Source organism: Colossoma macropomum, unplaced genomic scaffold (genome assembly GCF_904425465.1).
Source record: "Colossoma macropomum unplaced genomic scaffold, Colossoma_macropomum, whole genome shotgun sequence".
Classification (NCBI taxonomy): domain Eukaryota; kingdom Metazoa; phylum Chordata; class Actinopteri; order Characiformes; family Serrasalmidae; genus Colossoma; species Colossoma macropomum.
This window is the reverse complement of record NW_023494803.1, coordinates 16123492-16364764: the sequence shown is the minus strand read 5'-3', so window position 1 is coordinate 16364764 and position 241273 is coordinate 16123492. Positions and strand designations below refer to the sequence as shown.

At 39.4% G+C, this 241273-nt stretch overlaps 10 protein-coding genes across 26 annotated transcripts; 6 read left to right on the top strand and 4 right to left on the bottom strand.

The window, feature by feature from the left end:
* The first annotated feature begins 51592 nt into the window (after positions 1–51592).
* On the top strand, positions 51593–62709 carry g2e3 (G2/M-phase specific E3 ubiquitin protein ligase). 3 transcript variants are annotated; one of them, XM_036594026.1, is made up of 14 exons: positions 51593–52156; positions 52370–52467; positions 52562–52663; positions 52774–52898; positions 54415–54577; positions 54692–54798; positions 54873–54989; positions 55522–55646; positions 55888–55996; positions 56219–56517; positions 58841–59022; positions 59148–59335; positions 59450–59661; positions 61206–62709. In XM_036594026.1, the coding sequence occupies exons 1-14, from the start codon at positions 52102–52104 to the stop codon at positions 61451–61453; spliced, it is 2130 nt and encodes a 709-aa protein (XP_036449919.1). In that variant the 5' UTR covers positions 51593–52101; the 3' UTR covers positions 61454–62709. The 3 variants fall into 3 exon arrangements, with proteins under 3 accessions (XP_036449919.1, XP_036449922.1, XP_036449918.1); XM_036594029.1 differs by having other exon boundaries at positions 55885–55996; positions 59163–59335; XM_036594025.1 differs by having other exon boundaries at positions 55885–55996.
* Positions 62710–64539: 1830 nt separating this feature from the next.
* scfd1 (sec1 family domain containing 1) lies at positions 64540–88725 on the top strand. Its single transcript, XM_036593105.1, has 25 exons — positions 64540–64638; positions 65967–66037; positions 66144–66232; positions 66328–66418; positions 66578–66700; positions 69663–69750; positions 71597–71686; positions 72282–72337; positions 73455–73540; positions 73979–74078; positions 75773–75912; positions 76519–76609; positions 76724–76797; positions 77027–77108; positions 77239–77335; positions 78103–78173; positions 81325–81404; positions 81531–81593; positions 81699–81774; positions 83568–83621; positions 86589–86641; positions 86924–86957; positions 87645–87710; positions 87815–87883; positions 88507–88725. The coding sequence occupies exons 1-25, from the start codon at positions 64608–64610 to the stop codon at positions 88528–88530; spliced, it is 1899 nt and encodes a 632-aa protein (XP_036448998.1). The 5' UTR covers positions 64540–64607; the 3' UTR covers positions 88531–88725.
* Positions 88726–90196: 1471 nt separating this feature from the next.
* On the top strand, positions 90197–94114 carry opn6b (opsin 6, group member b). Its single transcript, XM_036593598.1, has 6 exons — positions 90197–90718; positions 90912–91117; positions 91993–92092; positions 92569–92673; positions 92813–93036; positions 93511–94114. The coding sequence occupies exons 1-6, from the start codon at positions 90631–90633 to the stop codon at positions 94003–94005; spliced, it is 1218 nt and encodes a 405-aa protein (XP_036449491.1). The 5' UTR covers positions 90197–90630; the 3' UTR covers positions 94006–94114.
* Positions 94115–100713: 6599 nt separating this feature from the next.
* coch (coagulation factor C homolog, cochlin (Limulus polyphemus)) lies at positions 100714–106971 on the top strand. The gene is made up of 12 exons (XM_036592980.1): positions 100714–100827; positions 101285–101333; positions 101532–101576; positions 101986–102142; positions 102800–102933; positions 103286–103354; positions 103435–103488; positions 103582–103729; positions 103825–103928; positions 104053–104279; positions 104394–104910; positions 105617–106971. Exons 2-12 carry the CDS (start codon positions 101285–101287, stop codon positions 105787–105789), a joined length of 1677 nt encoding a protein of 558 aa, XP_036448873.1. The 5' UTR covers positions 100714–100827; the 3' UTR covers positions 105790–106971.
* A 1054-nt stretch (positions 106972–108025) lies between these two features.
* strn3 (striatin, calmodulin binding protein 3) lies at positions 108026–132134 on the bottom strand. Of its 2 annotated transcripts, none has more exons than XM_036592979.1 (16): positions 131630–132134; positions 122086–122189; positions 121893–121966; positions 121706–121784; positions 119581–119757; positions 119243–119384; positions 118435–118576; positions 115790–115926; positions 114848–115023; positions 114655–114702; positions 114389–114510; positions 113913–114080; positions 113526–113666; positions 113185–113292; positions 112910–112996; positions 108026–109662 (listed from the first exon to the last, which is right to left on the bottom strand). In XM_036592979.1, the coding sequence occupies exons 1-16, from the start codon at positions 131897–131899 to the stop codon at positions 109493–109495; spliced, it is 2145 nt and encodes a 714-aa protein (XP_036448872.1). In that variant the 5' UTR covers positions 131900–132134; the 3' UTR covers positions 108026–109492. The 2 variants fall into 2 exon arrangements, with proteins under 2 accessions (XP_036448872.1, XP_036448871.1); XM_036592978.1 differs by having other exon boundaries at positions 121706–121787; positions 131630–132133.
* On the top strand, positions 131210–138228 carry ap4s1 (adaptor related protein complex 4 subunit sigma 1). Its single transcript, XM_036592981.1, has 6 exons — positions 131210–131344; positions 133431–133592; positions 136785–136871; positions 137008–137076; positions 137184–137195; positions 137340–138228. The coding sequence occupies exons 2-6, from the start codon at positions 133455–133457 to the stop codon at positions 137466–137468; spliced, it is 435 nt and encodes a 144-aa protein (XP_036448874.1). The 5' UTR covers positions 131210–131344; positions 133431–133454; the 3' UTR covers positions 137469–138228.
* On the bottom strand, positions 137978–170059 carry hectd1 (HECT domain containing 1). Of its 6 annotated transcripts, none has more exons than XM_036592971.1 (42): positions 169840–170059; positions 166888–167137; positions 166359–166593; positions 163606–163833; positions 162958–163239; positions 160982–161252; positions 160748–160824; positions 160232–160330; positions 160014–160128; positions 159710–159884; positions 159320–159458; positions 158958–159128; positions 158557–158779; positions 158003–158266; positions 157810–157886; positions 157365–157499; positions 156849–156995; positions 156663–156757; positions 156485–156590; positions 156219–156353; positions 155957–156096; positions 155473–155796; positions 154360–154526; positions 153641–153817; positions 151284–152126; positions 150449–150670; positions 150030–150208; positions 149602–149758; positions 149057–149279; positions 148899–148953; positions 148388–148570; positions 147793–148006; positions 147322–147404; positions 146945–147072; positions 146410–146611; positions 146046–146183; positions 145176–145783; positions 144998–145076; positions 144514–144607; positions 141085–141235; positions 139003–139147; positions 137978–138819 (listed from the first exon to the last, which is right to left on the bottom strand). In XM_036592971.1, the coding sequence occupies exons 2-42, from the start codon at positions 167025–167027 to the stop codon at positions 138682–138684; spliced, it is 7764 nt and encodes a 2587-aa protein (XP_036448864.1). In that variant the 5' UTR covers positions 167028–167137; positions 169840–170059; the 3' UTR covers positions 137978–138681. The 6 variants fall into 6 exon arrangements, with proteins under 6 accessions (XP_036448864.1, XP_036448865.1, XP_036448866.1 ...); XM_036592972.1 differs by having other exon boundaries at positions 150075–150208; XM_036592973.1 differs by having other exon boundaries at positions 151284–151985.
* Positions 170060–173812: 3753 nt separating this feature from the next.
* On the bottom strand, positions 173813–219502 carry heatr5a (HEAT repeat containing 5a). Of its 5 annotated transcripts, none has more exons than XM_036593022.1 (37): positions 219351–219502; positions 218056–218262; positions 215608–215819; positions 215085–215193; positions 214101–214250; positions 213737–213908; positions 212177–212334; positions 211536–211785; positions 211197–211352; positions 208405–208655; positions 208057–208168; positions 206267–206419; positions 200201–200300; positions 199853–199962; positions 198065–198228; positions 197521–197681; positions 197045–197150; positions 196537–196727; positions 196124–196283; positions 195729–195918; positions 192726–192895; positions 191979–192005; positions 189723–189867; positions 189320–189499; positions 187089–187316; positions 186676–186854; positions 183483–183551; positions 182924–183103; positions 181637–181871; positions 181213–181452; positions 180885–181012; positions 180497–180644; positions 179971–180243; positions 178980–179204; positions 178643–178794; positions 177079–177289; positions 173813–175584 (listed from the first exon to the last, which is right to left on the bottom strand). In XM_036593022.1, exons 2-37 carry the CDS (start codon positions 218179–218181, stop codon positions 175265–175267), a joined length of 6141 nt encoding a protein of 2046 aa, XP_036448915.1. In that variant the 5' UTR covers positions 218182–218262; positions 219351–219502; the 3' UTR covers positions 173813–175264. The 5 variants fall into 5 exon arrangements, with proteins under 5 accessions (XP_036448915.1, XP_036448916.1, XP_036448917.1 ...); XM_036593023.1 differs by having other exon boundaries at positions 173813–175566; XM_036593024.1 differs by having other exon boundaries at positions 181655–181871.
* Positions 219503–222468: 2966 nt separating this feature from the next.
* mis18bp1 (MIS18 binding protein 1) lies at positions 222469–234026 on the bottom strand. Of its 4 annotated transcripts, none has more exons than XM_036593935.1 (18): positions 233840–234026; positions 232077–232713; positions 231752–231862; positions 230173–230289; positions 229750–230069; positions 229462–229538; positions 229111–229232; positions 228938–229028; positions 228736–228845; positions 228340–228509; positions 228127–228208; positions 227028–228045; positions 225368–225537; positions 225070–225209; positions 223631–223773; positions 222908–222986; positions 222721–222766; positions 222469–222594 (listed from the first exon to the last, which is right to left on the bottom strand). In XM_036593935.1, exons 2-18 carry the CDS (start codon positions 232654–232656, stop codon positions 222485–222487), a joined length of 3486 nt encoding a protein of 1161 aa, XP_036449828.1. In that variant the 5' UTR covers positions 232657–232713; positions 233840–234026; the 3' UTR covers positions 222469–222484. The 4 variants fall into 4 exon arrangements, with proteins under 4 accessions (XP_036449828.1, XP_036449825.1, XP_036449827.1 ...); XM_036593932.1 differs by having other exon boundaries at positions 222472–222594; positions 232077–232717; XM_036593934.1 differs by having other exon boundaries at positions 222472–222594; positions 232077–232708.
* An 800-nt stretch (positions 234027–234826) lies between these two features.
* On the top strand, positions 234827–240938 carry im:7136021. 2 transcript variants are annotated; one of them, XM_036593977.1, is made up of 4 exons: positions 234827–235661; positions 236438–236644; positions 239147–239256; positions 239458–240938. In XM_036593977.1, the coding sequence occupies exons 1-4, from the start codon at positions 235001–235003 to the stop codon at positions 239473–239475; spliced, it is 996 nt and encodes a 331-aa protein (XP_036449870.1). In that variant the 5' UTR covers positions 234827–235000; the 3' UTR covers positions 239476–240938. The 2 variants fall into 2 exon arrangements, with proteins under 2 accessions (XP_036449870.1, XP_036449869.1); XM_036593976.1 differs by having other exon boundaries at positions 239147–239363.
* Positions 240939–241273: the final 335 nt, after the last annotated feature.

Below are 241273 nucleotides of genomic sequence, written 5' to 3'. Positions count from 1 at the left end.
AAAGTTGATAAGGAGTTTGTATCCACGTCTAACTATTTTGTTTAATTTTTGCAATTTAAAAAGTTCTGAGGCCTAGACACAGAAAAAAAGTCTATCTAGAGGGCACACCCACAATAAAACTTCCCTCTACAGGTCACCCCTCTACAAAACACTCCCACCTCAAGGCACGACCTCTGCAAGATACTCACACTATGCATTTTATTGCACCATTAATATTGCTTAGGCTGATGCTTGTAAACACAATACCATTACTTTACATTTTTGTCTGTATAGTGCTAGCAAATAACTATGCTAAAGCTAATTTGATGTACTGAACAGCAAAATGCTAACAAAATGCTAACCGGCAGTCTCAAAGCCAGCGATGATGTTATAGTGAATTAACAAGAAATATTAACAAAATTCTAACCGACACTAACAAACCTCCATGCAAGTATATATCTCAATTTTTGTCAATTTTCACTCCATTTGATCACACAATGTCCTTTACACACTGCTTGTACATTTAATGATGAATAGACCAATAGAATAGGATCCAAAATTACTTGGAATAAAACTGATCGCTTGTAGCAATGCTTCTCAAGTAGGTGTAGGTCTTACAGTAGGCATGTTATGATTCATTCAGATTGTCCTTTTAAACTTGAAATCTCATGAACTTCCAAGTTTACCGCAATGGTCTGAGTTTGCACTCAAAGTGTTGACATACTTATAAAAAGAGTCATAAACCCAAGCTGATTTCTTGTTCCTTAAGATTCCAAATCATGGGGTATGACCGACTGATACCTTCTGACCGCACGTGAACACAGTCTTGGGAGACACAGACACTGTTGGAGCGACATGCTTTACGGACTGGTGTGAAGTGAGACATAGCATGGCAGCTTCATCATGTCACGCTGAGCAACGGGTCATTGGGTGGTCAATATCAGTAGCTGTCAGCCCCCTTGAGTGAATTACAGCACAGACAGGACAAGACAAGACAAACATATAAATCAGCAGTACAGCTATTATAGGTGTCTCCTCCCACACCAACATCTCAATATCATGCCTGTAGGCCTATGTGGTTTTGTTTGAGAAGAGACATTTTTACATAATTTAAAGTCATATTTACCAGCACACCAGGCTGGCAGCAGAACGTGACCTTTTGGGTTTGTAAACACTGATTAAATAGGCTTTTGAGTCCAAAAGGTCTCACAAAACAGTCGACTAACAGTTCTTGTGACCGCTGAATTGAAAGGCATTAAAGCATTATTTCTAAGAGGCATATCTTAACACTCTTTCATAGGCTTATGTTCTTAGCAGTGCAAAAGTCCTCCTTCCTGGGATCAGAGCAACATCTGAACTGAGAACATTTGTCACATTCAAACGCTAAATTGTGTGGGAGAGCTTATTCTTAAGCACAGTGGGTTCATTTGTGCACTCGTATTGTGGTAATCGGATGATATCTAAAGTAGATATGTAATGTACAGTATTTAATTATTAGTGATTGGTCTACACTACCTTCCTTTAAGCAAACAGTACCATACTTGCTTCACTAAAATAAGCCAGACTGGTGATTTCCACCTGGTGCACTGAGGGGAAAATGTGGACTTTTGGTTATCAGAACTTTTCCTTTTATGTCCAGTCAATTTGGGTTCACCAATATGTTTGGACAACAGCATAATCTTTGGATTTTAGGCAATCAGGTTACATAATGTTTTCAAAACAACCAGTCATTTTTACTATATGACATGGTGTGAAGAGGGGTTGCATTTTTTTAATTCAGGAACACAATTCACCGACTATGCTTTGAGAACTGTTTTTATGGCCTCCATAAAGAGATATGGATTAGATATGACTCATGCAACAGGACAAAGTGGATAGCCATCATACCACTTGAGAATTGGCCTCAAAGAGCCAGGCTTTCTGACTGTGGCCAGCTGAGGGTGACACTGCACAGGAAGGAACGCGATATGAGTTGAGACAGACAATGTCTCCCACACACCCAACCCAGGCACATAAACAAGGCCAATATGGAAGGGAAACTTGATTGAGCCAATTGATGTCATAGTGTTTGGATGGCTGGGTGCTGTTGAAGTGCTGTCACAAGAACCACAAGGCCGACGACTCGCTATCTCGCAGCCCGCCACATTAATGTCGCCTGAAAACCAAAAACAGGGAGGGGGAGGGAAAAAGCGGAGCAAGAGAGCTGGGGAAAAGAGGGCGAACATAGCAGGCGAACAAAAGTCCAGCTGTGAGCCTGCAGAACCAGCAGCTAATTGAAGACGGAAAAGATGGAAAGCCGAATGTGTCAGAATACCGTAATTTACATTTGAAATGCATCCACAGCGCATTACTTTCACAAAGCCTTTCATTGAGCAGTCAAATGAGTGTTTCTATGGATTTATTTGTCTCGGTTATTTATTTATTGATGTTTTCTGTCATTGCTGTGAATGCTTAGCTGTATGAGGCAGGAGCTTGAGCAGCGCTGCAACAGCAGGTGGCAACTCTAACAGCATAGACGAATCTGAGCACAGCCACACGACCTGCCAATCAATTTCTTTTCCCCCAGACAGGCATAACACATAGGGGAAGTTTGTATGCTACTATGTGAGTGTAACCTTTTTATATGTGTGTAAACTTTGTCAAATAGAGCTGTTGCTAGGAGCAATTGGGGCTAGTTTGAAGACTAGTTTTAACACTCGAGACTTTGAGTATATGGTTGTTTGATTTTTTGTTTGCTTGTTTGTTTCTTTGTTTGCTTCAGGCCAGATTAGCATGCTTTACTTGAGGTTATGTAGCCAACAGGTCTGGAGATTTGGCTAACAAGGAAACATGACAAGATGTTATGATGTTTCGTAGCCAATTTTTCACACCTCTTATGATCAAAATTATGGCAGTAAGCTCAGACATCAGCACAACCCTGCTGAAAAAAACAGCACAGACCTGTGCTGGCTGCAGGAATTGACCAGCATACCAGCATCCAAAACACAACATGCGCTGTGCTTTTCTGGTGACTAGCAGTGCTGGTCTATGCTGGTTGTTGTAGCATGAAAGACAGCAAAACTTTTCTCTTGAAAAAACAGACAGTTTTATATCATATATCACTATTACACAGTTTACAGAAGGAATGTAGCTGTAGTCACATGACGGATTATGGTGTCCTAATCCAACTCTAATGGGTATGTTATTGTTTCTATTCATAGCACATGACTGGGAGAAAGTGGGAGCGCAGTGACTGTTGCAGGGATTACAGGAGTGGCAGTAATCTAGGCTCCACAAACACTCTGCTCAAACTGTTGGTCCACACAGCAGCTTTGTGAGGTGCTGGGTGACTGGTGGGTGGTACATATGAAGAGGCAGACTACAAGTGTACCATGAGAATCTCTAGAGCATTCTAGCATAGAGTTGCCTCCCTAAACTCCAGAGCTACTTTGGTAGCTAGCTTGCTGCTTTGTGGGTGAGGTAGCTATTTGGTCTACATATTAGTTATAAGGTTGCAAGGTAGAAGGTGTTCAGGTGTTCATGTGCTAGCTAGCTAGCTCTCTTTCTTGTACAAACATTAATTTAGTTACCTAGCTGGCTACCAGGCTCACTAACTTTAGCTATCATATTAGCAACATATACTACTAGCTTGTTCTGAGCTGTAAAGTAGCCAAATGTTTAATTGATCAATTGGCAAACATCAGCAATGCACACCGCTAACTAAGCAGCTTTTTCTAAACAGTGAAGTAGGCAAATCCTAGTCTTTAAGACAGAAAATCTCACCCTTGAGACTAGTAGGCATGTTAACAACAGATAAAGCAATGGCAAATGTTTCATAGTCAGACTGACCCTTTAATAAATCTAGAGCATTATAATGTACAGTTGCTCCACTAAGCTCCAGACGATATTATCACCCCCATGCAAAATTACTTATAAGTAAAATGTTCTGATTCGTTGACAGCTAATGTGTTGACTAATCAGTAGTTGTGCTCTCAGTGAATGTCTTATGTAAGAGAAAATGAGCTTACTCTTACAAACCTCAATCACAAACATATTAGGACAGTATGTGAAATGCAAATAAAAATAGAAAGCAGTGACTGAAGACCCACTTAGATCTGTACTGCAAAATGAGTGAAAAGACAAGATATTAATTTTTTTCCTTCGTCTACTTCATTGTTTTTTAAAATAAGTTCAAATAATAATAATAAAATAAGTTAAAATAAGTTAAGCTCATTCTGAAATTGATGCCTGTAACACATTTCAAAAAAGTTGGTACAGGGGCAGTTTAAGACTAAAAAATCATGTTGCTAAACAGGTGATATAATCATGCTTTAGTATAAAAGGAGCATCCAAGAAAGGTCTAGTCCTGTATGAGCAAGCATGGGTCAGAGCACACCACTTTGCAAGAAAATGCATCAGCAAACAATCCAACAATTCAAGAACAATGTTCCTCAGTGAGTGATTGCAAATACTTTAGGTATTTCACCCTCTATGATGCATGATATCATCAAAAGATTTTGAGAATTCTGAAAAATCTCTAAATGTAAAAACTACAACTGAATGCTAATGACCTTCAATCCTTCAGGCAACACATCAAAACAGGCATTAAAAGATGTATGTGATGGTTTAGAACGTACCATGCACAGAGGACTTCTCTGGGCTTGAGCTCATCTGAAACAGACTGATGCAGAGTGGAAACATGTATTGTGGTCTAATGAGTCAACTTTTAAGATTGTTTATTGAATTAATGGATGTCGGGTTCTCCAAACCTATGAGGAAAAGGAACATCTAAATTGTTACTAGTTAAAGTTCAAAAGCTAGGGTCTATCATGGTATGAGCATGTATTAATGGAATGGGTAACTTTTACATCTGTGAAGGCACCATTAATGCTGAAAAATATATACGCATTTTGGAGCAACATTTCCTGCCGTCTAGATGAAGCCTTTTTTAAGGACATGGCTGCGCAATGCGAGAATTCAGGTGCTACACTGGCCTGCCTGACCTGTCCAACGAAGGACCTATGTGATTGTGCAGCTGAAGAAAATATTTTTTAAATCTGCCTTCAGAGCTGGATCAAGCAATGTCTTCAGTCCCCAAATTATTTTGTGTTGTTAAAAGGAAAAGTGATGTATTAAAGCAATAAGTTCACCCATCAGTCACCTATCGCTGTATACTGCACTCATTTCATGAACTTTTTAACTTTTTGTAACAATGAATATGTGATAAACCTTCACTTAATAAGTACTTTTTGGTCACCAAATTACCACTAACTTGTACTTGGCACCAATCCAAAGGTGTCCCTTTTCTCACGCTGGGGCTGAACCTCAAATGGCTCCCTGCCCCCTACAAAGTGCACTACATAGGAATTTATATACCAGTTCCGTATTTCACTCTTTTAATCAATGAGTCTCAGTCTTTATAAAACTGATCATGTGAGCTCCTGCTTTGTTGCAATGAAAACCTGGAGCCACACCGGACCTTTGCGGACAAGATTGGATACACCTGATGTAGATGCCTCAATTTCTTAACTTCCAAAGCTAGCACACTATTTAGGGAGTACAGAGCCATTTGGGATTCAGCCTGGGTTTGATGCTACTTCTGACAAACACGGACAATTGAAGCATGTAAGTCATTCAAGTGGCATTCTTAGTGTTTTATATTGCCCTTTTATAGTGAATCACACTGTAAGTACTTTAATTCAAGCCTCTGATCAGCCTAGTTATGGTTAAGAGAATAAGGTGCCAGACGCTCAGTTTAAACAAAAAACAGGTTCTTACTTCATCAGTACACTCGGTGGTTCCTGCAAGCAGTGTGAAAGATTATTCCTTTAACAGCACAAGGATTTTTCGTGCTGTGGCACAGTAATACAGAGTTCAGCTGCTTCTTAAAACCCTCTTTCGCTGTTTTCACGAAGGTTCTGATTTTCACCAATGTTTTCTTATTTTGGATTTGTTCTTAGGCAAAAACATAGTCTACGTACACTCAAGAAAGGTGTGAACAATTCTGCACTTTAAAAACACTCCATGAATCTGACCTACACTTTTCCTTAGGACCTTTCTCAAGAACAAATTTAAGAACAAACTCTGGAAGATATTGGAGAATGAGGCCCAATGTTATTTACTGTGATAATGACTAGAGTATAATTTCAGTAATTTTACTCACCACACTGCGTGAAGCATGAGCTTTCATCCACGTTTTTAAAAATTATCTAAATTCTTTTTTTGTGTGGCTGTATTGTGGGGGAGGTCTTCTGTTTTGTTCTCTAGGCTGATATTAGTGGGTAGTACTCGAATGAGCATCTTAATTAACCAACTTTAAGTGTAATAGCCAAGTAGTAATTAAAACGCGAGCATATCAGTCACATAGCAAGCTTTGTTTGCCTGGGCTGACGCATAGTTTTGACACTGTCGTCCGACCCCTCAGGCCATCTACGAACACATGGCACACTGAAGACAATAGAGAAAGTGTGACGTTCTGGACTGGAGACCAGGTGCAGCAGTCAGCAAGGTCTGAGACGGCTTGTGCGAAGAATGGCTCGAGGGTGTTAAGAGTTAAATGGGGACAGAAATGCTCTGTCAAATGAAATCGCTAATTATGACCTCCACTACAATCCCACAGTGCAGCAGGACTGATGGTTCCTATAATGGGAGCCATTGGCATAATGAGGGAGAAGGAGAGAAACTGCCTAAAAAGGCGAGCCGTGCGTTGACTGACATCTTTGATGCCGAAACCAATTAGATTGGGCCGAATGGAGCAGACCTGATGCACCCTCCCTCCAACCCCATTCCACTCGCCCCCTTTTCTCGAATTTATTATATTCTGTCACAGACGCAAGGCTCAATTTGTCAATTCGGTATCGGCTTGTGTGTGCGGTGGCAGGGGAAAGAGGGGAACGGGGGAGATTGACAAGGGGTTGGAGGGCCCAGGGAACAAATGAGGGTGTCTGATAATGGGCATTCTGCGCACCGTGTGACATTTCCTACCCAGCTGTCCGTGGGCCCTGTCTGCCGCCGAGAAGAATCGGGCCCTTTGTTCGGGCCCGCTGCTGAATGGAGGCCCTGAGCAGTTTCCCAGAGAGGAAACTGAGAGGCTAATAGAGCGAGTGCGATGTGTTGCCAGGTTCTTTCATTATGTCCATATTTTCCGAAGGGCCGTGTTAACGAGGCGACGCCTCAGGTTGAGGGTAACAAGCTGTCTATCACTCCACACACATACACACACAGTGAGCAAGGCAAGGAGAGAGAGAGAAAGAGAGAGAGAGAGGTATAGTGTTAATGAGAGTCACAAAAAGCACAGGCTTTTCCTTCCCAACTACTCAGCAATGAAGTGAATATGCTGCCATGCCTTTATTGACTGTTAGTGGCTCAGTAGACACCAAAAGATGAACAATGGCATCCTCTGAAGTTTTGCCAGTTCCCTTTTCACATTCCTTTTGGTAATTCAGTCCAAATGTGACATAATCTGACATCAGATTTGACCATGTTCTGCTGTTCCACACATACATTGCTTGGTTATTATAGCAAGCAACAAAATACAATACATTTCATGAGTAAGCATTTAGCTACTGGTTGGCTCAGTATGAATGATAGTTTCATTCCTTTCTTGTGCATTAAACCTCACAAAACACAACTTTCACTTCATCCTTTTTACTATCACCAAATGATTTCATCTGCAAGGTGACACAATTTAAATTAGAAGATTTAACCTCAACATCAGAGGTGCCCAATTTTTTTCTGTCTTGGGACCAAAGTGCAATGTTTGTGATGGGACTAAGTTTGAACTCAAACTCTTGAAGTAAACAGAAAATAAGAATTTAATAAATTATATGGATCATTTTACACAACTGGATCAAAGTCAGAGTTCAAAACACATTTTGGACTTTTAACTGACTTTGACTAGAATCTTTTGGCTTTGAATGACCCTATACATTAATTATGTTTATTTTATTAAAACAAACGATTGAACATTTCTTTTTGTCACTGCCAAAACAATCATAACTTCACCAAACTTTACCAAACAAACCAAGAAACTTTAACGTTTCAGTAGTTTTGTTAGTGACAATTTCAGCTAATTTTGAGCAGAACTCAAAACACTAGCCAGTAAATGACAAGCAAATACTGCTTTGAATAGTTGTGCACATAAAATCACATTTGTTTTAATAAAACACAAAAATGTCTACTTAATTGCAGGGATGCAGTCTCACTTCCTGCTCTAAAATGCAGGGGTGTGGCTAAAATAAGGCTCCGCCTTAAACTCTTTGTGCATAGGTAATGACATAAAAACGTGGGACAAGTTTTTTATATTTAAAATTGAACTATATTGAATCTAAAACTTTCAACTGCACTATAAAAGAAACCAGAGATCTAAAATTCAACATAATGGTATGTATTATTTGAGTTGAAATTTAGTGATTAGGGCTCGGGACAGCCACCCTGTAAATGATGGTTTTGTATGTGTTTAGCTTATTATCTCTATTAATGCCTTGGGTTCAAAAATATCATAACATAATCCTTGTAAATATTTACTTAATTGTACTTAATTGCTTTTTATAGTTTTTTTACTGTGGGACTGCATTCTGAACTAATTCAGTAGAATCATCCATATAAAATATAAAAATATGTTTTTGGCCAAATCAAATGTTCTCACGGGCCAACTTTGGTCTGTCCAGCTCTTCATTTTCTTTACATAAAAGTCATTTTCCAGTGATTTTACACTGTATGATGTGCAAAACCATTTCATTCATAATATCATGATATGTTTAGTCTCATGTTGCTCACTGACTGGTTTGAATGAGCACAACTGAACAGGATGTCAGCCTCCAGTCATTTGAATTCTATGAGATGCTTCCAGGATAAACCTATTTTAGGACAGTGGAATACCGTAATTATAATTAGGCTATCCAGTTTTAGCTCTTAATCATCTCCTAAGACCTTTCATACCTCTAAGTTTTCATAAAATTACTTCACTGACCTCTAACACAAGTCTCTCAGTGACAGACCTCACACTCTGATGAAAAATTCTTCTTTCGTTCAAAGCCGTCTTGCTAAAGAAAGCATGTACATTTCTAAAATGTTTCTAAATAATTTAAATAATTCTTTTTATGTAGAAGGTGAATCCATTCTGGAAAAGTATAGTTATGTAGCATCCTGTAGGCAGTGAAGGAAGTTTAAAGAAAGTTTGTGACTATGATTCACCCACAGAGGATTAAAAAGTTTAAGAAGCTAATGGTTTTTGTGGTGTATTCCCTTGAATTCTTGAGAAAGACATCAGGACTTCAGTCCAGGTACAGGATACAACTATAGTCATATGCAAAAGTTTAGGTGCCCCTGGTCAATTTACATGTTTTGTTGCACCTCTACAGAGAACACACTTTTGCACACTGAATTTAACGTATTAGAGGAAAAAGACTAAAACATAAAATGTGGCCTGTGCAAAAATTATGGCATTTTATGACTCTTTTTTTCCAATATGTTAAGCCTAGTCAAAAAATAGAAATTGTGCATTAAAATCTGCACAAAGGTTCTCTGTACAGGATGCGTTTACTTATTTTCAATTGGAAAAAGTCTTTGTTTGTTAATGCTTTCACAACTGGTTTCAACTGCAACCCTTTCAACACAGAAAGCAAACAAGTCATGGAAGGTGAGCTTATTGCAAGTTGTACAAAGAAAACAGGTTACTTACCATTATAGTTCTTCTGTCAGCTAAGGTCTTTAGTCAGATATGTTGATTGACTGATTAACTTAACATTGTGCTTGAAAATAACACATAAAAAATATGAAGAGAATGAAAAATAGCAGCAATTAACAAAAGCCAAAACTGCTTCTGCTGCTCAATCGACTTTAAAAAGTGTGAAGTTGAAAACTGACAGTCTTATCTGTCAGTACATTAGCACAGCTTGCAGAATTCCTATCCAAAAGAACTTAAAATTTAAACTTGCTACAGAGGTACTGCCACAATGTACTGTAAGGAGTACTGTCCAATGATTCTTATTGGTATAATGTGTTCTTGCCAAGGCAAAGAATTAAACCTTGGCCTACCATGTGGAGGGTGGCTGTCTTACCCACTGTGCTATGCCTCAGTAAAGCACTCTTCAACGAAAACTATTAGACTATAACAATATAAACTTACAAATGCAATATAAAATTAATTGCCAAAATTATTATCTATTCATATCAGTCAGGCCCTAGTCAGCCTAGTCAGTTTTCTTCTTATTTCTCAAGTGATTAGCAATGACATATTATACCAGAACAAGTCATAATAGTGTTCTGAATAAGTTCTGTTATAAAGTCTTTCCAGAAGAAATTCTGTCATAATGTTGTTCCAGAATGAATTCTGTCATAATGTCATTCCAGAATTAATGCTGTCATAACCCTGTTCCAGGATAAGTTCTGTCATAATGTCCTAGAATTGTCATAATGCTCTGAAGTGTTTTATTGCCTGTCAGTTTTTCACACTCGCCCATCCAGCTCAACTATGATGTCATGCTGCACCTTGTGTCACAAAAGTACTACTCGCTCATGTTTGCCTCAGTTAGATAAATTAGCAATGTCCTTATCTCAGTATTGCCATTAGCAGCCAAGATACTGATGGCAGCCCTTGCACTGATCTGCTTTGCTGGAATCCAATCGTTTCAACTGTTCATTGGAATCATTGTTGGCTCTTCTCTTATTCTAGATTTGCAATTGTGAGCATAAACTCACCCCTAGACATTCACTCTGCACTGGAATCTGAACGTTCTTTCATATATTTTGATATGTGTAGTCATGTTTAGACAGTGTTATCATTAAAAGTATACGTTTTGATGTGGATAAATCCTGGAGGCATTGGAGGATTGGTAGGCTTGTCTGCTTAGCTCAAGCCAGCTAGCATTTTGTGTCATCATTCCCGTTTGTGGCAGAATGTAAGTTGAGTGTTAAATGTAGGCCAAGTGCTGAGCCTGGGAATGTAAGAGACCTAGAAGGCCTTAATTGCTTTTGCCTAATGTCATCATTAATAAGTTGGCAATAAGACAGGTTTACCAAGCACACATTTTAATTTCAACCATTTTTACCTTTTACCTCTGACATCCATACTGCAATGAAAAGCGCTGGTGAACAGCCTCAAAAGCAGAAGGTCAGTTAGAGGTAGAGGCACAAAGAGAGAGGTAAATGGCACCAAAATTATGACCAGAGTGAATCTTAATTGCTTAATTTTTACTGAATGTGCATAAATTTACGGTAGCCATCCTGTAAATTCACAAATTATATCATTGTCAAATTCACATAAAACACAGACAACATTTTGTACAACAGCATCTTTATTTTCCCCTTTTCTTTCTCTTTTTGTTTTGCTTCTGTGACTTACATTAAGGTCCATGAATCATGCACACTGTCTTGGAACTACCTCTCTCACTCTGTCTCCCTCTCTCTCTCTAATTTGCCAGTCTGGCATGATGGCTCAGACTTAATAGGGAAGCATGCTCAACTTGTGCAAATGCAAATCAAAATAAAGGAAAACAACTTTGCTGGCGAGTTGCCATTGTTTGGAAGCACCGAGGAGGTCTTTGTGTTTTATGTGTGCCTGAACAAGCACTCAGCTCTGAAATATGTGTCAGGGGGGTGGAAGGGTGCATGACTGTATTTCCTAAAAGATGTACAGTACAGACATAAAGTAGAACCTGCATTTTATATAACGTTAATTAAATGCTTATACTTATATATAGATCCTTATTATCCTTATTATTACTTGAATTTGAATTGATGAGTTTTTACAGTTCAGGCATTTTACACAGTGACATTTACCCAGGTTTCAACTCCAAAGAACTGTACTATTTCGTCCTCGATCATTTAAAACAATTCAGCGTTTGTGATATATTGAGTGGACAAAAAAAAGCTCCTTCAAAAAGTCAGGCCTGTCGAAATGTAGGTCATTCAAATGATGTACCTTGCATTACTCTACTCTCTTTTACTCTAAATTAGAATTTAAATTAATATGTGCAATCTTCTGTCTCTCTCACATTCAATTTTCAGATGTTAAACCTTATTCACATAATTATCCAGCTGATGTGTCTTATTAAGCTAAATATAAGTCATCAGTTTCAAATAGAGCACGTTCCACTTGGAAAATAATGAGGCACTGGGATAACAAGAAGCTTCTTGTGACTTGTATCCATCGGCTCTCTGGCTGTTTTTTGGGGGGGGGCTAGTTGAGGGGAGTGGGAGCAGTGAGGTGGGGTGGGTCGTCCTGCCAGGCTCTCTTTCTTCTGACCTTTCAGAACTCGCATTCTTGTCACAACACATCTCCTTCTGGCAATGACCTATTAAACTCCACTGGCCCCAGTCACTTAGCTGCACTCATACTGCGCCACGGCCAGCAAAGGCCTCCTCTGCAGGCTGCAGACATCGCCTTCCAAAGTAGGGCGCTATGGTCGTCCTAGTGCTTCCCTCAACATGCCAGCCCATGGAACACTGGATAAATAAATAAACAAGGCAGAAGGAGGGGGCGACAGTGTGGAAATACAGAAAATACAGTAACCTGGGCTATAGTTGGCTGGCGTTTTGGGGGTCACGAAATGAGCTTTCATAACTAATGCATCGGCTCTCCAGTCGTAATCCGCTTTGATTTGTTGTAAAAGCGTGGGCAGACCTCCGGCAGCTTGTTGATGTGTTTGCCTTGTAGATGTATCATCAGAGCTTAATTAGGTATAAATTAAGAGGTAAAGTACATATCGGCTCACTCAGTTTAAATGCATAAAATAGGCCTTTCATAAAAATCAGACATCAAAACAACCTTCTGGATGAATAATTACTGCCTGAAAAATCAAACATGGCAGAACTGTATCAGCTCCATCAGCAACACAGTTTATTTATTTATATGCTGGATTATTAATTAATGCATTAATTAGTGTAATTTTTTGTTTGCTTTTTTGTTGTATTTGTTGTATCAAAAACACATATAACAGGCATATCTATAAAGATACAGCACATAAGTGTAGGTCTTCAACGTAAATAAATAATGGTGACACATAATAACTCATCTAGTGTAACTATAGAGACTGGAAGTACAAATGTTCTAGGCTGGGTTTCTCAAAAGCACTTAGCACAAAGATGATTCTTAAGTGATCAAGCAAGCATTACACCAAACACTCTCTCTACCAGTTAAGGTGTTCTAAGGTGCTTTTGGGAAAGGAGGCCTTGAATAATTTAAACACCAATTTATAAATCTATAGTATATGGTTAATGGTTAACCCAAGCATTTAGGGTTATGACATATTAAAAAAAAGCAAATGTTGTCAAATACACACACACACATTTTCTAAACCGCTTGTCCTTTTGGGTCACGGGGGGGTGCTGGAGCCTATCCCAGCAATCATTGGGCAGAAGGCAGGAAACACCCGGAACAGGTCGCCAGTCCATCGCAGGGCAGACAGACAGAGAGACATATACATTCATAGTTGGCCTGACTCTATGTGTTTGGAATGTGGGAGGAAATCCATGCAGACACAGGGTGAACACGCAAACTCCAGTGCTACCCACTGCACCACCGTGCCACCCTGTTGTCAAATAATAAAATTGAATTGTCTACTTATAGTAATGTCTTCTCACAAAGTTCATATAAAAAGCTATTTGATCAGCAAGATTTGATTACTGCTTTTCAAATACGAAGAATTCTGGATTTTAATTTCATTCTCAGTTATTATATAATCATCTACAGCTCCATTTATCATCTGCATTTTTACATTGTCCTACCAATTGTTTGAGGTTTATAAGATATTACTATCATATACCAAATAATATTATGTCCGTGTCTGCAATAAAATTGGGTTTATATCATTCAAAACAGTGATTCTAAACTTTTGAACTGTAGTGAATGTTTTAGGAAGGTTTATTTTAGGGTGTCCTCTTTTTAGCTGCTACTAATCTGGAGCCAGTTTCCCAAAAGCATGTTGGATAACATCTTCACATATACACAGGGCAGTGCCAGCTCTACCTAATAAGTGACATAAGCAGCTGCTTAGGGCCCTGTGGCCACCAGGGGGCCCGCTAACACGTTTTAGGTTATTACTGTACCATTATGTTGTCTAAGATGCTCAAGTGACAGAAAAAAGCAACTGGTTAAGCATGTCTCAAAAAAGAACATAAACATCTAGAGATGAGAAGATGAGAAGAAAAAGCTTGAAAGTAAACTTATGTTTAGCGTGTTTGTGGTGTTGTCAAGAAGTAGTGGATCTGGGGTCTGTCTAATGAAGCAGGTTCAACTTAGACAGGCTTTCTGACTGTTTCAGCTAAACAAAACCTAACAAACACAGGCACAGTTAACTCATTTAAAAACAGCCGTTAACAACTTTCTCTGTTACTCAGGCTGTGATTAGTCTTTGTGCACATGCACATGAAAAGTGTGACATTTATGACAAACAGAATTGCATGAAACATGAGGAGAAGTCACTGAAGAAGGAAAAGGATAACATACTACCTAAATATACAGAAAGTAAAGTCTTTATAAAGGTAAAAAGCAATTCTGCCACCAGGCTTAGATCCAACTAAGCTTAAAGTTAGCCATAAATACTCTGTTGTGAAGGAGAATCCTGGATCCAGAATGTTGTGGAGATTATCTGTAATTTAAATAGTAATTTAAATTGTAACTTTTGAGAATCCCAAGCATCCAACCATCATCAACACACAAATAGCCAGTTATAAATTTATGTAACTTAGACAGCTTGTGGTAGTCATTGTCATTAGTTAGCCTCTAATTTTACATCAGCTAGCAAGATTAGCATGGCTCAGCTAGTGTTGTTGTACTCGAGTCCCGTTTCGGTTTTGACAGCATAAATTAAAAGTCTCAGTCTCGTCTCAGTCTCGAGGTCATTTGGTCTCGGCCTCAAAGTAAAACTCGGAAATTGCTGTGGAGACCAGACAAGTGCGAGTAGCGGTGCGTGGTAGCAGAAGACTTTGATTGAAGACTTTGACAAGCTTTGATTAAGATGCGCTTAAATCATTGTATGTAGTTAAAATCCATACTTAGAAAAAATACAGGATACCTTTTCTTTACATTTTTTCCACCAACACGCTCATCAGGAAGATAAAAAGTGTCCCCCAGGTTATTTGAATTTGAGACCCCAGCTCTACATAAAAAAAGAAATTCAATAAAAACATTCCGATCTACCCATTAAGCTGTCATGAAAAGGATCAATTACAGATTCTGAATGTTTTTATTTAATAATAAAAATAGATGCATGTCGTTCGCTTATTCAGCTGACTTTTGGTGGTAATTCTAAATACGTTTTAGAAAAAAAGAGGCTGATAAAAGCCTCACCATCATTTGCTTGCAAACGTCACAATACAAAGTTTATAACTAAGATAATAATATAATAATAACAAAGACTTTTTAGGCTATATATTATTGAATTTTATATTTTACAAAATACATTATAAATATATAATCTTATTTATAATATATATCATGTACAATTAATGATAATAAAACAATGAACTACATATGAATTTCAGTTTTCCCCCTTTTGTCTTTTTATTTTTATATTTAAAAAAAAAAAATCTTAATCTTGTCTCAGTCTTGCCCTGGACTTGACTACTACAAAGTCTTGATCTTGACTTGGACTTGCCTCTGGTGGTCTTGACTACAACACTATTCTTAGGACCCCAAAAAGGGTGGAGCTGGCCCTGAGAGAGAGTGTTCAGTGTGATGAATGCTCTACTATTTAAGAATCATCTCTGTGCTAAGATGCCAGCCCCGAAGTGTAAAACTGGCTCATGAGCTAATATTCTCCATTACTAATTAAAATCAAAGCATGCATAAGTAGTTTTTATTTGCTTGTCATATCTTATTCTACATGCTCTAACTGGGATCTGAATTAAGGCAATTTTCTCTCAAGCTGTTCTGCATCAGCATGTGCACCATCCTAATTGTCAAATAAATAAACTACACGTGACTTCGGAGAGTAACAAATTCTATGGACAGCTGAGAGGGTATATGTAGTTACATTTCTGTCCTCTCTCTCTCTAGCGTTAGTCTGGCCTCCTCCGGCCTCTCTCTCAATCTCTCTCTCTCTCTCTCTCTCTCTCTAGCATTAGTCTGGCCTCCGCCGGCCTCCTTGTCTCTCTCTCTCTTTCTCTCTCTGTCTCTCTCTCCTTTTTTCTTTCCTGTCAGAGTTTGCGTGCCGTTTTATAATGTTTTCATCGATGTCAAGACCTTGGTATAAAACATGACTAGCACTGCTCTAATTCCCCCCGCGCTCCCCTGTGTCTTCCCGCGGCTTCCTCCTTGAAGCAGCTGACATAGCTGCAGGACTATTTACTCTACGCCTTATTTCCCCTTTATCTTAGATGTCCCGGGATGTCAAAGGCTGTGAATTTAATATTGATTTCATAAAGTACTTTTACTGTAACATGTCAGTTCGCGTTAGGCTCAGGGCAGCGCAGCGAGCTGCCTTTGCACGCGATGTGGCTTCGCCGAGCGGCCAACTGGAGCGAGCGCTTTTATTTATTAAAGGGACAGTGTGCCGCGAAAGCGCGCGCGACAGCACACAGCTCGCAGCGATACGGCTGTATTGTGTACACAGCGGCGGCCCTCTGTGTATACATTACGGGCCGCATCGAAAGAGGGGACGCACCGTTTTGCTGGTACGTAAACAGACAGATGAGTTTTGTGATTGTATTAAGCCCCAGCGGTCAGCCTGGGCTGGGGTGGGCTGGGTTGTGGAGGTTGAAAGGTGGGCAGGGAGCCACAGCAGGGGGGTGGCGTGCACTGACCACCCCCCTCCACACACCTCCACCACCCACTGCTAGGAGGTCAGAGACGAGGAAGACGAGGATCTCCACACGTCCCTCCCCAACCCCCGACACTCACAATGTCAGCTTGGTGATGTCTGCTTGTTACCACACCGACCATATCAACACATTCCCATGATCCAACACAAACAGCATATCCCCGGGGTGCGCGCGCAACGAAAACATGCCAGGCACACTCTCTCTCGACCACTTTTTCGACCTAATAGCTTTCCGCAAAAGCAAAAAAGCCAAAAGAAAAATATACTAAAATAAGAGACCTCTATTTCCAGCCCTCATTCCGTTTATATTCCAAACCAACCTCGGCCATTTGCACGCATAATCCCCCTCACATGTTACGGTGTCAGGTGGCGCTTATAATCAGGAGAAGGTGAAGATAAAAGGCGGTGAAGGCGTCACCAATGTGACTAGTTTGTCCTAATTGCTGTGTGTTTTTCTAGAAAGGAAGGAGGTGGCGGCTAATTGCCGACCGGACTAAGGGGCTTACTCACTGACCGCGTTAGCCCACCCATCATGTGAACTTCCCTTTAACAAGTTCAACATGAATTGCTCCGCGGGCTACTGTAAAGGCGCTATAAGCGTTGATGTGAAGCCAAAGCAGTCAACTGCCACATTTTTGCTGTCCATCAAAGTGCGTCTCCGTTTATCACCGAGTTCATTTATTTTTATTTTTGCTTTATTTATTTATTTTGTAGTTTATTTTTGCAGGGTTGGGATGTAAGGGAATACAAGTATTGGGACTACATATTAAAAGTTACATTTTGTAAAGGCAGTATTCATACTATACATAATAGACTTTTAGTAGAATACTATTTTTAGAACACTGGCCCTAAATAACACAAAAAAACACTGTCAGTTCTTGTTTATTAACTACTTTTACATTAGCACATGGTAGCAAACATGTTCATTAAACCAGCTCTAAAACGACCTCAGATAGTGGCTTCTTTACAAACACTGTAGTTCCAACTAAAGCCTGAGTAGACTGATAAATCAATGCTAAGAGCCAGATATTAATCTCAGTGTTACTGAGCTCTTTTGAGGGATGATATCCTCAGTATTGGACATGTATGCGAGTGCTAAGCTTAGCATCAATGTTGTACTGGACTCCTGCTCAAGAGATTGTGCAGGAAACGAAAGCAGGCAATGAGACAGAAAAATAAAGGTTGAGAATTTTCTGAACTTCATTTAAGTGATGAGCAATTTTTTTTAATGAACCATATTAACAGACATATGTAACAGCGAGGAATAGTATGAATTAATTAACAAACACAACAGCAGAGTTTCTTTGCATTTTATCAATATGTCAATTAAATGTATTCTGGATATATTCTAAATAAGTAATTTTTTACATCTTGAAGTGGAAGCCAACACTAAATATATATTTCAGGCCGTGTAGTCTATGGGGACAAATTCTATGGCTTGAGAAAGGAGAGGTGAAATGCAGAGTAGATTTGATTTACTGTATAGCAAATGCAGAGATTCAAATAGTGTAACAGGAAGTAAAATGGTGTCTGAAGAGAAGGCACTCCAGCTTACTGTGCATGACCCTGTAACGCTCATTCTACTAAATTATGCAGTAGATGTGGCAAGCCAGCTGTTCCATGAACTCACATAACCCCCAACAAAAACATACCAGACCTCCATAGGGGATGATGGTAAACATATTTCACCAGCTTCACTTCCTGCTTGACCTTTTCTATGGAGCTTAAGCCCACTTTACACTGTGATTATGCATCTAATGTGTTTAGTGCATGTCACAAACTCCATGTCAGACTGCGCCAATTCAGTTACTCTGCACATCAGATTATCCGAGAAAGATTTTCTGCCAATTGATTTATGATGCAAGAAATGTTGGCAATGGTGGCAATGTTTTGTCTGGAAAATAAAAATGTGTATTAAATGGCTAAGAAGAGGGTGGAGCTGTTCTTGGCTGGGGGAAAGGGGCTACATAGAATGTTCATTCACCAAGTAAACTTGAGATCACTAGGCAATTTTTTTTTCTGTCCACTATCTGGTATAGCTAGCTCTGCTATTTCACAGTGGGTCACTCCTACTTCCACTGCATCCTTGACTTTGAGATACAGCTTGTATGTAAACTGAGGGCTAAGCTAGATTAATAGCATAAGATAATCTTCTTCAATTTGTGAGCAATAAAGTTTTTAGTTCATCATCTTTCTCTTTCTCTCTTGCACAAAGTCAAATTATGCTGGTACTTTTTTTTTAGACGTGTCATAAAATGGAAAATCTCTGACACTGTCAGAAACTTTGTCGTAGGCTGTTTTTGTTTCACAAAGTCGGTAAACCGGTTGCCATGGAGCGTGTCACATTATACGTTCAAAGATCACCAATTTTAACTAACTATCAAGAATTCTTTCATGACCTGCGACAGCATTATTGTAACAATTATCACACAGTGTAAAGCAGGCTCTAGTCTTTCCATATCTTATATGCAGTGCTGCAGACCCAAGCGGTCATTTAGTGCGGCATTGCCCCCTCAACCATTCATTGTGTTCATTTGTTTTTGAGTCTTCAGTAAAACATGATTTAATCCCCCACTTATGCAGTATTCATGTTGCAACAAAATTTCAAAGTGCTCTACATGGGTATCTAAGTTAAACATTTGAAAGATAAAACACTACACAACTGAAACAACAGCATATTTAAACAGGCGAAAATGAGCCACAATACTCTATGCATATGCTAGCCTATTAAAAACACACATTGAGCTTGCATTCCTAATATTCTCTGGAATGCTATTTCAGAATTTAAGAAATATATAAGGAAAGTGACTTGCCACCAACTGAGCTGTTAGTGATCCTATGTCTAACTATGTCATTTTTGAAGTTAATGTGAAACTTAAAATCACTTCTTACAGTGTAATGATTTTAGGATAGAGTTTAGATTGGTTACATAATGTTGAGTTTCCCGTTTAAAATACTAAAATACCAAGTTAGCCTACATCATTTGAATGAAACTATGCATTGAATTAACCACTATGCTAATACAGGGAGATTCACTCGAAAGAGGCCCTGAATATTCTGTTGTAACTCCTGTTAGGATGAAGCAATCTGAACAAAAAAAATATGATTGCATTACATGTATTACAAAATATGATGCTGGAAATGATCTCTGTTTTCTGCCAGACACATGAAGGGGTACAGGGGGTATGCACCCGGAAGTTGCAAACGGAGGTTAAACGTCGTGACAGCTGTCCGGCGCCTACCTCATCACTCCGATGCAGGGGCATCCTAGCTTGTTCGAAGCTCCTTATACTGAGGAGCACATTGCATGTTGTTTCGTTAAGATTGATTTGTCCTAGCAAGAGTTATTACAGAATATGCAGGGCTTCTTTTGAGTGAATCTCCCTCTATTAGCTTAATTCCACATAAAAAAGCTAAATAAAAACTTTCACATGTATACAGAAGAAATATTTAAAATGAACAATGCACTATAAGGATACATGTTACAAAACCATGATTTATGCTAAGGTTGAACAGGATTTTTGCTAATGTTCTGTAAAGCTTGTCCAACCTGGCAACAGCTGCTACAAAAGAATGCATTTGTGGGTGGAACATGGGTGGGTGAATTGAACCAGTTATTGGTGTATCTTCAAAATACTGTAATAACATATTATTCCTTGGCTTAACAAGACAGTTTAGCAAGTGATCAAAGCTGTGGGATAACTGTGGATCTTGGGGACATCACACTAGCCCAGATGTGGGCAATGCGCCTCCTCGCAGCAGCGCTGATGTAAATGCTGTTTGACAGACACCCTCATGTCAACAATGGAGCACAGAATGGAGGAGTGAAAAGAGAGACGTCCCCATGCCCTCGCCATTTGCTGTTTGTTCTCTGGAGCATGGTGTATTATAAACATGTCCAATTTGGGGAAGCAGTGAGGGAGGGAATGAAGAAGGCTGGAGATGGAGGGTGGGATGGTTGTTGAACTGGACCGCTTTTCGCTTACCCATGCTTCATTACCCCATTGCCCAAACTGTTCGGTAGGCTGCTCACCCTGGATTGCCCCCATGACAGGGGGAGGCCAACACTGCCTAATAAGGGGCTGGATGTCGGGCAGTGGTCAGTTAATCCAGGCTGGAATTCCAAGCAGAGGAATCAGAGGAGTTGGGCAGCTCTCGGCTGGTGAGGGCTCTGATCCGTACTCTTCCCATCATTAGCACAGGGCCCAGGGATCCTGGCAGAACAAATTAATCCACCTGCAGGACCCCCTACCACATGGAGGCCAGCCATCTTGACAGAGGCCATCATGGAAGGCACATTAATGAGGGCCTCATGGAGAAAGCTGTTCCTACTTTTGCAAAATGAGGCTTGGCAGAAGGGAAAAAAGTCATTGAAAATGTTCACATGTGAGTCAAGCACTGCCACTCATTCACAATGCATGTTGTAAACTGCACTATAAAGAATAGTAGTGATAAAGCTTTGATAATAGTGACAGTGATGGTGATATTTAAGTATGAATCAACCCAATGACCTTTCCTCCAACAATGAGTCATACTGTAAAATGTTGCGCTACATAGGTGCCCAGCAGAACTAGCCTCTTAATCAGTCTCAGAAATGGTTTAAACATAGATCTTGTCTTATGTTGTAGGTCAAAGTCAATGTTAAAGCTACGCTAAAATGGGTTTCACTCAAAATGCTAATGCACTTACCACTGAATGAAAGCAAGTGTGCATTATTGGTAATTTGGCATTTAAAGGCTACCTACATAGGGACTTCATAACACATGCCTAAGCAATGAATAGTATATTTATAAAGTAATATTTTAGTATTTATGAACGATTATGCCAGTATGCGCAAGGTGCATGAACTGTTTCACGAATTAAATGACACTGTAGTGACTTGAAAGTTCTAAAAAATAAAGTGACGGAAATATGTCCCCCTTATAACATTGTTATGAAGCATCATACCTAAGAAAAATGAGCAGATGCCTAGTTTAGAGTTTTATTTCCTGTATATCGCTCCAGTGGAAGTTTCTGATGCCTCATTTTTAATATATTTTCCCATTTGTATGAATATTACTTAAGTAAAAGTAGAAGTCCCCTGTCTGTATTTCTACTTGAGCCCAAAAAAAACAATTGTTGTTAAATATACTTTTGAAAAGTTTAAAACCCAGTATCAAAAGTAAATGCACTAAAATAAATTAGTAATATTTTTTTAACAACCCACAACCCAGAAGGCTAAGCAGCTTAGAAAGTGTGTGTGTGTGTGTGTGCGTGTGCTGTCTTGCAGTTAGATCCCATTGTTTTGAAGTAAATGAGCCCCAAAGTCTGAAAATCAGTATGTAACATTAAGAACTGTTTTTTGTGTTTTAATAAAAACATTACGATTTTATGTGTACAACTGTTCAAAGCTGCGTTTGCTTGTCATGTAGTGGCAAGTGTTTTTGATTTATGCTCAAAATTAGATAGAATTGTCACTACCTAAACAGTCGCTACTGAACTATTTGGAATAGTTTCAGTAGCGTTATTATTGTTTTAGTAGTGACAAAATGGAATGTTCTACTTTTATGACATTCATGATTTTTTGGGGTGAAATGACATTATAAAAACTGACTCTGTAGCTTAGTGTATATCACACAGACATGATGTTCTTAAATCTTATAAAACTGCATTAAATGAAATGTTAACTAAGGGCCTGTTTTGTTCAAGCAGTCTGACTTGGCGAGCTAAGTCATATTATCAGCATTATGTCACTGTGACTTAAACCAAACTACAAAGTCTGTCATTTTACCTCAGAAAGTGTCAACATAACCTCAAAAAAACAGCCACCTGACATAGATGTTATGTCTATTTCACATCAAAGTCGGCTAATGCAACCTTTATGACAAATGACACCTATTGGAATAAGTGTTTATGAATATTGATGTAGGTCTATGTTAAGCGTCATTAAGGGTTTATGTAGGTGTCATGTAGCCTCATGAACACTGCCATACAGTTTAGTGTTACCCTACAGTGTAAGAGCCCCTATGTCAATACAATGTCATTTACCTCATAAAACATCTTATGTCATATTGTGATGAGAATAGAATCAGTTTTGCATTAATATTCAAGTACTGATTTGTAAATACTCTACTCTACCCATATGCTTGTGTTATGAAGTCCCTATGCAGGCAGTCTTTAAATATAGTGTTACCACATTATTTCACTTGTACAGCATGATCTCTTCTAGCTGCCACCGATAGCTGATAGCCACATTAGCATTTCTTGTTGAAGTCTTAAAGCTATTAAGACAGCCTGGACAGACACTGCCCCCACCAACAGAGCTGTTCACCACTGAAAGTATCAGCACTGTAACGTGCTGTCTGATTGAAACCGTTAAAAGAGCACAAAAACAATTGCCCTATTTGCACCGAGTCCGCACCTGCTCTGTGGCTCAAAGTCATCGCCGTCAAATCACATTAGCCTTTTGGGCCTGGCTGGTTTTTGCATGTGAATTTAACCACATAACACAAGATGAGGCTGGGGCCCCTCCTAATCTTTGTGAAAGACTCTTTTAATAATGCAGCGGAATTCAATTGAACAAGGTGAATGAGACCAGCTCTAAAATACAGCACAATGAGATGAGCGACCCGGAGGAAAGGAAATATCTAATCCCATTAGAAGAGCCCTGACTGACTTTGGCCTTTTTTCTCACACTCAAGTCAGTAATGAGCACTGCTAACACTACCTCTGTACAGAGTACAGGTGGGTAACTCAAGTCACAAGAGGAAGGCCCTACCCGTGAAACAGAGAGGTGCTAACTGAAATGCAAAAACATGATTTGGCTTAGCCTTGGGACTTGACTTGGTAAATGACGTGACAGCAAACTCCATCATTTGTTGTTAGCCTATTACAAAGGTGTTGTATAAGCTTCACTCCTCAGTATAATTAGATTTGCCATACATTTAAAAAAAAAAAATTTTAGTCATTTTCTACTGCTTCAAAAAACATTATGGTGAGCTATGCCAGACTGCTTTTGCAAATCAACCCATCATTATTGGCTTAATGGGTAAAACTAAAAAAAAAATAATTACAAATGTCTGTCATGCCAAAGATGGTGGGGGGTTGGCAAATCCAAGTGTTGCTAATACAGTAAGCACATGGCACTTGATTTTCAAAAGCCAGATTATCCTGAGAATTGCTTGTCGACTGGAGGCTAGTCAAGCGAACTTAACCTCCATCACCACCCCCCACCCCCCTCAGCTCAACCCCCCCACACCCACTCACCCCCCCTGCCCACCCCACCATATCCTCCGCCTCCCCATATCCTCCTCCTCCCGTATCCTTCAGCCAGGCCCGCTCACAGGGACTGGTCTAAAGACTGGTCCCCATGTATAATGGATCACCAAGAGGAAGCCATATTCAGAGAGCATTTGCAGAGCCAAGAGTCGCCTCTACTCCAGATTGCACTGCATTTTGTTTGCCCTTCAAATATGATGGCTCACTTGCGCTGCCACCAGAGTATATGCTTTTGAGAAAGACGCATATAAACAATATATTACATGCAAGTATATAAACACGTATCTGGCACTTCTCCACCCATATAAATGTGGAGAAAAAGTGCATTATTGTTGGATAAGACAAATGAGAGAGCTCTTGCTGCAACCCACAGAATATTATTCATCTGTGAACTGTTCAAGCTCACTAAACACACTTTTACATAACCAGGCACAACTTTCATGCACAACCTTTTGTTCTCATAAATCAGTTAAAAAATACACATTCTCTACAGTGAACACAAGGTAATGCATAATAATTGGTAAATTTAATCTTTTGGGGGGAAAAAAGAGCATAAAACGGGGTCTGTGCAAAAGTTGTGGCACATTTTATTTTTTATGTTTTTTTCCCCAAATATGTTAAAACAGAAATTCTGACTAAAATTTGCAGAAAGTGCCATATTTAAATGTATTCCCTGTATAGGATTTGTTGACAAATTTTCACTTAGAAAATCAGCAAAACATGTAATTTGATGATCAGGGGTGTTCAAACTTTTGCGTAGAACTATATTATTGATTACTATGAACTATATTATTGTAGTTATTGTAGTAGCTAAATTATTATTATATTCCTGTTTAATTACATTTACTTGGATTTGCAGAATCTCAAAAAAATTCTGAATAAAAAAAATAATTTTATATTTTTCTATAATATAATTTTAGTATGTTTTAATGAATGTTAAAGTAGGGATAAAGTAAAACCTCTGCTCTCATTTCAGATACAAATTGCTTTCCTGCCACTTTTGCAAGAAAGATCACCGTTTCTTTAAGGTCAGTTAAAAAAAAAAAATCACCTTTGGCACGCTGGCAAAATATTTGGCGTGTTCATTGGATACACATTCCTGCCTGAATGCACTGAATGCCCAGATGAGGTCTGATTGGGAAATGTTCTCACATTTTGAAAAAAAGGAAACATCTTTGGAGTAAATTACTCCAAACGAGAAGAGATCTTTTGCTGTTGCCAATGGTTACCAGCAGCAGGACAAACACATGCATGTTGGGTTATTCTCTCCATTAGTTTCTAGGCAACATGTTTCTGGACCTTGTATTTTAACCTGTCACACTGATATGTCCAAAAGACAACAAACAAATACACATTTCTGCTTCTTCTTGATGCTGTTTGAGGGTTTATACGTTTAAATACTGTGGATGTTTAATGGTCTGCCTATATATCATGGGCTTGCATTATTTGAAAACATGAATTGCTAGCAATTCTGATATTTGAGCCAGGTCAATGAGCCAAAGTCAAGGTTACTTCATAATTCTTGTTTATATTAAGCTCAAATCAAAAGCTGCCAGATATGGAGAAAATACTAATACTGTGGCTGTACTGTTATATATTGCAGTTGCATTAAGCCTTGGTGAATCAATAATGTGAAACAGTTAAAACTCTGTCTGCATTATTTTGACCGAAGTATTTACTTTTGTTGGATTATATTAATACCTTGATTCATCAAAACACCCAGAGAAACACTCATCTGGGACTGTGATTGGCCAAGATGCTTACAGCACACATTAAAAGGATGGCTGTCTACTCCCTATGTGTGCACTGTGTATGTCATAAAATCACAGTTTCTACATGCAAATATTGTAATTCTAATGGAAAACAATTTATATTCAGCCAAAGCTGCACAGCTCCCTGCCATTTAGGGCCCTATTTGGGTGTAGAGGCCAAAGTTTCACGAAAGTTTGGGCACCCCTGGTCAAATTACATGTTTTGTTGATTTTTTTATAAATTAACACATCCTCTACAAGGAACACACATCTGCTCTGTTTATTTGCTCAATTTAACATATAGGGTGAAAAAAATCATAAAACATAAAATGTGGCATGTGAAAGAATTATGGCACATTTTATATTGTATTCTTTTCTAATGTTCAAGTCAGAACATAAATAGAAATTGTGCCCCAAAATTTGCAAAAAAAATACCATTTATGATTGTTTCTTGTAGAGGATATGTTAATTTTCACTTAGAAAATCAACAAAACTTGATTCAGACTTTTGCACATGGCCATATGCAGTACAACATGGTTAGTGGGCTTATTTGCATACTGCAAACTTCTGCAATATCAGTATTGCAAAGACCAATACCGTAATAACAATTTACAAATGTTATTGTGCAGCCCAACTCATATCAAATGACAAGAAACTGAGGCAACACTCCACAAATCCCTATGGTAAAACACAGCAACTATCAGGCCTCCTCAGACCTCCACAGAGTACTGTTAATAATATTACAGCGGGAAAAAAATAGTGAGGGTGCATGTGAGGGTAATAGTAGTCAAAGAGAAAATTAAAATGGCAAGGGTTTTGGGAAGCTATATAGCGCTGAGAATCGCGAGCTGCTCGTCATAAATCATTCATCAGTAATATCACAGCCGTGCATGTGTGTGGGTTGGTGTTGACACAGTGGTGGCAAAACACATTTAAGCAGTGTGTGAGGTCCATACTCTGTTGGGGCTGGGACTGGTAATCTCAGCCCTAGGAGATTTATCAGGAAGAACTAGTCAGGCACCAGTTTGAGCTTGATACAGCATCACACCCTTGCTTATAGTCAATACCCCAAATGCTAGTTTAACTGGGGTGGGGATGGGGGTGGGGGAGACTAGACAGTTTTGAGGTCAAAGCACCAAATGAACCCCAAAGTCAAGAGGTCGGTAGAGAAGGGTCGCTTACAAGGCTTGGTTGAGTCTGCCAACAGATTGAGCAAGCCATCTGCCGAGGGTGGGCTGGGGTGGGCTGACAGCTCAGGCCTGCTTACTCATGAAGACTAAGCCAGAGTTGCCTGATTTGGATCGATGTGTTTTGAATGGCTCAGAAAGCCGCAGCCAACATGCACATGCATTAACACACAAACACACACACATGTACTATTGCATGCTCACACACACATACACACACACAAACAAATATGTTTTATTTCTGGAATTATATCATAGTCACCACATGAAAATCTTGTAACTCAGGTTTCTGTTGATTTTATGGCATATTAAATATGTAAGCTGCCCTTTACCCAAAATTACATGGAATAATGTCTATATTAAGAACACTTTTATAAAAAAAAATTATGTGCTAGAGTACAAAAATGTATTATGTCGATGAATGTCAAGTGGCAACAGTGTTTTAAAACTGCTGCTTAAACGTGTTGTGATGAAACTGACGCTTTGCAGCAGCAGCCTCTGTGTAGTCCAGTCCAGATGATATATGGGAATGATGGCACACTCGTCATAGGTACACACTTTAAAACACGACTATGATTATCTAGTTTCTCACTCAAGGTTTAGTTACAACTCTGGATTAATGCAAAAGCAATGGATTGACATTGGCTATTTATTAAATATTGAATTTTAAGTGTTGATTACTGATCAAAATGGATGCACATCTCTCAGTAAATAATATCCATCAAGAATTGAGCCAAGTCATAGTATAAATAGTATTTTATATTTGAAAATGTGTAAGAGGAAATCAGGGAGCCAGTTTAAATAGGGGGAGTCAGCTGATGAGTATTTATGATAGTATTTTGCGTAATTCTTCAGGGGGCTATGCATACGTTTGGCAGTATTTATGTTACTATTCACTTTTCTTCAAGATTCTATATAAAACTATATAAATGTTTACTTTTTCTTAGACCAACGGATGGAGTAAACAGATTTAAAAGAGTGAGAGCGTAGTGGGAACATTGGGGTGTCAGGTGTCACTGTATGGCAAATGTAAATGGTTTACATATGGCTCATGGATCAGGGAGGAAGCCTTCTTTACAAAATTTAGCTTAGTGTGTTCAGGACTGGCCCTGAACATAGCATACAACTGTAAATGTGCCCAGACTTCAGTTCCCTACTTTCATTAGAAATCTAACTTTTATAAGAACATAACTTCTATTCACTGTGCAAAAGTCAAAGACCCTTCATTTATTTAGTTTAGTTGTTTAGTAGATATGAGGGGAGGGAGAAAGTCAAAAATAAGTGAAAATGCTGGAGACTGTCAACATCAGATAAAAAGTTTTCAGATAAAATGCTTTCATATTTCAGAGAAAGAAGAAAATCAAGCTCCAGTCTTCCTTCAGATCTGAAAAACACTTAATGTGTTTGGATTGTGAGAAGCAGAAAATGCAACCAACTTCTGAGACTGAACTTTGGAGGTGTGGGGAAATATCCCTGAATGCAAGTCTCACAAAAAGAATGGATGTTGTAACAAAGGCAAAGGCTGGACACAGTAAACATTGAAGATTTTATATTTCACGTGCAATTTTCTGTTACTTTTTTTCTTCACAGTAAAAATTGGAATTTTAAAGAAAAAATGAAGGGTCTGACTTTTGCACAGTACTGTACGCATTACTTTCATTGTAATTACTGAATAACTTAGCTGCTTAACATAAAGTCTTAAAATTAATAACTGAATAATAGGCCTAAAGTTTAGAATAATATTTATGCTACAGTCTGTTTAAAAAAGTCACCAATGTTTTTCTGCATACAGTGGATATCTCCAGCTCAGGAAGAAGGTAGAGGGGACTGCTTCCAACATCCTCTATATCCAAGCCTTCCCCACTGCAAAGAAAGATTGCACAGTCAATCACTTAATCCACAGGAAAGCTCACATACACACTGGGTATTTACTAACACTGACTAATCCGCTCAGCTTCCCCCAAACAGTCGCAATCACTGCCCTCTTTACGTTATTGTGTGTCATGTATCTCTGCTGTGCTCTGCTGAGTACTCTATATGGATATATGGCATATAGTCTATATGACTAATAAGAGAGAAACATTAAACAAAGCAAGATTAAGACATAGAAAAACAAGAAAAAATGAAGACATCAACTCAGTGAGGTCAGGAAAAATACGTCAAAATTAAGAAAGAAAGAGTTTGATAAATCTGATTAAGCTAATATTATGGTTTTCTGGACCAATGTCTGTGAAAAATGATATTGAGGCTACAGAGTCATGGTACATTGTGTCCTAAAACATGCTACATAAATCATGATTGTGAAATTGAAGCATCTAGGAGCAACAACAGCTCAGGCATGAAGCAGCAGGCCACACAAACTTACAGAGTGGGGCCGTCAAGTGCTAAAGCGTGTAGCACATAAAATTGCCTATGCTCTGCTGCATCACTCACTATAGGATTCCATACTGCCTCTGGAAATAATATCAGTATATGTATATATATATATATATAAGTATAATGTGTTTCCATGTCTGAGCAGCTGCACACAAGCCTAAGATCACTATGTGCAATGCCAAGCATCAGCTGGAGAAGTGTAAAGCATGCAGTCAAAGGACTCTGAAGCAGTAGAAACATATTCTCACAATCACAAAGGACAAATTTGGGTTTGGCAGATGCAAGAACGCTACCTACCAGAATACATAGTGCCAACAGTAAAGTTTGGTGGAGGAGAGATTATGGTCTGGAGCTGTTTTTCAGGGTTCGGGCTAGGCTCCTTAGTTCCAGTGGAGGGTAACGTTAATGCCACAGCGTACAAAGTCATTATAGACAATTACATGCTTCCAACTACAACAACAGTTTGGGGAAGGCTTTTTCCTGTTCCAGCATAACTGTATCCAAGTAAGGTCTATAAAGACATAGTTGATTTTGGTGTGTAGGAACTCCAGTGGCCTGCAGAGACCCCTAAACTCCATCCCATTGAACACCTTTGGGATAAATTAGAACGTCAATTGTGAGCCAGGCCTTCTTGTCCAACATCAGTCCTTGACCTCACAAATGCTCTTTTGACTGAATGGGCACAAATTCCCACAGTCCCAAAAAAAGCTTTGTGGAAAGCTTTCCAAGAAGAGTAGAGGCTGTTATAGCTGCAAAGGGGGACTTCAACTCCATATTATATCTTCATGGCTTTAGAATGGGATGTCCAACAATTTCTTATAGATGTGATGGTCAAGTGTCCACATATTTTTGGTCATATAGTGTATGTGGAAGACCACACACAATGTAATGTCTTCAAGATTACATTGCAGATTAATGATAAAATCAGGTATCTAGCTAAATCAACTTTTCTCAGTTTAACTGCCGACAGCTTAATAAATTAGTTAGATTAGATATGACTGCTCACATTTGCGTTTAAAACATTCTGTTTGAAGATAAATCTTAATGCACTTGTGTGTATGCAATCCTTTCTGTGAGGTTTGCTGAAAGACCTTGTGTAAAAGATGGCACATCCTCAGTATTTAACTTTGCGTAGACTTACTTTAGTCTGACCATCTAAGTTGTTTTGTAGGTGTATCTGTTCAATTGGTTTGTTCACAATTCACATATGAAAACTGCAAAAAAAAAAGTTATGCCTGTTGTGTCAGCTAGCATCAAATTTAGTGCCCTGAATTTGATACATTAATCTCTCAAGGCTGATTTTAGGTTATTTAAATTCCACTTTAAATAGTGCCACAGTTACAAGCTAGTGCCTGTACAGGCATCTGAATATAACTGTTGCATCATTTAAGGTAGAAAAGAAATGAAAAATAAAAACTAGCCTCAGCTTGATCTAATGTCTATCCACTGTACGCAACTCACAATCAGCTAACTGGGGCTATACCAGTTGAGGTGGGGTGGGGGGCACTGGTTTAACCTCTGAATTACTACAGATATATACCTGGATGTAACATTTACCGTTGAGGGTTCTTGTGTCTATATGGACATGTTTACGTATCAGCTCACAGTAGACAGTCTACAACACGACCAGCCCACCAGGAATTCTCCCAACTCTTCGAATTACCCATTCCGGTATTGGGGACCATCACAGGACCACCAAATATTATTTGGCGGGTGGACCATTCGCAGCACAGCAGTGACACCATGGTAGTGGCTTGGTAACATGTGAGTCACTGGTACAAATTTGAGGCACAGCAGCTTTGCTGGGTTTTTACACCCTTCAATGTCACTGCTGGATTAAGAATCTGCCAACCACAAATAACCAGTCATCAGTGGTCCTGTGGTCAGATGCTGACAAAGAACTGGTGGACGACTAACACTAATTGTGCATCAACAGACGGACTACAGGCAAAGTATGTGTACTCCAGTACAACGCATACTACCACGCCACTGCCATGTCTTTGTCACTGCAGTACTAAGAACAGTCCACCACATAAATGATAGAGAAGAGGGTGGCTGAGAAAGCAATGGTCAACATCCACCTCATAAAATGGCGAGCGAGTGTACGTACAAGGTAGGTGCTCCTAATAAATTGGTGACTTTAAAGGAGAATTGCATGACATTAAAGGAGAATTCCACCAATTTTTCAAAATTTCTGTGTAATTTAGACATCGATTTGCAAACAAAGTCATTCAGAGTGGTCTGATGTGAAGTGAGAAACTTAGTGACACACATTTTTTTACAGTGGTGGTGATAGAAACTGGGGGTTAAGATGTCTACAACGCAATTATAGCCATTTTATTTGCTATCCAAAATGACCATAGAATCTATAAGTCTTCTGAATTTTATATATAAGGTTGACAATGGAAAAATAGCAATACATCTGACTTTTCCCCGTTGGTGCCCTGCACATACTCCTCCATCATTAACTGTTTTTTAAAAGCACTTTAGGTGAAAGGCCTATCACAAAATTGTAAAATAGTGCCTCCGACATCAGGCAGTGTAACAGTTTGTACCAATTTCATGTAATAGCTTGCTGGTTCCTATCACAACCACTGGGAACAGAGCATTTCACAACAAACCACTCTTAATTTGTTTACATATTAACCAGTGAATTTTGAAACCAGTGAACTGAAAAATCTTTGGATTTTCCCTTTAATCTTATCAAATGCGTCACCAGTTTGACAGGCACAAATTATTTTTGCAGCACGAAGTGTGAATGAATTCAGAGAAGCTGCGACTGTTCAGAAGTTTGAAATCACTATTCAAAAGTCTTGATTTTAATAACATAAACCAATTTTGGTGCTCTTACTTCACATCTTAATGGGTTTCAACTAATTATTTGGAAGCTGATGCAAAAAGAAGAAAAAAGAAGTAAAAGAAAAAAGGAAATGTAAAAAAGTTATTACTGCTTCAAATAACCTAGAGTTCAAGATTAAATACATTATTCTGTGTAACAGATACTTCAAGTTTCTAACTTGTTGTATTTCACCCACAGCTAAGCAAATTAGGAAAGCTCTCATTCCTTCATTGGCACCCCCTGCTGTTGAAATTAGCTCTGTCATTAGCCATACGAGCTAAACGTCTTGCCAAAATGTAAATTAAAGATGAAATTGCCCTTGGTAAGTATTTCACTCCTTTTCCTTTAGGGAATGTGCAGGTGTTAACACGAGCACCTAATTGACTAGCTGAACCAATTAAACAAGGAATGGGGCCGAATGGTTTCACCATATTCTTTTTCTGGCCTACAGTTTAGGCTTCTCTACAGAACTTCCAGCAAATGGGGTATATAATTTCCAGTGGTTGCTGAGATATGCTGCTCTTTCTCTCTCTGTCTTTATTGCATGGCTTTGTGCCCAGCTATCCATCTAATGTGGGCAGTAATCTTCTGTCCAGAGCAATTTCCCTCATTCTTCATCTCACATTCCAGCATAATGTTGTTACAGTTCAGACCCCCATGCAGGGGACCATCTCTCTCTGGCACTAACCCATCCTTCTTTCTCCCTCTCAATTCCATCCAATCAGCAGCCGAAACCCCCGCCCCACCACCACCACCACCACCAATCGCAATGAGGCCCTTCTTCCTGCCAGAGGCGGTTGCTATGAAACAATGTGTTTTTTCCCCCAGAATGCCCATCCCCACCCATAATTCATTTACCCCTCTGCATACAAATATGTGGACAATTAACCCTCTTTGTTTGCATAATAAATTTGTGTATTTAATAGGAGCGCATCCAGTGCGTTGCTGGGAGGAACACAAATGCCAGGCTGCATTGTGGCAAGCAGAATGCGTGCAACCGCTTCCCTGATACCTGATTTCATCAGTAAGAAAAAGCGAGAGATAGAGAGGAAGAGAGAAAAGAGAGAGAGAGAGAGAGAGAGAGAGAGAGAGAGAGAGAGAGAGAGAGAGAGAGAGAGAGAAAGAGAGAAACAGCCAGGAAAGGGACGGTAAATTACCCACAGCTCTGCGCACTACTTTAATTACAGCCTTCAAGACAAGAGAAGGGCTCCATTGATGTGCAGATGAGGGTGGACTGCTGGATGGGTGTTGAGCTGAAAGAACCCATGTTTTGGTGATTCGCTGTCAAAAGAACAGCTGGGTTGCCATTTTTCTCTCAAATTAGATTTCAGCAAAGCAATGCAATATGAGGCATTCGATGAGGGGCATAGAAAAAAAATGAAAAACGTCGAGAGAGAAAAAAAAAGTTATTCCTCTTTCTTTCGCTCATGCTTTTTTAAAACCGTGCCATGAGAGCAACAGGAAAAAGTCAATCTGGAGTTGTGTTAATTAGCCAGAGAGGAGTGAGGAAGCAAACATAATCATTCGTTTGGGGGTTCAGAGGTTGAATTGAGGCGCCTCTCAGGCGGGATCCGTGTTCAACTCTGTCTTTTCAGGTTCTCTATAACGCACAGCAATTCTGTCTCCCGCGGGCACGTACCATTTCCACTCAATAGTGCATTCTAATCATTCTTCTGCATTCAGTATATGACAACCAACAGCTGAATAGATCCAAAAGTGAGCAGCAATAAAGAGCAATAGTAAGGCAATGTAGATCTTGGAGTGATGAAAGTGGAGGGTAAAAGGTAGTACCTCTGTCCAGTGAAGTGGTGGAGCTAGTGCTGACAGTGCTCTCTCTCCCACTCTCTGTCTCTCTCCCTCTGTTTGTTTTCAGTGTGCTAGTAAAAAAAGATCCTATGTGAAAACACACAGGTCACTGATAGGCCTAATGCCGTGCCTGAAAGAGAATGAGGCTCCACCCCTTAGTGAACCCTCTGCCCTCATAGTGACGAGAGAGGGCAACACATACATATACACACCCCCCAAACCTCAGCCATGACGCACAATCGGTCTTTGTGAGAGATGGTTATGTCTTCCTTCGAGAGATTCATAAGGACTTTTCATCCTGGCTCTGTATTTTCAAAATCAGATAAAGGTTTATGAGGTTTATGTAAGTGCACCACGCAATCAGAAACACAATCAGTCCAATTCATTTGCAGGCCTACAAAGCATATTTTGACATGATCCAACCTTTCTGTTTATTACGCGTCTTTGTTGATAAGGGATCCGGCCTTGCTGGCTGGGCTTTAGCTTAATCAAAGTGGCTGAGCGCTAATTAATCAATCATTGCAGTCTTTTTCTCACTGCCAACAATTCCAAATGCTAAGGCTCATGAAAAGCAACACATTTCAGTCAGAACAAAATGACATAATGTTCTATGATATGATATGAATTAGGGCTCAGTGATATTGTGAAAAAGTCACTATAGAATAAACATTGCAATTTGAGTAAAAAAATAAACCCAGATGAACTTTTCCCAAAGATAATCAGCACTTTATCAATAGAAGGAGTTTGTTTTAGAGCGATGATTAAAGTGGAATTCAAACCAAATTTTCTGCAAAATCTCTGCATAATTCAATGTTTGAGATGTAAAACATAGTCATTCAGTTGTTTGCTATGAAATAGTTAATTGTATAGAAACATACTAATAATTCTTTACAGTGATGGTGATCAGAAATCAGAGGTCACGATGTCTATAATCCAAATATCATTTTACTTATTATCCAAAGCCACCAGTGAGCCTAGTATGTCTTCTGAGTTGTTGTGTGGACTGTTGATAATGGTAAAATAGTGGTAAATCTGAAAAAATTATTTTTCTTTAGGCATCAACATAGGCTTTTGTTTCTAGCAATATCTGAGCTCAAGAGCACCTTTTATTCTAACCTATTTGTACTAGCTAAGACACATTCTCTGAGCAGACAACAAAGCACTTTTGTAAGTTGCTCTGGATAAGAGCATCTGCTAAATGCTGTAAATGTACAGCCAAAATCTTCCCTTAAAACTATCATAAAACAATGTCCCAGACATTGGGCAGTGTATTCACACCACTTCATGTGATAACTTCCTGCAAGGAAGCTTTTACAGGCATTCAAATCTTCAGAAGTCTGTCTCCTATCACCACCACTGTGAACGGAGCACTGCATATCAAACCATTTTGAATGACTTTGTTTACATCTTAATGATTTAATTATACTAAAAAGGGAATACTCCTGTAAGGCAGTGGTTTAATATTCTGGTTAGAACTGCATGATATGGACAATACCACATTGTTACAGTGTCTGTGATATACCTTTCAGCATATTAAAAAACTTAAGACTAGCCTGCATTATTTTCATGTGAATTCCTTGATTCATCTAAACATCCCAAAGAACATCTGTGACTGATCAGTCAACAAGCAATAAAACCTTCAGTGGTTGATTACAAGCTCAGTTGCATAAATGAACTGGATTATAATAATGATTTAGGAATGTTATACAGTGGTGTGCAAAAGTTTAAACACCCCAGTCAATTTTTCTCAGTGAAAATAAGTTCACAAACTTAAATATGTTTCTGCAAATTTTAGTGTGCAAATTCTAATTATTTGCTGAGTATGACATATTGGAAAAAACAGAAAACATAAAATGTGCCATATTTTTTGCACAGGTCATATTTTATATTCCCTCCCAATATGTTACATTCAGCAAATAAACAGTAATTGTGCATTAAAATGTACAGAGGTATGTTCTTTGCAGAGGATGTGGCTTATTTTCGCTTATTTTTAAAATCCACTAAGCACGTCATTTGGCCTGGGGTGTCCAAATCTTTGCATATGACTGTATTATGTAGTCCTAATGTGACTTGTCCAAAAATAAAATATATGAAAGTTGATGGCACAGTAACCTACAATACCAGCCAAATGGATGGACATCCCATAGCTTCTTTACAATTTAGAATAATAGTTAAGAACTGTGAAATGACACTTCTGAAATATAGCCCATCTTTGCCTTGATGCTGCTTTTCAATCTCTTAGCAATGTTTGCTTTATGAAAATCCACCTGGATTACAACAGGCTTAAAGATGTTCTGCAATGCTGAAAACTACTTTTTTGAGCATTAAAAAACAATTTAAAATATTTGTTTTTGGAAATGAATTTATCAACAGGCATCAACTTTACTATTTATACTGGAACCAAATTCAACCATTTAAGCCTTTGAAGATCAAGCACTATTTGAAAAATGTATATGTAATCAAACCTTAGACAGTTACTGTCTGTAACCTACAATAGTCAAGCTTCAGATAACAAGAAAAAAACATACTGAGACACAAAAGGTCCCTGTGGTTTGGTGTCTCCCGCTCTTTGTCTAAGGCCAGGCATACACTGTGCGATTTTAGCCCGTTTTTAAGCTCAAGTTGGTCTGAGCCGACTAAATTGAACTGAATCATCGGGCTGAATTGCATATTTAAGTCACATATGCCGACTTTGCTCTGTTTAAGTTGAATTGCAAAGTATAAATAAATACGGTGATTTTTTGTCTTCCTAGAACTGTCTGTAGACCACCTGTTCTTTAGCTTCAGGCACAAGTTAGCAAAGCTGTTGTAGTGGTTTGTCAATTTCAAACAAACCCCCCCTCTTCTGTGTAGTGCACTTAGTTCTGGCTTCTACACCAAAATAGTGCACTGTTTGTCCAGTATGGAATTGTGCACACATGGCTGAATCCCAAAAGGCTATTTATTAGACACATGATGCACTGTATGGGTGCAGGAGCAACTATTTTAATATGTGGTGCACTATGTACAGAGCAGGTGAGCCATTTGAGATTCAGCCAGTGTTTTTCCTCGGGTTTCGGGGGCGCAGTGAATCAGTTTTATTGGAAATTGTCTGTAGACAAAGCTGTTTAGGGGCTGCAGTTCACATGCAGTGTGAGCACACGTCACGTCGTCAGTCAGTCAGTGTTTTTATACAGTGGGAGTATATAAACCACAGGCTTTGTCCATATACAATGGGCGATTCAAATGTACAGTGTGAGTTGTCATGAAAGAACAAGATCTGTAAAATCGCACAGTGTATACCTGGCCTAAGCCACACATGCAAAATTTTGCCTGTAACGCTCATGCGTAAAATATAGCCAGTTTACAATACAACTATCAGCAGCTACCACTGCATTTTTATTGACACGCTTCCAACTCGGAAAGTCAGGGCTCATCAGAAAAAAACGCCTTTCACCACTAGCTATTATGACATTGTGGTGGCATCAGGGAATGCATCATGAGGAGAACTTCCAAACAATAATGTCTTCTGGGTTTGTCAAACACTAGAGGGCGCTTCTGAGCCAATCTAAAATGAATGGGTTCCTATGGAGCTTTTAAGCATAGTTTGTAAATAAAATCATAGTTTGTAAATAGAATTTTCAAAATGCATTTTGGATGGGCATATTCTAAACAACAGAACAGCATACAATATTTCAACACTGCTGTTATATTTTTGAGTGCTTCTGAACTCCAGTTATGGGATATTATAATGGTGCCTTTTACTCAGCCAATAAACTGATCAGCTCCCAAACCAATCAGCACTCAGTAGCAACAATGCTAGTGTTAAACTGCCCATAGGAAAGGTACTGGTTAGTTTTCTTAATTTTTTTAAGTGAACACATCCTTCCAAAATTAATGGAAGGTCCTGCACAAATGATTAGAGGACTTGCTCTGGCTCTGGTAGCATTTATCTTGTAAATATGATATATCTGACAAGACTCTAAAGCAGTGGTCTCCAACCCTGGTCCTGGAGAGCTACCTTCCAGCAGAGTTTATTTCCAACATGTATCCAATCAGCTGCCCCTCCCCTTACTTAACTGATTAGATCCAGCCAATCAGGGACATGGGACGAGGCTAATTAGCTGGAGTAGGTGTGGCAAATTGTGGTTGGGACTAGGCGCTGCAGGAAGGTAGCTCTCTATGACCAGGGTTGGAGAACACAGCTCTAAGGCACTTGAAGACATTCTATTCATTTATTCATTTTTTTGCAGCACAATCGACAGAGAGATATTAAAAAATCATGTTGCATCTAGTGTGGTTTTTGCAGTCAGTGTGACTTTAAAGCTGTGCCCCATATTACACATATAGTCTATGTAATAATTCAGCTCATTTAATCTAATGGGAAATTGCAGCACATACCTCAGTTTTTGTCAAAATACATTAAGAGATCTTACAAACCTGTGACCCATTAATAAACTATGTGAATATTGTTAATATTTTACCTAGACTGGAACTATGAATCTCTACTGATGATGTCTAATAAATGGAAAAATCTCTATAAATAAAGTGTTTACAAAATACATCAAAAAATACATAAAAAAAATAACTCTATACTACATACTAAAACTTGAGTTTGTGAGTGTCAGTGACCAATCAGACTAACAGGCTAAATAGGGTGTATTGTTTTTAATGTAATCAAGCTAACGTTAGCATTCTGTAAAAATGCAAACTGACTGCAATAAAGAATGCATTTGTGGGTGGAACACGGATAGATCAGTTAGCTTAATCAGTGTGACCAAGTAACACTCAGTCAACATTTTGTTCTTAGGCCCAATCCCATTTCTTATTTTTACCCCTACCCCTTGTTTTCAAGTGTCACCTTGCCAGAATGTAACTGCTGCACCACTTAAGGTAGAAGGGGAAATTTAGCTAGCTAGCTACCGAGACATCAGCTTACCGCTAGCAATTTTTAATGCTTGTTATGAAGGACCATATTACATTAAAAGGACATTAAACTAAGACAATACAATGGTTACTGTAATTTTAAACAGACAAAATATTCACATTTGTGGGTTTCTTTGTTTACTTGCACAGCTATCTTGCCGGTTTTTCTTTTTTTCTCATAACACTTGATGTGGAGTGTGTCTCTAAAAACCTCCGTTTGGAGGGCCATGTAGCCCTAACACTTCGCCCTACCCCTCTATTTCAACAAAAATTGGGACACACTACACCTAGATGTGAATGCGCAAAATGGAGAGGTAAGGGCTAAGTGGTAGCGGCAAGGGGTGAAATAGGATTGAGCCTTAATCACACTGCAAACAATTTTAAGGTTCATGAAAAGCAAAAAAATTCTCAAATTTCATTTTAGAGAGAAATGGCATATAAAATGTCAATGTTATAGCCTACGAATCCTCCATAGAGATGTTTCAGAAGTTACAGACACCGTAAATACGTAGCCTACATTAGTCGAACTTCAGACTACGTGAAAAAGGAGGGGAACTCAAGTATAATGGCACTATAGATAAAGATCTCCGGTGCCTCCCTTTTTTCTGCTCTTGCCCCTTGTCTTTTTCACATTTCTGATTAGCAGCCACATTCTATCACTCCACAGACAAGTCAATTTTCATTTTTAGGGGGGGGGTGACAGCACAGGGGGGCCAGCAGAGGAGAGGTGTCGCAGATAGACCCCAGCGGGCCGGGAGCCGAAGCTGATAATTAGACTCGGCCGAAGTGCCGGGGTCAAAGAGGCAGGATTATTTGGCTTGTGTAGACAGCAATTTCCCCTAGCCACACGAGATGAGCTGCCACAAAGCTGTTGCACATGTGCGCCGAGGTCGGAATCAACCCTGTATTCCCTACAGAAAATGCGAATATTGAAAGCAACAACGGCTGGAGCACTTCATTTGACTCCTTCCAAGGAAGTGGCCTGCCTTTGCCCGTCAATTTCCAGGACTAGTTCACAGTTCTGACACAGGCTGATAATCACACTGGGTCTTTATTCAGTGTGTGTGTGTGTTTTTCTCTCTCTCTTTCCTTTCTGAGGACAGAGCTGTGCATTGGGGTTGACGGTCACATCGCCTTCACTTAGGCTATCATAAGTGGCAGAATTTAATGATGAGGTTTGCTGTCCCCTGTGCATGCTCTCGCTCTCCGAACAAAAGGTGGAGGATTTTTCTTTTCTTTTCTTTTTCAGAGACGGAGTGCCAGCAGGAATGCATTAGAGAGCCAGATTGTATGCAATTTTGAGATGGAGGATTGCATGATACACTCATACAATATGCTGAGAGTTTTAAACCTGAGCTAATGTTGCATTATAAATTGCTGGCTTTTCGGTGTCCACCTCGACTGTGACATCTGCAGAATGAGAGATGCTTTTTCTGGGGGGTGTTTGTATTTTTTTCAGAATAAAATTCAAAATCAATTCAGTTCAATTCAAGATTTGTTTATATGGACTATTTCAACACATTAGTTCAAATCCTATTGTGAAAGCTATTGAGAGGTGTCAATAACCATAACCTCTAAATTTCAACTCATGAAAATTATACTTGCACTTTTTTGCATTTTTCTGAATGTTGTTTTTAAAAAGTTGTTTTATTTATTTTGCAATAAAGCTGAAATATTTAGATTTAACCTGTGTTTAATTGTTCAATAAAAAAACTTTATTCAAAAATTGCTATCCCATGTTTTCATGTCACTACTGAAACACAAAGAGTTTTTGTCCATAGACGGAGCCTTATTTTAGCCACACCACTGTAAAAAAAGTTTAAAGCAGGAAGTGAGACTGCATCTCTGTCCCTCATGACCACATGCTGAGCAGATCCCATTGTTCTGAAGTAAATGCGCCCCAAAGTCTGAAAATCAGTGTGTAACATTTGTCACTTGTCATTTGTCAATTGTCACTACCAAAAGACGTTTTCTGCAATTAAGTGAATGTTTGAGCTTTAACAAAAATATTATGATTTTATGTGTGTACAACTGTACAAAGCTGTGTTTGATAGTCACTTACTGACTAGAATTTTTGAATTATGGGAGTTATGCTCAAAATTTGCTAAAATAACAAACAAACTGCTGAAACGTTTGGTAAAGTTTCAGTAGTGACAAAAAGGAATGTTTAATCATTTGTTTTAATAAAATAAACAAAAAGAAGATACAGGGTGACTCAAAACAAAAGGATTTTAGTCTAAATTTCAAGTCAGTTAAAAGTCTGGAATGGGTTTTCAACTCTGACTTTGAACTGATTTGGTGCATTGATTAATATAGCACTTTTTGTAGCTTCTTTTCGCTGTCACAAAGCAGCTTTACAGAAAATCGGGCATAAGTTCCAAATGAACAACCCAAGGGTGGTAGTGGCAAGAAAAAATTCCCTAAGGCAAGAGGAAGAAACCTTAAGAAGAACCAAAATTCAAAAGGGGAATGCATCCTTCTCTGGTCAACACCAGATAGCAAAAAATCAATTTTTTTACCTTGTTAGTTCAGGTCCCTGGTTATATTAAGTACAATTCATCATATCATATCATTTAAAAGACAAAAATTCAATTCTTCTTTTCCTGTAATCTTTAACCAAAATGCAATGACTCTTTCTCACATCTAAAATGTCATTTTGATTACATCACTGTGCACCAGTAAGTAGGGAAAAATAATATTAAGCAATAATATTTTGTATTACCTCCTCCTCACACCACTCCCACCTATTACCGGGTGAAAACGCTGAGCTAGCTTGGAGACCCTCCCTAACACTGTAGGACAGAACATGGTTGGTTGGCCCAGTATTAACTTCTTGGTCATTCAGGAAAACAGTCAGGAGAAAATGTAATATAAAACCAATTGGTCTCTTGACCAATATTCATCCATTTTGAGCTCTGAACATCACAATCTGTTAAGGTGGGCATAACTTTTTGATAAAAACAAAAATCTTCTTCCTGACTAAATCCATTATTAAATGTTTTAAAGACAAATATTGACAATATATTATTTTTTGTTAGTAGAATTGCCTATCAGTCGTATTTTTATATATGGTTTGAAAGCCAGCTAGCCAACACAAAGTGAATACAGTGTTGTGTCCTGATTTGGGTGGGGTTGGTTGGCACATTGGGGTTGATTGGGATGTTTTATTTTAATAAAAGTGGACAATTCACTAAATAAAAAAATTATGAATAATAAATTGTGATGTTATGGTGAAGGCATAAGAAAATAAAAAGATTTAAATTAGTGGCCCAGTTTTCTTATTTTTGCTCATTTTGTTGTTCTTATTAGAAGTCAATAATTGGATATAGGTTATTCATAATGTTTAATCAATTCAGAAATGGTGCTCAATTTCCACTGAATGTTTTCAATTGTGGTTTGTTTACATTAAAAACCCAGAATATTTGTATTTGCCACTTTTTTCTTTGAAACTATAGCTTTCTTACACTGGGCCAACCATCCTCTTAACATGTGCCATGTAGGGGCCATAGTCATAAATGTGCTAACTCCAGAAAATATTATCAGATATTAAAACTGTCTGTTGTTTATCTAAGATTTTCAGCTTTCATTTTCTACTAGTTGGGTTAATGTATGGTAGGCCTGTATATATGGCAGAGAGTGAAAACGGTGTCAACCAACCCTGCTCTCCCCTATTTAAGTCAGAAATATGTAATTTATAATTTCAGGATTCATAGGAAACTATAGGAACACTCCAGCATTTTTCAACCTGTCTCTGTGATGCATCTGCAGTATACAGCCAATTGCCATAGACAATATTTGTGATTTGTTTCACTTTACTTGAGATACATACTAGATACACAGTTATAACAGCGTTAATAGGCAGATTGCTGAATCAGCTGTTTATTGGCTTCTACTGTATGCATGTTTAGAATCAACATCTTTTCTGTTCTTTTACTAAGTACAAGGAAACAGGGCAAAATAACTGTGGTAAACAGCTGTACAGTAAAGATGACAGATGGAGTTTAGGTTGGAAACACTGGAGTCTTCCTTTAACAGTTTAGATAGGGCTAGTTCTGAGGAGCTTGCTAACACTGATAGAGTTATATATAAATAGGCCAAGTTTTTTGGGCACATGCTCAGAAAGGAAAAACATCCAAAACATGCCTATCTTAGATCATACAGTATATATATATATAATAAGGCGTCAATATATCCTGACTGACACATTAATCCGCTGATGCACATTCTCTCTCTGCTCTCTCATTCCGGACGAACTTTATGCAAATTAACTGAGCAACGACCAATCAGAGTGGTCATATGGCTCGGTAACCGATTGTGTCACGCCCACAGTCACGGGATGAAGGCGCACTGAGCGGGAGATAAAACCTAACTGTAGATAACGGTTGATAAAAAATCACGAACACGATAAATGATTATTTTTAAGTTTAAAAAACAATATTAGCCTGTTCTGGAGTTCAGAACTGGCCTACAACTCACGCATTGTACCTCTTTGCACCTCAACCTGGGTGTGATTAAGCGATGCCCTCAAAGCAGCCAACAGCTGTCGGCTCACCGTGATGACTATATGACGTTCACTTAATACGCTGTGTCCTATGTTATCCGCAGAGAGCCGCAGGTTTTCACCCCAACAAAGCAGGAGGTCACCGGATGAAATGTTTGAAGACCAAGACCAACTGATTAAACAGGTGAATTAGGTGTGCTCCAGCTTATTTGGAGTGAAAACCTGCAGCCACACCGGCCCTATGCGGATAAGACTGGACACCCCTGACTTAAACAGTGCAGGACTATAGCAGTTTTTTAAAAATATAAACACTGTACTTCAAACCAAGCACACATGGGTCTTTAGTATGCTGAAAGTATAATAAAGGCCATAACGTTTTATTATTAGAATGGTTTTTAGCAGATGTAATCCTGAAATCCGGGTAAGTTACTCGTGCGCCCGGTTAACTGTTCGAGGTGCCAGTACTCGAAAACCGGGCATTCGTTCCGTTTCAGCACAGGAAAACGGAGGAATATACAGATTAACAATTAAATGAAACGACATTTTACGTTTTTATATAACACTCTTGTCACTCCGAAACTGGAGTGCCTAAACGTGAGCGCGTGGCCAAGCACGCACCGTTAAAGAGGTGATTACGTGACTGAGAAAGCGCGGCTATCTAGTCTACTCCACCTCGCTTTCTCTCTTTCTAGGGCCAAAAACAGTGGTTATACGTTACTCTGACAAACTAACATGTTGGCACATGTCCACGTGGTCGACTAAGAAGAGAATACCTTGAGTAAGACGACAGGTTCTCATCAGCGTCCACTGCAGTACCAGTTAGCTGTAGTCTTAGCTCACATCTGAAGAGGTTTCATCCCTTCCTTTCATCCCAAAAAAGCTGCCGATTTCTCTCAGCCTTTTCACGAATATATTGCTTTGCTTGCTATTAAATGTTTGTGTTCTGTTTTTTAGCCTTTTAACACCATTGCCATCACCTTAAAAATTAAAAAGGCTACAGCTCCATCACTAGGTTAACCGGATATCCGTTAATTAACTATAGCTGTTAATCGAATATCGATATATATATATATATATATATATATATATATATATATATATATATATATATATACATTTGTTCTTCCATTGCTCATAGAGCCATTGTATCCTAGCCTGAGGTAAGTTACTGTGTGTGACAATATGCCACATTAATGTATTAGTACATCATGTCAGCATTTCAGTGCTGGAGACCCGTAGTACTTGTAAATATCCACCTCCTGACAGACACAACAAAGCGAGCAGAAGTTGAGGAAGTTGTGACGAATTCTTCCAGGCAGGCTTTTCAGAGAAAGTGTTTTTGTGAGACATGGGGCTGTTGCAGTGGCAGTGGATGCAAACAGGGGGACAGCTGTGTAATTATACTATTTTTACTGCCAGCAGCTCAGTGTGCGAGAGGAGAATTAGCATCACACCTGTGCATAATTGGCTAAATTAGCTTGCATAATGCCAGTTTGGAGCTGCATTGGCCGCTGGAGGGGGAGGGAGTGGTGCGTGGAGAAATCGCAGGAGTTGTTTGGACTCCCCCTGGAAATTTAGTCTGGGGAAGAAAAGCACGGCCTGTAATCTTGTAGTTCGGGCCAAGAGTGCATTCGAGGACCCCCCTCGCAAGTGTTGTCAAACAATAGGCAAGTTGAGACGCTGATCTACTTCTCCTGGATCTACTTGAGCAGGAAAAAGAGGCAAACAACCCAGCGCTTATTTGCTTTAATCCACTTCTCTGCTCCCTTCAGCCGCAAAGTCTTTGAAACAGTTTTGACATATAGGCACCTAAGGAACAGCAATTCTGGTGGTTCACTGGAACAGCAGAACAAAGAATTATGGAAAGCAGTATGGGGACTGCAAAGACAAAGTACAGTTCAACAAATCACAATCATTTTAGCATGCCGTTTTGTGCCAAAAGGCTTCTTTAGCACTCTGTTATTTGAGAAGTTAGCCCACATGTGCCAAAGCAACCCAAAAGAAGCCCATGTATGTCCTCTGAGAGGTCAAACTATTCTAAACTGTGAAGTTTCCTTCAAGAGAAAACACTTACTAACACACCCCAATGACCCAAATGTCACACATTGTTAACCTCTTTCTGCAGGCCTCCTAGTGGCCGGTGAAATGGATATAATGCATTAATATAATAAAATACAATATTTTTCCAATGTTTTTCCTCTGTTATCAGATTAACTAAAGCACTGTTGGCTTTCTAAGTATGACATGTTGTGACTGTGAAGAGCTGCTAGCCACAATAAAAAATATGATAGCAAGTGTGGAAATTAGGGGTTCTGCACACCCTAAAATGACAAGGTACAGTATTTTTATAGTAAGGCAATATTTAGTTTATTAGAGAAGTGTTTTTTTGAAAACTACTATTAGTGTTGTTAACATAACTGGTATCTGGTTTTCCAACACAGTCTTTATTCATTTGACACTGACCTTCAGCTGCAGCATGCTGAGGTTTTAACATTATTTGCTCTAACAGCAGGTAACTTCTCAGAATGCCATAAACAAATCTCTGAACAACTTATGTTGTTATTTTCAATGAAGTAAAAAGAATTAAAAAGAGTTGGGACAGCAAATTGCTAGAAAGTGGATCAGCTCATCTAACCATAAGTAATTTCAGTATGAGGATGGATGCTGCTGTGATCAGTCCTAGGCTATGTACTTTGATGCGTTCTATAACAGTGCTTTTGCAATTCTTTTTGAGTTTTATTTTGGTTTGGGCATGTATAGGTTTGGTTGAGAACATATGTGATAGCGTTAGCATTACCTGCATTGTGTTGTGTTACATGTGTTGGTGTCCTAGACAGGGATTAAGCCTAGTATAATGCAGCCACACAAGACCCTAAGGTCATCATTTCCAATAGCAAGCATCAGCTTGAGGGGTAAAAAGCATTGGGCTTTGGAGCAGTGAAATTGTGTTCCCTGAAGTGATGGAGCACCATCATTGGAATTTGGGATGAGTTGCAGTGGCATTTGTGATCCAGAACAAATCATCTAACATCAGTACCTGACCTCACTAATACTCTTGTGGCTGAATGCAATCAAATCTGCATAGCTGTGTTCCAACATCCAGTGTAAAGCCTTCTTAGAAGAAAAGAAACTGTTACTGCAGCAAAGGGGGGGGCACATTCCCTATTAATACCTTTAATTTCATAAGAAAAGTTGAATAAACAAATGTTCACAAACATTTGGACATACAGTGACACTGTTACTTCAGCAAAAAGGAGGGGGGGCAAATTCCCTGTTAATATTTTTAATTTCAGAAGCAGGTATCCACAAACACTGGGACATACAGCGTGCCGGCTGCCACAAATGAAATCTGCAATATTTTGAGTGTTACCTATGAGCGTAAGGTTAACATGCTAACATAAAAAGCAGCAATGATAGGCCTGTTTGATTATAGAAAGTATCAAGAATTATCCTTTAACAACATTACTGCCAGCATTCATTCTGTCAAGAAAACAGTAGTTAAATTGTTGAACGGCGACTTCCGTACCATGTCATATTTTCAAGTAAAATGCAGTGTTAGGGTGGGTCTCTGAGCTAGCTTAGCGTTTTCCATTGATGGCAGGTGGGGGTGTTGGAAGGGGGAGGTGAAACATGATATAATTGGTTAGTATTTTTTTCCCTGTCCACTGGTGTATGGTGATGTAATCAACACTGGGGACGAAAAAAGCACTGAGGATGTTTTTCATTACAAAATATGATCAAAGATTACAGGAAAAGAAGACTTTTTGTCTTTTAAATGATATAGAATGATCGGAGACATAAACTAATGAGGTAAAAAGGTCCATTTCAATTTTTTATTTTAAAATTCACTACAGCACATCATAATTGATTAACTGCTGATTTATGAGAGAATGGTTTTGGGCATTAAATGTCAAGACTGTAACCAAATTTGGGATAAATATGCTTTATGCACCAAGTTAAATGTGCAGGTCAATGGCAGAGCATGAGAACTTGAAATTCTGTTTATTATTCATAGTAGATACTCAGCACTAGTCATGCTGAGCACTGTTTGGTGTGCTGATTACAGGAAAACAAGAATTTTTGTCTAGTAGTTGCTATAGATTGACCAGATACATTAAATAATGAGGTAAAGTAATGCATCATAATGGCATTCCTGTCTGTTTTAAAATGATAGCCACACCTCCGCACCCCATTTTTAGAATGGAGATGTGTGGTCACTAGTCCTATCCAGCCAAACATTAACCTGTTTGATTCATCTTACTCCCTGTGCTCTTTGGGACAGAGGCTTTTGGAAGACTTAGGACCCATTAAGTGTATGCATCTGCAAGATCCCATCAGCACATCTGGCTGGGAAAACACTAGCATACAGACCATGCTTCTGGACAACAAGCAGCCAAAGAGTGGCATCCTGCCACCATGTGAGAGCTGCCAACAGTGTGACAGTAACTACTATGTTGTGTGCTACACAGATTCTTCTCATTGCCAGGGGGAACATTTCTCTGTCAAATCTCAGCCTTACTCACATCATGTGTCAAACCCTGAAAGTGTGCACAATTATATTTTAATGTGAAAACGATACAAATTATAGCTTAAATGTGTCATACTCTACCCTCCAAAACATTCCTCAAGCTAATTAAGGATTGGGTTCATGATGAGGGAAATAGGTCATCTTCTACACTTTTTCCAAAGCAAGCTATGCAAAAGGCAGACTAAACCTGTAATATTGTAATATTTTAGATGTATTAGCAAAGTTCCATCAACAAATGGCACATACAATCACTGTCTTGCTGGCTGGTTGTTTGTGTTTTGTAATTTGGCTCAAGAAGGATCTTTTGACAGTCCTTCTTCAGAAAAATCTGTATTTATCAGTGTAGCTCCAAATGTATTATCAGTGTCAGCCATGAACTCTACTAATGATTGCAGCCAATTTATGAATCCTTGATGCTCTTTCAGAGAAAATAAAATCCTATAAGACTTTACAGTTTTAGCCTATTCGTTTTTATGCTCCATTGAAGCATGCTTCCTGAGTATGTTAAGCGAAAGAACTATGATTTACTGAAGGACAGTGCCATAGACTGTGGCAATCAGCAGACATGCAAGCAAGAACTCTGTGAATCACTGTGCTGTACCACCATCTACTGGTTTTGCTGACAGTATTGAGGTTGCAGTCTGTAAAGTTTATGATTTGACTAGTAAGAGCAGTCATGGTCATAAATGCTTCAAAAAACCTCTATACTAAACTAGTCCCATTCATCCATATATAAATATTAAAACTTTATTTTGAAATGGTGCAGTGCACGGAGAATAGATCACTATGAATTATAGTTGTTCAAATTGGAATATTAAAAAAATGTGCTCGCTCAATGCTAACAGTATAAATCTCTTATGAGAATATTTATTTAAATTGTGAAGTTCGTAGACTCATGAACAAACTCTCTTTATTTGGTAATATGTACAGCATGATGATGAAAGTTTAAAATAAATCTAAACAGATTATCAGTATTGCCCAATTTAATCAAATCTAAATGCAATATATCATTACGTTACCAGAATTATATTCACTCTGCAGCAGTTTTCTTTCATGAATATGTGGTGTAATATAAGTTATTTTGCCAGCATTCCATTAATTGCTAATTTATGAACGAATGGTTATAGGCATTAAATGTCAGGACTATAACAAAATTTGAGACAAATGTGCTTCATGCACCAAGTTAAATGTGCAGTGAGTGAGAACTTGTTGTTCATGGCATCTACTCAGCACTAGCCATGCTGAGCATTGTTTGGTGTGCTGGAGTTATACCAGAGGAGAACCCCCAGGGCCTTTTAGGCCTTCAATGAAAGCCTAATGATTTTTGGGAATTAAAAATGTATGTCTGTAATTTTTAGTTCATTTATATTCAATAGAATCATGCTTGTATTTAAACTCTGCAAGTATGAGTACTCTTATTTCTGTATTATGTTTTAATGGAAATTAAAGGGTTAAATCCTTGGAAAATTGGCCGATCAGGTTTTTTTTTCTTGGTGTCTAGGTAGATATATTTAAACAAGCTTTCATATTGGTTAGGACTTCAAAAGCTGAAGAGAAGACTTAAGTAACAGAGGAATCAACCACTCATGTTTTGATTTCCAATAGGCGGGACAAATTTATTGAGAAAAAATGTCATTATAGGCCTAGTTTTAAATCACTGACTGTGACAATGAATGGCAGCCTATTTATTGGGTTCTTAGAAGTGGAAAACAGCAGTGGCAGCTCTACACCAGAACTCTCTACTGAAAGAGTCACTGTGACTGTGAACTGCTGCAATGTAAAATATTTGCTGATATGTCTGTCACAAGCTTCAAGTAAAAGAACAATGCAATGTCTACTAGAAGCTGAAACTGTCTGTTTTTATTCTAGAACTATCAGTGCCATTGCACCCTCTGTAGTTACGCTGCTGCTTTAAACAAAATTCCATGCCTTTATGAGCTACTTGTTGATCTAATTTATCTGTTAATCTACTTTTTTAATCTTAAAGGAATGGTTGAACATTCTTCCACAGGAAAAGCAAAAACACATTTTTTCCAGTTTTGGGAGAGGATAGAGCAAAACATCCAGTGGGCTTCCATGGCTACCATAAGGAATAAACTAAGATAGCACAGTTATGTTTATAAACGCAAAACATTCAGTGGGCTTTGCTGTCTACTTGGAACGTATCCTGGAGATGTGCAAATAGGCAAGAGTCCAAAGATACCCTTCAGCTACCACACTGCCAGAAACTAGAGTCACTGTAAATGCCTAGATATATAGATACCGACTACACAGAATTTACAGGTGTTTTTATTACAAAATTAAAGTTTTCGTTGGTATTTGTTTAAATGCTTTTCAAAGAGATTGATCTTCAGTCTGAATTTGGAGGGAGCAAGGGACTCAGATGTCCAGACAGCCAAGAGAAGTTAATTCTGTCATCTGCTTGCCAGTATGGAGTCCATGAATCTCGAGAGGAGGTAGTTCAAGCTGAACATGAAAAAAAAACATACTGTGCATCATAGTGAGCTTAAAGCCTTTATTCTATGTCAGTGTTTTTCATTAAAAAGATTATAAACAAGAACATTGGCCACATAATGGAAATCATGTTTTTGAGTAGAGAGAAATACCTGATAGGTGAGTATTACACAGGAAGTGAAATTCATTCATACTTTTCAGGCTGCACTTGAACACTCAAATCCTAACTGATCTATTGTTAAACACACCCTGTACATTTATTTTACACACTGTGGATAAGTATATTTAACATTAATAAGGAATAATAAGTGCATTTTTTATGATACCTGTTGCAGACATATGCCACCTGATATTGTTGTGAATATTCAACACAGTTGACATACTATGTATAATATATATTATACAGTTGGTGACTGTGTATTTATGTTCAATGTATTGTTTTTTGCCATGTCTATTATGTATTGCCCATTTGTGTTTTACTGTAGCTGTAGTGAGGAACATCCTAGTCCTAAAGGATTAGTTAACCAGCATCAAACATCGCCCCCTTGCTGTTGATTCATGCCTATAAAAAGTCTCTCATTATTATGCAAAATCTCTCTCGGGGAAAAAAAAAACATGAAATCATTGATTGTCTCAATTATTTATTTATTAGTTTCATTCTGAGTAATTTGGTCATCCATATTGTAAAAAATGCAGGAGTATTCCTTTATCATAAAGAAATAGTTTGACATTTGACATAAAAAAAAACCCCCAGAAACTATATATATATATATATATATATATATATATATATATATATATATATATACATGTATATATATATATATATATATATATATATATATATATATATATATATATTTGTGTTTTCCTTGCTCTAGGGATAGGGTTAGAAAATACCAACACTTAATGTAGTTTTGTGCCAGGGAAATAGCTAGCTCTACAACCATACATTCTTTAAAACTGTTTTCTTTTATGTTTTGTTTTTCATTATTTGTTTATTTCATTTTATTTATTTATTTATTTATTTATTTATTTATTTATTTATCTTTTTTCCCTTTTTTAGTTAACGGAATTGCCCGACTCCTTTAAAACTGACATTATAATCGCTCAGAGTCATATTTAAAGGTTAAAATGCTTTAAGACTTTTACTATGTAACAGAGAGAAACACAGAGCGGACGTTGCGCTTCACATGACCTCAGATCCCCTCATTCTGTGAATGTTTTGATTTGAATTTAACCAACCAAAAGTAGACGGGGGCGGGTTTTCACAAGGCAGAGGGATTTTCGAAAATGTGCAGCAATTGAACGACGCGGTGGCTTCGAATTCTGAAGAAAACTGTATTCTGTTGTAGAGCATTACAGGCGGAATGAAATCAGCTCGGGTGTAGAATCTCTCACGTTCCTCGCTCTCGTTCGACGCTCCACCAGATATCTGGCGACTGAATTCATTTTGGCGTTGCCTTTATCACTATCGCAAACACACACCTTTCTCAGATGGGACATATTTACTCAGATGTTTAATCAGACAGCGCTTGCAAATGCGCAGCTTGCAACAGTACTAGCAACAGTTAGACAACTAACTTAAAGATAATTTACTAGCTAACCTACGTATTATGAGGAGAAATGTAGCTAGCTAGAACGCGAGTAGTTGACTGTGGCGAACAGATATTTTGTTATTATATTTTACAAAGCTGTATTTTGTGCGTTTTAATGTTGTAAGCTAGCTAAGTCTTACCACGCAGCCTTTATCCAGGTAATGTTAGCGATATTAAAATGAAGAAGACGACGAAGAAGTGTGCAGAGGAACTGGAGGACGCTATCAGCGAACGTACGTTATGTTTTTAGCTTTCCAGCTAACGTTAGCTAGCTAGCTAACTGGCTAAAAGTATCGCAGAAGTTAAAACCGCCTGAAGACAAACTTATTAGGTTACGTAATTTGTGTATATAGAAAACTTCCTCGACATTCTGCGTTTATTTCGAGTTCAAGTATGGAACATATAGCTAAAAAACAGAATTTGGTTTGTGTCTTGTGTTTGTGTAGTTTGTGTACTGTGTAAGCGACGTGACAACTGCCCAGACAAATATGGAGAGAAGATCACACTCCAAGAGCATAAAATCACAGTCCATTATTTCTGCTTGGTAAGGATTTTATGTGCATTGGCTTTACTGGGTTAATAATGGTGCATACAATCAGTACAGTGAATTAACGTTATATGTTCCTTTCGTGTTGCAGTTGATGTCCAGTGGGATATTCCAGAGAGGAGAAGAGCATGAAGGCATTCATGGTTTTCTTGTGGACGATATCAGAAAGGAGATTCGCAGATCTGCCAGACTGGTAAATTAACACTTAATCGCAGATAACTGATTTGTGTGCTGTGAACCTGTCAGATCATTATGTAAGTGTTTCTTGGGTAAGAAACAACTTTTTCTCTCCTTTTTATGCAGCGGTGCATGGGCTGTAAAAAGGCAGGTGCTTCAGTCGGATGTTCCATTAAAAGCTGCAGACAGATGGTCCACTTGCCTTGTGGAATTGAACAGGAGTTTATCTTCCAGTTCACTGACTTATTCCCGTAAGTGGATTAATGTTGGGAATGCATGTAGACAGCTAGGCAAAACGTTCAAACTTCTTTGCATCATGAAATCTATGGGCTTTAGCTTGCTGCTCTTAAGTTTAGACTGCATGATTGTCATCTCTGCTCCTCGCCCCAGTATTGTAGCCTTGGGAAACAAGTTCTGCTTGGTAAATATATAAAGGTGCTTGCATTCTGTTTTTTAATGCATCCTAAGTAATTTTTAATGGTTTTAAAGAAATGTTCCAAGTGCTGCTACTCATACTTCTGGTGCTGATAAATATGAAATGAGGGCAGTTGATAGAAACAGAAAGCCAACAATGTGACTTTCAGTCACATTACAAGGAAGCTTTGGGTGTTCCTAACAGTGTTACGTTCTTGCAGCATAACACATATGCAGTGCCTCATGAAAGTTTTGGTCGTCCTTGAAATTTATTGATGTTGTATGGATTACAAATTATACATCGTTTTATTCTGTGTACTTAGAGATATATTCTCGAAGTTTTTAAATCCAAAAAAGTAGAGATTAGAAATAGATTCCCTTCAAAAATCAGCCTGCAAGCAAAGCGTAGACTTGTCAAAGAAGCCATGGATAGGAAAGGAGGAGCAACAGAGCACATTGGCTGAAAGTGGAATAAACATGAATATCAAAAGCTTTGCATGAAATATACTTATGTGAAAGGTTGGTAAGAAAGAAGCCATTATTCAAGACATATGAAAGCCATTTTGCCATAATGCATGAGAGTGATCCAACTAAGATATGGAACATTGTTTATGGTAAGATTTGACCAAGACCGAACTTTTTGTTCGTGGTGGTGCCAAAATTTTATGACAAAACAGAATACAGGGAAATACTGCTGAAGCTTTGAAGAAAAGCTCTCTCACAGAAAGTACATGAAACGGTTATGAGTATACAGCCAGATGCCTGGGTCATTGTACATTAGTCTTCTGAGAAAGTTTTAACCTTTAACTTCTTTTTTTAAAATTGATTCATAGCGTAGAGGTAATATGCAAGGCATTCTGAGTCAAATAAATTATATTTTTCAAATGTATCCTTTTACAATGATCAACATTACATACACAAACCTAGACACATGTAAGTTCACTGGTCATTTTGAATAGTAATAAAAAAAAAAAAGGCTGCATTGTAGTATTGTAGCCATTGCAACATCGGTAAGTTCCTCTATATTTAACCATTTCACATCAAACCACTCTGAATGCCTTTGTTCACATCACAATTGAATTATGCAGATGTGGTAGTATGGTGGAATTTCCATTTAATATGTGAGGATTCGAGTACTTTTGTGACTAACATGAAGAATAAGTATCTTATTAAGGCCACCTTAACTGGTTGAAAGAACATTAGTAGTAGAACATGAGATTACAATAGAAATGTTTGTTGGACAAATGTGTTTTGTCATTTGTGATCCAAAAAAATGTTAAGAACTCTCAAGAGGGTTGAAAGCATTGTACATTTATCCATATAATTTAGATCTAACATTAGTTGTTGTTGCAGATCTTTCTGCAGAAAGCACCGCCCCACTCAGACCTGCTCTACCAGCCCCACTCTGCCTCTGTGCTGCTCCATCTGCTTGGAGCCCATTGAGCCTGTTTTGTCCTACTCTGTGCTCAAGTGCCCTGCTTGTCATGGAAGCTGGTTTCATAGGAACTGTGTTCAGGTAACCCTAACAGAAACTTAAAATATGTACACTTATAGATCACTGTCACAAACAGAAAGATTCTAAATATAGAAAATATTATTTTTGCTGCTCCTTATTTTTTTCCCCCCTTAGTTTCAGGCACACAGTGCTGCAATGTTTTTCTTCAAATGTACCCTGTGCAGCAATAAGGATCAGTTCCAGCAAGAAATGCTCAGAATGGGAATACACATACCAGAAAGGTATATGTTGTTTGTTTATAGGGTATGCAAGTCTGTTCATCTGAAATAGTTTTTTCATGGAATTTCTCTTAAAGAGATGCCTCGTGGGAACTGGAGGAAAATGCTTACGGGGATCTATTACAAGTGTACCAGCACTGTGATGCTGTGAAATGTTCATGTGATAGGGGTCGCAGTTATAGTGCACAGTCAGGGTAAGCAAAAGAAAGGTTACAGTATGTTTAAACTGGATTTCTATGTACCACATCAGTACTGTGCTTGAACAAGGCATGTATTTCATTCATTTGATCTGTTTTGTGAAATGTAAGTATATGTTTAGATGAAATTTGTAACTTCAGAATAAAACATTGTAATTTTATAATTTAAATGAATGCTGTAAGTATACTGTGTGTGTGTGTGTGTGTGTATATATATATATAGATAGATAGATAGATAGATAGATAGATAGATATATGGATATAGATATGTATGTGTGTGTAATCTCAGATTAATTATTACATGGGTTGCTTTGCAGTTTTGAAACTTAGCACATATTACACTTTGACCTTTGTGCTCATATCCTCACAAATGCTTTTCAGTAAATGGATGAGACTAGACCTAAAATAAATATCTAGGGTAAATTACATAAAGACAAGAACACAGAAATTGTCTTTGGTTCATTCAGAAGAGAATTAAATTCTTAACAGGACTAAAACATTCACTGATGTTAAAATTGTGGTCTAATAGGGGTTATGAGATTGTTCGGTGTAAGTTCTGCGGATCCAGTGGAACCCATCGAAAATGTTCCTCCCTCAAGCTTTATGAGACTAACTGGAGTTGCAGTGACTGCAAAGCTGCTGCTGAAGGAACAGGTGAGCTCAGTCTGTGGGAATTTTATTGCAACCCATTTGTTACTTTAACTCACTTGAAGCGATGATTTGGAATTCTACATGTTCCCCTTCATAGAAGATGATTAATCCTTGACCAGTATGTAAGATTTATGATTATTACTTGCGCTTTTTGTGGCAAAATATTTGAAAATGTTTAGTTGTCTATTTTGAATAATGGGTTTTTATTTCAAAGTTTTCAACCTTTATTGTCTTTTTGTAGCAGTGTCTCCATTACCAAATCATGTTAAATCACCACTGGCAGAGAGGCAAGAGAAGAAAAGACTGTTCAAAAGATGTCTCTCCAACCTTCACTCTTCACTCATCTCTAAAAGGTACTTTTGCAAACTATTTGTGGTTTTTGAAATTAGATTTTGAATGGCCGCATGCCCATTGGAGAATGTGGTGCATCCGGCGTGTTGGTTTAGAGTCTTATATAATTATATAACTTAATATTTTACCTATTCAAAATTTAGTGAAATTATCAGAGGTGAGGGATTTTTCCCCCCAATAAACTCTGTTAAAAAATGAAATAGAGATTTGTTTGTTCATGCCAGGCGCTGTTTGGATGCAAGTCCCGCAGAGATCTTAATGGATCTTGCCACTCAGATAACACCGCAGCGAACCACAGCAGTGCTGCTGGAAAATGATGAGGTCCTTGAGGCTGCCCTGCAGGCTCTGCGGCAGACTGACTTCAACCCTTGCCACACACTGTCTGTGAGCTTTGCCAGAAGCAAACGGAGTGAAAACGTGGCAAACCAGCGCCGGTTCCTCAGCCGCCTCCTGCAGAGCTTGCAGAACTCAAGCATTTTTGAAGGCCCTGAGGGAACTAAAAACCTGGCTTTGAATTCACAAGGTAGTATTATATAACCTCATTGAATGTTGATGACATTCTTCAACAGATTAATTGTCCATTTTATCAGCTCCACTTACTATGTAGGTGCATTATGTAGTTCTACAATTACAGATTGTAGTCCGTCTGTTTTTCTGCATACTTTGTTAGCCCCCCTTTTACCCGGTTCTTCGGTGGTCAGGACCCCCACGGACCCTCACAGAGCAGGTACTATTTGGGTGGTGGATCAGTCTCAGCACTGCAACACTGACGTGGTGGTGGTGTGTTAGTGTGTGTTGTGCTGGTATGAGTGGATCAGACACAGCAGTGCTGCTGGAGTTTTTAAGGGGGCTTACAAAGTATGCAGAGAAACAGATGGACTACAGTCTGTAATTGTAGAACTACAAAGTGCACCTGTATAGAAAGTGGAGCTGATAAAATGGACAATGAGCGCAGAAACAAGGAGGTGGTCATAATGTTATGCCTGATTGGTGTATGCTCACAAGCCACTTTGTTAGGAACACCATTCTAAAGGCCCAGGGTGTGATTTATTCAGCTGTCAGTAAATTAATTTTAACACTGTTTAACTGATTTCTTGCATAAGAAACACAATTTTTCGGACAGCCAAATGCAAACTTATTTTATTCGCCATCTGTTACATTTTTGTAAACTTTCATTAACTCAGCGCAGTTGACCAATCACTGTTGGCTTTGGTATTTGCATAATGACAGTCAAGATGACTGATCAGCTGTGTACCTGGCACTGGAAACTTTCTAAACAAATGACATGATGATGGAAGTTTGTCTTCTGCTTCACTGTGGATGTTGGCATCTCCAAAAGCAGCTCAGACCTAAGCTGTGTGTGAAACCAGTTGCAGGTGCTTTAACTTACATTGTAGAAGACATTCCTGTTTGTTTTTGTTTTTGGTCAGGCAAACATGGTCTCCATGTTTTTGTTTAATTATGTCCAAATATTTTGCATTTTTGTGTTTGCGTCTCATACAGTGTTGCATGACCTAATTTAGAGATGGATGGTTTGATTCGCTGTCGATATCGGTAGATTTTCGGCACCGATATGCGATCGGCCAATTTTCTTAATTTGGCCAATCCTGAGAGCTGATCAATGACTTTAATACATATGAGCCATATTTGGTGAGTTAAGGACTGCTGCATTACTGCACAAGCTGCATTTTCTGCATTGCACAAATGCGTTAAAAATCAAGACTCCAGTGCTATGGTTGCAGCCCAAACAAACGTGCGTCAGAATGGCACCAGAACTCTTGCATGTAGCAGAGTGCAAAAGCTGACTAAAAATGTGGAGGTTAAAGATAATACATTGCGGGCGAGAGCTGAAAGGCTGTGAATGACGGTGCATACGCTACAGTGACTGTTATAACCTCAGTTCATTCATGCCTTTTTAATTATAGGCGCAACAAGCAGAAGTAGATCCTCAAATTCCCCCACTGGCCTCTGAAAATTCCTGCAGAATTGCTAGTTATGCAGCTTCAGCTAGCTCTTGTAAGAGGTGGCAGAACTTCCTGTGGTGTGTGTGGTGTGCTTCGGACATGTGAATAGGCATTAACACAGTCCAGACCCACCCTCGATCAGTATTGGCATTGGCCAGTTGTGCTGAAAGGCAATTGGCATCGGCCCCAAAAGCACTGATCTGTCCATCTCTAACTTTAATACTGGGTTGTTAAAACAGCCTGAATTCTTCATGGCACGGATTGAACAAGGTGCTGGAAACATTCCATAATTGCTTCAGATTTAATTCAGATCTGGTAAATGGGGAGTCACTAAAATGCACTAAACTTATTGTCATGTTCATAGAATTAGTTTGAGATTGAGACTTGTGCTTGTGCATCATCATGCTGGAAGTAGCCATTAGAAGATTGTAAATTGTAGATTACTGTTCTTGGCTAACAGCAATGGAACCCAACGTGGTCTTCTGCTCTTGTAGCACATCCACCTCAAGGTTCAGCGTGTTGTGCGCTCAGAGATGCTTCTCTCCTCATGACTGTTAAATAGAGTGTTTAGTTGAGTTCGTCAGCCCGAGCTACACTGTCCATTCTCCTCTGACTTCTGTCATTAACAAGGCTTTTCTGCCCAAAGAACTGCCGCTGGATGCTTTACACACAATTCTGTGTAAACTCCAGTATTATTTTGGATCGCATGATTGCATAATTTAGGTGTACAGGTATTCCTAATAAAGTGGCCGGTGTGTTTATTTTGAATTTGTTTACTGTTTTGCTACTGGTCTAAGATTTGAGTGCACATGTAGAAAATGTATTGAAATGTATTGTTTCTGAGAAAGTGTTCTTTGTTAACAATGGTGTTCCTGTGTGCAGCACTGAGGGATGATTTGTACTATGAGACTGGCAGTCTTCTGGCCCTCTCTCTTGTCCATGGAGGCCCTCCTGTGGCCTTTTTCTCTCCTGCCCTCTACCACAGTTTGTTCCATTACCCACCTGATTATAAGCTCACTGTTGAAGACCTGGGAGATGTCATTTTAACAAACAAAGTCAAAATGGTGAGTCGTACTGTTTATACGCATACATAGTTTATAGAAGCCTTGTACTTCTGTAAATATTAATGCCTACATAGAGGTTTTGTTGTCGCTGTTATCATTTTGCTTGGTCTTGTAATACAAACTAGACTCCTCTGTTTCAGATAGCAGAATCAAACTCATTATCAGAGTTGAAGAGAGCAGTGAGGGCCGCATCTGAGTATTTGCATGTGGCAGGCTGCTGGCGACGGGTCAACAAACTGGCTGATAAAAACATGCTACTTGAGGACATTCTGAACTTTTACCTAATCATCAGAATGCAGCTGCCTCTTCAAAGGTTAGCTATTCTTACATTAAGAATTCAGTATACTATGTTAGTAGGTAATAAATTAACTCCTGGTTCGCAGTAAATATTTTTAAGCATGGACTACTTTTTATATTGGCCCTTTAGGTTTCGTGAAGGCCTCAGGACGTTGGGTGTTTTTGAGCGTGTCCAAGCGTGTCCAGAGGGCTTCTACTCAGTTTTCTGTGACCCAGTAGAAAGGATGACTGCTGAGGCCATGTTTTCCCTTCTCACCCCTCAATTTTCTGAAGAAGAAGAGCAGAAGGCAAAAGAAGACATGACTTTAGGTTTTTGGAAGCATTACCTACATGAGTGCGAAGGTATTTGTTTTTGATTTATTGATTTATTTCTTTGTTTAAACATTTTAATTTAATAGTGCCTTGGGGGTAGGAGTGGACAATATGGCAAAAAATGGCGGCAACAGCCTCCACTCTTCTGGAAAGGTGTTCCACAAGATTTTGGAATGTGTCTGTAGGAATTTTCTGCCCATTTAGTGAAAAGAGCATTTATGAGGTCAGGCACTAATGTTGGACAGGAAGGCTTAGCTTGCCATCAACATTCCAATTTATCCTAAAGGTGTTCAGTGGAGTTGAGGTCAGGGCTCTGTGCAGGCCACTAGTGTTTCCCACACCAAACTCATCAAACCATGTCTTTATGGACCCCGCTTTGTGCATAGGGCACAGTCTTTTTGAAGCAAGAGAGGGCCTTCCCCAAACTGTTGCTGCCGAGTTGGAAGCATATAATTGTCTAAAAGTTGTGCTGTAGCATTAACATCGTAGCACTTCACTGGAACTAACGAGCCTAGCCCAAACCCTGAAAACAGCCCCAGACTATTATCCCTCCTCTACCAAACTTTACTGGTGGCACGCTTTACACCACTCCAGCAGGTGCTTGGCATTGTACAGTAATCTTAGGCTTAAGTAGTTCGTGAAGCTCCTGAAGCTCGTTTTTTTTGTGCTGATGTTGCTTTAGAGACAGCGAGTGATGCAACAGAAGATAGGTGATTTATTGTTGCTTTTATGTGCTGTGCTTCAGCGCTCTGCGGGCCCTGCTCTTTGAGTTTGCCTGGTCTGCTGCTTTGTGGCTGGGTTGTTGTTTTTACTTCTAGCCACTTTCACAATAATAGCACTTACAGATGATCAGGCAGATCGAAACAGGGCATAAATTTAAAGTTAAACATTGCCACGTTTTAAGTCACTTAAGTTATGCACTGTATTGCCAATGTTTGTACATGGCCATGTGCTTAATTTTATACACCTGTTAGCAATGGATGTTGCTAAAACACCTGAACCCAATAGTTAAGAGGTGCGTCCACAAACCTTTGGTCATATAGTGTACTTCAAGAAATTTACATGATATGTCACAATATTTTTCTGATGACTGATCAGTTGGAACAGACAAAGAAAAGTACCAGTAATGCTACACTTATAAAAAGACTGTAAATACCACCATTCTATGCAATATTTACATCATGCACTGCAATTATGCTCTCTTTGTAATGAAGTATGCAGGTTGTCAGAAGTACTGAAGATTTCCACAATATGCTCAGAAATACTATTGTATTGTGACATCATTTATAACGATAACAATAAAAATAATTGGTCAGCCCTGCTTTGAGGTCATCAGTTCCAGTATTTGACATTAAGCACAGTTCATAAGAGGACTGAGCAGTTGAGTTTGATGTGTTTGGTCAAAAAAATCACTAAACTGTGCTGTATCCCAGCCCTCAAGGTCTGGAGTTGAAGACGTCTGCTTAACACTACTACAAACTGTGCTAGTTTGAAAAGTTTTCTTGATTCTAGTGCTACATTCTTTTTTTTCTAGCAGCGTTTAAAATCGTCTTCAATTTCTTCTTTTGTTCCAGACGGACAGTGTGCAGCATCACTAGAGGATATTCTCATCTTTGCCACTGCTGCTGATGTGATCCCTGCCATTGGCTTCAACCCTGCACCTTTGTTATCGTTCTTTACCCCACTAGACTCCTCATGTGCCTTTCCTCAAAGCCACCCTGAAGCTAACCACCTCATTCTACCTGTGCTCCCTTCCTACAAGCTTTTCAAAAAGCACTTGGAATACGCTGTGTGTCAGCTATCAGTGATGCAGGCCATTTGAACCCTGGGAAGTTCCCTGAATTTATGGGTCAGAGCTGAAACAAATGCAGACTATAATGGTGCTAATGATCTAAATGTCTGTTTGAAATGGTTAATCTGTGACACATCTATGTGTTAAGACTATCCAGTGCACATGTTTCTCCTCTAAAACCCTGCAGTGGGAAAAATACTGAAAAACTCATTTCTTTATTTGCAAGTGCTCCTAAAAAGTGTTAGAAAGTGAGTAACAGGAATACTCAACAAAGGCAGCTTTTGCATTACTATTACTGGACATTATGGTAATGTTTTGCTTTGCAATTTCTGCCTATTATGCAAAAAAACAAAGTAACTGGGTTATTGTTGCTAGTAGATCGCTGATGTTTCGATGTAGCATTGCTGTATTCACAACAAACTTTTTTTGCAATAGAAAATCATATTGCAGAAGTTTTCTTAAAATAAATGAAAGGTTTCACTTATTTTTTTCTCCACAAATTCACTCTGGCACTGACTAAAATATCTTCTGTCGTGTTAGGCAATTAAGTTGTGTCCTGATAGCTATGATGAGGGTTTTTTGGGTTGTTTTTTCCTTTGTGACCATACTTGAAACATGGGTGAGTTACCAAAGATCTTGAGATTGCTATTGATGTAGCTGTTAGTTATAGCTAAAAAAAAAAAGACAGAATAGCATTTTATAAAAATACAAAATAGCTATGGAGATGTTATGCTTCTTTTGTAACAGTACAAATAGAGCTTGCTTCTGGACTAAATCCATGTAATGGAGCAAAAGTGAAAACTTGAGATTTGTGATATATACATATGTATTTTAAACCCAGTATAGTATACCTATATTTGCCTTTTTTGTTGTTTTTTTATTTGTTTTGGGTTTTTTTTTTGTTTTTTTTTTAATAAAAAGTGTACATATTCTTTCTCATATACAAAAATATTTACAGTTCTGGACAGAAATCGACAATTTGTCTTTATTGTCTCCAGTTTCTAATTTTAAGCTTCTCCACAGGTTCACAATAGTGCCACTTTTGAAAAAAGGTGAATGCCTTCTGTGACTGTAATATGTCTTTTCAAATAAAAGCATTAAGTAGCACCTCAGCAAGGATCTTTTGCCACAGGTCTTTATTGAGCACTGAATCAGTAGACAACTCCACAGAAAAAACAGATGAGTCAGGGGTGTTTCACAAAAACAGGACATGGTACATCTGGTGTTGACCAGTCAGATTCTGTTTGATTCTGAGTTCTATTCTTATTTTCTGTAAATAGTTAAAGTATGCAGCATTTTTTTTTTCTTTTCTTGTTACATAGGAAAACATGACTGTAGAGGCCCTGGATGGCTTTTATCTAACACAGTTTAGTGGGTCCTCTGGTCAAACACACCCACTAAATCTAGCTGTTAAGATGAGTGTCATCTTAACAGCTAGAGCAGAGAAATTACCAAACTGCGCTGGACACTGACCGTCCAGGACCAGAGTTGTGCACCCCTGCTGTAGAGGTTCTCTGCTCAAACATGCGTTGTCTCGTGCTGAGGGCTTAGAGCGACATACTTATGCAAGTAACAATGTTCCAGCGTACTGTGGTTGAAAGAAAAACAATTGTCTCGTTTGTCTTTTTTTCTTGTTAAATCAATTTCTGGGGAAAAAAAAAGTGAAAGACAAATCTAGTGGCAACCCTTACAGAGCATCAGCTTTTTGCCAAATCCTCAGGTCTTTTTCATCTCTGAAATGATTCACAGCCTTTATATCGTCTTATGTTTAAAAAGCATGAGATGAAACAGCTTGAAAATGCTACCTATGTGTGGTGTCTATTTATTAAAGGCTTCCATTCTTTTGTAATTGGAATTCCATGAATATGGGTATCTGAATATAGCTATTAATATAGTGTAGTAATTAGTGTGAAACTGTAAATTGTCAAAGTGTTCACTGTTTTAAAGAAATCTCAACATTGACGAATTAAATTATTAAAACAAAGGAAAATAACTATTTTTACTGCAATCATTACCAAAAACCTGATGGATTGTATGCTAACCATTCCCACCAAAACTTAAAAGTCGATGACATTATCATTTTAATGAAAGAATTACACATATGGATCATGAAGTTACCCCATGAAAAAACTTAAATGGTTTGGTTTTGTTACGGTTTTCAATGAAATGTAATTATTTTACCTTTTGCCAGCCTGTCAAAAGAATGACCTGAAAAGATATTCCAGTTCTTGTTTTCATGGTGGTGGACAAAGCTGTCTAACACACTGGTCCAAAATCTTACAGGTGTTCAAATGGATTGAGTTGTGGTGACTATAAAGGCTACAGCATATGATTTACATCGTTTACTTACTCATCAAACTTAATGGGGGTGCTGTCATCATGGAAGACATCACTCCCATCAGGGTAGATATGGCTCATGATGGGGATCAGTCAAAAACGCAATACCAGAACCACCAGACCCCACCTCAATGTAGGAGTCAGGTATTCAGACCTGTACTGTTCTTTTTGTGTACACAGCACATACACTCGCTCTGTACACTCACAGTATTACACATCTTTGTAGATCAGTGCCTGTTGATTATGGGTGGGGGTGACATGGGTTTTGTATAATGTCCTGTCTCCTGTCTGCAAAATGGCCTGAAATGAATTATCTTGATAAAATTATCCCAAGAAAATTACATCGAGACAATCATCATTTTTTATTATACTTAATTTGATAAATAAATCTCAGGTCATTTTGCAGAAAGGATGCTTTTTAAATAAATATAGGAAAAACCCAGGTCTTTTTCCCTCATGTCCTTTCGAGGGTTTCATACAAATATGCATTCGTCTTGTAATGAGGGGTTTACATACCTAAACACTACTATAATATCGCTCTCTGTGTAGTAGTGGATGGACTGTTCTTGTTGGCACAGTCGGATTCCTGCATTGACATTCTCAGTTTGCTGATGAACAGTTGCTCTTCTGGGTTTTTTTTCTCCTTACACATCGCACTAACGCACGAACATAACGGTCACTGAATGTGCGCTTTCGACCACAGGTTCCTACGCTTCCTAACATCTGAGGTTTGGTCAGAGCAGGCGCGGAATTTTCGCTTATTTCTGTCTCCGCCGTTAGGTGGCGCTTTGCTGCTTCCCCGCGCTGCCACGTCACCCAGCGACTCATCACTGCATAAATAGTAAAGATGGCGGCGTCCATCCGGGAAAAACAGACAGGTCTGTTAATTACTTTTTAGATTAACCAGCTGTGTAATTTATTCGAATGTGTTTAAACGCACACGTTTATATCAGCGGCCTCTGTAAAACCCGCCGATAATGAACTCAGGAATTCATACACGGAGCTAACCAGCTAGCATTATGGTCAATATCTCTACGGCCGAGTTGACTAGCCAGTCAGCGTTTACTCACGTACTTTGTCGTGAAAACATTAACTGAATATACGCATAGACTGATAATTGATTTAAACTTGATTATTGAGTATTTAAAAAAGCAAACTGATGTCTGTCATACGTAGAGAGCTAACTACTGTGCTGAATTACTTGTAAGGTAGCTAGCGTTACAGGCTACTGAGCTAGCTGTATTAGAGAGAGGAAATAGTACTCGTTATTTCACTTCACAGTTATGAAGGTAAAGTTAAAGCTGCTATAAAAAAAGGTTGCAGATTCTAAAGCCTTATCAATTTCTTGTTGGAACGACTCTCCACAAACATACAATAAATTGGAAGTCTAGAGCGCTCACTGTCTAAATTAGGAACCCTACATTATAAAATCTATTTTACCTTAAAAAGCTGAGAAATAACTGACAGTTAGGCAGGAGTACAAATTTCGGGTTAATGTAAAAGTTCAGTTACAATGTCCCACTATGCTGTTACGTTCTTACCCCCTGGTTTATTTAGCTAATGTTTGTACAGCTTTTAACTATGTTATTGTTTTGAGCACGTTCAGAGCTCATGATTGAGGTCGCAATGACATTCTTTTATAGTGCTAAAGGGTCCATGATTTGCCTGTGTAAAAAAATCAAGAGGACATCAAATGCATGATGCCATTAGGACCGCCAAATAAAAAATACGAGTCCAGAAATGAAAGAAGACTGCTGTGCCATTACATAAAGAGCCATCAGGAAAGTTTTATCCACAAAATGTGTAACCACCAATGCTATTATTGCAATTAAAATGGTATTCAGAACACTCATTCATGTATTGCCTCATACATGCATTGTTTTTTCTTAAAACAAAACCATTATAGTATTGTAAACGACAAAAAAATTAGGGAAGTATGGTGATATTAATTTTTAATATTGGCACATGACTACTTTGCACTCACTCACATAGCCATGCAGCTTCATGTTGTTATACTCATAATCACTTATACTTGTCAAGATAACTGAGCTAAGTTGCTTTTTGCTGTCTTCTTACATTTATCATAAATTAATGTTTCCAGCTGCATAGCATAAAATTCCTAGTCTGTCTATATGCAGCTTGTGCTCTGATCAGTGTCCTTCTGAATTTTTCATTAATGACTAATGGTTAATTTATTTTTCCTCAGCTGCATTGAAGCGAATGCTGAACTTCAATGCTCCTCCCTTGAAAAACACAGCAGCTGAGCCAGTATGGAAGGTAGTGGCTCTTTCTTGTCCACAATATTAGGGGCTATTGAATATCTCATCTATTTATAAGTAGCATATAGCATATAGCTCACCGTTCTGTTTTCTTGTCTAATTAGGTCCTTATTTATGACCGCTTTGGCCAAGATATCATCTCTCCCCTTCTATCTGTGAAAGAGTTAAGAGACATGGGGATCACTCTTCACCTGTAAGGAGCTGAAGTACATCTGGTATTGCTGTGATTTATTTTGTGATTTCTATGTATGTATTTTGTGCTTATTGTCTTTCCTGTTTTGTTCCCAGATTATTGCATTCAGACAGAGATCCCATTCCAGATGTTCCTGCCGTTTACTTTGTGATGCCGACAGAGGAGAATATAGACAGGATATGTCAGGCAAGTGTTAAAACTGTGAAGTTAAATGAATTTGCTTTGTAAACTGCGTCTTTGTCAGTCCATCTCAAAACCTGTAATTCTACTACTTTTGACAGCATCGTGCCAGATTTGTTCATCTGTTGCAACATTTTTCTCACTGGATTACGTTAAAACTTTTAGGATCTGCGGAACCAACTCTATGAGTCCTACTACCTGAACTTTATCTCTGCAATCTCCAGAAGCAAACTGGAGGATATAGCAAGTGCAGCTCTTGCAGCAAATGCTGTGAACCAGGTGACCAAAGTAAGTCATACTCAAAGACTATTTAAGTTTAGATTTATTTTCTTTAAAATTATTTAAAACTCATTTCCGGCGTAATGAATAAGAACCTGTCTGGGAGAGTGAAGTTCAGCATATCTACAGTAGATATCACTACTGCCTCTGTAAGTTTTTAGATGCAAAGCACCTCTTCGAACTGGCTATCAACTCACTGATTTGCTCACTTACTCAAATTTAGCAGGCTGAAAATCTTCCACAAGGGGCATCATTGGCAGTCATATAGCCTTTAATGCTTCATAACAGCAGTGCTTCACATCAGTTACAGTGTGTGTCCTTGTTAAACTAATAGCCACAGTTCATTGTGCACCTTAATGTAGGGCCAAACAATTTTGTGAAAATATCTAATTCAGATTTTTCTGAACAATATTGTGATTGCAATTTAAATGCAATTATCTTCTATAAATTAAGCTTTAGTTTTTTTCCCCACCTAGAAGATTATCACATCCATTTGGGTCATTCCATACCAACTCAGCTAGCCATCCCAGTTCATGTCATGGACTTTCTTAAAAATATCATCGAAGTTCGTGGGGCCTTACTAGATCCTATAGCTCTACTCCAAGTACTTTTTAGTTATGAATACCTGAAGTCTTTGTATGTGCACTCTAAGCCTCATTAGTTGCTTATTTTTCACCATATTGGGTTGAAATTTGTAGTAAACATCCAAGAAACCCTAAGCATAATCTGAAACATGTATTCTTGCAAAACGTTGTTTCTGAATGTTTCACAGTAATCAAATTATAAAAATAAATATTTTTGCTGGAACAAAGAATCTTTAATTTTCAAAAAATTAATAGATCCACTAGTTTCTTGCAACCATATTTTTGATTCTGTGCAGGATTAATATAGTTCTGTTACATCTAGAACTTATTTGGTCCTGCCCAAAAAAAAAAAAAATACCACAGATCCACAGAAAGATAATTTGAATTTGCTTTAAACTTTTTTTATGAGAAGGTGTTAATACTCATTGCAGATGTTAAAATCATCTTTACATAATTTATTGAAAAAGCTAATTTTTCATACTTTTCACTACTTGTAATATTACATTCAGTGATTTTTATTTCATAAGTAAATATCTGTACCAGGTCGGCTTCACGGTTTTCTATCTCTGTGTTGTACATATTGAGCCTGTATCTCATTGGGTTCAGGAAATTTGCAAGTTACAGCTTGTAATGGCTTGATTGGTTGCATACTGGATGATGTCTTCTTGCTCCATGTGTGTGGACAGTTTTAGTTACACACAGGAAAATATGTTAAATTCCTTGTACTATTGGCACGGCAGCCAAACCTCTCACTGTCAGATTCAAGTACACATACCTTACAACCTAAACTATATGTTACACAGTAGTGTGCACTATGACCATTACACTGATCCTCAATAACACTAACAACAACAAAGATGCCTTCGTTAATATTTCACAGGGGTTGTCAAGTGGGCACCTTCCTTTGTGGATTAAGCCTATGAAATCTAGGCTGAACAGGGGTGCTAAACAGTGGTGCTGAACAGTGGTGCCTGGCATATCAGACCCCCCTGAACAGCGGCTGAACAGTGGTACCTGGCATATCAGGCTGAACAGTGGTGCCTGGCATAACCATGTTCATGATAGGACATTGAGAATTTCCCTGTTGTGTGACTAATAAGGATTATTGTAACTTATTATGGTTCGGTGTGTGCAGTCATGCAGAGAATGCGCGACGTGTGCAAAGATTGATGAATCTAATGAGGAAAACACAGAAAAATGATTAATTATCTCTTCACAGAATTCCCCACAACAAGCATGTTTGAATTTCAGTCCATGAGGGTTCTTCAGCTATACTTAGGCCTGTTTGCTGGTGGCTCTATGTATGCCATCTTCAGCCATTCTTATGCCCCATAGATTTAGGTGGCTTTAAGTATGGCGAGACTACTAAAGGATGTTAATCGTAGTGTTGCAAGATGTTCTGGAAGTTGCTATGCTGGCATACTTTAACATACTTTTAGGATGGATTACCTAGAGGATACCTAGAGCCTGCATCAATGGGGCGTGGGTATAGCTGAAGAGGCCATACTTAAAGCATGCTTGTTGTAGGGAAGTCTCTCAGTAGACAAACTTGGGTGTATCTTGAGGTGCGTCTGTTGTCCTCTCTGATATTGACATGTATCCTAACCTGTTATGAATAGGGAGAGGGGTGGGTCTGGTATACCAGACACTGCTGTTGAGCCTTCTGGAGATGTTGTGGGCTTGGCAAGGACCCGTGTGAATTTAATAGAAGTTTTGACATTATTATTTTTTTTTTTTCAAGAAAATTCATGACATGAACTGTGAGGGCTAGGCGAGTTGATATGGAATGACTCATTTTTTTTAACTTTAGGCTTGAGCGCTGAATGTAGTGTGCCAGGCTGCTAGTTTAAAGCAATGTTGAATAATGTATGATTTAATTAATATTGTAGCTCGTGTGGTTTGAAAATTGCACTGTTTCAAATTTTGATTTCAATATTAAAATGATTAATCATTTTTATGAGTGCCTAAACACTTCACTCACCTGTTTAAGTTTTTGAGAACTCTGGTAATAGATGGATGCAAGATCTTTTAAAGGAATTATTCCTTTGAATTATTGCCACTGTTTTAGTGGTTCTGATTTAGTGACTGTTTGACCGAGTAGTGCAAACAGAAATCAATGTGTAAAATAAATAATCCTAGTATAATATCAACCACAGTGGCATCAGGAGCCATTGTAAAAACATATTCAGTCAAACAAGTCAAAGGTGCTGTTGTGCCCTCTGTGAAAAAAACTTTTGGCTACGCCCTAATTTGTACAGAACTAAGCTTTAATACTGACCAGATATTAAGAACCACTGCCATGGATGCAATTGAAACTATTTCTTGGAAAGCAGAATAGTGAAAGTCAATTTGTATAGTAAATGTAAGTTTTCTTTGTCTTCCCATAGGTTTTTGATCAATATTTGAACTTTATCACACTAGAAGATGACATGTTTGTCCTCTGCAATCAAAACAAAGAACAGATATCCTATCATGGTAAGCTTTCTGCTAACAATTAAAAAAGACAAACTTCAAAACTTTTTCTTTTTAACAGGAGTCATTGTAGTCATTGTAAACCTTGAGGGAAGTGGATTTTGGATTTTTGGAGTGACTCAAGAGGCTGTTGGTGCTCTTTGTAAACTCTAGATGACAGGCTGTGAAAAACATTCTTTATTGCTTGTCCTTTTGATTTTTCATTCAAAATATTAACAAAAATGTAATCTTTACTTGAAGTTCAGTGATTAAAAAAAAAAAACCCTATCATGAAATAAATATTTTTCTCAAATCTGTGTGCCGCAGTTGTTAGCACCCCTTCATTTAATACTTTGTGCTGCCTCCCTTTGTAAAGATAACAGCTCTGAGTCTTCCCCTATAATGCTCAATGAGACTGGAGAACACATGGCAAACGATGTAAGACCATTCCTCCATACAGGACCTCTCCAGATACTTTAGATGCCGAGGTCCACACTTGTGGACTCTCTGCTTCAGCTCTTCTCTTGTTCTGGCAACCCTCTCAAACAACTTGTGGTTATGTAGGTGACATTTGATTGTAGGTCGGGAGACGTTCTGATTCCAAGACCTAACTAATGTCTGCAATTCCCCATCTGTGATCTTTGAAAATTCTTTGTCAACTCAAACCATCCTCCTCACCATGCGTAGTGTCAGTATAGACATACGTCCTCCAGATTCTTAACATCTCAAGTTGTTTATACTTCTTAATTATTGTCCTGATAGTGGAAATGGGCATTTTCAACTGTTTAGCTGTTTTTTTTGTAGCCGTTTCCTGATTTGTGCTGCTCAACTACCTTTTGTCATAAACTTCTGCTGTTTTTTTCTGGTCTTTCTTATAGTGATGGATGACTGAGAGAATTTGCCCTGTGTTTAATTTCATATATATTCCCCGGTCAATCAGGAAGTCATGGCTGATGATTTAAGTATTCCTAGATGTTCAGATGGAAATATACTTCAGTTAGACTTCACTCTTAAGAATTTATAGGGGTGCCAACAATTGTGGCACACATAGAATTAGATAGTTTGTAATCTAAAGCCCAGCAAATTGAATGTTATGCTTTTGAAATGTTTACAGCTATGGCATAAACAGATTTGTCTGCAGTTCTTTTCGGGTTTAACAAGGGAAATGCTTCAGGTCGCAGTGATTTCTGGGCATTTTCTGCTGCTGAAGTTGACACTTGTGTTCACTCAGTTCCTCACCCTTCCGAGAGCTCACGCTTCAATTCAGCAAATAAAGAAATGGAGCGGCTGTTAAGGTGGCATCAGGGATCAACCTGAGAGGGAATGACAAGGCCAAGTGGACGAAGGCGTGTTAAAACGAGTACTGAAATGGGCAGAAGGAGCTTCTTTAGAACTTTACTTTGATTCCCTATTTTGTGCTTGACTAGAGGAAAAAGGACAAACACATGAAAACAAAACACTTCCTAATTTAACTGAACACGTATGTTTCAAAAACGTCATTTTGGTCTTTGTTGGGCCCCTCTGACAGATCGTAAAGGTTTAGAAGGTCATTTACAGCTTTGTTCCTCATCAGTTTGAGAGATTTGTTAAAATGAGGATCTGAGAGAGAAACATGTAACTCTGAAAGAATTTAGTGTTTGGTTGTGAGCTGGAATTGTACCAATTTCAGAAAACATACGTGAAAACCCAGTTCAAAAGACATACTCACACACACACACACACACACATATGAACTGGGTTTTGGTGTACTTGGCGAATTATTTACCTATTTGTAAACATTGTTTGTGGTGTTGTTGACCTTATGAACTTGAAAGAAACATGAAAGAAAGTGTTGACTCAGTGACAAACAAAACTACCGCTCCTCTTTCAGCGATAAATAAACCAGATATCATGGACACAGAGATGGAGGCTATAATGGACACCATTGTGGACGGCCTTTTCTGCTACTTTGTGACTCTCGGTAAGCAGTTTATTATACTGTTGTGCATATAGTGGGGAAATCCAAGCCTGCATTTTGAAAACCGCACTCAACTCGGAACACTGACGCTGATCGCTTGACTTTTCTAATAGTAGGATTAGATGGCACTAGATGGCAGCATTTCCTCTTAATATTTTGCAGTTCTCCTCAGTAATAAGCTGTGAAATGGCACAAAGTGTAAAAGTGTGTGAGATGGAATGAATGTGTTATACTTTGGATAGATTATGTTGTATTTGACATTTATATTTTCTCTGGTTAACATGCTACATTTACTGCTTTATATTAGATGTTTTAATGTTTACTATTAAAAAGCTAACTAACACTTCAGTTAAAAGGCTTTAATGACTTTTATGAGTGAATCTTATAATTTTATTAATCAAAAATGTTAAGTGCAGAATCTAGCAGACTGTTAGCAGAGTAGCAGAGCACACATTAAATGTGTTTGGTTTAGCCTGGATCTTCAATATTAGCACTATAGATGAAATGTAAGAACAATTGAGCCTTTGGAACATTTTTGTGTGCTTAGGGATAATGTGCCCTGCTTTTGGCAAGCAACTGAGATTTCCTGTTTTCCTAGGTGCTGTCCCAATAATCCGATGTCCAAGAGGGAACGCGGCTGAAATGGTAGCCGTGGTAAGCTGCAAATCTCACCTGCCATGCCATGAAAGCCACTCTGTGGAATCTTTGTCTTCTCCTTGTCCCTGAGGAATTATAGAAGCAGTTTTCTTCTGAGTATTGGAGGCCAGCTGCTGCTCATGTCTGTGTGTTGTATGGTGTTTGTGAGCAAAAAAGCTGCAGATTTTTACCAGTCAAATGTGCAGCAGTTCTCATCATATTTGAGACTTTCAGTTAAGTTGTCAAGTCTCAACCAATTGGTACAATTAATTGTGCCAATGTTGTGCTTTTTGTTGTTCAGTTAGTTTTTTGTTTGTACCCCACACTGTGTGTCTTTGCACTATATTCTTATACTATATATTATGCACATGTACTATATACTATGTACTTCTCTCTCTAGCGCCTGGGTTTTTTAGCACTCATGTTTTACACTATACAGAAATAAATGCAGTTATTGAAACTCAAAGACACTCGCATTTAAAATTTTAAACTGCAACAAACTCTCCTGGCTCCTCCCCTACCACTATATGTAACAGCCAGGGGCCATGGAGTGCAAACGGTGTGCATCAGTCCACTTAATTTTTCAGTAGTTCTAGTTAAGACCCAACCAATATGAAAATGTTATGGCTTATACTGCTTTTAGGGGCTAAAAATTCTGATAACTGATAATATTGACTGATATAATTCTATATGTATATTTAAAGTTTATATTTATATTTTGTTTATTTTCTTACTACTTTTTGTTATTATTGTGTGTATCGTGTTATTCTCATGCTAACGGTTGGGTTTGGGTGCATTTTATTTGTCTTTGTAATACCTACCATGAAGTTGTTTTGTGTTCAGATTCACAAGTTCAGCCTGTATTGCTATGATATAATTCAACGGTAAAAAAAAATGAGAGTATTATCAGCTATGCAATATATCAGTCAAACACAAGTTCTAGTACAGCTTCCAGGTATTAACAGTACGCCACATCATGCTTCATTTTCCAGTTACACTACTTGCACTGAAAGTGGCTACTTCACATTGCAAGCACTTGATTTGAGACAAAGGAAAAGTGTTCTGTTTTTTGCATTGTACTTGGTGCACTTTTTCATGAAAACGTTATAAAGATCTTATCATTTCTTCTCAACAGAAACTTGACAAGAAACTGAGGGAGAATTTGCGAGATGCTCGCAACAGCCTGTTTACCGGAGATACCATGGGCGCTGGCCAGTTCAGGTGAGAGACACACATGCCCACACTCAGATGCACAGAACATCTGACGAGATTAACATTCACATGAGCTTAAGTTATAAACCTTTGCTAAGTATTCATTCCATTACTTTTATGTACAAAAATTAAATATCCAGGACATAAGCCCCTAAGAAACTCCACAAGCCCTGCTAGCTCTTACCCACATACTCTGTGTGCTCGCTGGAGCTTCAACTTAAATTACAAAGAAATCTTTTCCCCTGCTGGCCTTCCAGTCCATCCTCCCTCAGTACCCAGCTCCCATCCCTGGGAAGCTCAGGGACAAATCCAGAAAGAGAGATTGGTTTCATTGCTGGAGCTGAAAGCCCAGAGGGGGAGAGATTAATCATTTGTTGTGCTTTGTTTTGTTTTGTTCTATTTTCTTTTCTTTCATTTTTTTCTGTCTCTCTTTCTCTCTCTCTCTAGTTTCCAGAGGCCGTTATTTGTTCTTGCTGACCGCAACCTGGATCTTGCCACCCCACTCCATCACACATGGACCTACCAAGCCCTCATTCATGACGTCCTGGTAAGAAGACCCAAAAGACACTAATAGTAACCATTATTAGGCCCATAGCGTTTGTTTATGCTGACATGGGTCCCAGTTTCTCTTAAGTATACTATTTTTTCCTCCATGAAATGGAAATTGCAGTTACTTCCAAGTTGCAACATATGGAAAGATAAAATTATTGCAGTTATCGTATGGATGACAAAGAGGTTTCATGAAGTGTGGAATGTACGCACCAAGTTGTTGGTGTGTGCCAATGAACATAAATACTTTGTTATTTTTCCAGAAGCCCTATGAAAATGATTTTGTCCTAATAAAGCAGGCCTCCAGTTCTCCACAGGGCTAAAATTATTGTGAAGTTGGAATGCTTCTTTTGTCTTACTCTTTCATCTTTATGATGACAACCATTGTTATGAATATGTCATGGATATTTCCAAGATGTTATGAGGCTAGAGTGAGGTGATATGGTAGGGGTGGACGATATGGTAAAATTATAATATCACAATATTTGTGTTTCTCAATGTATGATATGTATCATGATATTTTACTTTTTTATTTTTTTCTATTTATTTTGTAATGAGGTCTGATATGTCGGAACAGGCTACGAGTGTTTTTACACGAAGTATTAAAACTTTGGCACCAGAAAACGGGAACTGTGCTTTCTCGATTGGCCATCGGACCAGTACCAAAGATTCCAGTTTTATTGTTTTTAGTACTTGTTCAAGATTGGTACCAACAAGAGGTTGTTCTCCTTTACCTTTGGAAACTCTTTGTGGCTGAAACAGACATCTGATTAGCAAATTCTTTTATCTTCCAAGTGAAAATAAAGTCACCAAGCACTATTGCATCACCAATAAGTGCACCAGAATGTAAACTAGGATGGTATGTTGATGCGTCACTTGCTATGTTTTTAGATTTGTTTTTTTTTATATGTAAACAGTTTGCTAAGGTAAGCTAAATAGGAAGCTGATGCTATTAGCATTTTTGCTCATATTTGCATACTTGCCAAGGAAAAATATAAGCTTTGATTCTGCACTTGGTTCTGTGTAATTGTAAACATGTTAGTGTGTGAACACAAAACAGTGCAGTATATTGTTTCCAAAAGAAAGGTAGCTAATTTGCCAAATTAGACCCTTTACAGTGGCATAAAATTAATGACAAGACAATTAAGTTTGGTTCCACTAGTTTCTATTTGGGTCCGTTGTTGTTTTTGAATCTGCAATGTAAAACCACCCAAAAACAGTAGTTCAAAAATACTATCAAAACTGAGAATATAATGAACTGTATGATCTCGTTGTATTGAAACATGGAATAGGTTAGTGCACTTTTATTATTGACAATACCTCCAATGTGCTCAGAAAAGCATATTATCATGTAAACTATCACGATATTGACACAGTATTGTCATACCGACCACCCCTATGCGAAGTCCAGGATTTAAAAATTCCATAAGCCCTCTATGCAACAACAACAAAAAAATTCAGCTAATGACTGAAGCTCATTCATTTAGCAAATGCCAACTTATGATGATGGAATTAGTCTAAAAATACTTGAAATATGTGACTAGAAGTGTAATGTAGAAGTATGAAGATATACAGTAAAACTTGCTCATACCCTGTGTGTAACATCTAATATTGTACCATGCCATGGTATTGTGTGTGTGTGTGTGTGTGTGTGTGTGTGTGTGTGTGTGTGTGTGTGTGTGTGTGTGTCAGGACCTCCACCTGAATAGGGTCAGTCTGGAGGAGTCTCCAGGGTCAGAGGCTAGCCCAGCAGGGGCTCGACCCAAAAAGAAGAATAAGAAAAGCTATGATCTCACTGCTGCTGACAAGTTTTGGCAAAAGCACAAAGGAAGGTGAGTAGCTACTGTTACTGAATCTTGGATCTCACCATAGACTGATATGCTGCAGAGTTTGATTTGTCCATAGTCTAAAAGAATAGAGTGGGGTACTTCTGAAGAAATCACAGAGAAAGTCCAGAAATGGAGAAAGGGATATTTTAATAACTTGGGTAAGCACAGAAAAGCTGCCTTGTATCATTTGATTTTAAGGACTCATGAAGATGGTGGATGGAATGTTTTGGATGCTGTTTAAAAGCTCTTTACTCTGTGAGGTAGAATGGATTATGGGCTCCAAAAGTCCCTGCTTCAGTTAAATTCAAGTGGACAAACATAGCTAGATAGATCCTAAATGATCTTTTTAATGTTTTAGTTTTATTATAGTATAAGAGCTTAAATGAATGTTCCACCCAAAATAAATAAATTATAGAAAGGTTCCCAGTTTTAACCATTAGTTACATTTAATCTGTTACTGTTAGGGGAATCAGATCATACTAACTGGTCTCCACTCATTTACAAGCATCCACTTGAGCATTTTTGTGACATATTTTGGTGATATATTACTTTAAATGCACTTTGGTGCAAAATGTCAGAGCTGAGTGGTTGTCATGTTCACTTTTTCAGCCCATTTCCTGAGGTTGCCGAATCGGTGCAGGAGGAGTTGGATACTTACAGAGCTCAAGAAGACGAGGTCAAGCGTCTCAAGAGCATCATGGTAGGTATAAAATCCCTAATTCAAATGCTGCCTCATGGACTAACACTGGATGGCTTCTACATAGACTATTGCATTTCTGAAGTAGCACCACTGACATTTTGGTTTTCTCCAAAGGGCTTAGAAGGGGAGGATGAGGGAGCCATTAGCATGTTGTCGGATAACACTGCCAAACTTACCTCAGCTGTTAGGTAAGACTGGGTTTGGCACAGCACCAAAAAAGCCATGATGGATAGCATGAGAAAACCGTGCATAAATTTTAGTGTCCTCTCACTCACATGTAGCATTATTTGTAACTTTAGATTTAGCATTTTGTTGTGTTTCATGAGATTTGTGGCATATGTATGTGGTAGATAGTCCTGTTGTCTGACCTACAGAATGTAGGCTCTCAGGAAACAAAGTGTTCCTTTCTCCAAACAGTTCTCTTCCTGAGCTCCTAGAGAAGAAGAGACTGATTGACCTCCACACCAACGTTGCCACAGCAGTTTTGGACCACATCAAGGTAAGTTTTCTACAAGAAAAAATTTTATTCATCTCTTGGATTACATTGTCTCAGCATGTACCATGATTTCCGCAAGGCCCGCTGTCTATTGTTCCCTGACTATTGACTGATCTGTATGGTCTGTCCACAGTCTCGCAAGCTGGATGTGTACTTTGAGTATGAGGAGAAACTAATGAGCAAGTCCACTATGGACAAATCCCTTCTGGACATTATCAGTGACCCTGACGGTGAGGCTCTATGACATGTTCATCATAGGCTTCTCTTGCTTTTCTGTTGGTTTTCTATTCTCTTGCTCTGTTTTTTTTTCTGAAACTGCAGACTGTGTAATGACTGTATAATTACAATGCAATAATTGGTAACTGACACTATGCTACCATTTAATAAGCATTTGCCTGTTCTATTCATTGACAGTTTGCCTATTTTATCTATGACAGTTGCCTATTCTGTACATGATGTTAAACTTCCAAGAGCCATTCAGTCATACAAGATCAAATGAAAGAAAATGTTTAAGTAACTTATGCCCCAGTCCCTTACTAGGCATCTGTTCCACCTTCTTCTTCATCCAGTTTTCTTCCCCAGAATTAGCCTCCTGAAATACATCTTGTCCTTGGAGAGAAGCGGTCAGCTTTAAAGACACTCTGTGATGCTAACAGAGGACAGAATGCGTTTTCTCTCTCGCCAACATTGTGGTTTTTTTTGAAGACTTTTATGTCTTGATCTCCCCAGGCTCTTTAGGTTCATAGGTTTCTGATGAGTACACAAGCTGATACACAGACGCTAACTATAATAATAATTAACAATAGCTTGCCAAGTTTTTAAACTATACAGAGTTTCATTGTTCTGTGGAGTCACTGACCTTGGATTTCGGTGTTTTTAAGAGCATGAAAAACTTGCTTGCTTCTCACAGTGGAGTTCACCCTGCTCTTAAAATAAACCATGTGAATTGTTACTGGACAGGAAACCTTAATGGATACGCTTTACTTTTTGTTGTTAGCTGGAACCCCGGAGGATAAGATTAGACTCTTCCTCATCTACTACATCACCTCCCAGCAGCCCCCTTCTGAGGTAAGACCCCTTACCTCTACCACCTTCGCAGCATTAAGATTTGTTAGGCCTGTTTCACACATACTACCTCTGTGTGGCATGAGTGACGTAAAACATCTAGCTGTTCATTCTGGCACTCTAATTAAGAGGTCTAAGAGTTCACCTTGCCTGTGTGAGCATTGCGCTCATTGCATGTGCACTTCCCAGTAACAGCACTGAAGTGGCACAGTATTTTAGAAAACAGGCACAGAGCCTAGTTTTTCTGTGTGGTGCATGGCAAAATACGGTGAAATAATCCATGAAAACCAATGAAAATAAAACAGCAACCTAAATAAAAGCATAAAAAAAAATTCTACAGCCTGTTATCGAACAGAATACCAGCTAAATATTTTCCTGCTGCATACCAGTAGATCTGTATATATAATCTGATCAGGCATAACATTATGACCACCTCCTTGTTTCTACATTCATTGTCTATTTTATCAGCCCCACTTACTATATAGGTGCACTTTGTAATTCTACAATTACAGACTGTAGTCCATCTGTTTCTCGGCATACTTTGTTAGCCCCCTTTTAACCTGTTCTTCAGTGGTTAGGACCCCCATGAACCCTCACAGAGCACTATTTGGGTGGTGGATCATTCTCAGCACTGCAGTAACACTGACATGGTGGTGCTATGTTAGTGTGTGTTGTGCTAGTCTGAGTGGATAAGACACAGCAGTGCTGCTGGAGTTTTTAAACATCTCAGTGTAACTGCTGGACTGAGAATAGTCCACCAACCAAAAATATACAGCCAAAAGTGTCCTGTGGGCAGCATCCTGTGACCACTGATGAAGGACTAGAGGATGACCAACACAAACTGTGCAGCAGCAGATGAGCTATCGTCTCTGGCTTTACATGTACAAGGTGGACTGACAAGGTAGGAGTGTCTAATCGAGTGGACAGTGAGTGGAGTGTTTAAAAACTCCAGCAGATCTGATCCACTCGTACCACCGATCTAACAAAATTAATCAATCAATGGTTTGGATGTAAACAAAATCATTCAGAGTGGTTTGATGTGAAATGCGCCTCTCTAGAGAAATTTACAGAGTCAGAATTGTTCACCATTGTAGTACTAGGAACTAGGGCTGAACGATTTAGATAAAATAGTGCAATTGAGATTTAAATTATATTGTATGAATTAAGGTTCAGGGCTTTTTTTTTTGACAAGACCAGAATATCGACCTTTACTAGGCTTGAGCCCTTAATGTAGTGTGCCAGACTGCCAGTAAATTGTGGTTGTGATTTCACAAAACATAGAGGTTCAGTTCCCTCTGATTGGTCCACCTTATCTACAGACAGTTCTCAAGTTCTATGTTTGGTTAAATTTTCCCTCTTAAAACTTAGGACAGCACTTTTGATAATGTAGGCTAGATTTTTTTTTTAAATTACAGCTCTTGCGATTTGGAAATTGCACTCGCTTAAATTGTGATTATGATATAAAAACGATTAATCTTTTAACCCTTCTAGGAACCAGACATCATTATGTCTGCACTACAAATATGACCATTTTATCTGCTATCCAAAATGTCCAGTGAACATACATGTGTCTTATAAGTTTTTATATGTCACACTGATAATGGTAAAATACTGCTAAATTTGAAAAAATACATTTTCTTTGGGTACTAATTTTTTCCCTTACAACACCCTGCATGTACTTCTTCACCCTGCACGCCTTTCATTTTGTGTTGGTAGGCGGCGTTGCGTCAGTTGGTGTCAACAAAGAACTCATAGCTTATGTGAGGATTCATCAGAGGAGCTGCGATAAATCACAGTTCCCCTTTAAGTCAGTTGACATGGGATGCTCAAGTTAACACCAAGTTACGATGATTGGTTGCTACTAAAGACAAAACTTTTAGTCAGAAAGTCAGAAAACTGCTGAGGGAAAACAAACTGATCATGATCTTAATAACATGATATTAAGTATATGCTTGCTGTTGCAGCGCAAACACTGTATGTATGAATAGCCTGCAAGCTGTAGCAGTCACGGTGCCTTGTGTCACGCAGCGGTAGTATGTGTGAAACAGGAAAACTATTATTAGTTTTACTAGGGAAAAATGCCCTATAACAGTCTCCTCAGATCATCTGGGCCCTTAGCAACCTAATGTTTGCAGTGATGGCTTGTGGTACACTGTCCTGGTGTGCACTTTCGGTAATGCGGCGGTTTATTCTAATTAGTGGTAGACGCATGGATTTCAGTGTGTAGGACAGCACTGAGCCAAACACAGCATGAATGCTCCTGCGATACCCTGTCTGCGCTCTTAAACAGTACTTTCAGACCATCCTCAAAAGCCTTCTTGTTCTATGGGACACATGTGGCGCAGATTTGAGGAACACTGACACCCTTTGATGCCATGGCCAAGCATTATTACTCTTGTAGCCTGATAATGCAGGATTGTTCGGCTCATGGCAAAGTCTCTCCTGTTGGACGTTACTTAACCAACCACAAGTATGACAGTGTGAGTTCCCTCCGCTCTTCAGAGGTAGGAGGATGGCGCCAAGGGACCAAGCTGGGATGTGGATGACCCCTGACTGGCCTATGTCCAGGCATTGCTGCCTCCGCAGCAGTGACCACAGATTACCTCTGAAACCTAGGTCCTACTCAGCAGAGGAAGTGTTCTGACCAGTACTGTGGGTACAGGACCCTGCTGTCTCATGACTATCATGTTGATCAGTGCAGGCTGTTGAAGCATGTCATCTCCAAAGGGGGATTGTGTGTTTAAAGGGCTGACAGCTAAAGTCGAACAGGAAATCTTTTTCCACGACTTGTGGTGTCCTTCCTTTCATCTGCCTCCTTCTGGACCCTGGTGAATTATTGTTGGCTAGTCCTTTACTTGGATTCAGCCATTTTGTTGTTTGTTTTCTGAGTCAGTAATGATGTTGGTGAAATCAAAATGGCCTCCACACGAATGTGGTCTAGACTCCAGTTTCTCTAAGAGGACTCAGGGTTTATCCTCATCCTTCATATAGAAGGGTGCTGACGGAACCCTAATAGCTAGTGATCTATCTCAAATCCGTCATTACGTAGTTAGGTAAATAGTATGCCTCTCCGATCTCAGATGTTTTTTTTTCCTTCGATAAGAATGTGGAATGAATATATTTCTTTGAATCTCAGACATTTTGTCTTTTGCAGGGAGATCTTGAGCAGTATAAGAAGGCTCTGATTGACGCTGGCTGTGACCTCTCCCCCTTGAACTACATAAAGCAGTGGAAGTGAGTTCTGGCCAGTGTCAGCAAACACTTCATAACATACCATCACAATTTCATAGTAACTGCAGTAAATTCAACGAATAAATAATAAGAACAGTAGCTTTGCAACTGACGTAATATGTTTTCCAGAGCTTTCACGAAGATGGCTGCAGCACCGGCCAATTATGGCAACAGTGGAGTGAAACCAATGGGGTATAAAGCTACACCAAATTAAATTTTTAGAAGATTTACCATTTTGTTAATGCGACAAGTGTTGCAAATTCAAAGATTTAAAATCACCTGTGTGTTGTTTCTCAGTCTCTTCTCTAGGGTGATGAACACTGGCTCACAATTTGTTATGGAAGGGGTGAAGAATTTGGTCTTAAAACAACATGTGAGTACAAACCCACTGTTGCAGCTGAAGAGTTGTCGAGGGGGCAATCCCTTAAATGTGTTTGCTTTCCCAAGTAGCTCTCAGCTGCTAGTGCAAGATCTAACAATACATGTGGATTGGCTGCATCAACTTTTGCAGTAGGTGGCATTGTTTATTCCAAAGGTCCCTCATCTTTTTCAGGTAGTGATTCCAGACTTATGTCAAGAAAAACACAAATCTCTAAAGTTGTGAACTATGACGTTTCCATTTTCAGCTAAATATTTATTACAATCTTTCTTAATAATTCTGACAGATTTTTAACTTAATGAATCTGACTGAAAGTGACTTAATGGAGAACACAGCCTTATTTATACTTCAGTTTGTCTTGCAAAAGTGAATATCTTATTTATTTAAGCAATAAGTGATTGTACAGTTGGCTGCTTAATTGCTTCTTGGTCAGCCTTGCCGCAGTTTGTGTTAGTCATACTCTAGTCTTCTAGTTTCTAGCCAGTGGACACTGTTGGCTGGATAATAGTCCAGCAATGACACTGACCTGTTTATAAACCCCAGCATCCATTCTGTGCAGCACATACACATATTACCACCTTGCCACTACCATGTCATTATCACTGCAGTGCTGAGAATGATCCACCTCCCAAATAGCACCTGCTCTGTGGTGGTCCTGTGACGGTCTTGATCATTGGTGAACAGGGTGAAGGGAGGCCAACGAATTATGCAGAGGAAAAGATGGACAACAGTCTGTAACTGTAGAACTACAAAGTGCACCTATATGGGAGGTGGAAGTGGTAAAATGGGCAAAGAGTGTAGATACAAGGTAGATATACTTAATTAAGGTAGGTGTACCTAATAAAGTGACCAGTGAGAGTATATACTTTGTGGTGTAGATTACCATAAATAGTGTACTTTACAGCAGGGCAGTTTCCTGAACATAATACAAAAGTAGCTACTGATTTTATTTTCAGGTCCAAAAAGGCTCTTGGCTAGTTAAGTCACCTATATTGTTTACTAGTATAGAAGTAAGTGCCTTCAGATTACTGACATTCTGCCTTTTTTAAACTTTCTGTAATCTTTGTTTCACTTCATATATATTGTGCTCAAATGTGCTGAACCCAGAGTTAAAACAACACTGTCCAGTTCCTTACAGACTGCGCTATTTAAAGTACTTTTATAAATAAATGTATATCAAATTTGATGTAATTGTGCTCAACCTACATTGCATTTATATTCCAACCAAGGTCATCTGCCAGTTTCAAGCTGATTTGACAGTTTCCTTTTCTCAAAAGTTAATCTTAGTCCAGAGAAGAATGTGAGCCTAAAATAGGTCAGTATATATTCTCTTGTAGTCAAGATAAAGTTGTTCTTAGCTGGGCTGCTTGTTTACATGTTACCTAAGTTATTTAAGATTGAAAAGTGTTGTAGTAAATAAAGTAGTTCCCAGTCTTTGACTACTGTTAGTTGGCTTGGGATGCTCAAGATAAGATTATTTGCGACTATTATAGACATGTCACTTTATGTTATCAGCTTGTCAAGTAAGCTGTAAAAATATTATATAGTTACATCAGTTTCACCACAAAGCTCCATGAGCTTTTGAAAAGTGCAGCAGAGCTACAAAATTCTTCAGCTGTAGGACAAAAAGAATGTGAATGCATGTTAATGGAGAAATTGTAAGTCTACCTTAATAAATGACTTGCTTGATGTTCTTGGAATGGTAACTGGTCCACTTTGACTTTTTGTTCTGTATTTATTTTCCAGTTATTGATTAATTGCGAATTTCTTCTTTTTGCCTTTTACAGAATTTGCCCGTTACTCGGATCTTGGACAACTTGATGGACGTGAAATCAAATCCGGTGAGCCTTATTCCTCCACCTCAGACACTGCAGACATTCCTGTTGTTATTGCGCAAGACACCTAATTTAATAATTATGATGAGTTCTAAACCTGTCAGACTGCCACCTTGTGGCTGCATTTGTGCGTTACCAAAGGAAAAGTAGAATCTGACCAGCCTCTGCATTTCAGCATGGCATTTTGTATCCCTCTGCTGCCCGGTTGCATTAGTGTGTATAGTCTGTATTGCTTTAAGACACTGAAATAGCCCTGTTCAGAGCAGTGAAGAGGTTCTTTCAGTACACAGAAAGGGCTCAGACCAGGAAATCTGATCTGCACTGTTAATGCGTACTGTCTCAACCAGGGGAACACCTGCAGAGAGAGAGCGGAGAGGGCAGGGGAAAGGGAGGGGAGAAGAGAAGTGAGGGGAGGGGAGAGAGCTTACAGTGAGCAGACACTAAAGTATTAAGTTTCTGGAGCTCAGGGATTTGGAAGTGTTCCATTAGCTCATCTAAAACAAAGCAAAGTTGCAAACTCTTAAAAAGCCTCTTCTGCATGCGTGTTCCCAAAGTATGAACCCCTCTGGATTCTGAATGCTTAATGTGTGTATTAAACATGTTTAAGTCTATAAGCAGCCAAGACCAAACTAGCAAAAGACGAGAATAAGAAGCTAAGAACAGCATGCAGTGCAATAAAGAGCTGATGAAAATAATACTTACTTGCTTTGTAGGTTGCCTGCAGCCGGCCACATTTCCATCCAACCCACTCTAATAGATTAATAGTCGTTTGATCAGTATCCTGGTGTACATACAGTACTGTGTCAAAATCAGTGACAACCAATAATATTCAGTCAAACCAGAGATTAAGTATCAGTAATAAAAATATATACAGCCTCCATTATTTTCTGGAGTCTCGCTTTCAGTTTTTCAAAGAGCTCTGCAGTGATTTTTTTTTTTGCACACCTGCAAAGTTCCATCTTAGAATTGGTTGAATTTTCTGCTTCTTACAAACCAAATAAACACATTCAGTAATGTTGAGATCTGGACTCCAGGGTGGTCAGTCCATTGTTCTGAGAACAGCAGATTCTTGTTTGTTTTGCAAATTTTCTTCTTTCTTCGTCTGTTTCCTTTTCTCAGTAACGGCTTCATGACAGCTACACATCCTTACAGGCATGTAGCGTTAAGTAGTTTTCTCACAGTGAAGGACGGACAGAAACATGCATAGATTTTTCAGATCTTGACGCAAAAGTGGAGTTTGATTTTCTCCTCTCTCTCAAAGATGAAAGCTTTAAATACTGTTTATAAGATGGTGACAGTTTTGGTGGTCTACCAGGTCTTGCATGGTTGTTAAGAGTCCAATTTTCTGTATATTTTTAAATAATTTTTTGAACTGCAGTTCTGGAAACTCCTGTTTTTTCAATTAGTTTTCTTTTATTTGACTTTACTTCCCCTTCCTTATGCAAGTGAATTATCTTATATCTAATCTCCTCAGATATATCTTCCAAAAACATAAATAACTTACTGGATGTTTTGACTGGAAATTAAACAAACAAAGACTGCCATGGTTATGTCTAATGCTCTTCACCTGCATGTAGATCTTATACATCTCAGGAAGAATTAGCCTTATTAACACCACAGTTCCTTAAATCCAGATGCAACAAAAACGGATCTTTTTAAACTGGGTGGGTTTGGTCAAGCAAGTTCCCAAAGTCCCCCTGTATCCCATGAGCCTTGTGTTGGTAGCGAAATTCCCCTTTAGCACACTGGTTTGTTTCAAGTTGTTGTTGGACCATTTTGAAGGAAAAGTCTGCCTTTGAAAATGTCTCTAACTGCCGAGGTTGTGTGGGGGGAATGACTGATGCTGATCTTTTATAAATGTGGAACTGTGCAAAGAGGATATGATGTGGCAAATTTTCGACACCCTTCCAATAATAAGACTTCTGGAAGTCTTCTGAAATAAGAGTTCTAGAGAATGCTGTCTAGAAGCATGAGACTCCCTAGACACTTTTTCAACAAATTTGATGGCCTCCCCCTGTAATGTCTTATTTCTGGAACTTTATCACCTTGCTAACATCTTATCTCTTGTAGAGTGTCGTTTATATACTACTAACCCACTCTTTTCCTGCTCTCTCCATCTCTCTGCGACACAAAGAAGTTATTTTCTTCTAAAACATCCTCAGCTTCTCTCTGATGTTCCTCACTCTTTCAAAAAGCTCTGGCAGACAGATTACCAGATCTCATTACAGACTGGAAGTGCTTCTGCCCAAAACCGGCATCCCCCTGTCCATACACTTGAATCGGACATAACAATATTATCATTTTCTCAGCTACTGGAGTTACAGAGCACCGTACAATACAGCTCTTGTTAGGAAAAGCAGAGGTAGAGAGCTATCCAGATTCTACTGCCTTTGCCCCCTCCTCAGATGGTCCTCACAGAGACACGTGTAATGGACCTGGAGTGGCCGCGAAAACAATAGTACCAGGCTCTAAGAGCTGTGTTCCCGACTTGTGATTAGTGTTAGCCATTGCCCAGCAAAGGGGTAAACTGATAGCACAAAAATCTGGAGCATTTAGCCCTTTGGAAGCACCCATAGTGCTCCTCTTTCAGTGAGCTGACGGCAAAGTATTTCTTCTTGTGGTAAAGTATGTGCGGGAGCGGCAGGCCTGCCAGGCTAGGCTGACTGAGGTCCTGTGGGAGAGGAGACAGGCTTGGCCGCGGCCAGTAGGGAGGATGAGTGAGGAGGACCAAAGCCATCGGCCGCTGTCTCCAGAGACAGCTCTCTCAAATTTTGCGGAAATAAACGGGACGGTAGCGTCTGAGTTTTTCTGCAGGATTCTGCAATTTGAGGGTCATCACCCCTGAAAAAATGGTTGCCGGGAAGCATTAGCTTCTTGATAAGGCTTTAATGCAGACTGATGAGAGTGGGATTTTTGTAGCTGTTAATTTGTCCATGTGTTTCGTGATGCCTGATTTTTGCTGTGTTTTTGCAGGAGACAGATGACTACAGATACTTTGACCCAAAGATGCTTCGCGGTAGTGAAAGGTAGGATCCTATAGTTTGGAGTAGTTTTTGGAACCAATTCCATTTTATCTGTGTATTTTATCTGATCCGGCATTATTCAAATATTATGATAGAGCCATTTAATCATGGTAGGAATTTAAACTCAGTTGTGTCTTTGCCTCATGTCTGATTTGTATGTAACAAAGTTGAACTGTAATTTTCCACCTCAGAATATTTAGAGTAAAACAAATGTTATTTTATTAGCTGTATTCACTCACTACTAATGAGGATGAATTAACTCCTCTATACAATTTACTTTCCCAGCTCCATTCCAAGGAACAAGAACCCATTTCAGGAGGTAAGCTTGAATAATTGATAGTAGCTAATGGGTAGATAATTACTGTTAGGGCAGAGTGGCTAGATTAAAGATGTATTATTCGAGATTTAAGCATAACTTAGATACCTATATAAGGATAGCGCCTAGAGAAATACTTATACAGCAGCATTTTTTCAGAAGGCAGTAACCTTTTAGTCACTTTATCAAAACAAAACAAATACTTTTTGAAATTTTTGTAATGTAAAGGCAACATGAATCTGAACTCTTAATGCATTTTCATCACACGGCCTGACGTATTTCCAAGTGAAGATATTATGGAGTCTCTGAGCTAGCTGAGCATTTCATTCAATCATAGATGGGCTGGAACGAGGGGGAAGTGAAAGAGGATTAAAGAGTTTTGATTTCAGTTTAAGGGAACTTTTTTCAAGATGTTGTATATGGGCGATTATGGCACCTAAATTCTATACTCTGGCAGGGTCTGGGTGTTAATCTGTGTTTAGGCAGTACAGATGGCCTTCAGCCTTCTGTCCTGAGCTCTGGATTAGGCCCTGCTGCATAGCAGCTAATTAAGAGGCCTGGAAAGTTAATGGTAGCTCAGGGCCTCGCATCCTGTTTTGCACTAACATTTGTGTTGCACTAACTTTTTTTGCATTAAATCTTTTATTTATATAATGATTAAGCATCTGATGTCTCTGTGTTATTTTACAGGCCATTGTCTTTGTTGTTGGTGGGGGCAATTATATAGAATATCAAAATCTTGTTGACTACGCAAAGGTATGCTCTTACAGTGCTGAATGACACTTTGTCCTGGAGGAATATTGTGCGCATTATATAAGAATAATATGGTGATTTTTATTTATTTATGTATTTTTTTGCAGGCCAAGCAGGGTAAAAGAGTGATGTATGGCTGCAGTGAGCTGTTCAGTGCAACACAGTTCATGAAACAGGTATTTACCCTACTCAGCATGTACAAGACTGCACCACCATTAAAAAAAACAAACCATTTGTCAGGAAAAGTTGATCAGTTTTAACTAAAAGTATGGCTGCCCTGGTGTGACAGTTTGCGTCACAGTTAAGCTGAGAATGACAAGTAACAAGAATATTTCACATTCATGGACTAAACCCATTAAAAATGAACTGTCACTGACAGAGAGCACTGGGACGACACTGCTTTGAGGGTGCTGGAATGCTTTTTGCTCCCCTAAGCTAATCTTCCTCAGTGCACTTTGTCTTAACAAAGTTGACATCAAGTCATAACGTGTCAGTCCTTCAGTAAATATTTTCAGCTGGTTTTGCCCATTTTTGTCCTCACCTGCATTACCAGTAAATATACTATCCTCTAATTCTCTGCATGAATAACTAATTATATCATGTCTCCTCCACTCTGTATCATTTTCCTTAGGCATGCAAAGCTATGCAAAGTGTTGGCAAAAATACCACCTAGTGCAGTAATTCACACTGTTTGATTTTGTTTGTTTAAAAAAAAATAATTAATTGAATCTCACTTCAGTGTGGTGACATGCTTGATCAGTTTGCTCTCGTTTCTCTCATTGCTCTCATTTCTCCACAGCTCTCCCAACTGGGTCAGAAGTAGCAAGCTTTAAGATTACGCCCAGGGCCCTTTTTCCAGCATTCAAATCTGCAATCAGAACCTCTCCATTTATACAACATTGTCCTTCTAACCATGGAATTGCTGATAATGTACTTTATAATGTTTAGTTTACTGTTATTTAATGAAATCACATAGCTAACACTTTCAACAATAAAGTTTAACAGTCTTACACAAATAGTCTCCTTGTTTCTGTGCAATTCTTGCCCATATTCTGGTCCAGCTTGCTGTTTACAGCCATTTGGAAATAGTATGCACACCCCATTATTTTTTTTTTTAAACATATGTGGGTATACCAGTATTTTATCATCAGCTAAACTGTATATATAGATAAATGAAACATAATAGAAGAAAAAACAAAGAAAATTTGAATTTTCATTCATCTATTCCAAAGTAAATTAACTGAGATTGTTGTCTTTTTTTCTGTTGAAAAAGTAAGCACATCCCTGGCTTCAATAACTGATATAGCCCATTTTGACAGAAACAACTTTATGTAGGAGTTTCCTGTAACTTTATACCAGTTTCTGACATCTAATGGGAGACATGGTTGCCCACTCCTTCATACATTATTTCAACTGTGCAATGTTTGAGGAGCTTCTTGCATGTACAGCCCACAGTCCCCCCCACAGCATTTCAGTAGGATTTAGAGCTGGGCTTTGACTAGACCATTCCACAGCCCTCCATTTCTTCCTTTCGAGCCTTTCTTTGGTGGATTTATTTGTATGTTTGGGATCTTTATCCTGTTGTAAGGTCCACTTCTTCAGCTTCAACTTCTTGTCAGATGGTCTTACGATCTCCTCAAGCACTCTCTGGTATGAATTCATAGTCGATTCTATGATTACAAGTTGGCCAGGCCCTGAGGCAGCAAAGCAGCCCAAACCACAACATTTAAACCACCAAGCTTTATAGTCAGTATGAGGTTATTCTGATCAAATGCAGTCTTAGGTTTTACCAAACAGGGCTTCTGGTACTGTGGCCAAACAACTCTACCTTTGACTTGACTGTCCATAGCACATTGTTCCAGAAGTCCTGGTCCTTGCCTAGATATTTGTTAGCAAACTTTAGCCTTGCCCAGATGTTCTTTTTAGACAGCAAATGCTTCCTTCTGGCACACCTCCCATGTAGGTTAAATTTGTGTAGTCTCATTCTAGTGGTAGATGCATGCACTTTGATATTCATAGGAGCAAGAGTTATTTGCAGAGTCTGTAATGAAATGAGTACTTAGAGACTTCTTTTAGCATCTTACTGTCTGCTCTTGGATTCAATTTGGCCTGGCCCAAACAGTGGTTTTAAATCTTCTCTACTTGTAGATGATCTTCCAGACAGTGGAAGGATTGATTTCTAAAATTTTAGAAAAACACTTCTCAAATCAGACCAGATATCTGAGTTGTAAACAAGACCAGTTCCTCCAATATATTCTCTAATGGTGTTTTAATCATTGGCACCTGAATTTGAAGAAGTGATATTTATAAGGTTGCATTTACTTTTTCCACAGAAGGAAAATGCATTTGTTTATTTCAATTATATAAAGGGTAACAAAAATGTTAATTTGTGTCACTTGTTAAACTATATAATCTTTATCTATCAACATAGTTCAAATGAAGACCAGATATCTGTATGTCCAAATATGCTGAGAATCTAAATCAGTTTTTTAGTTCTGTTTAGCGAGATTAACTAGGTCAGGAAAGGGTCCCAGTCCTAGCAACATGTTTACATCTTCGTAGCTAACAGACCTGTTGACATCTGAAGAGTCAGAGAGCAGAGGTAAGTGTCTTAAGTGATTTGGTGGCAGACGCTGAAGCTGCCCCAGACGATCTCAATCCTTAACACGATTAAGAAATTAGCACATTGTCCATAATCTCACGTACAGCACGATGCTCCGTTACAATTCGGTCAACTGTCAATTAAGAGCAGCGTGTCTGGGGTGGACTAGTTGATTTGTCATATCCTGCCTCACTCATCAACATTGTCTTTACCAAGACAAAGGCAGCAAGAGTGCGAACCCCAGTACAGTGGACACTTAGTCCTGAGATGAGTCCAATATAACCAAGTTCAGATTTCATCTCAGTACCGTTTCTCAGAACAATGGATTCTCACAATTTCTCAAATGTTACGGTGTACCGTGTGTCTGAAGGAGGAGAGACAGCCATTGGTGTCTACTTGGTGATGTTAGGTAATAATTCAGATAGTTTACTTATTTAGTTTGTTACAATTTCTGACTATTCTAAACATTAAGTTCCCACTGGGATAAGATCTAGTATTACACTGTCATTTTGGAATTGTTAATTACAAATCTAGGACTTTTTATGAAACTGTTTTAGGAAAACTGGTGCTCATGTGATGCTTGGTTTTCTCTTATTTGATAGGCTGGCTCTCTTGGATTGGAAATGGAGTTGTGATTTTACTTTTGACCAAACAGTGGAAATCTCTTGAACCACAGGATTTCTTAACACTTAACCTCGCAGTATCTGATGCTAGCATTGCCATTTTTGGGTATTCTCGTGGAATCCTTGAAGTTTTTGATGTATTCAAAGATGAGGGATACCTCATTCGGACCTTTTGGACATGTAAGGTAAGGTAGTACCTTTTTTAATTTTTTTTGCTACTGTTGCATTTCTGTCCTGAATAACAATACTTTGCTATGACTGACCACTCCTCAGAGGATTTTTTGCACGTGGGAAGATGTTGCAATGTTAAAGAATTCGTAGATTTCCTTTTCAGATTTTTTTTGTGTGTATTTGTGTTTTTTTCTTTCTATAGTGTATATAGTGACAACATGACAATATTTGGAACATCAAAAAAAAAACAGCAGTAACCAATGTGTATAATGAAAGTTTAATTAACATCATATGCATTGCTGATTGCAGTTACATTGTTGCTTGCTGTTGCCATTTGGCAACAATTATGTTTTATTGTTTCACATAAAACCCATAACATCTAAACATCTAAACACACTTTCAGAAGCCTGAAATCAGATAAATGTAGGTCACATTACTCAGAACAACTTTTTATTCCACAAAAAAAAAAAATACTTCTATGGTGGAAACACATGAGAATTTTAAAAAAAGTTATTGTTGCCATATGCCAACGCCATTCAGGGCTGCTCATCACTCCTCATGTATCATGTATAAGTCTGTCACTCTGTCTGCATTATGTCTTCTCAAGAAGCTGCTCCCTAAAGTAACACTATCTCAGTATTTCATAAGCATTTCATAGTGCTTCGTGCCCCACACTGACAGGTGGTGTTATGAGGGGAGAGGTGGGGAGGAGCTGTATCATCTGAACTCATTCCAACACCCAGGCATGTGCAGTTATCCTCTAATCTTGCTGGCTTGCTTCTTAGGGGACTGGTTAGTGGGTGATGACACACGTTAGAGCAATTACAGCATTGTGCTGGCAGAGAAAAGCCATAAATTTGTGATGCATGAGATGTTGTACCTTGGCCAGGTGGATGGATTCTTGATCCTGCTCTTTGGCCTCATCAGCATCAACACGTTGACAGCCATCAGCGTCATCCGCTACATCAAAGGATGTCAGCCTCAGTACGGTATGTCCAAGCTTTGCCAAGCCCACAGACTCCACAATTTTGAGTTCCCACCACTTAGTCCAGGTGCTCAGGGCAGCTTGGGTCAGTGAGGGCCATGTTAAAGCCCAGCCATGTTGATTGTCCTACTCCATTAAGTGAATCTACCCCAGCACTGGACACACCCCTTTGTTTCTTTGCGCTGCCTCTCTGCTCTGGCTTTTGATAGCAGGTACTCAACATTGTTTGTTCTGCTTAAAGTTTATTTTCAAAACACAGACATGACCAAATTTCCATTTCCTTTTGTGGTCAACCATTAGACTACTGATTTTTCTCAATGTGAAATCCTCTTCTCTGAAAGCGTCTGATAAATTGGTGGATATGTTTTTCAGTCTCGTTGTTTGAAACATCAGATCTTATTTGGCTGTACAAATGGTAGATAAATCAGCAAACACTGGAGAGCAACCATGCTGATGCAAGTGTTTGATCTTGTCCTTCAGCTCATCACATCAACAAGCGTAGAGTTGGTCTTGTCATCACTGCAGTCTGGTTGTTCTCCTTGTTCTGGGCTGGAATACCACTTCTGGGCTGGGGCAGTTACAGAGGTAAGGTCTCATTATACAAGTCTGATCTCTACTAATTTTTCTAATGTTTATCTTAATAAAAAAAAGCATTTTCAAGTAGAAGAAAGAAGAGTCAGAGATCAATGAAGTCATGCAATTAGGTTAACCTTGCACTGTGTAGCCCGCAGATATGGGACGTGTGAAATCGACTGGACCCAGGCCAGGTTCTCAGTGCCGGTCAAGCTTTACGTCATCAGCATTTTCTTCTTCAACTTCTTCGTACCAATCTCAGTTATAGTGTTCGCATATGTGTCCATCATCCGCACGATCAACTCCAGCCACAAAACCAGCCGAGGTGGAGACATCAGTGAGAGGCAAAGGAAGATGGAGCGCAACATAACGCGGGTAAACCTGTTCAAAAACCATTCAGTCATCCCACCTTTGACCTCTGAATCTTTCAAGAAATAGTTCACCAAAACATTTGTTGCACTGTCCACTTACCACAGATTTACTCAATCGGCAAAGACCAGTGGTCCCGAAGTGTGTTTCTTTAGTTTTGCACTGGAGCTGCGAAGCTAATAAAAGTGAAGTCTGTGTCACTCAAAAAGATTTGAGGTAGATGATTACTTATTTGCTACATTAGCATCAAAGTTTCAGTGCATATCTAAAGAAATAATCTTTGGACACCATGTCCAACTGATTGCATTTGAGGTGAGATGAAAATTGTGTAAGTTTCATTTTGCTTGTGACTATTCATTTAACTCAAATCTTTACCTTTGGTTTCCAGATTTTTGTGCAAAAAATTCTGTTAGGTCATTATTTCCTTATTTTGCTTCTTTCCGTTGATGCATATTCCCTTGATTAATTCCCCCCGTGTAGGTGTCCCTCATTCTGTGTGCGGCCTTCCTGTTGGCCTGGTCCCCGTACGCAGTTATCTCCATGTGGTCCGCTTGGGGCTACCAAGTACCCCCGCTCAACGGTATCCTGGCTAGCCTCTTTGCCAAGTCAGCGAGTTTCTACAATCCTTTCATTTACGTTGGCATGAGCTCCAAGTTCCGGAAGGATCTGCAGGATCTGTTTCCCTGCCTGAAACCCAGAGCGTCTCAGAGCTCCACCCCACGAGTGCTGCTGGTGGCCCAGCCTGATGACGTGCAGCTTCATCTGGACCACTTCAAAGAGGAAGAAGTAGAAGAGAACACAGACTCTGGAGTGGAGATAGGCCGTAATGAAGCTTCCAGCAACAGTGCTCAGGAGGACAGACAGGAGAGCCCACCTCAGGTGGACACACAGAATAGCCCCTTAATGGGGCCAAGTAATAAGAGTGTCACCTCTCAGGCATTCTTGAGGAAGCCCAGCGACTCTGGAAGACTGTGATATTCTTTTTTTGCTAGATTGTCCACAGGACACAAATCTCTTACTAGACTGACAACATTGTGTGGGGGTTTCTGACCAGCTTTAGCAACACCACAAGAAGTCATTTTGATTATACTGTATCTGAATGAGAGAAATCAAAATTAGAGATCTATTATGAAATATTTCTTATTTACATTTGTATATATGAATTGTCTTCATAAATTAGAGGATTTACAACATCTGCTTTGAGTCTATTCACTGATCCAAGGATACAGAACCCCACACCGGCTTTGACAGACATTAACAGTAGGTGTCTGCTGTTCTACTGTCCAAAGCTGTGCTAGTTAAACAATCTGTGCTATCCATTGCAGTACTCTGAGCCTTATTAAACTGATGGCAGGTGTGTATAACCTGGATCTCTGCCTGTTCTGCTTTGGCTCCCATTATTAAGTTCCAGTGCATGGTGCGTGGGGCTTTGGAAAATTTGAATGAACAATTGTACATTTTAAAAAAAGAAAAACTCAACAAGTGGTTTTGTGTTTTTGTGTACATTATATAACGTGAGTTATTTATTAAACATCTCTTTTACTCTCACTGACAGTATTTGTTTTTTGTTTTTTACTCTGAAAAGGTGTTGACATACACAAATGTTGGAACAATTTTGGAATGATGTAATATCATAGCTTCAGCTATATTTTAGTGCATACCGACCACAAGGGAAAAGCAGCAGGAATGGCATTAATGGCATTACCCAAAATAATTTACTTTTCAGTCTCTCCAGGAATTTTCAATCACAAATTCACACAACTCAGAACTTTTTTTCCAATTATTCTCCTTATGTTTCCTGAATATTTGTTGAAATATGGGATTATGTTGTAAACAAGCAGTTTCATTACATAATATCAATGAGCAATACTTAATATACTTAAAAACTCTTTTGAATTCTGAAGTTTAAAATATTTTATATACAATATTATAATATTGTATTATTTTTATTAAATATCAACTGTTTGTGTGTATGTTCTCTTTTCTCTGAGGTACACTTTTCCTACCACGCCCAAGACAAACAAAACTGCTGCAACTCTTTTTTTTTTAACAACATAATAACAAATACATCAAAAAAAGGCAGCAAAATCCTGGTGGGACTGACTTTTGTTGGATTACATACATATGGATATTGAGTCATCAAAACAACCACAGAAACAACACTTGTGGAACTGTTATTGGTCGAAATGCTCACAGAATACAAAAAAACAGTCAAAAAAAAAGTCACAATCACAATAATGATTAACAAACAATACACTGAGGAGCTCTAAATGACATAGTTTTTGGATTAAGGCCTTTTTAAAGCTTTTTCAGTGTTGTTTGAGGTTGTTCTTTGTGCAGTCACTCTGACAGCAGCATTAATGAGAGGGCAGTGTTGTAAGGATGGAGCCCTCAGTGACCTGCTCCTGCTAATGTGGGAAATGTCCTTCCTTTGCCCTGTGCTGAACATTGTGGGAAACTACAGTGCTCAAGCACTGGAGCTCAGTACACAGATTATCCAATCTCAAAAGATTCAGAGGGTTTATGTACAAACTGTGGCTACTTAATTGGGATACTTATGTCCATTCCCTTAGCTAATAACAAAATACATGAAATGCTACCGATATGTGAACAAAATACAGTGTGGGGCCATAATACAAACTGTATAATGTGTACAGTTAAGAAGTGAACCAAATTATTTATGCAGAGTTTATGCAGAACTGTTAAAATGAGCCACTACATTATATTCCAGCTCCAGAGCACAACAGCCTTTAACTACCTGGTTAAGTTGCAGGCAGAAAAAGCTTAGACTTGTTGGGGGGCCCAAACTGGGTTGAGAACACCTTATGGTTCAAACAGAATGGAACAAATGTTTCATGTGTGAATAATCCTTTCAGACACTAAGTGGGGTGATGACATTACTTGCAATCTTTCACTGTGCTTCTTTCAGTGGTAAGTCATTAACTCCATTTTGACATTATCGTTCAAAAGCCATTATGTAACACAGTCCTGCAAAATAGCCTAACACTACAATTCACATTTACCCAGAGTGTCCACTGCAAGTAAGCAGCTAAAAATTTTAGCAGCCGTAATGAAGGAGGACAGGCAAACACTAACAAATTAGGAGGCCTCCACTGGTGACGAATTGAAGAGGGGGCCATCAAATGCATGGTACACAAACACATGAAGTACCCACAAATTATCCTCAACATGGCCTCTCCAGATCCTGAACCACGCCAAGATGGAATAGATCCATTTCAAACTGATCTGTCTGCTCACATTAGGATTTATTTTTCTTCTGCTGTGGCTTCTTGTATGTGGAACATGGCATATGGAGGACTCTCATCCAAAAAGGACACACAATATCTCTCTTTTATGTTAATGGTGAAATACAGTATATCCAGGCTAATGCTTTAGACATAGACAGTGAAATGTAACTTTTATTTTGGGAAAATAGATTCCTCATCCTCACAGACAAATCTGGGCTCCAGTCTATATCGCATTAGCCAGGGCTAATATTTGTGTAGGTGAAAATGGTTGCCTAAATGAGAAGTCCATCCAAGTGTTGGACGGCTGACGCTATTTATATGCCGTGGAGCGGTAGTTCCTGCATTCCTTTGCAGAAAGTAGTGGATCTCCCATGAAGTCTCACATTGTGCAGCATGTGACAGTGCAGCCTTGGCCTGGGCAGAAACAAGTTTGTCACGTCTCCTTAAACTCAGCCTCTGATCTGGCCAAACACACAGCTCACAGGCTTCAGCTTCAAGCCAATTTCTCCATATGACCATCATCTGCCTCAATGGGAACAAACACTGCATAAAACCCAATTACATAAAACCAAATAACCTGGGATTATACACTCTTCCCTGGACATTGTGATGAAATTCACTCCATTAAAGGGGAATTCCACCAATTTCTGCATAAGTAAATGATTCAGATGTAAACAAAGTCGTTCAGAATAGAGGTGAATTGTGAAACGCTCTGTATAGAAAAAAATTTACCAAGTTACAATTGTTTACCATGGTGATGACAGAAGGCATTTCCGTGTTTCTAAAAGAATATGTTACTATCTGTTTTATGATACGTAATTCATTGTTTTATGATAAGTAAAACATATTTTTAATAATTAATTCATGGTAGAAAGTTACATGCGGGAAAACAGTACCTGAAGAAAGCTTTTTTTTTTTTTCAGGTTTAATCTCATTTTACCATTAACAACATTGCACATTAAAACTCATGGAGGTTCACTGAGTGGTTCTGAATAATAAACACAAATATTTGCGTTGTAGATATTGCAACCTGGTTCCTATCATTTCTGTATCATAGTTCTCTACAATGAACCACTTGGCATCAAACCACTCTAAATGACTGTTTACATCTTGAACAACTGAAGACATTTTGAGGCAAGGCATCAGCTGGTAAAAGATAAAGGAGCTTGTTTTTTTTTAACTTCAGTTTCTTATCTAATTCTTGCAAATTATATTAGACCACTAACTCATGTACATTCAATTCAAAAGAGACCATTTACTATTTAACACTAATCTTAATGACTATTAATGACTGCTGAAATTGCACATAAGGTGCCAAATATATCCCTTCCATGGCTGTTAGACTGATACAGTACAGGGCAAGGCACCAATATAAAAGACCACCCCAAGGCAAAAGTACAGCCTCATGTGCCAACCCACCTGTGCCAGCCAAGAGTTTTGTTACATACTCCATTAACTCTGTGAGTAAGTAGCTTTTGGTCAAGCTTTCTGCATTATAAAGATCGTACTAAGTATTTCTTATGATCACAGGGTACCACACGCCGTCTAAAGGCTTGAGCAACCTGCTGCCGTCACAACCTTCACAAGAATTTTGTTGTCAGAGACCACTTTAGCCTCAGACTTTCTGTGCCATGAAATATTCATTAATTGAGAAACTGGGAGGCTTCCCAGTTGTCACAATGAGCAGTTGTTCCGCGTGGCCCATAACAGATGGATCAGGTATCATTCTTTGAGTGCTCTTCATCTATCTCCCTGAAAAAGAACCTTGTCGCACGCCACATTCCCATACAAACTTCCTCTGCACTTCATCAGTGCATGCCAGCAAGCTGGGAGATGCCATGGTAAACAGCAACCTCTCATTTTACTCTTTGACTGTTGCTTTAAACTTTTGTAAATTTCCACTTGATAAGACGTTTAAACACCTGATAATCCATATTAAATGTAATCCAAATAGTTACATAAACACCTTCACCCGCATTCATCTCTGTTAGCAGGAGCCTTTGCTCTGTTGGTAGCTGAAATTTGTTAATTTGATGTTTGCATGAAAAATTCTAACGTTCCTTTGTAAAGATATTTGAAAGAGGTTTAAAATAGGGGAATAAAGTCTCCACTTTAGTCCACTGACAGCTGTCTCTGATTATGGTTAGCCATAATAAATGCATTTCTCCAAAGAAAACGTCTTTGTTATTTGCTGTAGCTGTAACACAAAGCTTCCATCAGCAAGGCCATGTGTTTATACAGAACTGTGCAAAAGTCAGAGACCACTCTTCTTTTATTTAATTTCTCAACAAAACAGTAATTAAGTTATTCATTCATATTTCACTGTCAGGAAAAAAGCAAAAACATATATTCAACAAACATTACACAGAAGCTTTAAAGAATAAACATTACATTTTTCGGTATTTAACGTCCACTCTTCACACCATTTATTACAGCTTCCATTTTTTTTTCAGCAGACTTGCTTTCAGTTTTTCAAAGAAATCTGTAGGGATATTTTTCCACACCTCCAAAATTTAGTCTGCACTGAAATCGGTTGCATCTTCTGCTTCTCACAGTCCTCTTAATCCCAAACTCATTCAGTAATGTTGAGGTTTGGATTCTGAAAACCAGCAGCTTCTTTCTCCTTATTTATGCAAGTGGCTTGTCCTATATCTAATCTCCTCAGAAATATCTCCTGAAAATGAATAACTTGTACTTAATGGCTGTGTTGACTGGAAATTAAATAAATGAAAGGTCTCTGATTTTTGCACAGCACTGTATTTTACACATTCATTTTCATTTAGACATCATTGCAGCACTCTAAATGTGTGTGTGCATGTGAGAGAAAGGGAGATTCTACTGGGCTGTTTGGCTTTATTGAGGGATCAGATTTATTTTTGTTCCAGCTGCAAGGTTATTTACACTGCAAGAATACCACCAAGGTAAAGCTTTGATCCCCCAGCCTTGAACAATCTGGATAGCTTCCATGTCCTGTGCACATTACCTCCCTGCTTCTTATTTTAGGGCATCATCATTAACACTGCTGACCCTGTGTCCACTCACTCTTCCTGCAGGCTTGTGTATCACTTAGAGATGCCACGATACCACTTTTTCTTTTCCAATACTAAGCCCAAGTATCGGCCAATACCAATACAGAGTAAATACATCTTCTTTAAAAACTACCAGGCTTTAAAAGGAAAACACTTCACTTATGATGAACATCTAAAAGTAGTCCTCTACTACCCCACAGGAAGAAATACACAGCTAACGTCACATTGCATCACACAATGTGCTATTTCAGGACAGATTTGTTACAGGATTCACAGATTTTTTCTTTTTTCCCCTCTGATATCTGATCCAGCATTTTCTGCTGATATCGCCTGATACCTGGTACTGGAACAATGCCAACTCTAGTATCAGTGTCTGCCTTCGTTCGTGACCTGCTGAGAATATTTCAAGCTGTAATAACAAAAAACTGAGGCAATGTTTAGCCTTCTCAGTCTCTTTACAGCTTTCAAGAGCTGGTGGGTTGTTTGAGACCAAATTAAATATTCAGTGAATGTAATAAGGCAAAAGTTATATACAGTGACATAAATACTGGGGGGGCTCATTTATTGGGCCCCCAGTATTCAACATGTAGATACTGACACAGAAAGATCTCATTTCTTAAGAACATACCTCACCAGTCAGCTTCCATCAACACTACACAGACAGTCCTGACGTCTGTTAATCTCCGACTTATCATAGATGAGCTGCGTAATGAATAAGTATTTTCAAACACATCCTTCACAATTTGCAGCATATTCATTATTTATAATCCTAAAATCTTTAACAGGTTGTCTAACGTAAACTTTCAGCTTAACCTTAGATGCTAATGGGTGGAGTGGTATGCCTTGAGAGCATCAACTTGTTTGAGACACAACAACAGCAAATAAACAAGCAAATTATACTGTCTTTATTTGTTAACTGAAAGTAATTTTCATATGGAAGCCCAGAAGATCCCATTATTACCCAACTGGTCTTCTCTAGAGAAAATACAACTCTACAGTCTATTTAAAAAACAAAATGCAATATGTATAATTATTTATTTACTAGTCATTGGTATGACATTGTGCTTTAGATATTAGCTCCAATATTAATTAAAATTATGTCTAATTAGAGGTGCACTGCTAAGCACTCAGACACTAAATAGTGATAATACTAACTTACTACTTAATACTAGTTATTTAAGTAGTCATATGCAAAAGTTTAGGACACTGAGAAAACTCCACATACATTTAATTATACAGCCTTTGCCATTGCAAAGCATCTGGGCAGCACAGAAGAGTCTTACACTGTTTTCCCCGTATCCCGCACGCCTTCCCAGGTAGCCAAGCAGGAGGGGCCGCCTCTTGTGACGTCACCAGAAGAATGACCAAGGTTTTCAAGGGAACTTATTTAAAGGCCTTGCGCTCTCCTCCGTTTTCAGACAACTCTGGACTATCCCTCACAAAGGAATTATTTATTTTTGCCCTCACACTAAAGCTTCTGAACCTGGAAGCCAAAGGAAACACCATCCTATATCTTCCCTGTAAGCTGGCTTTAATTCCAATGTTTGCCTGTTCTGTGCATTTTAATACTAAATAATATTTCAAGATCGGTATCCTTTTTTCCTTTCTCTCCATCTCTTTGTGTCTCTCCCTCTCCCTCTGTCTCTCTGTCTCGGGGGATTAACTGAAGTATGCACTTCTAAAGGAGCTGCTTGTGATGGATATGTCTGGGGATTACTTTTTTTTTTTAAACATTTCCTGTACTATCTAATTTCATTGCTGTCTAAAAAGCAAATATTAAAAGCAAATTTAAACCAACATTTGTGGAATGAGCGTGCCTTTAAGACCAAAGACATAACTTCTGCTCAGTAAGGAATAATTGTATCATTAAATGGATTTAAGTGATATGTCGCTGCAAAGCAAAGCCATTTCTGCTCGGCTGCTTTCGAAGCTCTGACTACTCTAGCGTGATGAATGTCCTGCTGTGTGTTTCTGCAGATGTCTTCATTAACCATGTCAGTGCGGCTCGCAGTTCTTCATGTGTTAGGTAGGTTGGGGGTCATTATGACACTGCTTTTTACACCTTGTTCCAAAATTTACTGAAATGTTGCAGAATCATAAGCTTGATGAAAATGCAGCGTTCAGCTCCTAAATATTGAAGAACCAACATGTTATCTGTGTATGTATTTGTTTACTGATTTATCAACCTATTTATTAATTTATCAACCTATATCTTTTAACACAGGCATTCTATCTCTGACCTGCAGCAGTTCTGGATCTGAATTAAGTGGTCTGTCTCTGTTCCTTTTTTTATTAGTAACTGTGAAAACAGTGAAATAACAGTTCCCACATACACACATTTGCAGGATAGTTTTTATTCTGATTTATTTATTTATTTGTTTGATTAATTAATTTACCTTACACAGAAATGTAAATTCTAATGTATTAAAATGTATAAAAATTAATGTTTTTGTATTTTTTTTTGTAATCTTCTATTTGTATTTTGATAAAGTTTAGGAGGAGGTCACTGATATAAAAAAACGTCTGTATCATCTTCGTTTTTTCTTTTTTTTTTATTAACGATTTTTTACTTTTCTACATCATTTAAAATTTGTGTATGTGTGTATGTATAAACTACACAATGCCATAATGTAAATACAATTTCACCTCATGCTGTGTCCTGTGTGTTGGTCACTCAGTTCCAGTGCCCATCTCATGCGGGACTCGCGCGGCTGATCTGCCGGACTCCGCTCAGCGGGTTCTGTGTCCGGCCAACTGCAGTCTGTGGAAAATGTCCGTGTTCGGTTCCGGTGTCTACGCCTCCGTTTCCAGCGTGTGCGGCGCAGGAGTGCACAGGTGAAGGAAGGAGTACATAAACAAAGCATAAAAATGAGTCAAGATACCGAGCCTGATACTGTTCTTTGTTTGTCTCTGGTTTATTGAACTTACTACAGCTGTAAAGAAGGCAAACAGATTTTATTCTCAATTACAAATTTATTTAATAAATTCCATTACTAAATAATATTAGAACTGCAGACCAATTAATCTACACGAAATGTTTTATGAAACGATACTGCAGCAAGAACGGAATTTCTCCATCACTCATCTGAGAGACAAACACAGCACACTGAGCTTACAAACGGCTGGTTTAGCTGCTGTGGCAAACACTGCACACGACACTCTTCACCCAAAACAGCCTTGGGTAATTTGGATAAGCAAAAATGTCACAGGGAAATTTATTTCACAGCTTGTTACGTTTTGCCCTAGTAGAGTGTACAGATGTTATAAAGGAATATAAAAGAATGAGAGCTTTCCGTCACTTCAGTTGGGTAAATTAGCACAGGCAGCAAAAGTTACCAGACATAACACCGCGGTCACAGGCGACCAGCGAAACCCGTGGAAAGCCTAAGATACGGCTTCACACTTTCACCACGTTGCTGGGTTAAGTAAAATAGGCGAAGAGCTTTTTTAAAAAAAACTTTGTTACTAACCAGCCATCTATCAACCTTACAGCGGGATCATAGGAGTATCAGGAGGGCCGCTGGAGATTCAGAAACGGCAGGGCAGGACCAACTACCTCAGCTCCTTCGCACACGGCATCCAGTCTCAAACTCTTTCCCGCTGGTCTGCATCTTTCACGGTGGCCAGTAGGTGGCGACATTTATTATCTACAGCAGGAACGCAGGGAACAATGGTTCATCCAGAGGCCTCACATCACTGGAGTTACATTAGAGAACTCACTATTTACTACCTTTGTGACATTGCCAGATTATCTGCGCTGACAAGCACACGATTTGGAAATTTGATTGCCATTTTGTCAAATTGGGCTAAAAATCTTGTAGTACACCAAGAATAGGGAAGATAATGCAATGTCTGCATTATGCCATGCAACGGCATCCACATTCTTGTAGACTACATATGCTAGTCTTAAACCTTTCACAAAGTAAAGTGACACTGTTGTGAACTGACCGGAATTACGGTTGTTTTCTTCTGTCCCAGGAGCTATCAGCTCACCAATGGAAGTATCCAGCCAAACCAGCAGCTCTTCCACCCCAGCGTCTGGACCAGGTAACCAAAGTAGATTTCAGTTAAGAACATTAGACATACTTGTAACCTGTACTGGAGACCCATCTGTTTCACCCTTGCAGTGAAGAAAACGGTCAAGAAAAACCTGAAGAAACCTCCAGCAGCAGAAAACAGAGGTCTGACTATGTCCTGTAAATACACATACTAATTCTGAAAGAACTCTGTCTCCTGTCTTTTTAAGGAGGTAGGTAACTTAAATCTTCTTTCAGACTGCCAAGTGGATATTGCTCTGCTGCTGGATGGAAGCTACCACATAGGGCAACGGCGCTTCAACCTGCAGAAGAACTTCATTGGTAGACTGGCAGCGATGCTAAAAGTTGGTCCAGATGGACCACGTGTAGGGGTGGTGCAAGCAAGGTGTTTAGCAAGTCTTTCTGTTTATTAATGATCTGCAATGTCTTCATCCTGTACCACAACCAGAATTTGTAATATTTTCATGTTTATTTTTCCAGTGAGTCTCCTCGGACTGAGTTCTACCTAGGCAACTATAGTATGCCTAAAGATGTGATTTTTGCCCTGAAGGAAGTAGCTTATATAGGAGGCAACACCAATACAGGTGCACTTCCGATGCATGACATTACACATGACCATTAATTATGATGTCACCTATAACTTGCCCAAATCTTCTGCTTTCCATAATTTACTATTTGACAAAACTTGAGTTATTACCTTGTGCACAGGCAAGGCCATATTATACGCTGTGCGGAATTTCTTCAATCCTGAATATGGAGTGCGAAGAGGTCATCCACGAATTATTGTGGCCTTTGTTGACGGTTGGCCCTCTGATAACCTGGAGGATGCAGCAGTAATGGCCAGAGAATCTGGCATTAATGTGTTTGTAGTGTCCGTTGCCAAACCTATCCCTGAGGAGATGGGATTGGTGAGGGATCAGGACTACATGAAGAAAGTAAGTTTCTCCGAAGAGAAGGGGTTATAGGAGCAAGAGCATTTGTGTAGTACTTGAAGTCAGTCCTGGAAATTAGTCACTGCTAATTTTATGCTTTTAATGTGTGTCTTACAGGCTGTCTGCAAAGACAATGGTTTCTTTACAATGTCCATGCCCAGTTGGTTCAGCACAAACAAGTTTGTAAAGCCGCTGGCTCAAAAACTGTGCTCCCTTGATCAGTTACTCTGCAGCAAGACATGCTATAACTCAGTCAATCTGGGCTTCCTGATTGATGGTTCCAGCAGCGTGGGTGATGCAAACTTCAGACTGGTCCTAAGCCTCCTAAGCTCCATTGCTCGCAACTTTGATATCTCGGATATTGGATCACGTGTAGGGGCCATCCAGTTCACCTATGACCAGAGGTTGGAGTTTGGGTTCAATGAGCATACAAGAAAAGATGATGCCTTGAGGGCCATCCAGAACATCCCATACATGAGTGGTGGTACAGCCACTGGAGATGCCATCACCTACGCTGTCGAGAATCTCTTCCAGCCTCGTACCATGGGCATGGGCAAGAAGTATCTCATCATTGTGACTGACGGCCAGTCCTATGATGATGTCAGAGGGCCAGCAATTGCTGCTCAAAGAACGGGTGAGTAATTAATCAAGAACCAAAACTAGGTCCCTCTGCTATATAACTCATTGCTGATCTATCTTTGTATGTCCCTTCTTATACAAGATACTCTTGAGATTGGTCTCAAAATCAACAGCAAAGCTCCTCGTACCAAAGATATCTACTGCTATTAGGAGATCAGTGATGCAGTCAATTAAATGCAGCTTGCATGAAATACTAAAAGGCAAAAAGCCACTATAAGGGACTCTTCATGTGTGAAACTTACAGGGCCAGTTTTCCAGACCCAGATTAAGCAGGATAGACTAAAATAAATTTTCAATGGTGATTCTTCATAGCCCAAGACTTTGCTAAATTCATGTCTATAAAACTGGCCTATGAAGTCTTTCTCAGCACTGAAATGAAAAGTAGCTTTGAGAGATAAATTGCAAGGAGACTTTAGTCTGGGAGCAGAAGAGAGGCATTTGTAATAGACAGAGGATTATAACATTTTTTGATTGACTCTTATTTTGCCAGGTAGTGATCTGTGGTTTTGCATAACTCTCCCTAATCCTCACTGAAAATGAGTCAAGGTCAGGCCCTAGATCCTTTAAGAATGCTTCTATCTATTACGCAACTACTGCTGCATATTTTGTAACATTGTAATGTTCAGTGTTATTTAAACGTGATCCTTTAAACGTGTAAAGCTAGCACAGTGCTGTAACCTGTCAATCTTGGCCCATTACAGGGATTACAGTGTTCTCTGTGGGTGTGGCCTGGGCTCCAATGGAGGACCTGAGGGCCATGGCATCGGAACCCAAAGATACCCACACCTTCTTCACCCGTGAGTTCACCGGCCTCGAGCAGTTCGAGCAGCCAATTGTACGGGGGATCTGCAGGGACTTCACCGAGTCCAATTAGAAACTTGTCTGAGTAGGTGGTAGAAAATAGGAAGTTTTTGAGCAGGTGGGAGAAAGAAATATTTTGAGAAGAAAAAAATGCAGTAAAGAAAAAAAAGAAAGCGAGAGAGAGAGAGAGAGAGAGAGAGAGAGAGAGAGAGAGAAAAAGCAATAGAAGAAGAAAAAAGGAAATAGAGAGAATGTTATGGTCTTGTTTGACCATCTCTACACATACTAGAATAAAACAGTAGTTTTTTTTTGTTTCTTTGTTATTGTCTTTCAAAACTAGATATATTCTCTGTGCAAGGATAGGCCTTTCGTCATTGTTTGGTTGGGAAAAGTGTTTGCATGTTTGTATGCTTAAGATGTGTGCTTGATCCAAAGATGTTACAGCTTAATCTGTATAAAATGTACCAAACTCATCCCTCTGTAACGACACAAAGTGTAATTACTTGAGAGACGCAACCTTGTCCTATTTTAGGAAATACACATCTTACTGTAATTTTTGTTTCTTTTCTAAGTTTGAGGTCCAAAATGAACAGCAGTATCATTATCACAGTATTAAAAAAATAACAACAAAGAAAGGCTGATGTATCAGAATGGCGAGACTGTCAGTTTCCAGAAAGGTTTGATGCCTCTGCGTTAGTGGGAGCACAAGAGAAAAGGTCTGCACTCGTGTACAAAAAACAAAGAGCAAAGCTAAGAAAGCTGTCCGTAGAGTGCCCTCTTGTGCCAACCAGCTGTAGTACAGTAAAGTGGAGAGAATACGAGTTAACATTCTACAACTCAAAGGTTCACCAAACCACAGATAACATGCCTGTGTTATATCAAGTAATGCAATCTGTACTAGGGGACACAAACTACACAAGCACTGCAGTACATGCACAGTTTTTTTCTATTACATAATATGTTAGTCACATATTGTACGTTTGAGAATGTTCGGCACATTACACGTATGGATTTCAGATGTTGAGGAATGCATTTGAACTATAAGCAGTAAACTTGTTTTCATCACATATGTATACTTTCTTTGGCTTAAATTATGCTTTCATGTACTTATTGTTTCTTGTATACCCATCTATATGCATGCTGAGCTGCCTTGCAAACTGAGAAGGGAGGGGAGGGGGGCTTTAGAGTGATTGTACATTTCTATTTAATTTATTACTTTCCTCTTAATAAAGGACAAGGTATTTTTACAAGATGACCAGTTGTTGCTCATTAAACTGTTGACGCATTTAAAAATCTGAGGCTGATCGTGTTTTGAACAAGCAGGACATTTTTTTTTAATCTTCCAGATTATAGAGTCACAGCTGAATGTTTGCTACATTTACTTGTTTGTGATACAGTGACTCCACCTAGATACATCAAATGTCTTTATATATGAAAAAGTCAGAGACCACCCTTCATTTACTTAATTTCCAGTCAAAATGGTCGTGAAGTACAAGTTATCCATTATTATTCAGTAGATATTTCTGAGATTAGATAATAAGATAATCTAGTTGCTTGAGAAAAGGGAATGTCAAACAAGTGGAAAAAAAACAAGGCTTCTCAAAACTTCAAAAATTGTTTTACAATATAGAAAAAATTGGATTTCCAACAACTGTGCAAGACCTGGTAGACCACCATCCATCCAACACAATGCTCTGAAATAATGTGTAGCTGTCAAGTAGCTGTTACAGGGAAAAACAGACAAAAATTATTTGCTAATCAAATAAAGAAGCTGCTGGTGTTCTCAGAATAGTGAATTATCCACCCCAGAGTCCAGACCTCAACATCACTGAATGTGTTTCAGATTATGTGGATCATGAAAAGCAAAAAAAATGCAACCAACTTATAAGACTGAACTTCTGAAAAATCCCTACAGATTTATTTGCAAAACTGAACATGTCACATATCCTGAAAAGAATGGAAGCTGTAATAAAGACACAGTGGTGATACAAATACCGAAAAGTTTGGTATTACACCTTATTGCTGAGACTTCTGTGTAATTTTCTGTTAAATATGTTTTCTCTCACATCTTTTGCCAGTGACTGGTAACTAAGCACTAATTGCACAAATTAAAGGGCACAAATTAGCAAGACATGGCACGGGTTGCATATACAGGTACACCATTTAATATTTATTATAGACATTTTATATACATTACTTTTTCAACAGTTGTATTTTGCTATGTGGTACAATCTTTAAAATCTGCTAATCCATAGTTTGTAAATCAAAAAAACTTACAAAACTCATCAAAACTCTTCAAACTGATCAGGTTTTACTTTTTTGGGAAGACTAGAAAAAATACTTTATGTATTAATCATGCATTACACAAACAAAAGGTCTTTAGTTACATCATAAATTGTATGTTTGAAAATAAAAGGGTTTTACAGGATAAAATGTAGGGACAGACTAACAACTTAGAATTGTGATTCACCAAACTTGCTATCCAGATCCCTTAACTTATAAAAATGGAATAAAGAAAAACAAAAATGGGGAAAAAATAAATCTCCCCATGCTTCAAAGCACTGTTATGCCAAAATGAGGTACATGTCAACCTCATTTTCAGCCTAGGATGAAAGAGATTAAAAACAGAATTCATTTTTGGATGTCTGTTCCATTTTCTTAAGAGACCAATCTTACAAGTATCCTCAGGCTGCATGTTTTACAAAAGAGGCTAAGACTACCCCGAAACGGTGAAATAAATAATAAGCCAATAGCGTTCAGTTGCCTAACTTGTGATAAATAAACTCAATTACAGTAAGATGTACAAAAACATCACATAGTGATAGGATGCTGCAGTTTATTTGTCGATAACCTAAAGAGCTCTCGAGGCAAAACGGACTGTGCTTCTACTATCATTTAGTATTTCCATGATGTGATAAAACAATGTTACAGCGACATCAGACAGTAGCATTTATAAGGATAGGACTCAAGAGCTTCCAGTGATGCGGGGTCAGTTGTGAAGGGTCAGAAAGGGTTTAGATGGAGGGCTTGATATTCACACTCCCTTTTTTTCCTTTTTTTTCCTTTAATTTAAAAACGTCTTTAGCACTGTTACGACAGTCTTCATTTATATAAAAAGGATTATAAAAACTATACTTTTTTTTTTGTTTTTTTGTTTTTTTTTTTACACAAAATGTCATGAGGCTAATGCTAATGTATGAAGATGATTGAGCTGAACTGTTCTTTTTAAATGTCTTTATTTTTTCAATAATGCTACATTAATGTCAAGAGGGCAGCTTGTGAGACCGGAAATCGGTTCGTGGCTCTGTGTGGTGGGAGGGTTTAGTTCCTCTGGTGCACTTTGCCCACTTTGTGGCCACTGACGATCTACTGACAAGCATATTAACCTCTCCATGGTCACTGAAACATACCTACAGTACACGTTATCAGTTCATTTCAAACCCAATTAAAAGAAGACAAACACTGGTGTAACTCCAGCTCTGACTTACAGTAAAGTACAGTTAAATGTTTTTTTTTGTTCCATTTTTTGTTTTCAGGAAAAAAAAAAAATAAAACTAAGTGGGAACTCCACCCAGACCTTGCTAAACCAACAGTCCACCGCTTGGCACCTGGGATCGTTGCGTATGTGCGTTCAGTGGTGAGGGGGCGTGGCAGAGGCCGCTTCAATGTAGTGTAAGAAATGCTACTCTCGTTACACAAGGCAGTGAACCAGTCGAATCTTTCTCTTGCTGTCTGATTGTGAGGACGAGTTCACTCAGGCTTTCATGAGCGATCTTCTATACAAAAACTTTGGCCAGGGCATCGGCCCCAGCACTCCCTATGTAAGCCTTAGATGGGTGAAAGGCAACATCGTATATGGACTCGTCCGACTTCTTCCTGTGAGCAGTGACTTCCTGTACACACGTTTTGCTGTCAAGGTTCCACAGCCGAATGGAACAGTCATGACCTGTGAAAGACAGTCAAAAGCATAAACCTCCACTCTCAGTGTCTGTAAACGTTTAAGTGCACCGTGTAATTTCAGAGATGCCTGTAGTGCATAACTGTCGTTCAGAGGGCGCAACTTATGAACTTTATTTCGTAAAAACTTCAACTTAAAAGGTGACTAGTCATGCTGTTAAATAGCCTTGATCAATTTTCCAGCCCTCTAAATAAACATTCAGAACAAAACTCATGAAATTTTGCAGTATACTGCTACAGATCAAGAACCAATAAAGCTTGATTCCTACATCATTTGGACTCTTACAGCTGGTGGGGGCGTGGCTATATTGGCCATGGTTATGGCAATACCCAAGGGTTCTCCTCTACCTCTGCTCTTTTATGTTTGCAACTTTGTAAATAACTAGGATTTCTGTGGTATTAATATATGTTTTTACAGAGTCAGTCAATATGCTGACTTTTGCTGTTGCATGAAAAAGCCAGCCTTTTATTGCACACCGCAGAAAGCCTGGGAAAGAGGTTACAGTTAAAAAGCTGCTGCTGCTATAAATGCTGCTATAAACCTTAACTGAATTTGTACTAAGAAACATTTGCGTGTGTTTGAAACACTTCAAGCCAGAAGATTATATGCAGGCTGTAAAGCCCCTGTCAATATGGTTTCAAATGTTTAGAGCCCAAAATGATTGAAAGCAGTGTCTCCCAGGCAATGTCAACAACCCAGCTCCAGCGGCAGTGAGGAGCGACACCGCTATTCGGTGAGGTTCAGCCCTAAACACTTGTGATTAAAAAGTGCAAAACGGAGAACAAGCTGACTAATGGTCATTTTAGAGATCTAATTACATTTTGCGGAACGCATCTGAGAACTTATAACAAGTACATCGCGGACATATATTGTCTGATAACATTATGTCTATAACCTATAGCTAGCTAACTACTGGACCATGCTTCTGAAACGGACGTCACACAAGCTCCCAAGTTATGAGTCAGCACGATCATATTTGCACGCACAGTGGAGAAATGTTTTGTGTGCCTTATTGTGTGTCACACCTGTAAAGTACAAATGCAGGGTAACACTGTGAGCCATGATGATGAAGGGAGGTAGCTAACATAATACTGAAATATGTATTATTTTATTCCTACAGTTAGGCGCACCGCTATAATGGCTAACTCAAGTAGGTAGAAGCATCTAGCCAAGCACAAACAATGGTGTGAAGTACCATTAAAAATTGTGGAAAACCTTAAATAACCTACTTAATAGGAGTTTCAGCTGGGACTCAGAAGGAGAGCAGTCACTTTATGTCAGGGGAACAAAAAGGAATGCGAGTAGTTGGCGTATACATACTGCTAACTCTCACTGGTACTTCAGCAGATCTAACATCACCTACAGCGTCAAATTCAGACAAACCTTTTGTGGACACTTGATAAAAATAGACAACTGAGATCGACTGTCTAACTGAGCTTACACTGTTGAAAGGAAAGCTCTCGACAGCATTACTGTATGTTTGCCTCAGATCAGAAGGATTAGCTTAAATACTCTGAAGTAAATTTGTTTTTCATTCATGAGCTGAAGTCACTGACTCTAGTACGTGTTTTTCTCTCTCATACTACAGCTGCAGTCATGTGTCTTCTATCGCTTCCTACAACCCAACTTCGATCAAAAAAACATTTTTCCGGTTGGTTCAGAATCAGCTCTAAAAATGTTCAGAGTCATCCAGCCATATTTAACTTCAAATACTACTGTGGCTAGTTCTGTATAGCTGGTTAGCAAGACTGCCTTTTCTGTAGCAAGGGTGAAGAGTCTGGGTTAGTGGATAGATGTGGATGCACTGTTTCTGTTGTGAATGAGTTTCGGCGGTTGAATGAGTGAATGTTGACAGACTGGGAGAGTCATGCTGCTGTGGTAATTCTTGGGAGTCCTCTGTTTAAAAAAAGGCCCAAAAACATCAGCGGTGCATTTTGTCCTTGCTTTTTCCCCCTTTGAAGTGACCTTGATGGCAAAATGTTTCAAATGTTTTCAATGGAAGTCCAAGTCTGGACTGCAAGCAGGCCAGTTTAGCATCCAGACTCTATGGAGCAATGCTGTTGTAATACGTGCAGAATGCGGTTTGGCATTGTCTTGCTGAAATAAGCAAGGCTTTTCCTGAAAAACATGTTGTCTGGATGGCAGCATATGTTGTTTCAAAATCCATATATACATCGTTCAGCATTAATGGTGCCTCCACAGGTGTGCAAGCCAACCATGCTATGTACAATAATGTTCCCCCATACCATCACAGATGCTGGCTTTTGAACTGTGCGCTGATAACATGCCGGATGGTCCCTCTCCTGTTTAGTCAATGATTTCCAAAAAGAATTTCAAATTCTGATTCGTCAGACCACAGGACACCTTTTCCACTTCACCTTAGTTCATCTTAAATGAGCTTAGGCCCGGAAAAAGTGATGGTGTTTGTGGAACCTGTTAATATATGGTTTCTCCTTTGCATGGTAGGGTTTTAATGCATTTGTAGATGCAGTGATGAACTGTGACAGACAGTGGTTTTTGAAAGTGTTTCTGAGCCCATGCAGTGATTTCCACTACAGAATCATGTCTGTTTTCAATGCAGTGCCGCCTGAGGGCCCAAAGATCTCGGCCATCCAATATTGGTTTTTGACCTTTTCTCTTGCATACAGAGATTTCTCCAGATTCTCTGAATCTTTTAATGACATTATGCACTGCAAATGATTAAATCTCCAAGTTCTTTGCTATTTTATGCTGAGAGGCATTATTCCTGCATTGTTGTACTATTTGATCATGCAGTCTTTCACAGAGTGGTGAACCCCTCCCCATCTTTACATGTGAAAGACTCTGCCTCTCTGGGATGGTCTTTTTTTTTGTCTAACACACAACCATGTTACTGACCTGTAGCCAATCAACCACCAGGTGTTTTTTTTTAGCATTACACAACTTTACCAGCCTTTTGTTGCCCATCACAACTTTTTGAAATGTGTTGCTGCCATCAAATTCAAAATGGGCACATATTTATCAAAAAACAAAATCTGTTAGTTTTAACATTTGATATGCCATCTCTGTACTATAAATGATTTTATATTGATTTGAATGTTTTTATTTACATTTTGCACAGTGTTTGTTGGAAACGGGGTTGTGGAACTGCAGCCAAAATAAAATTACACTTAAACTTTCATTCTACCGTAAACGTGTTCAATAAGCTGAGAAGTTTTAGCAAGTTTGCCAAGTAAACAGCACCACCAGCACTTACTTCCTGACATCAGGTAGATGCCATTAGGATCCACTGCTAGACTGGTGACAGCATCCAAGTGAGCCACCATTGCATGGATAATTTTACCTAAAGGGAACAAATAAAATCAGGTCCCATAAATAAATAAATAAATAAATAAACAAATAAATACAATGATAAAAAATAATTTCCGAAATTTAGGAATAAAAAAAAAGTACAAAAAACTTGTTTATGTTCCATGGGTACCAAAATGTGAATAAAAATCAGTTGCACATCTGAGAAAAGGCTGGACCTACCTGATTTATTGTCAAAGAATTTAATGTGTCTATCCTCATGAGCTGTGATTGTGACCGGCAGGGTGGGGTGACTCACTACTTTATTAATGTGATTCCCAGCTGGAAGAGCTGCAAGTAAACAAAGGGCATCAAGCTCCACTCTCAGATACTTAATGATCAGATCAACTCTCTGCAGTTCTCCTATCTTAAAGAAATGTTATTAGTCAGTTTTCAGAGCTCAGTGTTTTTAAGCTACAACTACCCAACTTAAGTGGCACTATAGCTCAGCTAGCTTTGGCATATGAGTCATGTTACAGCACTGCAGTGTTAGACACTTTGTGAACGGAGATGGGGGGTCTTACTGCTCTCTCTCTGTGCTGAGAACTCCACAACGGATTGAGATGTCTCCAGATCGTAGATGACAGTGCTGCCTGTGTTATAAGACGCCACCATGTACGCTGGATCACAACCGTTAAAATCTACTGATGTGGGTACACCATGTTCTGCAAAATAGAAATAATCGCACAAATAAGCACACCTGATTCATCAGTACTAACTTCATCTCTTTCCTATTCCTACTGTTAGGCACTTTTCATTTATCTAGTCTGCACCTGCAACCCGTCGCACTACAGAACTGAAGAGCTGCTGGACTTTGTATGAAAATTGACAGAATGTCTGTGAACCTAGCCACAGCAAAAATTAAGGACAAGAAAACAGCAATTTGTTAAGAACAAGAGGTACTCCATCACCTCTTTCTGAGTTAAATGTGCAGAGGCAAGGTGACTTCTCTTGAGGGTTCCACAGCTTGATGGTTCCGTCGGCAGAACAGGACAACAGTCGGTTTTTGATTCCGCTGTAGGCCAGTCCCCAAACAGCATCAGTGTGCCCCAGTAATGAGCCAGCCAAAACACTGGGATCTGAGCAAAAAGGAAAAATTTAGAGTCCAGAACTGCCATGTGGCACCAATTTCAGCCATTTTGAATAGTCTGAATTCTGATGTGCCCAAACACTTGTGATGTTACTTGTGTGCAATTAATGTGTTTTAATATAGCTGTCATATAAGCAAGCTACTTAAGACATTTTAAACAAAGACTGTCATTAATGCAAAGCACAAAAAGCTATTTGAGTGCTAAGAGCACCCCCTTGTGGATAATACAAGCCAGGTTCATGATGTGCTGAACATTTCATAGAAAATAAGGCAAGAAGCACCAGTGCATGTCCTCACCATATGTGTCATAAGGGTCTACATTAGAGCTGGGTATATTCCACCACTGTATTGTTGAGTCAATGCCACCGCTAAAGCACTGCTCCCCACTTGCAGTAATAGCCAGGGAAAGCACTGGCCCACTATAGAAAGAAATGCATCAGCAAACAAATGAACAATTTTCACATTCTTAGCTGCCAATGAGTCAACTTTTTTTTAATTTGCCAATTAAACATTAGCAAAACACTGAATACAGTTGGATTATAAAGAAAAAAAAATGGCCTTACATGTGCGCTCTGAAAGTGTATATGGGCTCCACATCAAATGAGGCACTTCTAAAAAGCAATAAGGGGAAAAAAAAAATCTTGTTTAGCACACTCACTTTATCAGTAAGAGAAACATGTATGAAGTTTATAATTTGCCATAAAGGGCAAAATCTTCATCAGTCAGTATCCAATCCACCCCAACCAAACCACTTGCTTTTTAGCAGGAACCGTCTTCTGCAGGTTCCACAACTTCAGGGTGTGGTCTTCAGAGACGGTGACCAGCACTGGTTCTACAGGATGGAAGGCCAAGGCACGCACTCCATCAAAGTGGCTGCGCAGAGTATACTTCGCATTCCATGTCTTCCTGAATGCGTCCTTATTGGCCGGCATCTAAAAATAGAAAGGTGGGGGAAGGGGTGGGAGTGCATTTTAACAAGTGTGAAATGAAACCTGGAAATGGTAGGTCTAGTAACCGTGGGTCACCAGCATGCTGCAACAGCACTAGCCTTAGAAAACTGAAATCCATCTAGAATGTGACATTCGAGGGAAAGTCATTTCTGGGCCAGCAGTTATCTAGTGTCCCAGAATAAATCAGAGGAACTGAGCCAAGAATGCTCTCATGCCTCCCTAAACGTGTTCCTTTATTAGTTCCTTTCCTTTTGGTGCAGAATCTAGGGTAAGACTCCAAATGACAAATGAAAAAAAATAATGAATATATTCACAATTATTTCCACAGAAATACACTAATGTGTCATTATAATCATAACTCTAAAATGGTTTAAGACTAGAATTATGTTTCCCATCATATTTGTCTTTTAAATTATGTGAGCATCAGCTTGACAACAGTATAAAATGCTGTAGCTTACTGCAGTGGTGCAGCAGCAACATGTTTACCATTTCTGTTCTAAAACGAGCGTTAGGTCCTGATTTCACGACCAATTAATCTAAAGAATGCTAGAATAAGTGCAAAAAAACCCAACACCATGATCAACACTCCGTGAACTGCTGTTGCAGTCACAATGTGCCTTCCTGTCTGCTGATGAAAGAGAAAAAAAGAACTGCTGACTGGGTTGGGAGCAAGTGATCGAGATTACAGGGTGGCCTATTTGGTAGGAGAAAAACTGTAAAAGTAAAAAAGGCACGCTGGACCACTTACATCATAGCTGTAATCAGCCTCATCATTGGACACTGTCAGGTCAGCAAGGTCCCCCAGGCCCAACACACTTTCCAACACATCATCCGAGCCCATGATAAAGGACTTTCCCCCTCCGGATGGAAATGGCAGTGGTTCAGCTAAGCATAAAAAGGAGAAAGACAGTTCAATTCACACAGTGCCACATCTCAGTCAATGCTTGCCCCACATACAGAAAAGTTTAACAGTACTTCACTTGTTTCATGTTTATCAATATTGCTATTTAATGTGAAAACATTTCAGTACTAAGCCTGGAATAATTTGACAGTGTTTGCAACCAACACCTATCCTGATGATGAAACATTTAAAAAAAAGAAATGTAGAAACTGGGACTACATCTACCTGGATCAGCATTATAGAGATCACTAAACTACAGAGAAATATAACATTTTACAGGTACAGTAAATCGAATAAAATGCAGATATTTTAGCCCAAACGTCAAATAAACATCCTGGAGTATAGTGATGACCACCACAGGTGGTGCAAAGTGCAGTCAATGCTCCTCAGGCTCCTCCTGCACACTGGTTGAGATCTTATACCACGTCGTCACAGAACGAGTGATTAATGAGAGATGGGACAACATGTAGTATAATGACCAAGCATTCGCTAGATACATATAACAGTGGCACTCCTGGGTACGGAGGAATATTCTGGGCAAAATAACAAGACACCAGTCCCTAAGCTGGCTGCTGGGCAGACTTGAAGGTAATCTCTACCACCCAGAAAGTCAGTGTTGACTTGAGCAGCCCCTGGATTCTTGCCACTAAAGCAAATAAACAGTTGATGAATAAGCAGTCCAGTACACATAATGCCCTGCCAGGAAGTGGTGATAGATATAACATGGATATATTCATGGTGCTAAAGGAAACAACTGCAATACAACCACGAACAACAAAGGGGACAAAACCATTGGGCTTTAAGGCAATACCAGAACTGTTCAGATATCACAAGCATAACATGTCCACGATGTGTACAGCTCATCCATAGGTGCGTTTCCACCAGACAGTGCAGTACAGCACAGTACAATTATAAAATAGTGACCACGCATTTTGTCGTCATGTCCACTGCCAAGTACCACCAACCATATCAGACCTGAGTACCCATGCTGTATTTGTTCACCATTCTCACTGGGATACCAAACATACTAAACTGGGATTTACAGGTGGAGCAAGAAATTGCAGACCACTGAAACACCCTTGTCATCTCTCATTAGACAACCAGCATTTCTAAAAACACCAGCATGGGAGAAATCACTGTGACTCCTCAATAAAAACAAATGCAGAGTCCAAGTTAATCAGGACTTGGAGTTTCTTAATTGTCACAACTGTTGTGTGCATTTACTGTAAACACTAGCATCACATAAGAAATCATTTTAATACCACACAACCGTCAGAGAACCTTGCCTACTTTCATTGTCACTAGAGATGCACAGAATCGGCCATGATCGTAATCAGGAGAATTCTGTTCAACACACAAAACAGGCAATCAGCCAATTTATCGTTTTTATTCCACTAGTTTTATGGCGTATATAACATGAACCAACTAAGTGCACTCACGCTGCATTTGAATGCAGCTGCTACACCTGTACCAAACTTCGTAGACTCACTGCATTAAAAAGCCAGATGCCTCTTACTTTCAGTGTAGCACTTTACCTGATTCATGTTAAATCATGTTTAAAACAGGCAACTGACTTTAAATTGAAAAATATTCAATGGCAGTTAAAAATATGCTAGTGTATTTCATTTACCCCACACAGCATGAGCTTCAGCTTAAATAATAATAATAATAATAATAATAATAATAATAACAAAAAACAAACAAATAAAAATAAAAAAAAACTGACCATTGGCCATAAAGAAATCAGAATCATCTATAGAAAGTTCTGGGTTCAGATTAGTAACCATATAATCTCATACTTCATACGGTAATCAGATCAGTCTACACGGAAATGCTTTTTAGGTCCATTTCCATGTCAGAGGCCGAACAGGACGTATAACACCAAAGGTAATTCCCAATGCGAGACCCTTAGGAAGGACGCTAGCCAATGGGCAGCCACCAATAGGACATACTGATTGCAGCCTGGTAAGCTAAGTGGCTTGCAGTAGATTCTTCTCTATTTAAGCACATATGGGCAGATGGCAAGTAAAGTAAAACACGCCCTTCAAATCTGTGTTCCATGACGATTCGTGTGAAAGACTACAATTACACATCAGGACTAGTGATAGGACAAAGCGTAGATCTTTAAACTGGCATTTTCTATGGCAATAAAATTAGTGCCAAATAAATCTAATTAAACAGCAGGGACTAGACATGTACTCATGTGTTCGACTCAGACAGCTCCAGTCAGCAAGATGGTACGCAATAAGCTGTGAATACTCATCAGCAAAGGGCGAGAAGAATGCTGATGCAGCAAGTGTCCTATGTAAGATTCTGCCAGGAAGGCCAGGGTGTAGCCCAGAATACACACAAGACACACACTTCAGGAGTCTTGTGCAAGCCCCCAAAATAACAGGCCATGTGTGCGAAACTGAAAATGGACTAGTAGGGTTGTGCTGGTAGGTTAGTGGAGAATGATGGTATTGTTAGGGTGAGGAAGCTGACGCTTTTACCCCACTCTGTGCCATCTCCTGAACTCCGAGCCTCGCCTGCGCCCTCGCCGTCCTCAGCATTCACTAGGAAATCAAATTCCTTCAGTGCTTCTTCCGTGTCCGGGTCATCTGGAAGGTCCGATGCCAAACCCTCATTTCCCACCTGAGAAGATATATGCTATTTTATAAGAATCATCTTATTGTTTCATTACCGTTTTGACAACTTATATTTGTGACAGTGACACAAAGCAATGAGAATGTGACTTCACTTCACCATCACTGTTTCTATTCTCAGCTTAAGATTATCTACAAATATTACAACATAATTAGTGAAGCCAGAAACTCTCTCAAGGTATAGTCGGAAGATTTATGGAGACATGACAAATATTACACTACTTGTATAGCCATTACAGATGTTTCTGTATCAAAACTACAATTCTGAGACTTGCAGAGTAACTAAAGCCACTGACATATTTATTAATATTTTAGCCTGAGACTATATTTTTCAACCTGCAAAAGGGTATTATGTGATTTGTGTGGTAGTCATGTTATTTGTTTGTCATTACAGTTATTATTCAATTATTCATAGAGACCAATAGATGGAGAAAAATACACTAGACAGGACTGCTGATATACTGCTACATGATGACCTCCTAATGCTACTTAAAAACCCTGCCACTTGTACTGTTAAAATATGCCATAAAAGAACTGCTGTATTCCTGCATTTAGTTAACTAAATTAAATTACCTGCACATCATTACCACATACAGAGATGCAACTTGCCAGTACAGAATAGATCGTTAAAAGACTTTCCTCTCCTGTTTCTCACCTTAATTTTGTGTTTTTTTACTCTTTGTTTATCAGTCCTGTTCGAGATGTCTTCCATTAAGTCTCCCTCTTCATCCTCCTCTTCATCACTGTCGTCTGCGTTTTCTAAGAAGTTAAATGTCTCCAGGACGTCTCCTGGATTCCTGCAAGACAAGCAAAATGTTAATCTCTGAAAAGTTGAAAGTTTTTTCAATAAATAAATAAATGTAACACAAGAAAACTCTTAACTAAAAAATTAACTAGCTTGTTTTAAACATTTGCTAAGATCTGCACAGTCTTATTTGTTACAGCACAAGCAGTTTATTTGAAGATAACAATGTGGGTTTAAGTTATTTGTACCTTTTCATGTCTTGTCCCTTCCTTTTGGCTGGAGACTCTCCTCCGTTGAGGATTTGCTCCAGGTTCTTGGTTTCCACTGAGCCATTCTGCTCTGAGCCAGATAACCCCAGTAAAGATCGCACCCGTTGTGACCGCACATCCAATATCGTGTCTGTGTAACCTACTTCTTGAAGATACCTGAGAGAGAGAGAGAGAGGAGAGAGAGAGAGAGAGAGACTCTTAAATTACTAAAATTGCTACCATTTAATACACAGTCCACAGAATCTTACATGTAGTAATATTTGACATAAAAATTGGAAAAAAAGAGAACAGACAAGAAATAATCTCTTTTTGATGACTTATGTCATGGACAACTTTTCGGCAAAATGACCTTGAGGTTTCCAAAGAGTGGGTCCACTACAAAGAGGGCACTGCGCTCACAAAGCAAGCTCCCAGAGCACTTCTTCATTAAGTGTTCAAGCAAAGAAAAACAGATAGTGAAAAGAAAATATTTATAGTCCCAGGTTGTGATTAAAAGCAGTAAAAAAGTTGATTCCATTAGCCCAGAGGCTAATATCTGGCAATAACTCCTCCCCAGCTCTGACCAGCATGGCAAACCAAAAGGTCTATGGGCTGCAAAGCCTCACAGACTACATCAAATCACAGGAAAAGGAGAAAAACCCTTTGTCTCTGCTGCTGATACCTTTTATACCTGTAGCCCCTCCCTTTGTCTAGGTCAGGGTAATGATTAAAAAAAATAGCTTGCACATGTCTTCAACAGTACCATTCTCTCTATCTTCACAAAGATTGACATTCACCAGTATTTTCCTATTTGGGATTTGGCAAGAACAGAATTTACGCACATCCAAGAACACAAAGCTGTGAACAACTGTGCCGTTTAAGAACAAGTCACGAATCTGATGCAGACTTTTCTTGGGACCTTTCTCAAGAACAAATTTAAAAAGAAAGTTAGGAAGATACTGATGAATGAGGCCCAATGTCTTTTGGGATTCAGTACATTAAACTAGTCTTGTTGATGAAGAAGGTTCCTGACTTCATCACAGTGACTCAGAGCAAACGAACATCAAATTAACATCAGTCAATTAATTCAAAAGTCCAACCCTGATTTATTCCATTTCCAGTCAAAACAGTCATTAAGTACAAGTTTGCCCTTATTATAGCTTCTATCCTTTTTTGGGAGACCTGCTTTTATTTTTCAAAGAAATCAGCAGGCATATTTTTCCATACTTCATACTTCAGTCTCGGCAGTTAGATTTTCTGCTTCTCACAATCCAAGTAATCTCAATTACCAATTTAGACTCATCAGTCTATAAAGCCTTACTCTATATCTCAAATGTCCAGTTTTGGCCTTCTAGCTTTTTTCCCCCCAAATTTCCTTTTCTTGTCTTCTCACAGTAGACTGTGGATTTTTCAGATCTGAAGCAAGAGCAAAGAGTCTCAAGATGAAAGCTGTAAGCACAGTCTCTCTGATGGTGACAGTTTTGGGGTCTACCAGCTCTTGTGTAGAGTCACATTTTCTTTTCTTTTTTTTTCCTTTCTGTTCCCTTCCTTATAGACGTGGATTAACTTTTATCTAATCTTCTCACAAACATCTTCTTAAGCCATTTTAGATGAGAAAGACCTCTGAAGACAGCTAAAGTGTGTTTGAGTAGCTGCTCGTGTGAATGTTAGTGTCTCGTTAAAGGGGAACATAATGTCTGTGACACCTTTGGGAACATCTTTTGTCGGGAGGACACAGCTGTGACTCGGGTTTAAGACCGGAAGGATGGAAGAGTTGGCAGTAATGTGCACAAAGTAAAGAGAAGAGAAACTCAATGCTTTAGTGTTGGAGGCTTTTGTGTAATTTTCTTTTAAATATAATCTTATTTTTCCTGCTTTTGTTTTTAACACCTAACGGTGCATAACTTACTTAATAGCTATTTTTGACCTGGAAATTTCATAAACGGTAGGGTAGTCTCTGACTTTGGCACAGTACTGTGCTTTCGGTAAAGCACAACAGACCTGCTCTGATTGACTTTTAATTAGCATTAAGGTTCAGCTCTCCTCAGTTCTGGAAACTGTTATAACATGCACAGCACATAATCCAGAAAGTTTAACTTCCTTTCTAGCTTATGAGAAAACTTACTGTCTTAGGAGTTGCCGGCCTTGCTTCCAGGTTAACTGACTGTTCTGTGGTACAGCGGGCACCTCTGTGTCTTTGGTATCTTCTGGGATAAAAGCCATTATTAATAGGTCTCATTTCAGCGAAGCAGCTTTGTACACTAATGACAATATTTTTGTAAGTCATTCATGTATGTTAGGAATGCACTTACCTGATTCAAAGCTGGGCATTTTGACCTCACCTTGATTTAGTTCTGTGCCATATTTTAATTTATGGTATTTTGCTCTGGAAAGAACAAAATAATAATAATAATAATAATAATAATAATAATAATAATAATATTCGGTTAGCAAATATGATTCAATAAGCAACAAAAAGATAAAAATATTTTAACTGCTACAAACCTTTCTTGCTTTAATGCATATTCTAACATTTTTATTCTTCTAACCAGGTCATTCTTCAAATTTTCTTGACCTTTTCTCTCTCCCTGGAGGAATGCTATGCGAGCCTGCAAGACAAAAAAAAAAAAGGAATCAATAACCAAATAACACAATAGCCCAGATCATAACATTCCCAACGTTCCCAAAGTAGCTTAAACACAATTTTGTCTTCTACAATACTCCCAGACAAAGTTGCTGGATTGTGCCTTGGTTCTGAGCAGTTACATTTACAATGTAATACAATTTAGCAAAATAAAAATAAAGGGAAACAAACAAACAAAAAAGGAAGTGAACTACAGGGGTAAGAACAACATCTAATTGAATTAAACCTGAATCCTGAATGTATTTTGTGTGTCTAACAAAATAGAAAACTGGCTTTGCCATTGGCATTGTGCTTACTGAAAGATTTTGGTCAACTAAGAGTGAAACAATCAACACTTTCTACCTTCTTCCACTCTGCACATATATGACAGACATGCATTAATATTAAAGTAGCTTTATTATCACTAAATAAATTGAATTTTTATGCAAGTTTGTGATGCAAATTTTGGCAAATTCTATTGACCAATCTCCAACCATCATTAGTCTGCGATTACTTGTTAATCGACAAGCCTCAAGACCACAATTTATCAAAAAAAATTTTTAACCAACAGCACTGGTCAAGCAATTGTTTATTAATGGACAAATGGTTAATTGTTTATATCTGTAATTGAATTCAATATAGAAAAAAAAATGCATGTCAGAATGCAGAACATGTCCATGTCAAAGAGGGGGATGCCTGACATTTATAGTGACTGCCAACTCATTAATTTAGGAGACCTGACATTGAGTTGAGCTGGACAGGATTACTTTTACACAGGGAGGTGTCGTAATGTTATTTTTACCTGCATTTCTCAATGATTTTTGTCCCATCCAAACGCGCCATGCCCATCTTTTTTATGGACTATGCATTTCCACATCAGTAAAAATTTTTTTTTACCTTCTATAAAACAAGCAGCAGAAATAACCGCTGGTTATATTAATCCCGTGTGGACTGACATGTTGATAAAAACGCTATCATATTCCATTGAAAAGGTCTTTAAGTATGGAGGCACTTAAAGAAACATTAACTTATGATGTCTGTGGCTAATATTAAGCCAATAAGTACCATCCTACTTCAAACCTACTAAGTGTAGGTTCAGAGCATTAAAACGTACAAATTACAGAAAAAGCTTGATTTTATGCTGCAATGTTTGACTGTTGGCTGTAATCTCCCAAGCTAATTAAAAGGCTAATGATACAAGGCACTCACTTAAGGGCAACAAGACAGATGGTTAGGGTAAACAGAATAACAACTACATTAACTGTCTTGAAATGTTTTCAACTCCTTTCTGGAGTAAAAGCAGTGCATAATTCAAGTAGCCTCTCCAATTATACCAACATTTCTTATCCTGTACAAAATGGTCATAAACATTACAGACATCCTGAGTTAAACTTACATTATCCCAAACTAACCCTGCCCCAAAAGTACTTTAGAGTTTGTTATATTGCTCTGTAATGCAAATCCACATAGATGTTGTCCATATTTTAACATTTCTTAAATGTTATAAATCAGCACTGGTGTCGACAAACATGTAAATGAAAAATATCAGATATCAGCTTTGGCCCAAAATTCCCAAATTGGTGCATCCCTTTTATATTCTTTGTATTTTAAAAATAAAATGTCATAAAATTTGAATATACCAAAATATTTGAAAAATGAACAACGGGAACATTTTTATTTAATGACAAATCTAAATAGTGTTTATTAAAAATGAAATGGCAGGGCTCCCTGCTTAAATTCTCACCATAAACATAACTTATGTTTGTGAGAACCATAAGGTTAAGCAGCACATGGCAGAGAGAGCAGGCAATGACCCAAAGGACTAGAGCCCTCTCTCACACTTTAACATTATTGAGAGAGCGCAGCTGTGCAACTTGAGCCCTCTTAAAGCTAGTTGGCGTGAGGGGGGAGGAAGAGAGGAGGGGGTATTTATAGACAACCACACTACCCCCTGGAAATATGGCTTCTGTGTGTGTTCATGAGATCCAAGCAGGTCATTGCAGACACATAAAAGGCTGAGAAGGATGTATTGATAACGACAGGTGTTCTTTGTATCACAAATAAGGAAATAAATGAAATAATGAACAGTAAGAGACAAAGGACTTTGAATACTGAGGCTATGGGTGATGAGGTCATGAGGATGCAAAGGTCCCTGTCTTGATAAATAAATATAAAAATATAACCCTATAAATGAACTCTGAAATAGGTTGAAAAGAGGTTACTTCAACTGATTCATACAGACCAGGTTATATAATTCTGTGGTAGATATGAAGATATGAATAAGACACAGTGACTAACAGGTCCTTGACTAGATTCAAATTACATGAACAAACCCTTTAGATCTAGGTCTTTAAAAATAAACAAAACAGCATTTTAGTTATACACTGCTTGTGACTGTCATTCTAAAGCAACTGATTATTAAATAACAATTAATAATGCTCTGAAAAGCTGAGCACTAATGAAACAACTATACAAGTTAACTAGACAATTCAGAGGATATTCAATAACTAAATTAACACTGCAGCCTTCCACCATCCTTCAACTAAACAACAGCTAGGTAGTTTTCTAAAATTCAGTGTGAGCTAATGTCACTGCTTGCTTACAGCGTCAATCTGAAAGAGTCTTGAGAGTGGCAGCAGCCATATACTGGTCACTTCCCAAAGTGCAGACTCGACATGCCCACTACTTGACTTGAAGGTTTTTTTTTGATAAATGCAATAAAAAGGATTTTGGAAAATCATGATATTGTACCATTTGAAAAACTCCAAGGTAAATTATTAGTACTAGAATCCCATGCAACCCTTGGGGCCTCCTTTTCCTGAATGGGAAGTTACACATATCATGAAGGACCCTGTGGCTCAGTCCTGTCACATGTCCTTTGAAGGCAAAATCCTCCCTATACAACAGCATGGTCTTGGCCTTCTGCTGATTTTCCTTTATAATTTTATGAATTTCAAGAAACAGTTTTTACAGATCTTCCTGTTTACTGACACAACACATGATGATTGAGTTCAACATGATGAAATAAATTTTGCCTTAAACTTACAGCTGTTAACGATAGAAAAACAGAAAGATGGTCAAAGGGGTCTTTATAAGCTATTAATATTAAAGGGACAATTTAGCCTACATATTTAGGTTTTTTATTTTCCATACATTAGTTTAGACCAGTCATTCAGAGTCATCACCGGCAAACTGTTCTTGTAGAAAATAAAACAAGCATGTATGTGACATTAGGAAAAATGCCCATTTGCTGTGAAAGCAACATAGTCTTCAAGAACTTGCCTATTTTTGGTGCAAATAAATACAAGACAAATGAGATAAATGAGATCAATACTGAAGCATTTTGTATACTTGCGACATCAGGTCATGTGTACTTCAGTTTCTCATTGTGAATTCAGTTGAAATGCATCTCTTGTCCAGCTGATGCCATGCTTGATACCAAGTGAACAAAGACCAGTTTTTCTAGTAGCTACCTTGAGAGATACTCATGAGACATCTGATTCCTGACTCAAGATATTCATTTCTTTCGCCATCTAGATAATCTATTTTCTCTATTTCCATTACTTTCTTCCTCTGTTAAGCGACTTATATATATTATTTTTTAATTATTATTATTTTTTTTTTTAATTCAGAAACATGTTTAGGAAGATGACCACAAAGAAGAGAAAGCCTAGTATCAAGTCAGAGCGGTGAGCACAGCCATGCAGGACTTGGACAGGAGACGCTTCACAGAAACAGCTGTCTGCTCTTGTCTTTTGCTGTGCACAGCCTGACACACACAGTAGCCCACTCTATTCAAGACACTAGTATGGCTATGACCTCAGATATCTTTGAATAAAATGCCCACTCTAAATCATCCTAAAATAGCACCTGGGATCAAAGTATGACAATCTTCTCTAGAAAGAGGCCGAATGAGGCTTGTCCCGTGGATAAAGAACTCAAACGACCAGTCAGTTATGTAACACTGTACCCCCAATTTCTTAACATCAACATTTGTATGATTACCTCCACTGAGACAAAGTCCTAATTATTAGCTCTGGGGAAATATGGTGAGGTCACTGCCCAAATCTGGAGTCTTGCATAGTAGCAGGCTTCAGAACTTGAGGCAAGAATAACCCTTGCCAATGCATGACACATTGCGCTATACAGCTGTCAGATAATGGTAGTTTACAGAGTATGTTCACAGACTGGCATGGTAACACACAGGACTTGGGAAGGTCTGATATAAATGGTGAATGACATCCTTTCAGAAAGCAGCACTCAGAGAGAAGGTTAAATAAAATAAAACAAAAATTTGTTTATTGGTTATTGTTTTTTAATGTAAATCCTTCTTCAAGTCAATCACTCAGGAATACAGTATGACGCTGCTTCCATTAAAAAGTTTTAGTTGGCACCGCAAGTACAAGTACTCATGCCTCTGCACCTAAGATCTCAGATCCATCTTACAAGTCTCTTACAAGCATAAAGTACTGAATAAATGCATTTTATCCTTTTGTAATAGGGATGAACTTTGATATGAGAAATCATTTCAATAACAGCAAATATTTGCTTAAAAAGAAAAATATCAGCATCAAACAGATTTGACCAATATATCAAACTGATATATGCTGACGTATGTATTGTACCCTGATTTCTCAGCTACAATGCAAAAACGTCTGCATTTTCTTAATTTTATATAATTTTATATAATTCTATATATTGTGCACATTGTCCATACTTAAAGACCACTAAAAACTACGTTTCATTACAAGGAGAGCATAATTAGTCCTGTTGTGGATTTCAGAAAAAAACACTGTACTCAAGAGTTTTCGATGGATTTTTTTGAATGTTTTAAATGTGGTGCATTGTATCGGTGTCAAAACACTGTGGTATGCATGTGTCACAAAAATGTCCTTGTGCACAGTGATATTTTTGTCATATCACATGTACCCATCTGTATGTATCAGCACCAGGAGATATGTACATGAAAAAAATGGATATCATGATCATGTTTGATCATGTTATCTAGGTTCTCCTGTCACATAAGTCTGAATGCCTGTATGACACTATTTGGGTGGTGAATCACACAGCCTGCCTGCGCAGTTACTGAGCTCAACTTAAACCTCAAACTGAGTCTTCCCCTGTGTTGTAAGTCTTCTTTGATATGGAATTAATTCGACCAAGATCTAATTAAGCGAAGTTAGGGATGTGTCACACACCAACTGATTCAACTCATGAGCTAATTCCCAAACCCATCAGGAACTGGGTGTGACAACAAGATAAAACACTAAACACTCCAGTGATGTGAACAGTTGATAACCCTGGCTAAGAATTTATATTGCTATAGCATTAAAATAATTATTACTTCTCCCATTTGGTTTTTCCCCACTTTGATCATGCACTATCCTTTAAAGCACTTAAGCACTCCTTCATACAAACCCATGTCTATTACTATAATGTATGACTACTACTGCTCTTTTCTTTTTCTGCATTAACACTGTTTTTAGGCTTCTACCTAAGTTTTATAAAAAAGAAAGTGCATGAGTTTGTTTACAATGCAATTTAAACCTAATGCAGTTCTATTTAGAAAGAAACAAGAATTTCTGGCACTGTAAAAGCAATCAGTAAATTTGATTATAATTAACATGCTGAGTAATACGAACGATTATTCACAATATAAAGTGGTAATGTTGTGCCTGACTTTAATCTTTAATACTAATATGCTACTGTTAGGTTAAAACATTTTTCCTCATTTTTTATTATTATTATTATTATCTCAATATCACTTAAGCAGTTCTAACCAGACATCATTTTTATGAAGTCTTCACATTATATATTAAGTTTAAAGTCTTGGGGAACACAGAATAATTATTAAAAATGCTTGTATGATACTAAACTTGAGTTATTATATTAAACATCCAGTAAAGCTTGAATGAAAAACATCAGACACAAATATGATAAAACAGAGCTTAAAAAAACAAAACAAAAAAAAAACACTGATTAGACGTATCCGAGAACTGTGTGGGCATGGCTAATGAGCAGTTTGATTGACAGCTCTCTGTCCAACATTCCTAGCCTGCTCTGCCACTCATACAGATCTAAAATCATTATCCAGCTTTTATGTGATGGTAAATGGACAAAAAAAGTCATGGATGAATAGATGTGTAGGTGGACAGATGGACGACCAAACACACAGATGAAGCAATGTGTGACTGAAGGAACAAACAAACGAACAACGTTCATGTACAGATAAACAAATGACTGGATGACAAGCGGCTACAGAGAGTTGGTCTAGCTGGCTAGCCTTCGGTAATGCCTGGGTTAGCTTTGGCTCACTAAGTTTCTCTGACACTGAAACTGCTTTGTGTGCACGGGGCAAGAGACATCAGGGGAATGCTTACGGAAGCATTACTCAAGATTTGGATCACGCAGTTTACCAATTTGGTGAAACATATCGTCATTTATTGGTCACCGAAACATTATTCAAAAGGGTATACTTAGTACATGTTTACTGTTTGCCTGCAAGAACAAGATTAACTTAATTAGAGCTTATTATTAGCTTTAGGTTCCCTGGGTCTTTGAATTAATTTTTAGACTGCAGCGCAAGTTTTCATAATGATCAATATGAAATCAAGTCAAAGTTGTTTTTTTGGCTTTTTTCCAATTTTCTACCACAATGGCCCCATACCAGCCCTGATAACCCCATGTTCTGCACTTACCTACAAGACACTGAATTCATGCACATTACTTTCCTAAGTAAACTTCGATCAAGATACACCACTACTAATGTCTCCTCACCCCACAGATTACATGGTGCATTTTACTCTACAAGGAACAAAGGATTAGCCAGCATGGCTAGCTAATCTTGGAAACTAGATCACTAGTTTAGATTACTACACAACTAAAAGTTTGATGGTCATTCACTGCTTCTATGGACTGGAAAACCTTTTGATGACTTCATCACCCACCTAAACTCCACCTGAAAATGCACAGCCAGCAGAGAGCTAATTTAAAAAGCAGAAGCTCTGGAGGCTGTTAATCTTTCTGAGCTACTCTTAATTTATTAATGCAAGCCTATCAGTATTTCCCAACATCCGGTTGGTAGGTCGCATCACAGTGGAATTGTCAGGACAAAGTGACTTTCTCAGTATGAGTAAGTTCTTCATGTTAAATTTCATGCAACCTTCTTGTAGCATTACACTAGAAATTGTGAACAAGAACAATTAGTAGTTGATTACGTTTTTAAAAAAAGCAGATAATGGGTCAAGAATCAAACCATATAAATGATAAGTAACGTTCATTAGGTCGATTTTGATGGTCCAGCATTGTGCACCCCTGATTTAGTTTAAGTCCACCTAATCAAGACAGGTCAACAAGGTAGAATGTCATCTTCTCCTGGTAGACACTGACAAATTATGCTATACTGTGTGAACAACTGAATATAATCTGAGCATAAAATTCACTTTGATATAGATCATCTTTACTCCTTGGTCACTATGGAAGAGTCAGAAGAATGATTCACTACCATGACCTACAAACCCTGTTCTAACCCAGATAACGAGTCAGTGGCACTGGTGATGTGACTTCTAAGGACATCTCACTAAGCAGCTCTGCACTCCAAATGAAGAACAGACCTGTGAGATGGTCTTCGCATCGATTAGTGCCTGACAGTATAGAGATCAGCAACGGCCTACCCATTATGATATTATTAGGGTGGCTACGAATCCATTAGGGCTATGTCTGCATTTCTCCTGCAAAGACACAGACACAGCAGTTTTTATACATCTCATGTTAATGTATAAATATGCTTCAGAGATCTAAGGCTGCTACTTTTACTTTATATCTTTAAACCAGGGGCAGGTGGTCTTCCCTTGACTGACAAGCCAATAAGTGGAACGCAGGGGATGTGAAACACTTTTGCCGGGTAAGTCCGTCCCAAACCTAGTGCGACTTCACAAGCCACAGGGATGCATGTTAGACTAAAGATGGGTGTCATGCTGAAGGTATGTGTCTGTGAACACACAGGCAGTAATAACTCTACATCCTCCTGAGCTTCATCTGACAGAGCTGTGCATTGTGTGCACTGCATACCACAGTAACCTTCTGTCACAGGCCTTCAACACCTTTCATACCTCTCATTAACCACCCTGTTCACCCCCCTAAGTGCCATAAGATAGCAAACATGACTGTTTGGGGACAGAAAATAACAAAGCATTGCAGCTTGAACTTGTGTCTTCCAGGGGTTCTCTGGACGTTAAGGAAAGATTTTTTTTTTTACACTTACTGCCTCGGGTTTGAGTCCTTCTGAATACCACCTTAGTTTATCTGTCAAGAAGAGAGCGTATCCTACAATGACACTAGCCAGTACAGAATTCTCTAAATACTGCAGCTAAGCTAACGGGTTAAAAACTGATTCTCTCTTCTAACTAACTGTATGGCATTCAATCCTAGTGACATTAAACGTCAAATTTCCTTTTTACTAGTTGTAAAGACCTACTCTGCTTACGTGTTGGTTGGACACAACAGAAAAACTAACACGCCACCGCTTCAGACAGCCCCGAAACATAACACCGACTAGCTAGCGAAAAGGGCAGCTCCACATATTTTGAACAGTTAGCTAATAGCTGTCAACAACAAAACCTCTACAAATGAGAAACCACCGAACCAGGCCAAATATAAAATAAACGATAAATGTTTTGACAATATCCCAGGAAAACTAAACACCGTTTTAGAGTAACGTTATAGTGAGCCCTCTCGAGCAATAGCACTGACGTTAGCAAGTAAGCGGTGTGAAGCAGCGCTGCTAACACATTCTCACGCTAACTATCTATCAATGAAGCAAACAGTTTCTATTGGTCAAGGTTCTGAATGAACGTCTCAGTCTGATGCCATGTTCAATCTAAGCCCAGCGCGGGATGCTCATTCTGTTCTGAATTAGAAAAACAATATGAAGCCCCCTGGATCGTGCTAACGGGCTTTAGCTTAATAAAGACTTGAACCACACCGACGCCATGATGACCAAAACAAAATGGCTGAACGGGAGATTAGTTGACAAAGTCAGCTGGCTGCGTGTGGAGCGGCTTCCTCTGGTTTTCTACAGCTGAAAACAAACTGTCTTGTCTCAGAAGAACCACACACCAACGAGAAGATCCCACACTACTGGTAAGGTGTAGTAAGGGGAACTACCATAATTTCAAGCTACTGTATTCGTGACTAATAAACCGCACACAGCGCTCTGTAGATTCGAGGGCTCTTTTTGCTAGCAGTTTCACTTACGACCCAGTTAACGAGGAAAAGTTACCCAGACAAGATGTCTGTTATTCTTGGAGAGGCATGACACAGCGGTTATCCAAGGCGTACCTTTTAAACTTTGGCATGAGCTCACCCAGCCAGCTAAAGCTAACGTATCAGCAACAGATCTCGTTAGCACGCGTGCTAAGTCGATACCTGCAGCTCGGCCCGCTCCACTTCCCAGTGCGCCCTCTCCATCTCGAATCGGGCCCACTCGTGCTGGATGTAGTGCAGGATTCCCGGGATCGTGTACTGCTGCGGCCGCGGCATTTCGTCCTGCTGCTGCTGGACGACAGGCGCCGTTCCGCCGGGCCCGATCGGAGGATTAACACTGTTATGATTCCCCTGCTGCGGCGCTTGCTGCTGTCTCGCTGTGGCCATTCCTACTCCTCCTCCTCCTCCTCCTCCGCCGGGGTGTTCATCCATTTTTTTAAATAGCAGTGTCCCGCTACAAGTCGCCGCACGACCGCGGGTGCGTTCACACCAATCCCCCGCCCCTTTCTCCGTCGATAAAAACCGCTCGTCCCGTCCGGGAGGTTGTGTGGATCCGTCTGCGGCGCCGAGCGCAGTATGTGTTGCGTGCTCAGAGTGAGCGCACGGCTCCGCCGGCCGCCATTAGTCCGCTCCCTGGATGAGAGTCTCCTCACTGCGGGCGACAGGGGGATTCAGCTCGCGCTGCATGACGGGACGCTCACCCAGCCCTGCTCTCTGTCGACCAAATACAGCGCACCGCACAGCGCCTGCGCAGACGGAGCGGTCAGTTCAGAACACTGTGTAAAGCAGTCAGTTGCTGTACATAATAAGATACAAGAAGTAACAAACATACATAATAACACTGTACATAAAAAGGTAATAAACAAACAAGATCAAATTATAATCTACAAAAAGTTATACATCGACACCACGGCACTGAAATAAATCGATATTAATAAAGACATAATACTAATAAAATAATAATAGCAGTACTATTATGCATACATAATATATAAATCTGTAAATAAATTCTAAAATAGTCCAAGATGTATCAGGTATACCATACTGTGCAAAAGTCAGAGATCACCCTTTCATTTATTTATATCTTTATTATCTCTTTCCAGTCAAAACAGCCATGAAGTATAACTGAACACAGCAAACCTTATTCAATATCTTAGATGATCAGTCTTTTAGTGCCAATTTTCTTCTTTTTTGTCGATTTCCTTTTCCTGGTAACAGCTTCTTGACAGCTGTACATCCTTTCAGACCCATAACGTTGAGACGGAAAAAACAAATGAGGATTTTTTGAAGTAAGAATGGAGTTTGATTTTCTCCTCTCTCTTAAAGATGAAAGCTTTAAGTTCTGTTTATCTGATGGTGCCAGTTTTTATGGCCTATCAGGTGTTGCACGGTTGTTAGGAGTCACATTTTCTCTATAACGTTTAATCGTGGAAGAGTTAAATAAGTGATAAGTTGCACAAAAGTAAAGAGTGGACATATTAAATACTGATAGATTAGATATACTCAGTGGTTGAGGCATCTGTGTAATTTCCTGTTAAATATGTTTCTTGCTTTTTTGAAAAATTAATAACTTAAATGCTATTTTGTCTAAATTAAATAAACGAAAGGGTGGTCTCCGACTTTTGCACAGTACTGTACATTACAAGTATTATTAATAGTAATACACACAACATATAAAAGAGAGAGATTTATAAAATAATAATAAAAAAAAGTATAGCAAGCAGCATATAAATGTACATATTTATTGCCCAGAAATTGCAATTACAACAGAGTTACAGATGTTGCATTTATGGATGCAATTATTGTCTCTTTCTTTCTTTCTTTCTTTCTTTCTTTCTTTCTTTCTTTCTTTCTTTCTCTCTCTCTCTCTCTCTCTCTCTCTCTCTCTCTCTCTCTCTCTCATATTACATTGAATAATTTCTAATTCCAAATTATTATTATTTTTTTTTATTATTTTTTTTAGTGGTGGCCACCTTCCCAAGTGATCATGATCAAGTTTCTTCTAATGGTCAATAAACAGGGGCAGACTCGCCTGTCAAAATACTACGAGCATGTAGACATTGGAAAAAGGGCCGTCTTGGAGGCGGACGTGGTCAAGGGCTGCCTGTTCCGCAAGAAAGAAGAGGTCAGTTCCTGTTTTTAATTTTTATTAACTATTTACCACTGACTGACTGAGAAATAATTTTTTTTTGGTTCCAATGTGTAGTACATAAATATACATACACACACAGCAGTAGAGATGGCTGCCTGGTTTTAAATTCCAATAGTTTCTCAATTTCTGCATAATTTAATTGTTGTGATGTAAACAAAGTCATTGAGAGTGTTTTCATGTGAAATGCTCTGTTCTGGAGAAACTTACCGAGACAGAAATCAACGTGAAATTGTTACAAATGTATTGTCTGATGCCTGAGACTTTGTTTTACAATAGTTTTAAGATAAAGTTTTGGCATAAATGTAATAAAATAATGTATTTTTGAAATCCATTCATAGCAGAGAGCTACATGCAAAACAAGGCAAAATAGTACTTAAGGAAATCACTATTTTATCTCTATTTTAACATTACATATAAAAACTCAAAACACATAGTAGACTGATAGTCGTATCTGATAGCAGATAGCAATTTGTATATTTGTGCATTGTGTATGTGACCCATGGTTCCCATCACCACCACTGTGAAAAAAAGTTTCTCTACAATTAATCATTTCACATCAAAGAAGACATTTCTTTACATCTCAACAACTTAATTATGCCAGCATTTTTAAAAAAAGTGCCTGATATTGTTACATTTTCCAAAAAAATGGTTCCATCTAGTGCATTTCATGCATTTGCAATATAACAAGAGATTTTTCTGTTTTTAGACTTAGGATGTGTCCTTAATGGACCTCACTGTGTGCACAGGGGCAGTGTCATGCTGACAAAATTTTCTAGAATTTCATTGTATGCTGCATCATTACATCAAGTTTTCCTGCAACTATGAAACACAGCCCTGGGCCATTATTCCTCCTCCACCAAACTTTACAGTTGTCACTACAGCACTTAAAGAAGACAGAGCAGGTCAGAAATTTGACGTACTGACTCGAAAGGCTGGAAAGGAGGCAACTTATGACAGTTATGCAACTGTTTGTATATGGAGATTGCATGACTATTCTTGTTTTTATACATCTGTTAGCAATATGTGTGGCCAAACCCAGTAATAAGAAAAGGCGCCTAACTACATTTGGCCATCTACATATATATCTGTATGAATATGCCATGGTAGTTCTGTTAAACCGTGTTTAATTACAGTTGTACACCATTGCAATAGTGTTAGTTTATTCAGATCTGTCGTAAAACAGGGACCACCATGCTATCGGACTAACAAAAAGAAACTGCTTTTTTATTTACACCTGCATGAGTAATTTTGCTAAAGCAGAATAGGCTTTTCTCCACCAAAGTGGAAGCACAGTTTTACATCTGATATTGCTAACCAGATTATGACTAGTGCATAGTTGTTTTAGTTTGTTTAGTTTGTTTTTTAATGGACTAATGTACAGTGTGTACTATGTTTCAAGGGAAGGTTCTACCATTTCTTGCCCTGAGTGTAATAAATGGGTGAATAGAAGACCTGAAGCTATGACCTGTTATTTAAACAATTTGGTATGTGGTATATCATTGATAACGCCATTGACTGTTAATCGTGGTTCATTGTTGTTATTTTTGGGATCCTACTATATATATACTATATATTTCTTATACAATCCCAATTTCGAAGAAGTTGGGACAGGGCCACATTTACCATTGTGTAGCATCCCCTCTTCTTTTAACAACAGTCTGTAAATGTCTGGGAAGTTTCGTGATGCGCCAAATGTTTTCTATTGGTGAAAGGTCTGGACTGCAGGCAGGCCAGTTCAGCACCCGGACTCTTCTTTTGAAAAGCCATGCTGTTGTGATGGATGCAATATGTGGTTTAACATTGTTTGGCTGAAATATGCAAGGCCTTCCCTGAAAAAGATGTTGCCTGGATGGGAGCGTATGTTGTTCTAAAGCCTCTATATACTGTTTAGCATTGATAGTGCTTTTCCAGATGTGTAAGCTGCCCACACCATAGGCACTAATGCAACCCCATATCATCAGGGATGCAGGCTTTTGAACTGTGTGCTGAAAACAAGCTGGATGGTCCCTCTCCTCTTGAGTCCACAGGACACGGCGCCCGTGATTTCCAAAAAAATTTTCCAATTTTGATTAATCTGACCACAGAATAGTTTTCCATTTTGCCTCAGTCCGTTTTAAATAAGCTTTGGCCCAGAGAAGTTGGTGGCGTTTCTGGATCGTGTTGACGTGGATTCTTCTTTGCATGACACGGCTTTAACTTACATTTGTGGATTGCATGGGAAACTGTGTTCACAGACAATGATTTCTGGAAGTGTGCTTGAGTCCATGCATTGATTTCCTGTACAGAATCATGCCTGTTTTCAGTGCGGTGCCGCCTGAAGGCCCGAAGATCATGAGCATCCAATATTGACCGTTGGCCTTGTCCCTTGCGTACAGGGATTTCTTCAGATTATCTTTTGATGATATAATGTACTATAGATGGTGGGATATTCAAAGTTTTCGCAATTTTACATTGAGGAACATTTTTCTGAAATTGTTCCACAATTTTTAGACAGTTTTTCGCAGATTGGTGAACCTCTGCCCATCTTTGCTTCTGAGAGACTCTGCCTCTCTAAAACCCTCTTTTAAACCCAGTCATGTAAGTAATTGCTCCTCCAGCTGTTTATTAGTACCACTTACGTTTCCATCCTTTTGTTGCCCCTGTCCCATCTGCTGCCATCAAGTTCTAAATGAGTTAATGTTTTTCATGAAATGGTAAAATGTCTCACTTTCAACATCTGTGTTCCATGTTCTATTGTGAATAAAATATGGGTCTATGAGATTTGCAAGTTTTTGCATTCTGTTTTTATTTACATTCATTTACATTTTACACAGCATCCCAACTTTTAGATATCTCACAGTAGATTGTCTACAGCATTGCTACATCGTGTTAATATATGTAGCTAGCTGGTCTGACTGTTAGTCAATACCAACATTAAGTTGGTTATGAACAGTCTTTAGGAAAATCAGTCATACATCAGCTCCTTCTGCATTGTTCTGCATGGATCTACAGATGTAGATTTCTTTCCTCCCTGCAGAAGTGACAGTGAAGATGACTGTTTGAATGTCCTGATAAGCAAACAGCGATCCAGTAATAAGCAAGGAAGATATATAAAGAAAATATAACTCAATTATCATGCCTTTTAACCATTTCATGATTATTCTCTTTTATGCTCTTCTTCTCCAGTGCTCATTTGTGGAGTACAAGGATTATAAACTGGTATATCGGCAGTATGCAGCTCTTTTCATTGTGGTTGGCATCACTGACAATGAAGTAAGTTATTTGTGTGAATGGTTTTACAGATACTCTCTACATGGCTCATAACAATAACAACTACAGTTAGATACACTAAGTGGTGAAACAGTTGTGTCCCTCATACAAATCAATGTATTTTGTTTTTACTGCACAGAATGAGCTCTCTATTTATGAGCTAGTCCACAACTTTGTAGAAGTGCTCGACAAGTACTTCAGCCGTGTGGTAAGTTTAAGCTGCCCCATGCTAAAAAAGAATTAGAACAATCAGTCACACAAAAAAAATGATCCCATTCAGCATGACATTGACAATGTTCTCTGTTTTCTTCTCAGAGTGAACTGGATGTATCCTTTCTATATCATTTTATCAGTTTAACATCAATCACTGGTCATATACAAGTACTCAAATTTTACTGTTTTTTGCCACAGTAGCCTTTATTAACTGCTGTTAACATCTATTTATAGTTTTTTTCCTTAATTCTTAATCAGATTATGTTCAATTTGGATAAGGTGCACATCATTCTGGATGAGATGATCTTAAATGGACATGTTGTGGAGACCAACAAGAACCGCATCCTGGCTCCACTGCTGGCCTTAGACAAGATGGCAGAAAGCTGACAGCCACACAGTTCATGAAAATATGGGGATTATTTGAACAAAATGAAGACTGTGCTCTCAATCACAGGGATAAAGGCCTTTGGGGGTCTTGTATTATTTGCATGCTATTATTAATATTGGACTGAGCTACATGTACTATGTATGAGTTTTATGCATGATCTTTACATGATGAATTGTTTACAATATAAAACTAATTGTTTATGTAGTTCTAGCTATATTTGCCATGTGCAGTTGTTCTCCTTGCATTAGTTATGATTTACTGGTTCTACCTGACATGCAAGTAGCAAGAGACCAGAGACACCACAGAACACACAACACTATTCATACTTTGCAAACATTTTAATGATTATTTTGGAGCATACACATTTGAAAATATCTGTTTACTTCAAACTGCAACTTGAGTTAAATAAATGTTTATAATATACAAAGAAAATACAAGGAGAAGCATAGCTTGCTTTTTCTTTTTTTTGTTTAAATGTGCCTCGCACACAGAACCAGTGTTTTTTTTCCTCTATAGCTTTATTGTAAAATTACACAAATGCACTCAGGGACTTTAATCCTTTTAGCAGGATGATGAACAACTGAAACATACACAGTAACGGAAGAGGGAGGGAGGGAGGGAGGGAGGGAGGGAAAACAAAACAAAAAAACAAACAAAAAGAAAGCATGTGCATGATTGTATGCTGAAAGATTAAGCAAAACAAAAGGGGCAAAAAAATGCTAATACTTCAAATAATGCAGGCACTAGTAAAACTTAAAACCTGGAAATACCCAAACACTACAGTTAGCTCTACAGAAGCGGGTGCTTGTGTCCCCCCTCTGAGGGAAACCAGGATCTGACGTGCAAGATGGTGCTATGTGGGAATCTGAAAAGAAAACCTATGCTGAACTATACACAGACGCTCTGAGCCGGGGTATAAGAGTAAACGCAGAACGTGAGGAGAGACTGCCCTTGGCTACCAGCGGCTCAAGCCCTTAAAGCAGCACAGTACAAAAGTTGATGAGGTGACTAGGGCAAGACAGGCAGGGGCATGGCCCTAAATCTGTTTCAGTAGCTAATGGAGCTGAAGATGGGATTCCTTTTGGTTATAGGTGTGAACTGTACTTAAGGGGATTTCATCAGCAAGCACAGCTTTTGTTTTTTTTTTTTCTGCAACAAAACAACAGGCTTCATCAGTACAGGGAGTTGGTCAGTGGTGTGGGGAGAGCATGCTCAGTTGAGGTGGAAGCCCTTTTCCATAGTAGCGGCGAGGAGGCGCTCTCTCATAATCTCCTCAGAGGAATACTCTGGCAACTTCAGGTAGTGCACGCATGTGTTTACTGAGGGATAGCTGGCATCTGTTGCATCCACCTAAAAGTGGAAGCAGACATAGGAGGAACAAGATCAGAGTTAGGAGGAAATTAAAAAATAATTATTCAAACACTCAGCTGTTACATTAAAAAAAATATAAAAATATCTATAAAAATAAATTACTTGGCGATCTGATGTCTGTACTGTTCGTTAACCCGAAGTGAGGAAATTGTGAAAATATACCTTGCGCACTATCGTGAGACGAGGGTGCAAGTTGGCTAGTCCACCAGGGGGCAGAGTTGAGCAACCTGTTGTGAACTGGAGAAAGGCTTTCCTCTCATCTGAGGACATTCCACACAGGACTCGTACAAAGCGTAGAAAACCAGGACTACAAAGGTGGGAGGGAATCAGAGCAGTAACAAAATGTACTACAATTTAGATTTTAAGTATTTAATTTTATGAATGGGCTTTATTCTATGAAAGCACAGTGTCAAAATTAAAATGAAAATGTAATATGTGAAATGGCAATGGATGCTTGCATTTGAATTTCGCACTCATACATGCAATATTGAGCTCAAAATTAAAATTCAAATTCAATACAGCAATTTTAACTTGCCATCTGGTATACTAGTATAGGCATTTCATTTACTCAAAGATTTAGCTGCTTTATGAGTAGCTTTATTTCAATTAAAATGCATGTCCAGAACTGCATATGCTTAATGTGACTATGAAATAACTGTGTAACAATGATTGATTACTTTAATTATCTTATCAGCATTTTGACTCTCTAATAATGCATTTAAATTGCATTATGAAAAGAGAACACCAAGCTAGAAAGAAGACAATATTCAAATGTAAATGGGAAACAGCGCCTCTCTCTTCATAAGTGTTACATTGAGCGTATGGCTTTTACAAAGTTTTCTGGTTTATTATTCTGGTTGATAAAAACAAGGCCACACTTTTTCTTCTCGCCAGCATCTTTTTCTAATTTTCCAGTCCATCAACGGAAAATTCTAAAAATAACTTTACTTCAGCCTTATTTTATAAGCTGAGAAAAGTGGCAGCAAGTGAGGCTTGACAGAGATTCCAGTTGATGCCGTGTAAGGATATCTTCTACCAAGTGAGCATCAGGTGGATATTTTGCTCTTCCATCACCTCACCTGCTAAAACCCAAAGTGAATTGAGAGTGGCAGAATTAAGATAGCTAAAAGCCATTGTTAATGCTAGCTAACGCTACATTCCCAAACAGGACCCCCCCCATCTGCCGTTTTTAACCAGCTGGCAAACATAATCCAGCTCACTGTGTCACAAACATGTACCTGGGACCTCTGTAATATTAATTTTTAAAGAAAAGCAGAGATGCTCTAGCTGAATTCAGGTGAAATACATCATGGTACTGACAGAGTAAACCAGTTGTTGCCAACTCAGTCACTATGACTAGATGGTTGTAATCTCTGCATACATCTATGTACCAGTACAATTACACTAAATCATTTTAAGTACTTTCTGGTAACAAAGTGGTACGCTGCAATATATACACGTCTGATACTCACTATGTAAGTTAGAAAACAGCCCTTGAAGCTAGATTATTTTCCATCTTCCGCATCTGTAGCCTAACACAGCCTAACATTCAGCTAACACAGAATTACTTGACCACTGATTAATAACACAGAATAACGACCAACTGATTAAAACAGAAAAATCTGCCACGTTTGATTAAAGATTGTTCATGGGTCTCTATATTGCTCTCCGTTCGCTCCGTCTTCTAAAGATTGGCCGCCATGTTTTCAGATTAAGCCTTTTACGCTGAGCGTGCTGTAGGGATGGAATGGTTGGTAAGTCTTTGAAAATGAAACTGCATTTTCAAGGGCATTTTCCACAGAATGAGCGCAGTACGTGGGAATGTGTAATTGCAAACAGGAGAGGTGTTTCCCTTTTTACATTTAAATTTTGATCTTTCTAGCTTTATGTTCTCTTTGATAATGCAATTTTGAAAATATATATAAGAAAATTACATTCATCATTTTGACAATTACTGCATCATCACATTAAGCATAAATATGCAGTTTTGGAAATACATTTTAATTTAAGGCTACTCAAAGCATCTTAATTTCTGTGTGAATGAAATGTCAATAATAGTATACCAGATGGCAAATCATAGTATTGAATTTCCGTTTTGAGTTCAACAGGACTTTTGCATATATGAATGGGGAATTCAAATGGAAACAAATACATTGCCATTTTACATATTGCATTTCCGTTTTAATATTGATACTGGTAGGCTTTCGTATTATTCAAATTATTCAGGGAGACATCATTGCATACCTGTCCCGAGTGTAGCCCAGTTTGGGCTCAGTGTAGTTGACAATATCCTCGGCTGTCCAGGACGGAGACTGGTTTCCACACAGAATCATCTGGACCTCTTTATGACTGAACGAGCTCAGTTTCTCCATCGGGAACACCCTGTTAAAGCCCTCTGCACCAGGACAAGACACCAGAGCAACCATATATCAATAAACTTCATTTCAAGACCCCATAAAGTGGCAGGAAAGGTGCTGTACAAATTGCGCGTGCGCGCGCACACACACACACACACACACACACACACAAAAGCATGTACGAAACTGTGATTTTTCCCATTGAATACATAATGAAAAGTGAAGATTAACCCGGGTTTAACATGTCTGAAGCAGGTTAATCTTGCACAGAAACACCAGCTATAGTTTTTAAACACTAGATGCTTACACTTGATACTTGAGATGGTTACCTTGTTGGTACACTTACGTCTACAGCTGGGAACAAAGCTGTCTTATGTATACTTTATCTAACCCTGCATTCACACCGTCAGCATTGCGACAAAGTGGCTGGAGATCATTAATTTTCAACAGAGCTGGCAACTTCCAGTGGCAGGAGGGAGCACGAATGTTGGCCAGAAAACTTGTAAAGAGGAAAATTACCAATTTATAATGTCTTACGTGTTTCTCAAACACTAGAGGGAGCTTCTGAGTGAATCAAAAATTAATTTTTAAATGCTTAAACATTTAATATAAAATAATATTCAATATAAAACCTTTTAACACCACTGTTATATTTTTGAGTTAGAGCTGGGCGATATGGCCAAAAATGTTATCACGATAAACAAAATTCATATCGTTCGATATCGATACATACCACGATAAATGTCAAATCATTATTTCTTTCAAGTTTGAAGGCTGATTTTTGCTTCTGGGGGGTTAATTGCTGTTTTAAACTATCCTTTATGGTCGGAACACGACAAACACTCACCAAACAGTGGAACATTTCACAGATCTGTCATGGAAGAGTGGGAGAAAGTGTCTGGTGAGCTGTTTTTACCAGCTGGAAAAGCATGGCTGTTTTGTAATAGTCATTATTTAAGAAAGAAAACAGATTATTTTTAGCTGGTGACGAGCGATCGGCTACCCCATTACAATTGACATCACAGTATTCAAACACCAGCTAGCGATGACTGGATTTCTCTATACTATCGTAGTAGTTTAAGTGGTGAACCGCAAAATATCAACACCAGACAAACAGAGTCCTGCTTTTAGGTATGTTTAAACTGAAAGCGGTGCTTTTGTGTCTTGTTTGATCTACAGTATCATCAATTCTCCGTGTTGTGGGGTGACAGAGCGCTGCTTCAAGTTAGCCAGCTGCTAAAAACAGCTAGCCTGGAAAGATGGCGCTCTCCCGCTCTCCAATGCTTCACAGCTTCCTCAGTTTGCTTTCGTTTAAATCAGGACTGTAATTTACATGAACCCACTTCTTTCTTTCACTTTCGTTGCTCGAGAATGCACTAATACTTAAATATGATTGTCCGAGCGCTGTAGTTGTGAGGATTGTGATTTAACACTGCTAAAGCTGGTTAGTATGTTAGGAAAGAGGTGAGTTCGCTGTCGGACAGTATAGTTACACCACTGACCTCGTCACTCACACTCGGTTACAGGAGAACAGATCGCCGGTTGCTCCACTTAAACAGGGAATGTGTAACTCCGCGTTTCAGCTGTTGCTAAAGACTCATCTTACTCGTGGCCCCCTCCCTCTCTCATCATGTAGAAGTGCACCCTCTCCTGGCGACAGCAGTGTCGCTTTCCTTGCAGTAGAAAATGCCACCAAGGCTTTCGCTAGAACGTGGAAGTGTGCGAATGGTGTATTATATTGAACATTTATCGAACATGTCGTATCGCTCTATCAAGGAAAAGTTATATCGCGATAATTATCGTTATTGTTTTATCGCCCAGCCCTATTTTGAGTGCTTTTGAACTCCACTTATAGGAGTTTAAAAAGGCTCATGTACATTCATGATGTTAGTGGGCATGAACAGCCAATGAGCTGCTCTGCTCGTCAACCAATCAGCACTCGGTAGCAGTAATGCTGGCATCCTGCTGCCCAAAACCTGTTTGGTGTAGGGGGGAGAAAAAGAAAAAAAAGAAAAAAAAAAAGGTTCTGGGGAAGTGATAAAAACCTATTAACTTTTCGTTTTTAGCATTCATCCCCATATGCTGAGGACTCGCCCACGGGCACATTCTTGCATTCTGAAGTCTTGTTTTTGATATAACGGGGGAAACAGGAAGAGGCCAGGCTCCTCATAAACCAGCTCTGCACTGGCCATGCAAAGTGTCAGTGAGGCAACAAAACTGAGTAAGTTTAACTTTACGCAAATAAGGAGCAAAGCGACATGACGATTACCAATAGGAATTAAGCACTGAGGTATGCGCTATATCCCCACCACTGTGAAACGGCTCTGTTTTGGTTCCTAGAAAATTTTTCCTACTAGGAGCTTTTGCCGCAAATAGACAGCAATCTCAAAGACCACCATTTTCTGTAAACAATGACTGCACCGACAGTGATGCACTTTAGTCCAACTTTATAGTCAATCTGTGATCAGATTATTACCACAGGACCACTACTGGATAGATATTTTTTGTTGGTGTACCATTCTCAACCCAGCAGCATGTTTGTACCAGAGCAAAACTCACCAACATGCCACTAAGATGCATCATTAATGAATTAAAAATGCTCCCAAATATTTGGTTAACGGTGGTCCTACGGTGCAGTGTTTGCATTAGCCGTTAAATACTATTTTTTGATCGTCTCTGCAAATTAAAATCCTGTCACACACAACATCAAAAAAGTACAAATATTTACCTTAGAACATAAGATTAAGATACATTTCCAGGACTCCCAATATGAAACAATTTTTTAGAAGCATGAGGACTTTCATAAGAAATAAGGCCTTTGTGTGGAAGGAAATCATGTTCTGGAAATAATTCACATGTTCCTGTTTATATACCGGATAGTGCATTTCTTATTTACACTCAAAAATCGTGCTTTCAGCATTAGCTTTACTTTAAGATGATATGCAATAATATGCAATAGGCATACAAAGTAACACTTGGATTAGCCAAAGAGCTTGTAAGCTTCCTTATCAACATGGCTACTGACTCCTTTGACAGGAAGATATACATACATTTTACCATCAAAACAGTACAACAAAATGCTAAAGAATTTTATAAATGTTAATTTATGTGCACTACATGCAGAAATGCTTTGAATGCACACTAGGTGTACGTAAATCTGCACTGAGCCAAAGTTAGTTGGATAAAATTTTGCTTTGGTCTGTACCCTACAGTTCCCACTACCGAATTCTTATTCAAACCCATAATATCAGAAACACCAACATCCACATCTAACAGCTTCATGTAATTGAAAACTGCACACTACACCCTGTCTTACCTCTGAAGGCTTCCATTTGCTTCTGAATCCCAGTGTGCATACAGAAGTCAAACATCAGCTCCACATACTCCTCTGCATTGTCCATGGTAACCATCTAATGAGAATGAGGTACACATTTTACATTCTGCAAATGCTTAGACATGCTCTGTACGTTTCCATTTGGAGAGGGGAAAAAAAGAAAACTGTTCAGTGGGTACACTGTACATTTCAGTGTATGGTGCTGTCCAACAGAAATTCTTTAGCCAGGTAAATGACCTCTGTGACCTTTTAGAAGAAGGGAGCGTGACAAATTGGTCTACAATTCTACAATTGGTCATTAGCAACACCACGAGCTGGACCAAATCTCCACAAACTCCTTAGACAGCTTGTGATTAATCTATGGTCTAAATGATCTATGATCTAAATAATTGATCTAAACAAAAATAAATAAATAAATAAAATAGACACACCCCTCGTCATCGGCACTTAGCATTTCATGACCTACCTCATCTTCTCCATTGGGCTTAAGGTCCACTGCTGAGAAGCCATGTACTTTAGATGAGGGACAGAACTGGAAATTTAATCTACAAACAAAAGACAAAAATATGGGTTTTCCATTAAATGATTCTACACAATGAATATTCAAATGTGATTCAATATAATTGTAGGAACGAATCATTCACCCCAGATCTTCTACGCTGAGCGGCGGGCCGGAACCCATAGGGTTCTTCAGCATGAGATCCTGTAGCCGAGTATTCTTCTCATCTTCTGAAAGGCTCTTATTGCCTAGGATTTGCCTCCTCTTTACTGACAAATCCTTCATTTCTTTTAGGAACCGTGCTCTGTGAGGATTTACTAGTTCAAAGTCCTCCCAAGTCAAAATACCATGGTACCAGGCAGGGGGTTTGGGCTTTGGTGGGTCCAGGATGAATTCAGATTTTGAGTCTTCATCAAAACTGCCCACTGAGTACGTGTCTTGGCCCTCCTCAGTGGAGGCCTCTGACTGGATCTCAGAGAAGCGGTGGTCCGAGTCCCCACGGGTCTGGTACAGGAGCTTGCTCATGTTACTCTTAATGTCCCCCATACAGAGAAGTTTGAAGAAGGGCTGAGAGAGGGGCAAGTCCACAAGCCGGTTGTCCTGGATGCACTTGGCCAAGAAGATGCCCAGAAAGAGAAAGAGCTTGGTGATGCGCTCCAGCTCGTCATTATCCTGAGGGAAGGGGGCAGGGAAAAGGCCGCAGGAGCGTTGTACATAATAGCCTGGGGGTTTCAGGCCGCCTCCCAAATCCACCTGACAAACATATAAAAACATATAAATATAAATGTTCCAACTTCAGCCTGACTAAAATGTTAAAGTACTCTTTCCACAAGATTACCATCAGCTTCTGTAGGCATGCATAGTACAATCCAAGCATGAAGTCACAACCTGATCCTAAAAGCTACAATCAGGATTTGGCTTAAACAAGCCAAATTGTGAGAATGAGAGACTTGGGGCTCTGAGATTAGACATCTAGCATGTATTAATGTAAAATTTAATACACAAATGCACTTACCTGACGTGACTCATCATCTGGGAAGTCATCATCACAGAGCCAGATACCCAGTGAAGTCCTCTGGAACTCAGCCGCCACAAGGGCATAAAACTCCAGCGTGGGCCCCAGACCAGTGCCCTCCTCTCCCTGGAACTCAACCTGCAGACAGGGAACACCAGAACACAGCAAATTCATGATACTGATTTAGCAATGACAAAGCAGTTTATTTGCCAAGAATAGAGTGCTGACTCATGAAGAGGTACTGTAAACTAAATGAATACGGATATGCCGCTTTTTTTGGATGAAATGAAAGCATTCATTTTACAGGTTCGGAACGATTACTGTGGTCACTTTAAGAGCAACTCGCGTTTGTATTTCTCTTTACCTCCAGTACAGACTTCCTGTCAGCATGGATCTGCATGACACTCTCTGCCCACTCCATCATGCTCTCTCCACGTGGCACCTTGACACGCTCATGTTTGAGCCGGCCCACTCGGAACTCGCCAGGGTCGTCCCGCCGCACCGTGGTGGAGGGCCGAGAGCGCTCCATAGTGGCCTCTCTCCGATTCTGGAGCCAGACTATTGCTCTGGAAGCGCACACACACACACACACACACACACACACACACACACACACACACACACACACACACACACACACACACACACATCACCATACTGCTTGAATGTTTTAACCTTTTCCATTAGCAAACATTTATACAGAAAGGAATTAAAACAAAGATATTGCTACAACTTCTCTACATTGATCTCTTCAATTCAGTTGACCAGGCGATCAGAGGCACTGTTACGAAAACCTACAGAGTGCTGGTCTTAAAATTAGCCAGGGCCTCGTGATATAACATCTTATGTACTACTGTCCTGTGAGTTTGAGTAGAACAACAAACCAATAAAGCACTGACCTGGAGGCTCCAAATGCAGTGCAGGTAAAGAAGAGCTGCCGGGTTTCAAAGGGGATGAGGAAAGGACACTTGCTGGTTAACTGCTCACACCAGTCTGGGAGAGCTCCACTAGCCAAAGCCAGGGGCTCCTAAAAGGAACATACAGAACACCATATTATAGTCAATGGCACAAAGCAAACAAGAATTAAAAGCTACACAGTTTATGACACAGAACACAATGTTTGACATTTGTTCTAAGCAGTACTAATTAAAATGTAGATAACATTTCACAAAAAATAGTGTTAAGGATTGGCCTCTTGGAATTTAAAATTTTAAAATAATTGTGGCATTTTTCAAAATCTCTTATTCATTATATTTTACAATGACCTGAATATTACCTCAATCTGTTGCAGAATTTTGGTTGTAATTTTTTTGCTTGTGAACTCTTCAGGCGATGCATTGAACTGTAGATCATCCACATCTATGCAAAAGATTGACAAAACATTTTGATCTATTCAAGAAACAAAACAAAAAAAAGTTTTCCCCCAAAGCAAAACTTACATTAGCGTTTCATTACATGCAAATGTTTAGATATAAAAGCCTACAGGACAATAAAAAGATGGCATTATTGAAAGTATCAAATACTAAAAACATTACCAGAACATGCTTACACGAGTATTAGTTTAATTAATCTAGACTTTTCAGCTTTTTTAAATGTTAAAAAAGTGAAACCATATAATGACAGTCCATACAAGCAGCTTTGGTCATTAACAAAAAACAAAACAACTTGACCAAAAAAAAAAAACTAACTACAAAATCAACACCAAGTACTGCTGTGTGTCTGGAGGAAGAGCTGGTGAACAACTCACCTTCCTGTAGCGTGCGACTGGCTGAAGGCTCTCCACCGATGATGAAGAGGATGCGCAAGAGTTGCAGCACATCCTCCACACCACAGGCGCTCTGGCCTGAGCCAGCTTTGGCCTGCGCCTGCTCCCGCACACCACTCAGGATGTCACAGCTCTGTGTGGCTGACAGAGAGCCTGTGCCAAGTCCTGATGACCTGCAGCCCCGCTCACAGAAATCCTGCAAAAGCCAAACATGCGCAGAGTTAAGGTGCACCTGCCAGCACCCACCCTCCCCAGCCTGTTATGCTCTAATACCATACACTACACCAGGGATGTCAGGCTACTGTACAAAGCAGTTACTGCATTTTCACAAAACGAAAGAAAACATGTTTTATGACAAATAATAAAAAAAGGAGAATGCAACTCAATGACATCTAGAAATTTTTGATGTCTAGAACATCACTTATAAGGCATTAAAATTATACAAGACAAATACAAACATCTAACAGGTGGCTACACAAGTGACAGTCAACCAAGGAGAAGAAAATAATTGAAACAGTGAAGGGAAAAATAAAGATGTATGTATAGATATATATGCACATCCGATGCCATTCTATACCTTGTATGCAGCTATGAGCTGCGAACAATTTCTGTTTTTCCTAATACTTTTATTAGTGCCGGTTAATTTCCAGTGGCGCAGGAAAGTTGAGTCTGCATTCTTCTGCATGTAGGTTATCAAGTCATTCTTTGGTAATTCATCTGTGCCAAGGTACTGTTCCACATGCTCTACAGACCAGCAACCCTACAACAGGAAGAACCAAATGTTGGTCTTTCCTGATTGTAAGTTCTCACGCAATACACATGCATTACAGTAGGATTAACCACTAAAAGGCCCGTGCAATTACCAAGATTAACCAGTAGGGTGATGTCAACCCCCCACCCCAACCAACAGGCTCCTAGCTTTAAGGTTAGTGACGACTGGGATAGTCTACTGAGAAGGAGCATTTACACATTGGGAACAGCCACAGAAAAATCACAGGCAGGATTCTAATGAGTTGAGAGAGTGACTGAGATAGAAGAGATAGATAAAGAGTGGATGAGGAGGAAGAGGGTAGGTAAAATCTTATTACCATCTTTCCGCTTTCTTTCTCTTTGTCAGAGTCTTTCAACTCTCTGTACATTATCCTAGAAAACAAACACATGGTTAAGTACAACAAGTCTGCAATGACAACATAGTAAAAATAAAACTGAACCAAAAAACTGCAGGATTATAAAATAAGTGACTCACGTGTACGTGGGCTCCCAGATGCGCCGAAGTTTGTCCGATTTGATGCTGCCGTTACAAGAGAGCTGAAGCAGCTTTTGGACATAATAGAAGATGGTGGACTTGTAGTTGGAAAGAGGTAGTTCTACTTCCCGTGTGGTTCCCAGCCCTGCCACCTTTAGGATGAGAGCCAAATGAGGCGAGGGTGCGCACTCCACCTCCTCCTGCACCTCAGAGCGAGGGGTACCTGCAAGCACCATACAACCCATAATGACAACACACTGCATGTTTATTTTTTGACTGCAATATTAGGCTTTTCTTTTCAGTCCGGTTCAGGTGTATTTTTCTTTGGAATCAACATATTGCTGCTGTCGGAACAAAACCTTGTATCTCCAAAATGGTAAATGGTAACTGAAAAACGTCAAAAAAGGAGATACGAGGTTGCTTGTGACAACAAGGTCAAGCTTAGCATGGGCATGGTCAAAAAGTTAAATGTTAATGCTATTTTCGGAAAGAAAATGCCCAACACAAAATGATAAAAACTTTATAGCAGACAGAAGGCGGAGAACCTGGCGTGGGGATCTCCAGGTCAGTGGTTTGCTGGACATTAGTCCGCCCAGGTCTAGGGTCAAATGCAGGCACTAGAGCAGAGAACTGCCGCTTCAGCACAAAATCATCGTCCCAGGTCCTGCGCCGGCCGCCTTTAGTTTCATATTCCTCTTCCTCCTGCCAGGCCACCAGTGAACATCACAGCATTTATGTACTGCATTATGCTTAAGTGAATATATGTGCAATATAGGCTTTTGCATCACCACAAGCATGCTTTTCATAGAAACCATGCTGACAGAAATCAACATTCAGTACAAAACAATGTAAAACATTTAAAATTAACATAAAAAAAAGGTAAAACTTTGATTACCACAAAAAGAAAATAAAAATCTAACTCAACAACTAAGGAGTTGCACTGTACTATTATTGAAACTACAACAGGTTTTACCCTATGAATATGAACGTGGTAACCAAGGTTGACCCTGGACCGTACCAGAACTTCCTCATACTCTTGGTCCTCCTGATTGTCATCCTCGTTCTCGTCGTCATCATCGTCTGGTTCAGGCAAGTCTTCCTCATCATCCAACTCAGCTAGCAACGTGTTTGCCCGACAGCTATCCAAGAAATCTGTGAGGAAGAAAAACAAGAAAAAGAAAATACAAGATGAGAAGGTATTTGACAACTTCACCCTAAAATTTAAAAGAATTTGGAGAACAAGATCCCAGACTAAAATTAGTAGGAAATGAAACAAACGAAATGGAGATTAATAGGCAGGGGACAAAAACAAATTTAGTGTAGATTAGGGAGACACAGGTAGGGAGAAGGAAAGAGAGGTTTTGGTAGGTGAATAAAACTAACATGGCCTACCATAGAGGGAAAATTCAGCCTCCTGACCTGTGTCGCTCTCGCTAGACGTTGAGGTCAGGCTGGTCGTCAGAGTGTTACTGAGCAACTGGCCGACAGACAAACCTGTAGTTGCAGTGGCTACGTTATTGCTGCTGGTTACTATGGAGGTGGACATTGTAACAGTTGAGGTGGTACCAGTAGTTGTAAGGTTAGGAAAGCTCTGCGCACCCATGAGAGGAGAGGCTGCAAACAAACAAAAAATGCTATTAGTTTATGTATTTATAAAAAAGGCACGTAGCTGACAGTTTAAAAAAAAAGCACACTCTAAACAGGCATGCTTAAAATGCAGCTCTGATGTAATTAGATATTATGCCAAAATACATTCTAAGATGAAGGCCTCTCTATTTCCTGCCAAATTACAAAACATTAAAACTACTACTGAAGTCATAGGTGCTCAGGTAATTCCATTAAGGGCTTCAGTCCAAGGGTCTGCAGGTATTTGTTAGAAGAATGCAGCTTAACACCAGATTTACTTAACAAAATGATGTTAGCAACATGGACAATCTTTATATTAGGAACTTTTATAGTAAACAACTTGCATTTTGGCTTGATTTATGCGTTCAAGCGTTTTGTAACAAGAGTTAGTAGTTTGCAAAGTATTTAGTTAGCCTAGCCAACAACCCAAGCTGCAGGGACAAAGCCATGTTCACGTTAGACATATTTTACTATCCAAAATAAAGCAAGTTTGCTTTTCATTGTTCCCTTTCATAAAACCTTTGGGATATCTATGCAAGAGCTTTTCCTTATCCATCATTACACACTATAAATGGTACACTAGTGAGCTACAGTTACTCACTGGCAGTCCCCATGACGTTGCGGCCCAGTGTGTTTGTATTATTGTCGCTACTGCTACGGCTCAGGTTCATGTTGTTGGTGGCATTGGTGCGGGACATGTTGGGTGCCCTGCGCACAAATGACTCCATCAGGCTGGCTTCACGTGATGACAGGTTGGGCACACTAGCGCTGGAACTCATGGGCGCACCAGCAGCCAGAAGAGAGCTGACCGAGAGGCGGGCACTTGTGGCTGAACACAGAGGCCTCTGGGACGCTGCGTCTTTGCTGGATGACTCGGACACGGAGCTGACGTCAGGAGAGCTGACGCTGACCAGTCCCATAGACATGGCGGCTGACTCCGCTGACTGTCGCAGGGTTCCGTCGGGTGCTGGTGTTTTGCGCTCTGCGCTTTCGCTTCCAGCATCAGCCGTGAGTGTACTGGTGCTGGAGCCAGAGCCAGCCTCTGCCGAGGAAAGCACTACAACTGGCTCTTGACCCTCCGCCCCTGGCGCTCCTCCGCCGACAACTACCGCCTGCTCCAAAAGGCCTTCCACCCTGCGCTCCACACGTGCAGAGCTTAAGCTGATATCACTGCTGCTGGCCACGCTACACACCGAACTGCTACTGCCTTTCCGGCTGGAGGAGCTGGCCCCCGCCGCCGAGGACGAGCCGCCCTTGTCCGGACAGTTATTTTTCACCAGGCTGCTCCAGGACTGCGGTGTGCCTGTAACAGTGGATGAGATAGGTTTGGGTGACGGCGCTGACTCAGGGTCGTACCCTGGCGCAAGCTTGAGGTCAAACTTCCCCTCTGCACCCATACGGTACGAGTTTGAACCACCGGCATCCCAGGTAACATCAATCCAGCCTGGAAGAGGAGGGGAAGGAGGGGGAGGGGATATGAACGAGTGAGACCCAGCAAGAGAGCGGAGAAAGACAGTAGCAAGTCAAAGACGGCAGCATTGCTCGACACTGGACCAGAGAAAGGAAGGGGGGGGAAAAAAAAAAAAAAAAAAACAAAAAAAAACACTGTTTTACTTCTTTCCCCTTAACAAAGCAGCAGAAAATAAAGTAATGCTACATGGTGAAATGTAGTTAGTGCCTAATGTCTCATTCCAAAACAAACAAAAAAAAAAAAAACCACAACAAAACACATTCTGGTCCAGGTGAAGCAGTGGAGTAGGAATATGAGGCACAGAAAGTGACCAAAAAAATAAATAAATAAAAAGACAGACAAAAAACAAAAGCAATAGATTTGTGCAAATGCAAAGCTAATAAGCCACTTCAGGAAAGAAACTAAAGAATATATTTCTGTCAAATGTAAAATACACTTATTAAAGCAACGGAGTCCATTGAGAGCTTGCAAATTGTGACATCAACATGCGCTTGGCTTGATTGATGGAGACAGTCGGGTTAAAAGGGTATTTTACACACTGAAACATGGCTGCCCAAAGAATTCAACAGCGACAAAGTATATGCTTATACAAGTAGGATAAAGAAACGTTACCTGTTAAGTTGGGGGGGAGGGGGGAGGGTTGCACTTCAAAATAGCAAACTAATAAAACATAAAAAGTATGGAAGGACAGTCTTAAGATAGAAGTGAATGGCAATCTAATTTCTTAGAGATCTGAAGAATGCAGATCACTTTTAATGAGCTGTTAATACGGGACAGAAGCAAGAAAGAAAGCACCACAGAAGGCAGTCACACAGGAAGAAATTTTGATTTCGAGGAGTCCTTTAAAATCTGTCCCAGAATCTAGCATATCACATGTGGTAGTGAACATTAGTCATTTTAAGACAATTTAAGAAAGTAGGACTGGCATAAAGGCAGGCCTCCTCTTGGCCAGGCTGGAAAACTTCAGATTCTTAAGCTAATTCAGCTACCTAAGTGAATTATCAGCAGTTACCCTCTAAAAATAAAACAAGTAAATAAAAAAAAGTCCCTAAACACACAGCTAAAGATTGGGTGACAGTCTATCCCCCCCCTCGTGTTTATCAAGATAATTTTACTCAAAGCTCCACAACACATGCAAATGCACTTGATGTTCACAATTTGTTGTCTTAAAACAAAATCATACCATAGACTCCACAAGAGATATGTTTCAAAATACTTCTTAGATTACTGCTTAACAGATTGATGGTCAAATGCATTTATGCTGCAGACACTTAAGCGCCAAATGTTCTCTCTGAAATACTAATCTGAAATTAAGCCAAGTGCAAGCATTTTGACATGCGTTTGTTTCTACAAATGTGCCTTACAAAACAGAACACAAGAACTTGCTTCTGCATAGGGATTACTAACAAGAGGTTCCTATGAAAGCTACAAACAGTGGGATACCCATGCACTGACAAGACAACCTCACAACTGACTACGATGCTTACCATTGTGGGCCTCTCCGGTCACGGTGCCCTCTCCAGCAGGGTTGCCATCCTGGTCCCTCCACTTCCAGTCAATACCACGCACAACCCGGGCCCCGGGAACTATGTATTTCATCACCTGAGAGCGGAAGAGTCGCCGCTGCCTGCGTAGATTGGCTTCTGCCTCTTTTACCGCTTTACCTGAACATATGGATGAGTCATTTACCATACCAACTTCAGTTAATAAATAAATAAATAAAATAAAATAAATAACACACACACACACACACACACACACACACACACACACACACACACACACACACACACACACAAATAACACAAGCCAAATATACTTAGCTTGATCATGTTTACGTTAGGAAAACAATTTCTGACCACATCTTTAAGATCTGACTAGGTAGTTCAGGAGTTTATTTTAAGAGTTGGGATGGTGCGCACTGGGATGCCTGCGAGACTATACTGAGGCTAAAAGGCTCCCAAAGTCGGCTGCCCGAACAACTCTACATTGAGGCCACAAGGCTTCCTGGGGTGAGAGGGACCTTCCTCCATGGCTAATGATTCTTTCCGGGCCAACTAAGAGTCTTCCCCCTGCCAGCTGGGGAAGAGTGTGTGTGTGTGTGTGTGTGTGTGTGTGTGTGTGTGTGTGTGTGTGTGTGTGTGTGTGTGTGTACCGTTTCCCTTAACAACCTGTTAATGATACAAGAGCTCTGGCTCTCTCTTACCTAGCTGGTCTTCACACACACCACTAACAGTGCCATATATTTCAAGTCCAGACAGTGAGAGGTAGTGTGTTTGCCCGCTGGCATTCTTCCCCATTTGCTTTATCCGAACGTGTCTCCAGCCCTGCTTCTCATCTTTGGGTGGGTCCAGAGGCCAAGTAGCTGTAGACCTAAGGAATATACCACATTTGCATGCTTGTCAGCAAAAACAGTTACAAAAATATAAAAATAAAATAATAATAATAATAATAATAAAAAAAAAAGACATTCATTTGTTGACAGCGCAGTCATTTTCCTGTCTCCCTCTCAGTGACAATGTACACTGAGACACCAGTTTATTAAGCTACCTACGCTCATCGGCCACAGCAGTCCAGCTGTTGCTGCACAATGTGTCAGCCACCCTCTACCTCATCCATTGATGGAAATTATCACCAAAACGCACCACTGACCAGATATTTTTTTGGAAGTGGACCATTCTCAGCACAGAAGTAAACACATCGCCACATAACTCAAAGGAGGCATATACACAATTGTACTAGAGGCATTTCAGAGTGAAACTAAAGCAGTCAAGAGGAATCTCACTGTGCCAAGTAAAAGCTGGCCAAACTATTCTTTTGTAGGTGTGTACACCACACAAAATTCAACCTGGATTTAATTCAACAAAGGTCTACTTAGTGTCTCTTAGCTTATCGTATAGACAATGCAGCCGTGGATGTATCGGCTTTGAATGAACATTTTTTAAAGATCTTTTTTAGATAGAAACATGAGTGAAATGCCCAATTAGATCAGGCTTGATTAGAATTAGCCAGTCATAGATGTATAGCTCTCTATTAAAATTCTCAAACTATTTTTTGTTTTTTTATTAGTGAAGGCTTTTTTTTTATTGGATTCCAAGTGAAATTAGAAACGCAATTGCCCACTGATATAAAGGAGGTTTGTTTTCATCAGATTCCCCCACCAAAAATAATGCATAGACGTTCCTGTGTACACACAAAACAGCAAAAAGCCCATCAGTGTTAAACAAGCAAGATTTTGATGGCTCAGGCCATTAACACATGAGACTGTCCATGTAACTCTGAACTGCCTGAGGCAGAAACTAAAGGATAGGAGGCCTACCCGGGCTCGTTAAGGCTGCCATCATCCACATGGGTGTAAAGGGTCATCCAGTTTTGGCCATCTTTGGACACTTGAAATACCCAGTTGCGGAGGGCGGAACGGCCATAGCCGCGGGCATGGCGTAGCGTGTAAGCTGAGGGGATGACCCATAGGCCCAGGTCGACAGCAAACCAGGCATTTTTGTCATCGTTGGTGTGGCAGTTGAGGGCCGAGCTGTCTCTGCTCAGGATATCTTCCAGCCGGCCGTAGGGCAAGTTTCTGCCCTCCGATGAGGTTACCACCACCAGACCATAAGCAGCAGGGTTTACCCACTCATATGCAGTTCTAAGTACAGACAACAAATGAGCCATTTTTTAGTAATAGTTACTCTACACAATTTACACACAGCATTAATCCTCATGATAAAAGGACCTGAAGAAAAAAAAAATGGAAAGCCATAAAAAGTACAGTTTGCTGAGAGGATTCTAAGGGAAGAGAGGCTCACTTTGCATTTGTTCCAATCCAGTACACAATACCATTCTCATCAAAGTCATGCTGGTGTCGGAAGGTGAAGCTCTGGCCTTCTCGCAGCTTCCTGACAAAAATAAAGGAGGCCCTGTCGAAGTCATACCACTGCTTCGCCACCTGGGGAATGAGGAACAAAGTTATGAACAATACTGAACAACAAATTATAGATGAGTTATGAACACTGCACAACCTAAAAACAGACCAAAACAAAATAAATAAATAAAATACACCCCTCTCACCATTTTTAGTAGGTACTGCTCCAGTGACTCAACAGTAGCAAGAGGTTCCATCTTGAGCATCCTGCCAGTCCTATCAATGAGAGCTGTCTCACCTGGAGCACGTTCCAACCGGAAACGCAGTCTCCTGGTCAGAATCTGACAAGCGAAAAAAATAAAAATTGAACTTAAAATAAATCTTTGCGTGCAACAAACCAAGTCAGCAAAAGACTACTTTAACCTGTTCAACTGTTTCAATGACAATGCAAGAACCTGGCAAGGAGGCACACCTGCAAATTGTATGTTGAGCCAGGCGTGTCATACAAGTGAAGAGGTAGCCGTTCTATAGACTCCAGGACTGCTATCAGTTTTCGGATTAAGGCAACTGCGGGTCGACTATAAAAACAATTCGTAATGAAAAATGAGAAGGAAAAAAACAAACAAAAAAAAAGCTGTTGGGTCTCCTACCTTTCATCATCCTCATTTTCACTGAATGCAGTCTTAAACACATTTATTCTTTCCATCAATGGCTTACAATCATGCTTCATGTCAAGTTCCACACTCTGTTAAGCAAAAGAGTGGTGGTTACAAACATGAACAGAAAACAGACATTTTACATTTTAACATTTTACTTAGGTAATTTTTATGACTCACATTATTTAGAACAGTAAAAAGTGCTTGCACTAGGCCGCTACTGCACATTTCATATGGCGAAATTGTATTCTCATCCTTGAGAACCACAATCAAATTTTCTAAAGCTGTTTTCATGAGGTCTCGCCATGTGTTCTCTCCCTCTATACACTATGAAAGAGGGGAGAGAGAGAGAGAGAAAATGTAATAACCACAACACTCAAATACATGCAATAGAATTTTTTATAGAATAGAATACAACACTGATGGACACTACTGACTCTTACTCCTATGAGCGCTAACCTCCAATAATGGTCAATAATAATCTGAAAGCTTAATTTTCTTTTAGAACCTTTAATACTGTAGCCTAACATTTTAAAATGTAGCATAATGTCAGAGCGGAATCACTTGACAACTTTATCTTTCAGATTTCTTTCAGAAACAAGCTTTGACATTTGTTTACTGTATTTTGGTAAAGTGTTTGAATGTAATTTTCTTGTATCTAAAGACAAAAATGATTTGTGGTTCACATCTTCATACCTGTCTGTTTGTATGCAGCTCCCAGGCAGACTCCAGCTGAGTGGCAATGTTTCTCAAGGTGACAACTACACCCCTGGGCATACTTTCCACAGCTTTAAAATGGTCATCATACAAGTCTCTGGCCATAGTTTTCACCTACAGAGAGCAAGAGAGAAAATTAGCCAAGTTCTAGTTAGCAAATTAGTCCGCAAATTCTCATCCTGGATATATCACCACAGACAAAGAAATTTGACTGCAAAAGCACATATGCTCGAAGGCATTATAGAATTATTACCTCCATCCCAGTCCTATATTCTGGGATATGAACTAAAGCTGAATCAAGTTTAAAACAAACATGCTTGGAATCATAAAAGAAGCACAAATATGTAAACTATCCAACCTGAAAACTACCTTCTCAAATCAGGAATTTTATCATACAAGCAAGCACGAAAGGGTTATCACCCACTTTTTGTTTTGTTTTTTCCAATTTGGATTTTAGTTTCCTTCCTCGTTTTCCAGTCCAGCCAGTCACAAACTCTGAGCCTGAAACAAGTAAGGGGATACACAAGCCAGTCATAAACAACTTTCAATATGTATAATAATATATATTAATATACACTCACACACCCTCCCCCCCCACCCCCCCCAAACACACTCACCCAGGGACGTTTCAGCAGTGAAGGAGTGCTTGGTACCTCGGTTGGATTCAAACACAAAACCTGGCAAATCCTCTTTCAGGATGGTGGCCTGCTGCCCATCTGAGTTGTGGATGGCAATCTCTCCTTCCTTCAGGCAGGTAAGGGACCAGTTTCCCACAGTGAGTTTAGTGGGCCCTAGTGTTGACAAGATGGGCTGGCTGGCTGTGACTGGCTTCACCTGACTCCTGGCACGCTGTAGCTTCTCCAGAAACTCACTCCGACTCTCTGATGGAAGCAGACGCATAATCAGCAGCCGTAAACAAACAACCCACACCCCCCACCCCACATTACAGCTTTACACTGTTTTTATACAATCCAAAAAGCTATGTAATTTAGGCACGTGCACAGAACCTTCAGTAGCTTACTTGCCATACCAACTTCTGTTTTTAAATTACAGGTAAGTTGCATTATGCACTTTGTGCCCCATTCTTGTCCACACATAATGACTCAAAAGCTCACCGACTACAATTTTAACCTCTTCATAAAATATCCCATTTTACAAGTGTGAAACGCACCTGAACTGTCTGACCCTCCCTCTGGGCTACCACTGGAGTACATAGTGGCCAGTTTGCCATCCAGGATGAAGCGAAACCAGCCGTTGCTGCCATTAGAGAGTTCCAGCGCTGCAGCATCACTCCAAATATACAAGCAGTCCCTGCCCCTAATGATGGACCAGTCCCGCCAGTGGTAGGGCTTGCCTTGCTGGATCTCTTTAGCATCCTCCTGAGGTTCATCCTCCTGTAAAAGATTGTCACTAAATGTTTAGTATATAAATGCTACCAAACATAACATGCATACTCCCAATAACTTAAAGCACAAATCAAACCAACTTTGACCAAAAGAACTGCAGTTATGCGATTTCTGATGATGCAGATAAATGAAGATAAATTAAAAAATAAACAAAGTGGATTTTAACCTTCTCAGGCTTGGCTTCTTCTTCGTTCTCATCATCTGAGGTGGGTCCTGCCAGAGTTGACACTTTATTGATTACACCCAGTCTGGCCAGCTGGTCCAAGAACACATCTCCGCCCTTATCGACTAGATCCCTGATGATCTGCAGGGCCAGCAAGTGACCATCATCATCATCCTGTGAGGAACAAAGAAAAACCATAGTTCACACCCTGTTGGCATTTTAACATCCAAGAACACCTGAATCATGAAAATTCATAGAAAGTATGATAAAGTTTGGACATCAGGGTAAACGAACAGTTGTAGTTTTAAAATCACTGTCACAAGCAAAACAGACAGACAAAATCAGAAGCCACAATGAGCACTGACCTCCTGATCCAGCACCGTTGCAGTGATCTCCACTAAGACAGTGGGCAGGCTGTGTCCAGCATCCGAGTCACACACTTCCTTGAGGAGCACTTCAGAACTGTAGTGCACCATCTTCCTAATCAGAGCTAAACTAGCTTTCCTGCAGTAGAGGGACACAATGTTTTGCCATCCTGGCTATATTTAAACCAAACTGTAGACACTTAAGCACATAAATGTAAACGACAATTGGCAGTAGGGTTTTTTTCTTAATAAATGAAAGCATAAACCATTATTGCACAAAACAAGTTCAGTAACTAGTATTAAAATTACATGGCTAATGCATGTATAACTTCTGCTTTGGAACACAAGAACTAGAACACTGCAATATAAGCAATCATTTCTGAAATTAACCTTATTGAAGGCAGCATGGTTTGCTGAAAGGTTTGTGCAAATACAGGAAGCAGCCTTTTCAGATAGACAGGAGCCATCTCAGGATCTCCTTTCGGCTCACTGCCCTCCTCCTCTTCCTTATTCACATCCTTCTTTTTCTTGTCATCCCCCTTGTTCACAGGACACATCCAATCTCCTATAACAAAAGATATGGCAAAAAGTATTTAAAATGGGCCACAGGTAACAAAAAAAATGTAATCTTATATATTCATGTACAAAATGAGCAAGGGGGGGGTGTGTGTGGGGGGGGGAGATACACCCTCACCAGGAGACTGCAGGATTGCAACAACTTCACTGTGCCCCCTTTCCCTGGCTTTGTCCAGTGGAGTTTTGCCATCTTCATCTCTCAGGTCAGGGTTGGCTCCATGACGCAGTAAAGTCTACAGGAAAGAAAACATTATGAAAATCACTCCCAATGGTATGAGATAAAAGCCTTAAAAATTGGTACAGCAAGTACTTTGACATCATTACAGCTCCTGTTACCTTGGCTACTTGTGGCCGTCCAAAACAAGCAGCATAATGCAGTGAGGATGACCTCTGACCTCGATTGACATCAGCACCTCTCTCACACAGGAACTCCACCTAAAGCAGTCAGAGAACTAACATTTAGCCAATAACGATATTAACCCCCTGCCTTGGTTCTGTCCCAGTGACCTGCATAAGCCATCATTAGATAAAGTGGGTCAAGAAACCAGGTTGCATTAGGCCTGATTATATATGGTATTCATAACACTTGCCAAGATTACCCAGTTTGCAACTGTGGCCAATTATTTTTTTGTTTCACTTTACTAACCGCGTTATGCAATAAGAGTCTGTCTGTCCTTAATACTGACTGCTTAAATGCATTCAAAATGAATTCATACTGAAATGCCTACCTGAAAACAACATCATCGAAATATATTAAATATGGTAGTGTTCAAGAATAAAAGGTGTAATAAATCAACAGATACATTTAGAAAATAATAATGGGGGTGGTGACGGGGGGACAGGACAACTAACCATTTCTTGCGTGCCAAATGCAGAAGCCCAATTCAGAAGTGTCTGCCCTACATCATCCATGAAATTCACTTCAAATGCTAAGAGAAAAGATAAACAGACAGACCAAGAGAAAGAGAGAGAAATAATATGAATAAGCATTTCACTCAACTCAACCTGACATATCTGACCAAAACAATATGTGGAAAGGTCACCCTAGTTTCAGTCAAACCCTCCAACATCAAAGTACAAACTCACCTCCGGTGTCAATAGCATCGATGAGTGCATCTGTGTCTTTGCTGCGGATACAGTCAATGAGCTGTCGGTGAGAGCGCTCGCCAGAGCTGTCAAGACGCCGTAGGCCCGGAATGCGGCCAGTGGAGCCAGCGGTGGACTTGGGCAGCGCCTTGCGGCCCTCAAACAGCAGCACCAACAGTAGGTCAACCAGCCGCATAGTGTCCAGCACACAACGCTCATCGCCCTGCAGGGCACTCTCCATGGAGTCAGGCAGCTCTGAGCGCAGCAGGTCCTGAGGAAAGGCGCACAGACAAGTTTTATTCCAGCACTTGAGACCCTGAGCAGCATTTTCCCAACAACTATTTTAGTAGCTATGATACTATGGACATGAACAAACTATGTTTACATGAACACCAATGATTTGATTGTTGTATGTAAGCTATGATCATGCAAAGAGCACAGTTCAACAGTCATAGTACTACTATGTTAGAATTAGAAGGTTCTATCTGACATTTTGGTAGAAGAGTTATGTACCAAGTTAATCAATAAGTGCTAACTATTGCTAAAAAGCTCCTTCATGAAAATTCCATAATACATTGGTATTATAAGGTTCAGTCTGCATCAGCCAAACAAGTATGACTGATGAAAGTGGGAAAATATAGTTTTGCCACAAACTCAGTAATTGGCTGTTTGGAAGGCTTAACAGCTTAGCTATGAAGTCATGTTAAATGAGCCTTTTCTAAATTATTTAATAAGAAATCATAGTAGTAAAAGGTAAGCTAAAACAATAGTAGCACTGCTGAATGACCAAAAAATTTACAGTTTTTTAAAAACTTGAAGATCAAAGCAGTTACTTAGCTAGTGATTAGTAATGTTAAGTAAAAGTTAGTCTGCTTTCCCAACTAGGTAAATTATTTTTTACCAAAAATGAACTAACTACCCAACAATGTTGAGTTCAAAGAATACAGTTCACTCATCAGCCAATATGGTCATCTTTGGAAGTCATTAGTTAAATTCTAAAGTTAACTGGCTTTCATAATTAGTTTTTATATGACCATTTTCCAACCTCTTTTTAGCCCTTAGAATTAACAGGCTGTTTAGTCACCATGACAACTTCTGTTGGGACTGAATTTAGGACAGAAGCTACTACAGAAGAACTGTTCTGAAGTTTATAATCTTATCCTAACTCCACATAAGAAAAAGTGTATTACAGAAGTATCCTAACTAGAGAAAATTTCCTAAATACTGTCAACTTTAAGACAACCCCAGAGGTCCCTTAACTTCTGTTTTAACAGTCTGTTTATCGTTTTATGCAGCTAAAAAGCTTGGAAAAGAAAAACTGGGAGCGGCAACGCTCTGCAAAACAGCATGAAGCACACTCAATTCTTATCTTCAAGTTTATCACGCTTTAGTTTTGTTCAACCTTTTTTTTTTTTCCACATCAGTAACGGTAGCTATCCGTCTGGCTAACTACATTATTTTGATAACATGCTTACATTTCAGTCAGTTTACATTGGTTGGTTGCTACGTAACAGACATAACAGCTGACTGTCGACTTCGATCGAGTAGTTTAAGATTTCCTAACCAGAGAGAAGATGCTGTAAGACAAGATTCCTAAATCAACATAAGATTTGCTTCTGTAACACGAATTTGTGAAAAATCTGATCTTGACCTGTCAGATCTTAAGATAAAAAGACAGGAAATAATACAGCCCCAGGACTATAAATGGAGTAGTCTTTTAGGCAGCTCTTGTAGACGTCTTTGTTCCGCCCAGTTTCATAGAGTAACTAAGAACTTAGTCAGGTCACACAAAGGTTTTACTTAGGAAGGCCACTCAAGTATATCTGGTGACAATTGTCTAGCTTCTTTTTATCCATACAGGAAAATGAAGCCACCTACAATCAATTAACAAAAGCAGGGAAGCTCTCCTCACTCTACTCAAGCACCTCTTGGCTCTACTTGCATGAGAAAGGGTTATTATGTGCAGTGTTGCTTACATGTGTGACCAGCGGTGAGCCTCTGCACAGTGTGGAGAGCAGGCTGACAATCGTGGACACCTGGTTGCTGAGTTTGGAGTCCGCAGCTGAGGGAGCAGCTCCGGTGGAGGTACGACCAGGCTTACAAGTGGAGGAGGGTCCAGCAGCTGTGCCTCCTGCTGCAGCCATGCGAGACAACAGCTCCTCAGTGAGCCCATGCTTGGCCAATGGGGCTGGATCCACCCCACGTCGGGTAAACCGGTCAGCCAAAGAGGCAAAGCACCGCAGGGCTCCATCAGAAACCTGTAACATCACAGCAACATACAGGTTTATAAATGCAGATTACCACCAACAAAGACACAAGGCTCCAGTTTCTATCTTATCTTAATTGGTACAACAGACAAAGCATAACACAGGAATTTTCACTGTGTCTTTAGTGAGGGCAAAGCTTAAAGTATAAAATGAAAAGTTTTCAAAAAACACACCACACAACCAACAACAACTAAAAACATGCTTTTTGGTTCACATAACCTGTAACCCATAACAATCCATAACAATAACTGATTTAAACAAGAAAGATTTCGGAGGGGGGCCTTTTGTATATTTAAATCTGGTCATGAATTAAGCAAAGTCCTGAAGAACATTCCTGTCACCAGTGGCAGGTGTTACCTGGTGGTCCTCGTGCTTAAGGAGGCTGGACAGAGACTCCACACAGGTCTCTAGGGAGGAGTCCTGTGGCTCCATCTTACTGCACAGACGAGAGACCACTGCCATGGCAGAGTGTAGCGTGTCCTTATGCACCAAGTGACCGCTGTCCCTAATGAAGCTCAGAACACAGTTCAGTCCCCCAGCCTCAAACACAGCACCAGACTCCCGTGTGCAGATCAGCTCCAGCACCTGAGAAAACAATAAGTCAAGTTTGATTATTTAAACTATTATTTAAAATGTTTCAACTTCACACCTTACATATAGGGCCAGGAGTCCCATAACAACAGGTCTGTTCATTTACTGTCAACCAATGTCATGGATTAACACAATACTCAATCTTCTACATTTCAAATTTTTGGTCTACATATGACTGTTTGTCACTTTGTCATTCACTGATTCCTAATCCCAATATTCACCTTTTCTCTGTTTGTACAGGCGAAATAGCAAAAAACACAACAATGACACTTAAAAACATGCAGTTACTAATGCTGCATGGATATAGCATCGGTGCCAATGCGTTTTAAACAACAACAACAACAACAACAACAACAAAGTATCAGTATACAACATTTAATGTCCAGTATGTGCTAATGTCCTAGTATAGGTTAAAAAATATAAACGAAAACACAGACTTACTTTGCTCTGCTTTAAGCTATAGCCAATTTTCTTCAATCTCAGCCAGAAAACTTTTCCTCAAAAGTTGAATAGTTTCTTCTTGTCTTTCAGCTTTCGGCTGTTTTACAAGGCTGAAGTCGCTTCTCATTCGCCAGCTTCTTCCTGAACTTTCCCGTTTCACCTTAAATTCTAACTGAGGCGCCGAAGGTAAATGTGGCACCATTTAAGGTGAAAAGGGAAAATCAGAAAGAGAAGCTGACTTCATCTTCGCAACTTTTTAGTGTTTGACAGTCTCTCGTTGCAGATTTAAGGTACCAGGAAACCAACTGCGTTGCTTATAAATGCGAATAAGTCCATTTGTCTCCAAATGTTCGTCTTAAATGTCTCTTTGCCTTTTCGTTAGCTACTAGCTAGGCGAGACTGCGTTGCTAGGTGACCTGCAGTCTGCACGCCAGAGAAAAAGGGACCTGAATAAGAGCCACACTATATGCAAGTTGTCACACTAAACTATTTTGGAAACGACAAACATGAGAAACCATATTACATGCTTCCACCCGTTTTCCTACCGATGTACCTGCTGCCAACCAGAGGACCAACGAGCAAGCAACGTCAAAGCTTCCACCCAACTCGGGGGCAATTAAAATTTTTATTTTATGCCAAGGATTTGCGTCTGTTCCCAGTCGTTGAGAAGCAGGGCTTCTGCGCTGCCTTGGACACTTTGGAGCCGAGATACAGTGTCTCGTCTCAAAGATATTTTACTGACACAGTGACTCCCCGCTCTCTACAACAAGACCAAAACTGAACATGTGCTGCGTTGACATCCATTGCCACAGAGTCTTATGTCACCGTAACTGCATTTTATCGCAGATGAGTGGCAGCCAGCACCTCATGTGCTCCAAACAAGAGCAGTAATTGAGAGCCTTCCAGTTCACTTGCCACATCACTTCCATTTGTTTTATTAATAAAAGATATTAGAAGTAAATTCGTTATGGATCATTACAAATACTTTGCTTTGAAAGTACTAAGTCCTCACACAGTGAGAAAACAGAAAACCTGTTTAGAAAAAAAGATGTATCAAGATGCATCGATAATCATTTTATAATCGCATTGCAGCCCTCAGAATCATAATCAAATTGAATCGTGAGGTGCCTAGAGATTCCCACCCCTAGCATGGACACTAGCAGGCAGAACGGTAATATTTACTGGACCCCAGCAGTGACTGACAATCTGATATATAGTGCGGTACGGACATAACACTAAAGTTAGAGTTAGTTCTAGTTAGATAAATGTAGCTACCATTGGCAATCTAAACATTGGTAGCTCAGGAATCAAGTATCGGAAGGGGGGAGGAGAGATTAGAGCCTCCCTAGCAGTTCATACAACAGACTGTTTACATGCTCTCTATAATTGGATTAATACACTTAGTTGTTTAGTGTTCTAGAAGAACGGAAGGCAAACTACAATAAACTCATACATTACAATTAGGAGTGTAATGATACACAGAATTCATGGTTCATTTCACACTGCGGTATGGGCATCATGGTTCAGTACAGTGGGGAAAAAAAGGCAAAAAAAACCAAACCAAAAAAACCCATCCAAATGCATAAGTCTATGTTTCTTTCCAATAATTTTTTAACAGACAGTAGTGCAAATTAATTAATTTGTACACCCCCCCCCCGCCCCAACTGAGGGAAAGTCACTAATGTTAACTAATACGTACAGGGATAGTTCAACTTCAGTTGTTATTTTGTAGGTAGGAGCAGAGAAAATACAGAATAATTTGTAAAACTTCATCCTGAATCACTTAACAGGTGCAAAAATACTACAAGCTGTAAAGACTTTTAAATCCCCTCTATTGTCAGTTATTTCGGTAGCTGCATTCCTCAACTCTCACTCACTGTTCAAAAACCTCAAAACACTGCCTCACAGCTAATCAGGGGTCAGGAGTTATGATGCTGCCGAAGTTATGGTCACTTCTCACTTGCAATGCAAGGGGGTCGTATCCAGGTGTCACTAGGAATCCCCACCCCAACATGAAAGAACAGCAAGCGAACCAAGTAAACAAACCATCCGTTCAGCATAGGTCGAGAGAGCAGTACCTTTACACACTGCTCAGCCAGATCTCTGCTGGTCCTATTGTTGAGTTCCACCACCACCAATCGGTTGCAGAGGGCCTTGATGGCCCCATCCACCCCAACAATCCTGCGCGTGCACTCAGCCGACACATCCAGGTAATAGGTGATGGCTCTGGCAGTCACCTCCAGAACATTGTCAGGGGCGCTTTCATCCAAGAAGATCTTGCACAGGGCTGGAAGAAACGTCCGTGGAGGACACCTGGGGGCACAGTATCAATGAGAATGAGAGACAATGACTGACAGACAGACAGACAGACAGACAGAGAGAGAGAGAGAGAGAGAGATGGATGTCCAAGGTACATCTTTGACACTCTGAGTAGCTAGAGACAAGCGTTAGCCAGCTGCATGAGTAGTTCTGTCTTTCACGAACCCCACGTTAACAATACATCATCCTACTTCCTGTTCTCCTCTGGAAGGAACCCACACAACACAATTCACAGCTAATATACAAAAGTATACAACACGCTCATGATTAGATTTTCTTTAGACTCACGTTTCAAAGCAGCGGTCAACATTATCTGACATGAGTAGTAGCATGCAGAGCTGCTCCAGGGCGATGAGCTGCATGTCGCGCTCGTCGCCCTGCCCCATCTGCAGCCACTCCAGCAGTGTGTCTGGGTCCACGTCCGCCATGACGCGCTGCTACCCTGTCCACCCAACACCCAGTCACAGCATCCGCCAGTAACAGGAGAAAAGAATGGGGGCAATCACTGGTCCTCCTGTTGGCTCATGAATTCTTCACCCTGAGGGGAATGGACAAAATCAGATTTATTCATTTAAAAAAAAAGATTTCTCAGTTCATGAGCATTGGCAGATCATCTCAAAGTTCTTAGGGCTGACTGAGTTTTCAAAAAAGAGCCTTCAAATATATTGTTAATCAGAACCTTTAATTGGTAAAACAAAAAGGTGCACCATGTGCAATGTAATGAAAGCAGTCAGTTTAAAAAGAAAATGCAGTGCTCATCAGCCTTTTACCTTTCCCTAAAGGAGAAGAAAACTGAACTTGGATATTGTGCCATAATCTGAAATTCATACTGTCGCTGACATGTGTGTGCCATTTCCAGTCCTGAAAACACTGTCAATTACCTTTAACACAACCTCAACTCCCACATTTCTGTAATGTTTAAATCATTAACTACAGTATCGTTTTTTTTGGGGGGCAAAACCAACCAGAACATGGTGTCAAACAGCAAAAACACTGTGAAAAAGAACCAACTGACATTAAGAATCTTTCTAGTAAAAGAATTTCTAGTGAAATTGGTCAGGACAGGCCTATGTTTGCTTGAGCCCTTAATATATTCCAATTCTGAGCTCCATATTAGGGTGTGAGGGGCCTACTGTCTCACCAGACTCATTTTGTGGCTGTGTCACTTCATAGGTCGACCAAACTGCAATCAGTTCGGCCAAAATGCTAACGGCAAATCCAATCACACAATTGTGGGGTTCATTTTTCTTCAGAACTTCAGATACTAGATAAAACTTCACCAGCTGCTTTAATAAACTAAAATACTGGCAGCTCATTCATAAATTGTTTTTACACCAGCTGACACTGTCATACATTAGATCTCAATGAAAGCAACAATTCTTCAGAGAATTTCCCAGAAGCTAATATTTACTGAGCAAAACACGCACGCGCACACACACTCACACACACAAAAAACATGGTTAAAATAGGACTCAGAGCATCATCATAAGACTAAAAAGATTCCTTTCTTCCTTAGAAAGCAACATTTCAGAATCTACATATTGACATCTACATACTTTAAAAATAAGGTATGTAAAGATCTTGGCATTTGACATAGTAATGAATAATTGTACTGTTTGTAGGAAATTTCATTTTTACAAATCATTTAATAAGCAGTATACTGCTAGTCTAAAAAATATTACAAGAACACCAAGTCTGAAATGTCAACTCAAAAATGAACGCATTTTTAAACACAGTGGCAAAGTAGAACCAAGACACCCACTTGTTGTGGGTGAGAACGACTATCATATAGGCAGGACGCACGAATTCTAGCACTAACTTGTTACAAGACAGGTAACCTAAATGTTCAGTACCTCATAACTGTCTAATGGGTGAACGACAGATTCAAAGTAAGCTCTGCAAATCGGATCTAAAGTATGTTAACTACCTCAAATTAATATCCAAGTTACGTCAGCCCTCTGGCCCATGTCACCATCAGCCAGCTCGTTGAGTCACTTAGCGACTTGATTGCAGCCGCTGTCATCATATCAGCTTAACATGCCACGACTTTCTCCCAGAGAAGCCTTAAGTAAACAGGCCACTGTAACTTGTGTACTATAATATTTCTGTAGTCTTTAAACAGCCTGAGTTTAACAGACGGGAAGAGCTGTCGTTCAACAAATATGTAACGACCTAAAATTAGGTCACGCTGTTGAATGTGTAATCAGGTAACGTCAACATTAGCGAGCTAGCTAACTTCACGTTAGTTATGAACAGCTTGGCACTGCCGGCTAACTTTACTTGGTTCATCCAATAAGTTACTTCACCCTACAATCAGACCGAGTGCGAGTAAGTTGGACACAGAGCTGTTTAGTTAGAACGTTTGACTTTATTGTGGCCGCAAGATAGGTTAGGGAAGGGTGAAAAAGCCCAAACGTCTCTTTTAGAAAAAGCCAGCCATGCGTAGCAACACAGCTTAGCTGAATTAATACAATGTTAGTACTGATAGCTGCCAGTTCAGACTAGCAAACGATTGACACTTGATACAGAAATGTTAGCTAGCTAACGGTAACCCAGCGTACATTAAACCTGGTTAAAATTAAGATTCTAAGATTAAACAGCGAATTACGTGTCTAAAACTAATAAGAAAACAAAACACTAACTAAAAACACTGTTCAATCTGTTAAATATTCCAAGCCAACAATCGAGTTAACCAACTTAGCGAATATTACTCGACGCCGCGCCGGCCTTTGCTAATGCAAGCAAACTAGCTAACCCTCGTTGTTTAGATTTTAGTTTTAGTGGTCACAATTTGTTCTTTTCCAAACTAGCAGACGTTCAGCAAAATACCTGTATACTATTTCCTTCGATAAACGGTCTTAATTAAGATTAACTCCCACAAGGTTGCTAGCTAACGAAGCTAGCCGTACGTCGCAAGCTAACGTTAGCTAGCTACCTTGTAGGGTTAACGTCCACCGGCCTCTTAAAAACATCATGCTACCATAACTACGGCGACGCCGGTTCAACAAACCCTAATATATACATAAATAAGAGACTATGGTTTAAATTATCTCATTTGACGAAGGTGACAACATCAGTATATCAGTATAAATGCTTAAGCCGAACAAACACGGCCTAGTGTTTACCAAAAGATCCCGGAGCGTGAAGTTCTACGCGAAGCCGGAGGCCTCGGCGCTTCTGTCAGCCGGAGCTCGCAGGAAACTTGCGGCCTAAGAACCGAGAGAATAAAAAAACACTCACCGTCTTTCAGCAGACGCTGAGGGAGAAGAATAACAAGTGTTGTTAAATTAAATCCCGAACGCAGCAGTTGGCGGACTAAAAATAGTTAATGAGTCTTCATCCCCTTTCTTTTATATACACGCGTAGAGGTCACAGTGAATGGGGAGGCGATTCGGACCGAAATGGAGCGCTGTCGAGCTGAAAACTATCGCTGTCCGACTCATGACGACTAGTTCTTCTGAACCGGTTCTTTTTATTAAATCGTTCGAACCGATTCACAAATCCAACTGAATCAAACTTATTTGGATCATCTACACGTCATTTACCCCCACAACTTCTAATACACTTAGACTAATATAAGTTTTAGAATTTAACTTAATGTTCCGACGCCATATTATTGTAAGTTATTAAAAATAACTTATACATTCACTCACAATTTCTCTCTGTAGACTGTAACTGGCTTCCTCTTTCTGTTATATGTTTGTATCATATGCTTTATACTTTCAGAAGATGCAAAAGCGACATCAAGTTCTTTCATTGAATCGAATCTCTTTGTATATGAAGGATTTGTGAATTAGGTTGATTTGGGCTATGAATCAACTAGTTGAATCGGACATTCGATTCAGTGAAACTGACAATCCAGTCTGTTGTTTATTTTTTTCTAATTTATTCAGGATTATTACTGGTTTGCCATTTATTTAGTACAGAGCTTGATTTAATATTCAATCGCCGGAAGAATAACATTATGTAAATAGTGACATGAAAAGTTTTACGATGTCTGTCTTACGCTTTCAGCCTAATTTCCATTGTGTATTACAGGGGTGGACCGCAATGGCAGTCTCCTGGTTCAGATCATATCTGATTGGCTGTTTCTATCCGGAATTACTGGCAGGTAAAACGAGAGAGAAAGCAATGGAAACATGTTTATCAGCTTAATCTTACACTGAAAACCTAACTTTCAATTTACATTTTTTTTAGCAAGGTAAAATTATTCAGAAAACAAGACACATCCATATAAGTTTGCCTCACTTGTTGCAATTACTGGCACCCCGTGAAAAAGTGGATTTCTTATTTCAGTGGGGGTGAAAATATGAGGCCATTTGTAGACCCTTAGTCATGCTGCAACTTGGGGAAGATCAGAAAATGGACAAATGAAATTAAACAAAAGGTTGTTAACCCTTGTAAATCAGTCAGTGGCTGTTAAAATAGCTTCACATTTGAAAATACCAATTTTCACTATTGGAAGGTTTTTAGACAGATATGACAGATATATCTTGGGATGTGACAACTTGCTGCAAATGTTGACCAGTGATGCTTGCACAAAGGTTTGCCTCTGAAATCATATTCTTCACAGTCTGTGGGGACAGAATACACTTGTGTTCGCTTCCATGCACGTTCATCTCCGCTAACTGGAGCATCACAGAGTCTCTAAAACTACAATTAGATGGCACATCCATGACAGCAAAACACTTGAGTGGCTTTCCAGGCGAAAGCCTCTGGTCTAGTCAAATCACAAACACTTGGGGTTCACTTACACCACTGTTTGATGAGAAACAGCATCTGGTCAGAGACAAAAAAAAGCTCTTTTTGAGCTTTTTGTAACAAACACTAGAATTGGGTTACCATAGGTCATGCAACTAATTATTAGTTAAAAATATTAACTACTTTTAACTGTGAAGGATTGTGGTTGACCACAGAAATGACAGTAACCTTTTTCAGATCCTACATGAGAGACTGCTATCAGTTTATAAATGAAAATGATGAATTCTTTGTATGTACAAAAGTGAAGTATGGTGTCCTACACAGATATGTTATAGGACCACTGCTATTTCCATAATGTATATTGACACTGGGTACATATACTGACACTGGAAACACTAGAATCTCTTGCTTTGCTGATGACACAACTGAACATTAAATTGATAAACACCAACTTAATCACACCAAGAACTGTGTAAAGGCCATAAAAGACTGGATGTTGAGTAATGTACTACTACTTAATTTAGACAAAACAGGTTCTTTACTTAGTTCAAAGGTTATTAGATTGAGTCTAATGTCATTTGATGCACATACTATAGGTAAAATTCGTCTTAAGAAACTATTATGTAAGTTATAAAAAATAGATCATGTATATGAAAGTGTAGTGGAGAAATGATTCATGCATACTATACTGTAATGCCTTGCTGTTTGGATGTCCAAGTAGGTTCCTAAAGAAGCTTCATTTACACCACAATTCAGCAGCCAGAGTGCTTACAAGCACCACAAAGTTGACAATATTATCCGTATTTTAGCAATACTAGATTGTTCCCTGTCAAATTCCACGTTGATTATAAAACATTAGTGTTGTTAGTGTTCAGTCTTAGTATTAGTAGATTTGGAATTTCATGGACAATTCAGGCAAACTGAGATGTTGGTGCTGTCATCCTGCCAGTCTCATACACTCACATAGGTTTGTTGATGGTGGAGGGTTACTGATGTCCAGGATATACTGACATCCCTGTGGTACTTTCTGGCTCTCTTTTTCTTTAAACTCTTACAGCTAAGCTTGCTGTACATGTGCTTCTGCTATTTGATATAATGTTGCTTGATGAGTTTAGAGCCACTTGCATTTACTGTTCACCCTCTTGCTGCAATATAAAGCCTCACCTGGATGCCTCAGTATTTTAGCAAATGTTTTATGACATCCTTCTTGAAAATCAATCATGATTTATAATGAGCTTCAGGACTACGAATCCTGCATTAACTCTTAATCTGTATTTTGTTGTCCTGCATCATATTGAATTTATTACCCACCATGTTCTCATATCTAATATCCTTAATATATTTAATCTGTTGTCTGCCAGAATTTTTTTTTCCCTGACAGATTTTTAGTCAAGTAGTCACTGGCTTATCTCACAGGTCTTATGTTTGATATGAGGGCCTCACGTGTGAACTACTACTTGTTTTGTGACTCCACTATCCGGTCTTGACCAGAGGAAGATGGTTTCCCATTTAAGCCTTGGTTCCTCTGACTGTTCTTTCCTCTCAGGCTCTTTCTTGGGGAGTTTTTCCTGCCACTGTCACCCTCCAGCTTGTATTTGGATGTGGATTGAATATTTACTTAAGTATTTACTATTACAAACTAAAATGATGATAAATATAAAAGCCACATGAAGTTCATTTGTAGGTGAGAACTACATTTTTAAACACAGTGTAAACTTACTCACCACAACAGGTTCCTCATTCTCAATGCAAAGTCTGTATTCTCTTTCCAAAATCTTCACTAGCTTCATTTTAATTAAGTTCCTCATAGAGGTTAATAGTTTTAGAATGAATATTAACGTATGACTACTGTAATAACTGACTGCCTTAAAACCAGGATAAATTAAAATAACATCTTTATGTCTGCCCTAAAAACTTCTAAGATTTACAGGAAGTTTAAGCTGGATGCTGGGGATGTGCTTGCCAGAGACCTGAGTTGGTGTAGCTTTGGCGCTCACGCGCTCCTGGTTGCCCTTAATGGCTGCTTCTAGTCGGGCCTTCATGTGGGGGGCGGAGGCCATGAGCGTTTTGAAGACAGCAGAATGCTGGGGCCCAATACGCATCAGATCTCGCAGAGCAGACTCGTGCAGAGAGCGGGAAGCCACAGGTGCTGAGGCCAAAGTGTTCTCGTCCAGCAGGAAGGAGACCAGGATGGGTAAAAGTACAGTTATCAGCTGGGAACCTGCACCAACACCAATATCTTTTTAAAAAAATACAAGATGTATAAATGCATACTTTTGAGCCTTCCTCTGACTGTTTTTCCCCCTCAGGCTCTTTCTTGGAGAGGTTTTCCTGCCACTGTTACCCTCCAGCTTGTATGGGATCTGGACCCATATTTCTGTAAAACCGTGATATTATGTGGGGCTGTTTGTCCTCTTTAGTCTTAGGAATATAGTGGGCTCATACAGCATCAAATAACAGCAGCAGTTAGCAAGTAACCCAAAAATGAAGTGGAAATGACAGAGCCGCTTTATTCTTGACAGAAGATATTTATTCTGCAACATTTATTCACAAAATAACTGTTAATTTTGCCCTATGATTTTGTGCACTTTACAGAATACAAAATATGTGGTATGGTTACAAATACAGTATTAATTTACATCTTTACTGCAGAAAAAGTGCCAACAAAGTGAAACAGCTGGAAGCAGCACCTGATGCCTAAAAATACTGAAAAAGAAAAAAAAAAATTAAACCACAACAATCAGTTCAAATGTTACAGTTCCCCAGTTTGTGCAATAAAGTCTCTTCAGTACCATCTATGTTATAACAGATCTGTTCTCACTGTATCCTGATATCATCAGAAACATATTATAATTGTAAATTGAATACAACCTTATATAATTGTATCCCCTTTAGGTAGTATCCATTACCTTAAATATCATTCTAGCCAATAATCAGCAGTGCAGAACATGTTAAAACCTGTGAAATGTGATCAGCTTTCCATGCATCATTAAGTATTAAATGAATAGCATAACACCATGTCTGACTATATATACGAAGTTGCACTGCAGGTATCAGTGCAGTGACTTACAAAAGGAGTTGTAGAGCAATGTAATGCAGAAATGCAAATATAAGGCTGTAATTTTTCATGCATTTGCAACAGGGACCATATCTGTAATGCTCAAGAATTCTACTAGTACTAGCACTGTCTCTAGGGAAAAAAAAAACATGAAGTGCATTTCAGGATTACCTGTAAATTACATGCAGTAGTTTAATGTCAAACAATGCTTTCAGTGAGCTCTCAGTGAAGTTGTTTGTTCTGTAGTGAGTTAAAAATGTGTAGTTATGGATCAGGTTATAGTGGCAAGCTGTGAGTTAATGAGGTTCAGCTAACCTACATGAGCTAAAACAGTTTTTCTTAATCCTAGTCATGTACTGCATTTTGTGTTTTTCCTTGCTCTGAGACACCTGACTCAACCCATGAATTCATTAAGAGGCATTTAAACTTTTCAAAAGTGGTGTATAATGGCAGGGAAACACTAAAATGTACAATGCTGACAGCCTCCAGAAAAAGAACTGGGAAATCGTAGGCTAACACAAACACAGACACTTCTCACAACCAGTTATCTTCTGCCTGACTGAGTGAGAGAAGTGGATTTAATATTTACTGAGGTATTTAGTATTACAAATTAAATTGATGATAAATATAAAAGCCACATGAAGTTCATTTGCAGGTAAGAACTACATTTTTAAACACAGTGTATTCCTTACTCACCACAACAGGTTCCTCATTCTCAATGCAGTCTGTATTCTCTTTCCAAAAAAAAAAAAAAAATCTTCACTAGCTTCATTTTAATTAAGTTCCTCATAGAGGTTAATAGTTTTAGAATGAATATTAACGTATGACTACTGTAATAACTTACTGTCTTAAAACCAGGATAAATTAAAATAACATCTTTATGTCTGCCCTAAAAACTTCTAAGATTTACAGGAAGTTGGTTTTCAGCTGGATGCTGGGGATGTGCTTGCCAGAAACCTGAGGTGGTGTAGCTTTGGCGCTCACACTCTCCTGGTTGCCCTTAATGGCTGCTTCTAGTCGGGCCTTCATGTGGGGGGCGGAGGCCATGAGCGTTTTGAAGACAGCAGAATGCTGGGGCCCAATACGCATCAGGTCTCGCAGAGCAGACTCGTGCAGAGAGCGGGAAGCTGCAGGTGCTGAGGCCAAAGTGTTCTCGTCCAGCAGGAAGGAGACCAGGATGGGTAAAAGTATAGTCACCAGCTGGGAACCTGCACCAACACCAATATCTTTTAAAAAAAAATACAAGATGTATAAATGCATACTTTTTGACGATCTTGACAAAGTACAGAATGCAGGGGGAAAGCCAAAGTGTGGTCAGGGAATGCCAGTGCTACCCTTGCATGAAGCATGGCCACCCTTCTGGCACCCCCAGTTAAACAAAGTGAGGCAGTCAGTCATTATTAATAAAGCAGTCACCAAAGAAACGTTGTCCCACCTACCTTGTATGAACATTTACAATGAAAATGTGTCATCAGGGCAGTTACTAATCACTTGTAAGAGTCTGACAGTGCCACATTTAGCTTGCTGTCAAACTACTTTGCTGAGCAGACAGGTGAGAACACTGGTCAAAACCTAACACTGGTCTTGTTTTAAATAAATGAGGCAGCAAACATTGTTTTTCTACATTAGGAAAGAAGTTAAAAAAAACATCATCAATATAGTACAGTACTTTTGTTGTCGTGCTCTGTTTGGATCACATGTCTGAAGATGTGCCCAGTCCTCTTGGATGTGTCCCTTTAGCAGTGCTGCTCTGTGAGCTACAGTATAAGAAGGAGCTTAAGGTAAGAGGTGTTAACTTTTCAAAATTACGCAGCTGTAATCTATGCCATGTTAACTAATTACTTCTTACAGCTGAGTATATGTGAGTTGTAGACTGGATTCTATCTGAGGCGAATCTAAGTGGAATACATTCGTGCCTAAAAAATTTTTTTTTACAATGTTTGTTGTGGGCTCTCTCAAGGTCAACATGTTGTCTATATGACCTACTATCTGCCCTCTACTGACTAGCATTCACATCTAGCCATTTGAAAAATGCTCTTATCCAGGACAAAAACATGCAACCAATAGGAAATAAAGCCATAAAAGTATACAGGCAATCTAACATGATCCATAACCTTCAAGACACAAGTCAATCCCTAGTTTGCTTGAATGCATGTCACAGGGTTTAACTAAGAAACACGAATTACTAGAACCAAGAACAAGCTCTGAATTAACTGGTTGAACTACTTATGGCCTTGAGGCCAAGTCATATTATGTCTGCCCTCAAACTGATGTGAAAACAAATGTGCACAGTATTGTTGAGATGTCTGTGATTCATGAGAATGCACTCAGCATTTGACTTCTTGATGATGCAATCTGAAGGCAATGTTTTTGAGTGGTACCTGGGGTTTAGTCATTGTTTTGACTTTGGCACAGAATAACCATGTAGTTTGGCCTCATTTAGCTGACCTCTGATTTTCATGTCCAAGGGGCATGCATATGTACTTAGCAGTAGAGATACTGTACAATATAGTATAATATATACTGAATATAGTACATACTCTCCCTTTAATGTCTACTTTGGAAAGCTTATATGACAAGTTGGGAATTAGAATACAAATTACAATGCATAAATCCAAGTAACCCTCCCCCAGAGGCAAATGACAGACAAATCTACACAAGGTAAATCTATTTTGTTAATTGAACTAAACTCAAGCACCATGTATGAAAGAAATACTGACGGTGTGTTTCCTCTGCGGCGAGCACGAGTGCCTCCATGGCTCCGACTCCATCCTGCACTGCCTGGAGCTCAGCAGCAGTCTGAGGCCGATTCTTCTCCACTTGCTGCAAATAACCCACTAATTGTCTGCCCAATGCCTGGATAAATGGCCCAGCTACTGCTGTTGGGCCCTGAAACACTGATGCCAACAACTGGTAACTCCTGCTCAGCAACTAGAGAGGAATAACCAAAGCTGTGTGTAAGGGAAAAGATATCAAATGCCCCAAACCTATAAACTACACACAGTCTGTGGATATTCTACATTAGAAGTGATGAAATAATTATATATGAATATATGAATTGTACACCAATGAGCCCAACCATTATGACCACTCAGAGATGAAGCAAATAACTGATAACTAATAATTAAATAATAAATCATTAAATAATTAATAATTAAAATAATTGATTTGATCTTAACATGGCACATGCCTGGTATATATTACATGGTAAACAACAGTCAGTTCTTGTAGCAGTTGACATGTTGGATGCAGGAGAAATGGGCAGGCATGAAGACCTGAGTGACTCTGACAAGGGACAAATTCTTATGGCCAGACAACTGGGTCAGAGCATTTCCAAAATGGCAAGGCTTGTGGGGTGCTCCTGGTCAGCTATGGCAAATACCTACCGACAGTGGTCCAAGAGGGAAAAAAACATGAACAGGTGACAGGGTATTGAGTGTCCAAAGCTCATTAATGCATAAGGGCAACAAAGGCAAACCTATCTGGTTCACACTGACAGAAAGGCTACTGTGGCATAAGTCACAGAAATTTTTAATGATTACCAGAGGAATGTATCCCAACACATCACACCGCATTGGGCTGCGCATCTGCCCATGCTATACCCTGTCCAATGCTGGAAGCACCTACAATGGGCATGCAAGCACTGGAACTGGACCTCAGAGCAAAGGAAAAAGGCCATCTCACCCAATGAGTCCTGTTTTGTTTTGTTTTTTTTTTACATCACATAGATGGTCATTTACCTGAGAAAGTGATGGTAAACATCAGACCAGGTTACTCCATCATGGCAATGGTATTCAATACCAGTGGCATCTTTCAGCAGGACAATGCGCTCTGCCACACTGCATATATTCTTCAAGAATTGTTTGAGGAACATGAGAGTTCAAGGTGTTGCCTTGGCCTCCAAATTTTCCACATCTCAATCCCAATGAGCATCTGTGGGATGTGCTACAACTCTATCAGCGGCGGCCCTACCTCGCAACTTACAGAACTTAAAAGACCAACAGCATTAGGCAAGTGGTCATAATGTTTTGGCTAATTAATGTAGATTTTCTGCATTTTAATTACATTATCACAAAAGGTCACACTTTACACAGTTACACATTTCTTTCAGTATACTGACTGCTCAGGAAAAATAAATTGAAACTCCATGAAACATTTAGAAACAACGCTTGAGGAAAACTATTTCTAAAATGCATTTGACAACTATGCCTTGTTACTTTCCCTAAGGAAATGCTGTATTCTCTACTGATCTACTGTGCTCCGCAGCTATGCTGCTCTGCTCACCATGGGGTCCTTGGACTCCAGGCTGGCTTGGAATTTGCAGACACAGAGTGACAGCAGTGGTTCCACTGTGATGACCTCAGCACTGGCAGACAGCAGGAAGATGGTGAGTGCTGTCAACAAGGTTTCCTCATCCACAACAGGCTCCATCTTATCTATACAAGCCAAACGACAACAGATCTAATGGACTGAATGTTCTTATGCTCTGTGAAGCAAGTTTCTGTTTTCAACTAAGCAGTGAGTTGAGGTTCACAAAGACAAACATCAATTTGAGATATATTAATGTAATGTATTTCATATGTGACGAGAAGAGTGGGAGAGATGACTGTGTGTGTGTTACCTGTATCCCAGCACTCCAGCAGTGTACTGAGAGCAGAGCGCAGAAGCTCGACCCATGCAGCACGACTCTTCTCAGCTCTGCTCATGGGACAGGACAAGACATTGCGCAGTGCTTGCAGGGCTCCAGATACCAGTATTCCTCTGTTTGCTGCAACAAACCCCCTCACTAGCTCCTTCAGCACCCCAAGCAGTAGATACAGCACAGTGGGCAACACGGACACGCTGCCTGACAAAACACCAGTGATTCTCAGTATCATATCATTCATACCCACCAGCCAGTACAGGCACTTCAAGTCAGTAATATGCATTTAGAACAGAACTATACAACGAGTGTGTCCAATTTCAAGCATAAATACCTTTATACTACGTGATGCATTCTTGGGAGCAGTATAATATATCCATTGTGTCTGTGTGCGCACGTGTGTGTCTGTATATATTAATCTGTTGGCCTACTCTTTTTTCCAGCTAGATGGAGCTGAGTTACTGGACTCTTTGGACTTGTGTGGAATTTGTAAATGCGACATTGGAGATTCACAAATCATTCATGTTTTATGAGTGATACCAGCACTTAACTGTGGAGATGCATAGCCAAAATTGGTAATGGCAGATTTTTGCTCTAAAAGACATAATGAAGAATTAGACATCAGGCAAATTATTATTTTAATTCTGGCTGATCTGCGCTGCAATATTATGATGTCAATAATATAAGCCAGGTAAGTGCACTCGCACTGTATTTGATTGTTGTTGTTACACCTATACCAGTATAGCATTTGTGTTGTAAAATAAATATGCATGGCTCCTGCTAAAAGGCAGTTGACTCTTACTTCCAATGTAGTATTTTTACTGATTAATTTTATTTAAATAGGCAACATATTTTTTGTTTAAGATATTCATCTAGAAAATAGTAGAACATCTGTTAGGACTACAATGTCAGGATGCGGATGACAAGTTTTTTTTTCCCCCCAAAAGTCTCTCTTGTCCATCTCTCTTACCCTCAGGCGAGCAAATGGAAGGCAGCTCTGAAAGGATCCCCAAAGCCGAAGTGACCAGCCTGCAGTCACTGACGCTGAGGGACCAGGGCAGGCCTCCCTGCCCAGTGGGACTGCCGGCTAGCCGTGGACTGAGCTGCGGTAGCTTCCGGACCAGTATACAGAGACAAAGCTCCAGAGCTCCAAACACAAGAGACTTCCCAGGGACCAGGCCACCCGTGTCTCGGCCCTCTCCAAACTCTGGTACTGTCTCCTTCTCAGCTGCACCATCATCCACTGAACAGAACAAACAGAGCAAAGAGAGACAAAAAAACTAAAGACAGTCTTAACAAACAGCAACAAAACACACGCAGCTATCCGTGACAGTAGCCAGATAGTAGCCAACAGCTGGTACAATATCATGCGCATAATGGTAATTGAGGCCTACTGCAAGGTAATGTTAGTATTTTTTGGCCCAACTGCTCCTTTAATCTGTACACTGACAGAAAAAGGCGATAGAACATATTGTCTATGTAGGACTTTCACTTACCTTCTGCGCTGTGGCGTTTCTCTCTGACATGCTCCTGAGCTGCACATACCACCTGCCGCACCAGCTCCAGCACAGCCAGCTGGACCCCCGGGGACTCACGTGTCACGATCAGCCTGTGCAGCACGCTGAGAAGCTCCACAGACAGTGCCTGCAGACACAACAAATACACACAGAGCCAGAAAGGCCAAAAATAACTAGTAGGCCAAAAGCACAGACACAAGTGACAAGAAGAGGTAATAAGAAACCAGACAGACCAAAGAAGCACATTTAAGATCATTATCAGTAGGCAATGCCACATTTAGAAGGATGAACACAAGAACCGTAACCTAAAGGGCTATATCTTCTATTAGTGGAGACTCAATGATAAGAGCACTGTATGTTGAAGTACCTGGTCATTGCCCACTTTTGAACGGGGCCAAGGCACATCGAGTAAGGCCTGCAGGGCACGAAGACATGAGGTGATGTTCTCCATTTGGTTCTGAGAGTGTGGTGAGCACAGGAACTCAACACTGATCCCTACAAATGTGAATCCGGACAACATCAGTCATTTTACATACAGGACGTGAGCACCAACTACTCTTTGGTCATCACAACAAGGACACTACAAGGTAGCAGGTTTTTAGAACTCCAATCTTATTGACTCCAAGAGTCAATCTTATGCAGTTAGATAGTTTAGTTAAATCTAAAGGCCAACATCAACTGAACAAGCTCCTCACCCAGGATGAGGTGGAGACGCTCAGTGCTGACATCCTCCGGGGACTTAATGCTGGCCAGAGTGGTGGACTGGCCCATGGAGGTGGGGGTGACAGGCCTGGAAAGGTTGGCTGGACCCTCGTCAACCATGATGAACTCTGTACTGTTGAGCCAGAGGGCGGTGGCATGGAGGATAGGAGCCCAGGCAAAACAGTAATGTTGACGAACCTGTTCCACGGTCTCTGCAGTATAGAATGAGCCGCCTGAGGCATAGAGGGAGAGTCCAATTACTCATATACCCTTACAAAACGATTTAACCAAATGGTCAACAACTGGTCAAATTAAAATGATCAAACACCAGTTTTATTACAATAACCCTCCGCGGGTTGAGAATGAGTCACTTTTTATCCTCTTTTCCTAACTGCTATGCTCTTTGTTAGCAGTAACCTGTGGCTGGGAGCTGACTGGCATAGGTTGGAGGCAGAGTGAGCAACGCATGGTCCTGCAGTGCGGCCAGCCACAGGCGGCTCAGCGTAGCCAGGTCACCCTGCACCAGCTTCAGCAGGCCAGCTCCTGCTGTCTCTGCAGTTCCATGATCCTCGCACTGTTCTTGTTGCTGTTCCTGGTGCCACACAGCAGGACTCTCCTTCTGCCTGGTGGTCTGCACTGCCACAATATACACCTAAAATGACAGATGCAGGTGGGAAAAACTGCTATTATGACTTTCTGAGATATTCACTCACTGAGCACTTTATTAGGTACTTCTACCTTGTATCTACACTCATTTTCCATGTTATCAGTCCACTTACCCCATAGGTGCAATTTGTAGCTCTACAATTACAGACTGTAGTCTATCTATTTCTCTGTATACTCTGTTATACTATACATAGTTTAATTAGGGATGTCCTGATTCGTTTTTTAGTCCCCCATTCTCATCCTTATATTATACAGTCCTTATATTATACAGCTGATACAGAGCCTCATCCGCTATGTGTGTTTTCATAGATACTATAGCTGCACAGTTCGGGTAAGTTTATGCTACTTTGCTGATACTACAGTAAATTTAGTTAATTTTAGACTGCCATTCTGGTCTGACATGTTTTGTTTGTCAGTGTACTTTTTGAAAATTACCATTTTATAGTGTGTTCATTATAGGCTTATGGCTGAATTGGACTGACTGATCTCATTACCAGTTTATATTTATATTATACGATATAACACAGGTATTAATTAGGGTTGCACCAATACGTGAATTCTGGGATGATGCCAATGTTTTTTGTGTACGAATCTATTTGTGCAGATACCTATCTATTTATAAAATTATATATAATTGTACCCATTAGAATTAGCATTACAGGGAAATGTGACATTTATTTATTGGGTTACAATACAGTAAAATGAATAAAATGCCGACAAAATGCAAACAAGTGCTGATAAATGTTGATTTAAAAAAAAATCTTCTGAATTTTTAAATTGCTCCAAGGATCTATGGGGTCAGTTCAGGGAACTAAATGCACAGATACAAGGCCCAGAAAGAAGAATCCAAAACAGGCTGAAGCTTTTTAGACCTACATTGATGCAATGCCCATTTGGCAACTGATTGAATACACAGAGTTTGCAGTAAAAGCTCACAACATTCAGACTTGTTTGTACCAGGCTATAATGTGGGTCAACTAATGGTGCACCAATGGAACACCATGTTTAGCTTGATGGAAGTAAGCCGGTCCTTCTCACCTCTGCCCAGGCTTTGAGCACAGCCAGTGTCTCCATGGTGAAAGTGCTCTCATTATAGAAGGGATTGAGCACATCTCGCCCTCCCTGAACCTTGACCAGCGAGGACGCCAGAAGCTGGTGCACCCTCCTCAGGTCCCGGAGATCGCTGACGACCCCGCTGGTGATCCATGCACTACAAACCTGCACAGCAACAAAAAGAACAAGAAAAGAACTCAGTGCTCCCAAGGCAACCTCTGAAAGAGCTCTTTTAAGGGCTGTGGTAAACAGCTAATGCTCAGAGGGAAAAAGTAGGTCAAGCAGACCCCAAGTGTATTCAAGTTATTTGAAAAACAATCATCACACCGTACTGAAGGAGACAAACCGCAGTGTCATATTTGTTAAATGACTCCAGGTCAACATACCTAAACTGCAGCATTTCAAATGACAGCTTGACAGCAAGAAGCTTTGCAGTTTGAATCTCTAACTGTGAGCTAGCCAGTGTAGTCATTAGTTAAGGGGACACAATTTTAAAACAGAGCATAAACACCATGTGTTTTTCTTAAGCATAGAAGGGCCAGACCTGACAGGCTTTAGCAGTGACGTCAGGTGGGGCATCCACACTAAAAGCAGGTCTCAGAGCAGCTCCCACCTTCAAACAAAAAAGTCTATTAGTATATGACGTACTGTCAGTGTTTCAAAGGATGAGCACCAAATCATTTTTTCAACTTCATTTGACTTACTGCAAACCAGCAGCAACTTTTCACAGAATTTATAACAAACTTATAGTAAATAGTTTGTCATATTACCAAAAAGAAGTCTTAGCTAAGCACACAGAGACAACCTAATCTGGTATAACTGAGACTCCTCTATGTTTCTCTCTCTCTCTCTCTCATTCTCAGAGAGACAGAGAGACAGAAAGAGAAAGAGAAAGAGAGAGAGAGAGAGAGAGAGAGAGAGAGAGAGAGAGAGAGAGAAAGAAAGAAAGAAAAGAAAGAAAGAAAGAGAGAGAGAGAGAGAGAGAGAGAGAGAGAAAAAATGATACTCCAGAAGATAATAACCTAAGAGCACTAATGCACTACAGCAATTAACTAATGGACTACAACAAGATGTATCATCCATGGTGAAAAAAATAAAATACAAAAACATTAAACCTATAAAAATACAGTGCATCCCCAAATATTGGCAGCCCTGGTAGACGTTAGCAAAACAGGCTATAAAAAAACATTATTGCTAATCTTAGTTATTTTGATCTCAGATATATTAACAAAAAATCTAACCCTTATTCGAAAATGTAGTGATTGTACTTAAACAACCAGTTAAGACTTTGTTAAATATTTGCTGACACACAGGCAAAACTATCTTAGTCATCCATCACTATGAGAAAGACCAGAGAATGCAGCAGTGATTTGCAGCAAAAGGTTGTTGAACCGCACAAATCAGGAAATGACTACAAGACAATAGCTAAACAGTTGAAAATGCCTATTTTAACTATGAGGGCAATAATTAAGAAGTATGAAACAACTGGACATGTTAAGAATCTGCCATGAAAAGGACGTATGTCAATACTGACCCCACACACAGTAAGAAAGATGGTTAGAGTGGCGAAAGAATGTTCAAGAATCACAACCAAGCACCACCTACATGGCCACAAGTTGTTTGGGAGGGTTGCCAGAAGGAAGCCTCTGCTGTCAAGGAACAACAAACTCAAGTGCCTAAATTTGCCTGACCTTACCGGAACTTTCAGTGGGACCGTCTTCTATGGTCAGATGAGACCACAAACAAAAAAAAAAAACCTTATGCCAACAACAGACACTTTGTGCCAATGCCAAACCCACAAACAAAGGTGGGTTTGGCATGGACACAAAGATAGCCATGCAGAAAAGTACCTCTTCCCCACTATTATGTATGGTGGTGGATCTGTAATACTGCGGGACTGTTTCTTTCAAAGGCCCTGGACAACTTTTTTGAATACATGGTATCAGGAACTCTTGAGTACAAGCACATATTAAATCAAAACCTGACTGCCTCAGCCAGAAAGCTTAAACTGAGCCATGGCTGGATCTTCCAGTAGGACAATGATCAAAATCACACCTAAAAAATAGCAAAAAATGGTTCACTGACTACACAATAGAGATGAATCGCTATGAAAAATTTAATATTGCGATTACAGTGCCCAACATTAGCACGGTTATGAGTCTTATTGTGGTATCATTAAAATGAGCTAAAATTTTCAAAAACTACTCACACACAAATCATTTCACCAATCTTCATATTGAAAACTACAAATAAAATGAGCAGAATTTGCAGTCTTTGTGCACATAAATGTTAAAATAATAATACAGGCAATATCTTATGTTAACATATGAAAACCACATCAAATGTGGTGACACCATGTGGCCATGAGAGGTTCAAATGGTTCAAACATAAATGTTCAAACGTTTCTCGTTGTGTTCTTAATGTCAATTCAGTACAGACTACTTCCCCCCTAATAAGCTGAATTAGGCTATCAAAATATCCTAATTATTCTTTTAATGCTGGTAACATTTTCTGATAAGGACATCTAGACAATCAAACTATCCTACCTGCAGTTTTAATACAATGGTGAAGTCAGCATAGTATTCGCCAGCTTCTTGTTCGAATTTTCCACCTTAAATGGTGCACCGGTATGACATTTCGGCAAGGAAGCACAATTCATTGGAACACATGTCACAATATAGTAGGGAGGTCACGGAAATGAATCGTAAGATTTGAAATGTTGCCCCCTTTCGCAGCGATTTTCTTTTTGCATGTTCTGCAGACAGGGTGACCATCTTCAATCAAGATTCCCTCTGTAAACCAAAATACGACCATACTTCTGACTTAGACCTCTTAGAAACCTGAAAAATCTCCGGAGCGCTGTCACTGGCTTCCACCATGTTCACACGGACACAAAACAAACCCACAATGCGTGCTTGCGCCCTTGCATCTGGGAGACTGTTGCTAACTTTGGTTGATGCTGAAAAGTATTTCAAAGTTTTTCAGACTGCAGTAAACGACCACAATTTTAATGATAATTAAAATCTGAAATGGTAATACTAACCACCTGCAATTTTACCATGGTCTACCGTGAAACCGGTAACCGTTTCATTACTACACAATCAAGGTTTTGAAATGGTCATCCGAAAGAAAAGAAAACCTGTGGGATGAGCTGAAGAGGACAGTCCACAAGTGTAAACCTGAGAATCTGAAGGATCTGGAGAGATTGTGTGTAGAGGAATAGTCTCAGATCCCTTGCCTTATGTTCTCCAGTCTCATTAAGCATTACAGGAGAAGACCCAGAGCTGTTATGTCATTTTTTGCAAAAGGAGGCTGCACAAAGTACTAAATGAAGGGGTGCCAACAACTGTGGCACACATAGATTTGTGAAAAATATTTATTTTATGATGAGATTTAGTGTTTTTTCTTTCAATCATTGTACTTCACGTTGTTTTTTTTATGTTTTAATGAAAGATCAAAAGGATAAGCAACAAATAATTTTTTCAGCTTGTTTTGCTTTTGTTTACCAGGAGTGCCAACATTTGTGGAGGGCACAGTACATTTTTATATTTGTTTAATAGACTGCTCGTGTCTGTGTTGCATGAGAACTACGGATTTAAGCAACCCACACAGTCTGTCAAGGAAAGACCTTCATGTCACAGATGTGCAGCCGATCTTTTCGAAAGACAGGAAACGTCATAGGCGGAACATACTCGAAGAAGAGCTCAATTCTGTGTATGTATTACTGGGACTCTTACGATGGCCTGGTACTGCTCTACAATGACATGCCCGGGGAACTCTGGTTCTGTAACACTGGCAAATTTGCGGATGATGACAAGTAGCATCTGCAAGCCGGCCAGCCGGAGCTGCTCACTGTGGTCCGTTGCTGCCATGAAGGCCATGCGTACCAGATCGGCCAAATGGAGAACCAGGAAATCTAAAGGAGAAAAAATGCAGTGTGTGTCAGAAAGTTGAAATGTCTGGGACAACAACAATTCACACAGAGATCTGAGAATTTAGCCACATATTAACAGTGCTGGTCAGATTGGTCTGAGCAAAAACACAGGCAGGAGATCCATGAAGATGCGATGAGCAACACCTAAAGACAGTTATTGGAGGGCTTTGTTCTCTTTAAGAACAAAAAGGATTACGTCTAGCAGAGCAGCCTGACCTGTGGACTCGTGCAAGCGCTGCTCCTGAGCCAGCACCATGTCAAAGTGAGCCGGATCTCCGCTCTCACACTGCACTATAATGCGGCAAACACATTCAACAGCAAACACTCGCGTAGACCATCGCAAGCTGTTGAAGGGCCCGCTGTGCTCACGCTTGGCATGGAAGGCAGAAGAGTCATCAGTATCCTCTTCCTGGTTGGTCTCCACCAGTGTGATTACTGCCGAGTCTGACAACATATACACAAAATAAAACGAAATGCAATGACAAAAGGTAGTGGAACACTTATGTTAAGGTGCTTGTTGATGACCTTCAAAGAAAAACAACCAAACAACGAATTCTTTCTTTCTCGTATAGCTAGCCATCAAAGAAAGTCAGTGTAAAAGGAAACCAATAGCATGTGCTTAATATGTACACTGATCAGGCATAACATTATGACCTCCTCCTTGTTTCTACGCTCATTGTCCATTTTATCAGCTCCACTTACTATATAGGTGCACTTTGTAGTTCTACAAAGACTTCAGTCCATCTGTTTCTCTGCATACTTTGTTAGCCCCCTTTTACCCTGTTCTTCAGTGGTCAGGATCTCCATGGACCTTCACAGAGCAGGTGCTATTTGGGTGGTGGATCATTCTCAGCACTGCAGTAACACTGACGTGGTGGTGGTGTGTTAGTGTGTGTTGTGCTGGTCTGAGTGGATCAGACACAGCAGTGCTGCAGAGTTTTTAAACACCTCAGTGTCACTGCTGGACTAGGAATAGTCCATCAACTAAAAATATCCAGCCAACAGCGTCCTGTGGTCAGCGTCCTGTGACCACTGGTGAAGGACTAGAGGATGACCAACACAAACTGTGCAGCAGCAGATGAGCTATCGTCTCTGACTTTACATTTACAAGGTGGACTGACAAGGTAGGAGTATCTAATAGAGTGGACAGTGAGTGGACACAGTATTTAAAAACTCCAGCAGCACTGCTGTGTCTTACCCCTCGTACCAGCACAACACACACTAACACACCACCACCACATCAGTGTTGCAGTACTGAGACTGATCCACCACCCAAATCGTACCTCCTCTGTGAGGGTCCATGGGGGTCCTGACCACTGAAGAACAGGGTAAAAGGGGGCGAACAAAGCATGCAGAGAAACAGATGGACTACAGTCTGTAATTGTAGAACTACAAAGTGCACCTATATAGTAAGTGGAGCTGATAAAATGGACAATTAGCGTAGAAACAAGGAGGAGGTCATAATGTTATGCCTCATCAGTGTACTTCCTATAAAACATCTTTCATGTGGCCGTGTCACAATGGCACTAATCTGACAGTCCTTCTTTCTAAACTATTGAACTTTAAAATTAGCTATTTTCAATAAAACCACTACACATAAATCTTAACTATGTAAGATTATTTTGTTAAAATGGAAAAGTAGCAGCATTACTGGGGTAAAAAGGAGTTTTTCTGAATATGTCATATGTCTTTACTATTAACGTCACTCACACAGACTCAGAAAGAAAATTCCTCACAATGTTTAATTGTACATAATTCACTTACATCATCGGAAGACACGTCCTTTACCAAGTTTTGCCTGAGCTCTCTTTTGATACTTTTTCAACACGTTCACAAAAACATCAGATTCATCTGCTCGTAGGGGTCTAAAGCAAAAGGTCTAAACAACCACACACACACACAGACACACACACACACACATTTTCTAAACCGCTTATCTTTCTGGGTCGCAGGGGGGGGTGCTTGAGCCTATCCCAGTGGTCATTGGGCAGAAGGCAGGAAAAACCCAGGACAGGTCGCCAGTCCATTGCAGGGCAGACAGACATATACGTTCACACCTAGGGGCAATTTAGCGTGTCCAGTTGGCCTGACTGCATGTCTTTGGACTGTGGGAGGAAACCAGAGTACCTGGAGGAAACCCACTGATGTGTTAATCTTTCTGAATAGTATTGATCTTGCCTGAAGTTTCCATCCTCGCTAAAATGGCACCTATTAATTCAAGAGTGCAAAGGGCTGGTGAGGTTACAGGTATTTATTCCAACAAAGCAGGAGATCAAGTGATCAATTGCTTGTGAAATGGCCCACGATTTGATTTAACAAGTGTGAATGCGCTCCTGCTTGTTTGGAATGAAAACCCGCAGCCCTTTGAGGACAAGACTGGACACCCCTGTATATTTCATCTTTAGCATTTCTTCCATTAACATGTTAGGGGTGAGACATGGATTCACCAGAGGATGCGGAGAGCACGTCCTTGCAGAGCTTTAGCCAGTGGGCCAGTTCACTCTCAGCAGCGGAGCTCATCATATGAACCAGCGTATCCTTGATGTCTTGGCGGAGCCGGGGGTCTGACTCCCGATCCAGCAGGCTGAACAGGGCTCCCTCCAGACCTACTTCTTTAATTGTCACATCTGCAAGACAAAACCAGACAGAACTTAGATCCAAACATGTTGAAGATTTATATGGAAGAGGAAATTCTTGTTTATTCTCAGTGCTCATGATGGCTCTGTAACATCATTTCTTGTTAAGATCCTTTAAGGTAAGTTCTAGGAAAGAAATTACTGAGTAAGACTTTCATTCCCTTCACATGTGAGACAGAAAATGAGATAGTAAGTGTTGGTGGTGTTGACTCACCCAGCTGTGTGTTATCTCTTCGAGGCAGCTCCTTCACCAGTGCCACAGCGTGCTCAGACACCTCCACAGTCTCACGCTGGGCCAGCTGCCGCAAGCATGCTACAACTGCTCGTCGTAGGGACAGGTACAGACTGCACAGGTTTACCTGGACATACATCACACACAATATTGTTTCTATTGTTTCTTATATTCTTGATTTTTTTTTTTACTGTGCAAAAACCAGAGATCACCATTCACTTATTTAACTTCCCATCATTAAGTACAAGTTATTTGTTTTTCTGGAGATACTTTTAAGAAGATATAAGATAAAGAAATTGCAGTTCTCAGAACAATGGACTGACCACCCGAATCGGACTTCAACATCACTGAACATGTTTTGGTTTACTTGGATCATGAGAAACAGAACATGCAGACTTCTAAGACTTAACATTTAAGTGTGGACACTAAGTGCAGTGCGGAGTGTGGACACTGTTAAATATGTTTTTCTGAGGCTAAAAAATTAATAAATTGTATTAAATGGCCATTTTGAATGGAAATTGGAAACTGGAAATTAAATAAATGAAGTGCGGCCTCTGACCTTTGGACAGTACTGTAAAATATTCACCATTTGTGGAACTGGAGCTGTATGAACAGCAAGTCCTCAAGTGCATGACAGACAAATACACAAAGAAACAGAAAAAACAGCAACAGAAGTGTCAGTGGCCTGCCACGGACAGCAGTCTGTGGTAGCCAAGATGCAGTTAACCCTGTAACACTTAACCAAATCGGCAACAAATCCAATTTCTGTACTGAGAGTAAAAGTGTAAGTAAGGAAGCAGGGCTACTGCCAAGGTTTGTTTCTACAATCAAATGATACAACTGACAGAAATTGTAAAGTAATATTATTCACAGAGAACTACTGTGTAGACATGCCAAAAGAACAAGCATACTTATGACAACAGAGTGCTCTACCAATTTTAAAGGTGGAGTGAGCGACTCTGGAGAAAAGTTGACATTTGAATTCAACAGCAAAACAAATACACCCCTCCCTTCAGTGCTCCTTCAGAAGCTCTGCCCCCCAAATTCATGGATGCGTGCTGCCAAGGCGAATGACACTGGGCTAGCAAACTTGTTTTTTTAGATCTTTGCGGCCATAAAACCCTTCGAAAACGCTCTACAGATAAATAGCAAGACAATCAGCTTCTTGTCTGAATTTTTCCATTCCACCTTAAATGGGGCAGCAGAAGCTTGCAAATATGAAGCCAACTTCAGCCTCGTCAACTCTCAGAGGTCTCTCAACCACTGAAACGCCTCCTCGACGTTAACATGGCTTCTCGCCCTTGCCTGATCTAACAACTTCTTTCTCAGTCTTGGTTCTTCAGATTGTCTCCTCTTTGGCTGTTTCTCGTCTATTTCTCCCTCTTGACAAAGCATGGAGTTCAGCACATAGCATATGCCAGACATACAGTAGGTCATATAGTAAACTACCTTTATATAACTCTCAAAAACCATCTAACTACGTTAAGAAGGTTATAGTTTTTGAAAGGAATGAGTCATCATAAATTTTTTTTTGTGCTACCATTAACATCATATGGCTTTAGAGCCCATATATCAAACACAAGGCCTGTGGGCCAGATCAAGCCTGCAACACAATCCTATCCAGCCCGCGAAATTATTGTAAATTTCTTTTAATATTAGCCCATTATACAATGCCCTGCACTACAATATCATATCACTAAACACACTAGCTACATTTCAGCTGCAGTTCAACCAATATAAAACATAAGTGTTCTCTGGGCCATGGATTTGTTGAGATTTTTTAATATGGCCCTTTTAGTGGTTGAGTTTGACACCCCTGCTTTAGAGGGATAAAGCTTGCAACACAAGCGTGACATTTAGGCAACAACAATGCTAATAGTCTGAAAGCTGTCTTACTAATTCCCAGTGTGTGTGTGTGTGTGTAAACTTTAGCATTATAAGCCTTGTGAATATAAATCCCTGGCATTAGCCCTGCAGTGACAGACTGTGACAGCTCATGCTCAAAACCAGAATGCCTGTTTGGTTAGTCTGCATTATGAAAAATGTAAACAAAACAACTGAGAGTGACAGGGAGAGGAAGATGAAGAGAGAGGGGGAGAGGGAGACAGAATAAAGATAGCAAGGCTAGTGAGAGACAAATTACACCGCATGAGGAAGGAAAAAAAGGAGCAAACAGAAAACATCATTTAAAACTGCAGCCTGGTGGTGTGTGGGGGGGTGGGGGGTGGGGTGACGTACCAACACAGAATAATCCAACAAGATCTCCTGAACGAGAGAATAGAGAACATCACGGTCATGACAAGAGAGGGAAACTCAAGCAGCATGGAACACGTCAGCTCTGCTCGAGTCTGAATCTGAGGACTACTGATGATGACTACTATTTGTTCTACTAAACATCTGATGAGCAAATACTTGGGGTAAACATTTGCAATCTAAGGGACCAAAAAAAAGACAAAATAACATAAAGCCAAAAAAGCACTTGTGCATACAGTCACATGCAAAAGGGCACCCTTAGACAAATTACGTTTTGTTGAATTTCGTAGTGAAAATAAATATACATCCTCTACAGTACACATACTTCTGCACATTTAATCCACAATTACTGCTTATTTGCTGAATTTAAACTTAAAACTTAATAAAAATGTGAAATATGTCCTGTGCAAAAGTAATGGCAAATTTCATTTTAATGTTTTTCTTTCCCCAATATGGTAAGCTTAGCAAATAAACAGCAATTGTGCACTTAAATGTGCAGAAAATATTTAAGTGTGTTGTCTGTAACTTATTTTCAACAAAAGCAATTTGACTGAGGGTCAAATTGCAGAAGACTGTACATAGAGTGAATATTCAGGGATCTGTGTTTAAATATGAGATAATATATGTGTTTGCGGCTTATCTGCATGTATGTCTGTGTCCCTGTGAGAGAGTGTGTGTTCTTGAGAGCGAGAGAGAGATCGAGCAAGTAGAGCGTGTGTTGTGTACACTCACGCAGAGGCTGGGCACCAGGCTGGCCAGGTTGACGTGGCGGGGTGAGAACATGTGCAGCTGCTGCAGGCAGGTGATGGCCTGGGCCTGCACCAGACAGTCTGGACTGTCCTGCATCACTGCACAACCCACTAAACACGAAGTCCTCACTGCACAAACACCTGCACCCTCCCCTGGACAAAACACATAAGCATATATGTCACATCAACTGGAAATCTGAATTACAATCACTTTATTTGCAGGTATGTGTCATTTACATCCTTGGCACTAGGGAATGGGCAATTTGACGGCTCTGAATCAACAATATTTTTTGCATAAGGTGGTGATCAGCAACTTTGCAGCTAAATTGCACGTTTAACATGGAGAAAGAAGACAAACACTAGTCAGAGTGATATTACCAACCATTATATTGGACTAAACACCAAGAACAAATATGAGAGTTTGAGATGAAATGACAGCACGCATGTGACTGTCTGTAGGCTCTGCAGAAAACAATTTAATGCCACCATAATTAAATGCAGATTTTAATACTTTCTGCTAAAATATTTGACCTATAAGGAGATTAATACCAAAATCAATATTGGCCAACTCCACTTGGCAATCCCCTCTACACAGAACACCACACTAACAAATACACAAAATGGACTGACATTACTGATTTAGGTTATAGATAAAGTTGAAGATTGTGATGGACAACAATATGAAAATCATTTGTTATACACTGCTGAATGAGAATAGCCCGCCAAACAAAAATTTTCAGCCAATGATGTCTTGCGGCCAGAAACTGACCACTGATGATCAAAAAAAGATGACCACAGTACTATTCAGATGGAATTAGTCCTGCATGGGGAGGATTAATGTTTTACCACAGGAAGTCTGTAACGCTTCTGACTGATTTGCACATGACGATCAATCTCGTTATAACATGAGGCCACTCATTTTACACACTGCCGCCACACCAAAAAGATTTCAGCTGTATGTTCAGCTGCTCACTAAAACATGTCCAAACTTTTAAAGTGCCCACTAAAGTCGTAAAATAAATCACAATTGTTATTGATTTATTATTGTTATGCCCAAGAAACTACAAAAAATATAGGAGCGTCTCTAAACCACAACAAAGATATCTGAATATTCACAATTATACAAAGTGTAAACGACTCCCTGCTGCACCATTTCTAAACAATGCCCCTTCCTCCCACTACCCTGCACACTGTCTCTACATTTGAGTAGGTGAGACAAAGAGGAAACAAAAATGAGCATCCACTTTAACATTAATAATCAGAAAAACTGTCTTTATGTTACTCTAGCACCAGTCACTCGATTTCACTCACTCAGATTCTCGCTAAGGTAACATCGGTCTCTGGTGCTGACGAGGATGTGAATTTAAAGTAACTTAAGCTAACAGCTCCAACACAAAAACACAGGTTTACTTGCTCAGATTTGAGTCTTTATTCTCTAAACTTGCAACAGTGAGGCTTCAATGAGCTGGAATAAACCTGCATGGTTGTGTGTATAGCTGTTTAGACCTTATCGCTAAGATTACGGCAGCTTCTAGTGCTAACATCTAGCAGTGCAACACTAACCATCTACTTAATTTCCCTAAATTCTGCAAACAGCCCAGACTGAAACATCATCACACAGATGTTTACCTCGGCATTATGGGACAGATAACAGCACGTTCTGCAGCTAAATGGCAAATATTATACCCCCCAAAAAAAACGAAAAACAAAAACAAAACCAACAACAAAAAAAAGTGCACTGGACAAGGGAGGAGACTTTGCATCTCATTTCAGTGTGGGCTGCCGCCTGTTATCAACAGCAATTCGAAATGACGGTGCATAATCACAGCGGACAGGAGGAAATATACACAAAATTGTTGATTTTAGTCTTGAACTTGAGAGTTATGGAATTGGATCAAATCAAGCTTCATTTTAGCTGTTAGCCTTGTCTTCAGGTCGCAAAAAAAAAGAAAAAAAAACAAAGGTGCCATTTTTAATTATTTTAATTATTATTTTTAATTACATCACTGTGATGCCAATTCGAGCATGACTACTAATACCGAGTGAGCTCAGCGTTCCTCAAATTATATAAGGAGATTTGTAGGAGATGCAGATTCATACTGGATTAAACTCAAAGATCTCGTCAGCAATCATTCAAATTACAGCACCTCCCCAGGTAAATCTAATCCAGCTCAGGATAGAGGATCTGGACGGGACTAAAATCACAGAGAAACAACTGTAATAATTAATTTACCCAAGCTACCCATGTACTAAGCATGTCCACTTAACACAGTACTTAAACAGGTATATTGTCTCTGATTTTACATCTACAAGTTAGACTAACAAGATAAGTAAGTCTGATAGAGTGGACAAGAAATGTTTACTAGTGTTTAAAAACTCCAGCAACACTGCTGGGTCTGATCTCCCATTTGTTGTTGCATTTCCTCATTGTCACACTTCAGCTCTGCTAAAAATAAAATGTATTTGCATCCCTCCTTGCAATTGCATTTTCACTGTCAGTGAGGCTTACTGTCAATCAAACACTGCGGATGGGATGTTGGGGGCACGTTTTAAGAGGAAGCAATGGGAAACTCTAAACTTTGGCTGTACAGGTGCATTAGCAACCGCTGCTAGTGACATTTTAAACTCAGCAACCAGGGCGAGGATAATCTTGTCCAAAGTTATTTCTGCGTGGAAGTGATTTCTGATCGACTAGGAGAGCTTGTGCCTGCACATCGACCATGACTGGCTTCGGGCAGAGGCTTCAAGGACTGTATGAGTGGACGAAACAGTGCAAGACACTAAAACAATGTGCTCCTGGCATCCCAAAGCCTATTTCTTCCTTTTCAACAGAGACTACTGCCAACTTTAACTGAATATGTCACTGTAGTATTTAGATGCTGAATAAGATATGGGCAAACTCAGAAAAGCTTGGCGCTGTATTGCAGGAGAGAGAGAAAAGGGTTGTGGGCGTTCAGAGTTTAAGCATGCATGTTTATACGAGAACCTTGCAGGTCAGGTCCCAGCGATGTGATGAGAGCGTTGAGGCAGCGGCCCAGGCTCTGCTGCACCTCCACGTGTGTGTGTGGTGTTAAGAGAAGCAGCCTTAGCACTAGAGTCAAGCTGGCATCTATGTGACTGCGGTATAGAGGCCCTGCCAGGTCCACCACCATGGATAAAGAATGAAGAGACCACATCTGCAATACACATACGCATCAAAAACAACATCCTTTGAAGACAGCACATGCATTTCATGCCAAAATCACCAATTCTTCACTATGCAAACCTAGGACTGCATATTACACAGTAGTGAAGACACTCTCTTTCTATCAGTTCCCATTAGGATTCAAAAAGACAAAAAAGACCCTGCTATCCCAAACATATCAGGGTCTTGTATTTCACCTGGACTTCTGGTGATGTATTGTCCTGGGAGAGTGTAAACAGGACCCCAACACAGGCACTGAGGTGCTGTGGGGAGCTGATACCCCCCATGTAGCGGTACAGACAACCCAGAGCCAAGGAATGGCCTGTGCGTGTGACAGCGTCCCTTGCTGTCTTTAACCTGGGAAGCAGAAAGAAGTACTGGTTTCACCCTTACAGATTTCTACACTCTTTACGAAATCTAATCAACAGTCTATGTTGTCAGTTTACTGAAGTTAAATAGTTAAATTATATAGTAAGTTAACTGATTCTGTTAAAGGTGCAAAGGTTAGAGGGTCTCCTAAATTGTGTATATAGGTTACTACACTCTCGATACATGTATTCATGCTTTTTGTGCAAGTCTTTTGTGCAAGTTTCCGGCAGCAGACACTTACTTGTCGAAGCTCATCAGGCTCAGAGAGACTGTAAAATTGGGTTCGTTGAGGACTTGTGCAAGTCGGGCAAGACCCTCAGCAGCCACACAGCGCAGGAGGGCATTCGAACTCTCTAGTGCCCCTAACAGGAGAGAGAGACCTGGCTTCTGCACTTCCTCTGGACCCAACGTTTCATGACCCAAAGCCAAACCCTAGTAACAGAGAGAGAGAGACAGAGAGAGAGAAAACTTGTCAAAGCATGCAAATGAAGAAAAAAAATGAAGACTTATTAATCTGTTTTTTGTAATTAAAAATGGGTTATAGGAAAAGGATTTAAATGAATAAATAGTGAAGATTCCAACATGCCAACTAGGACATCCCCATATGGCAGTAAGGTAAAACTAGGCCCCATATTAATGCAACAACCCAGTGTGCAGTATCTCTAAAAATTAACCAAAATGAAATGTCAGAAAAGGAAGTTGCATGTTAAGTGAGTCCGCAACTGTATCCAGTCACTGGATGTGTTCACCTTCAGAGTACAGCAAAAAGCAGCTGTGGCATGGACTTGGACTGTCTGTTGTCGAGCGCCCTTCAACAGCCTCACACACTCGCAAAACTGCTCCAGCACTTGGGCCCTGAGATAACAGACAGAGAAATGTTACTGCAACAGAGATTCCAGAACTATTCCTGGATCCGACCTTTTGAGATGCAAAAGACAGTGGTAGTTATTTGATCTGAAACCTCATCACAGTTAAATATACAACTGCACAAAGCACATTTACACAGAAGCAAATAACTCTACTAAAAATATTTGGAGAAAATTAATTTTCTAAATAATTAGCAGACCATCAGACAAGTGTGTCATACACCATTTATATGTCATGGGAGGAAAGGTGTTAAGCCTGATGCAGTGCCCAGTGATGATCAGGATAACAGGAGGACCAGGGATTTCAGCCAGCCTTCAAAAGAAATCCTGTGAAATGCGGAATGGTGAAAATATTATACCTCTGCTGGATAGTCAGGTGGGGGAAAATGACCCCAAACAACTGGACTGCAGCAGCAGTTAGGGCAGCTGGTGGTGGAAGAGGTGCAGGTACCTCCTGAGCTTTTTCAAAGATGGTAAAAGGGTCGTACTCTAAAGTTCCTCCTATACTGCCTCCATGTAGCTGTGGATGGGCAAACACAATAAAACTGCAACATGATTTAAAGCCTATCAGTGGTAAGATTTGAGAAATCCTAACAAGTTCATTATCAATTATAAAAATCTGTTAGGCTGCTTCAAATCCAAATACACTTTAAAATAGTGTTTGTTTCCCATTTACTTTTTTCTCCCTGCTCTAACATGTGACCCATCAGCTGTTTAACTAGCATGCAAACAGTTTACAATCAGTGTGTAGATCACTAAAATATAAGGGACATGGGTATTTCAGAACCAGAACTGTGAAATACTGTTCACAAATAATGACAATCTGCTAATATGAAATAAGTAATAATAAAAGAACTGCTTGATAACAAGTGCAGAGAGCCCAGTGCCTAGTCTGAGGCTGACCTGCTCCTCGATGTACTGCTGGTCCATGTCCTGAAGGGCAGGACCCAGCAGAGCCAGGTCCTGGTTGTGGCACAGGGTAGGCAGCAGACTGAGCTCAGCACATGCCATGTTCTCTGGACCGGTCAGGTCATTCAGCAGCTGTTTCAGTAATGTGTCAAAACATTCTGTACAAATAGGACCAAAATAGTGTAAAGGCTAGCATAAACATTTAAATTTTGATGTTCACAAACATTTTACCAAATGTCAGTATTTCACATAGATACACAGAGCTACACTCAGTGGTCACTTTCTTAGGTGCACATGCTCATTAACAGTGAATCGTCTGACTAAAACTAAATGAATAAAACAGGCATACAGATCACCAAAGCCATGTGTCTTTATACAGTTTGCAACATGTCCAAATAAGGACTCTAGGTCTAATATATAGACATAGACATATTGTCCCTGTAGATTAAGTTGCCCAGTCTCTCTTGTGCCTTTATTTACCCCCCAAAAATATATAATCTCAAGTTGTCAATTGGCATTTAAGTGTCTCAAGTTTCCTGCAGAGCCCCTGGGTCTTAATCCAATAGAAGAACATCTTTGGGATGAAGCCAAATAAGTGGCTTGCAGTATATATGTATGCCTGAAAAACCCTGCAGGGATTGCAAAATGCTGTTCACAGAGCAAGTACCCAAAATGTTGCCACCACCCTGTTGAGTGCGTTCTACAAAATAGTAGGCTGTTGTACACCAGGAGGTAAAAAAGTCCTTGCAAGTTTCAGATGTATATAGTATATAGTGCCCTGGTATATGGAAACCTATCGAAGTGTATTTCTAAAAAAAAGTTTAGTATTTTTAATAATCCATTTAAAAAAATGTCTAGAATTTGAACACTACATCAACGCAGCTCAAGTCTGGGGAGGGGGAGAGTGAGTGTAAGCACCAGGAGCAGCACTTGCATTAAGTTAGCCCAGGGGTGCACAACTCCAGTCCTGGAGGGCCGGTGTCCAGCACAGTTTGGTGATTTACCCGCTCCAACACGCCTGATTACACTTATCAGTTAACTGCCAGGTTAAGTGGGTGTGTTTAAGCAGGACAACCTCCAAAAAGTGCTGGACACCGGCCCTCCAGGACCGGAGTTGTGCATCCCTGAGTTAGCCAATTACTAGACATAACTTGGAAAAGTGCATTTTGGTCATTTCTGTGGTCAATATTTGAGTAAAAGACAATTTAGTCTAGCTCGCATCTTCATTTTCATCGTGTATTTAAGCCTGTTCTGTCAGTGATCATTGCTATTCTCCTCCAGATTATTTTAAAAACCTGGTAAGCTGCAGCACGACCTTACCAGAGCAAAAAAAGCTCAGAAATGTATCTAAATCATCATCTTTTGCAGTACAAAGAAAGATGCCATGTTAAAACTGAGCCAGGCAGCAGGTCAGACCAATCTTTTTTTTATAAACATTTACATGAGAGTATATAATTTCACTGGGCAAAAAATACATCACTTGTTCTTACAGAAGACATAAACAAAGCCTGTAAGTTAAAAACACTTTGGTTATATTAATGTTTGTATGTAACTGACATAAATAATACATAAATAAATAACTGTTAATGAAAAACTGTGCTTTTGTAATATTTGAGTAAAATTAATGTTTAAAAACAATTATGAATTTTCATTCTTTCATTATGAATTTTGTTCTTTCATTAAGTATATTACAAATCTGTGGGGAAACTTACTTAGAATTGCATAACGCTTAGCATCACCAAGAAGTAAATAACAAAAAGCTAGTTTTCACACAGCTCTTACCTTCATACGTCTTCGGGGGCAATAGTGCAAGGATCTCATACACTCTCAGTCGGAAAATAGTGACAGCATTTTTGAGCTGGTTCCCATAGGATTTGACCAGAGAAGGCAACCTTCAATGTTTACAAAAAACAAAAAAAATAGAGATAGAATAAAATCTGATTTAGTAATTTAAATAAAAAAAACTGCCCTTTTAGACTTAACTGGTTACTTCTTACCGATGGTTGAGCTTCACATAATACCACATTAATTTGGCAGAGCCAAACTACTTAACTACGTAGGTATCTATACATGTAGGTAAATGCCTAATTTTTTTTTTCATCTGAATCTGGCGACTTAAATGTCACTCACTGAGTCAACAGGGCCACAGCACAGGAAAGGAGAGGAAGCACTCGACAAATGACATCATCGGTGAGGAGCTCCCTGCAGTGCACCACCAAATTCTTCATTGCTAGAAAGGAAATGAAACACACATACACACACAAATCCACACCAATGATCAATGTGGATGACAAAAAAAAAGAAAATGAAAGTGAAAAAACTCCGACACTTTTTTTTTCCCACAAGACTTTTTGACACATATTTGATGTGTGTCTGGCCTTGAGAGTCAGATACAATGGGTCTCTCAGTTTTGGTTGTCATGATTGCCTATTTTGCTTGTTTAAAAATTGGTCATTTTACAACGTTTCCACTTTATGTTTTATAGCAGCCACTCGCTATGCTACTATGAAGATGACACAGCGTGTTTAATATTATACCAGAACTCTTAAGATAATTATTCATTGCTTGCAGATCCATTCAGCGATAGATAGACGGATGGATGGATGGATGGATAGAGAGATAGATACTTTATTGATCCTGAAGGAAATTTAGCAGCCAGTAGCAGTCACACAACATAGAACAGTTATATTAATAAGGGTGATACAATATAAAAAGAAGAATATGCGCAAAAAATCTACAGGCGTGTATACAAATAGAAAGATACAAAAATATGCAATAAGATCTATAACCTGAGATAAAAAAGCCAGTGAAATAATGAATGTACAAGGAGGCGCAGGTAACAGCATATAATGACAATACTGAATAAATATGTGCATATATTGGTACTGAAATAAAAGTGTCTAAAATGTCTAGGTGTGGAGTGTCCAGAAGTGCAAGATGTGCGATAAGGTGTGCAGAAAGTGCAATATGTACAGTAAGGTGTCCATATGTGCAGATGGATAAAACAAACCTATGATTCAGTGGGCAGCAGAGGCGAGCTGGTTTGTGCAAAAGAATCAGCATAAGCTGCTGTTCCACTGCATTGTACCAGCTCAACTTCCACTGCAGATATATAGCCCCCTCAATGGCGATGCCACATAAAACTACTGTGACATGAAGGTGACAAATTGTGACAAAATGCTGTCGAAAAAATAGGAGAGTTTGGGAAATACTACATCAGAGTTCAGATGAGGAGACAATTCTGGTTGCTCAAAGGTGACGCAAGAGCGTAAGCGAACCTGGTAGCTAATGTTAGCTTATGCTTTTAGGGTGATAGTGACGTTTCTCCCCGACCAATCAGTAGTCTGTAGTTTTTCCAATTCACCTTTTGGTATCCGTTCAGCTCGGAGGAGTCTGGGGCCGTATTACAGAAAATTCTTAAGTCTGAGATCTGCTTTGTTGTCATGGAAACTTCAGTTAAGACTGAAGTTAGGACAGAACAAAAGTTCTTAAGTCTATAATCTTATGTCCAGATAAGAAAACGGTATTACAGAAACATTCTAAGTTGCCAAAATATCCTAAATATTTTCTTAACTTTAAGAGCTGTCTTAACTTCGGTTTTAATCGTCTGTTTCTATTGTTTTATGCAGTGATAGGCAGCATAGTTCACTAGAAGTAGCATAACGACGTTACATTTTTCTACACTGAAAACGGTGCTTTGACTTGCGAGTCTTTTCTAACAGCATTTAAAAGCCCCAGACGTTGCAGACACGATCTCCACCGTGCCCTCTTACTTCCTTCGTGTGTTAATGTTGATGACAAAATATTACACTGATAGTGGTGAATAATGAGGAGACACAGCTGAACGCGCGCTCGGCTAAAGCGTTTGGGAAATGAAACTGAAAGAGGAGAGCGGCGACGCTCTGATAAACAGCACGAAGCGCTGCCACAATATTCTTAACTTCCGGTTTACCGCGCTTTAGTTTTATTTGACCTTTTTTTAACCCCAGTAATGGTAGCTAACGTTAGCGGTCTGACCAGAGAACTTGTAGAGACCGGCTCTGGTCTGACTAACTAACTTAATCGCGTGTTTACGTTTCCGCTGTACGTGTATGGTCAGTTGCTAGGTAACAGAAACCACAGTTGATTGTCGACTTCAATCGAGTAAGTTAAGATTTCCTAACTTGAGATAAGAAAAGATGCTGTAAGATAAGATTCTTAAATTAAGATAAGATTTGCTTCTGTAATACAAATTTGTAAAAAAAATCTTATTTTGAACTGCCAGATCTTAAGTTAAGACAAAAAAAAGAATTTTCTGTAATACGGCCTTGTATACCTGGAAATGAGGAGCGGTGCCAAGATGGCAATTAAGTGGACAGACCTTCCTATAATGACTCGTTAATCACAAAATTTAATTTTTTTTCCATTTCAGTTCAAGATATTAGTTTGAGATGAAACGCTACAATTTCATATCACGATTATCATGACCAAAATTATCACGATTATCGGTATTATCGCGATATTGTTCAAACGTGTTGAAAAGTAAAATAAATAAATAAATAAATAAATACTGATACACAAACAGAAACTCGTTTCACCAAATTTTATATTAACACAAATAGAATTGCAGCAATATGCACTTTTTGTTTGCATAAACCTTAAAAAATATAGTCAATACATTTGTAGTATTACTTCTGTATTACTTACAATACTCTGTAAACAAAAGAATAGCAAATGTATTATTATTACTGTTATTATTATTATTACTACTACTGTTATTACTATTATTATTACTGTTGTAATTATTTATTATTATTATTATTATTATTATTAATAACTACAATAACTAGGGATTTCCCTGCATAGATAATTAAATCTCGACCAACTCTGAGGTGGGTCTTAATGGAAAATTACTACTTCTAAGAAGTGTTGCACTCGGGGGATCTCTGTCCTAACTGCAATTGCAGCATTATTGTGCCGTTGTGGCGCTGTACCCCTAATCAACACAGTGCACCAGGAAAAACAGCCAAAATCACAGAGGAATTGTGTGACCGCGCTGTGAGCTGCAGACAGTGTAGAACTCACACAGTGTGTCTTCACCTGTGGAGCTGCTTCTCTAAAAGCATTTTAAAAATAAAACATAACTTCAAATTAACATGCATCTGAGCTGCGGCAGAAACACTCCTAAAGTTTAATCTCTGAAACTCTGCTTTTCCTAAAAGCAGCACACAGCGTTTACTCGCGCGAGGTCCCGTCCCAAAGCACACTATCTTCCCTATGTAGTGTACTTCGTGGATCATGGATCATCGTGGAGTGCATGAAATGTTCACAATAATAATATATTAACAACAGGTTACAAATTCCCTATTCATAGCTCAATTGCTTGTTAATGATGATCGTGTTTGTTTGAACAGTAGCGCACTATGTAGGGGACATTGAGTGATTTGAGACAGTTATTCTCTTCTCAGAAAGTAAACACTGCAAGCGAGACGAGAAAGGGGAGCTGTGCAGATTGAACTTTTGCAGCGTCTCGTTCCAGAGCTTGTGTGACTGTTAACTCAGAGCTCATTTTGGAGACACTGCTCCACAGAAATATGTGTTAAAAGCTTTAGTTTCCATTCACAGTTGATTCACTAATTTTTTTTTGACGCTAAAAGCTTCATTTTATATTATTAACGAACCATAAGCATACGTTGAACCACACAGACCATGACATTTCTTCTATTTCGAAGTCCCCACAGACTTCTACGTTAAAGTTAACCTTGCATTCTCTAAAAAGTAGCGGGTGGTGGTCGCGAAGATGACTCGTAAGGTTTGATGTGTTGCCCCCTTTCGCCGCTATTTTCTTTCGGCCTGTTCTGCAGACAGGGTGGTCATCTTCAATTAACTTTCCTTTTGCATTCTTATAAAACCCAAAATATGACCAAACGTCAGACTTGGTCTTCTCTGTCACTAAATTCTGCCATGTTCTCCCTTCTCTCCCTCTCCCTCTCCCTCTCCCTCTCTCCCCCTCCCCCTCCCCCTCTACACACACACAGAGCTGCATATGAGGGAATGATTCTGCCTTTGTTTGACTCTGTACAGCGAGTTTTTTAAACAGTTTTAACGATACTTTAAAGTTCAAATGGTACTACTAACCGTCATTAATTTTACCGCGGTTTACCGTGAAACCGGTAACCGTTTCATCTCTAATATTAGTTTGGGGTGGTTTGAGCTTTATTGAAATCTGTGTTATACTCCTGAAAAAGGGAATAATAAAAGAAGTAAAAATATAATAAAAATAAAGTGTGGTGTGTCACCTTTGCCGTTTTATCAACGAGTACAACCAGCAAGTTCCTACTGCATTCTTCAAAAGGCCTTATCATCAAATGCAGATATATTTGGGCTTTCTTATAGACCTTTCAGTCCAAACAGTATTTAGTGTTGATATAAAAAAAGGTTACATAACTTAAAAACTTGTTTGACTTTATGGAATTATTACCACTATTCTTATACATTTCTACAGAAACATATGCAAATTATTCTTTGAGCCATTATGAACCCTAAAGAATTTAGTCATACATGAACTCATGGTATATGGACAATTCCACCAAATTAATTCAAACTGTGCTCACACAGTACAAAAAAACTATTTAAAAAGCAATTAATTAATCAGAGCTCAGATATTTTACAAGGATTATCTTATGATCTGTTTAAACCCAAGACATTAATAGAGACAGTAAAAAGGTAAATATATCCAAAATCATCATTTATAGGGTACTTTCTTTGGGAAGTGGCTGTCCCAAACAGTAATCACTAAATTTCACCTTGTGAAAATCATTTTTTGTATTTTTCTCAAATGTTTAAAAGATGTTTTTGAGGTCCCACAGTTTTCATGCCATCCCTGAAAAACAGTGTTTTAGATTATAGGACTAAATCAGAGAGTAACCTTAAGAATTGTCACTACCGAAACACACATTTCTGCAATACTGCATTTATACAAAATATTATGATGTTCCGTGCATACAAACGTTCAAAGCTGTGTTTGCTAGTCATGTACTAGCTACCGGTTTTGCATTATGCTCAAAATTAGCTTAAACTGTCACTACTGAAACATCTGTTAAAATTTTGGTAGTGTTATGATTGTTTTGGTAGTGACAAAATTGAAAGTTCAATCATTTGTTTTAATAAAATAAACATAATTAAGGTATAGGGTCACTCAAAAGGATTTTAGTTTTAAGACTAAATCAGTAAAAAGTCAGGTTCGTGCTTTCAACTATGACTTTGGACCCTTTCCATATAAGTTAACTGACCACAAATGCGCAATGACACTACACCAACCTCTGTGTGATTCATGACACCATGTGCGCTCGACAACACTGGTAGCTGCGAAGTGTCTACCACCCCGCCTAAAAATATTCCAGGGGAAACACTGCATGCTCTTGCATACCTAAGCTCCAAGTGCCCAGCAGCTTGGCCACTGAACATCCTGCCTTAGTCACTACACTTGCTAACTGTGGGCATGGTGTTCTACTAAGGAACCTAAAGCTGCAGTAGCCTTTCTTCACATGTTCTGATGCCTCTGGTATTAGCCTTGGATCCCAAGAAGTGGGCTGAGCAAATCATTTGGCAGACATTCCAGGCCACCTCCAGCTGTTCCTTCTGGGTTCGCTTTTGCTGCAGTTCATTAAATCTGTTCCACCACCCACTCTAACCTTGCCTTGACAAACAAATCACTTCAGTGCCTTCCCTTACGACTTGAACCTTCTACAGCTTGAGTGAATGTACCTATTTTTAGAAGGTGATGCACAAACAAATGCACAAATAAAAAAAGTGTGTCATTTTTAAAAAGAATATTCAAATATCACCCAAAAAAGACATGTGTGTAATTTTTTTTGAAAATTTTCCAATATCACCTTCCTTACAAAAAATGGTCTTGCTATAGCATAGTCTGGGAAGTCTGATGCCTGTTCTTTAGAAACACATACATTGTAGTGGTGAAGTGAAGTACAGCATTACTGTGACACACAAATAAAAAAAAAATACCCTCAGCCAGTAACAGTCAAAAAAACATGACAATCTCGTTTGGAAAAAAGTTGAACTTATGAAGCCTGGATAATAATACACTCCATTACTGATTCTGGTTTATGTGGAGACTACTTAGAAAAAGTGTCAGGGTATTATGCGTGAAGGCACAAAAACAGTCCCAGGTATGCCATACAGACATGACGCACTCACCACACAGTGCTCCTGAGCGGCCCTCCAGGGTCACCTGCCAGGTGAAAGAGTCCCCACGCCTCAGTTCACTGTCCAGCTCCTTAACAGACTGGGGGAAGGCACATTTCCATAGCAACAGCATTCTGGGCAGATGATGCTCCACTACAGTGGGTCCTAAGGAAATGTTTTAGTCAGTTGCAACATTGAGCAGTTATCCATAATTAAAATATAATACAAAATTACAATTAAATATAATTCAATGTTAATTAATCACAAATCAATGCCAATGTATTCTATCATTTATATTCAGCTAATATGGTGTATTCTATCTTTCCTGTAAAACGGAGGCAAGGTCTTTAGAGGGCACTGAATAGTACTCTTCACAAAAGAGCCTAGAAGTGGTGCCAGCAAATAAGTGAGTGAAGTGTGCTGAAAAAAAAGGCACAAAAGTCTCTATGGAAGCCAACCTATAGGTATCACACACTTCACTGTGGATTTGGCAAAAATGTAATATCACAGTACTTCAAAAAAGTTAAGTACTGAAAAACAATATTTACTTTTTCTGACATCTGATAAGCTGAAACAGACAAAGAAGTGCCCCCATTTTAAAAATATAATCGAAAACTATGAATCCAATGATTTGCATCAGAGACATTATAAAGGCGGAGACAGGTCACTGACTGGAAAGCAAATGGAAAAGTTTGCAACGCTCAGCATGTCCTCTGTTTACGAGGGAAGTCCAGCCCTTCACTAAAAAGAGCCAGTCGACTTGTTGGTAAAGGGGTGGGGGGGTGGGGGAACCCCTCAGTTGTGGAGACCTGCACAAGTACAGTAGCCAGAACAACCTGAAAAAATGCTGTTTGTTTGTTATTTGAGCCAAACGTAACAAACTGTATGAGATTTTGTCAGATTTTACCAGTGATTTCAAGTATGTTTTTGAAATGGTAATTTGGTACTTAGTTTTAAGTTTTTATGTCTCTCCCCATTCAAAGTGATAGATGTCTAATCTTGTATGACTGTAAGCAACTGACAAGATGGCTGTGAAGTGAATAGATTTTCCTTTAAGGACTTTGTATTCGACTTACTATGCTAATTCACATATTATGCTACTCTAAATCCAATTAAAAAGGACTAATTACTCTCTTTTAATCAAACACTCAATTTGGAAGTGTTTTTTAGTACTTATGATATCCATGATATCATCAGGAAAGCATATTGTGAAGTAATCACATTAACCATCACGTTTGTCAAACAGCCCAGCTCTAATCACACTGCACTATGATTCTTACCCCAGATCTAGCTAATACCACAGATATATGGTTCTACTTTAGTTTTAACTCCCGAGATGAGGATATCAAAAAACAAAAAACACAAGTACTGAAGTCATACATTAAAATACAGGAATGTGTATGCGGACAACCACAAGAGGGACTGGTTTTGGTTTTAGTGCAGTGCAAAATGTGAAAAGTTGAATAAAGCTAATTGGGCCTCATTCACCAGTATCCTCCTAAGTTTCTTTTTTTAAATGTGTTCATGAGAAAGGTCCTAAGAAAAAAGTCTGTCAGATTCATGACGTGTTCTTAAAGCGCATATTCACACCTTTGTGCTCTTGAGTGTGTGAAGATTCTGTTCTTACCTAAGAGCAAACCCCAATAAGAAAACATTGATGAATGCCAGAATCTTCATGAAAACTGCATAAATGGGTTTAAAGAAGAAATTTCTTCTTTAAGAATGGTTGGTGAACGGGGCCCATTCCTTTCATAAACTTAACATATGCCCTAATCATGGGTGTGCAGTTAGTGCCTGTTTACCCAAGGTCATCAGAGCGCTAAGTAGTAGCCAGCCTCCCTGAGTTCGCTGGATGGAAATCCGACTGTTCTGGGAAGCAGAACGCAGCAGATCTTCAGCCAAGCCCATCACCACCTGTTCCAAGGTACACAAGAGTCACTCCTTTGCTTAAGTAGGCTGAATGAGCTAAACTCTAAAACTATGACAGTAACACAAATTCAATGAAGAGAACAAAGAACTATGAACTTCAGAGACTTTCAGGTGGTATTGCTAGGTTTCCATGACAATGCATTAAAGAGGTCTTAAAGGAAAAGTACTATTAATTTTCATTATATTTAATCTCATACATACAGTTCAGGAAGATTTCGTACCTTGCCTTTGATGTGTGGTATTCCCAGTGGGCAGTGTTGTACAGCACCCAGCAGGGCAGCAATAGCAGCACTGTACCCAGCCACAGCCTCGGGGCAGGACTTTAGGGCATTGAGCCTTTCTGAACAGCGGTCCAGTAATACAGCCACCTGAGCGGGTATCGCTATAGCCACACAGCGCAAGCACCAAGCTGCTGCCAGTCGGGCAGATACGTTAGGGTGAAGAAGCACAGAAATCACAGTGTCCAGCATACCTCGAGGAGTGAGAAAAGAGATAGAACGGATATTGAATGATACAATTAATTAACATGTTTTTGTTCATGAGAAGAACAACTTCGAAGACCAAGAAAAACTCAAAAGTGGGAGCAAGAAATATCCCAGTGAAATCAAAAACATTAACCTTCAAAGGTTTAAAAACAAGCTACTGCTGTGAGCAGATGTGGACAGATTATTTTCCTGATATTAATCTAGGGAGTCACAAAATGGAAAAGAAACCTCTGGCTCACCTTAGCGTGGCTGAAGGGTTAGATTAATGTTCCATTAAAGACTTAACAAATTAGCTGCAACTCTCTCTCCATTTAGCAAGCTGGTAATGGGAGCATAGCTGATGGTGTGAATCAGTGCTCTAGGCTCCCTTTCTTTTCCTAATACATCACCTTGACCACACTTAGACACCTCCATTAAAAAGCAGACAGACGCTTTTAGGCAAAGAATTACGTCAGTAGTCAGAAGTGCTCTAGCTGCAGGTCTTCACGCCCAAACACAGTCACTTTCTTCATATTCACAAAATACAGGAATCACGCAGAGACAAACAAAGCATCAGAGAATATTTGGTCTCCTTTTTAGGAATTCTGTCAGGAAATAGGCAGTCTCTTCTGTTGCCGAGAATCTCATTATTATATAATTTTTAAGATATACATAATTAAAATTTTTGGATGAAGATTTTCCAAGAATGACTCCAATTTTATCCGCAAAGGACTGGTGTGGGTGCAGATTTTCATTCCAAACAAGAACGGCACACCTGATTCCACTCGTTTAATCAGTCAGTCTCAGTCTTTAAACAACTGAACGTGTGCTCCTGCTTTATTGCTATGAAAACCTGCAGCCACACCGGCCGTTTGTGGGTAAGGTTGGACACACCTGCTTTAAGCTGTTTCATTCTGAAAATCCAACAAAATTTCAGGTTTATAGCTCCTTATAGTTTTATAGATCCTATTGCCCATGTTATAATAAAAAACTTCACAAAAAGTGAGAGGTCACTGAGAGGCAGCATCAGAAGCAGAGACATAAATATTTTCACTGTACAAATGTCCTAAAATATCACAGATATTTTATCTATCATTATCTACCTCACAATGAACATTTAAAGAAGATAAGCGTTACATAGGCAAACGTGCATTTGGCAGGTCTAGTATGTTAGAAACAAATGTGTCCGGATGAATAAAGATGTGCAACCAGAGTATCTGGAAAAACACCAACTTTGCTCAAAGTATAATAAAAAAAATCCATAAATAAAACAAAGCAACTACACAGACGTTAGCACAATAGTCAGTATCGTTTATGTATAAAACAACTCCTTGTATCTACACTCACTGCCCATTTTATCAGCTCCACTTACCATATAGGAGCACTGTGTAGTTCTACAATTACAGACTGTAGCCTATTTGTTTCTCTGCATACTTTGATATCTCCCTTTTACCCTGTTCCTCATTAGGACCCCCACTGTACCACCACAGAGCAGGTATTATTTGGGTGGTGCATCATTCTCAGCACTGCAGTGACACTGATGTGGTGGTGGCATGTTAGTGTGTGTTGTGCTGGCATGAGTGGGTCAGACACAGCAGTGTTGCTGGAATTTTTAAACACTTCAGTGCTACTGCTGGACTGAGAATAGTCCACCAACCAAAAATATCCAGCCAACAGCGTCCTGTGAAGACTGATGAAGGACTACAGGATGACACAACTGTGTTAGCAACAGATGAGCTGCTATCTCTGACTTTACATCTACAAGTTGGACCAACAAGGAGGGACTGTCTAAGAGAGTGGACAGGGAGTGAACACAACATTTAAAACCTCCAGCAACACTGGTGTTTCTGTCACTGCTCGGTAAACATGGCCGAACGCACCCAGCGCTGCTGGCAGATGTCATGCCTGTACAAACAGTCACCTATGGTACAGTGTACATCTTAGGACATCCTCACACTACATTGTCAGGTTTCAGACATCAGACGAGACATCTTTAGGTCTCGGGAAGAACACTTATGCTTCATACAATCAAGCTAAGTGGCTACAGACACCACAGCATGGTATGGTAAAGTTTGTGTGACATTTGCAGTTCTGTTCTTTATTACTAGATTAATTACAGTTTTGTGGCCAAATTACACATAAAAAATAAAAACTCAATGTTTACTGAACTAAGAGATTAGGCACCACTTTGTTTGCTCTGAGTTAGGCACAGTCTCAAAACTGCCAGAAGAAAAAGTGTCACTTTTTTACCATCATCATCATCATCATCATTATCACCATCACCATCACCACAAGCAGCAGTATCTCTGTAAGCACACCTGCTGATGCTTCTGGACATGTCATGTCATTGCATGCTTTGCTCTCTCAAATTCTTAAGTGGTTGGGGGAGCAAAGTGATGGAACAGCAAAGCATGTGGCTTAATCTTTGTCACATAAAAGGTACAGCAAAAGCCCCCCCACCAATGTTCGAGCCGGAAATAAAACTGCAGATTTTCTTCTAATTCTTCTTGGGAAAAACAATGTGTGGTCATGCAGGGTGTGAGACAGACCTGTGCTGGCGTCATGTAGCAGAGGGGCGGCGCTGGAACCCAGGTCTTGTAGTACACTGCCCAGCTCCAGGAGGGCACACACCAGCACATGCTGACTGGCCGCCACATCTGTGTTGCTCACTCGAGTCTCTACATTCCCTTCACACAATGCTATGTCTGATAGAAACATACACAAAGAGAGATTACTGCCTTGTCCTTTTGTCTTTTATCTATAACCAAACTAAATACCAAACAAAATTAACCAAACTAAATACCACACCCCAAGCTCATCTGCTATTAACCACAGGAGCCAGTATCCAACTAAAATCCCTCCAGCATATTTCTTTCGCGTACACTCACCTATAGCCCTCTTCTGTTTGCTGATGGCCTGGCATATCTCCTTGGCAGCTGCTATCTGGGCCTTCTCTCCCAGAAGGCTGCCCACAGATGCTCGCAGGATGAAGGAGACACAGCGTCGGCAGCAGACAGCATCAACTGGGCTTTGGGTAGCCCGTGTGTGAGAGACCAGCTCCATGAGAAGCGACAGAAGGCAGGAGAAATGTGCCTCCAGCCACGCTCCACCCAGAGTGGATATGAATACCACACACGCCTAAAGAAAGAAGCAGAAAAAGTAAAATGTATGTATGTAAGTTAATGTGCCCTAATGGATGTTGAGTGCAGAGTGCAGCAAAGGTATATAATGCAGAACACATCAAAAGAGCAGGAATCAGGTTACAGCTGCTAGAATATTAAAAAGTTAGAAATTTTGACGTATGCATACGTGATGTTATCCTGCTTCCAAATACTACTTTTCTTTAAAGCTTGCGGTCGCTTTCAGTCAGTGTATGAGAACACTGTATATTACAAATAAGTTACAATTAACAAGACATGACATGGCACTCTTTACACACATTAGTATCATGATACCAACAGTTTCTTGCTGTCATATTTTCTTCTGACTGAATATGAGGTTCAAGGATACTTCAGAAATAGAAAGCAACCTGAGTGATGCCCACGCGCACATCTCGGCTCACGGAGTTCGTGCCCTTCAGCAGATCCCCACTGGCTCGCAGGAAGCCTGCACACCCTCGTAAGAAGCCGCTGGACACCAGCTCCATCACCTCTTCCAGACAGCTACGCCTGGAGCCCGGCCTGGGAGCTGGAGGCGGAGACAAGAAACAGAAGTGCAGAAAGAATAAGGATGAGCAATGAACAAAGGAAAGGCATCAGGGAAAAATAAGTGAAACAACAGAAGAAGAAGGACAAATGAATAACAGAGAAACAAGGTTTGATTAGAATTCTTTTATTCAGGAAGTAGTAGTCCCCACATTATCAGTATGGGGCCGATGTCAGCAGATATCGCTGGATCAGATTTTGAAGGGGGAAAAAAAAAAATCTGACCCAGTCCTTGTTACAAATCTAGCCTTAAAGAGCATACGCTTACTCTGCATCATGTAATGCTATCAGTGTATTTCTGAGGTAGTAGCATGTTTACTTTTAGGTTGCTTTCAAACCTACCTTGTAGACGGTGGTCTGTCAAAAATCTGTGTCTGGGTCCACTTCCAAGTGAACCTTGGTTCAGTTTGCTGATGGTGAGAACACACTGAACCAAATCAGCATTAGAGCATGTGTTCCTCTTTTTCTGGCAGCGCAACACAGCTCTTGACAGACATTCATGTCTTTTTTGCAGCACAAGCTGTTGTTAGACAAGCAATAAAGTAATAGCAAAGACATGAGTTTTATTTAGGCACATGGACTGTGGAACATATTTGTGGCCAGGTTTCAGCAACCTGATTCGTTTGTCAATTTGAATTTGAAGTACTTTAGCCATTGCAATGTCACAAAAACACAAACTGTGATGTGGAAAATGTGTAAACATCACCATCGTTCATCCTGTCAGTATCAGCGACTTTAAGTGTTTTTTCTGGCTTGGTAAGAGCGACGGGCTGGGAGACCCTGCTGCTGAGTGATGACCAATAGAGGCGCAACGCAGGCAGAGCTAGTGGACACACAGGGCCTATACTAAAGGCTAAATCGAGACTAAAGGTCTAAATCACTACGCCGTTCCTTCTGCTCTCTCAATAACATTAACTCAGACCTCAGACTGCAAGCGACAACACAGAGGCAGACGAGTGAGTACTGAAAGAAGCAGCTCCACCGTTCAGGTAAGCGGCTCTGTTAGCGTGCTCTTCATGCCTAAAACTGCTGTTACAGATTCTGCCATTAGCATTTTTACTGCTGCTTGTTGTCCCACACTGCCGATGTGTTGTTCTATCTACTGGCATGCATGCATGCGTCAGAAATTGCTTTGTGGTGTCAGTCACAGATATCAGTATCCCCATCACCGATACTGTGATACCAATACAGTAGATTTGAAAATGGTGGATAAGCCCTGCCCTGTGACAGCTTTACATGGTTATTTGATTTGCTAGAATATTTGCATTTGGCTTGCATTTAAAACATAATGAGAGAGCACTTAACAAAAAGGCTCTGTTTGCCCAAACTTTGCTTGGAAATCAAATGACAACTAGGTAAGGCATTACTAAATAAACTCAACCTACCTATGGCTTGTTTAGGCTCAAGTGAAGAGGCTAACAAGGTGCCCAGCAGTCTGGAAACAGCAACACGAACATCATAATTGGAGCCCTCAAAGGCCCTGTAACAGAGCGAGGCCACATTCTCCAGCTCAGTGGACCACAGGAATACGGCTTCTCTCTGGAGCTCCAATAGGCACTGACAACACAGAGACAGTATATATTGCGCTAATCAAGTTTACATGAAAAATGACAAAGAAACTGCACTCGCGAGGAATACTTAAATCATCATTCATACAGTACATCAAATACAAACGTCACTCAATGACAATATCAATGTGAACGTGTGTACATATTTAAGGACACTGGAGATGATGAGCTGGAAAAATACCTTGGCGGCAGCACAGCGAACAGCCATAGAACGGTCAGTGAGGCAGGCACGCGTGGCTTTGTAGATGTCTCTGTGACAGGGCACTGCGCTCACCCCTAAACCTTTCAGAATCTTCTCTATGCACAGCATGATCTCATAGCGCCCTTGAGACTAGAAACACAGAAAAAAAAATGTGACTTTCCAAAATTGTTTTATCTATATACTTGGAGAGATTACGTTCTAAAGCTCAGTCAAGAAGAATAAAAAGTTATGGGACCCTTAAAAGTTAAAGGTTATATTCCACTCCCTCTTGTTCTTGTGCTTTGCATAACATTTAATCGTTTTAAATTTTAAATAATTTAATTTTCACCTTTTTTCCAGCATCACCAAATGGTTAAGATATAAACAGAGTTTGATGTAAAATAGGAAATCTGATAGAAAACAGATGTTCAAAGTATTTAATGCTTCTCTCACAGAAAGCTATGAATACACTGCCTGTGACATTGCTTTACAATAGTTTCGGCCTGTGATTTTTAAACTCAATTCATAGCGAAGAGACACATGCAGCGTGTTGCAAGGCAAAAGGTACCTAGAGCAAACTTACAGTGGTAAAACTACTGTTTTACTATTATTAACATTACAAATAAAATCTCAGAAAAGGCATACCTGTGGCAAGTCCTTAATAGACAGGTGATAGAACTTAATAGTAATTGAACAAAGCCATGAGTATTAATTTTAAGTTACATCTGGCAATGATATAAATCAAATCAAAAAGACAGATACCAAAGTAGCCTAATTAAAGTTTCATTGAAGGAAATCAGAGTCTGTGAGTTTCTCTACAATCCACTTCGCATCAAAACACATTCTGAATGACTTTGTTTACAACTTAACTGTTCATTTATGCAGAACTTTTACAGTATAAGTATTTAACCCCATTCACTTTAAGGCTTGAACAAATCTGCGAACTGGCCCAGGGACTAAACCCGGAACCTTTTGTATTCTTACCTCTGCTCCCTTCAAGGCTTTCAGAAGGTTTGCCACTGTCTCTTTAAAGGAGCTGATGAGCAGGCGGCCCAACTGCTCGTACATAGCACCCAGACAGGCCACGGCCGCCCTGCAAGCATAAATAGGTTTCATTTGTTAATGCTACTGAATTAAATAGGTGTCATTAAGATAAAGACTACATTCAGGAAGCCTGTGAAGCTTGTGGTTGAATGGTAATATAGCTATAGTAAGCAGATTTTAATCCTGAGCTATGTTTAAAGATTCATCTTAACTGCTTTAAATATAGTTTCGTCTGCTCTACTACTCTGAAATTCATGTGTGGCTCTATGGTGACCAATTACAGCTCCAGAATAAGACACACAGATGACAACAAATCAGGGCAAGGCAGTGAAAGTGTCACAGAAACCCATTTTCAGTGCAGGCCAGATGTGTGGGAGAATGCCTGAGAGAGTTTGTGTGCATGTGCATATGGGATAATGAGGACTGGGTGGGAGGAGGTTGACATGCGACAGACTGCACTTACAGTCGAGTGGGCAGGAAGCTGGGTGAGTCGTCCTTGCAGCGGATGATGTCATTGCAGCGGTCCACAGTGAGGCTGGAGGTGAAGGAGTCACCCACCCGGTAAAGCAGAGCCAGACAGTGGGCCAACAACCAGCGTGTGGAGGAGCCTGGAGAGCCTGTCAGAATGGTCGTCAGCTGCTCCACCAGCCGCTTCTGATTCTGCTTCACATCCGCCTTACACCCACACACATAACAAACACAATGCTGTTACTGAGGAGTAGAGCCCAACTGATACATCGGCGCCCTGATATCATCTGCCCCCAAACAAACAGTTTTGGCCCACTCCCACCCGCACGTATCCATCAATGCGAACTGACATCCAATATTTGAGAGTCTAATCACAAATACACTATTCTCTGCTGAAATAACATGGTCATACACCATTTATTCCCAGTAAACACAAAGCAAGAATAAAACCACAGAATGGTTATTTTGCTCTTCATGCATGCTTCATCCCGCTCCTGCCTGCAGTGGGCTGGTTGGCTGGTTACCCGCCTGCTCCTGCACATGAAACTGAAAATTAGTTCTGCGGGTCCAGCACGAATCATAGGGAAGTGCGGACCTCTACCTTATAGTAGCTTATAATGCTCCTTACGGCTAAATTAAGATTATCCACAAGGCTAGCTATTGCTATTTTATCAGAGGAAAACAACTAACGTTAATGAGTGGTTAAACTATAGAGTTTAACTTATTCTGCATAAATGGAAATATATGTTAACTTTTATATTAAATATACATATCAGTTTTTTTTTAAATTCTCAAATGTCAAAATCAGTATCAGTCTTAAAAATTCAGTCAGGCTCTACTGAGGAGACTGCAACATAAATGTCTACTATTGTGTTGTGGCTGTTTTAAAGTAGATACTTCAGTTGATTACAACAAACAGCAATTTAAATTCATTTCCTTGTATATAGAAAAGAACAGAAAACTTGTTGTGTTGGAATTTACTTGTAATTGATGTCACTGGGTAGTTGCTGAGGTCAGTGTATAAACATATGCAACTACACAACAGAATTTGAACCTACAACCGTTACACTCTGACACTGCAGGTTTTAAGATGAGACAGAGGCAATGTCTATGCCTATAATAAATGTATTTCAGGTCTACAGGTTTTCTGTCCTTTTCTAAGTAAAGGGAACTGTGTTGAAATTATTGTCCATGGTAACTAACCATAGATAACAGATGCTACAGATAAAATTTAGACTGAAAAATGCTAGAGCATACATTTAATGTGCTTTGCCAACAGCAGGTGTCAGTTGCTTTCTTAACTCTGGATGGGGTCAATGCATTTGACCATTAAAATCAGTATCCAACACTGGAAAATAACAAAACTGGACCAGTAACTGAAACTAGTGAGAGGACAAGCAAGCTAAGCAAAGAAAATTGGAACAACAGCAACCACAGTCAGGAGCAAACTGAACTGAATTCTGTATGACTAAGCAAGAAAGCTCCTTTACATCTGAAGACGCAGAGTAGATACATCTCAATGATAGCAAAAAATATCACTGCAAGATTTCTTCTATTTTTTTATATGAACAGTAACAAATGTCTGCTCAACTGGAAAACAGTCTAAGTAATGTAGCATCAACTTGCAAATATAAATGATATGTATTTTCTGTTTATTATCATCTGTTTAGTTTCTGTTCAAATCCCAAGAACTAAAACATTAAAGACACACTCCTGCCAAATTTAAAAATTCAAATACTGCTGCTTCTGTCGTAAACATGCCTTACAGTTGTATGCAGTAGTCTCTAGAGTAAAATTTTCTGATTTAAAGAATAAAAAAAAAACCTCTTCTGCTGATGTATCCTGAAGCTAGAATAAACTACAACTGTTTTGGTGTGGATTTTTGTGGTTAGGCTGTTTGAAATAAGGCTATTTTGGTTGTCTTCATTAGGGCATAGATCAGTGGCTAGGCTCACAGGCAGGTATTCCTAATGGTCATAGGACAAACATAAAATAATGCAGTGCTGCACTACAGAATATTGACTTACACTTGGTGAGTTTTATAATAACATTATGCCAGTTTTAGGCCAGAATGCCTCTTTCACCATCACCTCACATCCTGCAGGTCCTGGCCCTAATTGCATCAGACATAAAAAGTGGCACAAGGCTAGAAATGATGTCGCAATGGAAAGGGAAATGAATATGCATTACAAAAGATGCTGTCCAAGTAAACCCATTCTCTATCTCAAACAAACACATACACACACAGACAGACAGAGCCAGATTGAGAGACAACTGGCTTAGTGAAGAGCAGAAGATCCTGAAGCTAGAAGAAAGAGAAAAACAGACAACAAAACAGGCTGTACTCTCTTGTCTCTGGGTGTTTCAGGGAGAAAGAGAGACTCTGCAACTCTGTCTAACAGCAAGCTCATTGTCCAGGCAAGCCTGATTGTCCCCTACTCACCCTGTCTGCAACAGGGAGCAGCTTCTTCAGAAAACGCAGCCACTCAAAGACAAACTCAGCCCTCTGGTGTTCTCCCAGACGGCTACAGGCATCCTCATTCAGCAGCAGACTGTGGGCCTGCTCCATCCTCCTTCCCTGTACAGCTCGCCAACTGACCTCAGACCTGCCGAGTCAAAGCTCCTGGCACCGGTCCTCAGTGCATCATCCCTGAAAGAGACCAGCAGAATGTGATGCAGAGATACGTAGATCTTGACTTAGATGAAACCATGGGCAAAACAAACCTGTGTTTCTACCATAAATGGTTTTCTCTGTAAACATCAGAAAGTTGAGCTGTCAAAGACGTTGCCTATGGCATAAAGCTGCAGTGATACTCAGGGTTCAAAAATCCTCTTGATCTCTGGTTTTGCATACAAAGCAAAACCCTGACCCACCTATGAAGGTATGAAGTACAATTTGTAAGGGGACCTAGAACATTGGCCTTCTGAGCAATCAAAATGTAAACTTATCTGATGCAGCTATGAATAATGCAGTCTGCCAAGCTCACTAACCTACCACAGCTTCAGCACTACTGTATTAGCTAGCACACAGAACTCACTAGGAATGAATGAATGAAAGAACACAACCCTCCACAAACACCAGGATTACAGCATCATGATAGGCAGTCAAGAGAAATGAAAGCACTCTAGTTAGCTGCTCAGATAGTTACAGCAGTTTTGTATGCGAACCCGGGACTGTAAAGACACTGGACTTGGTAGCCAACTTAAGTTACTAGCTACACTCCTTCACCAAACAGTTTAACCAAGAATTCGTCTGTCTGGAGAATTGAACGCATGACATTAACAAGCTACGCTAGTAAGTTAAAAGTTAAAGCATAACCTATTTACGCTACTTATGAACCAGCAAACGAAGGAAAAATGGCAAATTTAGTAAGAACAGTTCGTGTTTTCTTGCAAGTGTAACTATAACACTATGTATGTCCTCAGACGCCCACATAGCAGCGAGCTAGCACGCTAAGAAAAAAAAAGTTGCTGTCTTTTATTCAACGAAAAGATATACCTGCTAGTGGAGCATTACACTAAATAAGCCAGCTAAATAAGTTTATGTTTAGATATTAAGTCACTTGCGATTACCACTGACCATACATTCAACACCCGCTATGTTGTGTCGAGAGAGCTAGCTGTCGTTACTCAGCCGAGTTCCATAGAACTGATGGGGAATGCTAAGCGTTAGCTTGCTAGCGTCAGAGGTTTTGTTTATTGGGAATTAAACACCAACAGAAGGAGAAGGTCTGTTACCTGCCAGATATTTTACCACTTCTGTTGGGGGACGAGATATCTACAGAACTTCTGCATTCAAGGCGATTCTCTTTGCATTCGTAATCCCACCAAACACGACAGATGAAGACAGCATATGTCCAGGGTGAAAGTGTTTCAAACTGAGAGAGGCGAGAGACAGCAAGCAAAGAAAGCCTCTCAGTTCCAGCATGACCGCCAGGGGGAAATCTGCCAGAGAAGATTCATTCCTCGAGTTGTGCGTGAGGGGAATCCTCTGGAATCCCCCAAAGTTCATCGTCCTCTACAAAACCAAAAAGCTGGCTGATTCTTTTGTAGTTTATACAAATTTTGAATCACACTGTTAGCATCACCCAGTGCTGATATGTAGACCTGTTGAACTGGTTGACGGCCAGAAAGTGATGCATCGTTTAAGTTCTTCACAAATTGTACTTTTTCCAACCTGTTTTCAAAAACAAAGACGAATCTAATCAGGACCCGTGGTTCAGGCCTCAGCAATGCACCATCAGATTACAATGTCAGATCAAGATTTAATTGTGTGATTTGGTCTAGAAATGTCTCGTGCGACTTTTATTTTGTAACAGTAACAGAGCTACTACAAAAGAAGAACAAGAGAATCACACAGAACAGACATACCACAAGTGTGTGGTTCAAAATGAGTAAACAGGTAACAGTTATGAGGAAACAGCGAGGCAGACAGTGAGTCTGGAAATTAAATGGTTCACTGTCCAGTCAGTAAGTGAGAATCTGTGGGAGGCAGACTTGACTGTTCCAGAGTCTGGTGGGACAGGGACTCCAGTTCTGCTTGGCAGTTGGCAGATGGCAAAAACTGCTGTGTGTGGAAGGGATTGGATGTAATGAGGCTTCTTTTTCTTAAATGATGAGTAATCAAATGATGGGTGAGATGTGGCTGGATCATAAGACATGGAACTACTAGGTAAGGAATCCCACATATTGGAAAACTGGCTATGTGAGACATTGCTTAACACTATAAATTAGGATATGGCCAATTGTTCATATGAATGAGTATTTTCCTTCATAAATGAGCACTCTGCTAAACATTCTCATCGCTTAAGCAATTTATAACTTGATAGAGGTGACTTATTGCAGATTCATCCATGTGCAGTATTTTCATAAATGTATCTTGCACTTTTTATAACTTGCTAGAGATTTGTCACTTGCTTCATTCATATGCAGCATTTCTCCTAATGTATTATATGCTTTTATAGTTTTATAATAGGCAGTAAGAATGCAGATGGCAGAATATTGCATATTGAGCACACAAAAGAAAAAAAATCAACATGGTTGACAGCCTGTTGTAACCATGATCAGCTACTATCTTAAATTATGACAGACCTATTCAAAGGCCTTTCAACTGATGGATCTTCACCACTCACCTAAAACGTTTTCCATGCAGAGCATCCTAGGAAAGTGAGGTCAAATCTAATAAGGTTCTGGGCAAAGATGGGGAACAGGTGATACTGAAGTCTAAGCTTGTGCTATACAAGAACTTTAATCTGTTGAAGTCAGTTTTCTCATCATGGGGCAGCAAAATACAGGTGTATACGGACTTCAATAGTAGCAACACAAGCTAATGCTCTTATTTCCTAAAGCAAACTGAACTAAAACTGTAGTGGGATTTTCCCCATTTTATTTCAGTTGCAATTCTGTCATATATTCTAATGTGTATATTCTACTTTTATTCAATGCACCGTCATACCATTAACAACCAAGACATATTCTTAATTCCACCCCTCATAGGTTTAACAATGTCATCAGGAAACAGTAAAAAGTCAACTATACACATCAGTCACAGCAGAGGTGTCAGTGGTTGACTTGCTAGAAGAAAATTATTAAATAGTTTTTAGGGTGCACTGCTTGAAATAGAAGGAAACTCTTGCTCAGATACTGGCTTTACAAAGAGTAGGCAGAGAGAATTAATGGATGTGTACACTCATGGTCAGGAGGAAAGCTTCTTTGATTTCTCAAAAGGGACAAAGATACGGCACAGTAGTAATCAGTGATTAAACTGCAGCATGACTACAGCTTACAAATTAAACATTTAACAACATGAAATCTATGTGATTGCAAGTGTATTCTGTTTGTGCTCTGAAGTTCAATGGTAGTCCACCTAATCACCATTCTTTTGTATTACTGAGTCACTGTAAGTGTTCAGAAACCTTAATGAAATGTAAACCTGTCAGTCTAGAGGACACTGAAGAGTAAGGCACTTTTTGATTAGTCATTTACAGTTTCCATTCCAGAACATTTGAATGAAAGTTGAATGTAATTTGTCTCAATGCAGTACCAAAAATGGCCTGGTTAGTTTTAGTACTTCCTGAACAGGTTATGTTATGAAGTGATGGTTGTTATTTGAACACAAATACCTTTTCATCTCCATGTTAAAAGAAGCAACGACACTAAGTACACCAGAGAAATAGCTTAGAATAAACCCTTGTTATAATATCATTTCCAAGCTTTGGCAGAGCCTGTCCAAAAGCTCATGTCCTCAGGCTAGAGAACAGGGACTAGACCTGATGCAATAGGACCTAGATCCTTAGCCCTGATGCCTAGATACTGGGAATCTGTGCTTATGTTGGAGTGCTGGGCCCTGGGGCCTAAGCCTTAGGGCAATGTCTCTAGGCTCTAACTTTGACTAGCAACCACTGTTCGTCTCTATAATTTAGTTTGTTTACATTTGGCCTGTCATGTTTTTTGGTACTTTTCTCCTTAAGGTCATTTGTTGTTGGTTATTTTGTTACTTTTACAGCGTGAAAGTCAAAGAATAAACTTAGTCAAAACCTGTAACCTATATGGGCATTTTACCTAAACAATTCTTTGTATTTGTTTACAACTGATAAAACACTGAGGGAGAGAGACAAACAAACAAACAAAAAAACAATGACAATTTGTTTATTTTTATTAACATTAATCGATTTTTATTAACATTTATTAACATTAAGTTCAAATTCTTTTTGTACACAAGTTTAAAAAGTAGCCTAAACTTAAAGAACAAATCCAAATATCAGGTGCCACCATGATGACTCCAAAAATTAACTTTCACTTTTCCAAATAAGCAAAATCAGATTTAAATCATCAGTTCCATCATAACTCTAAAACAATTCTGCAATATTTACTTAGTAATCTTCCATGAAGTAATCATCCTCTTCGTCATCCTCATCACCTCCTGCTGACGGAACATCCTTGTCAGACAGCATGTTCCACACAACAAAGTTATCATCTTCAGCTGTAAGAAGGATAAAAAAATGACAATCTGAAGGTTGGGGCTAATCTTCACATAACAATGCTTGAGAGGCGACAGACACAGAATGAATTGACCTATAACAGTTCTGTAATGCAAGAGTGCACATACCAACACATCTCTTCTTGGTTTTCTTCACTGATTGAGTAGGTGTGTCCTGCTCAAGAACAAAAAAAATATCACTATTAAACCTACGCAACCAAAACAAACAGCAAGAAATACTTGACATTGTGTTTTAAAGTCACAGGACAACTTAGCCAGGCCAAGAACATTTGACACAGTTTGTTCTCATACACACCTTTGGGTTGGCCATTCTGCCATGGTTGCCTTGTTTTTTCACCTTCTGTAGGTGGTACATGTACTTATCATTGTTGTTCCTTAAAACAAAAACAAGAGAAGCTTTTTCAACCCAAGACATACCCCTCTAAGCATGCTGAATGTGTTCTAGATCAAACAAACCCTTCATACAAAATAAAACCAAACATTGAATACGTGGCGGTCAGTTACATATCTCTGTGTAATAACACACCACACAAACACATCTGAGCACTTCAAAGATTATTTTCATAAACTGTGTACTTTCATTGGAGATATATCCAAAAACTCTCAGAATACAGGGTCTTGCCTTACAAAGCAGGATTTTTTGCTTAGCCAGCTAACCTTAAACTTAGTCCTGTTTAGTCTCAGTATCTGACGTGTCACGTAAAGAATATTACATTCTTACCGAAGGAAGGACATAAATCCCATATAGACATCAAGAACATTAAGTAAATAACAACTCACCCCTTCCCTTCCTCACCCACCACAGTCATGTGAATTCATGTTCCTTTCATCCTAAACTTGTGTTAAATTTGTAAAGAAAACAAAACTGTACCTCTTGCGTTTCACTTTTATTCAAGTCCTTCTACTCAGAAACTGCATATTTTTTTCTCTTTTTTTAAACCAAACGTAAGACTCTAGGTGATCTTCCCTATAGCCTATTGGTAAACACTGATTTTGGCAATGATGTAGGACAGCCTACCTATTAACAGACCCCAGCATTCCTGGAGTAATGTGCAGACATTTAGGAGTTTTCACTGTTGAGAAGACGCTTGAGCTGGGGGTCTGCGGATTCTGTAGCTGGCTGAAGTCTGGCTCATCTCCATTTGTAGACCATACAGGCAACTGCATTCATGTATATCAAAACAAAAAACAGCCACATCACTACAACTGATCTTAAGCTTGTTAGTTTTTCTTCCAGCATGCCATTTACATATTTTCCACTTCCCCCACACATAAACCACATAACTCAGCTAGTCCCAAGTAAGGGTCAAGCATTACAGACTACAGCAGAGGCAGCAGCAGCCATGTGGAAGCCTGTACTAGCTGTACTTTTGTATATGTTTGTAGGTAACAACATAAATTCCAGTAACCACATAAGTAAACAAACTTGCTTAACAACTTGATGTGGTTTGAGGCAAGTATGTGCAATTTCAGCATGCTGTTTGCATAATGCTAACTGGTGAGGTGTATCACCGTAGTGGGGCAAAAAAACAAACATGAATAATAAAAATACAACTCTCCCAGCACTGAAAATCAGATGTGTTTAGAGCCAGAAGAGCAGGTCAGCCATAAGGAGCAAACATCTTTTTACTGCTTTAGATGCTGCTATTAGACTTTAGATGCAGTCCATGCAGAAGAGCATAAAGATAAAATTAATCAACAATCAGTGTTAGCAGCGTAACAAAGGTGACTGACAAAAGGGAGGCTGAATATAAAACTGTCTGGCCAGAGTATGCTCTGCTACTTATTGCTACTTATTAACACCTTGCAGTAACACAGCAACACACCTGCTACTTCAATTTCTGGTTACCATTATTCTCATTTGTTTCTCTTCTGAGGAAGACTGAAAAATTCAAAACAGCACACTTCCTGGCATTCAGATCCTGCCAACAGTTGAAATTTGTTACCACTAGATGATGGTACCAACATGAAGCAACAATAGCATATAGTGTGTATAATAGCACAAATTGGGCAAATTAATGTGTCTGTCTCCAGGTGTATATCCTGAATTTTAACTTGCACAGAGCTGCAGAAGCTCTACTGAATTAATTCCTTCAACAACAGTTGGCTGATCTCATGCTCTGATTTTAATTATCTAAACTTGTCTGTTCTTTAGTTAGCCAGAATCAAACATGTTCTCTGACAGACATGTTTTTATGCTAGGTAAGCTAATGCTAACCAGGCCCTCTCTCTTAGTTTGCAGCACTGTTTAACATTTAGCAACTGTTGACATTTATTGAATGATGTCTAGAAAGTCATACACTGCGTTCACATTTAGTGACCACAAAAGCAAACTATTCTTTTTTTATTTTTAAATAACACAGGAAGAAATGGCAAAAATGCATTATGAATGCTTTTAGCCCCCCTGAAACTTCACATGAACTTGGCAATAAAATCAGGAGAACATGGTCTATTCACCTTGATTTGTTTACTGCACACTGGTGAGCCAGTAAAGACATCATCATGATCATCTTTGGGCATCTTATCCAAGAACTCCCACATCTGTTTCTTTCTCTTTAGTGTTCCAACCTTGGCAGTGATTTGAGCCGTTTCCTTTCCTGTAAACAAAGTTAGATACATTTATAACAGCATATACAATGTTACACACAGGGTATTAAAAAGTCTCTTGTTTAACAAGTACTTATACTAATAAAAACTAATAATTCAACAACAACAACAAACAACAACAAATGATATTATTAGTCAAAAAAATGACCTGGTTCATGTGGTTTCGGAGCCTTTTCCTTCTGTTTTCTTCTTGGTCTTGCACGAGTTTGGTAATGTGCAGTGTACTGTTCCTGACACTCCTCAGCTGAGCGGGTGCCAACTACTAATGCAACATTTACCCAGTAGCCACGCTTGTGCTTGGGTAAGGAATTTACAGCCCTGGACAGAAAGATAAACACATTTACTTTCAAGTTTGGTGACTTATTACATCTCAGATACAATACAAATACTTTATACATCACATGTCATTGTGGTGACCATGGCTTCTTAGAGGTACAGTGCTATGGAAAAGTATTTGCCCCCTTCCCTATTTTTTCTACTTCTGCATATTTGTCACACTTTTAATGTATCAGATCATCGACTTACTTTTAATATTAGATCACCCAAGTAAACAAAATGTTTTTAAGTAGTTTCATTTATTGAAGGAAAAATGCTGTTTAGCCTTACCAGGCTCTATAGGGAAAAAACTAATTGCCCCCTTAGCTACTATATCAACCAGTTAACGAAATGTAATTGACTACAGGGTTCAATTTAACTAGCCACACCAAGACATGATTACTGCCAGACCTGTTGTATCTAAACATCACTTAAATAGAACTTATCTGGCAATGTGAAGCAGGCTAGAAGGTCTCAAAAAGCAGCACATGATGCCACATTCTAAAGAGATTCAAATACTGATGCGAAACAAAGTAATTGAAATCTACAAGTCTGGAAAGGTTTACAAAGCCATTGCTCTGGGACTCCAGTGAACCACAGCAAGAGCCATTATTAACAAATGCAGACAACCTGGAACAGTGGAACCTTCCCAGGAGTGGCTAGTGAATGCAGGAATGTTCAGTAAATGCAATGATCATTTAAAAATTAATTGAATGATGTGAAACATTCAAATGCGACAAACTGGCAAAAAGAGAGGAAATGGGGTGAGGGGCAAATACTTTTTCACAGCACTGAACTCACTATATACCTAACCGATGAGTTTATTTATAAAATCTTTGATGTCTAAATCCTGTAGACCAGCGTTTCTTAATCCTGGTCCAGCACTGCACTGTTTCAACAACTTCCTGACCCAACACACCTGATACAGCTCATGAATGGCTGGATAATCAGCTGATGAGCTGTATCAGGTGTGTGTGAGTCAAGGAATACTTGAAACTGCAGTGCTGTGTGTTGCCAGGAGCAAGAACTACTGCTGTAGAGGACAAGCAGATCATGCAGTATCAGTTTATGATCAGATCTACACACTACGCTATAATAGATTGTTAGCATCTTTAACAATAAAGGCATGTTTGTAGCATAATGTTGTTGACATGTAGCAAAAACTCCAACCACATGATGGGTTATAAAGTACGTTCCAAGAAATATTAGATCTTCTCAATGTTCCGATACAGTCCTTCATTTTAGGTGTTTGGTTACAACATTAGGGTCTGACCACCTCAGCCACTAAATCATAAATGCTTATTTCAGTTTCACTGGAGAGTGGATTAAAAAGTGGGAAGTGGCTCTGTGTTGCATGCATGCACGCACTCAATTTTATGCATTATGTGCATCTTTGAATAAACAAAACTGACAGCCTTACTTTTTCAATACAGTACTATATTTAAGGCACGCACTGATCTATTATTATAAATATAGACAACAGAATGACTTACTCATTAAGTTTTTGAAGTTCTTTCTCTGACCATTTTCCATCTGGCGCATCTTCCTCACTCTCACTCTGTTTTACGGTTTGCCTATTGTTTTCGTTTCCTGCTTTGCCCCTCACTGATGCCTTCTGTTTCTTACCAGAGTTATTTGGCACAATTGATTGAGTATCATCCACCTCCTTTGACTGCTCTGAACATGTGCTGTCTGGTGAAGTCAGTCTATTTGTGTCCCTTTCAGAAGCTCCTGAAACTTTTCTCTGTCTTGTCATAGATGGTGTCTTTTTTTTGTCTTGTCTTCCCAGTTCTGAAAGGACAGCGTCAACATCATCTGCATTCAAAATGTAAGTCTTATATTTCTGTGGAACTCTTCGTTTATGAGTACTTTTTTCAAAATTTCTCATTTTTTCTTGTTCCATTTGCAAGTCACAACTCTCTGCCTCCGAAGTAGGAGGTTTATGCAGAACCTGTTTGCCTTTATGGCCTGCTTTTGGTGCTTTTTGAACATTAGGAGGATTGAATGAGTCATTTGAATCCGCAATATTCCGGACTCTGGAACGTGTGCGACAAGATTTGGCATCAGAGTCAGAGAATGGAGCTGAGAGCAGCTCACTCTTAATTACTCTCTTGAGAGGCTTCCTTATAAGCCTGGTTTGCTGTCCGTTTTCAGAGCCTTGGAGTGCAAAATTACCATCGTCGGGTGATGACCGAGCATGCAGACCAAGCACAGAACCCACAGCAGATGTTCCTGAGTTAACCTCAGCGACTTCACATTCTGAGCCAGTAGAGTTTCTTCCTCTAGAATAGGACCGTCCTCTCCTCAAATATATCTTGTCAGGCTGTGGCTGCTGAGTAGCGGGCTGTGTTGCTGCACGGTCAGAACCAGAGTCAGAACTGGAGACAGCATCCAAGGATCTCTTCTTTGAACCATTCAAGGTTTTGTTTCCCTGAAGGCTCTTTTGACACTTAGAACGATGTTTGACACGTCTCTTTGGTGCCAACATATCTTCATCACTGGCACGCAAATCTGTAGGGAAGAGGAAAATGCTATGTGACTCAATATCAAAACATTATAAAATGATGTGACACTTTAGAGCATAAAGCTTACCTTCAGCTGAAGCTTTGGACACACCTAGCTTGTCTTTTGAATTTGTCTGTGACTTTGCAATTACCACCGGTTTTCTTTTAGGCTGAAAAAAAACATACAAATTATAATACTAGAAAAATAGTATGAATTTCAAATATATCAGTGAAGTGTAATTTAAAACAAACAACCCAAAAACCAAAACAACACCATTTTAGAATGACAATCGTTCACTACCGTTAACAAAATGGAGGTTGCTGCATAATCCTCATGGATAGTAACATTCATATCAGAGTCTACAATTATCCTCCCTCCTCTCCAGTAGTCCAGAGGAGGCTTGATAAGTCGGCCACTGCGGGAAACTGTTGCACTATGAGGTCGGACACTGCCAGTAGGACTAACAAAAGCTGCAACAAAGAAATCATTTTAGCATCTTTGATTAAATTCATGAAAAATTATAAATTCACAATCCATCAGTCCATTTTTACAGTTAATTTAATTTATCCTCTTCCGTATTCAAGATAAGAATGTAAATGCAATTATCTTTTTTATGGAGTTTGCACTAAAAAAAATGCTTATAAACAGGATAAAATAATCATTCCAAGCTGGCCTTCTTTCAGTCAAAATACTCACAGGTTACAGGGTCCTTAGCCTTTGGAGGTTTGGAAATTCGTTTTTTTGAGGGCCATTTCTTTGGTTGTTCACAAGGTGCCGAGTTGATCCTCTTTCGACTTTTTTCAGACCTGAAATGCATTATACGTTATGTATTACTGAAGCAGTCATGAGAAAATACCAAGACAACATAGAGACAACACAAAATTCATAAAGAACATACCCTTCCCAGTCAGCCAGAAACGTGTTCAAGTATTCCTTCCACATTTCCGGAAACCCAAAAAGAAACTTCTTCAAAAACCACAAAGGAAAAGCTGCAAAAAGAAATTTGATTAAGAAAGCACCGAGATATAGAATAAAATCAGGCTGAGAACTTAATATAGCAGTTGCACTTACGCGAGTTGTGGTAGTGTGACATCTTTCCAATAAGAACATAGGTACTGCCAGACGCAGTTTTAACCACATTACTCGAAACTCGTTCAGTGATGCAGCTACTGTGCCACGGTACCTTGTTGTCTCTATGTAGAAGATATGGAAACAAAGTCTAAGGAAAATAAAGCTGGAAAGCACAATTTTACCTTCACAGATTCATTTGCAGTTAAGCAGAAACAACTGTTTAAAGTCTATAAAGTTCATACACAAACGTATAAGCATGCAGTTTCATTTTCATAATCATTCTGTGCAGGACCTTATTTGCTAAGGATGAGATACGTGAAAATATATCTTGTACAAGATTAATTAACTTACAAACGAACACCATCAACAACAAGATCTTTGTTTTGTTGCAGCTTCAAGGTCCATTCTCTTAAATGAATCCCCTCTACCTAAAAATTCAGAAAGAGAGAAAGAATTGTGCACTGTGATGAAATAAGTAGGAAATAGGTACTTATTATCATTACTGCATTTCATAAAATGCTTTCATATTTTGAGCATTACATCGCAACCAGAGCCATCTTTGACTATCAAGCCTGCTTTAAACTGGATTAGATGTCATCCATATGCCAATCAAAGAAGAGGTCAACATTCATTACTCACTACACTGTTCCTTGCTTCTTGACCTTTATCCATTCCTTCTGTTTCGTTCTGTTGTTTGGACTTAAAGACCGTAGCTTGCTTTCGAGGTATCAGGATGCGAGGAGAAAGTTGTAGGAGAGAATCTTCCATTACGCTCGGAAGGGCCTGAGGGGGTGGTCCTCCTTGGATACCAGCTGCATGTTCGGGTCTTTGTGGCTCTGTCTGGCTGGTGTGGCACAGAACTTGGGCACACCCATCATCCACTGTATCACTTTCGTCCTCCTCAGTTTCATCTTCTAGATCATCTTTAAAACTCATATCACCAAATACGCCTCGACAGCCTACAATTCAGCAAGATTGAGAAGCATAACTGATGATGTTGATGGACTAATTTAGTTTTCATGCTTTATCCAAACAATAATGCATTTCTTTCAAATAAATTACCCTTGTTTCTGACACGCTGTGATTTGCAAACACGATTCATAATTTGCAGCTGCTTCAACTGTCCCATCGGAGCGGATAACTCTTTGGAAGACATGCACTCCAGCAAAACATAAGGCTCTAGAAAATGCAGTAAGCATTACTTACTGATGATTTCTACACATTTTAAATTGTATGAAACTGTCACAAATGCAAGTACAGTAAAACAACACAATACAATACAGACAAAACAGTGAGCCAAATGTTGGCTTGACTTAAGAATAAATGTTGATTCTGGAAGTAGGAGTGGGTGATATTGCAAAATATATGACAATACTTCAAGACATTTTCATGACACACTACATTAAGCCTGGACAATAAATAACTAGCATGATATTTTCTAGTTAAAACTGTGAGTATCGATATGACATGACGCACATGTGCAGAACATACTTACAAGTTCCGATTGGAAATGTAAAGGGATACAGGCGTTTACATGGCTATTATTTGTTCTACTTAACGGATTATTTACAAGATTATCCACTTCGCTCAATTGGATAGAACCTGTATTCCGAATGGCCTCAATCAGACCAGACGATTCCGACTGAAGCGTATACATGGATGTATGCTATGCCGAATGAGCTATTAGTTGGATTATTAACAGATTAGGCTGCATGTAAACGTGGCTAGTGTTCTTTAAGTACTGACGATATCCACGATATGCTCAGAAAAGCGAATGACATAATTGCCCACTGTTACCTGAAAAGACAACACACAAACCATTCTGAAATGTACAGTGAGTGCCTCCGTCCTGTAAGCTGACTGGCTCATAACTAAATATCCTCTTCATCATTTCCCAAGTTAAAATGCATTCAATAATATGTAAAAAATGCTTAGAGAACACAGATGAATTATCCACAATTTGTCAACAAAATACGGCCAGCATTTCTTAGTTTCAAGTTTGGAAGGACATAATTAGGAATTGCTATAACAGCTATAAGAATTGCACTTGCTGCACAGTGACTATACCAATTCTGAAATGTCTCCATCCTGCTTATTGTTCCAGATGTGCATCCAACATACATACCAACAAGCGATGGAGGAAGAAACAGCAAATTATGCTTTATGGAACACACTGAGCAATTATTTACTGAAATTATTTTGATCAGTCCACTATTCAACTGGCTAAACCAAAAGAAGAATAAATGCAAGAAATTTGTTTCTTTAATTCTAGAATCGGGAGTTTTACGTTGAACATCTTTGGATTTCTCAGACTCTTACTGTACTACACAATGCTAAGCAATGCAACAGTGCTATGCATATCTAAGCAGAAGCTTTGAAATAAGTGAGCTCTAAAAAGCATCTTAATACATACATGGCTTTGCACATAGATGTATTTAACCATGTCTGATTATTATGTAAAACTTATATAAGCTTAAATCCAGCAGTTAACCAGTATTCATGAGCTAATAGAGTATCATGCTAAATGATACAGCATGCAGAGCTGAAACTAAAAAACACTTACAACATGCACACATTCCCTTACCTCACTGTCCTTCCAATGCTTATTACATGAGAACAGTCATAATGATCATACATATACCTCTGTTTAGATCCTTGGAACTCTTAACGTTATTCATCTCCATCTTTTGCCGTGCTTTCATTTGTGTGAATACCTCCTCAGCAGGCATCCTCTCCAGCAGAACAACTGGCTCTGATGAAAACCCAAAATAAATAAATAGACACACACACACACACACACACACACACACACACACACACACACATTTAAAATAAATAAACATAAAAAAACACATAGAAATGACAAATTAATCACAACCTGTGTGGTTATTAAAAAAAGAACAATCATCAGGCTTGAAGCCTTCTCTAATGGACATATTAGACAAAGGGAATGACACTTAACTAACCAAAAAATGAATAAGCATCACTTTTCCCTTCTCGATCTCCATCCACATTTGTGGTAAGATCGGCAGTTGGTGGCGTTTCTCCTACTTGCCAAGTCATCTTCTGGGACTTAGGAGGTGAAAGTGTGAGCACATAAGTTTCTTGGCCTTCCTGGACAGTATCTTCAGCCTGTGACTGCTGCATCTTCAGGTGGAATAAGCCGTTTTTGTCCATCTGCGCGTTTAGCGCATCTTCCTTGCACTCCTTGAGGTTCTGCCGTTGAACCTTTGCCTTTAGCCTGGCAAACACTTTGGCTGGTGTGTCAGTGAGCAGTCTGGGTGCAGGAACAGATGCTGCTTGGTGCTTAGAAAGTTGGTGCTCTGCCACTGTAGCGTTGATGCTGCTCAGCTCGCATGTAATGTGTGGCCCAGACTCCACTGCATGCTGCACTGTCGAGTTCAGTACCAAGGTAGTCCGAGGTCCAATTCTTCTGTCTGTTAGAACAGTGATTTCTGATGTTGGGGCCACAACATGATCGTGGCCCGTCCTTGCAGACTGTCGGACAGGAGAGCCGTGATAAACTTCCGCTGGTGAATGATACATCTACTTGGATGTAAAGTGGCCAGAACCAATCATTCAGAGTTCTATAATTCACCTGTCCTGCCAAGAGTTTGAGAACAGAAAAGGCAGAATTAAGGGGTATTTTTTTCACGATTCCAGTATCTGATCCTGGATTCCGTAATCAGTTATAGTTCAACAGTTCAGTTAAAGGGACAGTCTGGACAAAATGAAAATATTTATTTAACCATTGCTACATCTGTTCAGAACACGCCTACCTAACTCTTTTTTCTAGATCGCTAATTCTTTATATGAATTATCCCCTTAACAAAACCGAACCAAATGCGACGTAACTAATGCTGGTTTGCTCGACAGAGACATTTAGCCTCTAGATCAGGAGCTAGCAGTTAGGATTTGAGTATCGTAGGGATTCGCACCGGTTTTGTGATGTATTGGCGTTATGCATGCTGGGTACTGTAGTGAGAGAATGGCGATGGAGAACTGTCGAACTGGAGAACTCTTGATACAGATTCACAATTTGAGTATAAAGATAGAAGCTTGAAAACTAAATACACAAATAAGCAACTGTAAAATTAAGTTGAGCTATTTACACATCTAAGCTAATGAAACTCAGCTAGTTAATTTAACAAACTCACTAGTTAACCTATCTAGGGTTACATTCGGCAATAACCGACGTGGTATCTTGTTACCTCAAGTAACGTTAGCTAACTGAACTTGTAGGCCTGGCTGTATTCTATGATTAGGTTATGCTAACAATGCTACGGGGAAAATAGCTAGCTAGATTAGCTTACATTAGCTAACGTTAGCAGTCATATTTACCGGGAATACCCGCCACACTAAGGTCATCTGTGCTGAAAAGAAACAGGACAAACTCTATTCAGAACAATATAAACTATATAAATGAGACATAACCACAATAGTTAATTCAGCTGTTTAAATCCTAGCTACTTTGTGCTTGCGCAAACCGTTCTGCACTAACATTAGACGCTGGAAGCCATATAACTAGCTAACCTAGCTGCCTAACGTTAACATTAACTTAGCTAGTTATATGTTGTCACTCGAGAACAAAGAGTCGATCACATTATCACAATACAACGAAGCAGAAAAATGAACAAAAACTAACTGGAATCTCGTCTATTTGCAGACTTAAATTTAACAGTTAACGTCGTCAGCCACCTGGATAACAACATCCACACAGTAAACTTACCCCGTCAGCCTAACGGACGCTTACTACAAATAAACAAATCCAGTTGGGATATATGTTACCACTATACTGTAAAACAAGCGTCTGGGAAACATTTGTTAATGATTTAATAAAACTGACACGAATTTCTTCCGAATAGTAGCGGCTCCACACTCGATTCGGTAATTTCACGGAGTGCGCGTCTTTTGAATTTTCCACCACGTACTGATGGCGTCATTTCCGCTGCTGAGGAAGGAGAAATGTTTTCACAATTCAATTTTACTGAACCGATTCATTAAAACATGTGTTTTAATGAAGTGAATGTCCGATTCTACCGACTCAAAGAAGTTCTTAAAGGGCTAATATCATGGACTCATATCATGGACATCAATTTTCCAGACTTTATTGAAAATAATTTGATGCGGTGTTTAAATATTGTTAAAGCTTAAAATATACTTTTCACGCTACAGTCTATACGGTCCGTGCAGAGAAAATAAGGTGCAAAACCAGCCTATTTTATATAGTTTTTATGATGTTAGGAAAAACAACAAATTTACATATCTGCCTATTTTGCCTACAGCAGTTTACGGTAAAGTTATAAAGAGTATTTCAGCCTGCACTACTTTTTGAGTGAGGCACAACACAGGATAGCCAATCAGAGCAGATGTTATTTACATATAACGGGCTTAAAGGCATAATTTAAGGGACCCAGAGAAGACTGAATGGGATTATGTAACATTATATTTTGGTACATTAATCCACAAAAAGTTATTAGTCGATCTCAGACAAAAAATGTAAATTCAAGAAAAAGGGATGGGTCCTTTAAATGTGCACAGCATAGTATTTTATGAGGCTCATATTCAATTCCAAAAATGTTATTCGAACTTCATTAACTTATCTTATACCACATATGTAAACTTACACGTTACAAAAAGTTCAATGTAGTTGGACATGTGAGTCGTTTGGACGGATTCATCGAAAAGAACCGGTTCAAAAGAACGAATCGTTTACGAGCCGGACATGACTGTTGGCGAGGTGTGTGTGTGTCTGTACATATTTGTTTGTGTTGTCAGCAAATTCTTTGAAGGCAAATTAAATATAGTTTCAAACTCATTTGGAAATATTGCACATGAAGAGGCTGGCATGTTTAGCTAGCTACCTACGGACAGTGAGCTGGAGAAAACCATGGCAGTCATTGGGCTACCGGAGGAAGTGTGGTACCATGTGTTTGAGTTCCTCTCGCTTCCTGACAAGCTCAGCGTTCGTTCGAGCTGCAAGTTCTTTAAGAGATTGATAGACCGGCCTGGCTTGTGGAGGAACAGCACGGTGTACCTAGAAAAAATAACTTCATATAAGTCTCATTTTTGGAGGACTCTCGGCAAGAGGAAGACCAGCTCGGTAGTGGTGTTAAAGGCAAGCGGTGTGAGGGAGTGCACGGAGCTAGTGTGCCGCTTACCCTGGCTAGCCTCACTTACTATACAGGTGTGTGGTGATCCCGAAGCGCTTAGGACACTGAGTCGTTTAAATAAGCTAAAGAGGCTTGAAATTCGCCAGTGCCGCTGTCCGAGCCTCGCAGCTTCATTGCCATCACTGCTCCAGTTGACACATATCGGTTTATGTGAGGTCGTTTGCGCCCCCAGAACGGACCTTATTAATGCTGTTTCCCAGCTCAGTAACCTCAGATCTCTTCACTACCATGAAAGCAATAAACCTATTCCTAAGGCAGCTCTTCACAAAATCTTGCGGTGCCTACCAAACTTAAAACATTTGTCTTTAAAAATGGGAGCAAACCAAAGCCCTCTGCCCAGTGATTACTTCTGTCCTGCTAAAGCAAACCAATTGTCTGGTAAGTAAGAGTCGAGCCCTATTCGAGCTGGATTCGTTTTTCCAGAGGAGGTCCGGTGATGTCATTTGTGCGTGATTTGACAGGCCGACTGGTTCAGGATAAAGGGTATCTGTAATTTCCCCAGTTAGCCCGAATCGAAACATCATCGCATTTACATCAGCATAATGCGACAGGCACCACACGTCCGAACAATGAGCTTCGTTTACCAATATCATTGGTTTTTTCATAAATTTGTTCTTGAGAAATGTCCTGTGAAAAAGTCTACATCACATTCTGCATAACTGATAGCATCTTCATGCTCTTGAATGTGTGTAGAATCTGTTCTTACCTCAGAACAAATTCCAAATAAGAAATTACTAGTAAACGTCAGAATCTTTGTGAAAACTGCATAAGTGGGTTTTAAGAAGAAATTTTTAAGAACGGTTGGTGAATGAGGCCCTTTGGCAACACGTTTGTTTTCAGGTAGGGAGGCGTTGTTTTCTATTACCCAGTGTTGTTATCACATTGCTGAGATGTCGATTCGAGCAGGACTTCTATTACTGTGGGAGCTCTGAGATTGGCAAATTAAAGGAGGTCATTCAGTCCAGATACTTATAAAAACTATGGACATAGAAAATTTGTGCTGGATTAAAATGACAGAACTCGATAATCGCTCAAAATCCAGCATGCCCCAGGTAAAGCTAATCCAGCTCAAATAGGGCTTTAGAAACATTTCATTCAGCAATGGTTATGGCATTTATAATACCTGATAATATTTTATATGATTCTGACCACAGGTGTGCCAGTGTGTGGAGCTCTAGGCCTGACCAGTCTGGAGCTGCTGAACTACATGGACCCCATGCTCTCTCCAGTAGCCCTGCAAGGCCTACCCTCCCTCAAAAGTTTGACTGTGCAGTATAGAGGCTGGGCTCTAGATTCAAGCCTGTGTCACCTCAAAACATGGCTGTCAATGCTGCCACTCCTCTTAGAGCTCAGCATTTCTTGTGAGTATTAGGATAACAGACACAAGCATGTATGTGTTGTACATACACTTGTGAGAAAAAAAAAATGTTTGAGATCCTTTGGAATTAGCAGGATTTCTGCATGAAAGGCTCAAATTACACAGCCCTGTAAAACACAGCATATTTGTTAAATAAGACAATTTTTCCCAAACCCCAGATGTAGTCAGTTAGCAAAGATATTTGGTGTCTTCAGTGTAGTTTTGTACTGGAGCTGTGAGTCTATTTTAGCTAACAAGTAATAGAAGTCAAAATCTTTTGGGGTGACAAGCACTCACTGTCCATTTTATCAGGTCCACGTACCATATAGGTGCACTTTGTAGTGCTGCAGTTACAGGCTGTAGTCTGTCTTTTTCTCTGCGTAATTTGTTAGCCCCTCTTCAACCTGTTCGATGTTCAGGACCCTTACGGGACCGCCACAGAGCAGGTATTATTTGGGTGGTGGATTGCTCCCAGCACTGCTTCATGCAAGGACACGAACGCAGCTTCGCAGCTTCGAGCTACGCAGGCGGGGTTTCACGCGTAGTTGCGTTAAATAATGTGTCAAGATGCATTTCATAACGCGCCGCAAGCGCGAGCTGCATTCTGAGTGTTACAGCAAAGGGCGCTAAAACAACAGCCAAGCCTGACCACACGGTCTTGAGCCTCCAGCGTGCTTTCTCAACTGCCATAGCAGACGAGCAGTTGAGTCTCACGCAAAGATGGCATAAAAATGTGATTAATTTACACATTTCCAATCCAAGAAAAGACGTAAAGCAGCTCACGCTCCTCTACTGTCCACGTTTAGCTGTTGAGGCTATTGGAATAACAGTAGATCCCTCTCTGATTTGTACTCTATCGTCCCCTTCAGTACTGAGTGTTTTAACCTCCACAGCAACGTAAGAACGTGCGGTGAGTTTGTACAGAAGGGCCGAGCGTTTGCAGTGTGTTGGCTGAGCGCTATCATTCGCATTCGCGTCCTTGCGTAAAGTGTGTTTCGGGCCTTAGTGTGTGTTGCACTGCTGCAAGTGGATCAGACACAGCGGTGTTGCTGGAGTTTTTAAAAACTTATTGTCCCCTCTATTAGATACACCTACCTTGTATTTATAACATTAGATACAATAGTACCAAAAAAGCGTTATTCTGTTGTTACAATGTCAAGCTTGTAACAGTAGAAGAACCCTTTGCGGTGCTGTATAGAACCATTTTCAAAAAGGTTTTAAATAGAACCATATACGACACATGCCCCATCAATCTGAAGATCCAATTCACCATGCAACTCCAGAACCATATAAAACTCATGGTTCAAAATAGAACCATTGCCTTCACTAAAGAACCCTTGAAGAACCGTCTGTTTTACATGTGTACCTGGATGGTAATTGGGACTGATAAAATGGACAATGAGTGTAGCTACAAAGAAGGTGTACCAAATAAAGCATACAGTGAGTATAGCCTCTAAATTTCACCAAACATGTCTCAGCTGATCAACTACATATGGGTTAAGAGAAAATATACTCAAACTGGAATAACCATTCCAGTATTCTTCAACAGTAAGCAAATCTACACAGTCATAAGTTATAAGTATGAGATAAAAGTCCTGAGACTAATCACAGTACGCTCTGCTAGGGCACATTTATATATCATTCTGTGAACTGCGCAAGGAACAAGGTTTACATTAAACTACATGAATTTCACAGTTAGTTGACTCTATATGACTTCCTAGTTTATCTGTTTTCAACAAAGTAGTTTAGGATCCCTGAAAGACTGTGCAGAGTTACCAGAGTTGGCTGTGCCCTGGTGTATTAATGTGAGGCAAGCTCTGTTTAGTCTGTGTACAGCGTGCACATGACAAAAGGGCTTCACACTTCCCACAGTCTGATCAGATCAGGCCTTTAAGCTCAAAAATGACAGTCCAATGGAATTATTGTCTAGAATTTATGGGGAATATCTGCATTAAACTAGATTTCCTGTATCACAGCTGTACATGGCCGTTTATCTCCAAAACAGCAACTAAAATTAGGTCATATTTTAAGTGGGTAAACTATAAAAGTATGGGGTGACACCAGTTAACTAAAGTAGCTAGCTGACAGGTGCTTGCCATAAAATATACACAACAGATTTTAAGTTTAATAAATAGATACATAATAAAAGTAAGAATAAAACAGAAAACACTGTACCTGTTTAGCTAGGATTAGCTAGCTAGGCATTTGATCCCTCAGGCTGGAGTTGAATCTTTTAAATTTAACCATGTTTTCTTCTAATTGGTTTATGAGTGATACACCCCTAATTTATTTATATTCTGTAATGTTAAAAATTGGTACTGTAGTAACTATTTCATTATAAAGGAACTCAAGTAAGAGTAAATGTACTATGATTTCATTTTACTCCAGAAAGTACCATTAGAGGGGAAAATGTGCTCACCTGTTACATCTGTTTTACATCTTGTTTTGCAACCTAATATTTCTTTTGCATTTCTTTTACAAGTACAAGCTTGTTTGTGTTTTCCAGTGGGGTATCAGCTTGGTGCCTATGCTAACCTGGTGCCTGGAACAGTGCAGAGCTTGTCGCTTAAAGGAGTGGTGGGGGAGCTGAAGTCCTTGAGGGAAATGGCGCAACAGGTGCCTGATCTCTTGTGCCTTCACTTAGACCTGTGCTGCCATGAAAGGCACAGCTTTATTGCTGAGGTTCCTCAGCTTTTCCCTAAGCTACAGAGCCTGAAAATGAGGTCAGAGCTTCATCTTCAGTCATAGCTAATACAATTCAAAGCTGTCTTATATGTTATATAATTGCTGAATCTTTTTATGCTTTTGTTCTTTTAGACACCACAATGTTCCTGAGACAGAGTTTCTTCAGCTTGCACAGATGTCCCATCTTAAGCGCTTAGTGGTTTTAGATCCCCCCAATTTGAGCCCCAATTCAGCTCTAACAGATCTGACTCACAAACTGCATATCCAGACCAACTACAGAGTTCATGTGATTCATTCCTCAGAACCAAAGGACCGAAATGCTTGCCTTTGTGCATATCACTAATGACATTGGGCCTGTACTGCCCTGTAACTTGGATAATGAATTCTTAATCATTGACTTAGAAGCCTTGTCAGTGAAACCAAATGTCTGTTTTTTAACATGTAGCTTTTTGCTGTGGTTGCAGACCTCCACTAGGTGCCACTGTAGTCATACTAAGAAAAGCATCAGGAGAGCGTGACGTCACAGTCTTTTAATTCCTTCAGGTATAAATTGTTTGAGGCCTTGAAATAATGTACCAGAAGCAGTTGGTAGCATTCGCCAGAGGGCCTGGGTTCACATCTTTATTCATTTGATTTGGGTTGTCAGCTGGTAGTACAGAAATACTGATTTTTATAGAGACTGCATTTCCAATTTTTAAGAAAATGAATTGCTGCAATGATTTGCTGCTAATTGCTTGGAAAGGAATAAAAAATATTTATTGAGTCATTTATTAAATAATTTTCTCTCAGTCGCCTACAAAATCATATGGTTATTGCCATCATCATGAGTTAGCACTAAGCTAATAACAGTGCTTTGTTTTCAGATTTGACTATTTTTGCCTTTGCTAACCTTTAGAGTCGCTGTATAAGAGGGTGTATTCTTTGAAGGACAGCAGCTGAAGGTAAAATACAAATCGTGTAATACTTTTGGTCATTAGTGTATTCAGCTAGTGATGGAGCATTTGTTGGATGACTCAGCAGAAGAAGTAAACTAATGCTAGACTAATGTCTTCTGAATGACTGCACAATTTTGATATAAAGAGAAATGTAAAATTATGGAATGGGAAACAACTAAGCCCTTCTGAAAACAGGCACATATTAATGATTATAATACTCAATGAATATAAGTTTGTAACACAAAAAGTAAAGAAAGAAAATAAAAATATGGTTATGTAAATCAGACAGGAATATCATAAAGCAAATAGCTGGAGGCCCTAATCCTACCCAAGGTTGTACTGTATATCAGTTGAAGTAGCCTCCTCAGAGACTTTTATGGTTGTATTGAAGCTGTGTGAAATCGTAGCCAAGGTCAGAGCATTCATCAAAAAGAGATGGGACAAAGGCAATGTGTCTTTTCTGCATTAGCTTTTACTGAGGGCAAAATAATGTCACTAACTATGGGGAAATTTGATAAGGTATTTAAGTTAAATGTTGTGCAATGACCCAAAGACTTTGTCCAGAATTTGAGGACAATAGAACTCGAAGATTTCTAAAACACTGATTTGGTAATCAGCAAATTGAAAGATAAGGTTATGCGCTGTTGTCAAGTCTTCAATAAAAATACACCTATTATACTTTTGTTTTTTCATGTGCCTTGCCATGTAATGCACGATTTATCATATACCATTTAAAAGACAACATTCTTTTCTCTTTTTCTTTGAAGAATCTTTGAAGTGTAATGACTTTCACCCACTTATGTCATGTGATTGTTGATTACATCAACATGCATGAGCGGGTGGGAATATTACAATCATCGTCAAAAAAATAGATGCACCCAGAAGGAATCAACCGGCAAGAATAAAAAATTGGTGGGTAGGTTTGACATTGCGAGACATGCAAATGATTCAAGTTTCATGCTCGGCCACGCATGTAACGTAATCAAGGATAGGCATTATCGCTGTACCTGACT

What these genes read in the sequence shown, in the direction of transcription:
- coch (XM_036592980.1), top strand. Translation starts at nt 101,285, where the DNA reads ATGTCTTCATTAACCATGTCAGTGCGGCTCGCAGTTCTTCATGTGTTA. An exon ending in TGCGGCGCAGGAGTGCACAG is followed by an intron (nt 102,143 to 102,799) that starts GTGAAGGAAGGA and finishes TCAACCTTACAG; the next exon opens with CGGGATCATAGGAGTATCAG. An exon ending in AATTGCTGCTCAAAGAACGG is followed by an intron (nt 104,911 to 105,616) that starts GTGAGTAATTAA and finishes GGCCCATTACAG; the next exon opens with GGATTACAGTGTTCTCTGTG.
- hectd1 (XM_036592971.1), bottom strand. Translation starts at nt 167,027, where the DNA reads ATGGCGGACGTGGACCCAGACACACTGCTGGAGTGGCTGCAGATGGGG. An exon ending in TGTGTGTGAAGACCAGCTAG is followed by an intron (nt 153,818 to 154,359) that starts GTAAGAGAGAGC and finishes CCATATGTTCAG; the next exon opens with GTAAAGCGGTAAAAGAGGCA. An exon ending in GCAAATGGAAGCCTTCAGAG is followed by an intron (nt 141,236 to 144,513) that starts GTAAGACAGGGT and finishes GTCCTGGTGCAG; the next exon opens with AGGGCTTTAACAGGGTGTTC.
- strn3 (XM_036592978.1), bottom strand. Translation starts at nt 131,899, where the DNA reads ATGGATGAACACCCCGGCGGAGGAGGAGGAGGAGGAGGAGTAGGAATG. An exon ending in TAAAAAAACACAAAATTAAG is followed by an intron (nt 118,577 to 119,242) that starts GTGAGAAACAGG and finishes ATATCTTCTCAG; the next exon opens with GTGGGAAATGAGGGTTTGGC. An exon ending in ATTCTTTGACAATAAATCAG is followed by an intron (nt 112,997 to 113,184) that starts GTAGGTCCAGCC and finishes TGTTCCCTTTAG; the next exon opens with GTAAAATTATCCATGCAATG.
- im:7136021 (XM_036593976.1), top strand. Translation starts at nt 235,001, where the DNA reads ATGGCAGTCATTGGGCTACCGGAGGAAGTGTGGTACCATGTGTTTGAG. An exon ending in TAAAGCAAACCAATTGTCTG is followed by an intron (nt 235,662 to 236,437) that starts GTAAGTAAGAGT and finishes TTCTGACCACAG; the next exon opens with GTGTGCCAGTGTGTGGAGCT. An exon ending in CTACAGAGCCTGAAAATGAG is followed by an intron (nt 239,364 to 239,457) that starts GTCAGAGCTTCA and finishes TTGTTCTTTTAG; the next exon opens with ACACCACAATGTTCCTGAGA.
- opn6b (XM_036593598.1), top strand. Translation starts at nt 90,631, where the DNA reads ATGGATTCTCACAATTTCTCAAATGTTACGGTGTACCGTGTGTCTGAA. An exon ending in AGGATGTCAGCCTCAGTACG is followed by an intron (nt 92,093 to 92,568) that starts GTATGTCCAAGC and finishes CTTGTCCTTCAG; the next exon opens with CTCATCACATCAACAAGCGT. An exon ending in GGGCTGGGGCAGTTACAGAG is followed by an intron (nt 92,674 to 92,812) that starts GTAAGGTCTCAT and finishes TGCACTGTGTAG; the next exon opens with CCCGCAGATATGGGACGTGT.
- mis18bp1 (XM_036593935.1), bottom strand. Translation starts at nt 232,656, where the DNA reads ATGTATCATTCACCAGCGGAAGTTTATCACGGCTCTCCTGTCCGACAG. An exon ending in TTCCAAGGATCTAAACAGAG is followed by an intron (nt 230,290 to 231,751) that starts GTATATGTATGA and finishes TGCATTTTCTAG; the next exon opens with AGCCTTATGTTTTGCTGGAG. An exon ending in TCCGAAACCACATGAACCAG is followed by an intron (nt 225,210 to 225,367) that starts GTCATTTTTTTG and finishes CTTTGTTTACAG; the next exon opens with GAAAGGAAACGGCTCAAATC.
- heatr5a (XM_036593022.1), bottom strand. Translation starts at nt 218,181, where the DNA reads ATGGAGCAGGCCCACAGTCTGCTGCTGAATGAGGATGCCTGTAGCCGT. An exon ending in CCGCTCAGGAGCACTGTGTG is followed by an intron (nt 200,301 to 206,266) that starts GTGAGTGCGTCA and finishes TTTCCTTTCTAG; the next exon opens with CAATGAAGAATTTGGTGGTG. An exon ending in CGTGCTCTCCGCATCCTCTG is followed by an intron (nt 187,317 to 189,319) that starts GTGAATCCATGT and finishes ATATGTTGTCAG; the next exon opens with ACTCGGCAGTAATCACACTG.
- scfd1 (XM_036593105.1), top strand. Translation starts at nt 64,608, where the DNA reads ATGGCGGCGTCCATCCGGGAAAAACAGACAG. An exon ending in ATATAGACAGGATATGTCAG is followed by an intron (nt 66,419 to 66,577) that starts GCAAGTGTTAAA and finishes TAAAACTTTTAG; the next exon opens with GATCTGCGGAACCAACTCTA. An exon ending in ATGCTTCGCGGTAGTGAAAG is followed by an intron (nt 86,642 to 86,923) that starts GTAGGATCCTAT and finishes TTACTTTCCCAG; the next exon opens with CTCCATTCCAAGGAACAAGA.
- g2e3 (XM_036594025.1), top strand. Translation starts at nt 52,102, where the DNA reads ATGAAGAAGACGACGAAGAAGTGTGCAGAGGAACTGGAGGACGCTATC. An exon ending in TTCGCAGATCTGCCAGACTG is followed by an intron (nt 52,664 to 52,773) that starts GTAAATTAACAC and finishes CTTTTTATGCAG; the next exon opens with CGGTGCATGGGCTGTAAAAA. An exon ending in TCTTCACTCATCTCTAAAAG is followed by an intron (nt 55,997 to 56,218) that starts GTACTTTTGCAA and finishes TGTTCATGCCAG; the next exon opens with GCGCTGTTTGGATGCAAGTC.
- ap4s1 (XM_036592981.1), top strand. Translation starts at nt 133,455, where the DNA reads ATGATCAAGTTTCTTCTAATGGTCAATAAACAGGGGCAGACTCGCCTG. An exon ending in TGTTCCGCAAGAAAGAAGAG is followed by an intron (nt 133,593 to 136,784) that starts GTCAGTTCCTGT and finishes CTTCTTCTCCAG; the next exon opens with TGCTCATTTGTGGAGTACAA. An exon ending in TTGGCATCACTGACAATGAA is followed by an intron (nt 136,872 to 137,007) that starts GTAAGTTATTTG and finishes TTTACTGCACAG; the next exon opens with AATGAGCTCTCTATTTATGA.